General features: G+C 45.9%; 14 protein-coding genes across 32 annotated transcripts; 6 read left to right on the forward strand and 8 right to left on the reverse strand.

Annotated features, from left to right (window-relative positions):
* Positions 1-1,522: 1,522 nt before the first annotated feature.
* Positions 1,523-3,244, forward strand: LOC108930360 (type-4 ice-structuring protein-like). The gene is made up of 4 exons (XM_018745571.1): positions 1,523-1,616; positions 2,046-2,119; positions 2,499-2,646; positions 2,930-3,244. Exons 2-4 carry the CDS (start codon positions 2,068-2,070, stop codon positions 3,111-3,113), a joined length of 384 nt encoding a protein of 127 aa, XP_018601087.1. The 5' UTR covers positions 1,523-1,616; positions 2,046-2,067; the 3' UTR covers positions 3,114-3,244.
* A 21,901-nt stretch (positions 3,245-25,145) lies between these two features.
* LOC108930374 (high affinity nerve growth factor receptor-like) lies at positions 25,146-42,732 on the forward strand. Its single transcript, XM_029248487.1, has 17 exons — positions 25,146-25,333; positions 28,675-28,749; positions 29,334-29,405; positions 31,736-31,804; positions 32,125-32,279; positions 32,466-32,608; positions 33,160-33,298; positions 35,728-36,060; positions 36,525-36,542; positions 36,767-36,825; positions 36,946-37,048; positions 38,331-38,480; positions 38,810-38,940; positions 39,093-39,265; positions 40,572-40,812; positions 41,268-41,426; positions 42,547-42,732. Exons 1-17 carry the CDS (start codon positions 25,146-25,148, stop codon positions 42,730-42,732), a joined length of 2,394 nt encoding a protein of 797 aa, XP_029104320.1.
* Positions 42,733-66,714: 23,982 nt separating this feature from the next.
* On the reverse strand, positions 66,715-70,701 carry LOC108930420 (relaxin-3 receptor 1-like). The gene is made up of 2 exons (XM_018745641.2): positions 70,418-70,701; positions 66,715-69,542 (listed from the first exon to the last, which is right to left on the reverse strand). Exon 2 carries the CDS (start codon positions 69,359-69,361, stop codon positions 68,105-68,107), a length of 1,257 nt encoding a protein of 418 aa, XP_018601157.1. The 5' UTR covers positions 69,362-69,542; positions 70,418-70,701; the 3' UTR covers positions 66,715-68,104.
* Positions 70,702-75,820: 5,119 nt separating this feature from the next.
* On the reverse strand, positions 75,821-89,746 carry LOC108930375 (membrane progestin receptor delta-like). Its single transcript, XM_029248326.1, has 8 exons — positions 89,653-89,746; positions 82,400-82,608; positions 82,078-82,205; positions 81,493-81,698; positions 79,196-79,322; positions 78,641-78,737; positions 77,941-78,085; positions 75,821-77,789 (listed from the first exon to the last, which is right to left on the reverse strand). Exons 2-8 carry the CDS (start codon positions 82,448-82,450, stop codon positions 77,518-77,520), a joined length of 1,026 nt encoding a protein of 341 aa, XP_029104159.1. The 5' UTR covers positions 82,451-82,608; positions 89,653-89,746; the 3' UTR covers positions 75,821-77,517.
* A 7,876-nt stretch (positions 89,747-97,622) lies between these two features.
* On the reverse strand, positions 97,623-101,980 carry LOC108930356 (V-type proton ATPase subunit G 2-like). Its single transcript, XM_018745567.2, has 3 exons — positions 101,795-101,980; positions 100,098-100,198; positions 97,623-99,016 (listed from the first exon to the last, which is right to left on the reverse strand). Exons 1-3 carry the CDS (start codon positions 101,874-101,876, stop codon positions 98,843-98,845), a joined length of 357 nt encoding a protein of 118 aa, XP_018601083.1. The 5' UTR covers positions 101,877-101,980; the 3' UTR covers positions 97,623-98,842.
* A 2,158-nt stretch (positions 101,981-104,138) lies between these two features.
* Positions 104,139-198,558, reverse strand: LOC108930376 (ras/Rap GTPase-activating protein SynGAP-like). 17 transcript variants are annotated; one of them, XM_029248100.1, is made up of 23 exons: positions 197,975-198,558; positions 176,237-176,373; positions 167,271-167,376; positions 146,886-146,980; positions 146,541-146,597; positions 144,663-144,784; positions 139,848-140,001; positions 139,206-139,304; positions 137,615-137,854; positions 136,884-137,219; positions 136,577-136,721; positions 135,647-135,791; positions 135,111-135,347; positions 134,755-134,956; positions 133,585-133,790; positions 132,070-132,280; positions 130,505-131,116; positions 129,693-130,127; positions 128,322-128,495; positions 127,312-127,523; positions 122,300-122,372; positions 112,408-112,647; positions 104,139-106,415 (listed from the first exon to the last, which is right to left on the reverse strand). In XM_029248100.1, the coding sequence occupies exons 1-23, from the start codon at positions 197,994-197,996 to the stop codon at positions 106,377-106,379; spliced, it is 4,299 nt and encodes a 1,432-aa protein (XP_029103933.1). In that variant the 5' UTR covers positions 197,997-198,558; the 3' UTR covers positions 104,139-106,376. The 17 variants fall into 17 exon arrangements, with proteins under 17 accessions (XP_029103933.1, XP_029103940.1, XP_029103929.1 ...); XM_029248106.1 differs by lacking the exon at positions 104,139-106,415 and adding an exon at positions 113,870-113,970 and having other exon boundaries at positions 112,572-112,647; XM_029248107.1 differs by lacking the exon at positions 112,408-112,647.
* A 2,723-nt stretch (positions 198,559-201,281) lies between these two features.
* LOC108930354 (PHD finger protein 1-like) lies at positions 201,282-211,623 on the reverse strand. Its single transcript, XM_018745566.2, has 15 exons — positions 211,216-211,623; positions 210,472-210,550; positions 210,271-210,352; positions 209,569-209,655; positions 209,076-209,170; positions 208,487-208,635; positions 207,956-208,051; positions 207,682-207,750; positions 207,270-207,393; positions 206,847-206,914; positions 206,182-206,313; positions 205,707-205,785; positions 203,214-203,326; positions 202,530-202,613; positions 201,282-202,029 (listed from the first exon to the last, which is right to left on the reverse strand). The coding sequence occupies exons 2-15, from the start codon at positions 210,547-210,549 to the stop codon at positions 201,768-201,770; spliced, it is 1,518 nt and encodes a 505-aa protein (XP_018601082.1). The 5' UTR covers position 210,550; positions 211,216-211,623; the 3' UTR covers positions 201,282-201,767.
* Positions 211,624-217,535: 5,912 nt separating this feature from the next.
* On the reverse strand, positions 217,536-225,503 carry LOC108930349 (zinc finger and BTB domain-containing protein 22-like). 2 transcript variants are annotated; one of them, XM_018745559.2, is made up of 5 exons: positions 224,665-224,941; positions 222,776-222,989; positions 221,729-222,662; positions 219,909-220,842; positions 217,536-218,061 (listed from the first exon to the last, which is right to left on the reverse strand). In XM_018745559.2, exons 2-5 carry the CDS (start codon positions 222,983-222,985, stop codon positions 217,965-217,967), a joined length of 2,175 nt encoding a protein of 724 aa, XP_018601075.2. In that variant the 5' UTR covers positions 222,986-222,989; positions 224,665-224,941; the 3' UTR covers positions 217,536-217,964. The 2 variants fall into 2 exon arrangements, with proteins under 2 accessions (XP_018601075.2, XP_018601073.2); XM_018745557.2 differs by lacking the exon at positions 217,536-218,061 and adding an exon at positions 225,040-225,503 and having other exon boundaries at positions 219,323-220,842; positions 224,665-224,890.
* Positions 225,504-226,160: 657 nt separating this feature from the next.
* kifc1 (kinesin family member C1) lies at positions 226,161-231,982 on the forward strand. The gene is made up of 18 exons (XM_029248393.1): positions 226,161-226,222; positions 226,326-226,373; positions 226,697-226,732; positions 227,245-227,325; positions 227,435-227,534; positions 227,683-227,736; positions 227,954-227,986; positions 228,257-228,464; positions 228,604-228,769; positions 228,953-229,120; positions 229,210-229,329; positions 229,426-229,710; positions 229,907-230,071; positions 230,183-230,321; positions 230,767-230,906; positions 231,035-231,108; positions 231,460-231,535; positions 231,758-231,982. The coding sequence occupies exons 3-18, from the start codon at positions 226,721-226,723 to the stop codon at positions 231,800-231,802; spliced, it is 1,866 nt and encodes a 621-aa protein (XP_029104226.1). The 5' UTR covers positions 226,161-226,222; positions 226,326-226,373; positions 226,697-226,720; the 3' UTR covers positions 231,803-231,982.
* A 452-nt stretch (positions 231,983-232,434) lies between these two features.
* Positions 232,435-237,078, forward strand: zbtb22b (zinc finger and BTB domain containing 22b). 2 transcript variants are annotated; one of them, XM_018745647.2, is made up of 4 exons: positions 232,435-232,591; positions 234,129-234,361; positions 234,549-235,442; positions 235,664-237,078. In XM_018745647.2, the coding sequence occupies exons 2-4, from the start codon at positions 234,134-234,136 to the stop codon at positions 236,591-236,593; spliced, it is 2,052 nt and encodes a 683-aa protein (XP_018601163.2). In that variant the 5' UTR covers positions 232,435-232,591; positions 234,129-234,133; the 3' UTR covers positions 236,594-237,078. The 2 variants fall into 2 exon arrangements, with proteins under 2 accessions (XP_018601163.2, XP_029104390.1); XM_029248557.1 differs by lacking the exon at positions 232,435-232,591 and having other exon boundaries at positions 234,286-234,361; positions 234,586-235,442.
* Positions 237,079-240,549: 3,471 nt separating this feature from the next.
* daxx (death-domain associated protein) lies at positions 240,550-248,850 on the reverse strand. The gene is made up of 11 exons (XM_018745646.2): positions 248,823-248,850; positions 247,561-247,779; positions 247,076-247,417; positions 246,685-246,816; positions 246,047-246,163; positions 245,635-245,866; positions 245,215-245,384; positions 244,925-245,135; positions 244,186-244,765; positions 243,309-243,444; positions 240,550-242,946 (listed from the first exon to the last, which is right to left on the reverse strand). The coding sequence occupies exons 1-11, from the start codon at positions 248,838-248,840 to the stop codon at positions 242,887-242,889; spliced, it is 2,217 nt and encodes a 738-aa protein (XP_018601162.2). The 5' UTR covers positions 248,841-248,850; the 3' UTR covers positions 240,550-242,886.
* Positions 248,851-250,895: 2,045 nt separating this feature from the next.
* Positions 250,896-257,488, reverse strand: tapbp.1 (TAP binding protein (tapasin), tandem duplicate 1). Its single transcript, XM_018745595.2, has 8 exons — positions 257,251-257,488; positions 256,489-256,677; positions 254,810-255,058; positions 253,601-253,960; positions 253,083-253,406; positions 252,348-252,449; positions 252,154-252,182; positions 250,896-251,774 (listed from the first exon to the last, which is right to left on the reverse strand). Exons 1-8 carry the CDS (start codon positions 257,306-257,308, stop codon positions 251,763-251,765), a joined length of 1,323 nt encoding a protein of 440 aa, XP_018601111.2. The 5' UTR covers positions 257,309-257,488; the 3' UTR covers positions 250,896-251,762.
* Positions 257,489-263,322: 5,834 nt separating this feature from the next.
* Positions 263,323-273,040, forward strand: LOC108930399 (class I histocompatibility antigen, F10 alpha chain). The gene is made up of 8 exons (XM_018745615.2): positions 263,323-263,423; positions 265,769-266,032; positions 268,324-268,602; positions 268,987-269,259; positions 270,031-270,135; positions 271,445-271,462; positions 271,892-271,967; positions 272,181-273,040. Exons 1-7 carry the CDS (start codon positions 263,342-263,344, stop codon positions 271,939-271,941), a joined length of 1,071 nt encoding a protein of 356 aa, XP_018601131.2. The 5' UTR covers positions 263,323-263,341; the 3' UTR covers positions 271,942-271,967; positions 272,181-273,040.
* Positions 273,041-278,890: 5,850 nt separating this feature from the next.
* LOC108930379 (H-2 class I histocompatibility antigen, Q9 alpha chain-like) lies at positions 278,891-282,675 on the forward strand. Its single transcript, XM_029248488.1, has 4 exons — positions 278,891-279,058; positions 280,516-280,779; positions 281,228-281,506; positions 282,392-282,675. The coding sequence occupies exons 1-4, from the start codon at positions 278,926-278,928 to the stop codon at positions 282,673-282,675; spliced, it is 960 nt and encodes a 319-aa protein (XP_029104321.1). The 5' UTR covers positions 278,891-278,925.
* The last annotated feature ends 2,702 nt before the right edge of the window (positions 282,676-285,377 follow it).

The following is a 285,377-nucleotide window of genomic DNA, read 5'->3' on the forward strand; positions in this document are numbered from 1 at the left end:
TCTGAGGGCCATTTGATTAGGAGAGTGTATCTCTGGGAGAGCCTGGTGTGTGTGTGTGTGTGTGAGATGGGATCGCTGTTGGGTTGCTGTGCTACGCGACTCCTGGAAAGATTAGAGCCCCCAGCTATTGTTTGGAATGCGATGGCTTGGGGGAGTTGGGTTGGTGCGGTGCGCCGGTGCTCCAGCTGCAGACGCAATCTGCTGTCTGAGCTGCTGGAATCCGGCAGATGATACGGCAGATCGTGGGTGAAACGTTCAAACTCTGCCCCGCTGACATAACACACCATAACTGAAACGATGCATAATCGTCACCAGGCCTTTGGGGTGGGGGTCCTTTTTTTCGGTGTGATTTCTCCAAATGTCTGCAATGCTTCTGATTGAAAATTTTGAAATTGAATTTGAAAGGCATTTCATGCCAATTATTATTTCTCTTTGCTAGTGAAACGTTTCAGCAGTACGGATCCTGTATATGGAAATATGCAGAAAAATAGATGAGGCAGATAGGTGATAATAGGCAATAGATAAATTGTCAAAAGTACTATATGGTAGGCTGTTATTAATGCATTATTAATTTTTAAAGCAAAACGTTTCTCCTCATATTTGGTGATTCAAACCAGTATAATGCATACACGTGATAAAATCCACACTGACAAAAAGTTATTGCATAAAAATACACTGAGCATAAGATTTAAGACCTTTATGACGGCATCAGAATTATTAAAGTGGAAGATAATTCTTTTTTTTTTCCATAGCCCTATTTTCACTGTATTGATAACAAAGTGTGTTAATGTCATTCGATTGCAAGTTCTTTTTATTACATACGTATAAAGATGACAAACTCAAAAAATATATTACAACACTGTTGATGGCATGCAAATTTTTCCTTTTTTTTTGAGTTTTTTCTGTTAAATGCTTTATATAGTTAAACATTGTATGACTTCAAGGTCTTTAATAAACAGTAAGTTCTTTAGTTTTGTGTGTATTGTACTTGTAACTTTTATTTCCAAATACAACTGTTCCTTCCTAACAGAAAACACCAGGAATGCAACTTTTTCCAGTCCTTTGTGTGATCGGAAAAACAGCAGCGTTGGCAACATGTTGAAGAACTCGGTGGCATTCCATAAAGAATGAAAACATGTTAGTACCCAGATTAGTAGCAGATTAGATTAGTACTCTAAATCGAGGCCATTTAATGGGGTTACTATTCATTTCATTAAATTTGGCAGAGCCGCTTGTACAGTTTTTCCTCCCTCCGCGTCCTTCATTTCGTTTCTTAACGTCTCAGCTGAAGGTCCTCAGCATGCGAAGTCAGATGGACACATAAACAACCTCATTGTTTGCGTGTTTGTGAAGTCAGCACTCCCCCACTGAAGGATCTTGGACTTTGAGAAGATCAGGTTGGTGGCGGGCCAAGCAGCAAGGGTCAGCCAACACTTTGATTGCTTGTGCCAGCACCTCCTGACTGGCGGTCCACGCCACCCAATGGGCGGTCGTCCCATTGTCCACAACAGCCAATGGCCTTCGGCTCAGGTGGGGCCTCATTCGACGAGGGGACCATAAGAACCCTTCGCACCCAAGCAGAAGCACCATCAGGTCTTACAAGTCCACGAGTGAAGGTAAGTCTCTGCTTATTTTCTGCTAAGAGGCTTTGGAATTTCTTGACTGTCGCCCTTTTTATGCTTAATTAGCACGAAAGTTTAAAAAACTTCACAATGAGTTTGTCTGAGCAGCCCTGATATTTTTCATAATTTAATTCTGCCATAAATTTGGCGTTGTTGCGTCATCGTTTGCGAACGTTGGGTTCAAGTGAGTGTAGATGTAACGTGTTGTTGGAAAAGGCACCCTTTAAATGGATTTATTCTGGAGTTTTGTGTTGCACCTTGAACTGGACCTTGAAACAACAGTAACTGAACGCTTTCGGGAGTAGCAATAAAGAAATCTGAGCACGTGATGTTTTCCGGCCAGACCTCCTACCAGCAATGGGACCGGTCCGCTGTAAGCCCATGACTGGCTAATGTGAACACATGCTGTTTTCCTTTCATCAGGTGCCCTATCCAACCAGGAGCCATGAAGTTCTCTCTGATCGCCGCCCTCGTCGTCGTGCTGGCCCTGGCCCAAGGTACAAACTCATTCGTTGAGAGTAAAAAAGGGAAGAGAGCAGAAGCACAGGCCAGGCTCCATCATCAGTCAGCATGAACGTTTACTCTTAGGCCAGAGGGACCGCAGTGACACCCAGTGATGTCCATATTTACATTAATCTGCATACTTATCGGTAAACCTGATGATTAGCCTACTCAAAACTTTCCATAGCTTGTACCATGCCAGTTTTCAACACTATGGGTGCCGATGGAATATTTTTATGTTAAGATAAATACAAGGTATGGTCTGATTGCAGCTTCATCGCCGACAACGATTAAGGAGCAGATTTACAACTTACTCTGATTTTGGGCTGAAGATGCTCGGGTGAGCCTAATAGGATGTGCTTCTGTGTCCTGCAGCCAGCGAATCCCGCTTCCTCACGAAGAGGGAGGCCCCGGAGCTTGAGCAGCTGGTCAAGAACCTCCAGGACATGTCTTCCACGTTCTCCAAGATAGCCGAGGATCTGGTGGAGAAATTGAAGACCCACGAACTGACAGGCCAAGCCCAGTGAGTCATTGACTGTGACCTGTTTGTGTCCTTTTCATACTGTGCACTTTTTCTTGTATGCACTGCAAATTAACTAAACATTTGACAGTGTCAGAAAAATCTCACATTGGTTTATTAGAGAACCCTTGATGCACGGTTTAAATTTTGATCAAGAGGTTTACCATTCGAATCGTCTTAATGCAGGGCGACACACCTTCTGCTTTAAATCTGGTGGCATCTTGTGCACGAGCGAAAAGTACGGACAGATCCGTGATCCTCTGTGACGCTTGCACTCTCCCTGCAGGACCTACCTTGAGGATGGGAAGGCCCAGCTGCAGCCCTTAGCGGAGAAGGTCCAGGAGCATCTGAAGCCCCTGGCCGACTCCATGCAGGGCCACCTCAAGCCCCTGACCGACACTTGGCAGACCCACATGGACGAACTGTGGAAACAGATTGTGGAACACACCAAATCCCTCACTTCCCAGTAGAGCAAGTCCATTGTTTCGGGCTTTGCCCGCGTGGCCACCGAGGAAGAGCCTCACTAACACCTCAGACCTTCCCACATCCTTCTGCCTTAACCTGCTGTAACTTGTCGTCTAATAAAAAGCTTGAAAGCTGACCATGTTGTCATAATTTAATTGAGCTCGAGCTCCTTAAGCCTGTGGCTTTATTTCTAAGTACACAAAACACTGTTAAATATTTTTTTTATGAACCACGACAGCTTTACACAAAATCGAATAGTTCTTGAGTTGTATGAAAACACAAGTTCTGTTCTATATATTCAAGTCTTCAAAACACAATTTAATACAAAAGTACGCTCACATCAGCAATATCAGGCTTTCTAGAGAACAGCGATACTCAGTATCTACCATATTAACGTCCAATAAACATCTAAGCGTATGAATATTGTATACATTCAAATAGACATTTCGATGTTTAAGCACTTTTGAATTTCAAATGGACAGAATTCAGGTTTCGGTGGAGCTTGAAAGGTAACCAGCAGCGTTGGAGAGATGAGCTGAGAAACTTGGTGGAAGGAGTTTAGAAGTCCAGGTGTACAATAACGTCACGCTTGTGTCTTGAGTCTCGTCGGGCTTGTTTGTGATTCACACTTGGCCGTACGGTTTATTTATAGGACTATCTATTCTTCCTAAATATTCCTCAATATCTGTAGCTTGTATCAGCTCAGTGAAATACGACGCAGTAAACCTCTTCCAAGATAGTGACTAGAAAGCTCCAGTGGGCCTTTTTGACATCTAATAAATAATCATGGCTGGCGCAGCCTCTTTTCCCATCTCCACGCTATACGGGCAGGATGCATCACACATTATTGAAGCCATGTCTTGGCTTGGGAAATACAGCCTGGTCAGATTCAGTAATTAATGGAAAAAAAAAAAAAAAAAGCTTCAGGGCTGCAGACTAACGATTTGGCTTTTATCTTAAAATCTACACCGAGTAAACCGATCGGCCGGAAACGTAAGCAATTTAATGGGTTTTCATCCTCGTCCAGAAGCCGTCTCGGACGAGCCATTTTCCACGTCTCCGGCACCGCGTCATTTTAAAGCATGTACTGCTTACTTTGAAATGTTCAACATGCAATGTGTTTTAGACCAGACTTTCCTTTTAACTCTAACATAGTGTATACTATCCCAGTCTGATACTTTTCCAGAGGGCGTCGATTAAACGTTGACCGTTGTCTTGCCGGTATTGCAGTATCTTCCGCGTAATCGTCGAAGAAGAATGCATCATTTACCCGATGAATGGGAAGCATGTCATCCTGGGAACTGCTACGCTGAGATCAACAAATGCACGGATAGTGATCGGACAACACAATGGGGCCAATCCAGAAGCTCTCACCACACGATTAATGGGCATGAAAAGGTAATCCAATCTAAAGTAAGAGAGCGAGGGTAGGAGGAGAATGCGTAACCGCTGCTCGTGGGAGGTAAATATATTTACTAGAGTGGGTCCGTGCACATGCTTCGGAGGGTTTATTCCAGTGACTGTTGAATACACAGTTTGCAGACTATGTACAATAATAATAGAAAACAACAAAAGTCCATTTGGCTGAGATTACAGCTGCAGATGTTAGCGAAGACTATCCGGCATGTAACATTAACATTAATCCAGTCCAGCCCATCGTTTCGTGTTTTTGTTCTGACCACATGAGATTTGTTTCATTGCCTTGCAGAACATCTGCAGCCTGTTTGTGCGGGTTGTCAAAAATGTAGATGGTGCTAACGTTTAGGTCGCGCTAACTCCCGACCTTAACCGAGGGAAGACAAATTCACGTTGTACATTCCGATGGGTCATCTCAGCATGACTTCGGCCCACGGGTCACCGCGGAATCGTAAATTTGGGCCACATCGGGCCTGATATACCTGTGCTATGCGTCGGACCTTTCCGACGACGTGAAAACTGGAGGGAAAAGCAGGTGTCTCACACTGGATCCTGTAACACCACTCTGATCCAAACAATTTGATGAAGAATAGGATGCAGATCCATTATATTAACACTCGAATATTCGCTTTATTTTCAATCTACTTTGAGTGTTTATTTTTCTTTCGCTGTAGACTGCAATCTTGCGAATTGCTCGTACGGTCGACAGAGGTAGACAAAAATGTTTCCGTTCTCAAGTACGGATCCTTCCGCGTATCCTACCACGCGGCCACGAATGCGACGTCCGCCGGTTGGGCTCTCCGCTCTGATGTGCGCTTTCCAACGTACTCGCTCCAGCGGGGAATTGTTGGATCGCTCGCGGGATGGGATGGTCGTGGTGCAGAGTGGGAGACCGCGATTTGTTGTCATCTCTGACACTTAGAACAACAAAATCACTAGTCTTCCACGCTGCCCCAGACACGGAAACGCTCACAACAGGTTAATCTTCTGAGAAACCAGTCTCCCCCCCCATTTTCTAACTGCATATCGCGCATTGTGCAATTTCCCAGCTTTTCATCCACATAATGACAACCCAAAGCAGACAAATGATAATTTCAAGACTAAAAGACAAAGAAAAGTATGCTTCTAGTGCAACATTTAAAAAAATGATTGATTGTAGAGAGAAATAATAAGAAAAAGGAACAGCGGGGCCCCGGTACGGTCCACGTTCAGACCATTTACGGAGAGCCCCCGGCTGCTGGAGCCTTGGCCGCTCTGTTGCCAGGTAACAAGCTGTACTCAAGATGGCCTCCTTTTTCAAAGGAAGGGGAAAAACGCTTCGGTTAATAAGGCTGCGGAGCTCGTCGTGGAACCCCAGGAGCGGCGCGGCAGCCTGAACACCTCCAGCCCGAGCGCTGCTGGGAGTTTAAGGGAAGCCGGCCAAGTGCTCGCCGTTGTGTTCTTTTGTGCGGTTTAAATAGACGAGGAAGAGCTCTGTGTGTGTGTGTGTGTGTGTGTGTGTGTGTGTGTGTGTGTGAGAGAGAGAGAGAGACCCTGGATACTGAGTGTGTCTCTCACAACATTACGAACACTGTCTAAACGACTGACTGAACATGAGATTTACTTCATTCTACTATTTATTTGCACTTCACAGCCGCGTATCTCCATCACCCCCCCCAAAATCCCTTTTGCTACCGGTAGAGAAGAAACAGCAGAAACGAAAACGCGCAATTAAACCGCACTTCCCACATGCGATCAAAACCGTGCTGATTATTTTGAAGAGGCAGGGTCCGGATTCTCAGATTCCCAGCTCGCCTTTACGTCCGCGTCCGATTTTCGGTTCACCGCAAACGTAGATCCCGAGCAGAACTTACGCCGCGTCCACGATAAGCCGAAATCGTTGCAGCTGGCGTCGCCGTGACATTCACAGCAGTCGCAGCGCTTCGCCAAGTCAGCCGGGTGTCTCTCGACCTACAGGAGTAGGCGAAGAGAAAAAAGAAGTAGAAGCACGCTCGCGTTCGGGAGAAAAAGAGACGGGAGAATTCGGTCTTTTATTAGGTCGTCTACGAAACCTCATTTGTAACTGTTTGAAATCTTGATCGAGGTTCAGCAGCCAATCAGTTACAGGTCATTAGAAGCGATTGGCAAACCGGCACGTATTGCTGTTATAATTCAGGGCCGCGGCGGCGGCACGGACTCCATAACCACTTCATTAGCGGTCCCTCAAAGCATCGGGCAATTTTCATTTGGAGCAATTGAGCTCCTGTATTGTTCCTGCACTTGGGGGGCAATTGGAAGCAAAAGCCTCACCTCTCCAGGCCAGAGTGGGTGGCGAAGCTCGCCCGATTGAGCGTATGCCCTGCCGGGCCCCCCTCGCGAGTCGCCGAAGCGGCGAGGCGCGGACGGCGTCGGCCGCGGGGCCCGTCGCTCGGACCCGACGGCTACGGGCACGGCGGCTCAGGAGCGGCGAGACGCAACGCGACGAGCGCTTCCGCCTCGCCGCGGGGTTGCCGCGTGCCACATTCTCAATTTCAGCCTCGTACATTTGAAATACTCGATTAAATGAAACCAGCTGACGTTGGAGTTTGACGCTGTGCGGTTTGTAAATGCGAACGAAACGCCGACGATGGGAAACAACACAGACGAACAAAAACGAAGCAACGGACGTGCGGCGAGACGACCGAAGCTGAGGGACGCGCAGGAGATGGGCAGCGCGCGCACCCGTTCGGCGGAGCTACGCCATCGTCGGGCGCAGACACGCGGACGGCACTCTCCGGGACGCGGGAAAACGAGGGCCGTAAGCAGAGGGCCACGGCAACGATACGGACGGAGACACGCCGACCCCAGCACACGTTACCGCACAGATTAATGGCAGTTTCATGGGTTGTATTTGTTCTACACCTGAACGACAGTTTCTCGAAATAATACCTAGAAACGAATGCAAACTTAGATATTTTTAAGTTTTAAATAGCACAAAAATCAGTTTTAATGTAATGCGTGCCATATTACATATGGAAATATCAGAATGCAGGGAGGGGGGGTATGATAGCGCAGGGGGTTTGGCCAGGTCCTGCTCTCTGGTGGGTCTGAGGTTCGAGTCCCACTTGGGGTATCTTGTGATGGACTGGCGTCCCATCCTGGATGCGTCCCCTCCCCCTCCGGCCTTGTGCCCTGTGTTGCCGGGTTGGGCTCCGGTTCGCCGTGACCCCACTTGGGACAAGCGGTTGTAGACGTTGTGTGTGTGTGTGTGTGTGTGTGTGTGTGTGTGTGTGTGTGTGTGTGAGAAATGCAGTGAAGACAGAGTGCATTGTATGCTGACAAGGTCGCTGTACAGGGCCTGGCAGGGGGCCTTCCTGTGCTCCCCCCCGCAGGCAGCCAGCTGCCCCGTATCAGCGCTCGGAGACAGACGGAGGGTCGAGACCCCGCAGGAGGGTCAGTCGCTGGGGAGCGGGAACGATGCTGGAAGCGCCGAAGACTGATATCGGCGAGATGTGAGGCCGCAGCCCACTGAGGGTCTGTCTGGGACAAGATTACGGACCCGTTCGTCCCGTCACGCGTGTCCTCCTGCTTTTATCGTGCGAGAAAGGCTTTAAATTTAAAACAAAGTTCGCCCTGGTTTCGGCGAGTTCCGTCAGGGAGGCGAGATCAGTTTAGCAGCTTTTCCGGAGCAGCCCTTTTTCTGCGGCGCTCTAAAAAAACGCAAAACTAAATCGCGACAAGGATAAACGTCGCACGAGAAGAAAAACCCTCTTTACGCTGCTCGTCCTGCAGCTCTCGTTCAAAATACCGTGACCATTCCGTTCACCTACTTCTCCTGTTTGAAGAAATCCATCAAATTAAATGATTACACAAATGGTTTCCGCAGCTGCGAAATCGCAAAAACAGGAACAGAGGTGCTTTCGGAGAGCTGGACGTTCACTCGGATCCGTTCGTGTGAATATACTGATAAAAGACTGACGTCCCGCGACGCTTGATTGACTAGTTAAGGCAAAAGTAATTGAACGTCTCTTCAGAATTAAATCCTACTATATGTACACGCCGGTATTTTTTCAGCACGCTTTCTGCGTTGCTGTGACTCAGGGCTCTTCTAACAAATCTAAAAAACGAGTGACAAAAAAAAAACTTCTCAATGAAGTGGATTTTAAAAAAAATGAATCTATCTAGGCAAAAAAATGCACCGGGGAAGGAGCCAGATCTGCGATGTCGGTTTAGTTCAAAACTGTAATTTTTCCGCTTTGCCTGACTTAGTTCTGCATATGGTGGTAAATTTACTCCTCATCAGTCATACACACACACACACACATTTTCAGAACCGCTTGTCCCATACGGGGTCACGGAGTCTACCCGGCAACACAGGGCGTAAGGCCGGAGGGGGAGGGGACACACCCAGGACGGGACGCCAGTCCATCGCAAGGCACCCCAAGCAGGACTCGAACCCCAGACCCACCGGACAGCAGGACTGCGGTCCAACCCACTGCGCCACCGCACCCCCTCCTCATCACTCATTCTAGAGAAAATTCACTCTGCGTCTCCCACCTTAAAGCACAGAACGCCATCTGACACGAGTGGATCCTAACCCCTCGCCCTCCCCAAGTTACAGACGCACGCATGTGTCTCTGGACAGAGCGTGGTGAATCACGGTGATGTATGTAATTAACGCCCCTCCAGCTCCCAGCGACCCGACAGCCTCGGAAACGTGACCCCTGCGCGCGGCGCGAACCTCATGCCGAAATGGGATTTGTACCGCTTGGGCGATGGCAGGTACGCACGCTGCCATGTTTGGCTCCGTCAACGACGGCCGGAGACGCACATGTGTGTTTTCGCACTAATGAGGCGGAAGCAGAGTGTAAAGGACATTTGAAGGGACTCGACACGCAGGCACGCACGCGCACGCCGAGCAGGGACGCTCGGAGCAAAGTGCAGCATCCGCGATGAGCCGAGCTCGACGGATCCAGCCGTGCGCACGGATTAAAAAATAAACGCGAGCAGGTAGGACGCTGACGTTCAGCTGCGGTGTTGACAACTAACTGCACGCTGATATGCAGGTGTCACTGAAGGGAAGCGGTAAGAAAAGCAAAATTTACCTTCTTAACCCATAGCCGTCATACACGCATTTAAGCATCTCTCTTCATATGATTATAATAGTGGATCCAATTTAACGAAATACTCGGTACTCACCGGTTCGCGTCCGTCAGCGGAGTCTCTCCCGCACCCCCGAAAAAGCGTGAGTTTCGATGGAGGAAAGTGCCGGCAAATTGGACTCAATTGCTCTTGAAAACAAATGTGCTTATAGAGGAAGAGCAGAGGTGGGGGTGGGGGGGGGGGTGGGCACAGGACAGGACGGATGCTGGTTCATCGCTCGCTCGCCGTCCCGGAGAGGGAGCTCGGAGAGCCCCCGGCTCGGTGCGGCCTCCGCTCTGCCGGCGAGCGCCTTGTCTCTGAGCCGGGCTGCTGATTGACTGATGCACTTGGCAGGCATAGCTTATGGTTTTTACTGACAAACATCCTCCCCCACTGACCCCCTCCCCCCACGCCACCCCACCACCCCCCTTACATGGACACGCACGCACACAGGTGCAATTCAAGGCACTTCTGTAAGAATGATGTCATTGAAACACACGAAACCATATCAACATAAAAGTCCTGCCTTCCAGCTCCAGCTCCAGCTCCAGCTCCAGCCCCCCCTCCCCCCACCCCCACCTTCCTCTTCAGACACATGCACGCGCACATACAAATAGCCTCGTCCCACGGCGACGGCACCTCGTGCGGCCGCTACCACCGACCGAGCGCGGACCTGCTCGCAACGAGAGGCGGCCCCGCTCGCTAAATGACGTCCGCGCCGACCCCACGTTGCAAATGCATGAATAAGCAAAATGTCAGCGGCTGAGTGAAACGCGGTAAGAAGGCAGCGCATTAATAGAGCGGTGCAAGAGTGATGCGGGGAACTGTGCTTTAGCACCTAGGGCGACACCCCCGCTCTGAGTGCCGTTCCCCCCGTTTTCACTAACCGCTGCTTCGTGAAGGACGGCAGCGGCTGGGAGAACACAGCGCAGGTGCTTTGCCCCAACAATGGAGTCCTGGCCCTAGTGATGGTTGCTAAGCAATGGAAAAAACATACCGGACTCCTTGGAAACTGAAGGCCTTAAGAAGAGCCGGACAGAGCAAAATATAGTATTTGTACTTGTCTATCAGATTTTTTGTGTTTCATTTTTTTTTGGTGAAAATGTTTCTCCTCCGGAAAAATGTTTTTCCTTTATTCTGCATTCTTTAAAATGCGAAAAGCACAGCTCGTTTGTCCAATGGCACCGCGTCCATTAATTGAGTAATTATTTCGTGCGTTCGTTCTCAACAGCCACCTGTCCATTGCACTGTTGCAGTGGTCCAGAATCAATACCGGAGGTACAGGGGGTCAGGTAGGGTGCACCCTGGATGGGACTCCAGTCTATCTCAGGGAGTTGAACCCTGTGCTGGTTGCACATGATTCAAGTACTGTAGCTGCCAATAGAGGTGACATTCAAATAGCGAGTGCTCTATAAAATATGCGCATGTGCTGGTGGGTCCTGGGTGGACAGTAGTGGAAATGATGCTCATTTCTGTTCATACATGTGTTAAAAACGCCCGAACTAAAATAGCTGTGCAGGAGCCCGAAGTCTTTGCTAAACAAAGAATCGATACTCCCCAGAAAAGACACACACACAAAAACTGAGAAAAAATGCCCATGGCGATTACTTCAAACACCCACATGAAATACAAGAGCGTTTTTCATTGCCCTTGTCACCGTATGATTCATCTCATGGCCTTCTGAGGAATTGAAAGCATTTTTTCCTTTTTCTTTTTTTTTTTTTTTTTTACCACAGTGTACCTGTGCGGATTGAGTTTTGTGCGGTTTGCATGATGCGCATGAGATCTGATGTGGTTTGGTGAGCAAACCAACTCGAACCCAAGGCTGCTGAAGGTTTCCAGGGCAGTGTGGCGACGTGTCCGACGCACAACGTGCCTCGCAAACAATGTTTAAACCTTGAATGGGTGGCGCTGAGGACTGCGGCTAAGCACCAAACCGATGAAAACGCCGATGAACCGTTTGCTAAGTGAGACCCAGACGCCCATGCAGTGTGTGAGCATTGATAAGTTCTCGGCGCTCCCTGGGGCGTTGGCTCCGCGGCTGGACTGGGCTCAGTGGGAAACCGGCACAAGGTCCCTTTGAAGGTTCATTTACAGTTTGTTGGTTTTAAACAAGTCGCACCGATAGCTGGATCAGCCAGATACATTTCAACATGGTTCCTTTGATCCGCGGCTCCAGTTGCTCTTCTACTTTCTTTATTTTAATTCTCTATCTTCAGCGAAAAAGGGGGTAAATGATTCATGTGATGCCTTGTATGCTGTTTTTTTCAGGAAAAGGTTGAATGACGAACACTCATCATCTTCTAAATCTGAGTTGATGAGTGTTATGTCTTTTTGGGGTTAAAGACGTCTTGCCAGGTTCTTCTGGTTGCTGCTGTGCAAAACGTCCAGTATCCAGGTAAATGTTTTATTCTAGTAACTAGTAATTATATATGCAGTAATAACATCAAGCATCTTTTATAAACACGATTATTTCTATCGATCCCAGATCTACCGTTTTTATCCATCCGTCCTTCGGTTACCAAGAACCACTTGTCCAATTCAGGGTCTATCGTGGAAGCATAGGGTGTGAGGCAGGGTACACCCTGGATATGAAAGCAGTCCTGGTTTCCATCTATTTATTATTTATATTTTCACTACAGTTTTTGTTAATTGTTTGGTGACTGGACACCTTCGAGCAGTTCAACATTTGAAAAAATATCAGATAGCACAATCCCTTAAAATGATCCTGTCTCAAACGCATTGTGCCGATTCCAAGAATATTTCCTGCGTTAACTGAGTCAAATAACTGAGGTGAGAGGATTCTGGGACAGGCTCGGGAGCTGTGTGGACACTTGTGGAGGAGAGGTCACCCTGGCGCGAGGCCGCTCGGCACGATGCGGTGCGTTCGTTAGCCGAACGGCATCGCAAACGACTCTCAGAGGCCTGAGGACTTGGTGGGGGCGGGGGTCGGCCTGGCAGGAGCTCTATGGAAATGAACCGCGGATTCAGGTGCAAAGCTGGAGTAAATTAGACGGCCATCTCGGAACCAGCGGAGCGCCGCAGAGGCCAAACGAGAGCACTTCACGATAAGAGGCTGTTCTTTAAATGCTCGGCATGGGCTGCCGGGCACAAAACCGTAAGCCACCGCGGAGCTGAAAAGGCAGCACAGTCTCACAGTTAAAAGGTATCAATTTTGGCTATTTTTAGAGACACTTTATTGTTCTGCATCAGAAGAGAACTGAACAGAAAAGTTCTAGCGGAGAAAGTTTCAAAATGTTCAAATGCCAAAGTTTCGGGGTCCTTGGTTTTGACGTGGGAGAACTTGCCAGCGCAGCCGACACGCTCGTGAGGCTGAGCTCGGTGTACATCTACAGGACGATGGCAGACGGAGAATGACATTAAAAGGGTGGAACCAGAGATCATGAGATGCCACAGTATGCCAGTAAGGGCTGAAATGTGCTGAGCTCAGAGCGAAGCCCTTGTTTCCCAGCAAAGAGACTAGAACAGGATTAGACTGAAATATTTCCTTGGGCTTTGGGTTGCTCCAATGATGCTGACTGCAAGGAATCCATGAGGGTACAGTAATATTTCCCAACAGCACCTTGCCGTGCCTTCTGTCTTCTGCGTGAGGCTGTGATGCTCCGCTCCGGATTTGACGAAAAAAAACAGGCGAGACAAGCCATTAAGTTGTCTCTCCCACCTAATCTTTATGCTGTGAGTGTGTGGAGGACTTTTGCTGTTTGCATTGTCTCCTCTCGAAGTCTGATTCTTCTGCCCCTGACATTTCTCCCACCATCCCTCTGGGCAGATCATTCCACACATGGACTAAAAATGGAAGAGCTCCCCAGACCTTTTCCTTATATCTCAACTGATTCTCACCTTCATTGCCTGACTAACACATTCCATCCCCCCCCCCACAGCTCCACCTCATCTTCCATTCCCTCTATAGACCCAAATCAACTTCCATCAACCCCACTTCATTCACCTTCTATTCTGCCCTAAGGACCTACAGTGCCTTCCATCCCCTCCTAGACTTGTGTCACGTTCCATTCCCCCTATAGTCGCTGTCCATCCAGCAGGGGTGACCTCATTCCGCCCTCCTAGGGTTAAGGCCAGTTAATGAGCTCCTCGATCTATACACACAGTCTCCAGACATGTTTTCCTTAATGGCAAGACTGCCTTATGCCACCGTTTGCCATCACACACACTTGGGTTGAGGCTGCAACCTATATAACCCATATAATAGGTTCAAGAGAAATGTGTTGCTTCGCAGTCTCTGCCAAGACTCGGGGTCTCACGAGGGTCCCTCCCACACACACACACACAGATCCACCCTCCCCCCGCTCCTCGGCAGCTGCGGCCTGCAAACACGGCGCAGTACAGAGGAAGTTTGTGGTTGAAGTGGGTGCCCGAGTGGTGCATGCAAACACTCTGAAAGAGGGGCCTGGTTTCAGCGCTCCATAATTGAGAAGAGATCCAGACAGTGTTCTCTTTGTCTGCTGTCACCATGGCGACCGATGGCACACGCCACACGAGCTGCCCGCTCTCTGTTGTGGATCTATGAGAAAGTACCAACAGCAACAAATCAATTATGGTCAAAAAAATGTTGCAACAGTACTGCATAGTATCGGCCTTTCCATCGTTCCAGATCAGCTCGAGTCTGTCCAAGGTGTCGTTGGACGGCGCCGCTTGAGAAGTCCTCTGGAGGAATTTCTGCAGAACAAAATGCTACGCGGAGGCACTGGGCACAAAACGTGGTGTAGCAATGAAAAAAATGATGAAAACAAGCAGTCATGTCAAGGAAGTATGGGAGAGCATCCGATGAGAGGATTGTTGAGAATATTGCGAAGAACGCTGAAGGCTGTGTGCTCTTTCGGTGCTTTCACAGAAGACTTCGATGTGACAGCCAACCAGCGATGGTCTTTTGGGAGGCGGTTCTGGTCAATCTTGTATGCTTCTGTGAAACACTATCAAACTTATTTACACTGCAGTTACAACCATAGTTCGTGTAGTATATGACGGTACAGTGGCACAGCGGGTAGCGCTGCCTCCTCACGGCTCTTGGGATGTACCCCTCATAGCCAAGGACCCAACAATTCTGAGATTGGCTCTGGACCACCCCAACCCTGACAAGGATGAGATGAGGATGAAAGTGAACGACTGAGAAGCGTAACCCAGTGGAGACTGGTGACCACGTGGTGAATTATAGTAGAATACCCAGGAGAGGCGGCCAGCCCGTGGTACCTTGACCCACAGAGGTTTACTATTCTTTCTGTTCCTCAGCCTGGGACTTTTTGTTTTCTTTTCCTCAGTTTCCAGATGGCTTGCTTTAGTGTGATGCACCAGAAATTTCCATCTAAACTCCACTTTTCCATCGTAATAACCACATGTCATATCACTCTGTAACCACTGTTATTTGAAATGTGTATTGTGTGTAATGTGTATTCATCTGCCCAGGGAATAAATGTAGATGTACTGCAGGTGTATTGTGATCTTTATTCTGGTGCTGCTATGAAATTCTGTCAATCACAGTATCACCCTAAATTATCAGCGAAGTCTCATTACAGTTCAACTAAATTCTCCCCACCTTGCAACCCAGCAAGAGTGTCTAGTAAGCACCGTTTCACCTCATATGAACCCATCCCTGTAAGTCACCTTGGACAAAGGGGTCACGTAAATAAAGAGTAACATTAATAATAATTTGTGTCATATTTAAGATAGGGTTTAAACATTGACTGAAAGCCGTTATTCATGAAAAGCTGTGCGAGATGCAGAAATTTACTGTTAGTTAAAGCGACGTGCTTATTGTCTGAAGGCATCCTGGATGAATTACGTGCACTCACATTTCATTGGGCATCGTAGTGCTGAAGCAGAGTGTTTTTGTTTGTTTTCTAACCGTGCAGCGGATGGCGGGATGACACAAGCGTGCCCTCGCCCCTCTCTTCCCTTCCAGGCGTATTGACTCCACGCAGCCACCATGAGGCAACAGAGGATTGCCGTTCCGCTAGCGGGAGCAGTGCCGTGTGCCGACAGCTCCGCGTCGACACCGTCTCCATCCGTTCTCCACCCGTCTCCGGGGGGCTGTTATCCGTCTAGCGATGAGTGAACAAGAACAAAAACGACTGCAGCTCTAAACCACAATGGGTCCACAACGGACCCAACCAGAGCACCTGCACTTCGCCGAGGGCCTTTGCGTTCAGACATCTGGCTTCGGAATTCAGTGCAAGGAAAAGAGCGTTTAATTGCTCGGTGGATGTTCTTGTTCAAATGGACTTGCAGCTTTTCGTCCTGTGCTCAGCTGGACTGGAACTTACTTACGCTTACCTTTATTCATTTAGCAGACGCTTCTCTACAAAGTATGATGTACAACTCGGGGTAAACAGAAGTGCATTTCAGCAACACACGAGGACCTACAGACACAGGATTGTCAAAGCACGGCTTGTTTGTCTGATACCACCGTGTTATTGGTTCACATCCCTCAAGTAGCTGCCTACAGAAATCACATTGACATAGTGAAAGCACAGAAAATGATACCAGATGGTGTTGGAGATGATTCAGTTATGGAGCTGTCAGGAGATCAGGAGGGAAATGTGTCTGACAGTTGTGTTATGAGGCTGCTCTTCAATACTGGGCGGGATTCAGCAGCTCCGAGGCACAGAGGGAGATTGCCCACATCTGGGCCAACACTGAGAACAGTGGGAGCTTTCAGTTGTGGACCCGTAGTCACTATGAGATCAGGTTAGCCTTCAGTTTACATGTTAGTCCTTAACTCCTGTACTCCCTGTTGCCCACAGTCACTCTGTTCCTGCTGAGAAATGTGCCAGTCCTGAGCTTCCGCTTCTCTTCCTCCACGGGTGCAGTGTGTTGCTGGAGCTCACAACAAAAGCTTCGCTCCTCCGGCTGCTCCCTCGTACTCTCAGTACCTCCTTTACTACAGCTCCCCCTGAGGGCAGAGTCTGGAACACCAGTCAATGCACATCGACCATAAACACGTTTAATGACATTTCTGAGGCAAAGCATGTGGTTTTTAATTTGCATCTAATGAGTGCCAGGGTAAATAACCTTAGAAGGGAAAGGCTGTAATTCAGAGGAGCCTCACATCTGAAGGCTTTTAGTGCAAGATTTTGTTTTTTTCCTCCAACCTTTATGTTGTTTTGTTGTTTCTCCACACCCTCCTCGCCTTCACCTCCTCTCGCAGGGGTTTGAGCAGGACCGATTCAAGGGGGAGGGGTGCAGAAGTAGCCATGCCAACCGCACCAGGGATGGCAGAACCAGCAGAAATGGCAAAACGGATCAGATGGAAATGGTGATAGTGAAATACTGACAGACCACCAGTTTGGCTCCAGGTTTCTCTTATTAAGAATTTCTCTTATTAATCGATTCATTTCATTATTTATCTTATTAACCGATTCATGAACTGAACAATCGTGGATTAAGTTCTTGTTAAAGCAGAGGTTCTTAACCTTTTCTAGGCAACAGATCCCTTAAAAAACAGATGAAAGCTGAGAAACACCTCCAGAATACAATTTTCATAAATAAATTTAAATATTGCACTAAATTACCATCATCTAGAATTATGATGCAGCATTTCCATAGTAATATCTTGATTTTTATATTAACTTTTATTTATTTATACAGGGTTATTTCTAGCCATCTATGGACCCCAGCTAAACAAATGCTGGTGAAAAGAGTCAAATCACTGTCTTTTACTGAATTCATGGACATAGATATCAAAAAGAGAGAATAAACAAAAGGAAACTGATGTGTTTATGTGTGTAACAGTGTATATCAAAGACCAGCACACAGCGTACCAGTTTAGGAACTGAAAAGAAATAGTTAAAGGTATCACCATACTGAATCTTAATTCATTCTAAAAACCTGTGTGTATAAATGGACTAAAGGCCTCAATCAAAAGTTACGTAAGGTGCTCTGAACAAGGTCCGTTAACTAAGTTAATGCAGTAATTTAATAATATGATGCCAGATCACAAAAAAATGTCCATAAAGATACTTAGGAAGCATAAAGATTTCAGCGTTCGCAACTTTGGTCAGGATATTAATTGATTAAGGTTATTGATTTCTCTATTCACATACACGTAATACACCACCGTAACATTCAACAACCAAGACACAAGTACATTCTAAAATGCCATGTTCAAGTACAGGCAGGACTGTGCACTAACTCTGGATTTTTGTATGATTAGTAGAGTTTTATGATCGCATTCAGTGGTGGTGCAGTGTATTGGTTTTAGCAGGGCACAGCCAATGTAATAATTTTATATAACAAACTGATATTGGTATCCAGCTGTGTAAACAGGTATAAGTTTAAAATGCCACCTTGGATAATGGCCTCTGCTAAGTGAATAAATAATGTAAAGTAGGAATCAATGTGAAAGCAAAGCTTATTGACAGTGTGACACACATTTTTAATCTATAATGTGTAAAAAAAAAAATCCAGAAAAAAACACCCCAGAGTGCAGTCTAGCAGACAGTCTGAATCTGATATTATTTTTCATACCTGTCATGTTAATAACAGGTTAGCCGACATTTTAAAATGTCAATCATTGCTTTTCATTTTGTAAATTCATGTTTCAGCAAAAAAAAAATCCTTATCCCTTATGCTCTACAAAATAGTTTATATTTATTTACACAAAAATTGGGCTTTGTACTGTGTGGGTAAGATGAGAGTCATGGGTTAAAAGGGGAGATTGGTGGTAGAAGGGGGATAACATATCACCGTTAATCGTATAACTGGAAGCCGCCTTTCAGGAGGTCTCACATGCCTCATGGCTGCTCACCATTATGGACAAATAAGCCACAATTACCTTGCCAAGTTCCATCAAGATGACGGGGGCCCATCGGACAAATTTATTTGACAAGCGGCTTATGTCGGGTCGATCTGAAAACAGCCATGTAGTGCAAAGAGCAGGTTGATCCTTGGCCTATAAAAAGCACAGGTCTTACAGCAAACATAGGAAGCCCTCTTATTATTTATTATATAAGTACTAAAGTGTAAATAAATCTATAGGGCAGGGAGCTCTGGCATCATATTACTCCCCTACACGGAGTCTCTGGGGGCCTTTAGAGTAATGCTATCTCAGATGTTCTACTTCTCCATCCCGCTTCTCCTTGCCAGTTTCCTCACCGCACAGCGTGCCAGCTATTTACATTTATGCTTATTTATTTAGTGGATGCTTCTGTCGAACATGACTCACAGGTTAGTTGCATATGAGTGTGGTTAATTTGTGACAGTATGTCCCCTACAAGCTGGATGCTGGTTGACTGACGGGACCAAATGAGAGACGGCTGGAGGATGGGGAAAGGGTAGAGAATAGGGTCTGGAGGAGGCTCCTTAGGGGATCTTATGTTTCAGACACTTTTTCTTACCATTTGTAGTAGTGTAATCTTGTTCATCTCACTGATGAGGGTATTGTTCATTTCCTTTTGCTGAGATTCAACCCCATCACAGGCCCTGGCACTCCCAGCTCAGACTGGGACCTGGAGTCTAGTAAATCTGCAGGGTCGCTGGTCTAATCATACAGGCAGGACAGACTCCAGTAATACAAGAGGTTTAAACAAATATTCTGATGTATTTACCGCCTGTGAATCCAGGGCAGCTGGGTGATCAATGACGGAGCACCTTCAGTCTGTAATGGCTGTGATTTAATGCCTGAAACGGTTTTGCAAACCATAAAGCACGGTGCAAGGCATTCCCCTCAGATAAATCTTATTTGTACCACGCGATTTGATTGTCATAAGTGGCTGATTGTTGTCGGTCAATTTTACGTGGGTTACCATCGGCCTGCTGCCGCTATATTAATAACCCGCAGTGGCTCGGGCTTTCATCAGTGATTGTTACATGCGGCGCTCACTTTAAATTTGGCCATTGGAGGCGCACAATGATTCAGCCCCATTGTCATGTGGAGTAAACCCAACATCGCTGTGGGTTCTTGGTCCGTAGTTTTGTACTTATGAATTCAGCGTGGCGTAACAACAAAAGGGGTAACAATGAAGCGACGTGCCCCCCATCGTTCGAGCAAGTCTTACGTCTTGCCAGCATTTGGCATTTGTATATGAATCCCCAATGAGTACTATTGCTAAAATTTTTTTGGTGCCCCAATGAACAGTGCTTTGGGAGTATTTCTCCAGGTTCAAGACCTCTAACCTGTCAATATGTCAGCTGAACCTTTCTGTATCATACAACCACGGCCACTCTGTTCGTCTTGGACAGCTATGAGTTCTACACGTGAGAGGTCTGTTGAGGTGAGAGTGATTCTGGGTATGAATCAGTGTCTGTATTACGGAAAACCTCAGCGAGCTTTTGCTCCCCAAGCCAAAACCATCCTTACGTGGGTATAACCACTAAGACATGCAAAACGACCGAGGCACCGAGTCTCTCTTTGAGCTCCTTTTCACGAAGACATCCTCCCACAAAGCATTTGGCTCAGATGCATCCTTTCCATGGAAATTTCTGAAAGATGGACGCTTGCCTCTTTTCTCCATATTTAAATGATTAATATGCCATGTTGTTCTCTGTCGGTTAGTGTCTCTCGTTTAGCCTCTGGCTGAATATCTGGCCAATTGATCTGTTTCTCACTGTCTTTGCAAGCCCTGTAGTGGCTGTGCAGGCAGTCTGCAGGGTCTTCAGCTCTTTGCTAATGTAAAAATCCAGGGTAGTTAACCCTGATACCATGTTCTAAGTGACTGGAATTGTAGCCCAGAGCTATGGGAAAACAAGAAGATAACAAGATGGTTCATAGAAAAAGATGTCTTGAGGCTATTGTTCAGGTGTTTAAAGCCTTTTTTCTCAGCAGCATCGAGAGAGCCCCCTCCCTAGTCGATAAATTACCAGGCTTTTGGAATGGGGGCGGTGGTGATATTGGCAGGGGGTGGAAATAGCCTTCTCAAATTCACCGGTCCTGTTTTTGCGCTTTCTTCCCTGCGGTCTTGTTTTCCATTTGCAGTTGGCCTCTATCACAAAAAGCATGCAGGCTCTGCAGAAAGAGAACCCTTTGACACCCAAATAGACCCATCCAGAGCTGACAGTGAGCCGTGTTAGTGGAGCTCCCAGGGGCCAGCTGGGATCGATTGGCCCCAGCTACGGTGGTCCCGGCCAGTGTAACTAAATCCTGTCGCTCTCATTAGCTCGGGCCTGGGTTTGGTTATGGGGAGACAAAAGGCTCATCCTCATGCAGATGAGCTGCAACCCGAGAGCTTTGGACTGGAATGGTGAAGACACACCCATCCCCCTCTTCTTTATGTCTCTGCCTTTCCACATGTCTTTCTACTGCCTCTGTCCCTCATGACTACTCCTACTAAAAACTCCATTTATGTCTTCACAAGCATGTAATTCTCCCAGAAGGCACTTCTGGTCACTGGACCTGTCTCCTGTTTCCTTATGCAAGAGAACGAAATGAGCCACGATCACATGTGGTCTTCATTGTCATTAACCACAGTTCAACTCCTGCCCTTCAATTCTTACTTACATATGTGGTTGCACGGTGGTGGACACTTCCTTCCTGCTGGAGGAGCTTGGAGGTTGGGCTGGTGCATGCTGGAGCAACCGAGACAAGAATCAGCAGGTCTCTCGGGTGTGGAGTGATTCCTCCAATGGGTGTCTTTCCTGGGGTTAAGGATGTTGAAAAACATAGTATTAACCATATCACATTCTTAAGAAGGTTAGAATGAACCAAGAAGCAGAAACACTAATTATAAAACAGAGGCAAAGACTTGCAAGTACAGAAACACTGTGAGAAACCAAGTACAGCTGATGGTGGCTATTTTGCCAAAGAACTTGTGCACTGGGTAAATTCTGACCGGGAATGAGAGCTCTCTCTCCGTACACTCAAAGACACACACTGCCAGAATTCGTAAGTATGTCATACATCAAGCATGGATTAATAGTCTTATGTAACCAGAAGAGCTGTACTTGAAGAACGGATTTGAAGATCAGCAGATGATGTATTTATAAATTATGTCTGCTTTCACTTGGACTCACCGTTGAGTTTTTGTGGGTTAATTTCTTCTGCCATGTGTTCAGTTGAAGGTATGTAAGGGTTAGCATGATTTACAGCCTCAGGATTATAGTCTCTTATAATAATAACAGTAATAACAGAATGACAACACTACTTGCTGAATTGTAAAGTCATACAGGATATACAAAGATTTATTCGTAGAAATATTATATTACATTATATTTATTGTTCAGTTTTGAAAAAAGATCCATTATAAGATTTTGTGTCTATCAGTGACCTCCGCTTGAAATGACCAAAGCAGTTAAAGTGATGTTTGCTAATGGTGCAGTGTCTCCTTCATACAATGATTAATATAAAGTAATAGAGATGGAAAGAGTAATCTTGCAGATTCCACTATTAGCATGATTGTGTTGACAGGACTGAGCGCCGCATGAGTTTGCCATGCAGTAAATACACCTGCAATATGACATCAATACCAGGGCAATATTTGCGGACGGCAAATTGCAGGTAGCGTTCGGGACAAACGCATCGCAATGAAAACAGCAAGACGGAGGCAGCGGGAAACATAGCGGGCAACGGTGCTACCTTAAGAATCGAAGGAAGCAGGCAGAAATTCCACCTCTGACTCTAGTACCCTTGAGCAAGGTACCTACTGTGATGCGCTCCAGTAAAATTACCCGGCTGTGTAAATGGGCAGATAACTGCAAAAAGCTTGACAATTTAAGCATCTTTGGAGAAAACTGTCAGCTAAATGCATAAACAAAAATGACAGGTCACCAATACTCGACAGCTGGGGGTCATAGGTCATCTCTTGGGTGCTGAGTCTAATTTCTTTTACATATCTTAATTTTCAAACTGCAAAAAAAAAAAACTACTCCAATCTGAAATTTATATATATGTACCCACTCTTCCGACTCGGGTCGGTCACATCAGGACTGAGCTCTGTTGTGCCATCCATCCATCCATCCATCCATCCAACCGTCCATCCAACCGTCCATCCAACCATCCATCCAACCATCCATCCATCCAACCAGCTTCAGTTGTGTGGTATAAAATTCGCATAAATGTATTTAAATCCTAAGGGTGTTCATTTGGCTTTAACTTTTTTTATTCAGCATCTTCACACAACTTCAGATAAAGTGTTTTGTCTCATCTCAACAAGGAGCAAATGCAGTTCACCCGATGAATACGGTAATTCATCCAAATAAATGTAGGAAATAGCATCCGTAATGCAAAAGATGACAGATTGTGCCTGAAAATGACATGGAGCAAGTCCCAAAATGATGTGAAACGATGATATAAAGGTACTGCAAGATTTCTGAACAGATACATAAGCGCAGTGGTTTATGGGATACGGCTTTGGCGTTCCAAGCCATCTGGGAGATGTGGAACTGATGTTTTTTGACAACTCGCCGTCCGCAAACTAACTTGACCCCGATGGTCGAGTGAACTCGTGCGGAGGAGACCGGGCCCCTGAAGGAGTTAACACTGGAGCAGGGACTTCGGTGACAGATGGGAGGAACTGTCCATCTTGTGTAGGAGTGCTTTATCCATACCGTAGTCTGCGCTTGCTCTTAATTCAATTGCTCTTTGCTTTGATTGCATGGCCTATTGGCCATATCCTGCTCAACCCCTTGTCATTGGTGACTTCCTGTAATTCTCCGCAGCCCCGGAGGGGAAACGCACAGCCGTCCAAGTGAAGCACACTGCTGGTATTGTATAAGAGCACGCAGGGGGTGGACTTCAGCCCTCAATTAATAAAGCTGTCTATAAGCACCTGCTCATTTTTTATTTCCCTCATTTCCACCTGCTGCCTCTCGCCGTACATCCTGGATATTTCCTCCTAATGCAGGTATAATGTTCTCCACGCAAGGTGCGCTCGCCTGCCCGACGGCTAGCTGCGGAATGGTCAGAAATCGCCGTTGTTCCTTATCGATAGCGATAACCTCTCGGTAACCTGCATGTTGCACATTAGGGTCAGCCAGCTTGCAGGTTTTGTCTTTTTCGATATGACGAGTAGACAGCCTGTTCTGGTCTTTGAAACAGTGCGTTCATATGTTTTCAATTTACGTGGCAGCTATTTAAGGAAATTTAAATTTTTCATCTTCTTGTATCTCCTGAATGTCATTTCATTCGAAGTCCGTCATCCTAGAGATGAAACTATGGATTTAATACATAGAGGGCAACAGGTCTGATTCTTCACTGTTAGATGCAAAATACATATTTAACATTTGAATTTACTGAATGTGCAAATATGCCACACAGACATAACCGGAATGACTGTTCTAGTACATTTCTGATCATCAGCTGCTAGACTCTGCCTCATATCAGAAGTGACACTGATCAGCCGTCACGGATGTGGACGCGGACGGCGGTTTTCTCAGTTCGAGCATTACGAGAAACTAGAAGGTGGAGGTGCAGGAAGAAACAGCAGCGGCGATGAAACCGCAGCGACTGTATGAGTCGTCTGCTCAAAATATTCCAGACTCCTTCCTGAGTCTGAAACTGGGAGGTACAGTAGGGCATCAGGAGGCTCATTTGGTTTTCCTCAGATCACCCTTGAGGGCAGCAGTATTGCTCAACAGTGACTGTCTTTGTGTGGTGCTCCTCCTGCACCTCACAAGTCAACAGGCACTGGCTCCTCATACGGGGTCCTGTCAGGTGTGTCCATTGGGTTTGTCCTCTTGGTCTGTCCTTTAGGGACAAGGAGTGGGGAAGTACTCCTGCCCCACTATAGCCTACTTCGCTAGCAGATGTGGTTAATTCCTCCAAATGGAGACGTGTATAGACGGACCACGGTACAAACACGCCATGTCCAAAGTAAAGAACGAATTCATTGCATTACCGGAATTTCATTATGGCATTCAAATTATTTGAAAATGAAACGTAAACAATCTTTCAATGTCAGTTTGATCGATTTTTTCAATAAAGGCAAAGTTCTTAGTCAAACTAATCTGACGAAGACACCCGAGCGAAGCAGTTTGTTTTTGCGTCTTGACGCGGTTCCTTGCGCCAAGCGTTGGCTGCTCTTTGGCGTTCGCCTCGCCCTGTCTGCCGTGTGGCCTCAGTCCTCTGCGGAGAAACAAACGGTTCCCTTGGGACACGTCCTCTCCAAAGCTCACCCACCGAGAGGCCAGAAGACCTTCATGAACATCCTTGCACCTCTCAGCACCTGTACACCTGAGACACCTGAGAGAATCCCGTTGCCCGACTGGCACCTGAGTCTAGGTGGTCCTGGTGTCACCTTGGGGTGCCTGTCTCCCTCCCTCCTGCTGGGCTCTCCCCACCGGCTCCGTGTCTCTCCCACTCGCTAATGGACTGCCCTGGCCCCTCCCTCTGCATCTGACTGGAGTGAGATGAGCCCCCCGTCCCCAGGGCCCTGCCTCGCTGCTAGGGCTCCACGCCTGTGTTCCTGACCAGCAGCACAAAGCCCAGTGTGCCAGCCGCGAGAGGAGGTGCACGCGAGAGGGAGAGCGAGACAGAGGAGAGAGACAGCACTCCCTCCTGCCTGCGCATCATCTGCGTCCCATCTGCGTTCGGCCTGCTGGGGTCTGCGTTCGTCCCAATGGCCGCGGGCACCGGTGCGCACTGGGTGGCCCCGGTGCTGGTGCTGCTGTGTCTGGTGGCTCCGACCCTGGCCGGGTGCCCCTCTGCCTGCCACTGCTCCGCCGCGGCATTGCTGTGCCTGGAGTCCGACACCGTGTCCACTGTGCCCTCGCTGGGCCCGCAGGAGAGCGAGAACATCACCGACATGTGAGTCCACCTGTTCCGTCCCATTGCTTCCCCTTGCGCAGAGTCCCGAGTTGGCCAAGGCTACCTTCCGCCCTCCTTCCCAGCATGCTATTTCTTACTTTTTCACATCCCCCGTCTCCTCGAGAGAGGAATGCCCACACCAGCATGAGCCTCCCGAAGAAGAGCTATCTCACAACCCCATTCAGTTTGCATTCGTTATGACTATGAATGAATTTAAAAACGTGGCGATCAGCTCGCCGTTTCTCGGTCCGTCACCTGTCCGATGTAACGCAGGTGCTGCTCTGTCCCAGCCTGCATGTCATCCTCACCTGGAAGATACTTCCACATGTTTGACGCACTGAACTGTGTATCATAGACGGAGCTTTCAGATTCAAACACGAAACCATAATGAGCGGCTCTAGTTTCAGCAAAAGGACGAATGATTTCAGCAAATCTGCAAGTTAACCGAAATACAGAGACACTGGCAACTGTTGAGCTCAACAGTTCTGAGTATCTGTGTAGTATGTATGCACTATGTATGTAGTTTAAAGCTTGTCAGGTGAGTGAAAATACAGGAAACTCTTCAGCCATTTCAAACTGAAAACAATCGTCAAAAACATTAAGCAATTACCAAATGGCAATATAACAGCAACACCAGAAGCCCAGAAAAAATATGGATTATTTATGACATATATTCGTGATAGCTGTGATTTTTCCTAAGCATTTTTAAACCGAAATTCAAATTTTGGAGGTGGAACTGTTTTTGGATAGCAGTCTCATTATTATGAAATAATTATTTGTCACTCACTATCATGTATGACTTCTGCCGTTCCAATGTTTCTTTGTGTATTGAGCGTAAGGGTATACATGTTCATGATTCGATATTTATATAAACGGCGCTCTTCATACAACATGTTACGTGTCGGAAATTTTTTTTTAACTGTAAAGAAAGACACGAGAATTGGCACCATCGTCTTTCCAAAATGAAGCAATCCTCATTTCACCTGAAAAAATCGACAATTTCCAACACGTGGCAATTTCGTTTGGATGCGATATCAACGAAAAGTTACCGAGCAACAGAAAATAACGTGATACATTTTCTCCTCTAAATGATTGTTGTACACATTTGTGTCTAATTGCACTGATGACTAACAAGTAGTAGAAATGGATATCAGAGGTTCCTGCCGTCTGCATCCACTCAACTGGAATTGCTGTTCAATAAAGTCTAAGAATAGAGTGTGGAGTGATGATAATGAGTCGTAATGATATCCACACAGTGCCCATCAAAACGCGTCTTTCCTTCGGCTTCACCTTCAGGGAAACACTGACCAGCAGTGGTTAAGGCACTGCCTAGACACCTGGACCACAGTAGAGTGTCCATCTGAGGCTACAGGTCTTTCTTCATGGCGCTTATTGGCATAATGAAGTCAAAGCCTTAATAGATGTGATACAAACTCAGGGCTTTTTCATCAACAGAGCGCCCTCAGCCAGCGTTCGCTCTAGAAGTTGTACGGCTCGGCGTGTTTGCGAAATGGACAACATGAATACACATCTGGACCATGTCGTGATGGAGTGAGATTCGCTGAGCATTGGGTTACAAATGCAATACTGTAAATTGGAAATTGAGGATAAATGATAAATCACCCATTTAGCTCTATTGAATAAGTCTTGACGGCACTCTGAGGCAAACCAATCCGCCTGTTATTTACCAAATTACAACGAATGCATTTGTTGGACTCTGCTAGCCTTCCCAAATTGTGTCATAGTCCGAGAAGCTCATTATCGGACGAATAATGGAAAGTGGAATAAGCCGTTTGCAAGCTCCTTTGGGAATTCCTTTTTTCTAAATGGTGTTTTATTATAATGGTTACAGCAAATAATGGGTGCTTTCCTTGCTGCATCCTGAAATTTAACTGCTAAAACTCAGTTGACGACAACTAGGCTTATTACTTAAAAAATTAAGTAAAATAGCATAAAATCAACAGGGAATGACCTTAGAGGAATTAAAGATAAGTGACGGTGTCAATGCAAAGTTTCCGCTCCAAGTTGGAAACGAGACAGTATACTATGCACTGTATGTATATGCATATATATTCTTTGCATGTGTTTTTAAAAGTGCTATTTGGGAAAACATATGTATTTAGATTCATTCATTTAGCCAATGCTTTTCTCCAAAGCAACGTTAAGACACTTACAATCACTCACTCAGATTACCCCTGGGTAATTTCACTGGAGCGGTTCTAGGGTAAGTACCTTGCTCAAGGGTACTACAGGTGGAGGTGGGATTTAAATCTGTGACTTTAGGGTCCAAAGGCAGCAGCTCCAACCACTACACTACCAGCTGTATCAGCTTTGCAGACTGACATATATATTTTGTTCATATACGTATCCTTTATATATGTTCTTTTTATACGTGTTCTAATGAGTTACTAATTACTCGTTACTAACACTGCTAAGTTGATAAAAATCAGCTCTTCTGCAACATACTGTTCTGTTCTGTACGAGAGTAACTGAAGAGGACATGACGCTGTCGTTGTGGTTCAGTCTGAATTTCACGGTGAACTTTGGTTACGGGCAGCGTTGCTCTTCCTGGCAATTAGAAGGATGGCGGCGGATGATCAGAGTTCAGGTTTTTCCAGGACAAACATGATCGCAGTTCACACTGGTCCCCAAGGCAAGGCGGCTTCCTCTCACAGTAACAGCATAACAAAAAACAGCCTTTCTCTTTGAAAAGAAATGAACGTGCATCACTTATTTAAGCATTTCGCCGACATCCGACCTAAAATTTGAGCCGGACTCCAGACTGTGAGGATGTGAACAGAGTGAATGTTCTGTTTCTGACATTACTGAAATAATGTCGTGTTACCAGTTTACTCTGTGTAGAGATAATTCAGGTTTATCGTTCCAGTTTTCTAGATTTTTCCTACAGGGAGCCGACCTGCATTCTGTCACACACTTGCGTGCGTAATGATACGCTGCGTGTGTGTGTATCTCTGTGTATAAATATGTGTAAGTCTTCTGTTTTACTAATTAATTCTCAGCTATATATACAGACAGATATATTTTCTCATACATATTCACCTCATGCAAATCTCTCAACTCTAAGTTAAAATTCAGAGACATCTTTGCTAGCTTCCTGTGACAACATTTTTATCATTGCTAATAATATATGCTAACTGTAACATTGCTCACAAACAATCCATGTTAACATTGTGTGAAATCATTCTAAAACAACATGATAAAATGTTGCAGCATTCTGAAATAAAACTTATATAGATATATGCTACAGACATATGCTAATATGCTATGCTAACATGTTAGCAGTGTGCGCTAATGTTATTTCTATTCCTCCTATAAATTAGCTTCATCGACAGCCAACCCAACCTGGAAAACATAACCGACTTGGATTTTTCTGGCTACAGGGAGCTCAGGAACCTGTGAGTATTATTGCACTTATTACTATTGCAATCTCTGTCCTTAATTTCTCTTAATGTGAAACAGAATAGCTGCTTACAGCAGAGCCGTAGCGGATTTTTTTAAATGTATGCACAGCCCACTCATTTTTTTTTTTTTTTTTTCCTGCGAAGGGCATCAGCAACCACATATTAGGCCTATTATACAGGGCATGCAGTACCTGAACTCCCGAGTTCTTCTGGGGTTGCTAACTGGTCGATAATGGTCTCTAAGTAGTGCATGGCCCACCATGCTGTGAGAACATCAGTGCCCAAAACACAACCACTTTCAAAGCATGTTCATTATTAAATTACTTGAACTTACATAGAGATCCTGGGCAGTAAGAAATATTCATCAGCAGGACAGACTAGACTATAAACTGGCATAATGAAGAGGGCTTCTTACTGTTCTATGTAATACTACACATCATGAATCAAGCGGTGTAAGGGACTCTTGGTAATCTACATGCGCAATCGAAGTATGTGTGCTGAAGAAGTGTATTTTTTTGTCATACATTAACACACAATAGGCAGCCGCTCTTTACACACCCTTTTGTTTCCTCCCCCAGAACAATAACCTTGTGTGGGCTCATGCACATCTCGGCAAGGGCGTTCCAATACAACCCCAAGCTCCAGTATGTGTAAGTGATCCTGCTCTTCTTTATTGGATCGCTCTACTTTCTCGGGATTGTGATAGAGCCAACGGCGTGTGGCCCTCGACCGTACGGCAGCCATCACCGTCCCAGTCCAGGTCAAGCCACACACTGTGTTGAGATTTACTGCTGAAATTCAGTCGACTACCCGCTCCATGTTCCTACGTTTGAGGTACGACGTGGTTACACTGTCTTTGGGCAAGAAGCTTGTTGTTCATTAGCAAAGACTTTCTTTGGGCAAAGAACTCTGGTTGCTCATTTGTTTGTTTACTCCTGATGGGGTTTTAAGCTTCGCCAAAACTTTGGTTCATCTTTTCCGCTGCAGCCTCTGTGTTTCAGAAAGAGCCCGTTTTAAGATTGCTCAAAGCAAAGTACAGCATAACAAAATGGGATTTCCAACTGGTAAAAATTTGATCGCAACCATTAATCACTAAATATTCTGTTTTTGTCTGACATTTGTTTAAACAGCAGTATGAATCACACTGTGTTGCAAGGGGAACTGCTGATCTGCTGAATACTCCCAACAACAGAAACACTCTTGAAGTTCTTGTGTTTCAAGTTCTTCTCAATCCAGTTTCAGTCCCTTCATGCATGTGATGCATACCTCCTGGGGTGAATTTCATTTGCTCACATGTCCCTCTGGATTTCAGCTCCCACCAAGAAAAGCTTTATGGGCCAGATATCCATCAAATGTCTACCCATCGCTCATTATCGCTTCTCAAGGGAGCACTTAGTCTTTGCCGATTGCAGGTTCCTTTTGTAGCAAACCTAAACAGCAGCAAATACCGTCGTCATCAGTATTATGCATTCATTCGGAGTAACGTTTCGGGAAGGGTGGTCATTTGGTCAGAAAGCTGGTCACTGGGAGCTACAATTTTCGGGGGTTTTGAACAACCCAGCACACAAGAGATGATTCCACAACGGGCTCCTCCTGCCATCTCCAGCGCTTACGTTTCCATATCTTGCACCATGTGATGTCGCTCGCAAGGTGGTGTGGTGATGGAGTGGCAGTTGAGTGACTGGCGGAAATGGTCTGCCATAGACTCGCTCTCTGGGGCCATATAGCCGATAGACCGATGCATAATAAATACACTTCACAGTGGGTCCATTATTGCTGAATCAATAGACACTGTACTGCTGCAAACTTGCCCTTGGACTGGAAGGGAGGTTAAGAAGTGTTGCAGAAGGCAGTGAAGGGAGGCTCTATTATGACTTTCCCTATAATCCAGCTCATGCCACGTGTAAAACTTGAGGCAAATGCCAGTATGATGATGTAATGAGCTACACTGTTCCATCCGTGTGAGTTATCCTGTCTGCAAATCTCCAGCATCAGCGAATCCACCGTGGGGCAGAGCAATGCAGGGAGATGATTGACACTGGTCCCAGTGCCTCTCCAGCCTTGATCTAAATCAGGATGGTAATAGATAGGCCCCTCTGGCTGGCCCATCCAATATGCACTTCTGGGAGCATGGAAAACAAACCATTGACCCCCTGTGGCCCCCAGCACAGACCTGCCAAAGCGGATCTATGTCAGTCTTACTGGCCTGCTCCCAAGCATCCTCCTCTGGTGTCTCCATACATGGGCTGCTGCTGCTGCTGCTGCTGTGCAAGACTTCCTACAAGAGTCTAATGAGTGGTTTTAACGTGAGAAGAGCTGCAGGGTGGAGCTCTGAAAATAAGGAGTGGATGAAGCATTTTGCCTTGCATTATAAACCTTCTTTGTGAACTGCAGTAAGACTAGATGCTTGTTACTGCAGAACACACCTGATTCCTGAAACATCTGCTCATTATTCCTCTTCAGAGATGTTGAGGAAGGGGACCATCAGCTTTTACAAACACGGTGTATATAGTCTGATAATGTAAAATAGGTCTCTTCCAGATGAGAAACTGACAACCCAAAAGTTCTCAAGAAGTTCACATTTTAATGTGGATTTTACATGCAGTACGCTAAATACTGCATTATTTACTGCAGGTCAGCAGGTAATAAAATGATTTTAGCTTTTGTCTTGGGTCTCAAGGCCTCCAGTCTGAATCCTACTCCTGCTGTAGTACCCTCAAGATACTCACCTTAAACCGAATAAAAACGCCCTGTTGTTAAACAGGTAAATTGCAGATTTTCTTACCCACCATTGTAAGTCACCTAGGGAAAAGGCCTTAACTAAACAAAGGTCAAAAGGATAAAAGGTTTCACATAGGTCTGCCTGACTGTCAAATGGTCAAATTCTTTTGCGTGTTGGCATGTCAAGCGTCTTTGCAAACATCACATGAAGTGTGTCCTCTGTTAGTCATACATTTCTGGTTTTTTTTTGGATCCACAGCAACCTGGCCTCCAACTCCCTGGAAGTCATCAGCTGGAGAGTATTCCACTCCCTTCCGCTGCTCACCCTGTGAGTAAACACACTGTCTACTATGTTCTCTACGCTAGATATACTCATTAGACATATGTACAATGAGATGTGAGTAAATACACCACCTACTACACATAACTTTACATAACATAACTACTCATAAGAAACAAACTAGACAAAAATCACTTCTCCCACTGTTATGTGATATTAACCGTGTGAATTATTTATGCGTTTCAGCTTTTGTTTATAATGTCAGTATTATCAAAATAGGTCATGGATAATGTTCTTTTTTTTTTGCTCATGCTGTCACATTTTCCATAAGTCCTTTTTTAAAAGAACTGTCATTTGTTCTTGTGCAGGATTTTGAAAGAAAACCCTCTTGCCTGCTCCTGTGACATGCTTTGGCTGCGGCAGTGGGAGAGCAGTGGGAGGGGTGACCTCCACAACCAGTCGCTGTTCTGCTATTCCAATGGACAAGAGCTTCACCTGAAAGACATGGTGATGGAGAACTGCAGTGCGTGGAATTCATTTGTAAATCTGTGTGGTTTTGTTTCCAGGTGTTTTGCAGTACTAGGTTTCTCGCCTCCCTGTTAGATGAAGCTGTGGCGCATTCAGGGTCGGGGGTGGGGTCCTAATGCACATTGCCTGTCAGGGAAAGATCGAGTAAAAGTGTTGAGCTGTACACCATGCTCCTCCACAGGCGTGCCGGAAGTCTACATAGTCAGTTCCCAGGGGGCCATTCGGGAGGGAGGCAACTTGACGTTTGTCTGCCAGGTGATGGGTCTCCCGACACCCGAAGTGATATGGCACACCCAGCACCTGCATTCCCCTTTCACCATTCAGGTAAGAGGGTAACATCCGTTCATTCATCATCAACACCCTCTTGTTTGATGTGAGGTCATGGTGGTCCAGAACTTATCCTGGAAGGATAGGGTGTGAGGCAGGACACACCCTGGATGGGACACCAGCTAACTTCAGGGCAATCACACACTCACACACAGCTTAGGCTCTATGAGGCACCAGTGCTCCCTCTGTTCCACAGTGCCATCAAAGAGAGTTACAGTGAATGTCAACTCATCATATAGCGGGAAAGACTGTGGAGGGTCAAGATGACCTATGAAACTGTGTACAAATGATGAAGAATGTATCGACGCAGAGGGGGCGCGGTGGCGTAGTGGGTTGGACCGGGTCCTGCTCTCCAGTGGGTCCAGGGTTCGAGTCCCGCTTGGGGTGCCTGGCGACGGACTGGCATCCCATCCTGGGTGTGTCCCCTCCCCCTCCGGCCTTACGCCCTGTGTTGCCGGGTAGGCTCCGGTTCTCCGCGACCCCGTATGGGACAAGCGGTTCAGAAAATGTGTGTGTGTGTGTGTGTGTGTGTATTGACGCACCTGCAGGAGAGGAAACAGGGTCCAGTTCTGGAGCTCATCCTACATCTCACTAACGTCTCTTCCATGGATAACCTCCACAACCTGACCTGTGAGGCGGAGAACCGCGTGGGCCCAGGAACAGCAATGGTGACCCTGAACATTCAATGTGAGTGATGGACCCCACAGCGAACAAAGATTATGTTTATTATGAACATTATTACTATTATTACCATGGTCCCAGGAATGCAGCCCTTTGGCCTTCTCCCTACAATCTTTGCTCCACCTGCCACCTCGATAACAAGATGATGACTGAGATACCGTGCTGCTCAAAGCCTTTTTTAAGCAATAATTGAGCCTTGCAGGGAGTGAGTGGGTTGGCTTTTGGCTTTCGAAATGAATACCACCATGTCCCCCAATTTGCGCAGTGCCAATTCAGTCTTTGGCTTGGTTATCTGCACAGTGTATCGTGGGTCCTTTAATCTGTACTCAGCAGCTCTCGTCGTCGTCGAATCGCAATTTTCATGTCTACTTCAGACAACCGGCAGCCTGCCACTGTCTGACAAATGCCCCGGAGGTGCTAATGTGGCAGAAAGCAAGGAAATCCTGGCGGGTCCCAGCCCAGTGGCACCATAATGCCAATTAAAACCCTCAGTTTCGGGACCTTGGTCATTCTTGGTTAATGATGCAATGTCATAGCCCCCAACCATGCTGAGGCACACGGGACAGCGGGTCCTTCGAACGAGGACCCCTACTAGCAGGCCACTGAACTCACTGACTGAAGGTAGGAAACAGTCTTGTAGACCTTCTCAAATTATCGAAGACCGTGGGAGAACCGGCATTGAGGACACTGCAGTGTTGCCCCCGCTTGCTTGACACACTCATGCTGCAGCGTTAATCTGGAGTTGATGGGAAGTGTTGACAAACCCTCTTTCATCTAAAGGCCAAGTGTTCCATCACTGTGAGTGGTTTTTTCTCAGCCCAATAATCTAAATACGTTCACCAACATGCCGCGATGATGATAAATGGCAGAGAGGCTTGATGGAAAGTAAACACATTATAGGTTTCAGACATCATCAAGGGACGTTCTATGTGTGTGTGTGTGAGAGAGACTGTGTGTAAGTGCGGCCAGGCTGCTGGTGAAAGGGTCAGAGGCTCAGATGCTAATTGGCATGGTTAATGACAGGCACTAAAAGTGCAGCTGTCTCCCAGTGTCAATATGAGCCCATTCCTGGACAGAAGCTGCTTGGCCACATCCCTCCTCCCAGCAGCTCTCGCGTCACTCGGCCCAGACGACCGTTCCATAAACCGTTTTTTATTTCCCCGCAGCTTGTAGGCCATCGTCTCAGAGGCTCTCGGAAGGCGCTGTTTGGCGTGTTTGCATTTCCCATCAGCAGGGTTACGATAACAGGGTTTCGCCCGTGGCGCTCTCCAACCTCGAACAATGAATAAAGATGAGGCTTCGATTTCGGCCTCCAGGTATTATTATCTCCTGTTCTCGAGCCACGTCTCAGCCCCGGTATGGGCTTCGGGTGCTGGATGGAGTTGAGGATTGAGAGACGTGAGCTGGCGCTTTGACAGAAGATCCTGGAATCTCCCCCCAACCCAGTGGGCCTGTTTGCAGTGCCTAGCAGAACCCTGCAGGAGAGGAAGCCATTGCTACGTGTTCACTGGGGAGATGACATTCAACATAACTCATCACATGAATATGACTGAAATGCATATTATTTCTATATTCTCCATTTAATCCACTGAATTTTCTTCACAATTGTTTCAGGCATGTTGCAGTTTTAGGAAATAATGAATGGCTTGTATAGCCGGAACATTGGCTGCCCTGTGAGGAAAGGTTGTTTGTTAATAATTTAGCTATTCCAGCCTTGTTCCGATCAGGCGAGTACCACGTTCAGAAAACGAACGTGATGTTCCACATTCGAATATTAGAAAATTGCTCATTTAAAGTGCAGGAGCAGAACCTCTCCTCTCTGCTCTAAACACACTCTTTTTACTGTTGCTATGGCACTTTCTTCCCAGGGACCCTAAGTCATTATTGCACCTGGCTTCTTCCCCACGAGAAGACCAGTACTTCACACAGTGTGTAGAAGGAGCGCTATTCAGCTTGTTCTGACACTGCAGTCTCAGAGCACTTTACAAGTAACAGCCATGTAATTAATTATGTCACCATGGAAACTTTTACGTTAGTAGGAGTGGCCGACTAGGAGGGGACTTGTGAAAGTGATTTAGTGGGAACAGTTCAGGGGAGTGGCTAGTATGAGTCAGTGGGAGGGGCCAAGTGAAAGTGGCTCAGTGGGAGTGGCTCAATGTGAATGCTTTGTTGTGATTGGCCAGTGGGAGGGGTTATATTTACATACATTCATTTACTGCAGAGCAGCTTTTACTGAAGCAATTTTAGGGTAAGCACCTTGTTTGAAAAAAGAACAACAGGAAGGTGACAGCTCTAACCAGTGTAGAAAGATCCTAGTGAAAGTTGCTCAGTGGGAATCGTTCAGTGCGATTAGCTGGGGGGGGGGGGGGGGGGGAGTGTCCTTGTGCCAACGCCCGAATAAGAACAGTCATGTGACCCTATTTCCATGTGCTCAGTCCCAGTCAGGATCCTGTGGCTGAAGAACGCCGAGAAGCAGCACCATTGGTGCTTTTCGTTTGCAGTGGATGGCAACCCCACCCCGGAGATCAGGTGGCTGTTCAAGGGCCAGCCACTGGCCCGCAGCGATTATACCTACACACAGCTGATCCTGGACAGTCACGATGGCTCTGTCCTGCACGGATGCCTCTTCCTCAACAAACCGACCCACCTCAACAATGGCAATTACACCCTGATAGTGGACAATGGCCTGGGCAGAGATCAGGCCACCGCATACGGGAAATTCATGAACAACCCCTTCCCCCCCGAGGACCCAGAGGACATCATCCTGGGTGTGTCTCCTCTAACATCCCTTGAAAACGTAGTAAAAATTACCTTACCTCTGTTCTACCGTAGGGCACCACACTGCATGTGAATTACAGCTCCAGAGATCAGTAAACGTGATGTACAAAGTGTAGACTCCACTTTTAAAAGATTTCTGTAAAGTTCCGTAAAGTTTCAACAGAAATATTTACATATTAATACACCGTGACTAATGCCGGCTGAAGTAAGAGCCGAGAATAAATTCATGTAAAATACACTGTGCTCACTACTGTGTGGGAAACAGTCCAGTGACCTCTGTATGTAATGACAGCTGAATACCAGGAATTAAATAACAAGAACTGAAAATTGAAAATATCCCGTTTTACCACACTAACAACTGAGTATAATCACACTACTGTACCCTGTATATTTCTTGTAACATTCTAATTTTCTACTAATGCTTGTTATTTTTTTTTTTTTTTTTTTTAACCAGTTAACACTGATGACCCAAGTAAGTCGACTGCATGTTCTAAACAAACTACCAGTTTCTTTCCAACAAACAAAAATATGCTATCAAAGCTGCTAAAGTAACTTCAGATGAGAATAAATGGGGCACCATGAGCTACCCATGTTCAATGAATATTCAACAACAGAGGCTCCTGCCGAGTGCTGTGTGTGACCTGTACGTGTGAGCACCACGGCACCAGTGCAGTAATGTTCCTCTGATCTCCTCAGGTCCGACCAACAAGTCCTTGGAGAACATCAGTGGACGCACGGACAGTGAGACATTTGGGGTGTGTGTCCTACACTGGGATTTCTCAAGCACAGTTTCACACCAGCGCCACTTATACAGCAAAGCAGGACCACGTTCACATGCTGGTTCCTGAGATGACCTTGAGATGCTCTGTTCACAGATCTCGGCAGGAGTGGGTCTAGCAGCGTCTGGATTCGGCCTCCTTCTCATCACTGTGTTGGTCATCAACAAGTGTGGCCAACACCCTATATTCGGCTTACGCGGTGAGTTCTTTCATCTTCCCCGATCCTTCCTATTGCTCCCTCCCTACTGCCTCTGGTATCGCCCTCCTCCTGCCACCCATCTCCTTTGTTCTCCACCCTCACTTCCACTCCTTCTGCTCACACTTTCCTCACCAGTCTTTCTCCTCCTTCTCAGTCAAGTTCCACCCTACTCCTTCCTTGCTCCTCCTCCATTCTTCCCTTACCTCTCTCTTCCAACAGACCTGTCTCTATACAGTACTTTTCATTGCATTCGATGGGTTAGAGTGACATTGATCAAGACGGTGTCAAAGTGCACTTCCTTTGATATGTAATCGACCTCCAGGCTCAGAGACTGGGGGTGGAAACGAGAGTCACGGTTTCAGTTAAGCTGTTGTGGGTTTTGATTACAGTAGGAGACATGAATACCACAGGGGGCCCTCAACTTGCGGAAAGGCCATTAACAAGGATGGATCCAGAATGCACTTGTCCCTGCTGCCCCCAGCCACAGGGTCTGAGTGGGCCGGATGCCCTAAAGTGTCTCAAAGCTTCATTTCCCTGCCTGTCCCCAATGCCCCCAGGAGGTGTTAGGGAGGGGGGGAGGGGGGTGTCTTCCCTGGGAGTGATTTGCTCAGGCTCCAGCCAGGCTGTTTGTTGAAGGAATCTTATGGCAGCCAGTCAGACTGATAACTTTTAATATCTCCCAAACACAGGAATTATTATTTTTTATTGCTGCCTTCATTGCTCCTGTTGCTGTTCAAATATCAAATATATACCATTTTGTATGATGTATTCATTTCCCAGACACTCTTACTCTGATTTTCAGAGTGACATGGGAATAGATGTATAGTGGAAATCAATGCATAAATTAATAATTGATAAGTAACAATACAATTACAGTTTCCTCACAAAGCTTTTGCCTGAGTTCTGGAGAGTACATCTGAAGTTACTGTAACTGCAGCTGGGATAGAACTGGAGCTAAAAGACATTCTTTCAATCTGGAGAAGGAAGTGGACTTGAGACAGAAATGCTGAAGTCCAGAAAACTAAGCACAACAGTGCAATATTAGGTGTAATATTAAGAAACACCCTCAGTGTGCGATGCCATCACTTTCTCTGAGATCCAGCTGTACAGACACTCCACTGTGGGACAACAGGTGTCCTAGGGTCATACCCAGTAGCGTCAGCGCTGTGTGTGTGAAGGGTGCCACCTCAGACTGCAGTGAGTGTGTGACTCGATGTGGACATCAGTGTTGGACCTTGAAGGATGTGTCTATCTCTGTCCCTTGCCCACTGCCCCCCCCCAGGGGAGTCTGTCCTAAGCACCAAGGACGACCTTGCCGTCTCCCTCCACTTCATGAGTGCCAAGATGAGCCCCCCCTCGTCAGACGAGGAGACCCTGGACTTTGTGGAGAACCCCCAGTACTTCTGTGGGATCTTCAAGGACAAGAATATGTGTGAGTCTGACTCCTCACACACAACTTTGCACAGCTGTTCAAACAGAGGATGCCTCTTTCATTACAACGCCACAAACACTCAGATTTGATCAGCTACGCGCATTTGTTGCAGCATAATAGGTGAATTATATAATCAATCATATTTTTCTGAAAAACTTTATTTTTTGTGACCACTGCACACTAGTAATGCCACGTGTTTCTTTCAGTCATTGAGCACATTAGGAATGGACCATATTGGGAACATAAAGGGGATGAAGGCAAATTGAACACAGGATGCAGACATGAGGTGTTTGAGGATAACTGACCATCGACAACCCCTCCCCCTGCAGGTGTCCAGCACATCAAGCGGCAGGATATAGTGCTCAAGTGGGAGCTCGGTGAAGGGGCCTTTGGAAAGGTGTACCTGGCAGAGTGTGCCAACCTGAGCCCCGACTGTGACAACATGCTCGTGGCCATCAAGGTACGGCAGTCGTACTCAGAGAAAGGGGGCGGAGCCAAGGGCTGGGATGAAAGGGAGACAAAAACTGGGGGAAGTGCCATGACTAGGGGCGGGGATACTGGGCGAAGACATCTGGTGGGGGCCAATCATGTCTTTGTCCTCCTGCGGCCCAGACCCTGAAGGTGGCCACTGAATCCACGAGGCAGGACTTCCAGCGGGAGGCAGAGTTGCTGACTGTGCTCCAACACGAGCACATCGTGCGTTTCTACGGCGTGTGTGCAGACGGCGAGCCGCTGGCCATGGTCTTTGAGTACATGAGGCACGGGGACCTCAACCGCTTCCTCAGGTACACTCTGCATGTCTTGGCACCAACGTACCTTGATCACAGGACATCTATTCATTCACATAATGCTTTTATCAAGAACGTCTTGCAATGATTTATCCATTTACACAGCTGGGTGATTTTTACTGGAGCAATTTAAGATAAGTACCAGGGTACTAAAGCAGGAGGTGGGATTTGAACGTGGGACCTCTGACTCCAAAGAGCGGTGGTGACCGACTTGATCTTCATGAGAGACTTTTACCTCTCTAAATGACAAGACAAACATAGTAAGACCAGTATTATAAAGGGACAGTGGCGCAAGCATCCCGTTCAGTGTGCAACCCCCCAGCCTTGCGCCCAATGCTTCCGGGATAGGCTCCGAATCAGCACGACCCTGTTCGGATCAAGATGCTTATCGAAACTGGATGGACTGATGGACGGGAACATAATGATGGACTCGTGGGAGCAGTGAACTAAAGTAAAACCATTAAGTGAACAAGTTTGAGCAGAATCCATCAAACACAGCAGCCCTGAATATGACCCCCTGCTCCTGTACACATAGGCATGACACACACCTAAAGAGGCCCACTGGTGACCACGCTGACATGGTGAACCTTGGGAAACTAACAGATAGACTTCGGAGTACAAGCAGAGCATCGTGGGTAACTCTGTAGCCCAACAGCTTAGCCATACATTGAGTGTTCCTCAGCAAAGGCTCACAAATAATTCATAACGCAAGCCTTTATAGATACATGCATCATTTTATGTCTTGACATAACATGTTTTATTACTGTCTCTCTGTTGCACAAAGAACCTTTTTAACTTTACTGGGTGACTTAATTATTCTGCTTGTCTAAAGTAATTATATCATGTAGTAAACAGTTCATACATGCAGCTCCAGCAAATTACTATTATTATTTACAATGTTAGGTTTGTACACAAAGCTACTTCCAGTTTTTTCCCCCTCTATTCAGCAGGGGGATTTTTACTGCATCAGCTCCGGGTAAGTACTTTGATCAAAGGTCTTTGACAGGAAGGGAGCAGCTCTAACAGCTACGCCACCTGCCGTCCTAAGTAAACTCATTGGTCGAAATGTATTAGCAAGACGGCAAATTCTCAAAAATGCATTGTTGACAAAATCAGTTTGCGGATGCGAGAACTCTTTCCTGGCGCCTAGAAATTGTTAGCATCCTCTGTCTGTACCTTCACAGTTTACATGTCAGCTTCACAGGATGAGCAGGTCAGCCAATGCTGTGCGCAGCCTCTCCTCTAGAGGATCTGTCTCAGTGGCTGTGTTTGTGGGACCCTTGACACCCCCATTCCCCCTCAGAGCTCATGGTCCCGATGCCCACATTTTGGAGGAGGGCAGTATGCCCCCGCTGGGAGAGCTCAGCCTGCCCCAGATGCTGTGGATCGCAGCCCAGATCGCCTCCGGAATGGTCTACCTGGCCTCGTTGCACTTTGTCCACCGGGACCTGGCCACGCGCAACTGCCTCGTGGGGGAGGGTCTGGTGGTGAAGATCGGTGACTTCGGCATGTCCCGTGACATCTACAGCACCGACTACTACAGGGTGAGATGCACCCGCCTGCCTCGCTACCCACTTACCTACCTACCCCTGCCCATGTATTTCCGTCCATCCACCATCTCCCAGCTCTCCAAAGAGTCATTTTAGAAGAGCTTTAACTCCCTGCAAGTACACACCATAATGTATGCCTGATATATTGCAGTTTCTTTAGATATACTATCATTGAAGATATATTAGATATTCTTTCTCGTTTATATTTATCAATCGTCAATTATTTGTCATACATACTTCATATATATAAGTAAAGATTATAATATATTCTGCCATATTGCATTACAATACATTCCTCTGTCAGCTGATGGTCAACTCAAGATCTCCTGAGGTCTGATGAGGTCAGAACAGTAGTGTCGTGTTGCCTCAAGCAGCCGCCTCGGGGTGGAGACGGTAGAGGCCTCCTCCTCTTTCTCTTCTTCATCTTTCTTCCCCTCACCTGCTGGCAGGTGGGCGGCCGCACAATGCTGCCTATCCGCTGGATGCCCCCCGAGAGCATCATGTACAGGAAGTTCACCACCGAGAGCGACGTCTGGAGCTTCGGTGTGGTGCTTTGGGAGATCTTCACCTACGGCAAGCAGCCCTGGTACCAGCTATCCAACAGCGAGGTGGGTGGAAGGGGATGGGATTGAGGAGGGTGGGGAGCAGGGGTCCAGGGCCCGGCAAATCCGCAACCCCCTTCCTTAAGGGTCATGGGCACATGAACCTTCTATTGTCCCCATCAGGTCAGACGTCCCTCTCTCTTGGCAGAGCAGAGGTAGATCACCTTTCCCTCCCACCCCACTAATCCGGTTTACTGCATCCCCTCCCACACCAGGACCTGGTCTAATTGCACAGAGCGACCGCTTCCCAGCGCTTGATTGACGGGCTGCTCTAATTTAGCTGGGCTCAGGTGGCTTACTTTGCGTGGTGGTGGGAGGAGTGGTGGCACTTCATGCATAGAGGGGACCGGGGGCACATGATGGTGCAAGGATGAGCACTGTAAACTTGCTGCTTTTAATCTGTTGGTGACTGTTTGCCCAGCCTGGCACTGATATCAGCACTTTTCACACAAAGAGCCACCCATGTGAGCAGACTCCTCACCACACTAAGATAGCCAGCGCTGGAGGTCTGTTCGTAACTCAGTTTGTTTGTAAGTCGAAAGTCACCATTACCACTACGTCAATAAAGCTTAACAGTGCAGTGGTTGCTCACTTTAACCATGCCTTAAGTTACGCACAATTCTCAGATGAAGCTTCAGTACCTAAACAAACTTCATTTAATTTTTTTATTAAGTTCAAGTAAAATCGATATTAAAACTAAATTTACCTAAAATGAAACATGCTATTTCCACAAGCTCATGTTCAATCCGGATTGTTGGCCAATGATTCATCCCACAAACATTTACAATGTTCTTCACTTTGTTACTGTCACTGACCCTCACAAACATTGGACATGAGCTGTAAACACTATGGAAGTGAATTAAATGCAGGTGGTCCCACACTCCTCTTTTGTTTGGGTGCTCTTTACTGCCACCTGTTGGCTCAGCAGGTAAACACAGGCTGCGATCTTTCTGCAACCAACAGAAAATCTGGAAAACAGATACATGAAGAAAACTAAAAGGGACAAACACAAATAAACTGGAAATAGTTTGCATCTTCAAAATATTCTAACTCATATTTGTACCCTGAGGTCCCAAAGACACATGACACAGGTGTCATTTCTCATGGCTTCCTCCTCACCTCGCAGGCTATCGAGTGCATCACCCAGGGCCGTGAGCTTGAGCGCCCGCGCATCTGTCCCAAGGAGGTGCACCTGCTCATGCAGGGCTGCTGGCAGCGGGAACCCCAGCAGCGGCTCGTCATGAAGGACCTCCATGCCCGCCTGCTTGTCCTGGTCAAGAACCCCCCGATCTACCTGGACGTCCTGGAGTAATGGCCCCCCACATGAGCTAAAAGGAAGGGGCCACAGTATCCTCTGCACAGCTGGACCTGATGGAGCTGGGGTCCCATCTGCCACCCCCCTCCCCTTCCGTAATTCAAAAAGACATGCTGTGAACACTGGGCACAGGACTCCTGTAAGAGGTACCTTCACTGGTCTCACAGCAACGTGGCAGACCTTATTTGCGACATGACCAGAGCTGTGGGCAACGGCTGGGGCCTCGAACCACCCCCACTGGGCAAAACCCACAGCCAGAGGTCAAAATTCTCACACTGGACTGTCCCCTTCAGTCCTTGAAAAAGTGACCGCCTCTTTGCAACTTGTACAGTCAAGACCCACCTGCCGCTTGCCACGCCTGCTGGGCCACATAACGTATATCTGCCCGACATTAACATGTATTCTCTGTGTTTAAATGCATGAAATGAGTTATGATCCATGTGCTCTGGGAGACGTGACCCTGGTCACCTGCTGCTCCTTCCTCAATCTTTGCTTCACCCCTTTTGATTTGGGAGCGATTGGCGCAGCGTCAAAGTCCAGCGGTCCAGCTGCCAGCGCACGCGCTAAGTGATCGCAGCTGTGTTTGCGAGCCATAAGAACATGGAGGAAGGTGACTGCTCTGCCAAGGGCCACTGCTCTCAGACACCTGACGACAAGCTCGTCCATCTGTTTACATTTATTTATCTAGCAGACACTTTTCTCCAAAGCAACTTCCAGTGGATACTATGTAGTGTTATCAGCCCACACACCTTATTCACCAAGGTGACTTACACTGCTAGATACACTACTTCCACTGGGCCACTCATCCGTACATCAGTGGAACACACTCTCTCTGTCACTCACACACTATGGGGGAACCTGAACAGCATGCCTTGGGACTGTGGGAGGAAACCAGAGCACCCAGAGGAAACCCATGCAGACACAGGGAGAACATGCAATCTCTACACAGACTGAGTGGGAATCGAACCCATGTCCTCTCGCACCACCCAGGCACTGTGAGACAGGAGTGCTACTCACTGTGCCACCCTTTTAGGAAATGATGTCAAACCCGGGAGGTTCTACCCATCCTTTTGACCCTGTGTTGTACTGATAGAGCTAACGTTTTGTGTTGTCCAGGTGATCCAGCCGCAGCGGACAGGATGCTCTGCATGTCAGTCTCCATGTGTTAAACGGGATTCAAACCCACACCCTGCAAACCAGGCTCCCAGTAGCAAACATGGTACCAGTTTCATGTAGGACCTCTGCTGTGCTGTGTAACGGGAGAGGGATTTTGAAAGATGTGGCTCAGGGGTTCTTAACCTGGATTTCAAATGTATCATTTCTTTCAGTTATGATTATGGGCAGTATTAATATTTTTATAACTCTGCTTCAATTTCATTGGTTTTCTTTGTAAAAAGTTATTTTTTACAAGAGTTCCTTGATGTGTTTAAATAGGGTGTTCTGAGAAGGGGTGCGCGGCGTGGGCTACCCCGCACTGCCCAAGGGGTCCATGGTGTAAAATGGTTAAGAATCCCTGCTTTCGGTCACTCCTGAATGCAAAATCATTTTCCCTCTCGTGTGAAAGTGAGAATATTTTGGGGCTGAAATTCTCAGTCAAACTATTACACTCGCAGAGGTGTCAGCTCAGCTCCCCCAGAGCCAGTGTATGTGCGTGTGAGACGGGAAACATCCATAAAAGAAGAGTGAAATGTGTTAAGAACTTACATACATGTGTTTGTGCCTGGTTGTACACAGTGTAAACGGTGTAGTGGTACAAAAAAAAAAAAAAAAATCAATGACTTGCATGTACTTTATTTAAGCAGAGTGGAAACCTCCCCCAGTCTGTCTACACATCTCGTGCATGTGTGTGAGTGTGTGAGAGAGAAGGAACACACAAGTTTCCTCAGCGCACAGAGAGCAGTGCCTCTGTCTCCTCCTCTTTCTACTCACCTCACAAGTTTGAGAATCGCTTTTGGAAATTCGGTTAAAATTCCCCTTCTCTATCATCATTTCACCTGCGGTGTTTCTTCGGGTCACTGAATGCTGTGGGTTCGAGTCGCCGTTCGTGTTCACGCGCTTCTGATGTGTCCACACGGAGGAGGGGGGAATAAATGGGGGAAAAAAATGATAATAAAAATGTTAATATTCACTTGTGACATTTTTGTTTTCCTGCTTTTTCTCGCGTTCGTTAAACACAAAAAAGAAACGTTTTTAGTGCACAGAACGCGCTCCGTGACCCTTCAGTGCGCGGGAAAGGGGCCCACACTGTACCCGGATGTGCTCATTTACACCTTTTATTATGTGTAATGGAAGAAATGTAAAACAAACGTTTCTTGTGTTTAAAGAACATAGTAGGCTGCAAAAAGTAGAAAAACGAAAATGGCCACAGATGAATATGAGCATGGAGGGAAAAAAGAAGATGTTTCAGTAAAGGTTTTGCGGAGCGATTTGTGGGGAAACCGGCGATCTGTCCACCGCGCGGGGGGTCACGTGAGCGGAACGCGGCGCAGACTCTTCAGTGCGCGGGAAAGAGGCGGGAAAGGGGCCCACAGTACCCGGATGTCCTCGTTTACACGTTTATTATGTGCGATGACAGAAATACAAATAAATAAATAAATGAATAATAATCTCTTGGAAAACAATCATCTGCCTGTTTCCTTTGGGTTTACACGTTTTCTCCCGATTTGGAGCAACGATGGTGCATCTGATGCTCTTCAGAAAATGACACTGAATACCACCACCCCCAACACACACACACACACACACACACACACACACACAGAGACGCCCTGTATACATGTCTGTGGTCACCGCAAGACTCAGAAATGGATACAGACAAACGCGCGCGCGCACACACACACACACACACACACACACACACACACACACACACACACACACACACACCCTAGGGAGCTGTAATGCATTCTGAGTAATGCAATCACAGTCTCATTACGGTTCTCAGCAGTGCCCTGGGTGCGAGCTCTCCGGCCTGTCGTGCCTCCAGTCTGTGATTTCCACCCTCCTGTTCTAATGAGGACCCTCACCCCCCCACACACACACCCCCCCGGCGCCAGGCCCAAGGCCTCGCACAGAACAGCGTTCCCTCACAGCCCAACTCCGCTGGCCTCTCGCACCCTTTTCCAAAGAGCGGAAAATCATAAAGAGCCACTTTTCCTCCATGAGAAATATGTGCACAATTTGTAGAGAAATTAAACAAAATGAAGCTGCACAGTGAGGCTCGAGCGCTGCAATCTCCCACCTCTAGGGCTATTAATAAACCTACATACAGAACATGATCATGAAGGCAAAAATCCCGCAAGTGAAATCTGTATATAAATTCATACATTGAAATGTATATATCACCACATCATTGTATTCATGTGTATTCCTTCTGTTTGTTCTAGTTTTTTGCTCAAATGAAATCACATATTCAGTAAATACCGTGCCTGTTCTGACAAAAAAAAAAAAAAAACCTAAAAAATGAAGAGAAAAATGATGTGGGGGGCTGTAGGCAAATCGCTGGGACAACTCTGCCCCCTGCTGGAGCACTGAGTAAGTGCAGGTGGCGCTGCAGACAGGCGGCGAACCTGTTGCCAAATTCCCAGTTCCGTGCAACAGCTTGAGCAGAACCATTTGTCATGACCCTTATATTAATTTCCCAAGAATTACATATTTATATAACAGGAATCTGACAGTAATATATCACAGATATTAATAGTAATACCTATTTCTGTGCTCATATGGCAAAGCAAAGCTTAGTGGCTCTTGGCTCAGCGGGGTAATAAAAGACACACACACACACACACACACTCACTCACTCACTCGATGACGCACATTCTTCCCAGACATTGCACTGATTTCTAATTGCACTAACAGTAAAAGATCTGCTCCAGCATGGTAACCCTGGAATGTGTGGCTGCCGCCGACGGGCCTCTCGCCCAGGTGCGTTAACCGAGCTCATTATTCCCTTCACATGGATGCTGCCTTATTCTGGGCGAGAAGCTCCTGCGGTGACCACGGCACCCGCTGCAGGGGTTGTGTGTTCGTTAGGCTGAAAACTCAATACTTTCCAGCTCAGCAGCGCCGTGGACCGTCGATCAGTAGATGCCAATTAACTCCTCTCTAATTCTGCCATTTCTTATTCGGGAGCTTTGCTCAGTGGTTCTCTAATCCATGTTTATTCCTATTGATTTATTAATACCAGTAACTACACGCTCATTACTGACAAGTTTCCGCTGGTACTTTTTCTTTAGTGCTGTAATTTTGAAAATACATATAGCTGCTTGGTAGTTTTGTGTAAAGCTCATAATAGTAGAAAAGATTTTTGCTTATTTTCTCAAGACATGACAAACAGAGGTCATTGCTTCGACTGATCAGTTTTTTAAAACAATTGGCGCCTTAAAAGATATTATCGTTTTGACAATTTGATTAATTCACATGAGGCTCAGTGCTCATCTAATCAGTTCTGCAGAATTTACAGGAATTATTAAATATTAAATATCATCTGAAATGTTCCAGGGAAGTCAGTTGACGCGCGCAATCAACCCGCATTGATCCTTTTGGCCACTAGGGGGCGACTGTCTCACTACATCACACACATCATGTATCACATCATCATACTGTATTGATATATCACACATCAGACTGGAATACATTCCATATCAGTTATTGTATGATGTCTGATATACAGCACGATACATACTTCATATATGAGACATTTATCAGAAACACACCATATACACTCAGCACTGTCAGTAAAAGTTTCAGGAAAGGATGAGATTTTATCTGCTTTGAAAATACCGGTGTAATTCAGTTCGGAAACGTACTGAAAGCGTCCCGTTATCTACAGTTTCACTGCTTTACGTGAGTGTAAAACCAGGTGAGCCCAGTAACTTAATCCTTGATTACGTTCTTGAAATTTGTAGGCGGCTGGTCTTTGTTCTGTTCGCTCTTCTATGAGCAAATTCCCCCAACACTGATGAACAGTTCTTTACAGATTAATGAAAAATGTTACCAGATTTTTTTTGAACGGAAATTCTTGTAGACCAGGCGTTCCTGGTCGTGGATCTGAGGGCCGTGATGCAGACGGTTTTGTTGGTTCATTGTGTCCCAGCAGCAGCTCAGTGCCAGGAGAGAAGAATGAAGGAGTTCAATGAAGAAACAGTTAATTTGAGTGCTCAGGCACTTAAGTAAAATTTCCGCTGTAATAATAACAGTTATAATGCATTCAGTCAGTCCAACATAGCAGGGGACTACTGGGGTACAGATCGGTACTCAGGACTAAGGGTGCGAACTGTGTTGGAATGCGTTGGACAATGTTGATTGCATTGGACTGCGTTGGACTGCTTTGGAATGCATTGGACTGCTTTGGACCTCACAATCAATATTTCGGAGCGAGACGGCCACACTAAGCGAATGCTCTGCGCATTTGGCAGCGCGCCTCTACGACTGGCTGCTTCCCTGCCACTTAGGCTCTGGGGAGAGGATCCATTAAGCAAGATTAGTCACGGATCCTGCCGGAAAACAGTTTTCTGTTCCAGGGACACCAAGTGCCACGGTTGCCGCACAGCAAAAGCGGACAGTGACACTGCTGGTGTCTGAGGACTGCTCACGTGAACATCTCCTTAGAAATGAACATTCTGTTCTTGTGAGCTAGTTATTGGACCCATTACATCATCTAGGTGTCCATGTGACTCCAATTAGAACGGAGTCCACAAATTCAGCTGGACGCCGAACCCGCAGCCACCAGGTCCGCAAACCCGCCTTCCATGACCTTGACCCAATCTTTCATTAGACGCAACTTCGCAGCCCGTCATTTTCCTGGCCTGCGGTACAAGCTCCTCCAACCCCCCGGGTGTGAGTGTGTGAGACGCTGTTCACGCGGCCACTGACACACGGGCGTCCGAGACAGCGGAGACGCGACTAGGGCCTTCACCATCACCGACTCATGCTGGCTTCCCAGAAGAACGGAGTGCTGGGGCCCCTGGAGACCCGATGGTCACGTGGCGCCTTCCCTGACGTTGTCAGCTCATCATTAATTGCGAGCGGAAAAAAGACATGTCGCAAATCGGGCTGATCGAATTAGCATCGCGCCTAATTGAATCACGGAAAACAATCTCGTTTCGAGCCCTGCGTCTTTCTCCAGGCAGCAGATGGGACACTGAAGGCCTCCTTGTGGACGGGCCTGTTATTGGATCAGGCTGGCGCCGACACAGGGGGACAGTTTTGCAGAAGGACGGGTGTGTGATGGGTCATCAGAGGGACCAGCATGCATCACCAACACTGCGTGATGTGCTGCACCCGGCATCTGTCACACACACCAGGCGTCCTATGTCAGGACACTTCGACCCGTCCTCTTCGGGGAGGGGATGATCAAACTGAGCATGTCAAGCTCTGAGACGCTCTGAGGACACTTGGATAACACCTGGTCTGCAGACCCCCGGCAGCCGGAGCAGTCAGGCAGCACCGGAGTGTGGCCCGGTGACCACCAGGGGACACGGTTCATGTGTCACAAGGCACCGATTGCTGGGATCGCACTTCCGGGGAAGACAGTCCAACCACCTCTCTCAGGTCTCCGAAGGGACTCCATCTGCCCTCAACCGTCCCCTCAGGACCCGAGAAAACAAGGTTTCGTGTGACCCTATGCTGTCAGCACCATCCTGATGCGAGGCATCAATTGCAGGGGAGGGTCAGAACCCTGGTGCTTTTAAAGACTATAATTTACCACGCTGGAACATCTCGATGGACCGCCGAGCACCACTGGACACCGGAGAGACAAGTTGTGCACCAAGGAACAAAGGAGAAGCTTTCTGTCTATTAGGGCCTCTATGAACATCTCAGATCCCAAAACACAGGAATTATTATATTAATTGCTGCTTTCATTGCTCCTGTTGCTGTTCAAATATCAAATATATACCATTTTGTATGATGTATTCATTTCCCAGACACTCTTACTCTGATTTTCAGAGTGACATGGGAATAGATGTATAGTGGAAATCAATGCATAAATTAATAATTGATAAGTAACAATACAATTACAGTTTCCTCACAAAGCTTTTGCCTGAGTTCTGGAGAGTAAATCTGAAGTTACTGTAACTGCAGCTGGGATAGAACTGGAGCTGACAGAGTGCGCCAACCTGAGCCCCGACTGCGACACCATGCTCGTGGCCATCAAGGTACGGCAGTCGTACTCAGAGAAAGGGAGCGGAGCAATTTCAGGTAAGTCCCAGGGTACTAAAGCAGGAGGTGGGATTTGAACGTGGGACCTCTGACTCCAAAGAGCGGTGGTGACCGACTTGATCTTCATGAGAGACTTTTACCTCTCTAAATGACAAGACAAACATAGTAAGACCAGTATTATAAAGGGACAGTGGCGCAAGCATCCCGTTCAGTGTGCAACCCCCCAGCCTTGCGCCCAATGCTTCCGGGATAGGCTCCGAATCAGCACGACCCTGTTCGGATCAAGATGCTTATCGAAACTGGATGGACTGATGGACGGGAACATAATGATGGACTCGTGGGAGCAGTGAACTAAAGTAAAACCATTAAGTGAACAAGTTTGAGCAGAATCCATCAAACACAGCAGCCCTGAATATGACCCCCTGCTCCTGTACACATAGGCATGACACACACCTAAAGAGGCCCACTGGTGACCACGCTGACATGGTGAACCTTGGGAAACTAACAGATAGACTTCGGAGTACAAGCAGAGCATCGTGGGTAACTCTGTAGCCCAACAGCTTAGCCATACATTGAGTGTTCCTCAGCAAAGGCTCACAAATAATTCATAACGCAAGCCTTTATAGATACATGCATCATTTTATGTCTTGACATAACATGTTTTATTACTGTCTCTCTGTTGCACAAAGAACCTTTTTAACTTTACTGGGTGACTTAATTATTCTGCTTGTCTAAAGTAATTATATCATGTAGTAAACAGTTCATACATGCAGCTCCAGCAAATTACTATTATTATTTACAATGTTAGGTTTGTACACAAAGCTGCTTCCAGTTTTTTCCCCCTCTATTCAGCAGGGGGATTTTTACTGCATCAGCTCCGGGTAAGTACTTTGATCAAAGGTCTTTGACAGGAAGGGAGCAGCTCTAACAGCTACGCCACCTGCCGTCCTAAGTAAACTCATTGGTCAAAATGTATTAGCAAGACGGCAAATTCTCAAAAGCACATCGTTGACGAAATCAGTTTGCGGATGTGTGATAAAGTAAAAACTCTTTCCTGGCGCCTAGAAATTGTTAGCATCCTCTATCTGTACCTTCAGTTATTGGGAATTTTTGCAGAGAGGAGACAGGAGACTTGGAAGTATCTTCAGCAGGATTCTTTTATTGCACACGAGAGCATCGGTCTACAACATCCGAACGTGCCGTTTCGCGCTGTAGTCATCAAGTCTAAGGAAGACATACATTGTGGTTTTATACGCATTCAGTGGGCAGTCCTTAAAGGCGTGACCTAACACAAACTTTACAGGTGATACCTTCAAACAAAGCATCAAAGGCAAGGAAGCCTTCACAGGAACCATCCCTCAACTGCTAGCCACCCCAAAACTTCATCACCAAATGGTCTGACCACCATCCAGTAACAAGAACTGGGATATCTCACACAGTGTTATTTAGATGCAAAAGGAAAAAAAAAAAAATCAAAAGCAATCACTGTGATCACATCAACAGTCAAACCCATTCAACTATAAGTTTGATCTAATCATCCAACAGATGTTGTCTTGACTGCCCACAAGCAATGTCTATTACCTTGATGTTTTTACATGACAACATGGGACAGACAGACAATCAATTGATCTTAAAGTGATCCTGAATTGTGGATTCCTACATTCCCCCCTTTGAAAGTTCTAATAACCTCAAAAAGTTTTAATTCTGATCTTAGTATATATGTCAGTTTATCTAAATCCCAATGTTACACTCTTGTAACATTCAAGAGTTGCAGGCATATTCTTTTCATCCCAATATGGGTGAATTCAGGGGGAAAGATTCTACACACCAGCGAGAAGGGGCTGGTAGAATTAAATCAGTCATAACTGGTGTTGCATGTGTCAGATTGCAGGGCCCTGAGCCTGGTATACAACATTGCATAACTGGGGGAACCATAATGTTGTGAAATGTAGTGTTATTAAACTGATCGGCAGTAATATGTAATGATGCACATGTCTCGCAATCAGAAATTGGGTGTGCTACTCATGGGATTCCTGCACCTTCACTAGGTGCACGGGGCATACATACATCTCTTTCTGGGAACAATGCATTCCTTGACATGTTCACTAAGGAGATAAACACATTGGCTTTGGAATCAAAGCCCTCTGCCAGGCTTATGATGTTCACTAGCATAATCATGCTATGCACTGTGTGTTTATCCAGTCCAAGTAGCGTGCGCACACACACACACACACACACACACACACACACACACACACACACACAGAGTCTGAAACCGCTTGTCCCATATGGGGTCACAGAGAGCCAGAGCCTAACCTGGCAACAGAGGGCGTAAGACTGGAGGGGACAGACCCAGGACGGGATGCCAGTCCGTCACAAGGCACCCCAAGTGGGACTCAAACCCCAGACGCACCGGAGACCAGGACCCAGTCCAACCCACTGCGCCACTGCACCCCCCAGTCCAAGTAGTAGCCAGTCTATAATATTCAGATGTGTCCGTCCACCTGTAAGAGTCACGAAGGGCCAGATGTCTTCTTGACTGCCATCAGTGCAAGATTGTTCTGGAGATGCCTCTTTCCTTCTCTTGTGATGGTTCTCCACAAATTTCACTCAGGTGTTTGAAGGAGAGGCAGTGGTGTTGAGTTCAGAACTGTTGTGCATACCCCTGCAACACAAAGAAAACAGAAAACAAAACAAAAACACAGAACTAGTATATTCACATCTAGGATGCCATGTTAAAACTTCTTTTGATCGTATAGTGGTTTTATTTTTATTAATTTCTTACCCTAATTTACAATAATCTGACACCTAGGGACCAGTTAGATAGGGGTAATGTATTAAAAAGGGAAAACCTATGAGGGAGTCTTCACCCTAGGGTTGGCCCCCGAGGCCTATTGCACTTCGGTTCTTCCCTGGGCTCCTCACTGGTCCGCGTGTCCTAATTTGTCCCTGCAGGTGGTGGAACTACTTTGCAGTGTCAAAGATGAGTCCAAGTCTTTTTTCCTTGGCACAATACTGCTGCAGCAGTAATTAGTAACACCTAGTATGGTCCCTGCCATTTAGGCTCTAGCGGTTTACTCCTGCACGATCGTATCATGGCGCCGGCGCGAGGCGACATGTTGATTGCTTCTCCTTGCACACTTGTTAGTTTAGTGTAAATTATTTTGTTTGTGTCACTGTCCTTCCAGCTAGTTTATTCTCTTATTACTTATTACCGCCAAACACTTCTGCAAATATGTGCAACAGTGCGATTAAATGCAATTCACGCGAACCTGCAAGTTTCGGTCCGGAGACACGGACGCGTACAAGAACAAGTACGAGCTCCGCAAAGCCATCGCAACACTGGAATACAGCAGGAAGGTGGAATCACAGTTTAACTGCACACATGTAGGTTGTGGCAAGGAATCCAAACTTTAACAGACTATAAACCACAGACGTGGACACTGACAGGTGGCGCTGCGTCTCTCCCAGACAAACTGAATGCATTTTATGGCCACTTTGAGTTCGAGAACAAAAACCCCCCACTGCGCATCCCCACAGTACATGATAATGCCAGTCTCACCGTCTCTGTGGCACAGGTGAGAAGAACTTTTAGCCGAGTCAACATCCGTAAAGCTGCTGGACCAGATGGAATTTCAGGGCAAGTTTTAAAAACATGCAGCGAGCAACTGGCTACTGTCTTCATGGACATATTTAACACCTCCTTAAAAAGCTCAACTGTATCCACTTGTTTCAAAAACACCACCATCATCCCTGTTCCCAAGAAGAACAAAGTGAGCTGCCTTAATGACTATCGCCCAGTGGCACTAACCCCCACGTAGCACGCCGAGGCCGCCCGGGGAGGGGGCGGAGACGGGGTTAAAGCAGCCACAGCTGGGGATGATTTCATCCCCTATTTCTTCCCTGGTGCCTAGCAGTAGAGAGAAGAGACCGAGGAGGAGAACCAGACCGAGGCGACTGCAGACCCGAACCCTGACACGAAGCCCACGTCCCAATCGACCCGACTCTCCCAGCCCCCCCGGCCAGCACGAAACCTCTCACTACCTGTTCCCTGCTCCCCCTTTCCCATCTCCTTCCTTCTCCGCTGTCTAGGCAAATAAAAGCCCACAGCTACGGGCGACTGCATCTCCTGTTTCCTGCCTCGTTTCTTACACCCCATTGCAATGAAATGCTTTGAGAGGCTGGTGCTGGGACACATTGAAGACACCATCCCAGACACTCTGGACCCACTGCAGTTTGCCTACCGCCACAACAGATCTACTGAAGACGCAATATCACACACACTTCACACCATTCTGCCTCACCTGGATAATAAAAACTGCTATGCAGGGTTATTGTTTGTGGACTATAGCTCAGCATTTAACACTGTCATCCCAACCAAGCTGATCCAGAAGCTATTAAGGCTGGGACTGAGTGCCGCATTGTGCCATTGGATCCTGGATTTCCTCACCAACAGACCCCAGCGTGTGCGGATTGGCAGTAATACCTCCTCCCCACTGATCCTCAACACTGGCACTCCACAGGGAAGTGTCCTGAGCCCAGTGCTATACTCCCTGTTCACACATGACTGTGTAGCCAGTCACAGCTCCAACACCATCGTAAAGTTTGCTGATGATACCACCATTGTGGGTCTGATCACCAACAACGATGAGACGGTCTACAGAGAGGAGGTGAGGCTCCTGGCAGAGTGGTGCCAGGACAACAACCTGTCTCTCAATGTTAGAAAACTAAGGAGCTGGTGATTGACTTCAGGAAACAGGATACGGTTCAGGCACCCATCTACGTAGGAGGGGACATGGTAGAGAGGGTCAACGGCTTCAAATTCCTTGGGGTCACCCTCGCTGCCAAACTCACATGGACCGAGCACACAGCATCGACCATCAAAAAGGCCCATCGACGCCTCCGCTTCCTCAGGCGTCCGAAGAAAGCCAGGATGTCCACTACAGTCCTCACCACTTTCTACAGATGTGTTGTGGAGTCCGTCCTCACGGGGTGTATTACATCCCAGGGGGGCAGCTGCTCCGTACAGGACAAGAAAGCCCTACAGAGGTTGGTCAAAAGAGCTCAGCAAATCATGGGCACACAGCTACCAACAGTCGAGGACGCCTACACCACACGCTGCCTCAGAAAGACGATGCGCATCATGAGAGATCATAGTCACCCCACACGAGCACTTTTCTCTTCTCTGCCATCTGCAAAGCGGCTCAGGTCTATTTGAACCCGCACTGCTAGGTACAGGAACAGCTTTTACCCCACTGCTGTAAGACTATAAAACACTAACCAATGTGCCACCTTTAGTAAAAAGAGTTGGACTGCTCCACCCAAGCACATTGGTAAATTACACTGTCACTTTAAGCATTCTTATTCTCTCGTTCTGACTTACCATTGTTACTACTGTTACCATTATTTGTTATTGCTGTCATTGCTGCTATTGTTATTTACTGTCATTGACACTTTTTGTTTGTCATTGTTTTATTTGTGCAGTATTACTATTGCCCTGCCCATAGTCTGTGGAGAAGCATTCAGGAAGATTTTCATGATACATGTACATGGTACTTGTATCTATGACAAACTTGAAACTTGAGTATTACAAATACCACTGTATGCTGCAGCTGCTTGACAAAACCTCTATATTCACTTACAGTTTCATCCTTTTTCTGTACACAGCTACTGACCCTTGACCAGTCTACTTCTGGCCCAGTGATATTCTTTAATACACTCAGAATTCCCTCCCGTAGGTTTTATTTGCTAGCACGTCTAAACTCACGAGTACCAACAGTTTTTTCAAAATTATTAAACTCTAACTCTGTCAAGATTTGAGATATTAGCTGATTAATCTCAACTAGAGACATATCATAAAGACATCTTCCTGGACAATAGCAGGAGTGAACTTTCGAGTTCAGGAGAGCAAAGGCAAACTCTAAGCAAGTCTTTCTATTTCCTCAGGGCCTAGCGCTTTGATGACCGTTTGGACATGGACTGCAGGAGATGCAGAAGGAATTTCAACTTCTTCTACTCAACTTTGAACCTTTTCTTGTGTCACACACTTCGACTGCACTAACTGCCTGTAGCAAGCCAGGGCAGTCCGAAGGGGGAGGGCAGAGCTAGGACAGCTGAAAGTAATCGACACCTCTATTTCTTTCCCGGCCTCCAACAGTGAAGGGGGAGAGTCTGAGGACTTCCTGGGCACGACGACCTCGGGCATCGACAAACATCGAGAGCGACAGCGATCCCGTTCTCCGCATCCCTCACCAACTGCTCCTGATCTGCACCTGTTCTCTGCACCCCCCCGTTCCCTCCCCTCACTAGCCCGTGTGACCTGCACAAAGAAATAAACCACCTCACCTGCCACTCACCAGACTGTGTCGGCCCCTTCTCTTGCTACACTGCCTTAATCAACCCTTCAGTGTCGCTAATAGACACATCACCACCCTCATGGTTAAATAAGGACTGTAAGTCAGGATAGACATTATCTGATTGTGTGGATTTTTTCAAATCACCTTTCGAAGTCTTCTTGTGACGACTTCTCAGTAAAAGACAATACTCGGGCACATAGTTATTTTGCTCTTCCAATTTAGCAATGCACTGAGCTTATTTTTGTGCTATCGCTAAAGCAAATTCTCTGTGGCAACAGAGAATTCTTTATATTTTTCTTTCTGATACATGCACAAAGTACCTTTTTGCATTCTTCAATAGACCATACTTTATCTGCACGAATGTCATTTCTGTACCGAATTCTGAGTGTCAGTATTGCATCCATGTGTTCTCCCAGAATTGATTTGAACTCACTATCAGTCCATGAAGGTGTAGCTAGTCCACTTTTCTTAGTTGTGTGTATCAGCCTAGAATTCTTTCTAAACATTTTGATTAGTATTTCTCTGCTGCAAAGAAAAAAAAAACCCTCACAAAACTCCTCTTCTCACGAGAGCTTCTCTGACTTAGATAAACAAAACTCGTCTCTGGCAAAGCAGAGGATAACTTGTTTGTTAACACACCACTGTTAACTTCTATGATCAAAACAGAAGATAAACCAAATTCTTCCCTGGCAAAGCAGAGGATAAACCAAATTGTTCTCCACTTTGTTACCGTCACTGACCCTCACAAACATTGGACATGAGCTGTAAACACTGTGGAAGTGAATTAAATACAGGGGGTCCCACACTCCGCTTTTGTTTGGAGACTCTTTATTGCCACCTGTTGGCTCAGCAGGTAAACACAGGCTGTGATCTTTCTGCAACCAACAGAAAATTTGGAAAACAGATACGTGAAGAAAATTAAAAGGGACAAACATAAATAAACCGGAAATACAGTGGAACCCTGGAACTCGAATGAGATGTTTGAGAAAAAAAAAAATGTCTCAACTTGAACGAAATTTCAGAACTCAAACTGATGAACCTTTCGGTCTAAGACCTGTTGGACACGTGATGCGTCTTTTCTCCCGTTAAACAAAGGGTGCGTATGACTCGGTATGAGTCAGTCTTGCCTGAAAACTCGGAGTGAACATCTCGCTGAATTGTGCTGTAAATTTCAATGTTTTTCTGGTTTTTTATTTTATATTAAAGAAGCCATCATGGGTTCTAAGAACGTTACTAGTGAAAGCAATCAGCCAAAAAGCAAAATAGTGAGAGCCACAACAGAGGTTAAAAAGGAATGTAGCACACCAAGGCGGCGGGGGAAGGGGCGAAGACTAGGCCACAGTAGCCGCAGCTGGGGCTAATCCCGTACCCTACTTCCCCTGCGCTCGGCAGTGAGGGAGAGAACCGATGCCAAGAGAACCGAGAGCGAACGACCATGACCCCGTGCACGAGCTAAGTCCCCATTGTACCCGTTCCCTGTTCCTCCTTTCCCCTCTCTTTCCTTCTCCCCCACGAGGGCATAAATAAACCCGAACCGAACAGACGAGCATCCTACCTGCATCCCATCTCCTTTGTTACAAGGAAATTATTGAAAGACATGACAGAGGTGTTCGTGTGGTTGATCTGGCTGTACAGTCTGGAATGTCTAAATCTACAATTTCCACTATACTAAAAAAAAATAGAGACCATCAAAGCAGCTGATGGTGCTAAAGGGGTGAAATCCATTATAAATCAAAGACCCCAGGTAACTGACAAAGTTGAAAAAACACCTGTTAATTTGGATAAATGAAAAACAGTTATCCGGTGATAGTATATCAGAGATAATATGTGAAAAAGCAACAATGCTTTTCTTGGAAAGGGTGGGTGGGGTTCTGGACAGGGCCCCACCTACAGACTCCATATTCCTGCTGGGGGACTTCAATGCTCACGTTGGCAATGACTGGGAAATCTGGCACGGGGTGATTGGGAACAACAGCTTGCCCGATCTGTACCCGAATGGAAAAATGTTATTAGACTTCTGTGCTAGCCATGGTTTGCCCATAGTAAACACCATGTTCAAACACAAGGATGCTCATAAGTGTACTTGGTACCAGAGCTCCTTGGGCCAAAGGTCAATGATACTTTGTAGTAGTTTCATCTGACCTGAGGCCACATGTTCTGGACACTCGGGTGAAGAGAGGTGCTGAGCTGTCAACCGATCACCATCTGGTGGTGAGTTGGATCAGATGGCGGGGAAAACTGATGGACAGACCCGGTAGGCCCAGACGTTTAATGAGGGTGTGGTGGGAACGACTGTCGGAGGACCTTGTCCGGAATGATTTTAACTCACACCTCCGGGAGAGCTTCTCGCATGTCCCCTACCTCCTCCAGGACATGGAGTCTGAATGGACCCTGTTCAAAACCTCAATTGTGGAAGCAGCCAGGAACCGCTGTGGCCAAAAGCTTGTTGGTACCAGGCAGGGCGGCAACCCAAGAACCTGCTGGTGGACTCCAGTGGTGAGGGAAGCTGTTAAGCTGAAGGAGGCCTTTAGGGCCTGGTTGGCTCTGGGGACTCCTGATTCAGCAGACGGGCACCGGCAGGCGAGAAAGGCGCTGCTGTTAGGCAAGAGGGCGAGTGAAGCCATGAAACTGATTGAAGTTCATTATGAGAACATCTTAGCAATAGACAGCATAGTCACCACTGAAGAACCCATTGGCAGCCAAATGTCAATGCAACAAATAAAGACAGTATGCTGATGTATTCACAGGTGATGACTGCCTGGAAGGAGAATACAAAATTGAGATTGTTGAAAATTGTGATCTCTTGAAAAGAAGAATACCAGTAGCCATGATAAAACCCCTGAAGGAAGACCTGCGAGAGCTTCAGAGGAGAGGAATCATTGCACCAGTGGACAGGAGTACTGACTGGATTAGCAGTTTGGTAGTAGTACAGAAACCCAATGGTAAACTAAGAATATGTATTGATCCAAGACCTTTGAACAACGCTTTAAGATGCAGCCATTTTCCTCTACCAACAACTGAGGACATATGCCCTGACCTATCCAAAGCCAGAGTGTTCACTGTGTGTGATGTCAAAAGTGGGTTTTGGCATGTCAAGCTGGAGGAGGAGTCCAGCTATCTCACCACATTTGCTACTCCTTTTGGAAGGTACAGGTGGCTCAGGATGCCGATGGGCATAAGCCTAGCTCCCAAGATCTTTCAAAGAAAGCCGACACTTGCATTAGAGGGTCTGCCGGGCATATATGTTATAGCTGATGATGTGCTTGTTACAGGACAGGGAGAGACCCCGGAAACAGAGCGAGACCACGATGAAAAATTGAAAGCATATCTGACACGATGCAGGGAGAATATCAATGTTCAGTTTAATGCCTAATTCAAACTGCAACAAAAGGAAGTCTCCTACATTGGACACCTCGACATCGGCTGGCCTGAAGATAGACCCAGACAAGGTTCGAGCAATAACACACATGCCTAAACCAAAAGATGTGAAAGGCGTTCAGAGACTGTTGGGGATGGTGAATTACCTTTCGAGGTTTTGTGCACACCTCTCAGACCATTGCGAGGTTCTGAGACAACTGACCCACAAAGACAGAGTGGAGCTGGACAGCGTGACATGAAGAGGCACTAAGCAAAATAAAAGAAATCATCGCAAATGCACCAGTACTGAAATACTACAATCCAGATGAGGAGCTTACAATCCAGTGCAATGCCTCTGACACAGGTCTTGGTGCAGCACTCATGCAGGGAGATATGCCAGTAGCATTCACAAGCAGAGCATTAACACAAACAGAACGGGGTTATGCCCAAATAGAGAAAGAATTCTTGGCTCTAGTTTTCAGTATGGAAAAGTTTCATCAATACACGTATGAACAGAGAGTAACTGTGCAAAGTGATCACAAACCGTCAGAGAACATAATGCGGAAGCCACTGCTCAATGCTCCGAAAAGACTTCAAAGAATGATGTCAAGAATTCAGAAGTACGATGTGGATATTGTCTACGTTCCAGGCTGTGATATGGTGTTAGCAGACACTTTGAGCAGAGCCTACTTGAATGAGAGTTCACCCACCAGATCTGCGGAAACAGAGACAGTCAGCATGGTACAGCATCTACCAATGTCAGAGGATGGACTTTGCAGGATCCATTTCGCCACAAAAGAAGGTGGGACATTACAGACCCTGATCAAAACCATTCAACAGGGATGGCCAAAGGAAAAGGCAGACACACAAAATGAGATAAGACATTATTTCCTGTTTCAGGAGGAGCTGAGTTACCAGGATGGAATTGTCTTCAGGGGTGAAAGGGTTGTTATTCCTGATGAGCTAAGGAAAGAGAGAATCCAGCACATCCATTCGTCTCATTTTGGCGTGGAAGGATGCCTCAGGAGGGCCGGAGAGTGTATCTACTGGCAGGGAATGAATGACCAAATCAAGACATATACACAAAAATGTGACACCTGCCGGTCGGTGGACTGTGACCCACAGAAAGCAACGTTGAAGCCACAAGAAATGCCGAATAGGCCATAGGCTAAGGTAGGCACCGATTTGTTTACCTTTGATAATAAGGATTACTTTATTACAGTAGATTACTACTCCAATTTCTGGGAAATAGATTTTTTTGCCTGACACTAAATCAGATACTGCGATCAGGAAGCTGAAGGCTCATTTTGCACAACAGGGCATCCCAGACATTGTCATTTCAGATAATGGCCCACAGTTCATATCCCAGATATTTCAGACATTCAGTCATCGCTGGGAATTTCAACATAAGACTTTGTCACCAGGCTATTCGCAGAGCAACGGCAAGGCGGAATCAGCTGCGAAAACTGCCAAGAAACTGATGTTTAAAGCATAGGTGGCAAAACAGGATCATTATTAAGCCATTCTGGATCCCAGAAACACGCCAACACAAGGACTATCAACTAGCCCAGCCATCAGACTAGAACATTGTTACCTACAAGAAACAGTCTTCTACAACCAAAAGCAGAGTGTTCACTGGGAGAGTTGAAAGCCAACCAACATCAACAACACACCTACTTTAACAGATCAGCTAAGGACTTGGACATATTACGACAAGGCGACTCAGTCAGAATACAACCATTTGAGCCTCATACGACCTGGAGAAAGGGCACTGTGGTGCAGTTGATCAACACGGCCATATAGAGTCCAGTTAGACTCCGGTGGTGTTATCAGGAGAAGCCGTAGACATGGTAAGAGTGCAGCCCCTACAACGAATGACTATGAGCACAGAAGCCGTCGGTTCGGATGGTAGCGAACACACAGACGTTCCAGTCAGCAAACCAAAAAGCTCTACATCCATAGCCAAGCAGATGCAGAGAGCCATAGAATATGTACAGTGATATTTCAGGTGATGTTAACGGACTTTATAAGAAAAGAAAGAAAAGGGAGTGGTGAAAAAAGTGTTGTCTGTGATATATACAGCTAAGAATATTTAGAAAAGTTTTTTGAAGGTTGTTCCTTAGAGGAAAGAAAAAGAGAAAAAGATGTATATATATTTTATATAGGAACTATGCTGTTGCAGCAGGTGCCAGTTCAGTCAGTGTGCACCGGGTGAAAGCTAGCCCACGCAGAGCGTGTAAGCGCAGTGTTTGAGGTTTATTAAAAAGTTACTTTGGAACTGGGATGTTCCGTCTTTATTAAGAAAAAGAGACAGAATAAAACAAGTGGAAAACCCCTGTCTGTCTCTGTGTGTGTAGGAACACGGTTCGTTTGCCCAGTCACACTGCGCACGCGCAGCACTGCCTCCGATCGCCTCTTCTTTGCACTCACCTCACAACTTTGAGAATAGATTTTGGAAATTCGGTTAAAATTCCCCTTTTCTATCAATTCACCCACGGCATTTCTTCAGGTCACTAAATGCTGTAGGTTCGAGTCGCCGTTCGTGTCCACCCGGGGGGACGGGGGGTGCGGTAAATGGAAAAAACAAGTAGGGCGGATGTGCTCATACACCTTTACTATACTATGTGTGATGGCAGAAATGAAAAACAAACGTTTCTTGTGTTTAAAGAACAGGCTGTAAAAAGCAGGAAAACGAAAATGGCTACAGAGATATATATGAGCATGGGCGGGAAGGTGTTTCAGAAAAGGTTTTGCGGAACGATTTGCTGGAAAACGGCGATCTGTCTGCCACGCGGGGTCACGTGAGCGGAACGCAGCGCGAGACCCTTCAATGCGCGGGAAAGGGGCCCACAGTAGCCGGATGTCCTCGTTTACACCTTTATTAGGTGTGATGATAGAAATACAAATGAATGAATGAATAAATAAATTAATTAATTAATTAATTAATTTAAAAAAAAACTAATCAATCTGCCGGAAATCAATCTTCTGCCTGTTTCTTTTGGGTTCACACCTTTACTCCGGATTAGGAGCAACGATGGTGGATGTGATGCTCTTCAGCAAATTACACTGAACACACACACACACACACACACACACACAGAGAGACAGACAGACAGACATGTTCTTCACTTTCTACTGGTGACATTCCACACGGAGAAGATCGTTACACTCAAAGAAAGCTTCAAAACCTCTGAGGACACTTGGACAACACCTGGCCCGCAGACCCCCGGCAGCCGGAGCAGTCAGGCAGCACCGGAGTGTGGCCCGGTGACCACCAGGGGGACGTGGTTCATGTGTCACAAGGCACCGATTGCTGGGATCACACTTCCGGGGAAGACAGTCCAACCACCTCTCCCAGGTCTCCGAAGGGACTCCATCTGCCCTCAACCGTCCCCTCAGGACCCGAGAAAACAAGGTTTCGTGTGACCCTATGCTGTCAGCACCATCCTGATGCGAGGCATCAATTGCAGGGGAGGGTCAGAACCCTGGTGCTTTTAAAGACTATAATTTACCACGCTGGAACATCTCGATGGACCGCCGAGCACCACTGGACACCGGAGAGACAAGTTTTCGATAAATGTAGGTTTAAATAAATTGATTTAAATAATGGTCAGGAAATAAATAATAACAAATAATAAATGGTAGTACTATTAGTGCTACTGTCTTTGGACCCGAAGGTCACAGGTTTGATTTCCCCTCCAGCTGTTATACCCTTGAGCAAGGTATTTACCCTGATTTGCTCCAGTAAAAAAATGACCCAGCTGGAGAAGAGGGTAAATAGCTGTGAGTAGCTTAACACTGAAAGTCGCTTTGGAGAAAATCTTCAACTAAATGAATAAATTTAAATACATGTTGCGTTGAGCTCCTGGAGCCCAGATTTTTATTGATTTCTGTTTTCAGGGGACAGGTTGTGGATGGATGGTGTGAAGCTGTCAGTAGATGGACACATTGTGGCAGTTTGCAGTGATGGTTGGTCCACAAGTGACCGGTGCTCAGGTGCGGTCGGTGTCACTCTGGTGCTTCCCTTCGCTGTCCTTCCATCCTTCCCATCACCTCGCTTCGCATGTTTCAGGACGAAATTTTAAGGAAGCCGAAAGAAGCGAGTGGAGAACCGGTTCAATCCGGTCTGCTTGTCGAACAAACAATGGGGAGGTTCTCAGGACTGCGTCCAGGAGGCGCCCGGCTGTGCGGGACACGGGAACTGGACACATGGAGGGGGGCACTTCTCCCAGGGCTTATGGAGATGATTTACTGGGTTCAGCTGTGGTGGTATTGAGGCACATCAGCCAGGGAAGGAATTTAAAAAAAAAACAAAAAACAAAAATAAACAGGAATATTTAACTAAGGCAAAGGAGGAAATAGCACATAGTAGGAGAGCAGCGAGGAATTTGGAGTCAGAAAGACCGGCCGATAATGTGAAGCATCAGATGGTCTCATGAACACTTCATGCAATGGCTCTCGACCAAATTAGTTAAAAGTTTCACGAAAACTTGATCATATGGAAACTTTGCTATGTAACCAAGTCTTTTATCCAAAGTGTGCTTTTATTGGCAGTGTTCTTTGTCACTTCGCCCCCTGCTGCCCCTAGAATGAACTGCAATACACTCCTCCCTCTACTCTGCTGGACAAACCGTCGCACTGGGCTTTAATTTTGGGATAAATAGTAAAGATCATTATCTGACTAAGCGGACCCCTGTTTTGCTGTGGATTTATGGTAACATTCGGGGTAAAAATAACCCCAGAGCTCTTCCCTGCTACGTCCATGAAAGGCAGAAAGAGTTGAGGAGCTCGGCCCCTTAACAGTACGTTTTACAGCACATACTAATGTTTTATATCGTGGTTCTGAGTACATGCCATCTTTATGAGACATCAGATCCCAGCTCGGGCACATTTACACTCTGAGAGGGAAAGGAGGTAAGTGGTGCTACTCGGGTCGGACACAACGTATCCTGAACGATAAGGAGCTCGTTCCGAGGTCTTTGCGGCGGAAATAGGGATTCTCTTCGTCAATTATCATATATGGCTGTGGAATTGCTTTACGACAGGGACGTCGCTCATACCCTGATAGTCCACAGCTGTTTGACAGCGAGGCCTCCTCACTGGTAACTAAAATAGTACTTTTTCTTTACATTTCATTTATATACACAGGGCCTCTCAAAAGTATTAAAGCCCCTTTGAAAGTTAGCGCTATCTTCTGATTTTACTTTTACAAGACACTATACATATATTTAATAATTCTTTTGAAAATTTATTATAAAAACATTATATATGTTAAATATCCAAATTATTATCATTATTTTATTAATAATAATAATAATAATAATAAGAAGAAGAAGAATATATATATATTTTTTTTTCTACACACACACACTGTCTGAATCGCTTGTCCCATACAGGGTTGCGGGGAGCTGGAGCCTAACCCGGCAACACAGGGTGCAGGGCTAGAGGGGGAGGGGACACACCCAGGACGTGACGCCAGTCCATCACAAGGTACCCCAAGCAGGACTCGAACCCCAGACCCATTAGAGAGCAGGACGTGGCCAAACCCGCTGCGCCCCCATTATACATTACGCTATTATCTATATTTTAAACGTTTTTTCTCTTATTATAATAGAAAGATAGATAGACTTATGGTGGGTCCCTCATCGCCTGGGTAATGTGATTCCAGAGGGTTTTTTCACATTTATAGCGGGGTTGGATACAAAGGACGCATAAGCATTCTGAACCAGCCTGGGCACTAATGCTGATGTGCCTTTGTATTCAGTCCTGCTATAAATAAAATTATCAGGCCATCGACAAACAGCAAGAAGAACGAGTGGAGAATGAGATTTCGGAGTGTAACGCACCACTTTAAACCCGTTATCTTTCCCCGTGTGTTTAAATATGCATTCTAATTATGCTTTATGTTCCATATTTGCTCCCTCTGTGTTTAGATCGGGGCAGGAAATTGGCGGGAAAGCCGATTAAACGTTGCCTTTATTAATGTCCTCGGTGGGCCCACGCGACGATTTGTTGCGTCACCTCAGGTGGGTATTAGCTCAAGTCCACACGTCGTGCTTGGGGAAGAAAGGATGAGGATGTGATGAGCGTCATCCATCGCTAAGTTAAAGTGACACATGTCAGACAAGCTGCTGCCAGTTACTGGTCCCAGCGTGGTAAATAAAGATGACATAAGAAGAATGATCAAAGGCACCCGCCGTTCACACGCACATCTGTTCACGTCAGAGTGCTTCGCTGCATAGTGAGGTACGTCTCAGGGAACAGTACAGCAGAGCTTGACACCAGCAGGCGGAAAGATCTAGAATCACAGAGGGGATTCTCAAGGGGAGTCAGTTTGACTCATGAGACGAGAACCAGATATTTTGCTTCAGAGGACATAATGAAGATATATCCCTATATATATATGTGTGTGTGTACACATACACACATGGAATAGTGTAGCATGTATATTCAGCATACATTTTAGTAATTATCATATAATACTGAATATATTATATAATTAGTGTAATATATACAGTGCAGGGGGTGCGGTGGCGCAGTGGGTTGGACCACTGTCCTGCTGTCCGGTGGGTCTGGGGTTCAAGTCCCGCTTGGGGTGCCTTGCGACGGACTGGCGTCCCGTCCTGGGTGTGTTCCCTCCCCCTCTGGCCTTACGCCCCTGTGTTCCCGGGTAGGCTCCGGTTCCCCATGACCCCGTATGGGACAAGCGGTTCTGAAAATGTGTGTGTGTGTGTGTATACAGTGCATTCATAAAGTATAAAGTTAGTTTTTTATTTTTAATGAATTTGTAAAAATTTCGAAAATCCTGTTTTTGCTTTGTCACTATGGGATACTGAGCGCAGACGGTGTGTGGCGTTCACACACACATTTAACACGCGACAGCAGCACAGCTACCTGATAGTGTTACATCAGATTTATTTGCACAAAACTGAACATTTCACAGAGCGTGACATGTGGGATGTTGCCATATTTACGAGAAACAAATAATTTTTTTCTAAGCGAAACTGAGACATTTATGTATCTTACACAGTGTGTGATGTCTTGGCAAAAATAGTACATTGCGCTGATTTTCGGGTTCCACCTAATTTAAAGCTCACAGACAGACTTTTTTGCACATAACGCATAAGTTTGTCAATCACGCATATTGTGACGTGACTGACATCTCCTTTTCTGTTATGTACATATATATTTCTATGCACTCTATGCATCAGCTTGGCTTACAGACACAACCAGAATGCTCTCCACAAAGGACCGTGGTAAGAAGTGTAACCGAGCCGAACGTCCTGTACAAACAGGCTCCTAATACAAACACCGTGTGTGAAGAGTGCAAAAGGGCAGCTCAGGTGACCTAAAATTTGGCCAAATTCACAAAAGTCCTAATGGCATGGAAAATTATGCGCTGGCTGCAAGCTGGAGGCCATAAAAGAGTGGTGGCGGGTGTCCCGCTCCATTGTTATTTTTACAGCAGAACTTTGCCCGTCTCCTCGAGTGACGAGGACATGCAGGTTTACAGCTGCTGGAGTCTCCGCTGGTGCCAAGTCGTGCCCGGCGTTTGTTTACCCTCTCAGGCAGAAGGAGCGCTCATAAATACTCCCTTCAAGTCCCATTGTAAGACCCGTTCGGGAAAGTCCACGCTCCCATCACCGAGCACATTTCTCTCCCCCGACTGCACTGAGAAGCCTCCGTCTTCATGACATCATCCCTTCCCGTGCCACATAAATAAGACAATAACGAGGACATCGGCCTTCTGGGAGAAAAAATAATTACTAGCAGCAGACAAGGGTGTGGATGTATAATTCTGGATGTGCTCCTCTCCGGGATATTGGCCCTTGGTGACTTTATATAGAGATATGGCACCAAAAACATGTGCGACAGAACGAAAGGCCTGAGAGCAGAAAGACTAATAAGAGGTTAAAGAAAGTTCAATGCATTGCCTCTCATTATGAGAGCTTCTAGAACATTCTCTTCTCTGTAAGGGGAGAGAGGAGTAGTTCTCTGAGTGACGTGTCTATACAAGGAAACCAACCTGTCATCTCGCTGAAAACACTTTCATATAGACCCTCCCAGAGATCCGCGGTCGCTATGGGGTCAAAACGAACTCCCCACAGCGTTCATTCAACACTGCCGATTTCACAATGCACTGTTCTCGTTAATAAAATACGGAACTGATTAATACATCCGCCATGAATAATTCTGCCTACTCCTTCTAGAACTTTGTTGCTGGCGAGACGCAGAAATCAGCAGCCATATGGCACAAAGTGCGTGACTGTTGCTGATGCGTTAAACATCGAGAATGTGAAACGAACGCGGCTGAAATCGGTGACAACTTTGTAAGTTGCTGTGCTTGTGAAGAGCTGGAGTTCCTCTGTTTGGGAAGATGAGAAGCAAAGGGTGGCCAGAAAGGGTACCCAGACTTTTCGCTGGTGCTGTATTTGGGTTACTTGCTGGTACACCTCGTTTTCCCACGAACATGCAATCTGTCCGTCCTTAGTCCTCTAGTCGCTCAGAGGACAGGAGCTTCTCGGACTTGGGCCCACGGAGAGCGCTGTGGACGGCAGCGTGGACCTCTTGCTAGACTGGGCGGTTTGGCTTTCCACGTAGTTCAGCGGAATGGCGTAGCGGTCCTCCTGGGTTTGAACGTTGCTGTAGCTCATCGCCGAAAGACACACCTTGGACAGGGACGAGAAGCTGGACTTCCACAGCAGGTTCCTGAGCCCCTGGCGGTACTCCTTGCGCATCAGGCAGTAGATGACCGGGTTCAAGCAACTGTTTACATGAGCTAAGCAGGTGGTCAAGGGGAAGACGTAGGTGTGGGTGAAGTAGTACGAGTAGGTCAACTCCACAAGGTCCAGCTTGACCAGGACCATCCAGCAAGTGATGACATTGTTAGGGAACCAGCAGACGCAGAATGACAGGACCATAACAGCCACCGATTTGGAAACCCTGGTCTGTCGGCGACATTTGACTCCATTCAGTGGGTGTTTGCAGAGGAAGCGCAAGAGCAGGATGTAGGAGAGGGTGATAATGATATATGGGATCAGGAAGCCCAGGATGATCCTTGATAGGTGCTGGAGAGCCAGCCAGAAGGTGCCCTCTGGGAAGCGGAGGAGGCAAGCGTGGTCCACCCCCACTTTGGCCACCTTTGCAAAGATGGCAAGGGGGACTGCTGCAAGTATGGCCCCCAGCCAGATCAGGCCTGTAACCAGCCACGCCATGTATGTCCTCTGCCATGCCGGTTGAACCAGCTTGAGGGCTTTGGCCACCGAGCAGTAACGTGTCACGCTCATGGTGGTCAGGAAGAAGGCGCTCGCGTAAATGTTCAAAGCCGTCAAGAAGGACACCACCTTGCACATGCACCACCCAAAGGGCCAGCTGTAGTCCATCGCAACGTCCGCTGCCCAGAAGGGCAGGACCATGGAGAAGAGAAGGTCAGCGATGGCCAGGTTGAAAACAAAGAAGTTGATGGTGCCTTTAGTCGTGCTTCTGCTAGACTGGAGGAGGTACAGCACCAGCGAGTTCCCCATCAGGCCCATGGCGCACACAGAACAGTAAACCAGCGACACCACTGTCCGCAGCAACGGGGATCCGTCCCCGGGAAGGTTCAGGTCGTGCAAGCTGGTGATGTTGTGGTAGGTCAGCTGTGTGTGGTTGCAAGTGGGGTCTGCATAGCAGCGGTGCAGGGTGCTGTTGAACTGCTGCAGTTTCTGGAAGTCAGATTCAGACATTCTCAGGTGATCAACCAAAGCACTCATGGGAGATGAACGGGGTCCCTGTTACCTTGATGGGGTAACAGTTCAGTTACTGATTTGGCTCTTGGTTTGTGAGGCCTGTTCGTGAACCCAGGATTCATCCTCCGATCAAGGACTGAACGAGCATCGCTGGTCACATGGCAAGGTGCCAGCTACCTGCACGACCACTCCCCGGCCTTCAGCACTGAAACAAGAAACATATGAAGAGTGTGATTATATAAATACTGTACATACTAAACAGCTAAACACAGGAGAGTCACTCCTCACCATACCTGTGCTAGCCTGGACATATTGTACTACGGTACAAAAATGTACGCTTTACATTTTTTTAAATTTATTGTTAATTTTATTAATTTGCTATAATAATTAAAGCAAAGGATGTCTTGCCCAGACCTGCTACACCTATTTAAATACGAACCATTGCACTATTTGCACATTTTACAGTTTAAGTAAAAATGCGAATGATTAAAGATCCTTTTAGATTGTTTACATACAAGCGAAGATAAAATAAAATGGTCACATTATGGTATGAGAATATGCTGTTTGTCTGTGATTTAGTTGAGATTACTCAAGTGATGGAATGCAGGAATACTAAAGCAGCTTTTGCATTAAAAGGTTTAATAATTTTGTTTATGTAATATTAGAGTCACACTGACTTCGTCCAGTGATGTGTCGATAAATTAGACTTTATTGCCCAGGACACAGCAGGTCACTGTGGAGTAAATTATTAACGAGACCCGCCGTTGTTCTTTAGCAAAAGTAGGAAAGACTAAATTAAAAGATGGTGAAGGGCACTCAGAAATTTGATTCAGCAAACTTTTCCACGTCCCCTCATGAAAAAGCGGCTCGTGAAACCAAGTTATTAAATAAATGTCCTAAATGAGTCAACACTCTTTTAGATACAGTACAATTAGTTATATTCCGTATATTAAAATACCAAAAAATTATGTTAATTGTAGGCCACTATGGATTATGGATCCAGGGCCAGTCAGCTATTTAAAAACATGAATGATATAAAATGCAATGCTTTTCTCAAATCAAATGTGATCAAAAGCTCACCCGCTCTGCTGGTGGTCTCTTAGTGGGTGGTCTTGATGGTGTCGGTGCCGGTCCTGGTCCTGGCTGGTTCTGCTCTCAGTGGTGGTCCTGCTGCTGGTCCCGGTCCCCGTCCCGCCGAGACTCCGGGCGGTGAGCGCGCGCACTGGCGTCCCGCCGCTGTCCAGCGCTCCCTTTATACGCGCGTCCCCTTCCGTCCCCTCCCTCCGCACCGCTTCTGGCTCGTTAACATTGTTTTGCGCGCGGCGCACATCCTTCAAACACTTTGAAACATTTCTAAACGTCCAGCTCGAAGTCAAAACAAGGTTAAGTGACGAAGTTAAACCGAGAGCCGAACTCCTTCATGCGTAAAGAAACTGGTGGATCTTCCTGCGCGAGCTGGACGGTTATATTGGCAGCCGAGCGAGTCGGTCTGGCTTTTTGGAGTGTGAGAGTGAGAGTGTGAGAGTGTCAGTTTGAGAGTATTAGAGGGCAGGAATGGAAACGATAAAGAGAGAGAAAGTGCGATTTCAGGCGCACTTCAAGTTCACGCACTCTACTCTATATCATGCGCTCCGGGCGCGCGGACAGACTCTGCATGATCACTGAAAGTGTTCACCCAAAGCAGTGTACAGTGTACATTATTAGGGTGAAAGGGAACACCATAGGACACCTGCATCGAGAGTCCCTTCTCTGGGACCGGAGCAGACAACCATCTGTGCGTCCGGCGCACAACCTGGTGCCCTTTCGACAGTGATTTTCCCGAGCGGCGGGGAAGGGGGGCAGTGGTGTAGTACAGTAGTAGTACGGTATAGGGCAGTGCAGAGAGTCGCTTCTTACACCTATTTGATCGTTTACGCGGGACCGACTTTTGTAGGAAAACGGGCCGAGAATGTGTTTCCACGCGTGTAAAAGGGCTTCGTACAGATAGTGCAGTCCACAATGAGCCCAGTCAGTCCCCACTAGTCCACACTAAGTCCACAGTCAGTCCACCACACTAACTTAGTCCACACGAACCATCCCCCTGGAGACCCGCGAAGCCCCAGATTCCCGCCTAGAATCGGACACTTCCCACTGCACGCGTGTTTCTGTCAAACGCGCAACTGCGCACTGGAGTTATTTCTGTCGTTTGTTTGTTTAGCATTTTTACTCTTTCCTTTTTACGAGCAGCTGACTTTTCACGAACGTGTCCACATTGTGTTACTATAGTACGGTACCACGCCACGGGCCTGACAGCGACGGCTGACACTGCGAGACCCGCAACTTCCCGCGCGGTGTCGGTCCCTCCGATCCGGCAGAATCTTTCCTTTTGCGCTCAGATATTGTGACCCGAATGACTCCGACACAAACGAACAAAGTCCTCATTGTAACGCCACACACAGTAGTGTTGTATACAGCGTGTATTTTCCATCTCACGCGGCTGTGGGCTGTGAGAAGAGCGCCCCCTATGGGCGGACCGGCGCTTCACTCGCACACCCTGCCAGCCCCACTGAAAGTGCATGAGATATGGGAAACACACTAAATCATTATTTGTGCGCCTGTTTTATGGGCGGCCCAGTGATAATATTTATTCAAGGCACCTTGTATATGGAGCAATTTTACAAAACAGAGGTTTCCTTTGTATTGATCTGTTTGCCAGCAGACTCCGATCCCCTCCTTCAAATAGCCCAGCGTGTCCATAGAAACAAGCCGAGCCTGCTGTCATTCTGAAGGCAATATCTCCTGTTCATTTAGCCCAACGACAAACTTTCCTTTAACAACTTTGAAGAAGGTGGGAGTATATAAAACCCGGCAAATAAAAAGCTCAAATGAATAAATTGACAATCTGCGTTTTTTTTTAATAAGCTGCAGTGTCTGGCCCTGCCTGTGATTAGATTACACACACAAACAAAGCCTGCATGGTGCCTCTTTATTGCGGGGATTTCTGTTAATATTGGAAAGGTCATCAGCAATGAGTGAAGATGATTAGATTAGAAATGGAGGGAGCGGAAGGATGAGGCTGAAGGATGAGCAGAGTGATTATTGCTCAATTTCGGACCATCTCCATAAGGAGACACAGATGAGCGCAGGCTGTGGCAACGAGGAAGAGACATTTAACACTTTCGGAGCACCTGCCCCACCCCGTCTTACAGGCGTAAGATGAGGGATCATCTGAAATCGAATCGAATGACTGCCTGTTACACATCTCAATAAAAACCCTGTAAAATTACAAATTAGAGGCCAATCCTACATTTTCCCTTTTGTATATTTACGACTTGATGGACTTTCATCTGAATACCGCACTTCACATACTCTAGTAAAAAGCTTTTTCTAAACTTACACCACTCGTTGTGTAAATTTTTTTTTTAACTGGTTCCCAAGGAGTTTATAGCTGTGATTTTTTAAATAGTATTTACAGTCAAGAGGTCCTTGGGATTCTGTACTACACATCTGTCCAAACTGTGACCGAAGTTTTTTGAGCATCTCATGCACTGCATGTGGTGGACGTTCTTGTTTCCCAAGCGAACTGCTGTGCATTTACCCTTCGTGAATTTGATTTATCAGGGGTGAGCTCCTGTCACAATTCCACCTTGGTCTTTTCATCAACACAACACTTTCTATCATCTGCAATATAACAAGTTTGCTGCATACAGTAAAGCCAATAATGCAGCCATGAAAGTCAAAGTTGCTTATTGTAGGTGGTGATACAGAACCCCGTGGGACCCCGGTGATCACGACCCAATCCGAGGCTGAGCATCGTCTCCACATCCAGCTGTGTACCCGCTACCATGGATTTCAGGACACTTCAGGCACATCTTTTAAAGGATGTTTTTGTCTTGCTTCCTTGTTTCATCTCTCCTGATGACTAAGAGCATTAAGGGATCCAGAGCTGATGAGAACTTCAAATCACCTTGGATTTATACCGCATTTTTTTGCACTTTAAATGTATTGAGCTAAAGTCTCATACTGTGCCTCTGAAAAAAAAAAAAAAACTTATTTTGTTGCTTCATTAAGTATTGGTTCCATAAATTTTGCACACATGACAGAACATGTCTAATGCAGACATTAACTGGAAAGTCCTTTTCCATGGTTCCTAAATTAGAATTTCTAGATTACTGTAAATGTAAAGGCAAGAGGAGATTCATGGTCTGCAGCTGCCTGTGATAAGGGACCATGGAACTATGGAGAATTAAATTACGGTAAATACATCTGAGGTCCTTCAGTGGCTGAAGAAGCCAAACGCCTTCGAATGTAAACAGCTCATGCCTTGCCCATGCGCTCATTTGTTAGATGACTTGTTGATGTGTTTTCCACAGGGGACGAGTGCTGGGAGTGGAATAATCGCACGGTCATCAGCACGCCAGCTGGACCCAGTCAAAGCAAGGCTTTTAATCTGTTCGAAAAGGTATTCATCAGTGACGATGGACACGATGATGGACACGGCCTAGACACTAACTATTCGCTCCACTCGTGGCCCATGGGTGCAAAACGCCGTAACATCTCCAACGCAAACGCTCATAAATATATTTTTGTGTGTATTAGTGAACAACCAGGCTTATTTTCCACCTATGAAGCTGTTGAACTGCGCACTGCCCGACCCTTCATGGTGTAGGCCCTACAGCCTTTCCAAGGACTGTGTCCATACGCTGTAGCTCTGAAACACTCCGTGTTCCCCATTTCCCTCATGTTCACTTCTGATAGCACTGGAGTAACCCTGCCGTTTACTGCACAATCATACACTGATGTCCAGAGAAAGAAAATGAAACTTTGATACCCTTATGGTGCTTTACCTGTAGCTGTGTGGTCATCAAGGCGCTTCACAACGTGCTGTCCAAGTTCTGTGGTAGAAAGGGAAATGCTGCCTTTTTGTCTTGCTTATTTTAAAATGGAAACGGTGCCTTGCTGGAGTTTTGTAAAAATTAAAATTTTGGGATCGAAGTATTGTACCCCGCCCACTGGCCACGCCCACCTGTCAATCAAAGCATAGAAATACCCACTGAACTCCACACTACCACTTGCACTGTTTTCCACAAACCCACTGCCTCTCTATCCGAATCGTTCCTTTCCAAAAGCGTTCCGCCAGAAGGGCTCGGCAGCCTCGCTCGACAGCGGGTGCGAGACCCCAAGGGGCACTTGGCTCAAATGGAAAGTACACAAAGGGTTCAATCAGAAGCACAATCACACTGTACTCCTTCCATCGCCTGAACAGCCTTGACATCATACTCATACAGTACCATGCTCAAGGGTATTACAGCAGGAGGTGAGATTTAAACCTGCAACCTCTGAGTCCAGCAGGGGTAGCCTTAACCAATACAATACCTCCTTAACGGATAACGCTGCTCAGCTGCTTAAAAGATTTCCACTGGGAGCAAATTTGGGTTAAGTACCTTATTCAAGGGTATTACAGCCCAAGGTGGGATTTGAACCTGCAGCCTCAGACCCCGGAGTTCTAATCACTACCTGCTGGCCAACATCATCACAATGATGGAAGGTTCATCAAGTCAAAGCCAACCCATAGCATCCACTCTCATGGTTTACTTGCAAGGGAGGGAACCAAAGTAGCTTCACTTTTGTGTGCATTTGCGGGATACAAACACAGGGAGAAGAAGGAAATTCCACACTGCCCGAGTGGGACTCCCAACACCGCGCTCGCTGCGGCGCTCAGGAGCTGCGACGCACCTTCATAACCCACCGTGTCCCTACCTGCAAACCATCAGAACCTGTTTGCAGAACAATGGATCTCAGGTGCAGAAGCTCCCATCGCTTGCACACGGACGACCTGACAGGGAGAGGGTGGTGCGTCTCAGGAGCTGGTGATGTGAGGTTACGGTCGCATCTGCAGGTCACTGTCATGTACCTGGACCAGGGAGGGATGTCTGGGTGGACGCCGGTAGGAAACTTCTCAGTAAAAGTAGGGCTTAGAGGACAGGGAGTCCCAGGCAGTTTGGCATGCAAACACAGTCCCCTCGTTTGACCCCCTCCTGTTCTCCAGTAAATCATTTATTCACATCATAAAGAAAGAGCCTGTGAGCTCGTCCTCTGGACTCTCCATCTCGGCTTGAGCCGCGCTGCGCAGTGCTTATTTTAATACAGTTCCTCTTTCTGAAAACATTTTTGGATCATTACAGATCTTAAAAGGGCTCCAGACTAACCCCGCAGCTTTTTTCATTCAAGCTTGGAGACTCGGGGACGAGGCAGGCGCGGTGTGACCACGGCGCTGACTTCAGCCGCTGCGGTGAAGAGCTCGCGGTAAACATGGTGAAAAATGATAAACTAAGGACCAGACATCACACGGGCGAGAACATAGTTAACAACGGCACGCACGCCAGGCTTCCCCCAAGACAGTCACAGCACCATGTACAAAATTTAGAGCAAGTTATGCTTTATTTTAACAACACTGAAAGTGCGAACACGTTTGCACACACATGCAGCATTAAAATACGGTGTTTGTACAAAAGATATAAAAACAAACTGCTTAGGAGATAATATTTGGAAAAGCATCTTTCTCAGTGACACACAAGGCACATATTTTTCCCCCAAGACATATACGAACATAAGAAAAAATACATTTTCAGTACATTGGTGGGTAACGCTGTAAAAAGGCACAATGGTTAATAAAACATATTTTTGGCACTTTAACAAAATATTGTGTATAGACGTGGAAAGCCGTTACACGGCACACTGAAAAAGTTCAGTTTTCCTACTTATTTGACCTGATAATTTATCAACTACATCGACACACGGCAGAGAAGAACAGCTTATTCGTTCCCAGGTTCAGTCAATTATGGAATACAGTCGGACGAACACCTTTGGAAAAGATTTTTAAGGCCGATCTCATTTAAAAGCGTCAAGGGTACCGCAGTGCTGCTTTTACCCGAGCAGCGCGGTCCATCCGACTGTCAGTCAGACGTCTGCGAGCATCTCTGATGGGAAATCAGACACGTTCACGTCCAACAGGAGAGACGCTGAGGCTGAGGCAGTGCTGCTGGATTTGTGCAAAGTCCACACTGGCCTGGCTTGCATGAGGGATTGGAACCTTAACTGGCGAGATCCAATCCCAAAGTCAGCTGAGACCCACGAGGCGCTCGTGTCCCACCAGAAGCAGCAGTTGTACAGGACCTGTTAGACGAAGTTTAAAAAAAATCCCTCTATTTCACTACAAACTAGCTTAAGGATTGCAAACAGCAGCCGACCCACATGGCCGCACCGCGTAACGCTGCCGACTTCTTCACGATCCTTATTCATCGGGACCCCATCAAACACCGGAAGTGAACGGACCCAGCTTCTCGTCAAGGCTGCGGTTGCTTAGGAACCGCGAAGCTCCTCGCGCAACAACAAACCGCGAGTTCGACACGTGCGCTCAGACACAATCTGGAATGTGACGGAACTGGCCTGGATCACCTCCACAACGTGAGCCCGGGGGGCAGAAGAAGTCTGCACGGCAAACACAACCCGCCTTCGGCATTTGTTCTCATTGTCTGGGAGGGCAGCGGAACACACCGATTCTACACACGCTCCAATGAGTCATGGTTCATTAGATCACCCACGCTGCACCTCAAATCAAGGAACAGTGCGGCAGGTTTTAAGAATACAAGCATCACCAAGGTTACGGTCCAGTCAATCAGTTAACTGTCTCCGAATCCTGATCTAAATCAAGTCCAGATGGACCAAGTATGTCCAGAGGCATGTCAGTATGTTCAGGTTGAATGCTGAGATGCCTGAGAAGTTAGGTTGGACACTTTGAGTGTAACGCTCAGGGTCAAGATGAAGGTGATCATACCCTGAGATGTTTGGTTTCACGCTCTCCTGCACCCGTGTCCGCGACTGCCCGCTGCTCAGACAAGATTCTTCATGTGATTCAAAGGTTTCAAACCTGTGACGATCCTACAGAGAAGCATCTATAAAACCTCTATTTTCCTCGCAAAAATTGAGGACAATCTCGTTCAGTGCTTTGAGTCGCTTTTGTAGCTCTTGTCCTAAAACGGAAATATCCCGACAGAGGTACAAGCGCTGGAGGACCAAGCCAACGCGGAAGCCTAGAGTCTGCTAATTAACGTCATTGTCAAGAGGCACGAGGGCAGCTGGAGCGCCGGGTCGCCTTTGCCGCGGCGTTTGTCGGAAAGAGCCGAAGCTCGAGATGAACCTCAGTTCTCCTTGTCGCCGGACGGTTGGTGACTGGTGCCGTGGCTCGGCCCGACGAGATGAGGCGCCCACAGGAGGACGGCGCTGAACAGGCCGATGATGGCGAGGTTGAGCGCAAAGCCCAGGGCCAACGTGCCCACCGTTCCCATGAAGGAAGGGACCCCCGCGTGGGCCATCAGCCAGCTTCGGCGCACGGTCATGTCCGTGAGCACCGCCTCCATCTGGAAGTGTGTGCCCACGACGGCGCAGATGTGGAAGAGCTGGTGGCTGTGTCCTGGGACAAAAAGAATGGGGGCGGGGGGGTTGGACCGAAGGTCATAGAGATAGAAGGGGGACAGAAGGGAAGAACACTGAGATGATGTGCATACAGACATACAAACCAAAGGAACAAAACGGTGGGGGTGATGCTCCGGCGGCTGACGTACCGATGTAATCGAAGCGCCCGGGAGCCAGCCGCTCGGGCAGGTGGGAGGCGAACAGGAAGCAGGTGAGGAAGGCGAAGAGCAGGTGGTAGCAGTGGCTGGATAGAGCCTCGCTGTGGCTGCAGCCTCCCCCGAAGCAGAGCAGGAGCTGCGCAGACAGGGGGTGCCACAGAGCACCACTTCAGCGAACCCTTTCGGTGAACATGGGAAGGCGGCCCTGACCACACAACAACTACCGTGGAAATATGACATCCGGCAAACCCCGAAGGCACATTCTTCACACGAGGACGGCAGCAAACGCAGCGGTACGGCGGGAAAGCGTTTCACTTCCCCGGCCGCCGGACAGCTAAGCGGTCCCTGGGCGACGGAGCCATTAAACCATCCTCTGCGAGCGCAGCTCACGGGCTCGGCTCCGACGGGAAGTTAGGATCGGACCCCGGGAAGGGCATATATCAAAGCTGGGCCTTCTTGTTATCTGAATTTCCCAGTGCGTAAACTGCCATGATATATCGAGGCTCTTAATGAAGTGCCATGAAGGCATCGCCATAAATAACCGTGTGTCAACATTGGCTCTCACTGCGAATCTTTTAATGTTGAGTTATGGGATTGGGTTGGTCACGAGAAGGAAACACACACACACACACACACACACACACACACACACACACACACACACACACACACACACACAATGGAAACCCACCCTGTAGAACAGAGGAATGTTGTCAAAGAGGAAGGGATAGACGAACGCCGCCGTACGCAGCATCTTGCTCCTGTGTGGGAATTCCAGCTCCAGAAACCTTCAACAATCCACGGAAAACATCAGCTTCACTTGTGTGAGCCTCATACAGCTTCCCGTAACAAACAGTAATAAGTGCAACATGCTGTCAGGCCCAATATATAAAATTCAATTACACGCAGGAAAGATGATAACTCCACTTAGGGATGATGCGTGATGTTTTCCCATTTCTCCCTTTCCAGCCCAAATTAAAGACTGATTCCATAATTTCACTCAGCCCTCTGTCTGACCCAAATGCTCTTTGTCCTAAGGGTGAAGCGTGGGCCCCCTTGCCGCTGACCGAGGTTGCGCGCATCCAAAAAAATGACATAATATTCTTTTTCAGAATTGCAACACTAATCTGAAACCACAAACTACAAGCGTGTCCAGCAGGAGAGCTGGAGCGCCTCCACGGAGCCTGAACAGGGGGTGGGGGGAGGCAGGGGGACACGAGGGCTAACGCCTGGTGGAGAGTCTCACCTGGAGTAGCAGGAGAGGCCGGTGCAGAAGAGCATGTTGCCCACGGCGATGGGCACAAAGCGGCGATGCAGCCAGCTGTTGAGCCAGCAGTCGGGCATCACGTAGGAGCCGTAGGTGATGGCGCAGCCTGGGCACAGAGACAGCGGAGCACGGTTCAAATCCCAACGGTTTCTCCCATTTTACCCATCAAGGGAACTTAACCGCACGTTGCTTCAGCGATGAAATGATATACGATGAGGCAAGAGGGGCATTCTCCGGAAATGTGGTGCTAAGGCACCGAACAACGGTTTCAGGTGGCAGCAAATTACTTTTTGTTAACTTTTCCGAATGTGGCTAACGGGGGAGGGCGCACGGTCGGGTGGTCCGCAGTTTCGCGATTTCCAATGTTTGTGTTTGTTGAGTAATCGAGCAGATTACCCTTGTAATCTGCAAGGGGAATTATTGCGGTTAATCGGGGGGGGGGACGACGACACTTCAGCGATGCCAGAGCTTGCCTAATTTTACACAACTTCAAATGAACATAATAAGCTGCCAAAGTGTACTAGACTGGACAAAACAGGATTTTTAATAACGGCACTTTACAATATACACCAATAGTATGGTAACGGCACTGCAGATGTGCCTGATGTTACCCCGGCACTCTGAGAGCTCAGATAAAGCCTGGGCCATTTCACTTTATGAGGGCCCCTCACTGCTTGGGAAGAGGGGTAAAAAAGATATTTTCATGTAAAAATTGGCATGTAATTTTTTTAACTGGTACAGTGCATCACAGTATAATTCTGTTTATATTTAGGCACTCTGGCTCCGCTGCTTTCTGAATTATTCCATAATGCACCCTTGGCTGGGGTAAGACCCCCCTGACAGGTGACATGGCCCTGCTCCCCCACCGTAGGGCCTGTATAACCCTGTGTATTTCTCTCCGTGCCAATGTGCGCCGCATGTCCAGTAGCCAGCAGCAATAAAACAAAGGGCACATGAGCATAAATCAAACTGTCAAACTTCAGAGGGGCATTTCTGACACAGCGCTACCCTGTTTATTACTGTAAAAAGCCATAAGGTTTCACGTTTTCCCTTTCGATTGCCTTGGCTTCGTGGCTCCATGTCAGTGTCTATCCTGTCAGTGACATCACTGCCATTTACGGCCCACCCTGATGACTCCCCCAGGTCCGCTGCCCTCCTCACTAATTCATGCCGACTGCCACCATCAGCATCCGTAAACATCGCTTACGCTGAATAATGAAGTGTCTAACAATGTTTCTCTTGTGTTGCTGACAGCCGCGGTACGTGCAGTCGTGACGAGTCGGGTTTTGCGGTGTTACTGGAAGGCACCCACTCCGGGTCTGCGTGTGTGTGGCAATCTATCGCAGTGCTGGCTGACATTGCATTGAAAGTCCCCAGCATCACATTTGGTGGAAACTCCAAGGAGCTTCCAGTGTCCAGTAAAACGAAGGGACTGGGAAAGGGTGATAAAGGAGTGATGAAGGGGCCATAAAGGAGTAATGGTGGAGTGATGAAGGGAGCATGAAGGAGTAATGATGAGGTCAAGAAGGGAGCATCAAGGAGTGGTGAAGGGGCCATGATGGGGTTATGAAGGGGCCGTGAAGGGGTGATGAAGGAGTAATCATGGGGTGATGAATGGGCCACGAAGGAGTAATGATGGGGTGATGAAGGGGCCATGAAGGAGTAATACAAGGGTGATGAAGGGGCCATGAAGGAATAATGATGGGGTGATGAAGGGGCCATGAAGGAATAATGATGGGGTGATGAAGGGGCCATGAAGGAGTAATGATGGGGTGATGAAGGGAGCATGAAGGAGAAATAATGGGGTCAAGAAGGGAGCATGAAGGAGTGGTGAAGGGGCCGTGAAGGGGTAATGAAGGGTCGATGAAGGGAGCATGAAAGGGTTGGTGAAGGGGTCATGAAGGGGCCATGAAGGAGTAATGATGGGGTGATGAAGGGAGCATGAAGCAGTAATACAGGGGTGATGAAGGAGTAATGATGGGGTGATGAAGGGAGCATGAAGGAGTAATGATGGGGTCAAGAAGGGAGCATGAAGGAGTGGTGAAGGGACCATGACGGGGTAATGATGGGGTGATGAAGGGGCCGTGAAGGGGTAATGAAGGGTCGATGAAGGGAGCATGAAAGGGTTGGTGAAGGGGCCATGAAGGGGCCATGAAGGAGTAATGATGGGGTGATGAAGGGAGCATGAAGGACTAATGATGGGGTTATGAAGGGAGCATGAAGGGGCCATGACGGGGTAATGATGGGGTGATGAGACTGTGCTGCGGCAGCCTTACCCAGGCTGTAGAGGCTGAGCGCGCCATAGTCAAAGAAGTAGCAGATGTGACACGCCTCGGGGGACATGGTGCTGAAGGTGTGGGCACAGCTGGATGTGAACGGGTAAAGGCAAATGAGCAACATGTACACCAGCAGCGGCCAAGTGTAGCTCTCTGACAGGAAGTCCAGGGAGGAGCTGAGGACACTGAGCCGCCACAGGAAGTACCTATGGGCAGAGATATGGACTGGTTATCAGTAACACTTCTCACTTCAGCCTGGAGAACCGCAAGGGCAGCTACGGGTGCAGGTACAAGGTGGGTAACAGGGAATGCTAAAGAGGGCTGAATTAACTAGGAGGGACTATTGGAAGCCTCTCAAAGTACAAGTGAAGACATGGCAAGCATCAAACTACCTGAAGTACGCAAGAGGATGAGCCAGTAGTTGATGTGCCAAGGACTTTGCAGAAGGTCAAAAAAGTTTTTTTTTTTTCCCAAAAGTGCCTGAAATTTGTATTCTGGGATGCAGCCCGTGATCTCACTGCATGAGGCCTCAACCTCAGTTATTTCATCTGTTCAGTTATGGCAGTCAAGACAGGAAATGTGTACCAGGTTGGCAGGAAGTGGGTCCAGATGTTCACTGTCTCGTTGGTCATTTGGAAGCTGCTGAGCACACAGTCCAAGGCGGAGCTGCGGGGGTGGCGGTACCCCGAGATGATGCCGTCCTCCCGGAACACCTGGAGGAGGAGCAGCGTACAAACCCATCGCAGTGACAGCGACAAGTGACAGCGACACAAGACGGGACAGCAGATGCTGGAGAACACATGGGCTGAGCAGAGACACACAACAAATTCCAGCCATGACCGAGCAGGAGCAGCATTAACTAACGCAGGTGTGCGATGCGCGTGAAGTCCGCTGGCTGCACACTCACCTTGGGAACTTGGTGGATGTTGAAGAGCTGGGGAAGCTTGATACTCAGCATGGCTACAGTAAAGCACAAGCTCAGCCTCGTCCGGCTCGCCACGCGATCGGATGCTCGAGGGTTTTAGGCTCCTCCCATCGCAAGCTCCGCCCCCAGGTTGAGCTGACCCCACCTTCTCTGTTTGCAGTCGTCCACACCCTGGTCCCTGGGTCAGCGGACTAAGGAGAACATAGTACAGGTTAGGAGAGCGTAAATGCATAGTACTGGCAAAAACTGTAGACGGCAGTGAAACCCGGATATTACCGGGTTTCACTGCGGTCTACAGCATTTGACGATCTCAACAGCAAGGTCTTCCGAGGTTCCTCTGGACCCCTGCTGTGGTCAAGCCACAAAGATGGCAAAGAGCTGAAATCTAATCAAGACTTTTGATGAACAACAGGCAGCAGCACTACATCACTGGGCCACTTAGTGTCTTAGTACTAATTATGTTAGTGGGCATAATTACTAATAAGTATTAACAACTTTAATCCCCCGGAGGCCATTCGTCATAAATCTGCCATAAACTGTTATTTTGACCATAGAGGACAGTAACGCCACATGCTCTCAGCCACATCCGATACGTATCCATCTCGCCGGGTCAGGAGTTCAGCTGGGCACTAATAGCGTGACAGAGTGCGGCGAATTGGAAAAGCGGGCGAAAAAGACGTCGGCCGAGTCGGAGCTGCTAACCGCAAGGCTTCGGCGTCTTCGTTCCGAGTTAAACCACGGTAAAATGGGACTCCCAGGACTCTGTGAAGGATTAAAGCGGAGAGCGCTGGATGGGAAAAATACACCAAACACCAAAACTGGTCTTTGGGGCGAAGAAGGAAGGTGCGAGGCCGCTTTCCCAAGGGCTCACATTTCGGCCCGCGAGGCTGACGAAATAACAGGACATAATAGGACCTCCAAATCCCAGAATTTTTGCCCCGTGCGTGCGCGCACATGTAACAGTGTGTTCTTTCTTTCAGTGCCGGAGCACATGACGATTGACTGGGCAATTCATCCAGCGGCACATGTAAACGACGGACAGATACTACGGTACGCCACGTTAACTTTTAAGCCATTCTACTCATCATTAGATATCGCAGGCAAATTTTATTTCACTTTATTCTAAAAGCCACGAGCACCATCTCTGACGTTTCGCCGCGGTTTTATTCTGTAAAAATCCAGGCCACCAGAGGGGTCTTTCTGGCTTGTTCAAAATGAACAATAGTGCATTGTACAGCTGTTTTTCTTTCTCCTATCAGCTGCAGTCTGACAGGGTCCAGCTTCCCATGCGCCTGCTGTTCGCCCGTTCCGCTGCGGGGACACATCTCAGCAGGAGGCTCTTCTGGACATCTTCGCTCTCCAGCCAGGTTCGTGCGGACGTTTGTTGCTGCAGGTCCGGCCGGGAGCTGGAATCCGAATAAAGGCCACAGCTGCGAGCCGCAAGGGGTACTGCAGCAGCGTAGAGGAAGACGGCATCCTGGCCAGCGAAATCGAGCGCTCTGTCACCACGGCGACGCTCACACGATTCGACCGCAGCGGGACAACCGTAGTCCGACCGGAGCTCGCGCGAGCCTCGGGGTTGCCGATCGGCCAAAGGGTTCATGCACGCGGAGGGTCTTGGCTGAGAACGTTCGGGAAGATTCAAGAAAGTCTCTCGAACTCTCCAACAGTGGCGTCACGTGACGCCGATACGCATCAGGGGTGGGTTCAGGCAGGTGATGGAGTCGCTGATAGCAACGGCTGCACGCCACATGAAAACTCGGAGTGCGCGCCTCGAAAGCTCCACGTCAACATGAAAGATTTATTTCACTCCATATCTTACCGCGCGAACTTTATCCAAAATGTTTCAAATGATTGCAAAGTTAATATTTTACCAGTGTAACTTTTTAACTGAACCTCTCTCTGCTTTTATAAGTGGACGCTCCCCAAAATTTCTGTTTACTCCCCAGTTTCATCTGTTTAGGGCTTGGAAACCTCGTTGATATTGAGACTTGTGTTTTTAGGCACAAACACAGCTGGTCCTCGACCCAATGGATCGCGATGACAACGAAAGGTCCGACTCGCCGTGCGGCCAAATCCAAATCCGCTTAATTACATCATAATCCCTTCCCATTTACCGCGTTATGGGTTTTCAGTCGTGATCCTCACAATTTTATCATTACTGGGAGAGAAGATCTGTCCCCAGTTGCTGCAATTCTATTAAGGTCAGAGTATAATATTAATACTTTTAAATCTTTAAACATTCTGAAGCCTATTAAGTGGGATTGTAGAGAAAAGTGCTCAGTCAAGCAGTGTCGAGCCCCAAAGAGCAGCGGCACCGGGGAACACGGATGCTGCGAATATGCATCCGCTCACTCGGAGCGGGCATGTTTCCAGTTATTAAAACTTCTACATTAAAAAAAATTCAGATAAAAACAAGCCTTAGTTGATTACTGTAATTCCCTGAATTGCTCGCCAGGATAACACTAATTCAACAATGACTGAAAATTATCTGCCACATGTACAAATATGAATATGTCTTTATTAGTTATTATGTTTATTATTCTAACAATATCTTAGCTGGCTGAACAGTGATGTGTTGATGTTTGTATCACTATTGTGTTCAGCTGGCACTCTGTTAGAGCTAAAATTGTGATTACCATGCATGCTTTCCTTTTACCATGTATCTTTCCTCCATCTGGGTCAATCTCATGAACCAATCATAAATGACAACTGTGGTAATTTCAGCTACTTAGCTTTAAACAGTCTTCAATGCTATTTCGATGAACAAAGTATCTATATTACGGCCCTTCACATTTTAAACAGTAATTTAAAAAGATGTAGCATCACATTTTCAGTGAAAATATCATGAATGCACTGCATCTGAGTTTAATTAATCTATAATGAAATAGTCTTCAAAATGACATCTTTAACCAAAGCCAAAAGTTGCAATATTGTGACAACTATGAAACAACATACAAATTATAATAAAAAAAAAAAAAAAAAAAAAAACAAAAAATCAGTCTGCTGTAAACAACAAAAATACTTTTCAGTAAAATTATGGTACAAATTTCTCGTTACCTTTAAAGTTCAAGTACCTGTCATAGTCGCAGAGGTTTAAATTAAGTCAGTTCTTCCAAGATGCCTTATCAAGTTACAGTTCAAAGCTCATGAGATTGACCTTACACGTAAGTTTATTTATTCCGAACACTCTTTATTATCACTCTTTATTTGGATCTAAGAAGTCAGAAATAACTCTGGCATGAAATGTGGACATAAACACTTTCTGGCTTTAACTGACACTCTAAACGGTACTCTGGTTCCCCCCCCCCCCAAATAGTGGTGATACTAAGTTCGTCTTCCTGTGGCAGGCCAACATCCTGAGTACTCAATTCGGAAACCGCAGCCTTCCACACTGCACAGCACAGCATCGTCCCCCACCTTCCTCTCCCTCGTGCTCAACGGTGATCTTTCAGCCACCGCCGATGACTGCGGAGGGGGCACCACACATGCCTGCTGCCAGCCGTCCCCGTGCAAATGTGTGCCGTTAAACGCATCCCGTACAAGAGCTGGCGCCACGTATGCAAATCCCCGATGCAGTAAGCAAGGTAGCGTCCAACACAGCATCGCTGGACTGACTCCCCCCTGTAATATTCAAATGGATCTGCTGTACTTTTCATTTGCAGCAGCATCACTACCCTCACAGAACCTCACCTTTAAATTCCACTCCTGGATGCTGCCTCATTGGCATTCGAGCAGGAGTTCCGCCTTTCACCCGGCTATTAAAAAATGAGCGGATGACAGCAGTTTTATCGTTTCTACGAGTCATTGTCTTCCAGTTTTATCTGAAATGGCTCATACAGCTCACAGTTGAACTGCTCCCATATATTTAGCGGGATATTTCCCCGAAGATGTTCTTAGGTAGAGAACCTTCTCTCATCCTGACCTGCAACACCCCAGTCTATCAATGGCTTTACGTTAGAGTTAACCGGCCTACGCAGCCAGTGGTGCGCACAGCTATAAAGAATTTGGTGGTCTTTTCTAAGCTCGCCAGGGCACTAGCACAAAAAACTAGATCATGCAGACAGTGCCTGGAAAGAATTTGGCAACAGTTTCCATGGGGCAAGCAGAAAACGCTGCCTTTCCCAAGCAAACATAATGGAGGGAAAGTAGCCGCGCGCAACGAGTTGGCGGTGACAGTAATCCCGGTAGCTAAACAGGGAATTAGTGGGAAAATCCGATGTTTTGCGCCAATATGCCCTGCGAAGTCGCTGAAGACTGACTCCCACCCAAACTAAGAGCTGTTAGGAAAATGTGTAACCGTAGAATGGAATCACACGGCCACATTATGCTAATGCAGCGTTCTGTGAATGCAAACAGAATGTAGCATCCAGGGGACTCAGATGTTCCCTCAACATGAATGCGGTACCCAACAATAAAGAGACCCAGAGAAGTTACGTCATAGCCGAGGTGTGAAATCACTGAAGTACGCTACTCTGTCGAGGTCCACAGCGACAACTGGATGGGTTTACCTTGAAAACCAACAGAGACTCGTAAGCAGTGGGTGAATGATGGCTTGGCGCTGTAGCTAACAGCTAGAGCTTAACATTCTCTTGGAGCAAAAACTATTTTAAGTCTTTCAAAGGCACGTCTCTTTGACACTGCAGACACCCGTGCCTTGTGTTTTAGCATCACGACAAGCAGAGCAGCACAGATTTTACTGCGGCAGCAAAAAAAAAAAAAAAAAGGCAACTCCCCAAAGGTTTCTTGAATTAAAGGAATGTCAGCTGTGATAACTTTGCAAAGAAATGCAGCGGCTTTAAAACCAAAGTCATGGCATGAGAAAGTAAAATGGTCTCGGGTGGATTGTATCATTGACAGAGGAGCATATTTGATATAGCTGAGAGGCTTCATTTTCATTTGGCTGAGATGCTGAGGCTCCGAGATCTCACTTGGGTGCAAGTGCCAGAGAGCATCGAGGACGAACCGCATTCCCAGATTCCGACAAATCCCCTCCCCGGCCCCACCCATTATTTTCTTTCTACAGGAATCCGCAGTTTCATAGTTAACTACAACCTGCGTTGTGCTGGAACAAAAGTGCAGTTTTCTGACCCCGGCTTTTGCTTGACTGCGATTACTGCTTCAGGGTTTGTAACTACAAAAGGCCGGTTACTGGTGCGGCGTGAGCGTCAGATGGGAAGGAAGAGAGTTGCGCAATAGCTGAAGAGCAAGATATGAATGACAGAGTGCCGGGAGACAGAACGACAGCCAGGCCCAGACAGTTATTAAAGGAGGGAACTGGGATAACCTGTTCCTGCTGTGGTAACCACAGTAAAGACCATATGTGCATGATAATGATACAGAGCTTTTCTCAAGATCACTTCCCTGCAAGCACCCACAGCCACAGATATACATTTCAGTAACTATTACCTGAATGTGTGGTTCTGCTACTAAAATCTCTGGGGGGGAAATCCAATGCACGTGTCAAAGAGCACAGAGAACTCAAGTGAAGTTACCGAGAGCTTTGGCACATGATTTATGGACCTGTTTTGAGATCCTTAGCTTCTGTAACTCTTGAGAACACACCTCACTGCGCCCAAAGGATTTGTTATCCCCATAAACTCAACCATGGGCATGTCAAGACAGCAGCGCTCCCACCAATGGATGTCTCTTCAGTCATTTTCCTCCATCGGGAGGGCACAGGATGCCAAAACTCTCAATGAGACAAAGAATTGAGCTCCTACCCATGGACATCACACACTGCCATCATATTGGAGGTGCACTGACTCAGCGTCCTCTGCTTCACCTCTGTCAACTGCAGCAGAATTGCGACTCAAGCTAAGTGATGCTAGGCATGACTGTCAAACTTCTCTCTTGTTTGCCTATTTGTACCCTCCTGCCAAGACAGCAGACAGATCGTCAATGTAACCCTAAAATAGTAATGTGACAAACAGCTGTTGTATCCCACCGCTGACACCAGTGGAGCAAACAATGGGGTGTGCTTTATTTAAAAATGGGCACTGCTAATGGACAGTTCCACGGGACTGGGGACTGGAGCCAGGGACAGCTGGTAGCGTAGTGGTTAGCATGGTACTGCCTTTGGGTCCAAAGGTTGCAGGTTCAATCCCCACCTCTGGCTGTAGTACCCTTGAGTGAGGTACTTACTCTAAATTGCTCCAGTAAAATTACCCAGCTGTATAAATGGGTAAATAATTGCAACCTTACCACTGCAAGTTGCTTTGCAGAAAAGCATCAGCTAAATGTATCTTAAGATAAGATGATGACTAGGGCATGTGATCAGATATATTAGTAAAGGAAAAAACCCTGCCTGTTTTGCTGTCAGCCATCATGCTTTTCACTCGTGATAAGAAGCACATTAAATTGTCCCATTTATAGAAGAGTACATATTACACACTGTACATGAATACACAGATGTGTAAGAATACAAGTGTATACAGCATGTCTATGTAACAGACTGAAACAAAAAAGAAACACAGATCATTAAAATAAAAACCGATAACAGATGACAGCCACATTTGCCAGTGATATTTGACAAAGATGTGTGATATTTTTAATATTTTTACATTTTAAGATTTGTTGCATACATTGTTTTTAAACTGGGGCAAATCTGTTGTTCAGGTGCAAACAGTTATGATGCACACAAATATTTGCCTGATCTGTACTGCTATGTGACATACACTCAGGCAGTTGGTGCACATGTACTCATGATATATTCATAATATCGGACTTTAATATGAGTTAGGAGATTTTTTGCAACAAAAAAGTCCTCCAGCCAGGGTGTGTAAAACCACACTGACCATGTCACATGTGCCATTTAGAATGCAAGCGGTGTTTCACAGCAGCGAAAGTGCGGGTTCTTGTGCAGCTGGAGGACCAACGCCTTGCCCGGCGAAAGTGGAAATAAAAGAAATATGAGAAGTTTATTAATGCTTTCCGCTGCTCCCGTCCCGGGAGCGCGCACCAGGCTCCGGCGCTCGCGATCCGAAAGTGCGGACCCCGCCCCCGCAACATCGGGACGATCAAAAGTCAACCAAGAACCAACAGAGAGTACAGTTACAGTAGTTAAGGTAAAGTTATAACCATGATGACCCGAGGAGTCGGGTTCAACAAACCGCAAATGATGACACTGACAGACCCAACTGAAAACACGTGTGCATTATTAATTTAAAAAGAGAAGCGCCTCCGAAAGGATGACAGCGGTATTTGTCAAGCATGTCTGATTACACTATACATACCTTAAAGATGACAAAGTGCAGGTTTTTCTCCGCTTTTTTTTTTTGCTCACAGTGAAGTTACGGTCCCATTACGAGTCGCCTGACGGTCAGTTTGAGCACAGTAGGCGTGGCCCACACTCTCCCACCAAGAATTCCCCGGCAGACCAATCATAAGTTGCTATGGCCTCAAAGTCCCGCCCTCGAAACGCAGTGGCCGCTGTCATTGGCTGAGGACACAAAGAGTTTGTCTACGAAGGGTAAGTACAATATGTACAACTTACAGCAGCCGCATAACTTCAATATGGGGATGTGGTTACGTAACGTGTGAGTGTGTGTGTGTGTTTGTGACCAACGAATGTTTTTAGTCTGTTTTTTTTTTTTTAATCTGTCTTTTAACTTATTTTTCAGAAAATTTATTAAGTTACAAAACCAACATTTTCCTTTATCTATAAAAAAAGAGAGTCTATCACGATTGTCTGAAGTAGGCCACAGTTTTATTAATGTGAAGACAAAATACACCGACCGAGCCCATTGATGTTTCATGCGCTCTTTGTACTGCGGCATATTTTTTGCCGAAACCCCACGTGCAGCATCTCCTCCGAACGTCGAGCGTGATCACTTCCGTTCTTCTTCCATTCCACGCTGGGCCCTCCATCCTGTCCGCGGGAAAGACACCCCCGTCTACTACCTTCCAAAGACATCACAGGTTGTAAAATCATCATTTTTATGACTGTATTTAATAACTCCTCAGTAAAATATGTCTGGGGGCTTTTACATCAGGACAATCACTCAGAGCCTTTCCCCTGCTGAAGCCTGATACCAACGGTTTGGTTCAGCCTCCGCTTTCCAAATTGACCTGGCAGTCGAACAGCTGGCGCTACTAAGTGTGTTGTCATCGCCGTGTTCTCACAGGCTGTTGACTCCAGCAGATACATCTGCAGTGTGAGAGCCAAAGAGATGATGTCTTTGCCATTTACAGAGGGTCGCTGGACCTCGGGAGGGATCGCAAGGTCAGAGGTGTCCACATACCAGGCAGCTGGATGTTTCGCTGAATTTATCATCCCAATCCGCTTTGCCTTTGAGGAGATATGGAATCTGGAGCTTGGAATCTGTCATTGCCAGTACAATACAAGAACTCTATAAATCAAGACAATAGTTGTTGTACTACATTTTATTTTAATTAATTTTAATTAACCAAATCAATCAAGAACCAAGTGGTGGAAAACCCCAGCATTTCTTTAACCACTTCCCTGGGCCCTAAAGCGCCAACAATATTCAGAATAGATGTTAAACAAAGTTATTTTATGGTTAACTAAAAAGCACAAAGGTTTTTGGTTCTGGCTGTGATGTGGTGGAATCACATCTCTCTGTTATGCAGAACTGCTGAGTCTCTTTCAACATTCAAGAAGGGTTACAAAACATCTCTAATCGCTTTATAAACATGCCCTACCTTAATTCTTCTTAAATTAAAAAAAAACTAAATGCTGTTACTCATGTAATGTGTGCTTTTATACAGCATACAAGCATATACCCAAGACTTACCCACCCTTGTCGGGCACAGCCTGCGCTGGATCATACCATGCTCTTCTAAGGCACTGAATGGTTTGCCAGAACAATTTGGAGGCCACCCAACAGTCTTCTTCCATGGCGTCTCCAAACTCCTCCCATGCCTGAGCTTTCAGTAACTGTCTTTGCTGTGGCCCTCTTGGCCTGCTGGTTCCATTCAGACAAATCAGAAGACCCACTCAAGCAACATTGCATAGAAGATCTCCTTCTTCAGTTTAGCAGCTTCCCTCACCAATGGTGTCCACCAGCAGGTCCTGGAGTTGTCATTGTTGGAAGTACCGACTGCCCTCAGACCACAGCTTTTAGCAGCTGCGTCTATGATTGAGGACTTGAACATGGCGCATTCTGACTCATTGTCCACAGTTGGAACCACGTTGCTGGTTCGATCAGAGTTGGAAGTTGAAGTGATCACGCACTGAGCTGTTTGCTAATTGTTTCCAGAAAGTCCTCACAGAATGTTAGAGTCTCCCAGGGTCGTCCAACCCAACTCATCACCAAGTGGTGATCAGCTCACAGATCTGCCTCATGCTCCACCTGAGAGTCCTGGAGATATGGCCTCAAGTCAGATGTAATGACCAAACAAGTCAGACATCAGCTTATGCTCTGGTACAAGGTACACTTATGAGCCTGAGGAAATGGAGTTCCTTATGGACAGTCAATGACTGGCACAGAAGTTCAATAACAGCGCACAACTTGAGTTGAAATGCGGCAAACCGTTCCTCTCAGTCACTTCCCTTCAGGTATGTCCATCATCTTAGCGTGAGCACCAAACTCTTCCAGCAGTATTAGAGTCAGTCCAGTAGAAGGCTTGAGCTGCATTTTTCTAAAATGTTCCTAAAAACATGAATGAAATCAGATCCTCCCTAAACGTAGACAAAATATTTGGATGAGTTTAAAAAAATAACTGCGGAACCAGTATGCCAATATTATCTAGCCCCACCAAACAGAAGGCATCCAGTAGCAGGTTCCCGCTCGCTGTGGTCCCATAGCCTTGAGTTAAATGTATACACATGCTTACATGGCAGCCTACCTGACATGAGCTTACAGGAGATATTGTATCGTAGGTTTCCGCAAGTGCAGCAGCATCGCGATGGGGACCAATAGTGAAAATAAAAGGTGTCTCTTCATGAGGTCTAATTAAATCACAGATATAGGACAGAATTCCAGGGCCTTCAAGATCTGCTTTATATATCACAGACAAAGCACAGAGTGAAGGGAATTGAAAAAGAGAAAGCATGACATACCCAATTCACAAAGCAATAAGGAATAAGATGGGCTACAATATATCATAATGCTTTGGATGCCTGAAATCCTATAAAACAAGTACAATAAATCTTACCCTGCAAGGGGAAAAAAACTCATAAAAAAGATTGTCTATAAAGTAAGAAAACGGTACTGAAACGGTGAGTCCCTGGGTCCCGTATCAAACCCAAGAAAGCACAGTTTTCACCTATTCTGGTTCAGATGTCTATGAAAAATAACACTCTTTGGCGCAATGACTGACCTCAGATCCTGCACCCAAATTATGGTTGGGGAAAACAATGATAAGTCTATAACTCTATGTATGTGCTGTATGCTATCAGTAAAACACATGGAAATTAGCAGCGCATTGATACCGGTGACATGCAAATACCATGTGAGGAAATGTTGTCTCTGGACCAGAGCATAGACTGTTCCAGAGAAAAACCCCATTGTTCAGCAGCAACTGTGCTCACAGTTCCCCTAGAGTATGCTTTGGGTTCTAGAAAACACAATTACACCCTTTTATCTACTGCACCCAGAAAGATAGTTACATCAGTGGTACAGTACTGCAGTTATGAAATGGCTGCGGTCAGCATAAATTATGGTAATTAATGCGCGGTCAATGCTTCCTTCCAAAGCACAGCACGATATTATCTATTTGTGTATGATCAAGGGTACGACAGCAGGGCCCCTTCTAGGGCTTCCGATCACCTTCAGGTTACTATCCTGTGTCCATAACCTACCATCTAACTCTGTGTCCATAACTTATTTTTTCCAACTGTAATGTAAATGAGAGCGAGGAGATGAAAAAATAAAGACAGACATGAAAAAATTCCACAGTTGTTTTCACACTGGGACTTTTGGACTTGGAAGTAACACTGCTTTGTGTGCACTTTTTCAGTCATTTCAATAATTTTTAGGTTCACACTGCGAGGGTGAAAAGGGGAGGGGGTTCAAATCTCCATTCGATGGTGATAAATGTACGGAGATCCCCTTTGTGAATCCGCTGTGGTTTTGCACACCCCTCTGCCCCTGTCTTCGGTTGCTCCTCCGTTTCAGTTTTCCAGATGGAAGCTTAAGAGGTACCGGGCCCCAACAAACCTTTCCAGTAGCCACTTTCAAAGTGAGTATAAGCTGTGCCCTCCAGAATTATTGGCATCTGTGGTAGAGATGAGCAAAAAAGGTTATTAATGCCTTCACTGTTCATTAGCTTAATCCGACACTCAGATTATGAGACGAATCTCACTTTTCATCGAGGTAAAGTTATTTCAAGGAAAAAAAAATTTGAATTTGAAAAATGAAATGTCACAATTATTGGCACCCCTAAAAATTGTCTAGATCAAAGTGTAATTAACTTATATTTCCCTTCATATTTTACCTTTTTAAAACACATATGAGTCTTTAGGAACTGTTGAGTGGTGATCAATGACTTCCCATTTCACACCTTAACACACCTGTAAAACCCCTCAGGTTGCTAGTTCAAATCCCACTGGGGACACTAGTCTAGTTCCCTTGAGCTCAACCTGAACCGCTCTGGTAAAATACCACATTGTATAGTTAACCTGGGCCTTTTTCCCCTCTCTGTGGAGTGAAGAGATTTTTCTTAATGTTCACACCACTTCCCAGAGATGAATGTGCGAGCAGAAACAGCTGTGTGTGGTAGCCCTGAACTGGGACCGACCCTGCCTCATACTGGTTCAGAACTGACGTTCCAGAGACTGAGGCCAGTGGTCGGTCAGATCGATGACCATCTAACCGCTTCATCCCATTCCATGGGAGCACATAATGTGTGAGAAGTTCACTTTAAGCGGTAAATTAACCCTGTCCACATGTGGGCTCTTTCTAGCCCTTACCTGTGCATGTGGACATACCTCGCATTTCTTTTGTCGTTCGGAACCACAAAAAGATATTTTCCCAATACATTTAAGCTGCTCACCAATTCTCACAGAAACCCAGAATCAAAACCCATCACACACGACTTATAAACACACACACTTTCCCCCATGGCTGAACCAGTCCTCGCGTCGAATCCCTCTAAGTTCCTGGCAGAATTTCAGTTGTTGAATATTTCGCAATAATTTCATATTTTCTTTTTCAAGTGCTGGAAGGAATATATCCTGCACCCTGACAGATGGAGGCATCACCTAGGCTGCCCATCACACACCGCACGCTGCTGGACCTTGGCCTGGCTCACCGGCTCCTACTGCTCCGATCGGCTAAACCTGCTGCCCGTTGCCCTGGAGACGGGCAGCGAAGTGGCCGAAACCTCAGAGGCTATAGCTGGACACACACTGCAACCCAGAGGGAGAGAGGGACAGCAGTCTGACATAAGTCACGTGCCAAAAATGTGCGTGTTCATGTGCTAGGCCTCAAGGCACCTCTTGCAGAGGGCTGCGAGTGGGGTTTACCGCAGCGAGGCCCGAAGGTCCTCGGGTAGCACCCGCTCACACCGGCCCAGGCCCCCACTGGACAACGGGACACGTAAAGAAGAGCATATCGAGCACCAGGGCGCAGTGCTGGGAGACGAGGAAAGAGAAAGATGTTCGCCGGCTGCTGCGGACACTTGCAGTTTCGACATTCGAGTATCTGCAGTGTTCGCATGACCCCCCCCACCCCCCCGCCGATCAGGACGCCCTGCAGCGTTTGGAGTGTCACATTCCGTATGCTGTTCAGCGCTGCTGTTTCCCCGCAGTCGAGCAACGCAGTGCAGAACCCGGCACGGAGCTGACGAGTTCAAACGTTCACAGACGGCGCTGCATGTCACCAACAGCCAATCACGCAGGGCCGGGAGCCCCGGAAAGAGAGATGACAGAACCGTTCCCTCCGTTTCCATCCCCAAACCGCATGCAGCCCCGAGAATATCCGGCGCTGCAAACATCACACACTCATTTCAGCATATTGAACCGGTTCTCGATGCCGACGTGTGCTTAAGCGCACCGTAAAAACAGCGACATGCCTCCCCACCTCATAAACCGAGGCGGATGTGTAAAAGAGCACAAAACTGTCCGGGGTTGGACGCGGCTCAAGAGAAGGCAGGACATGAGCGACGATTCAGCACAAACCCTGTCAAATTTCACAAGCCCATATAAAGCCTTGCCAGGCATAACAAAGTTGTCGCAGATAAGCGAGAGGGCCGCTCACAATGTCACGTCCTCATAAATGCCGTTCGTTACTCCATAAATCAGCGCTATCTTCTCCCGCAAACACTGGCGGAATGTGAGAACAAAGATGTCCAAGCGGAGAGGAAGCCGCCCAGCGCCGGCCGAGCGCGGCGCACGGAGGAATGTAACGGCCTCCGAATATTGCCTGCGAAACTGATTCAGATGAACCCTTCATATCTGCAAAATATTGCAAATAATAAATGCGCTTAACTGGCTTGTCCTCCTACCAGCGTGAGGAAAAAGGAAACCAAGTTTTCTCAGCCACCAAATTACTTTTTTTATTGACCCTAATAATAAAGAATGACTAAGTACTGAATTCTTGTTTTATGACAAGGGGGCGTGGTGGCGCAGTGGGTTGGACCAGGTCCTGCTCTCCAGTGGGTCTGGGGTTTGAGTCCCGCTTGGGGTGCCTTGCGGCAGACTGGCGTCCCGTCCTGGGTGTGTCCCCTCCCCCTCCGGCCTTACGCCCTGAGTTGCCGGGTAGGCTCCGGTTCCCCGTGACCCTGTATGGGACGAGCGGTTCTGAAAATGTGTGTGTGTGTGTGTGTGTGTGTGTGTGTGTGTGTGTGTGTGTGTGTGTGTGTGTGTGTGTGTTTTATGACACTCACAGTAGCTGGAGGTGTTTGAATTATTAAATGATTAAATGTTGCAATAAACAGCAAAGGAAGGCGAAATGTTAGACATCCCAGAGGTCGGATCCTCTGCTCACAAGATTTAGTAATTATTGATTTGAAGTGCTACATATACCATTTAAATACTGAATAATAAACATTGGTGCTGCTTCTTTATAAACTTCAATTTGTGACACCTGGGTCATTTAATTGATAGGTATAATGATGAGCACCTGCAAATTATTCAGTCGTGAGAAAAGCAGCTGCGGGGCCTTATTTTTTTGCTGCCTTTTTAGTAAGTGCTCCAGGTTGAACTCCAAATTCCCACGTTAATGAAAGTGCGGTTTATAACTCTATTAAGAGGTACAGGAGTATTCGGACTTGACCGCGTCCTCCAACCGGAGCGATTTAGCAGCTGATGGCAGCGCAGAGACGCTGGGACAGAATGCAGGTGCGGGGTCCCCAACCTGCCCGCATCGCGATGAACGACCATCGTCGTCCGAGGACTGTTCTCGGGGCCGTCCTCCCAGGTTTCGCACTGCAGCGGGAGTTCCGCTGTTTTTTTTTTTATTCAATCTATGTTGAAAACTTCTCTTCCAGGAAGATTTTCCCCCGTATGCTGTGAAGAAGGTGGAGGCAGCGACAGGAGAGACCCCTTGCTGAATGGACACATCCATCGCTGAGGTCCAGGGACACGGCGCCCCGTAGACCGCGAAGGCCTTCGACCGTGAGGGATGAGTAGGGCATGGAGCGCAACCCCAGCCGACGTGTCGCTCCACATCAGGACGACAATACATCCTCGGGAGGCAGTTAGCTCTGAGCACCACGTTGACTTGTTAAACTGCAATACCGCCCCCTACTGGCCGTCCATCACTGACCCCGCAGCGTTTCCCATCACCATGCCGTTTTGTCCACTTTACACCGTTTACCACGTTGAGAAGTGAGCTGTTACTTGGAACAAGTGTCTGAAATTCTCTTTCTTTTCACACAAATCTCTAATTTAGATCATAAATATATAAACCATTAAGAGACATTTTTTCATCTTTTTTTACTCCTGCCGTAAGAGAATGAATGAGAAAGCAAACTCGTTTCAGGGTATTTTACTTTGCTGGTACCCTCACCTCCACAGCTATTCACCCGTGTCATTTATGGGAAATATGCTGTATTTAAATACAAATAAAGGCATCGTCACTATTTAAAAAAATGTAAATATGAGTATTTGCATTTTCCAAGACTGGCCAATTTTGTCGAAAATAAGTACAGCGAACAAAACTAATTTGTCGAACATTCATAGTTAATGCTGAGAGTGACGCAGAGACCAAAACAAGTTTTTCCAGAGAATAAGTCAACGATTTTGCAGAACATCCCAACAGCACCACATTTTTAGAAACATTCAAAAGGACTTGCAGTATGAGCAATATATATTTTATTTATGCATTTTACAGTCACATAAGCAAAATACGTTTACAAAATACAATCAAGACATGACACAGCATATAGTGCATCACAGAATCCTCTTTTCAGAAACACCAGTGGGTGAAACACATGTATCCATTAGCGTTACCGCTGTCGACTTTCAGGGTCAAATATGCAAAGCTGAGCGGCACAGTAATAAACACCGAGTCCCCAAGTGGACACCGCGCCGAAGCACAAAAACACACGTAAAAAACATAAACATAAAGACTAATTCACTTTGCATGCAGATATCGATGGAGGATTTCTCCAAACAACTGTGGGAATTAGAGCCGTTTACCTCCCAGACCCATTTTACAGTGACCGAGACACACTGAGTCAGTGCACCAGTGGAGCGTCCGGGTACGAGCGTTCGGGGCCGTCCACGTTTACTCTGAATAAACAAGTGCGCTGCAAAGGATGATCTGCGTCGATGCGATGGACACACAACACGCAGGTCATGTCCTCTATACTCTCTGACTTTGAAAATATTTACTGTCATCAAATTAATTACAAGTATTATAAGAAAAACAACATATACATTGGCAATATTTATGGCTTTAGTAAGCAGCCATGCAGCAGAATCTAAAAAGAGTCACATATGTGTACACGTACACGTACACACACACACACACACACACACACACACACACACGGTGATTGGCATGCATGGCTGGGTTCAATCTAAGCCACTTTGACATCTGCAGACAGACTCACAGGCACCTCTGGCTACTCATGCAGACCCCCCCTCCCCCCTATCAAATCATGAGCTATTTACCTTTTGACGACACATGACATTCAGCGAAGGGCCGCTGCCCCAAGTCAATGCCTTGGCCACCCTGATCACCAGGAGACCAGGAGACAGCACTTGGTACAAGGTTTCATTTATCACTATGGCGACTGGGGTGCAAACTCTCAAGGTCTTGACTGCCACCACATCACACCACATCAGACACCAGATTTGTACTGCTGGAACATCCTGTCACACACAAGTTGTCCACCTGTTCCTTTCTTCAACTCCTCTCCTGCCTATTTATTTTTATGAACTCGCTCTCATTACTGATCCCTGCTCTTTCAGTTTCACCTTTTAGGGAGTTTAATGGATTTGTGGGATGTTACACTTTTGAGCTTTGATTACGTCATGCTGGGATGGGGTGCAACTTGGTTCCCCCAAGTCCGCTAGGCCCTGCAGTGGTAGTTACAGTGGATCTGGGGGTTGATCTGGCATGTGATGGTCAGCAAGTCCCTCAGGACTCGCTCTCGGTTCGAGCGGTAGCTCTTAGTCATGGCTTGGATCTTCTGCTTCGTCTGCTGCTCCACCTCGGAGGAAAAGCCGCCCTGGGAGCCGAGCACCTACAGGAGAGACAGACCTTCTCATCACGCAGGAGAAACGCAACTTCTCACTATGACCACCACACCCACTTTGCAGTCTGTCCAGTGAGGTGGACCGTTTACACTAACGATTCCACCCCTTTGCGTACGAAGGAGTGCGGACACTGCTTCCGTGTCTTGCACCTTCATTCGTTCCTGTACTTGACGCTCGGGCCAAATGACGTAAAGAGCCAGAGATCACATCCAAAGCCAAAGACTTGATCTGGCACATCTATCAGGGTCATGCTGTTGTACCCATGAGAAAGGTTCTTTTCCTGAAGTGATCAAGTAAAAATACTCAGCTGTATAGGCGGGTCGAAACGCTTCGTCTTGGTAAAAAGTGTCAATTGTGGTGCAAAATTTGTTCTAAACATGACTTAAATGTATGCTTTGATGATTATACATGTTTAAAAAATAGAATGTGTGCTTAGAATGCATTCTGACTTAAGCTCGTTGTGATACCCAGAAGTGACCAAACACGTGCAGGGCGGGGTGGTGTCTGTATGTGTAAGATATGATTTGAAATGGAGCCAGTAGGTCAGCAAGAGATGGGGAATTAACTGCTTCTGCTTCCACGGAAAGAGCAGAAACCGATAAAGAAGAGTTCAGAGAACCAAGAAGTTATTAATTAGGCATCACTGTTACAGCCGGAAATTAATTATGTATGAGCTTTGCAAATAAAGGAAGGCGGCACGGACCGATCGGCGAGTCACTCGGATGATCGGGGCTCTCCCGTCGGTACCGGCGCTTCCGAAAAGACAGAGCTGTCTCTTGTCTTTATCAGTCTCGGGTCTTTTGCTGTTCAGTGTCTTTGTCTCGCATTTTCTTCCGAAACATTGTCCGGCTGCTTGTCTAGGTTCCGAGTGGAGGGAATTTTCTTCCGCACAATATAGCAAATTAATTAATAATAAAAACCGAACTGCTTAAATAGCTTGAATTAGATGCTTCGTTACTTCACCTGTGGACCTTTTTTAAGGTACGCCGTTGACTCACCTAATATGCCACCCACTTGAACGTTTAGTCACTTCATGCTAAAAGAGGCCCGGTGTGCTCTCTCTCTCACCGTGTGCTGCTTCTGAGCAAACTCCCGCTCGCGCTCCCGCCGGTACTGCTCGATCTCGGCCTGCGCCTCCTCCTTTGCCTGCTTCAGCCGCCGAGTCTTCCCTGGGAGCCGGAGGACAAGAGATTTAGCCCACGTTGCACCTCCACATAAGTCCGGCTTCAGACCTACCCGGAGGCGGCCGCCTTCCGAAGAGCCATTCGAAGAGCTCGGAAACCCCAAGGGTGACCGAGTACCGCGTTTCGCCCATGTGCTCCGAAAACCACCAGATCACTGCATAGTCCTCAGGTTTGCAGGCATATCTGAAAAGTTTGCAGCCAAATAAAATGATGGATATGTTGGAACTGGTTCAAAAATATCCCCATAGCATGATTTAATATTTTCATATCTTTTTTAATACAGATTTTTAACTTTCATAGAGTATCTTGCCATATTAGTCTATTGTGAACACGCCGACATAAAATTTATGCTTATCTTTAGATGTGGTATATATTTTAAACAACACATTTCTGTACTACAGATGGGCATCTTTGGTAGGTGAAAAACCCTCTGCAATAAGAATTTTGCATCCTTTTTCTCTACACTGTTTGGAGCAACCACTTCAACTTCAGTGCAGTTAGTAAAAATACTACACTGGCTTCTCCTGCTATGAACAGCTGACTTAAGAAACTTCAAAGATGCACCCATTTGTTCAGTTTATTTTAAACTGCATTTAAAATCTATTTTCAAAAAATTTGCAGTGCAGCGAACGCCACCTCTTCATTCCAATTCAGCTGCTAGCTGGCACTAAAACTCACCCAAACATAGCAGGAGTGTCAGAAGTCTTACAAAGATTTTTTTTTTTTTTTTTATTTATTGTAGCTATATCCAAGACTTTTACAGAACCTAACCTGCAAATAAAATACTTTTATTTCTCCAAAGTAGCTAAGAATGTTAAGATACCTACAGTCATTTACCCATAGAGCTGGGTAATTTTACTGGAGCAATTCAGAGTAAGTACCTTGCTCAAGGGTACTACAGCTGGAGGTGGGATTCAAACCTGCAACCTCCTGTGGGTCCAAAGAAAGCAGCTCTAACCCCTTAAATTGAGTGACATCTGTATTGTTAAGGTTTTTTTTAAACTGAGACTTAATGTTAAAGCCACGTTTGAGTTACCAGAAAACATCTAGACAGTAAAGGGTCAAAGGAGTCTTTTCAATCATTAATGTTCTTCTTCTTTGACGTGATGGAAGCAGTGAATTCCCCCATGGGAGTGTATCACCACATTTCACCGGGAAAGGGTCCCTTAACCGACTGCCTTAGCTGTGAGGTAAACAATGTACAGTACTGCGTACAGCGCGAGAACAGCCGCTTCCGCGCGGTGACGTCATTCATTGCGCAACCATGTGCGGTGAGTTCGATGCGGCGCTGCGCTCGCACGGAGTCGGGGCGCGAGGCGCATCGCACCGCGATTCGCAGGACATGTCCGTCGCACCTTCACGCACCTCACCTGCCTGTGCTCTACAAAACATGGCGGATTAAAATTTATGCTTTCATAACACTTAACAGAACGCTCCTCTTCATGTTCAGGCCGTTCTCCTCCCGCCTCGCTCGGTGTTGCCATGACGACACACACAGAGAGAGACACACACACCTGTCTGCAGGAAGAGCTGACGCGCGGACATGATAAACAGGAAGGAAAGCAGGGAAGCGTGACGTACTCTTTCTGGCCTCGGACACCTTCTCGGCGGCCCGTTTCTCCGCCTGCAGCAGCTGCTGGATGCCCTGCGACTGGCTCGCCATGATGATGTTCCGCTCGGCTCCGCCGCGTCTCCCTCCGCTCTGCGAGGCGGCGCGATCACGAGCGCGCCATGACGTCACACGCGAACGCGACGCTTCCACACGCCCGGTCCACCCACCTGTCGAGAGACCTGCGCGCACATCTGCCCGCAGCTCGTCACTTCTACAGTTTAATAATAAATGGGACACTGGGGATGGATTCAAAGGCATAACTGTAAAGTCCTGTGTACATTACTGTATATTTACTTGTTTGTATTTGAACCTTACTCCAAGTACACTAGGCCTGATTTGCCCAACCCCCCAACTAGTAGTAACTCCACTGAGTAACTGTAGCTCGTACTGGGTTCTCAACACCTAGTTCCTACTGCAGTGTGGATCGCACAAAGACTTTAAAATAACGTTTTATTATAAGGTCCTCATAGGGGGTGCGGTGGTGCAGCGGGTTTAGCCGGGTTCTGCTCTCCGGTGGGTCTGAGGTTTGAGTCCCGCTTGGGGTGCCTTGTGATGGACTGGCGTCCCGTCCTGGGTGTCTCCCCTTCCCCTCTAGCCTTATGCCCTGTGCTGCCGGGTTAGGGACCGGCTCCCTGCACCCTGGTACGGGACAAGCAGTTTCAGATGATGTGTGTATTGTGTTGCTAATAATATACAGTATATTATATATAATAATACTGTGCACTTGGTATTCATTTACCAGACACCATCATGATTCCAGTGCTGCCCTGGTTTGGAATGAAACAACACTGCTTCTTAAATTATGGATGGAAGTGTTTCAGGTAGTTATGTAATTTTAATAGCTTGGAAGTACTTAAAACTGTGCTTAAATGTACTAATTCTGTTTATTTTTATACAGTACACTTCTCAGCACTGTTATTAATGTTTCTTTAGCTGATGTCTTTGTTAAAGACAGCTTTCAGTGTTAGATTATCAGCGTTACAATTATTTACCAATTTATACAGCAGGAGAATTTTTTTTACCTTATTCTTCAGGGGAAGTACCTGTGGGTTTTGGGAAAGGCACCATTACACTCCCAGGTCCTCATCACCGCATTATCTGCAGTCTCAGATTTCAAGTTTATAACCTCATTCATAAACTTTCAAGAAGATGTTTCAGTATTAATTATTTCTATGCTAATCTGCAGTTTGTAATTGTTCCAGCTTCAAAATTGCAATGTACACTGCGAGTGACTTTACTTTGGTTAAGATGGTCCACCAGGTAAATGTGTACATTTAAGAGTAAAATACATTGATTTAGCATGTTTTTTCAAAGACCCACCAAAATTAGGCTCATCGTGGCCTGCAAAAACTCAGCGAACGCTTTTTAAGTTAAGAATTTATTAATTTATTAATTTATTTAAATCTCCAGGATTCTCCCACCTGAAAAATATAAACTCCCGCATATTCACAAAAAAAAGAAATTGAGGAAATTGCCATTAACCGCATCAAGTAAATTATTTCAATAAAACCAAAGTAACAATAATTGTAATAATTATATTATTAATCAGAACATAACAATCATCATTATCATCAATGTCATCATCATCATCATAACACCAACATTCATATAAAATCTGTGTTGAGTGGCGATGCGCACTTCAATTGTCACTCTTTCCACTAATATATATATATATATATATATTTATAAATATATATATATGTACAACGTCCCCGAACATCTGCCGGTTTAATCCTTGACAAAGTAACAAGGGCCGGGGAGGTTATGGCTTGTCAGGGGGGATCTAAATAAATAAAGCAGAAGTGACTAAGGGTTGAGGGTTATGGGTTAGGGGGAGACCTTACAGGCAGAATTAAGGTCGATAACCTGCCCATATAGAAATAGATGACCGTAAACAGAGAAAAGAGAACTGAGCTCATAGATATAGAGTCACTAAAGCAGACAGACAAGCCATCTGATTTACATAAAATTGAATACATTCAGCTGTCACCTTTTGCGAGAAGGGAGTTTGACTCTCTGGGGCTAAACAGCTTGGAGTTGAGGAGTCGCCTGGCACCTCTTGAGAGATTCAGGAAATTGACCAAAGAGACCGCGACTCTTCGAAATATCGATTGAAAGAAAAAAAACTGAAAAAAATCTGGCAGAGATATGAATTTGTAATAAAGATTAAAAAGAGGACAGAGTCTGGGAGCAAGGTTTTAACATGGAAAAAGATAATAAATGTTAAAGTACAGCCCAGCCAAAATTGATATCAGAAACAAAAGTAGAATCACCAAAACCAAGTGTTCGTGTGGGTGCCTGTGTGCACGTGTGCGTGTGTGTGTGTCGGTGTTTGTATATGCTTTGTATACATGTACTTTACCAAATATACCTATGTGCACATACCACCAAAGGAAGAAGAATCAAGAAAAGAAATGAAGATGGTCATATTGAGACTATTTCCACTCTATATACAGAAATCTTCAAGTCACACAAAAAAAACAGCTCAAAATGCTTCAGTCAGTTTGAGAAAGCAAGAGAGAAATTGACAAAATAAGTGTGTCCTTGTATAAAATGTGTGGCTGCGTGTGTGGATGTTTCTGAGAGAGGCATGGTATGCGTGATCGCTGTTTACATTAGTTCAGTGCAGTCGATGATTGTGTTTGTGTGTGTGTGCGTGCGGATATGGATACATTTGTGTGTTTGTTTGCCTGCGAGCGTGACAAACTTTACACTCTGGTGCGATGAATGCCTGTGTGAATGTGTGTGTCTTCAGGATGCTCCTTGACCTCTAGGCTTTCAGTGAGGACCTCCCTACCTTCCAACGTCCCTGCCGTGTAGAGGTGTTGCTTTCACCCTGTGGTTTAAGAAATACATACCACACACACCAACACACTCGCAAAGAGAGAAAAAAGATCACCGCACATACCATGTGTACAAATTACACACAAGCACGCCATCAATATCTACACTCACAGTCAGTATATAAACAAGCACACACACAGACACACACACACAAGCACGCATATTCGTTGGGATATTCCACCGGCCATCTCTTTCCCCGCGTTTTTCGTCCCTCTGATGGGCCAAAGAGGATAAGGAGGAGTAGGAATGTCCAGCCCGCAGGTCAAAGGAGTCCAGAGAGACACAAAAAAATTAAAGACAAGCAGAACTTAGAGACCTGCTCTTTCTGAACGTCTCGCTGCCAAGTTTATCCGCCTACCAAGCGCTCAGCAGGGCACGCCGTACCACGGAGTAAAGCAAGCATGAGAAAAAGGATAAAGAAAAAGACCAGCTAGGAGTCACCCAATGGGTTGACCAAAAGTTAAGGTTTTGACCCGGAGAGGAGGTTCTCTTCTGCCCGGTGTCTCTGATCATCAGCAAATGAAGAGCTCCACGGCGGTCCACGTGTCATTCCACCACTGCGGACAGGCCGACTGCGCAAACGAAGGCTTACAAGCCACGGCAACGTCCAAGTCGTTGAGGAGGGGGAGCAGTCAAAACAACCTGTTCTGTTCAATTCCAGGGAGGCTGACATTGTACGACTTAAAAATGCCATCGTGGATTGTCTGTAAAGAAGTCCTGTAACTCGAGCGAATAAAAAAATGATTTTTGTCTTTTAGATATCCTTGGAATTATGGGATCTCCTTGGTTTTATCGTTAAAGAGAAGAAGGACGTTATTATTTCCGGACCGTCCAAATGATCAATTTGTGTCCTAATAATAGGCAATGCCATAAAGGTACATTTTAAAAAAAAATTAAAAAAAAAACTGTAGCATCCATCCATTTCTAGCTTCCAAAGCCTTCCCTGAAGCCAGGTTGACTGGACTGAATTCAGAGCTTCTCAGTCGACAGAGGAGAGGATGATAAAGAGTGCAAACTAATAAACAAACAAACAAAAATACGCATGAAGGTAAACGAGAGAAGTTAACTGCAAATGTAGAGAGAGGAAGAGCATGTCATGGCTGACAAGGATGGAATCCGATGCAAAACAAGCGGAAAATAAACGTAAAAACAATCAAAAGTACCATTTAGGTAGAGAATAGAGGAAACACGAGGAGATGAGGGAAAATGGTGAGAAAACGATCCCTTACCCACTGTTTCTCTAATAATCTCCGTCTCAGTTACGCTGCAGATAATTCCTTCCAAATGAAACTCAGCAGGCTTTAAAGACACTGCTAAAAACTGTTTGTTAAAGGCTTAGCAAGCGGTTGCACCAGGTATCCAGCTGAAGAAGCTCTTCTTCAAAGAGCAGAGCACTGCACCGTGTCTTTGGGGCGAAATAATCCAACCACGGGAAACGTGTCAAACACACATGAAAAGCGTCTGGCCAAACTGGTCGACCGTAGAGAGACTACATGAGCGAGGGACCGCCACTTCACTTCAACCGTCCGACGGCATGGCTTCCTGCCGGGTCATCGGAAAATCCGGAGCATCCAGGGTGTAGAAGTGAAGGGAACCGTGTTCATCCCGTGCCATATTTTCCCCTTCTGTCATCCAATCAGATCAGCAGAAAGGGTTCCATGACTAAGACCAGGCCAATCGGAGCTCTGCCCATACTGAGTCAGCCATTCAGGTTCCAGACTGACATCCATTACGCTGTGTGATTGGCTGAAAAAAGAGGGAAACAGAGAGAGAAGGAGGGGGGAGGTGTTTCATGAAGTGGTGTCCAATCATGGCTACCGATCCTCTGACAGGAGAACTGACGGTCCAACAGCAGGCAATCGGTGTACACGTTCCGCGTGGACGAGTGTCTTAGTCAGTTTGTGTTTAGATGTGAGGCAATTGATTGTTTACCTGAGTCTCTCAATTCTTTGTGCATGAGGTATATTTGTAGCAATGTACATCTACCGATCACTACACCTGTAGGCAATGCCCGTGCTAAGTACAGATCCAAAAAAATCGTTCCAGCGGTTGATCTGTTTACCTTAATTACTTCACTAGATGGAAAGAAAAGAGTGTTCTACTGTGTCAGCCTTCAAAATTTTGTGGTCCAAGTCAAAGATCCAATGGCTACATCACAATCTAAACCGTAAAGCGTACGTTTTCAGCGAATGTGGGGGGGCCTCATTGCCACTGGCGACTAGTTATGCTGATTTCGGTTGCCCATGGGACCTATGCAAAGGCTGCAGTGCCCTCCCTGTTTGGAGGGAACATCACAGTTACTATATTAACACAGCTCTAACTGTATCCGTTTCATCGAGAACTTAAATTAACGTTGCTAATAAATCGCAGTGTGGTTTTTTTTTTTGAATTTCAGTCTCTGAAATTTGTGAGGTGGCCTTTTTTGCAACCGAAACCCGGAAGTGTTAAAGCAAACGAAGAAGTGGCTACAACAGCTACAGGTATTTTTACTACAGCACTGTGTCATAATGAAACAGGATAATTGGAGAGGTGGTACCAAAGACCTTGAATACAAATATCTAACAGGCCTGGTAAGGGGACTTAGATGGAATCTTTCCCAAAAGTCCCTTTAGGAAGCGAGAACATCCTTGTGCTGGAATTATTTTTTTTCATTATTTATTGCTAAACTGGAGCCTTCATCCAATATTCTGTAACATTTCCCTCCTTTAAGTTACAAAAGTTCAAATAAAGTTCTTTCAAATACCTCAACAGTTACTCCCATCTTTGGGTTTGAACCCAAACTTTATAGCTAGAAGTGCAGTATTTTAACCACTTAACCATCTAATCATTCTTAACATATGAAATAACCATCATCCAAATCCTTCAAAATACCGTTAACGCAAACTAGCCGAATCACACTCACAAGCAGACTATATAAACGCTTTTTAAATTTTTCTGTCTCATTTTCTTAATCTACTTCTTCTTTTCATCATTATTATTACATTGAGCAATATGTAATGTATTGCTATTCATATACAGGTAGGATATTTAGTCAAGCAAGCTTATAAAAAGCAGTAGCTTTCGCTAATGGAACATAATCGCCAACTTGAGTTTGTCTCACAGACGGTGGTGGTGTGAATGGTCAGGGTTAGACAGACATTATGAAAGACATTCATTCACAAGCATTTTAGAAAGCAGACAACAGACCAGAAAAGTACTTTTGGATGGAAAGCTTTAAACAAATTGTTCACAAAAAGAGAGAGTGCACTTAGAGTGAACGTGTTTGCGTGTGTCGACATTAAAAATCACCTGACTTCGTATCAAAATGTGCGCCTAAAACTTGAGTCTAAATATGTTTCTAAGTATTTACATAATTTTGCAAAAAAGTTCTGAAAAGCACATTACCAATGCAATTTGTAGCGTATCCCTCAAAGTAGCTACCGTAGGGAATCCATTGCCACGATGAAAGAGAAGCCTATTCAGCATTTAATCGCCTTTTACTCACTGTACAGTGCAGCTAAAATGGTCCATTATCCACAAATAATTCATACATTTTTAAGGCATCTCCCACAATTTCTAGATTATCAGTAAATAATCAAAAATCAAATCTTTTACACATATTGTCCACTACCATGCCTGTAAATGAAAAATTCATTTTTCTTGCCTTCCTTTAGTTTTATTAAACATGTACTATTGAAAAAACAATAAAACTACCACAATCATTAAATATAATTCTACCATTCTAAATGCCATAGTTCTACCATTCTAAATGTACCTACTTTATTCTGTTTGTAGTATTTCTCATCTGATATGTTTTATTTTCCAAATTATAATTAATATCTGGGAACTGATTTAAGTTTTTACAATAAACATAAATTTAGGTCAAACTACTGTATTTTAATATCTGCACTGGGCACTTTATCCTAGTGGGTGGAGGTAAAAATAAACATACACACTTACAGTATACTGGGCCACCACACATTACGATGCTCTCTCCGCAGTCAACATTTGGTTGTGTGATCCATTCCCTCAGCAGGATTTTTTCATGCCATAGAACATTTTTGGTAAGTACTTTGGCAACAGAGAGTCATCACACTTTAAGTATCTGTAAAAGGTTCAAATTTCATAATAATTCAACATTTAAAAGGCTGAGTTTGTACATTCAGAGGTCACTGGTGAACGAAAACTGATGGACCATTACGACCCACCCTTTGGGCCTGTTAACGCTGGAACATTAGAAGACAAAATTATGCAGATTAATGCTTTGATATACTATAAATAATCAGGTGATGTTGCATAACCTTTGCAAAAGCGTTATTAATGTCTTGGTAAATGAGAAAACCAATCAGTTTTATTGACAGAGTGAATTTCACCCTAAGCTGACCAGCTAAATGAAGGCTGTGATTTTTTGCCCCAATGGTATATGGAAATACTACAGCATCCAAGCCACTTTCTCACACAATCCTTCCCACTGAGTACACTCAAGTTCGCCTTCACACTATTCAAAGGTCCCTGCGCTTTGAAAACCACTGCTTTTGCAGAGATTTACCTCCTGTGATCTCATAGACCAAATACTCCTCCTAACACACATTTCTCCCCTCTGAACTGGTTATAATCTTTCACACACCTGTCCCCTTGACCTGTCTATAAACTATAGTCTATGAAAATACTCTCCTAATGAAGACAAAGACACATCCATTCTACCTTTCATATTAATTACGCCCAACACGCGTAGATCCCTCGGCTGCATCGCTACGCATAAAGTGACACATACTTTTGTGCTACTGACTGCACAACCAGCTCTGCACCTCTCCCTCCAGTGGTGAGTCACTTCACCCTTTTTGTTCCTTTCCTGCACTGAACCCACCATCATTTGCTAGGCAAGTGGACCACAATACATCTGGCAGCATGATGTCTGAGCATTTCAAACTTCAGCTGTCATACAGCTTTTCCCCTTGCGATCTTTCCTGTGCGCTGTCTCTCAAAATGAGCTGTGTGGTAGGAATGTGAGCCTTGGCATTTTGTTGTCTTCGAGCTGTCACTCTAATTCTTTGCACTTGGCAACATTGCTTCTAAAAACACTAAAAAACACTTTTTCACCTTTGGTGATCGGGATAAACCGATAGAGACATCACTTACACGATGTGCCTTTAAATATATAAATTAAAATACAAATAAAAAAAGTTTTTTGATGCAATAAAGTGCAGAGCAATAAATAGATCTTAAGCTCTTATGTATGTTGGCCCTTATTGTTGTATAGCGCTTGATAATATACTGGCATGTACACTGCTTGGAGATGTTCAGCACATGGAAGGCTTTAAGATACTTACAAAATATTATTGTAATCTATATTACATTATTACTTTTACTTGCGTTTCACGTGACAAGACAAAACACAGCACATAGTGATGAGAGAACATCTGAAATGAAAAAGAGGACTCAATGTAGTGCAGACAAAGGCATCTAGGACAGTAGAAAGGCAGTAACAAGACTTGCATTTACACAGGGGCCAAGGTCAGAGAATATCCCACAAAGCTTTGCTGAGAGCAAATCCCCACCGCTGTTATGTCCAGGTATCACTCACCTGAGGAGCTGGGGATACTCCCACCACACAGGGTAAAACAGGGTAAGCAGGGTAAGGGCTTCATAATAGGCATTGGGTGGGGAGAGGAGTTGTGATCGCGGTGGACAAATGAAGTAAAGTGACTGCCCACATTTAGCACATGTATTCTTCAGCAGAGCATCTTAGAAAATGTATTAACTTAATGGAGAAATGCTAATGGAGTCATTCATTATTCTGAAAAACATAACTAAATGTATTATAGGCACAATCAATTTTGTCAATAACTAAACCAATTTATTATAATATGTTTAGCAGCTTACCCCTGGAACCCACCCCTGTATCAAATTATATTTTACAGTAAGTACCTATAAAAAAAAAAATAAATAAATAAAGTTTTGCATAATTAAACACATAGATTAAATTTTTTGCCGACACCTGTTTTGTCTCCTTAAATATGGAAATACTAAAACATAGCTGAAACTTTTTGCAGTTCTCATTTACTGCGCAACATCAGCCAGAAGAAATAGGTTCAGTACAATGTCAACGCATGTCAGTGTCAAAAGAAGTTGTGAGTGCGGTGTTATTTTCTTGCCCTTGCTTCACGTGATATCTTTATTTAACGAAATTCAGACCTACTGATTTTCCACACAAATGATCGTAATGGTGTGAAGGATTATGGCAGCCGCTGATGAAAATGTGAAGTTGTATTGTAAAGTTCAAATGAGGTAATCACATAAAAAAACCTATTTCCACAGGTGCAACTTCAGAATCAGTTCATACACTCAAGTGCGTCCGCGGGTGTTTTACGTGCAAAATATCTCATTCTGAACGTTCGGAATTGTTACGTCAACACCCCCCAGCCCAATAAGACTGTACTTTCCCCATGTTAGGCGGCACATTTCCAGGACAGCAGGTTTCCCCAAAACACTTTCTTGGTTTTTCCTGTCAATATTTGGTATGATATCTAATAGAAAAATAGCTCTGTGGGAACAGCTGAAACTCAGCCCCTTGGCAAATTTTGGTTGAAGTGTTGTGTTCTCTTGACAGACGCGAACCACACGAGCGCACACACTCACACGAAAACACACAACATTAACACATGTGTGAACAAAATACACGTGGACAATGAAAGTACATTAAAAAAGTGCCCTGGAGATAAAAAAAAGGGCCAGTGAAGGACTGCAGGGGGAACAGAGTAGCTTTGTGCCGTGACAGTGGCACTACACGCTAGCGTATCGCTGGTTCATCCTGCAGTGGTTCTGAGATTGAGAAGAGAAAACTTTTGCCAAAGTCCAGTCCAGTTCAGTCAAGTCCAGTCCGAATTCATTATTTCAACAGTATCAGATGACTAAGTTTCTTGAACTGACACCGTAACACCAAAACCTTTCAGCCCACGTCTCTATATATTTCCACCCAGAGACTGCTTGACACGCATACGAGTGGCTTCCCTTTGCTGTTCGTGTTATTGGAATAGCGACAGCTTCACTGCATGCTCTTGTAAAACCCTGTTAGAAGATCCTGAAAGGCACTGAGAAAGCCAAATAATGTGATTATGTCTCAACCAATGGAGTTCAAGAGCTGACAATTTCGGGACAGGAAGTGGGTTGCCCCTCGTTGCCCAGGGAATCACGGCACCGCATGCATTCACTTGCGAATCGGCTACAACCCGAGAAATATTTCCACACCTTAATCCTATTTAAGACATAAACTACCTCGAGAGTGGAAAAGTGGCAACCCAGGGGAAGTTTGTTTGTCTCTTATGTGGCCGGTCATCAGCTCATGAACCTGATCATGGTGAGGGGCTCATGGGAGAATTGCTTGAAATCCAGACGCTGAGGAGCTCCGAAGAAGGATCCACTGTCCTTTCCTACAACTTAGACAAAAGCCCACATGACCTTCAAAACAAAAGCTGTTGAGAACAGGTCATTTGAAAAGCCCTTTTCAGATGTGGGTGTATACTGTGTGTGTCGTGTGTCTCCCCCTTGGATCTCCCTTCTCTCTGTCTTGGGGCAAAAAAAAAAAAAAAAAAAATTAAATTTTGTCTCGTGACAAAAATCGAGACAAAATGCATCAAGGCGAGAGAAAGCTTGTTGATGTATTTGAGTCCTCTCTCCGGTTTGGTTCAGGCTGTTATTGACCTGCTCCCCCTTCTTCTATACCCGGTCTTGATGTTGCTGTTGCTGTGGTCCCGGTTACCGTGGTAGCGGTCACTGGGGAGGATGCTCGGTTGCCGCAGAGCTCTCCGTTCTGGCTGAAGTGCAGGCGAGGAGGGGGGAGGGGAGGAACGACTCCGTTCCAGGGGGAGCTGGAAGAGGAGACGCCCGAGGAAGAGACTCCAGAGCCGGAGGTGATGGTCATGCCTCCTCCACCTCCACCTCCTCCTCTTTCAGAGATCACACCGGGGTCTGCTGAACCCAAGGCGGAAAACTGCTCTTCCTAGCGAGACAGAGAGAGAGGGAGGAAGGGTGGGCAGAGGACAGGGTGGAAGAAGGGCAAGAAACGAGGAAACAAAGTGATGGCGAGGATAGGAAAGGAGGAGCGGAAACGGGGAGGAGGGTGAAGGGTGGTGTAAAAACAAGAGATGCGGGATGGAAAGAGCGGAGTAAAAGGAAAGGAGGATAAATGGGTTACGAAAGGGAAGTTCGGCCATACAGATGTAAGAAAGAGCAGAGGGCGGAAAGGGTGGACAGAGAAAGAGAAAAGGATGGGGTGGGGTTAAAAATCTGGGGTTGACAAACAGACCCATGACTTAGTTGAGCAGTAAGTCCTCTTAATCCTCTTATCCATACAATGGTCCCCTCAGAGCGCACAGTCTAGCACTACCATCGCTTCTCAGTGTTGATGACACTCAAGACAAGTCAAAATGAGTCTAAGGAGTCACATGGTTGGGGCAGGGTTTGGGGTTTCAACATGTCCAATAAAGTCATTGTTGATGGATTTAGTTTCAGTAATGGTCATCGTACTGTCAGCATGATCAAATGGATTCCATAACAACATTATGAAATTAATAAAAATGGAGAGTGATTTATGGTCGTCTTTTCATCTGCGGGTTGAGAGTGTATTGTCTTCAGTCAAATTTAGAACCGTCATTGATTGTTCCTCGTTATGGCCAAATATCAGGATCGAGAGGTTGGTAATGTCAGCAATGATTATCCTCTGTTGGGGTCGGAAAGGTCCTTACTGTAGGCCACAGACACTACTGGCACATCTAATGAAAAGGTTCATAAAAAGTTTCCCACACTGGTCAACATGCGAGAGATGTATTATCAACGAACTGGCAATTGACATGAAGCCCCATCTAATCAAATGGATCAAGTAATTTCTTTTCCACATGACCAGTGATAACTCTATCATTCCTGAATGGTCTTGTATATGTTGGGATGATGATATGGAAGTTTACACTGACAAATTGTTAAATGACAACACTTTATGGTGTCTGACATTCTTATTTGTTGGTATAGGACTCTTGCTTTTATCAAATCAAAACAAAGTTTCACCCACTAATCAGAAATTCCAAAATCAAGTCCGTACGCGACCGATTTCCCTTTACGATAAAAGAGATATTCCACGTTTGAATTAAACTTTCAGGAAGAAATCCTTTGATTTCTGAGTAGCAGGTATGTCAGAGTTTTGATTTGCTCCTATAAACTATTCTTACCTACATTGGCGCAGAGTAACGTCTTTGCCAATACCATCTGATTTCAGTTACAATACAACTAAATTGTACAAGCCGTCCTGTCCAGTCCAGTTCAGTGAATTCTTCAATGAAGCAACAGGAAAGAAAACAGTTCATTCAGTTAAAAGCCTTTTTCTTATCATCTAATTTTTTGCAATATAAGCCCTTAAAATTGGCAACAGCACCTACATATTGCACATCTAGTCTTTAATGCCCTATAAAATACAGACAAACTAATTCACAGTTTTTATTACATGACAGCATCTTTCGATTTATCAGTGCCGTAAAAGGAACTTAATCAAATGTTCATCTCTGGATAAAGAAATTCCAGCAGCCCTCAGTATTATGCATGCTTCTTTGAGAATCAGTGCCATTTTCAGAGAACATGGGATAAATTGATCTCCTGCGACATGCTCAACCAAGAAGAAGCAACTGATATTTTAAAACCTGTGTTTAGCAGTGCAATTGGTTGACACTGTTGAAATGTTAACATGAAAGTGAAAGATCATGTGCCAGACATATTTTCTTATATCACAAGACACTTGAAATGACTTTGCAGTCTTTTTTCTCTTCTCACTCAGAACCTTTCGAAGCACATAAATTACAATTAAAATTAGTTTGCACATACAGATGATATTTTACATTCGCTCTTTGTTGCTTACAGTAACAGGAGGCAGAGAACAGTAGTAAGTAAAACTGAGCTGTTAATGTGTGTAAATCAGTACATTGTACTTATTCTCCTTTAGCACAGCTGAATGTGAACTAGACATCCATGAAACAAGACAGAAAGCCTTAACCTCTTCTAAGAATACCAACATTGACTTACTGACATATTGACAAAGAAATGGAATTCAGCTCTCGGAACTTTGGTCTTTTATTTCAGGCTGAAACAGACAAAATATTTTGTTTGAGTTATGCAAAAACTAACACTCCTTTAATTTTCCTGCACACATGTGAGACCAATAAGCAGATTAACTGAAACTCTCTCTAAACAGATGACTGACGCTAATTGCATGTAAGAGTGAGTCGATGACCAATTCGTTTCTGGGTCTAATGAAAATGTGGATTAAAAAATAAATATATTCTCTGGAATGAGCCAACGTGGTACGGTTTACTCTGGCTCTGTGCGCTGTAGCCGAGTCAGAAAGAACTACATGCTGATAAAACCTGACTTAAAAATAAGGTTGCAACATCAAGGATCCCAGCATCTAGAGTTTTTTTGTGATGCGCCAGTCCTGGCTTGGGACGGCTCTAGTGTGTGTTTGTTTTCTTTCACCTGAAGACATGACAAATTGATCCTAATCCCGAGCCTAACTCAGCGCTATTACCTTTCCCTCTACAGGGATCTCAGCGACTGAAAGAGAGAAAGGTGAAAAACCTGTGCAGAGGTGGGCCCTCCGAGAAGAATGCGTTAAAGACATTGCAGAGCAAACCATGTTAAACAAGACTGCAATGCGGGGGGGGGGGCAGCATCAGTGTTGTTAACAGCAGACAGACGGTGGACAGAGAGACAGACAAAGAGACACATAGACCAATAGACAGATGCTGGTCCTCAACCATCCACCTCAGTTCTACTGCTATTGATCTTCATTATATTTCAGTTGTGCTCGCATGCCCAGATCACAAATTTCACATTGGCCATGGGGAAATTCATTGCTCCAAGCACACAGAGTCCTACGATTAATTATGGTTTGCCTCCAGAAAGGGCAGGCTCTTTGCCAAGTGAATAGAGGCTACCATTATGCCTGGCAGCATGCAAAACGAGCCCTGTCTAGTTAACGACTGGGTGACACAGTCACGGGATATTACTGCCCTCAAGCCAAGAGATCCAAACGTCCATTTGCCCACTCGCTCGCTCGCTCACTCACTCACTCACTCACCCCATGTCATGTCATGTCTCAAGCACCCAGTCACATTTACAATGCACTACACAGGAAAGAGACAAGACACACAAACATTGAGTGAGTGCACCCCGGGAGGATGCGGGAAGGGCTGTGTGTCAGATACGGAGATTTCCCATAATTCCCGTTAGAGCCTCCGGAGAGCAGTAGGTTAGCAGATTCAATGCGGGTGCAATTGTTCTAATTAAACACCTTGGTTTATGAAAAGAGCCCCTTGCCAGTAGGGACACCAAGGTGGACGAGGATGGCAATCAGAACTCTTGCTGTCCTCAACACACCACGGTAGCCCTACAACTTGGAACTCCCGGTCAGGGGCAGCAAGTTCACGCACATCTACATTTCTGCTCAAAGCACTCAGAGGAACCAAATTATTCAAATTTGGCGTTGACTCGAGACAAATTGTTCAGCTACATACAATACAGATCGTTTTATTTATAACCGAGACATAAATGTGCAAAACTCATTATTCATTACACAAATATTTCCTGAAATGTGTCATTTACATGGTTAAAAACAGACAATAAGCAATATGCTTTTTTTTTTTACCATTATTTACATGATTTTTCGGCGCATTGTAGTTCTCCTTTTTTATTAAGAGACACATACCTGAAATAAAAAGAGTCATGTGATGCACAAACCCATTTGATAATTGTTTTAATGTTATTGACATTACTGTTAATGTTTCAGTTATGGGTATTTCTAAGCCTTAAAGCAAAGCAGCTGCACTGGGCATTTTCTTAAATCATATTAATGACATGAGTTTAGCCACGTCTTGCCTTTTCCATTACTAATTCGGGATGATTAGTCTCCGAAGACATATCGGATGGAAGTCATGTAACCGGGGTATTGAGATAAATAGCACTTTGCCGAGGGCTAAACCACTCCAGCATCCTTCGCTGAACTTAAAACATCAGCTACTGCAGAACTCAGTTTCATCCTCAAGCATTTTGTAATACTGTCATACTAAAAGATAGCTGTAATTAAAGGCAGTGCATTTAATTTCGAGGCACTTAAAAAAGACAGTGAGTGTAACTCATCAGAACCTGCATTCATTCCACAATATTAACAGGGGAGCATTTATTCGAGGGTGTATTGTCGTGTATCTTTGTGGCTCTGCGTATGTGTGCATGGCTGGAGTTGTCCGTCTGTACTTTAAGTCAAGGACACAGCTTTGTCGGATTTTGGATTTTGGAAGTTCACCTACGTGTCCGAAGTTCACCTGTGTGTCAGGTGTGATCCGTGTTACTATTTTCGGATAAATGTCTGTCTGTCCGTCAGCAGTTGAGCCTGTCACTGTTTAAAATCCATGACATATATGCACCTATGATTTTGTGTGTGTGTGTGTGTATTTGTGTGTCTTTGTGGGTTTTAATAATTCTGGTGAAAAATGCGTAAGAAGTGCGTCTTTAATTTCACATGTACTTTAGGACTCTTTTAACTCCCCTGTTCACTGAACATTTAAAAAATTCCCGAAACTGCAAAAACAGCAAAGAAACGGCATGGAAAACAAAACGGGTTCATGGAACGAGGAGTTTAAATGCTTTGCAACATCAGCAACGTTCAAGAAAAACTCACTTCAATGCAGAATGCATAATGAATGAGTCACACCTGTTGTATTATCCTATTAGAGAGGATTATGGGAAGTCTCCGTATCCACCCGTCTGTGTCCATGAATGACATTGTATGTATCTGTCCAGCACTTCCAGTGACATTGTTTCTGTCACTTAGGGTTCTATTTATCCACCTGAGTTTACTGTTAATCCAAATGCTATATGTTATAATATAATATAATGTAATATAATATGATAGAATAGTTCAAAGACTCAGAAGCTTATTTTAATAAATCTAAGTACATTAATTTCTGTAAAGATTTTCATTCTGCCACTTCATCAATCTATGTGTCATTAGTTACATGTGTTACTTTACATTTAACATATCAGTGATTCCATTTTTCTTAATTCATGGAACTGATAAGGACAAATTCATGTGATGAATGAAAGTCTGAGCTGAATTAAAATCTCTCTGAGGATCCTGGGTGCATCAGTCAGTCCTTCGCTGTGGCTGTGCCTGTGTTTGTGGGTAGGCTAAGTCCGTGCGTGTGTGTGTGTGTGTGTGTGTGTGTGTGTGTGGTGCAGAGCTCTAAGTGGACAGAGTGTCATCGCATGGCATCATGTAAACACTGAGCTTGCGTGCGACAGTAGGGTGCAGGGCGTAGACTGATGGTCAGATTACCTTTGTACTCGGTGTGGGACGGGCGCAAGGCGGGGCTGCACTACGATGGACTGCCGCCTCCCCTAAGAGAAATCACCGTATCTCATAAACACAGAGAGAGGAGAGATAGAGAATGGGTGCGGTGGGTTAGGGGGGGAGGGCGGTGGGGTATGCACATGTTTGGGGAGTAAATCAGAGGGAGTGTGGGTCCATGGCACACACAAGCTGTGAGCGAAATCAAAAACACGTCACAGAGCACACTGCGCACACTCACGCACACCTGCGACAGCACAGCGGGAAGAGTTTCGAGAAAATGACGGACGAGTCATGGATGTGGCGCGGTGCCCAAGCCGACCCGAACGCAGCCGCCATGCTCACAAAGCACAACCGAAGCACAGCGGGTGGTCTCAACTAACAGGTTGGCCCTAACGTGGAGGTGGCCTGTCACTGACAAAAACACACTGATACTACTGATATTAAGGGTCTTCGTTGAAGGTATAAATCAGTCCTCAGAGTTTTTCCCCAAAAAGACACAACCGCTAGCAAGGAAAAGACAAATAACACAACCAGTAAGGACAAAGACTAAAGTGCCAGACAAAAACTCAGCAGAAGGAGGAGAAAGCAAATACTGTGAAATATAAAATCACAGCACAGACACAACTGAGAAAAAAAAAATCCAGTTCATGTCAAAGAAGACAAGTGGAGAAAAAATATAATTGAAATGAAAAATATTTGGTTTGGTTACAAGGAAGAGATGCTCTAATGGTATTCACACACACACTCATATCCATACAGAAATTACACCAAAAACACATCGAAAAACTGTCAAGATGAACTCAATAAAATTCTTCTCAATTTTTTACGGCGACAACGACTGCAGGTGTACGCACAACGAAACTTATCAACGTCATGCATTCGCGAATATTAACTACCCTACCGCGCGTTTCGACGAAGAGTGAGACTTAAAAAGTGAAATTCGAAACCCTGAAGGTAAATCCGAGAGAAACAAATGCAACTAATTATAGCATGGAAGATCATAAATAATGTGTTGAAAAACTTGGAAATTGTGTGTTGCTGTTTTGATCATAATTCTACACGCTGAAAATCTTATTGAATTGGGTTGTACTCCAGGTATAATAATAATAATAATAATAATAATAATAATAATAATAATTTTAATTATTATTCAATTCAATAATTCAATTATCTATTATTATTATGGGGGGGCGCGGTGGCGCAGTGGGTTGGACTGGGTCCTGCTTTCTGGTGGGTCTGGGGTTCGAGTCCTGCTTGGGGTGCCTTGCGGCGGACTGGCGTCCCGTCCTGGGTGTGTCCCCTCCCCCTCCGGCCTTACGCCCTGTGTTGCCGGGTAGGCTCCGGTTCCCCATGACCCCGTATGGGACAAGCGGTTCTGAAAGTGTGTGTGTGTGTGTATTATTATTATTATTATTATTATTATTATTATTATTATTAACCCTGCTTCAGCAAGCTGTTGGCTCAGTATGCATTAGTAATAATAATAATAACAATAATAACAATCTGAATTATTATCCAATTCAATAATTCAATTATCTATCTATCTATCTATCTATCTATCTATCTATCTATCTATCTATCTATCTATCTATTATTATTATTATTATTATTATTATTATAGGATTAATAATAAGAAGAATAATTTGAATAAGAATAATAATAAGAATAATTTGAATTATTATCCAATTCAATAATTCAATTATCTATTATTATTATTATTATTGTTATTATTATTATTATTACTGATGCATACTGAGCCAACAGCTTGCTGAAGCAGGGTTAATATTTAAGGTCTAGCTTTTCTCACTCTGTAATTGCACTGTACCATTAACGCACACTCTCCGCCATATGTGACATGGACAGATGGAATCCTCGGTTAAACCTTATTGCAGTACTCTGCTTTCTGTTCATTTTCTTCGTATCCTGTGAATTTTGCATAAAATATTAGGGCTGAGGTATTGTAATGATAAAACTGTTAAAACGCATTCATACTCGCATCAGATGTAAATTAGCCATAATGGCCTGCGCTCAATCTGCCGACGAGGGAATGGAAATATGAGAAAACGGCAGAAACGCGTTTGAAAGAGCAGTTGTTTCACCCGATCAAAACACAATCTGTCCCTCTTCCCTGTCCGTGGACTCACACACACACACTAGTTGACCTAGTCAGAATCTAGTATTCTGTCACGAATATATGGTATATTAAGAAAAAATCTTGGTGCACATATATCTCAGGTGAATGACTACTGCTTCCAAAACTGTTAGTTCTTTCCCTATTATTCTTTGCTTTATAAGCCATGCGGATGTTATACAAGTTTTTTAAAAAATTAATTCGGTTCAATTTCTTTTTTTCACATTTCCAAACGTTTGCCCCGCCGAGAGTCTGTTTTGATGAAATCTGAATAAATACGAGTGAACGCACTTTTGTTGTGCCTTGTGTCAGTCAGCAGCATTCGAGAGAACACGTTCCTTTCCAATCACAGAGGGCATTGTGTGAAAATAATCCAACTAGTAACGTAACTGTAATATCATAACCACTAATACGTTTCTCTTGAGAGCAATTTGTAAACTTTTTTTTCCTTGGCCATCGATCGTTATTTTGCGCTCGTTAGTGTATAAACATTCTTTATATCTGTTCTGTTACTCCCGTCCTGGGTGTGTCCCGTCCCACTCCGGCCTTACGCCCTGAGTTGCCGGGTTAGGCTCCGGTTCCCCGCAACCCCGTATGGGGCAAGCGGTTCAGAAAATGTATGTGTGTGTGTGTGTGTGTGTGTGTTCTGTTACTCTGTTGTCCTGCATTATTTTTTGTTTCTGTAACATGTTCTAGAAGCTGGGCTCATGAGGGCCAGATTCCTGAAAGGGGGCTACAGGGTTATAACGGCGGGGTGGGGGGGGGCGGTTAAGGGTAAAGGCTCCAGCAGTAAAAGGGCAGTAAAGTTGATGTGACTGAGGTGTATCCAGGACTTGTAGTGAAAGTGTATCATGTGGAAAGAAGTACTTTACAATAAATATACTGTGTATCCAAGTCTCCGTGTCTGTCATTGAGTGTCCAAAGCTGGATTCACCACCCCAGACACTCGAACCCGACGACAAGCATCGTACGTATCCACCATGGTAGGCTCCAAATACCCCTTGTACCGGGAAACTGTGAAGCACATGGGTGTGTGTCCCTACTGCTCCTTGTGTGTGTGTGTCTTAGTATGCAGCACAGGTGGAAGAGAGCAGGTCTTGTGCTTTGTTTCAGATACCTTCTAAATGCACACACAGACACACACACACACACATTACTTATTGTTAATAAAGGTATCGGTATTAACAATATAGTAAGAGCCACACTTTCGCTCGAGCCCTTCGCACACGAACACAGCACATTGTTATTAACGGCTGAAAAGTAACAAACAACATTTAGTTTGTCTGTATGAGGACAGTTTAAATCCCAACGCTGACCTTGGACTTTCGCATCACCTTAAGAACGGGAGGAAGGATTAATGCTCCTGTTCGAGCTCGGACTGAACAAAGCAGACCCAAAGCCCTGTGCTTGCCATCAGTGCGGCTGCTGATGATGCTGATGATGCTGATGCTGCAGCTCTTTCCTTTCTGGCTGCTCCAATAATTACAGTGACAGTGCCTGGCAGAGGAAGGACCCGGTCCTGCCCCCCCTCCCCCCCACCCCTGCATCCGAACCCCCGATTTGGGCCAGGTTTGGGACAGCTAATTCTTCTACATAAAGCCAAGGGTGTCTGTGTCTGTCCCGCTTGCTGCATGGTCGAACCTGAGCTGTGTGGACTCACGCTGCCCTAATAGCTCTGGCTGCTCATGAGCTCATCAGAAAAGACAGTTATTTCCTTGTACGGAAAGACGGGTACAAGGAACGGAATGCGCTTGGAGATGTGCAATGGAAGGGGACACTGGCTAAAGGGAGCGTTGCTGGAGCTGGGGAGGTGGGCAGGGGCGAGGAGGAGAACGAGCGGACTGGAGAGACACACATGACATGATCACGTCACGCTGAGGAACACATCAAGGAGACTAGAGAGAGCCAGTTGCACACAGTTACGGGGACAAGGCAAGAGTAAAAGCAGAGTAAAGCGATCTGGCACGGTAGGGGTCACGATGACAAGCACCTTCAGAAGTAACAGCGCAGCCCGAAAAAAGGCCGATGGAGGCCAATGGAGAGAAAAGGGGGGTGGGGGGATGGAGGGGGGTGTGCACCGACGGCATCGCAGGCAGACAGATGGTCGGGCACAGAGCGGACAGACAGACCGACCTGGTCTGCGAACATCCGGGGTTTCAGGTCAGGTATGGCGCTGCCTCTCAGCTCCTCCTCCACCGCCATTAGCCTGGAACCAAGGAGGAGAGAGGTTACCGCGGGAAAGTACCACAGCACATTGACAAGGTCCGGATCGGATCGGGCCGGACCGGTTCTGCAAAAGACATTTACAGGATCATGTCATACACAGGAATTTTTTTTTTACCTGACAGAAGGGTATTTTACAGTGTAGCACGTCGATCAAAATGGATTAAAACCTATCACAGTAGATTCCTTTTTGGATAATTACCTTGAAAAAATTGTTTCATTCATAATAAATCGTTGACACCCCTTTCTTTGGATTTGGAATATTGCAGTATGGGTGGTATGAACATATAGATTCAAAATAGGAAGTAGAAAAAAGAACAAAGTCGTACAGATATCAGTTCACATTTTCCCGAGGGGATTCCAGACCATCCCTTTGTGTGTGTGTGTGTGTGTGTGTGTGTGTGTTTTTTCCACAGTTTGATCTCATGTTTCTCTGTATGTTGGGGGTTTATCAAATGTGTGCATCATTCTGGGGTTGGGGAATTTTCTGGTGAAGTTCTATAGGCAGGAGGCGGAGCCTCCACAGCAGGCCACGCCCACACAACCATTCGGACAGTATAAGCGATACTCGAAGCCCCTTTCATAGATGTTCGCCGTCCTCTTGCCCCCACTCTTCTGGTTTTCATTGGTGCAGGTTTTGCTGTGTGGTCCACTTGTTCACAATTATTGCTTTTCACTTCTTCTTTTTTCTCATTTTTATCCAGAACCGCCCCTCCATTAATGTGACAAATGGTAATTATGACCAAAACTGTACTCTTTCCTTCAGTTATGCATCAGTTAAAATATTTCATGTCATGTGTGCTTCTTGCCTGTGTGACGTCTTTATTTTTATGTGAATAGTCAGATGTCTTGAGTGACATATTTATAAGCATGGCAGTTATTCTGGTGTCCATTAAGTATCATTTAGGATTTCATGAGAGCCTTCTTAATTTTCTTACATAATCATCCTTTGAAGGGAAGGATGTCAATAAGATATCCGCCAAATAATTAAACATGCATATTCAAAAATATAATAACTCATGCAGGCAACAGTACTGGTATGCTGGAAATAACTTGATAGCTTACCTAATTATTCGTTATTTATTTTAATTTTGTTTCACTATGGTTTATAATAAACATTTAAAACAAAACCCAGAATTTACTTCAATTATTTAATAATGATCCACAACCCGCAGAATTCCCTTCGGGACGTTTAACGCTAATAAATAATGAAAAATCCACAGCTTTTGTTTTCACAAATTCGCATTTGGTCGTTTTATTCCATGAATAATTTACAGTGTTGTCCTATTTTGTACAAATTAAAGAGGGGAAAAAAATATAAAAATCAACAAATGTACAGACAAGAGAAACTGGTACCTCTACTGTACAGGATTAAAGAAAACTTCTGTAACTTTGATTTGTCTTCAAAAGTGGTTACAAAAAGGTGGAACAAAGCACTGGCACATACCAAAAATCGACCTGTGTGTTTACTGGACAAAGTGTACGTCCAGCGGAGGCAGTAACAATGCTGTGGACAGTGGCCGGTGGCAGGTCAGAAACAGGTCTTGTGGTTTTTGGTATTTGCTGCTATTAAGAACGATACCAAGGTATCATTTTCGAGGATTAAAGCTTACAGGCAACAGGGAAAAGAAAAAAAAAATCTCTGCAGACTTAAAAATACCCTCCTTATGACAAACCATTTGGAGAGAGGATAAAACCTTTTGTCTAGTAATATAGCTTGATTATGAATAATCTGAAAAATAATGATTGTCGCAATGAGTTTTGTTAGAATAAGGACTCAGTCTGCTTCCTTAATATATGCTCTTCAATATATACCCAATACGTTACATATATATTCACTTATCTGATGCTCTTCTCCAAAGCAACTTACAACATTAATCTACTGACAATTATTTACCCATTTATACAGCTGGGTAATGATACTGGAGCACTTCAGGGTAAATACCTTGCTCAAGGGTACTACAGCAGGAGGTGGGAAACAAACCTGCAACCTTTAGATCCGAAGGCAGCAGCAGCTCTAACCCCCACACCACCAGCTGGCCCAAACATACCTTAAAATTACCAAGAAATGCCCTTATCACCATAAAAAACAACTCTTTATAAACTATATAAACCATTACATAACCTCTATGATCACTTTTAAAAGCAACATAAAGAATCAAAAATTACATTTTACTGTTATGTTCTTTCCCTTAAAGCTAAACTGGAAGGAATTTTGAGCTGCCAGTAAAAGAACTGTATATAATAACTTCATATAAAAAGCTGTCATTTACTTTTATCATAAATATTGTCAAGCAACACAGGTGCATATTCTCCTACAAAAGCCTCTATAGCTCTTAATTTCATAAATCAAATAAAGTGTATGAACAAAAACACAATCGAAACACAAAAACTCAACAAAAACCTAACCAAAAAGAAAAAAACTTGAATATCAACCCAAAAAATAACTCCCTTTTGAATGAGTGAAGTATGTATGATACTGCTGTATTAAAATATGATTATAGTTAAAAAGAATATAATAATGATAAAGAAGTGAGTAGAATTTGCTGACCATAAAACAGACTGAGTCCATGTTGTACAAGTGTGTAAAATAGCCGCACAATTGGATTTTCAGTCCTGATTTCCAGTCTGGATAAGGGCATCTGCTAAGGAAATAAATAATTAGAAAAAATGGTACTTCAAGTGTGTGCATCTTGTAGGTTCAATGTGAGAAACACAGCCAACAATTATAAACTGCTTAATCTTTAACCCAAAATACTGCTTACCTTACATAATATACGTTTACCTTTTAACATATTAAAATTATTACACTTGTTTTTCCTTTGCATTTATTATATTATTCATATTAAGTCAAAGACAAATTGCTCTATATCGATCTTTTGAGTGGTCAGTACCGCACCGAAATTTGCGATCACACAATTTCAGTTAATTCTTAACTATGACTATAATATGGCTTTCGGGTCCCTCGTGTGAATTTTAAAGTGTTATAAAAACCAGTAATAATAATAATACTGCACACCACATGTTTAGAGGTGACACATAAGTTAATATACCCTTAAAGACATATACATGCAGTTAGAGATTAATATTCAAGTCAAATCACTGTCTGAAGTTTGAGTGTCTCATGAACCCAGGGAGGGGTAAGTTCACAGAGAGGACCAGCTAAAAAATGTCTCTGGATTCCAAATGTCAGTTGAGCAACAAAAGTCTGACCGGAATTGTTAAGCAGCAAATGAGAATTTTGGCTTGTGCTTCAGAACATGTGGGTCCCCCCGCTGGGGGTATTTTAGTGTCACTAGTATGGTATTGAGCTCCACAGTACTTCTACAGGGGGTCTATATTCGTGCGGGAATTATAGCTCCTCTTAGGAGACTGTGGTACGAATGCCTATATAATGCCTCTATCCCATTAATCCCGCTCGTCGCCTAGAAGGACACGTGTCTGCGAGGTAATCATCCGCTGGATCCCTTCTTCAAGCCCGTAAATTCATCTTCTTAGTCCTTCTGCATCATTTGTGTTCCCCAAAGATAAACGTCCGTGTGGAAATCAGCTCGAATTGTCGCCTTGACTTGAAATGGGGACGATGGTCTGGACGCCACAGTGGACCGGTACAGTGTTATTACCCATAACAGCCTCGGCTCGAGCGCTGTCGCCAATTTGCAGGAGCGTAATCCGAGAGCGTCGCAATTAAAGCGGTGACTTTTGAAGAGCCCTTGCGATCCAGATTCGGAACATTTCTCCGCCTTTGCCACCGATACAGCCGTTATCCACTTCTTCCTTCTCAAGCCAGCGGCTTTCGGCCTTGGCTGGCTACGGATTCCAGGTCTCCACCCATGCCTCACGATCCTCAGAGAACAAGGAATGTTCCTCGTCTGTCTTTATACTAACTCCATACTTAAAGGAACTACGTCAATCTTGTAATCCTTGCGTTGAGTTGAACTTATATAGTTCGATAGAGACAAAACAATCGGCGCTGCCTTTCCATCCACAGTCCACATTATGTTTTGCTCTGAGCTTCTTAGTCTTATATATATGCACCTTGTCACATTACTGCATTGTGCTCGTATGTCGAGAATAAGTAAGAGCTGGGGAAATGGCTGTCCTTCCACGAATGGCTTTATACTTACTCTGCGAAAGAACCCTCTCATGTGCAATGAGCTTTTTTCTTGACATTTTTAAGGAGTTGTGCTTTTCCCAGTCTTGAGCGCGGCATTTTACTGATCGTATGGTTACTGTTGAAAACCTCGAGCCAGTGAGAAGCACAGGTGATGCTACGCTCTATTGTATAGGCACCTGTTGATGCAACTCGCCAGCAGTACCCAACTGTCAAGTGCTAAAAAAGGCAAATGTATTCATCGTTAACAGCCTGGATTCCACAACGGATAACATCATTACTACACAAGTGCAGAAAACAGATCCATAATGAATGAACAATACTTGTCCAATTATGACTTCATTAATTAACTTAATGTGCCGAAGTGACTCATACACCTTAATGCGAGTCAAATTTTCCACGAAACGTTTAAAAGCAGTCGATCTGTCCGAGATCTATGAAATATGCTTCTTACGCTTAATAATAAAAATTAGTTACAACGTACACCACCACCTTTATTTAAGAAGAATGATTGATAATAAATTGATTCACTTTGATGGATTCTTGTTTTCAATAACTTTTTTTTATGTCTGTATTTTTCTTTAATCAATTCTTTATTTTTGCTGCCATTGTTTTAAGTCAATATTTCATTTAGCCCATATTTATTTCAGTCGATATTTTCTTTTGCCGTGAAGAAAATATGGGCTAACTTTTCATAGTGTCTTAGATTCAGTTGTTTAAATGCATTGTTAAGAGGAAAAAACCCTGGTACAAGAGTACAGGCATCAATCACCTCTCTGTCCTCCTCACCCACCCGCCTTCTATTTACCTGCTGATTATTCCTTTAATTTGGCTGTCTTTCTCCACTTGCTGCTGCCTCAGCCTCCTCTCGCTGTCCTCCAGCCGACTCTGATACTGCTGGAGTATTTTAGTCGTCTGCTGCTCCTGGGTTTGGAGTCGCCTCTCATACTCCTCCAGTTTGCGATGGGACAGCATCAAGCGCTCTTTCAGCGAGTTGATCTCCTCCTCGTACTCCCGCACCTTGCAGGAGAAAAGGGAGACGAGATGAGCACACATCCCACACGCGTGCCAACGGCAGCTGCTCACTGGGATGGGTTTCGGTGTTAAGAGAAAAGGGTACAAGCTAAGTGCAACCAAAATGCACCCTTCTTCAACCTCCATCAAAAGTTAAAGGAGATAAATGAACTAGTGACTTGCATTCCAAGCTATTAAACACTGTAAGGAGAAAATTTAATGGGCAGAAGAGCACTGAATCATGTGGCCTTGGGAAATTTACCATACAAACTTGAATGGAAAGATACATACAGTATATGCAAACCAGTGCAGTACACACTAACAAGACCACTGAACAGAACTTTGTTAAACTTTCATGATTTTTCATTGTTCAAGGTCAAACTCTGGACAGAATTAAATAAAATTAGCTATAAGTCAGCCTGTCTGGACCATCTGTTCATTTCTGATGGATGCAACCCTGCTGGGTCATTTAATGTAACCGCCTGACTGTTTGGGGAGGTACAAATTGGACATTTGGAAGTCGAGAATTCGGAGTTTACTTCCAGTCGTTATTTGCAAACTCGATATAAAATTCAAATAAAACACTGTTGTCGCAGAGCAAATAAGGGCATGATCAAAAACTCCCAAGAATTTTATCTAGAAAGAAAATGCATGCGATAGTTGTTATGAGAATTCACACAAACAGAACTGGAACTACTGTGTGATTTTGTAATCCGCCGCTAGTAAGGAAATTGGTCAAACCCAAGAGTCGCGCTAAGAAATATTTTAAAGAAAAGACAAAAGAAGTGCAAGAAAGAAACTGACCCTTTCCAGGCGTGACTCGTCCATGCTCTTGGAGTATTCCTTGAGTTTGAACTCCTCCCTGTCGATGCGTGAGCTCTCGATGTCAGCGGAGAGGTGAGGCATGTTGGACACCCAAGCGACGGTGCGCTCTGCAGCCTGCGTAGGTGGATTCAGGGTAGACGGCGATGCTGAGCCCTATGACGAAACAGAAGGGGTTTATGAAAACCATCCAGTAAGAAAATTGTCTTCTGTACACTTCTCAAATAGACGAGAGCAGGTATCCATACATTTACTGGTAAAATCATAAAAGAACAGTAAGCCTGTCTAGCATTAAAATAAGCTAAACAGAGTGAGGATAGTCCGATGACCCCATGTATAACGTCATCTTTGTTATTTGTGGGTATTTTAATTAATTCCATGACTGGCCAAGGATGCTTTTACCTAATTGAAAACAATTTTTCAGAGACAAAAAGGAAAGAGTTTCGGAGGTACAAAGGCAATCCATTCTGAAACCTGGAGTACAATTACACGGACAACTTATACCCTGACGCCAGTTACGCAACGTAATGACAAAGAACCCCCTTTAATTCATGACCACAGAGAGTCGCACTCTTTGAACATTAGCATCTGAAAGCCAACGCTCTTATGTCAGAGTGTCACCTATTATTTCTGTATTTTGTATGTATTTTGTATTGTTACTGTTGCTCTTGGTGGTAAGAACAAAAAAATTGCACAAATTATCCACTGGAGCGGTAAGTACGTTAGGGGGCTTGTGGTGAAGCTGCACTTCCGCACGAGCTCGTGTTTGAAAGGATGCGAATCGTACGAGAAAACAAAACAAATTCGCGCGAAGCCACTCGCTGAGTTACAACAGCCACTGGAAACCCTGAGCCCAAACTCAGCCAGCGACTGCCCTCGAGTCAAGAGCGAGCGGCCGAATGAGATAAAATAAGGCTCCAGCGGCTGAGGACACCGATCCTTGATAGAAGTGCAGCAATTCAAAGAGAATTCAAATGGCCACTGGATATCAGAGCATGGAAAGGAGAGCGCCGCCTCCAAACTGGGGCTGCCACGAGGACGGCATGAAAGCAGCCAGTGGATGAACAAGGAACATCTGTCCAACGTGAGCATGACTGTCATGTTTCCCAATGACAAAAGCATCCTTTCTGCTTCTATAAATAGTATCAAAACGTGAAAAGGGATGTTTCAGAAGTGAACCAAAGATAACTGTCCGAGTGGTTCTATTCTGCGACCAGTTGGACCTTGCTGTCAAAGCGCACATTCGCTTTGCTGTTATTACCAGATGCGTGAGCGGCACAGCGTGAAAGACACCCACAAGTCGGTACTGATCAGTGCAACCAAGCCGCGTGCTGGAGGACAGCGACCATGTACCTGTTTGCTGATAGTTGGCTTCAGTAAATGCTGTTGCTGAGGTTGCTGCTGCTGCTGTGGGCCCTGTGCTGGGCCTCCCTGGGGACCCTGGGTCTCCCTGACTGAACTCTGCTGGTGCGGGAGCCCCGGAGCGGGGCTGTCTTTAACCGACAGCTGTTGCCGCGGCGCTGGCTGTCTGCCCCCGAAGCTGGACTCCGGGGACTGGAGCAGGTTTCCGCTGGGTGGCCGTGCCTTGGTGGGAGGGGTGGAGGCTGCCGCCGAGCTGACGGACAGCTGGTGAGAAGTCTGGGATTTGATACGTTGAGGAGGCGGGACGATGGAGCTCTGTCGCATAGGGTGAACGGTGGAGGGGGGCGTGGCCAGGGAAGAAGAAGTGCCTGTTTGGGGCCCCATGCCCATCATCATCATCTGTTGCTGTTGTTGATGGAAATTATCCTGAAAAAGAAAATAGGACCTTGACACCTGGCCACACATCTTAATTTCCACTTTATGGCTAAGCCGATGACGCGTAGGGCAGCAGGGTGGCACGGCGAGTGGCACTGGTGCCTCGTGAAGCTTGCGCTGTGGGTCCGGACGCGGGTTTGAATACAGCTCGGTCCGGGTGGAGTTTGTTTGTTTTTCCCATGTTTTTGTGGCTTCCTCCCACACTCCAAAGACTTCTGTGTCGGGTGAACCGGTGACTCTACATTGCCGAAAGTGCACGAATGCGAGTGAATGACGATAACGAACGAAGGACGAATTGCGCTCATGTGAAAGGATGGGACCGTTAGTCAAATTACACGCATAGTTGCCGTGTCACCTGCTCAAGGTACCTGCATGATAGAGAGCTGGCGGCGGCTGTAGTCAGCCTGGTTCTGCCGAGTGTAGTCGTCACTGTAGCTGTGGGAGTGGATGATGCTGGGCTGGACCAGGCTGCTGGCCCGGAGCGCCGAGAGGTCCTCGCTTCGGGAGAACCCCCCATGACCGAAGGCAGGGATGTAGGGCGGGTGGGGGGTCTCGGGCTCCGGGGCCAGGAGGAGGGGCGGTGGCAGCTGTGCCCGGCTGGGTTGGTGATGCAGCTGCGGCCCGTCGGCCGCCATGTGGAAGAGAGGGTTCTGGAAGGAGAGCGGGTAGTGCATGGCGGCCGCCTGCTGCTGCTGCTGCTGGGAAAGGGAGTCGGTGGTCGCGCCCATCTGGCTCAGCTGGCTCAGCCTCAGGCCGCCGGACATGCTGGAGCCCCCGGAGCCGGCTGACAGGCGACCCCCAGCGCGCAGGCCCCCTCCCAGGCCTCCGCCGAGGCCCCCTACTCCAGCGTAGCTGCCCAAGCCAGCGATGGACGCCTGGGAGGAGTTGAGCATGTCACCCACCGACTGCAGGTTCGAGATGCTGTTCATTCTGGAGTCCTGGAGGTCCATCATTGACACACTTTTGTTAACACTGAGAACCTGTGGGAGGAACAAGGGTGAGGCCTGCCCTGCCAAAGTACCGCCGTGTTATTCTGAGTGGCCCTCCCTCGGGGACTACAAGGGTCGCAGCACCAATGAAACCAAAGGACTGTATGTGTCCACGAAACGCACCACGTCACCGTGCACATGCACATAAAAATATCTGAACAAGGAAACTGAACGTAACACATAACAGTACAGCACAAGGCACTGAAAATACGACGTAACTAACATTTATTATATAATATTAATATGCTATTGATTTACACATATAATTGTATTAATATACGTGCAATTTTCTCTTTTTATACTTTAATATTTTAATTTATTTGATATTTACTAAATGTTACTGTTAGCATTGCACAACAAGACACATTCAGCTCAACAAACTGCGTTCAAAGACGAAATGGGAGTTTGTTATGAAGACGGTCGAGCCAGGCCAGCCGTGACACTTGGCTTTAAAAGCACTGACACGTTGAAGTGCTGCTCTCAGCATTAATAATGATGATATGAACACAGGCCGGTCATTAGGGAGATTGATGGGGTGTCAGACACACACGCGGTGACAGCAGACTCAGTGAAAGAGGCAGAAATGAGTTGAACTGGAGAATTAAATATTCACAGGAAGGAATCCACGCAGAGCTTCAAGACGGACCGTGCCGCACTGGGAACGGCGGGTATTTCATTAATTCGGAGCACTGAAAAACGTTTTTGGTTGCCTCAAGGAAAGATGAAGACATTTAATTGGCGCTTCCTTGGTAACCATCTCAGATCAGTCAACATATTTCAGGCGGAGAGGCCAGTGCACCCAGGTAGCCCCTCTGACTGCTGAGTCAGCATTTAATTTACACATAGTTCAATCATACAATCCGATTTTATGAAATGTTTAAAAAGGCCCTCATTACACTGTATCTGAAAGCACTTCACGGCTGTCGGTCTGAATCAGAAGGTACCTTTGGGTCGGGTTCTGTAATGTCGGAACTGCTGGTGCAGTACGCCGGGCTGGATCGGGCCAACGGGGGTCGGGTTACATAGAAGACATCCTTCGACGCTCGGTGCGGGTGATCTCGATCTGGATAGCCCCCCATGCCTCCGTGGGATGCTAAGTGCCCCCCGCTGGACAGACCAGACGTAGGTGAAGGCAGGCGAGAGATGTCAATGGAGCTAGAAGGCGATACAGGGAAGGACTGATGACAAACCATAATGTGCTAACTGCAGAGATCACGCTCTACGACTTCCATCTGGTGTCTTTTCTGATCCAAAACCGCCTTTTACCAAGATTTTGATGGACACAAACACCTCACCCTATTCCTAGCGCAGCACAGCGTAAACACAGCACACATACCTGCACCATGGCCTCTGCGTAATTTTCCCAGTCAGTAATACAACAATAGCAGCCAAGTCATTTGGCATCATTAATGGCCTGTGTAGACGCGGCGCTCGACTTATGATGGGGTTTCGTTCCGATGACCTCGTTGTAGATCAACTTTGTTGAAAGTCACAAACCCAAATATAATGTGTTATATAAGCCATATGAATATATAAACAATTGATATGCATGAAAGCTACATTGTATAACAGGGCTTCATTATATTTTTCAGTAATCTCACACATTAGTCATGTTAATATAATACTACTACAGAAAAATCATATGACCACATTAAAGTATTATAATTATATTTTAACGCTATTTTCACTCATTTTTAAATGCTTTCTTTCGCTTTTTTCTTTTCTGCACTTCCAGAATACTCATGTTTTGCTTGCTATGCATGCAAAAATAATAACTTGAATGGAATCGCAAAAAAAACGTCCTATAAATCAGATGTTTTTGCAAAAAAACTCAGCCGCTGACTGACACACCGAATGAGTCAATAAGAATTATGGGCATCTTGCAGCAGCTCCGAGATCCAGCGTTATCGTACAGCAGATGGAGCCATAATCGTTACATGTTACGACCAAACATCGGGACTCAAAAATATTAGAAGCGTGGTAGAACGGCTGTCATACGGGCCGTCTTAAGTTCCATACGTCCTAAATCGAGGACTGCCTGTATGAAGAAATATCGAATGTACACTTTGTTAACTTATTGGCAGCGCCTTCTCTAGAGGGGTAAATGGTGGTGTCAGCTCTAGGGACCCACATCTGGATAAAACTAACAAAATTTCCAATAATCCCAATAATAGATTAACAATAAAATAACTTTATTTTAAAAGGGGGGGCAATATTTTTTCTGGGGGCCAGGAATTCGAGGCTACACGTAGACTTATGGGATATTTTTCTCATGTTCTATGCCGCATTACCTATGTTGTATTTGCAAAGCAAATAAATTAAATCAAATTAAATCAAATCTCGTCGATACGATAAGCAAATAAGCAATACAAACAGATAACTTGAATCGCTTGTTTCAGGATGGCGCCAGCAAATATCTTGCAAACAACACTCCACCCCCCCACCCAGTCATTCACTACCTGTTCAGGTCCCGCATCATATGACTCTGGAAGTCAGAGGAGACGATGCGATTGAAGCTCGGCCGCGAGAGTAGCCGGTCCATTTGCCTTTCGGGCGGGGGTCGGTCCGTCTGGTGGCTGGGCTGCCTCTGCAGGTGGGGGTTCCGCAGGGCCATGCTGATGTCATTGAGGAGCCGCGGCAGAGGTCCGAGTTTGATGATAGCATCCTTCATTCAAAGTGAAAGGACAGACTTAAGAGAAAAATATCGAACAAGTGAAAGGGCACAATCTTGTCTAGCGCCGGAACCAGGGAGTTCCTTTGAATATTGCGCGCAGGAGATCATGTCTCTTCAACGTAAAAGAGGGATCAGATGAAAACCTTTCACAAAGGTACTGACTGCATTTGACAGGTTCCCCTTGGGGTAACTCCCTGGTAAAGAGATCTGAATGTGGTCAAATATCTGATTAGGCTCTGGTCTCTGTCCACTCTAATGCGATTCCATTCACTGCACTTCGACAGAAATTCATAGATGAAAGTGAGACATCCATGAAGAGCAATCGCATCTCTGACACTGATACCATCTTCCCTTCTGTCTATAGCCACATTGGATGGGTCACTTAGCAATGGACTAGTGTACCATGTTACAGTCCGTAGTGCAGAACGCCATTTTCATGAGCAGCCATACCTTTTTAATTGCCTGCAGTAGAGATTTTTCAGTGAAACATTTAGTATTTTGAAGTGGACCTGTGATGTATCACCTGAGTCACTGTTCGAGAAGCACGCTCTATAAAAATAAATTGAATTGAATTGAATGCAGGGGGGGGTGCAGTGGGTTGGACCGGGTCCTGCTCTCCAGTGGGTCTGGGGTTCGAGTCCTGCTTGGGGTGCCTTGCGACAGACTGGCATCCCGTCCTGGGTGTGTCCCCTCCCCCTCCAGACCTGCGCCCTGTGTTGCTGGGTTAGGCTCTGGTTCCCCGCGACCCCGTATGGGACAAGCGGCTCTGAAAATGTGTTTGTGTGTGTGTGTGTGTGTGTGAATGCAAAGGTGTATGCAGTTACAAAGTTGTGTTGGAATGTCTAAAATGTGTTCGGTGCAGCTTTTAACTGAAAAAGAATCTAATATTACACAACACAGTGCGACAGCGGGATTTTAGCAATGCTTTCATGGTCCTCGTGTCAGATCCTTGTACCTTGCTGAGCTGGGCCATGACCTCCCATAGTAGGCTGTGCAGAATGGACAGCTCCCTGCCCAGATCAATATAGCCCTCAAAGGCACCAGCGTTGCTGATGCTGTCCAAGTTGGAGATCTCATAGAGGAACTGCTGCATGGAGCCCCATTCCATCTCCAGAAACTCATTCATGAAGCACATGTGGTCCTCTTTACTGCTGAACCTGTGAATGTGTTGGAGAGGTGGACCAGAAGATGGATAGCACTTAAAAGTAATAATGATATTCACAAAAGTGTACATATTTTAGCAGTGAATTAACTAGACGCCAGCGGTTTAGAAAAAGTTCAGAATAACAGGAAATAATCCCAGAGACTGACTTGGAGAAGTTGGCTAGGTTCTGCACCACCTTGGCGATGAGTGTAAGGGTGCGTGACGTCTGTTCGTCAGGGTATTCCTGGGTAAGATTGAACAGGGAGGGGGACATGATGGCTGGGCACAAGAACCGAAGGAAAAGGGAGGCACTGATGAGGCGGTCCGCAATGTCTTCCCTCCCTCTCTCCGCACAGCGCACCCTCCAAGAGGCAAAGACCTCCTTCAGCTCTCGGGGGAACACACTGGAGTGAGGAACGAAGGACAGAAGAGCAGCAAGAGATGAAATAAAGAGAGGAGAGAGGCTGTGAAATATGATAACGTTCACTACGTACATTTCCTCAGGGCTGAGATGCTGACGATTTTGTAGTCTAGCATCAGCAGAGAGACTGGTCACTATAGTTAATGCATTATTACATTAATCGGGTAAAAATCACTCAGATATTCTGAACAACAACCACAAAACCGAAAAAACACCAGCCAGCCAGGTTCACAGCAGCACCCGAGAACTCAGTAAATAGGCACTAAAGAAGAAGACACTGACCAGTGAGAGTTGATGATCTTGCAAAGTGCCAGCTCACAGCACATGCGAAGATTAGCTTGATGATCAGGGAGGACGGAGGGTGGCGTCCTCATGGGATCCACTTCACAGTTCTCCTCTGACTCGTACAAGGCTCTGATGAAGTCGCCTGCACGCGCACAAACCCAAGAAACTATAGCGGCGAAGTCTGCGCCGAACACGCCCTCATTCATCAAAGCCAGGAAACCGTTACCTTTAACAGAACCTAATGAAATGAACAAAACCTTCAAATCATTTATAATAATTGAAGGATACTAATGCTTCGTACACACGGGTTGCATTTCAAATCATGCCCTCAATCCCTGTTTCCCCAGAGCCGCACTCATCTCTGATCGGCGCGTAAAAAATTATATCATCGTTTGATGTGTTGAGCATTGATCACAGATCAGATTGCGGAGCTGTAGAGGGAGCAGGAATGCAGTCTGGAATAGACAAGTAAGCTGCCGAAAGTACAAAGAGAAATATGCTTTCTTCCAAGAATCTGTCAGATTTGGACATGATAGGCTCAACCACTGCAAATGCGAAGGAACAGTGTCTTTGTTCGTAAAGAGGTTTTAAAAGTGTTCCTACTGTAATGCTACTTTGATTATTTTTAAGTGCATATTTATTTTACTTTGCTGTCACATCTCATTTTTAAGTAATATTTTAACAGCATTATGCAGAATGTCTTTGGTGACACATGTGATTTTGGGTTCTGTATGATTCACATGGACTATGTCTTTGTCATTACGGTGTCGGTGATTTCTTCGCTTGCCGTTTCTCTACACGTTTCTGAAGTACTCCTGACTGCTGTCGAGTTGGAACAGGCCGCCCCCGAAACATACATTTCGAACCTCACTAGGATTGCCCCGCGACAACAAATGGTAAAGAAGAAGAGAGTATGTCCCACGGTACCTAAGGCGTCCTTGAGGTACTTGTGTCCGATCAGCTTGAGGTACTCCTCTATGGCTTTGGTGGCCAGAGTGTTCTCACGAAAAATTAGATGTTCTCGGTCCATGAATCTGTCCACCTCAGACATTGCCATGTCAGATAGGAAGTCCTAAAGAGAGATAGAGACTTAGCTCTAATGGTGCAAATGTGACTGGTTCCAGTTTTCTGCGCAAATTAACTTTGCATGCATGTGACTGATTCCTTAGTTCTTGAGCAGTTTTGAAGCCGGTGTCCGGTGTAAAGGCCGATGGCGCGCTCTACCAGAGCTTACCTTGGCTTTGCCGGTGCTCTGCAGGATGTGCACCAGGGCACACGCCACTTCCTCCTTGCTCTTAACACTCAGCACAGGCTCCAGGACCATGCAGAGCGTGCGGTAGTTGTTGGTGACGTACTCGGCAAACTCTTTATACAGCTCCATAGGCAGGATGCTCATGGTCTGGTAGCGTGCCTTGAGGCGCAGAGAGGCATTGATGACCTTGCCACCACCCACGCCCCCACCCTTGGCCAGGACGCTGGGCTGGATGACTGGATACCACTGCTCTACGAACTGCCGGCCCGTGATACTGGAGATGGGAATGCTGACCAGGCCGATGTACGTGCTCTTCTCCTGAGAAATGGATGGGGGAAGCGTGTGTGAACACGGTGATGAGATCTGCCAGCCTGTGGAGAACATATTCCCCTCTGCATCATCAGCTGTGAGAAGAACATGAAAGTGAAATATCTACCCGCTGGAGAGATCACTCCTTCTCTTACATGTGTTTACAGGAAGCAACATTAATAGGAGAACCATTTTCAATATAGACAGTCTGTATTACCAGTCTGCCAGCTTTCAGCCGGAAATCCAAGTTCATCTGTTTGATCAATATAATTGATTCGGAGCGGCAGAGCAAGGGCACGGTATGGGCTGGGTTTGCTGGGTGCGCTACGGCTATAGTGCCGCAGTGCTGTAGAGCCATGGCACAGGCAACGGCGACGTGCGTTGCCCGGCTCAGCCCCCCTCACCTTGCGCCGCTTCTTGTCAGTCTCTTTGTATAGATGCAAGCGGAGGCTCCGGATGGCGGGCAGGTTGTTGAACTCAAAGTGCTCGCCCCAGAAGACGGTGTCGGTGCGGGGCTTGCTGGTGGTGCGCGCGTACAACATGTCGTCCAGGCACAGCTCGCAGTAGTAACGCTTTTTGGGCGGCAGGTCACGTGCCTCGATGATCCACAGCTTCAGCACGTTGTCCACCCGCCGGCTGTTGTCCTGGGGGGGTGGAGGGAGACAGAGATGGTGATGGACAGGTGGAGTAGGGGGCAGAGACAGCAGGAAAGGGTAATGGACTGAAGAGTTGCAAAAGAGCCTTCCACACTCTGACTCATCATCAAATCTCGAGCAAGTGGTGGGGGGGGAGAAGCGAAGGGGCAAAGTTAGACGGGTTATGGGTGACCCTACCGGGCATCAGGAACAACAAACAGGGATTCACGGGTTTCTGGACACAAAACTTCAGATGAAGGAGGTCATCCACAGACTGCAGGAAACTTCATTCCTCTTAACTCTTCAAAACCCAGAAGACTGCGGTCCACCACGGCGCCAGATGAAGTTATTCAAATTAAAGTCAACTATGAAACGAAGGAATCCACACTTCTGCCTCAGAGAAGGCGCTGAAATACATGCGAATGCGTTGAGTCACTCTAGTCCAGTGGTCAGTGGACAATTATTCCCTCAACGCTGAAATTAGATATCTAAGTTTAGCAGCAATTTGGACCCCTGTCATCTAGTAAGTGCTCGTTGGCAGCGCAGCATGTCAGGTAGTCGGTTAGCAGGCAATCAAGCGCAGCGCCGAGCTATTCTAGTCGCGCAAGAAGCAATCGCTAGTTCCTGTAAAAGGGTTCTGGTGAGCGCAACCGGAATGACTAATCAAACAAGCACAAGTCATGACTGCCGGCTGCTTCGTGCCTTTCGAACCCTGCGTTCTGGTTAGGAAGCGGCGTCACTGTAGAAACAAGTTCTTTGAAATCCTCGGAGCCCGGTGATTCAGCAGGGCCGACTCCCGCAGTCAGAACATCTGGGTGAGTCAGGCAGCTCCTGCGACGTATCTAAAACAGCACGGCTCATTAGACGCCGGCGCCCCTGGCCGCACCGACGCCGGTGAAGCGTTCCGGGTTTCGGGTTTTGAATAAGAGAAAGAGGCCACCGCGTCGCAATAATCAGGCACTGAAATATTGACTTGGATCTCTGAGTTACATAACCTTTCTCCAGATTTCAGCGCTGACTCTTCATCATCCCGGCAGGTGATATGAACACCTGACCTTGCAGCAGAAGAGCTTTGAATCAGCCTCCTGTATCACATCTTTGACCGTTCAGCCAAGCGCCGTCTATCTCTTTACGATGGCTATCTCCTGCTGTGGTGAATGCCATCATTTGTGGACGCGAGTCCAACCTGCACAGCAGTGGCACTAGGGTCGAGAGAGCGCGCGACAGGTAGGAAGAGACGCCGCGGATCACACGGACACTGGGACAGGCGGGGAGGGAACGAAAAATAAAGGGAGAAGAAGAGATAGATACTTGCTCTCTCTTTTCCTTTCCCTCTCTTTCATTCCCTCTCTTTTTTCACCTTGTTGGGTTTGACGGCTCTCTGCAGGTTCTCGATCCACTTGTCTCTCTCCGCAGCCGAGCGACAGGCGAAGCACTTAGTCCCCGAGGCCGTTGTCACCTGAGGGCAGAAGCACTCTGATCAATAACTGCAGGCGGAACAGCGAGTCGCTTTCAGCGGCGCGAGTTTGCGTCAAAGTGTGTGGAGAACAATGCTCCTATCGTTCCTACCTTTCTATCAGCTGAGTCAAATGAAGCTATCGGTTCCTGTGACTAACCACCCTCGGTGCTAAATTTAAACTGCATCTGATGGCTTAATCTGGAGGGTGTCGCTCGCTATAACTCAGATTCCTGGTCTCGGCGATGCTTCCTAATGATTGCTATAGCCGCCTGACGGCTTTCGCCGCCGAGTTCTCTTCTCGGCGAACCACAGGCTACTGCAGCGGAAACAGATATGGTCATGATGATCAGTCACATGGCGTTTGTGTAATAGCCATGCCCATATGACTGCTCATCTGTCAGTCCGCCAGGATGCTTGGTGATGGAATACAGACCGAACCCTTGAGCATGCCAGATTGAGTCTGTTAACCTCCTCGGTATCTGTCAATCAGTTTATCAGGTCGCCCAGAGCCCCGCCCACTTATCGCACCGCCAACCCACACACCTCGAAGCAGTACTCCTGCCCCAGTATGCTGGAGTGGACGGGCTTGATGATGGCGTCCTCATCCAGCGTGAGGTCCAGGGCCTCTGCCGCACTACTGGGGGACAGCAGGGACTCATGGGAATGGGACTCTTTGAAGCTCTGCATCAGGCGTGTCCTGCGAGAGGCCGAGAGGGACTTTAAATCTCCTGAACTATGAGAAACCCAAGGACACCAGAAATAAAGATCTCCCAGACATTACCTAGTTTTCTTCCACATGCCTGACCCTGTGTGGTACCCTTCTAAAGGTCATGGCCTGAAGGTCTGGAAGAACCTGTGCATTACCTGTGTTCTTCATCATTTCGATTTTCTTTGCTCAAATACAAATACGTAATGCACAGATGTATACCTATGAAATATTTATTACAGCTCTTTGGCAATGCAAATTGTTTTTCCATGTCAGTAAAGCTTCTTGAAGTGAATGTTACAGAAGCAAACTGCAAGAGAGGCAGGAGGACCAGCGCTCAGCCCTCCCTCTGACACGGGTCACCCCCCGAGGGCACACAGCGAATAGAGAAAGAGCAAAGTCCTTCAAGTTGGATGCCATGCGAAGCTACATGAGAGGGGGCGTCGAGACCGTGTGTCACAGACTTCCCGGATTCACAGAGGAAGCGGCGCCAAGCCACGCTGGGCAGCCTGCTGAGAAGCGGCCGAGGATTACACCATGTGAGCACAGCGTTCTCCAAGCCTCGTGTCAGTGGGTAAAGGTAAGGGGTTCATTCTGAAAGCATCCCTGTAACTTAACATCAGCTATTGGGGTCTTTTGTGCAGTTAAGATAAATTCCTTGAACAATGTTCGGGAACTTTTAGGAGCAAAGAACTTAACATTCATCCACAGGAGCAGTGATACAGCAGTAACATTTATATATTTAGCAGATGCTTTTCTCCAAAATGACTTCCAATAAACTCTATGTAGTGTTATGAGCCCACACACCTTATTTACCGCAGTGACTTACACTGCTAGATTCACTACTTATACTGGGTCACTCTTCCATACATCAGTGGAACACACACACTCTTTCTGTCACTCACACACTATGGGGGAACTTGAACAGCACATCTTTGGAGTGTGGGAGGAAACCAGAGCACCTGGAGGAAACCCATGCAGACATGAGGAGAACATGCAAACTCCACACAGATTGAGCGGGGATCGGACCCACGTCCTCTCGCACCACCACAGCTGCGCTACTCACTGTGCCACTGTGCCACTATGCTTTACTACAGTACGGTAGTTGTCCGGTGTAGCATCACCAGCAAGAAAACACAAGCTCCAGTTTAGTGAAGACAGCCATTTTCTAATGTTTTAACTAAAAATATCTGTCAGATGAATGACATTTATAGCAACGGTTACAATTGCCAGCTGTGGATTCTGGGAAACCTACATCATGTGGAAGACAGTAAACAAAGACAAAAAGCTCAAGGGTGCGAAGTTTCTCACAGCAAGGAAATGAAATTAATCTTTTGTTTGTGACAGCTACTGAAAAAAAAAATTACAGTTGTACATCTGGATAATAATAATAATTAATGAATATGAACACGTCAACCCAAAATACTGTGGCATGCATTTCCAGAAAAAAATTAACCAAATGTAATCCCAAAGGAGGATAAATAAATTGTAGGCACACTGAGGCTGGTGGCCTTCAATGAGGCACATGGATGGAGAGGCAGCGATTGGGGGTCATTTAGGACAATAGACACATCCTGCCCCGAAACACACAAACGAGAGATTCTGCCCGAACATAATGACCCACATGTGGCCATCACTCTCCCTCGCTCTCCCTCTCTCTCTGATTCTCTGCATTTATCCTTAATGAATGCAGCTGGGCACAGCTTTAGAGACAGACCAGAGACAATGAAGGGATGGGAGCGAGAGAAGAAAAACGCGAGAAACGTCTTTTTTTAAAAACAGACCCAAAAGGGACGGGTTCGACAATAAGAAAGGAGCGGGTGAGATGCGGGAGGGGACGGTGAGCTCGCAGAGAGCCATCCTTTTATGTAAATTGTCACCGAAGTGAAAGGGGGAGGGAGAGAGGGGGAGACAGATAAAGAGAAGTGGCCCGACAGAGTGGAAACGATGGAAAGAGATTACTGAGAAAACACCGTGCTATGAGGGTGGAGAAGCGAAATGCAGAATTGAGATGACAAAATAGCTGTGCCTGGAGAGAGGGAGCCCCACGTGGCCAACAGCCTGGAGATGGAATCAGAAGCGACGCCAAGCCACCAGATGCAGAGAGCTCTCCGTCACATCTTGACCCTGCAGACACCTGTGTTTGGGCTTTACTTGAGTCGGAGCAACTCGAGACTTCATTGATTGCCCTGGAGGGCCCGTTCAATGATCAATAACCTTGATGATTTGGTGCCCCCAACGGCGGCCAAGAGATGACCCCTGCCATTCCATTGACATACCTACAAATATAACAAGAGCATACAGGGCAGGTCGCAAGGCATGCGAATGCGTAGCCCAGCGAAAGGCGTGATGAGAAAATGCAGTCCCATCAAAGGCCCTTTTCACCGAGCCTGGAGAAGGGGGGAGCAGCACAGGACGGTCAGGCCCTGGAGAACATTAGAGCTGGCTGCTCTGTGTTAGATTAATGAGCCTTAATAATTGCTGTATTTAAGTAATCAATGGTTTTGAAGGGAACAAAAGCAGACACATTTCGGTGCCTGCACCGTCCAGGGGAGCCGAGAGGTGGATTAGCAGGTCATTCCACTCTCTGGTACCATTAAATGAGCCAAAATCAGTCGGTGTGCATGATTGGCCCCTCCGCCACGTCCGACACCAGCAGGGAATAATTCTCACTTGAAATGAGACCTTTTGCCCCGGTATGAGGCCATAAGTTGCCTCAGAGCCCGAGCTGCAGGCGGTCATTCAGGAGCAAATCAATGACACCTGTCTGAAGTTCTTTGTGATAATGGCTCACCTTAGTCAATTCTGATTTCAGAAATGTGGGACACAATAGTCTTGGACAACGTGGCATCTCGTGCTTATGCCAGTCTTGTGTTGTAAAGAGTTCACCAGTAACCCATTCACCAGTGCTGTCTAGGGTTCACCAGTAACCCATTCACTTTTGTTGTCAAGGGTTCACCAGTAACCCATTCGCTTCTGTTGTCAAGGGTTCACCAGTAACCCATTCACCAGTGCTGTCTAGGGTTCACCAGTAACCCATTCACTACTGTTGTCAAGGGTTCACCAGTAACCCATTCGCTTCTGTTGTCAAGGGTTCACCAGTAACCCATTCGCCAGTGCTGTCAAGGGTTCACCAGTAACCCATTCGCTTCTGTTGTCAAGGGTTCACCAGTAACCCATTCGCTTCTGTTGTCAAGGGTTCACCAGTAACCCATTCACCAGTGCTGTCTAGGGTTCACCAGTAACCCATTCACTTTTGTTGTCAAGGGTTCACCAGTAACCCATTCATCAGTGCTGTCTAGGGTTCACCAGTAACCCATTCACTTCTGTTGTCAAGGGTCCACCAGTAACCCATTCACCAGTGCTGTCTAGGGTTCACCAGTAACCCATTCACTTTTGTTGTCAAGGGTTCACCAGTAACCCATTCATCAGTGCTGTCTAGGGTTCACCAGTAACCCATTCGCTTCTGTTGTCAAGGGTTCACCAGTAACCCATTCACCAGTGCTGTCTAGGGTTCACCAGTAACCCATTCACTACTGTTGTCAAGGGTTCACCAGTAACCCATTCGTTTCTGTTGTCAAGGGTTCACCAGTAACCCATTCGTTTCTGTTGTCTAGGGTTCACCAGTAACCCATTCATCAGTGCTGTCTAGGGTTCACCAGTAACCCATTCACTACTGTTGTCAAGGGTTCACCAGTAACCCATTCATCAGTGCTGTCAAGGGTTCACCAGTAACCCATTCGTTTCTGTTGTCAAGGGTTCACCAGTAACCCATTCATCAGTGCTGCCTAGGGTTCACCAGTTACCCGTTCTCCACCCCCTAGGGACGACGTTTGCTCAGCTGAAGCAGGATCAGCGCAGGCTGATCACAGCTCTGAACGCAGCAGCTCTGAGAAGAATCAGCACCAGCTCACTGCCTTTGCCACCAAGAGCAGACGCAGAGAGTTTACACTTCTCGGTTCTACACTGAGCCAGAAACGCACCTCCTGATGACTTCAGAAGGAGTCACAGGGCAACGCAGAAACCCGCCGGTGGCCAAACAGCTGGAAGAGCACTGCATTTCCCTTAGTCGGGTGGCCGAAACAAAGCGCGGGGGTGATGGAGAAGCCGAGCAGGCAGAAGACGTACGGTTGAATGAAAGTTTCACCAGCTTTAGAAACAGAACGAAAGGCACAGCAGCGCTGAGCTTGAAAAGATCCCGAGTTGGCTGTGTTAAGCCGCGGTTAGGGAAACACACATACGAAAGCCACAGTCACCATGCACACGCACGCGCACACACACACTGGCACACATGCACACACGAGGCAAACATACGCGCAGAAACGCTCATCCGCAACGCCGACGCTGACATTAGTGCTTTGAAAGCTGCACGGCACACGCTGGAACACATATTGAGACACAGACCTCATCTGCATGCAGTCCTCGCGCTGCCCCTCCGCCGTCAGAAGTACATACAGAGATGTGCAAAAATGACACGTTTGTAGTGCTTTCTAACAGAGTCGCTCCCACGCACGCTGCCACATTGCCAGACGAGGCCGGCCGGCGGGCGGGAGGCGGGCTGGAGGCGGGCTGGCGAGCAGGTGGGGTGGGGGGTGGGGGGTTGGTGGGGGTCGGTGGGGGTCGGGGGAGGGGGGCACGTCGGCCGTCTGTACCTGTCTTGGTCGGCGCTGCGGAATCGGGGCAGGATCATGTGGCGGAAGCTGCCGGTGCGGTCCAGTTTGGGCTGGCTCTTAGCTCGCTTGATGGAGCCCTTCAACCTTTTGCTGAGGAAACTCTAGTAAGGAGATGGCGGGGGGAAGGGGGGGGTGGGTGTTATACGCACGGTCCAGCGGGGACAAGGTGAGGCGGGTCAGGGCAGACAGGGATGGAGATGCAGAGCGGAGGAGAGCAGAGGGGGATCGGGATCGAGGACAGAGAGGTTGGCGAAGGGAGGACAACGAGAGAGACGAGCGACACGACGAGGAGGAAGAGAAAGGACAAGATAAAAAGGTACCGGTAACAGGTGAACGGGCGACACGGATGAGAGTCAGGGCAACAGAACAGAGAAAAAAACAGTTCACGGCCCAACCCCGGTTCCCACCCCAATCCGGGGGACCCACTCGGTATGCGGGTTCGAGTCCCGGCGAGCCGCTTTGACCCGACTTGCCGGTTAACTGAATAACCGAGCAGGGTTGTGCTCTTCCGGTACCACGGTACACGGCAAGGTGCTTATTTGCGGAGAACGGGACGTAAAGCGTTTCCCTCGCGTCGGCTCATTTGTAACACAAATAAATATTCAATGCGGTTAATTAAAATGAAATAGGTGCTAATTAATCAAACAACTAATTAATTTCGGTGTAATTAAATTGAGTCGTATCCTCTAAATCCACGGAAGGCGAAATCCATGACTTACACTTGAACGGAAGCCACCGCAGATATATCGGAGAAACGTCTTTGCGTTTATCGTTTAATTAGCAAAAAACAAACGCGGGGATACGAGGTCCTGCTAGACCCGAACGGCGGCAGATGCTTGTCGAGAGGAAACGGGTCCATGTGTGGCTGACGGCCTCGTCCGAGCGAACGGACTCGCGTGGCGCTCACATGGCCTGGGAATGAAGGCGTACCGTGGGCCCGTCGGATCGCCGCCGCCAAAACCGTCACCGTTTATGCCAAACGCTGTAGTTCCATCTGATGACCCATGGAGGGAGATATTGGGATATAAATATTAATAGAGACAGCGGATAGCGGCGGCTCTCGGCAGGCCGCTAACGTGACGAGCGGCGCCAGAGCTCATTGAACAGTCCTGCGAAATACGCGGCTCAGGATAAGAGGGCAGAACATCTCCAGGTAGCAGAGGCCAGAGAGGTACCTTCGCGTTCGAACCCAGACCGACTTATCTGGTCGTTACAAATGCGCACGTAAATATGAGGCCGGCTGCGGAGTGAAAATGAAATCATTTCGGGTTGGGTTTGGCATAAGCGGCACTTTGCTTCACGGAGTTCACGTGCAGACAAACACATCACACCAAGTGTTGACAGCAAACGGACGCCTGGGCGCATTACGAGAAACGACCTCAAAGAAATTGCGTAAAAAAGACAAGAGATTAACATGACACGACAAATCACATTATCCAATAAAAATGAAAATGTACACTTTACACATATATGCAGAGTACTGTTACTGGTAACCTTAGATTGACACCGTGAGCTGGACTCTGAGTAGCAAAGGAAGGAGAGAAAGTGCATTGACAGGTACAGCGGTGCACAGAGGATGCACATCCGTAACTGCGGTAAATGTTCGGCAGGTCTTGAGACGACGGCGCCGCCGCATCCAGGACGTGCCGTTCAGAAAGTGTGCGGTACAGGTGTGGACGGCGCGCCGAGTGACGTCGTGACTAACGCCGGCCTGGATTCCGCACCTGTCCGCCACTTACCGGCGAGAGGCAGCAAATGTCTCACTCTTGGCATTTAGAGTAACACACTGCAACTTACAGTCTGCGAAGGCATCACTGAGCGCTTAGGGGTCTGGCGGGGGCCATCCAGATCACGTACCTCCGCCGGGGGCAGGGGTGCGCCACTGATTCCCGCCCCTGGGTTTGAACCTGCGACCTTCCATCCGCCGGCCAAGGGAGCGAAAGCGGATGTGAGGGGGTGGGAGAGAGGGAGGGAGGGGGAGAGAGAGAGCGACCGAGGGAGGGGCCCATAGGGTTGACAGGGGGAGGCGGGGAAGGAAGGAGAGAGGGAGGGGTGCAGAGATAGGGTGAGGGGCCGGGGGACAGGAGGCGTGCCGGCGGACTTTGGGACGGCCCCGCTTGGGGCTGGAGAGGGCGGGCCGGGGGGCGAGGAGGGAGACGGGGATGGGGCGAGGGAGCGAGGACGGGCAAGCGGGGTACTCACGGGTTGTCGGAAGGGTTGAGGAGGGGCAGTGGGAGGGGTCTCCATGCTTGGCTGCTTCCCAGTCGCTATGCTCTTCCGGCGAGCCCGGGCGTGCTCTGGTGGACACGGAGACACGGGAAACGAGGGGGTGGGCGGGGCAGGGTGGGGTGGGGCGGGACAGAAGAGGAATAAGGAATCCATCAGATGGGGAAGGGGGACAGGAAACAGAGGTCAGCGCCACGGCGCTGCTGATACTCATACGAGGTATTTCTCCATCACCGGGCTGCATATTACTTAAGTCGAAGGACGACAGGAGTCCGAAAATAACACGCCGGCATTTCGGCACAGGATGGGCGGCCTTCAGGATGAAGACGTTCAGCAAGATAAATATGAGCCATCAGCGGTGTTCACAGAGACGTGGACGAGGGGGTGTGAAGTCATTAACCTTGCTGCGGGTCCCTCTCGCTCCGAGAACACGTCTCGCTCTGCCAGCGGACTCGCAATCAGAGCCTGGTGCACAGGTGCGTGTGTCGGCGGGACGGCGGATCAACGGAACAGTCGTTCGGAGAGTGCGAGACAGACGGGATGGGACGCCACGCGCTGACACGCGGGCCACGACCCGGAGGGGCGTCGAGGAGGTTGATGGGAAACAAGAGCGCCGACCCCCCCGGGGGCGTTTCACACTCGAGGGTCCCCGGCAGCACACACAAGTTGCAGGCACTTGTTCCTGCTCTCTTTCCCGTTCTCTAGATGCTCTCCCTCCTTCTCTCTCTCTCTCTCTCTCTTCCCAAATTCCCAGTAGAGCAACAGTAACCTTTTTATATTTTAGACACTAAAAATATACTCACTCGCTCCATCTTCCATCCTTCTCTCTCTCTCTCTCTTCCTCTCTCTCTCTCTCTCTCTCTCCTTCTCTCTCCATCCTCCTCTCCCACGCACCTCTTTTACATAATTCCAGCGGTACACTCACTCCCTCCTCTCTCGGTCCCCCTTCTCCTGCTCTGCCTCTTCAGCTCTCCTTCCCAGCCTCCTCTTCTTCTCCCTCTCCATGAGAAGTTTTTCTTCTCCCCAAACTTCTGCCACACTCACCAAGGCACCAGTTGCTCCCCACCCCCGGCGTCGCCTTCCTCACTCCCCCCACCGAGGCTGAGACGCCACAGTCCGGCAGCGGCACCGGCTTTATAACGGGGAGCTGCTGTCACCGCCAAGCCCGTCCGCTCCCCAGGGCACATCGGCGAGACGCAATGAAGCCAATTCTAAAATTAACGCCACCGTGCCAATGAGCTCATCTGCGATAACAGAGAAAACGGGCCCCGATACCAGCGGAAACAGGCACGCACAATCGAGCGGCAAGATAAGCGGCTTTTCGAAACAAGTTGCGCGGCACCAGACGGGCGACACGCTCGCTTTCACGCCGAGAGCTCCCGCCGGCGAGTGTGCGTCCACGGCGGCTCGCACGTGCTGCCGCACTCCATCGGGCTGAGCGAAAAAATGTCACACCCAGTCAGCCCCCACCGCACGTCCGGGCCCTTGTGGACAAGGGGCAACTCCCCTCGGACTCCCTGCCATCTGTGTTCGAATCCCCTGCCGGCTGCTGGGTTTGACATCAATAAGCCACCAGTTGGCGCGACCGCAGCATGCGACCCCGACACGTATGAGGCGGTCACCGCCGGTCAGTGGACATGTGGATCAAATGCACTGTGTTAGCAAGCAGGAGTAAGTAGTTCTTTAATGGGGACGGGGGGGTGATTTTAGTGTTGCTATGGTTACCGAGGTCAGCATTGGACTGAGGTCAATGCTCACTGCGCCGCCTCGAGGCAAAGTCCTATCCTCCTGCCGCCTCTCCCAGCTCCACGCTCGGCTCCAGATGGTCCGGGTTTGGCCTTCATCGGGACTGCCAACCTCAGACGACGCAGCGCCGATTCGGTGTGTGGAGCCTGTCGGAGGGGTGGGGGGTGGATTGGGTGCACCAGCAACCGTAATTCCCAGCTTTGTCCGCATGTCCCCGCTTTCCTCCACCTCACGCGCGTCTCGCTTGTACAAATACGGCGCCGTTGCGCTTGCCATTCGAAAACAGGACCCCGTTAGATGAACTTATTACATTGGAAGGAAACCACTTTAAAAGTGACACGTCCCCGTCGCTGTCAGACGCAGTGCAGCTGATGTGTAAAATTAAGCAAAAGTTTCAAAAATGGTGCCAAAATATCGGCTTGCCGATTAAACGCAAAGAAAAGAGCGCACGTGATGGCATAGTAACCAACTCTCTAGAAATATAACACAGCATCTGTTGTGCACCTTTTTTTAAACTATGAGCTGCAGAAAAGGATTTAATATCTGAGATCTGTTTAAAAAAAAAAATCACTGCAGCCCAGTTATCCAATTAACGATATTATCTGATTTAATTAAAAGCAATCTTTTTCACGGTTAAGCTCTCGGTAAACGTTTTGGGGAAAGCGTGAGACGGTTCATATTGTGTGGCAAGAGCTCTCCAGTAGCGTGACTTCTAATTAATACGTATGAATGAAATCTGATGAGTTCCACTAGGAAAGGTCAAGGACAAAGGCAGGAGGCAGAACCAAAGGCACGCGCTACAACAAATCGACTTTGCTCCGTTGTGTAAAAACATTGTGTTTGACTGATCTGATCTATCAGACGGAGCGGTTATGAACAGAGATGAACGCTTCGATTACGCGTCTTAGGAGGCCGTCGTCAGAGCTTTTTGGCGAGCCTTTCAAATAAAGGAGCGCTTCCTCTCCGGAGAAGAAGCCTTCAGGTCAACAGTTAGATTCTTCCAGCCCAAGAAGTCCTAGGCGACGTCACGCTCGACATCTTCTCCTTCTTCCGATCACTGCAGCCTGTTCTCAGAAGCCCCTCACCTGTTATCTCAGGTGTAAATTAGTATTCAGTGGAGAAGTGTCTCAGGGAACAGCAGGAATTCAGCCATGAGAAACTGGAACAGACTCTACGCGCTCCAGACTAAATTATATTATATTAGCATCGGGTCTCCTGACAGATGGAAGGACAGCCGGTTACAGCGACAGACTCTACCTGAGGTCTGTCTTCAGCTTTTGAACGCTTCACTTTGGGATACACACCTGTCCTGGAAACCTCCCCAGCCAAGGCTAATTTTGGAGGGAAAAAAAAATTAAAAACAAATTAGTCTGAAATCTAAGTGAATAAAAGCGTACGGAAGTAGTTGCATGGTGGTGTCTGAGTAGCTTGATGACGATAAATAAGTGAGTAGTGAAGGGTGATAGTGTGTGAATGGATGAGTTACTGTGTGTGGCTGTCCTGCAATGGACTGGAGTCCCATCCAGGGTGTTCCCCTCTCCCCCAGCTTTGCGCCCAGTGCTTCTGAGATAGGCTCCGGTTCACCGCGACCCTGCTCAGGACAAGCGGTTATTCAACTTGGATGGATTGATGCGGAGAACTAGACGTCCCGCAAAAGCCCTTATTCTTGTCATCCTACAACGAATGAAGACGTGAGGCCTTGTAGCAGACAGGAAATTCCATTAAAACTCTTTGAAAAACATGTTCCTGTTACGTTGATCAGTTTAATAAAGCGCGAAAGGTGCTTCTATTTCAGTCCTTCAATCCATCAAAGTCCTTCAAAGTCTTTAAAGCCAGAGCTCACGGAGACTGTCTTTGTAATCTAGAGCTATATAGAGAAGTCGGGTGTTTTTTAATACCTCTCGCACAAAGTATTTCGGTGCATGAGTCACCCGAAGGTGTTATAAGTTCCGGTCAGAAGTTACTTCCAACGAAAAGGAAAGAAGGACGTTCGTTGAGACGTATACGCACGGCCCTAAACTTGGCCCTGAAACGGATATCGATTTAACCAATTACCCCCATAAGGAAATATTCAGCGATGCAATACATCTAGCTGCATTTTGTCAATAAGTGTGCGAAGGCATTCATCTGGAACGCCGGGGATGGAGCGAGTGACTAAGAGGAGCACTTCAAAGTCACCGCAAAGCACTGTCACTCGTTCCGAAAGGAAGCACGGGAGAAAGGATGTTCCACGTTAACAATATGGCTAATTCAACAAGTAACGATAAAAACGGAGCCCCCAATCATATATGACACATTGCGGGATCCATTGCTGACTCCATGAACAATACGTGGCATGAAAGCGGGAACCGAGGGGATGACAACTGAGAGATACCAACAAATGGAATGCTAATAAAGTCAAGCGCACCACAAAAGTTGTTAGAGTGATTATAGTGATTTAAATGTCAAATATAATGATGTAAGAGCACGTTGTTATTAAAAAAAAAAAAGAATGTTGTACTCCGCTGTATGTGGCAATGACTTCGCTGGCCAGTCGACACTGCTGGATTGATCAGCTTTATTCTAAGGTCCATAAAGCCGCCGTAGAAAATGCCTGAAAAGCCAGTTTTCTCATTTCCGTGGTTCCATATGTGATGACATAGTAAGCAAGGCTTCCTGAGGTGCAGGAAGAGAGCACCGCCCAAAGTTTAAACACGCTGTAAAACAGATCGTGGTTCAAAATTGACCCATGTTGTACATGTATGTATGTGTGTATGTATGGTTTATTCAGTCTGCATTTATCTTTTTTCCTCTGTCCACCTCTCCACCACTGTTCTGTTCTACAATGTCTCTTTGTTTGGTTTCTATGGTAACAATGCCAAGTACCTTCCATTTGATTCATAGTACCTCAGTACATAGAACAGAAGGGAAGAGTGAAAGACACACTGCTATGTAGACACACACACACACACACACACACACACACACACGAGAGAACATTCATACGCCGTACACCCTGCATACACACATGTAAATGAACAGACGCACAGAAAACGGTAGATTTACCATACAGAGCAATGCATGAGATGGAAATAACTCGGTCAAATCTGATACGTGCAGTATTGCATTTTTGTTATCAAATGTCTTCTCCTGAGAGCATCTGAGGGAATCTAGTCTGTACAACAATGGGATATCAATACCTGGCCACATACAAGTACTACGGTAAATGAACAGAAACAGACCAGCAAAATGCAACTCCCTTTTGCCTCACCTATGCACAACCTCACAGTGTGTGTACACAACTTGACTATAAATATATTTATATTTACAAGCCACACACATCTGCAGCAAAATGTTTGCTAAACTGAAAACGATTCCGCATCTGGTTTAACTCATCCGACCCCTCAGCGCTGAAAACGAAGGGATACCGAATGCCATGTTAGTGCATCCGTGTGCATCTGCGTGTGTGGGAGGGCATGTGTGTGCGTGTGCATGCAAGTCTGCGGGCGCACATGTGCGTGGGCGTATGTGTATGTATAAGCATGTGTGTGTGAGTAGTTCTATTCTGAATGTAAATCTGATGTCAGGCTGAAGTGTGTGTGGGTGGAACAGCTTCCAGCTAACTCCCTGAAAGAGCGAGGGGGAGAGAAAGAGAGAGAGATGGAACGGGAGAGAAAGAAGGTGAGAGAAGGGGGGCTTCGTGGAGAGCGAGAAGGGGAGTGGGAGTGTAAACGCTATACAATATCTCCCAGCTTTCTGTGTGTGTGTGTGTGTGTGTGTGTATGTTTCTGATGGAAATTTTTGCCATGTAAGGTTGAGTGCAGTTCAAGACTTTGCACATCAACCGCCTCAAACTATAAAGGCGGTGAAAAAACAAAGGGCCTCAGTCTTGAGAAATACCTGCAGGAGCAGCTGAGTGAGTGAGAGGAACTGATTTAGAGCATGACGTTCCTACTTTGCAAGGATCGCTTGTATGTCGGCTCGCGAACTTCCAGAAATGCTGGAGCACATGACCGCGGTTCACACGGGGTTCACCCTTTGACAGCTGTCTACTGATGACAGGAGACGGGGTCTGTGGACGAGCGTATCCGTTCAGCGAACTTCGAGAGTATCAATAAAGTCAACGTTCATAAAGATGATCTCTGACTACGTCATCGGATGTCAAACGATGTCACGAGTTCAAGTCGCGGTTGAGGAATTCCAGGATCTACGTATACATTTTTATTACAGAGCGCTGTGCTCAACGTGCTCAACGACAGCACATCGTCATCTGGGTTGAGTATGGGAATCATTTCTGCCAGCACCCCAACGCTATAAAACAAGCACAAATACACATGCGGACTTAGTTTTCAGTGGTAGCACCGAAACTGCGAACATATTGCATCTTCGGAGCCCACTTTCTGAACGCTAAGTGTACGTCTAAACTCAGCCAATCAAACCCGTGCTCCCAGCGGAGTTACAAACTGGTTGACCTTTCGAACTAAGGCCTGCAAAGAACAGAATGACATGGAGGGTCGCTGAGGATCCCAGACATTTTCCGATGATGTATCACACACACGGCTGATGTTACACTGTCAGGTCACATGAAGGTGAGTGAGACAAAGTTGAAGACACAGTGAGAAGTTTGCGGCCCCTACCTAGGAGTGGTGGGCAGAGCCGGTGTCCCCCTCCAGACTCCTTGATTCTTTCTCCTTATTTTTTGTTGTTCTTTTCAGTTTTCTTTAGCCACTTGTTGCGAGCGTCTTCGGGTTATTGCGGTGTGACTGCGCTGACGGACCGCCCTAGTGTGAACCAACACAACGGCAGCGTGCCGATGGGGTGCAGATCTGGGCTCGGGGTCGCGTCCCTCTGTCAGTCCGCATCGGCACACATCATCTTCCTCAGCACGTCCACCTTCTCCATATTTCTAACTCTTAGCCCAAATTCTCTCCCTCTGTAAATCAGTTTGCTGTCAGTCTACCCAGCAAACCTCCACTTTCCATCTGAAGGATCCATTAATTATGCAAATCATTCGCATTGTCAGTGATTTATTGTTTTTATTGTTTAAATGTGTTTATGTGGCATTTTGTTCACATGCTTCTTTCTGTTTTTTCTGACTTTCTCAGACTTTCAATTCACTGCCGGCAAAAAAATAAAAAGTCAAAGAGTTGCGCGCCTGAAATAACAAGGATATTGAGTGAGAAACTGAAATGTTTGCTCGAAGCAGCCAAACATTAGTTTAAATAAGGAAAGAACCCGTCGGGTACAGACTATGGCTATAAATCCACGGCATATTTGCAGTAAAAATCAATGTACATCAGGTAACTATGTTTCTGAAGTAAGGAACACTTACAGTAGAAAGACTTACAATTACCGTTACGGTTTGGTTCTTCTACAGCGGGTGAGAAACAGCAATAAATATATTTATATTTAAGTCATTTATACTACACCGAATGAACCGTACATATAGTATTGAGTCGAGATTGTGTGAAATCATGCGTGAATTTCGGTGATTTCATTAACTTCAGAGTACGAGTGTATGTACACCCCCCCAACATGATATCATATTGTGCTTATTTATATACTATAAGAAATAAGAATAGAAAATCTGAGTTCCGAATATTGGAGACTTTAGTTTCTGAGTTACTCTGGTATAAATTCAGTTTCCCTCCGTTTTGTCTGATATTTTTCTGCACGGAAAACTACAAAAAGCACGTAAATTATATATATTACATATATTTATACACGTGAAATGCTGGTAGTCGGTCGGTTTGTACAGCGGGCGCTGAGCACAATCTCAGTCGCGCAAATCCTGTATATCCGAGAGTGTGTGTGTGTGTGTGTGTGTGTTTAAGGTGAAGATCCCTGAGAGGTTGGGTGTTATAACTGGCTGCGGACGCGTGGCTGGGTCTGTCCCCCCCGGGCCCCCCCGGCCCCGCGCCCCGTCGCCGCGCGCACAGAGCCCCGCAGTCCCGCACAGAGCCCGGCACTCAGCGCGCGCCCCTGCTCCCGCTCGGCGCGCTCCCGGCCCCAGACCCGCAACTCGCAACACACACCCGCAATGTGAGCCCCGTTCCCGCTGCCGTTTCCTCGGTAACCTGCAGAATCGCTTCCGAGGCGAAATCCTCTCATGTTTTGGTTCTATAATGACTCTCTTGTATTATTAATTTTGTTATGCCTAAGAATTTATGCCTTAAGTGAAGAGTATTATATATTTCTTTTATTACAGCAACACGACGACAGCGATGATCATAAATGAAGCAGAAGCTTTATGAGCTATGCAGTTTTAAAATGCGCGAGGATCACCGCAAGGACAAAACTTGTTGTTAAGCCATCGAGATCGTCCATGACACGATGATCCAGGCAAAAAAGTGCTGATAAAGGAAACGGCACCAGCATTAATGTTAAAATGTGTGTGCGCGCGCGCGTCTGTGAGTGAGTGTGTGTGTGTGTGTGTGTAAAGTAGCATTAGCGGAGACGTGCGCGCGTGTTCCTCACGGTGCGTTACGCCGGTTCGCCGTGTGCGGGACCCTCCGCTGCAGAGCCGCGTGCATTCCGATCGCGCGCGCTCTGCTGTGCAGGAATGGGCGCGTGCGGCTCCCTCCGCGCGCAGGTTTATCTCGCGCGAGCGAGGGGATGCGCGCACATTAATTCCTCAGTAAATACTTAAAGGTGGGGGGAAAGATGCGTGTCCTGCATGAACCCCCCCGGGAGGAGGAAATTCCGCGACGTGGATCGGCGTGGGACCGGAGGGGACCTTCTGCTCGCTCCGGCGGAGAATCTCAGAGGAGACGCGCTCTGTCTGTCAGGTGTGGAAGAGTTCGAGTGTCCTAACGCGTGGATCGCCGCGTGCCGCCCTCCGTCCTCCCGCGAGCACGGCCAGGTGAAGCGGAGCGCGCGCGCGGCAGCTGCGTGGCTCTCCTCGCGCCGCGCTCCCTCGTGCCGTTAATCCGTGTCGATGGTCGCGCGTCCACGCGTGTTCTTTCTACACGCCTGCGATCGGCCGCACGCTGCTCTGCGCGGTCGGACAGGTGTGCGTGCTGTGAGCGCGTCTCCGCTCCATCCTCTCCATCCCCTCCCTGCGGTCCCGCGTTGGGGGGCGCGCTTCAGAAAAGAGGGAGGCGTCCACGCACGGCGATGTGATGCGGAGTGGTGGAGAGTACGAGGCTCTGCGTGAACTTTCCTCCTTTCTCTCTGTCCCTCCACCCCCCACCCCACCCGCCGCTTTCTCGCTCTCGGTGCCGTGAACGCGGAGAGACACGGGAGGGGGAGGAAGAGGCAGGGGGGGTGGGGCAGTGAGTGGGAAGATTCCACATGCGAGCCCACGGCGCGCGCTTAAACAATGCGCGGACGCAGATCGCGAGGATTAGGAGCCCGGCAATGCGCACGCGTCCCGCAACTGGACGCACATCACCGCGAGTCCTTCACACGCAGGTGTCCAAGTGTCCCCACGGACTCCAGTGTCCTTGGTTCCCCCGCCAAGTCTGCACAACACACTGAGTGTAATGACGGGCAATAAAAAGCCACAAGGCACGTGCACATTCCCCCTGATCCCGCATGTCTCCCCACAGTCACCATCTTTTACTGCGGCTCCAGGACCATAGCGCCGTGTCCACTGGCAATATGAAATGCATTAACCGTGCTGCACATCTGGGAGTGAAATTCTCCCACGGAATGCCAGACTGTTCGCTCATCACTTGGGTCCCACCCGCTGGACTCGAGCCTCCTGATGGTCCCGGGTTCAACGCAGCAGCTTCCCCGTGGCCGGGTGCACCTGTGCGACCGTCACTCCCGGCGAGGTCCTGGTGGTCTCTACCCCACTGGCCCCACCAGGTCCCAAGTGTGCATACATGAAATAAACTGGTAAAACACTGTGTGGGCCAGAAAAAGGGGTGCGGGGAAGGTATGGAGGCACAGGTGACACTCAGGACCTGTCCTTCTACCTGCAGCGTGTCTCAGGACTCATGGACTCACAGGTAACCAAGACAACAGAACAGGTGAAGTTCCTCAAACCAAACAAAACATGATTTCACCTTTTCCCTGAAATCCAAATTCAGCAACATAATGACTACAGTTATTTTTCAGGTTATGATAAAAACAGCAACACTTAAACTAATCATGGCTTCGAGACCTGAACGTAGTCCCAGCCGAGTGACGCTAATGGCTACAATGTAGCTAAAAATACAGAGGTGTGTTAAATATTTCACTGTTGTATTTAGTGCTTATTGGAAATGTTGTGCGATGAATGATGCACATGCGTGACCGGTTGGGGGAGGAGGCTAACACGTATGATCTTGCAGCGGTATCCATGTTATGTCACGTCTTGTGCGTGGCTGGTGCTGCTCTTTCGACTCGCTAGAGCAACTTGTCCCACGTGAATCTGCCGCCGACGTCACGACCAGCGCGGCCGCTCCGCGGGACGAGACAAGGCGGCCGTGTCTCCAAGCGTCTCAAAATGACGCTACGAATTTCCCTGTTCCTTCGCGCTATGAAAGTCCTCTAATGTGGGTGTGTGTGTGCGTGTAACTAACATGTTAAGCGCTCCATGGCGACGGTACATCAGGGAAGGTGTTTTTTTCTGCTAAGTCATGACCTTGTCATATTATTCGTTCCCTTGGAATCTACACAGCAAGATTTTCCCAGCTCAGCTGCTCGTATTCTGCACACTCTGGAGCATCTGCATAATTTATGCAAAACCCAACGCAACGGAGTAAAAAAGTGAATCGCCGAGTTAGAAACGGGAGGTTGACATATCACCACAGTCGCTCGCCAATCTGACGGGTTTCTCTGGGAAGAGGCGTCGAAAAAGTCTTTTTTAGATGAGCCGCTAATTGCTGCACTGAACAATAATTTAGTTAAATGCTCAGGTTGTGGCTATGAAAGCGGTGCTGGTGAAACACCAACAGGCCGCTGCTCAGCGGGAGGGCGCAACACTCCCACACGCTGAGGGTGCGGCCCAGTTCGCCGACGGGGCCCAGGGTTCTACGGTTGGGTGGGGGAGGGGTCGCGGACCCTTTCGGCCCGTTGACCGCACCAGCGCCCAGCCCCGAGCCGTCAGCGCGAGGTATGCAGTGGCCCCCGAGGGGCCCGCGGTCCGAACGGAACCACTGACCGGCAGCGGGACCAAAGAGGTCAGCGCGCAGCTGGTGCCGCACAGGCTGCCGAGAGGAACGGGGGACGGCCGAGCGCAGGGTGGACAAGGATAAGACTATGGCGGGGATCAATATTATTTTGTCAATTGTTGTGAGATCACATCACAGCATTTTAAAATAGACTAATAAATGTGGAGCTTTCCCAGTTTCCCAGGCACCAAGACGAAAACCCGCCGATTTCCGTGGAGTGCAGGGACACCTTTTCAGTGGGATCTGAAAGCGCAATCACGGGAACCAAGGATTGCTTGTTGTGTTGTGTGTTATTACACAGCTTGTCATGCTGCAAATGTGCTTAGCTGCCAAAGGAGGGGATGCAAGGTGGAGAGCGCTGGCTTTTGGGAGGCAGTCGGGGGAGGGGGGGGGTGGGATCCAGAATCACCAGAGTACAGAGGGATTAACTGTGGAATGTAGAGGAAAGCATAAGACGGCTACAAGGAGTGACGTGAAGGAGAATCAGTGTGAACACGTATATCAGCAGGAGACATTTAAGGTAAAAATACCTCGATATTAAAATCACATGGATGCAATGTTTAACCGACATGCTTTACGGAAAATGTAACCAATCTTTTATGTCTAATCTGATTTAGAAAATACATAAAGATGGTCAGAAATAATCTTTTTTAGCTACTTTTCGCCACAGTTGAAATGACACCACAAGCATGTTATGTTCTTCAACAGCACCCCCCCCCCCCCCCCCCAGCTCCCCACAACCTTTTTTAATCTTCAAACATTTGGTACAGCTGGGAGGACACAGCCAATGGTGGCACTTGGATCCAACCAATTCGCATCTTTCCGAGAGGAAGGGAGACGACGGAGCGCTGCCTCCGGTTTCTATGACAACAGCAAGCCTACGATGTAGACCTTCCAACCTGTAACGCTACAGAGAGGGGATGGGGGGTCTGAAGATGGGGGAGAGAATGGAGGAAATCTGGGGTGTCTGGGAGGGAAAGGGAATAAAAGTAATAAATTTAAGGAGGGGTGAGAGGAATTTTGGAGCGCTCCCGTCACAATGGTTACAAGACATCTGCCACCACTTCTTCAACACGTCTCTCTTTCATCTCCCTCATCTCGCTCTTCCCATTTCTTTGTCTACATCTCCCTCGCTCACCTCCCATAGCCCTACTTTTCCTTTCCTCTTCTCCATCTCTTTTTCTTGTCTCTCTCCCCCCATCTATGTTTTCTGTCTCTCTTTCCTTCTCTGTTTAGCAGTCTCTGTCGGTGCTCTATAATTATTACCATGGTTACCATGAGATCCCTGATTTGATTCCAGCCTTTATAGATTTTTTTTGTTCCCTTTATTAAACTTTGTTTCTTATTTCTCCTCCCTGTGTTTTTGGAATGGCGAAAATACGTTTTCTTATATCTTTCGTTTCTGCAACTGACAACACACATCAAAGCAAAGGCAAAACAAAATTACCTATCAGCAAAAGTGACAGTAGGTGGAAGATGGTGACAGCTGGGTACATATTTTATAATGACGGCATTTAATTTGGCACTCGGTATTCCGCTTTCCATCCTTGGCACCACTTTGGAATCCATTACAGTAACACACACACACACATGCACACACACGCGCACACACGATGCCAGCCATGTATAAAGCACCATTGCTGTTAATCAATGCTGCACACCGACGGGATCAGAGGGCCCCAGGAAGAAGAGCTGTCTTTCCATTTGGCCCAGGAGGTGAGCGGGCTTCAGGGTACCCATTCCAGCGCACCGCCTTAGAGAACACAAAAGGTCTGGGCTGTGTCTGCACTGCCACTCCAAAACACCCTGTGTGTGTATTTATTCTTTATCAGGCACCTCAACATTTTGCTTCCTGCATCCGTCGTGCTCTAATTGCCAAAGCACCACGGAGAAACACGTTCATTTATCCTCAGTACAGATTGGCCCGAGTGCTTGGATTCCTTAATATGCCCGTGTTTCGGTAATCATAATGTCTGCTGCAAAAGTGACGTCTGGATGGATGCAGCCCCCGTTGCCTGGCCATTGCAGACTCACAGTATTTGGGTTATTTACCCTGCAGCGTTGCAGGATTCGCATTCAGTATTCATTATGAAGCATGGATGTGGACGAAGCTTTTGAGCAATGGCCTGCTGGCTTGCGCAACGGCAATAATGGAGATTGATTGCGTAGCAGGGATGGAAGCGTTGCATCAGAACAAGTCCGGGGTCTTCGCCGATAACAAACACTGGTGCCCGCTGAATACCTGGGGGTAATGACTGTCACACATCACAGGTGTGGAACAAGAGCAAAGAGAACATCTACCTGTCTAGAAGGAATGTCGTATTACCATTCTACACAAGCATCGGGTTGAGAGGGGGAGGATTTAGATTGAAAGAGGTTATGAAATTAACTGGGGAAATTACCTTGTTTTACCTTTAATTTCATGCACAAAGATTCAGACATATAAAGTAGATGCATGAAATATTATTAACAAAGTCTAGATAGGAAGTAGCTAAAGGCATTTCCTATGATCCTGATTGATCGAGGTGCTTTCCTCAGTTGCACGGCGCTCACCTTTGGGGTGACCTTTTGGGTGGTGCATCACGTTGGGTGATGGAGTGCAACTTAGGGGCACCGAGCGGCTGGTGGAGAAGAGGGACTGCGTTGCTTCGAAAGAGGATAAAGAGAAAGGGGGAGCTACGTGGAAAAGGTGAGCCAGTTGGGTCAGAGATAAACGAAGCTAAAGCCTCTGATGGAAATTGTCAAGCTTGGCGAAGCTCAGAGACTTTTCTGGAGGGATGCCATTTAGAGACGCGCACACACAGACGCGCGCACTCACCCACCCACCCAGAGGCACAAGCACATGCACACAGCCATGTGCGCAAGCAGACACAGCCTCTTGTGCTCATACCTGAAACTCTCCTTGCGATGCCACCCTGCGACGCAGCAGGAGACGTCTCCAGAGTCTCTCCGGTACCTCAGCTCGTGCGTCAAGGCAGGCTGCCACTTCTGCCGGATCACGCATCATCAGCCTATTGCGTCGGCAGCGGTCAGGGCTTCGGGGACGGGGAGTCGGTGCACAGCGTTGGCCATGGCGGTGACCATGCTCTTATTACGACAGCAATGTCCCCAGAGCAGTGGCGTATTGCCGTGTGGGTTGATGCACGGCTGTGCTATTCCAGTGCCCAGCATCCTGTGCAATGGCTAACACGCCAAGTCAAGACGCCAACACGGACACTTAAATTACGCTTTCAGCGACTAGCATGAGTGATGCATCTTCCAGGTATAAATATATACACTGATATTAGTACGTCTCAGTTCTTTTTTCCCCCAACAATTTGACATTACTGACTAAAAAGCCAGACCTCTTTGAAAATGGCCTATCCTGCACCGGACAACGAGCAGCACATTGGCCCGGTAGGTATTTTCGAGGTTTGCATGTTTTTCTCATGTTCACATTCCAACAGCAATGATACACCGGCAAAATACATAAATGTAAATCAACAATCTGCTGTCGATTAGTGGCTCTTAGACTATTGTACCGGCTAAGTACACAATCTTTGTTATTTTTAGTCTGCATTTTTAAACAAGTCATCAAGCAATTGTACATCACGCAGGTCCATCGTCATAAATGTTAAAGTACGTTGCAGTTCATGAGTTTTTCAACAGCTAAGTCAAAGAAAGGCATGCTGACATGCACCACATCACTGGTGGAGCGCAGATATGAAAGGAGCCCATCGCAGTTCAGCTCCGCACCAGAACTTCAAAATAAGGCTTTTCAAGCACTCCGTTGCCCAGGCTTTACTCTGTTGCCCACTGTTCTATGGATTTTAGTGGATTGAAATTCGCAGCGGAGGAAGTCAGAAAACATAGCCAAGGAAAACCTCCGTCCTCCTCAAAGCCCAATTTTAATTGAGGCATGCTGCTCTCTAAAGGGGCCAGGGAAGCCATTCAAGGTCGATGCAAACGCGTGCTTTGTTGCATGCTGGCATTTGATTCGTGCCATTAGGGTTGCTGCGGTCTTTTGCCATTACCGGAATACAAAGGATGCTCGGGGGAAAAGGATGCACATGGTGGATTTCAAAAAAGAAGAATGTGACTTAGATACACAGATGCTAATAAATAGCATCCCACTCCCATGATACACCGCCCTCCTCCACCACTAGCCCAACAAAAACAATGCCGTTCCTCAAAGGAAGGTTTCCTATCCATAAAAGCTCCAGTGTAACCCTTGTAAGAGCCAGGGGGTAAAGGAAAGATATAACAAGAGAGTGTTTCAACTCCTCGATCCCAGAGTAAGGACACCAGGTGGTGAATGGTTCTGAATGAGCCTGAACGTGGGCTGACAGCACACAACTGCGCCTATCTGCATGTCTTTAAACTTATATTGATATTTCATTCAAATGCTGCCGGGGAAATGAATGAAAAGCTGCTATCCAGCTGTATTCAGAGTTTCACCTTTGTCTTGAGATCGCTGAGGGCAGAGAGAGGGCTCACAAGTGTGCCAGTCGCACAGCCAAGTGCTCAACAGAGCCTTCAGATGGGATGAACGTCAGGAGTGGACTCCCACAGATCCCAGTCACGTGCGCCCACTTCGACCGGCAGTCAGGCTACGGCTGCAGCATGCTATTGGTGCTGCAGAGCGACGAGATTACGGGTGTAAATTTGCTGACGGAGCAATTTCAACCCGACCACCTCCCCAATCACACAAGAGCAGCAACGCTTCGACTGAACCTGAAGGAGCTTCGCAAACTGCTAGAAGACTCTCGTTCCTGGCAGTTGTGATGACACCACAGTGAGAGACTCTGAGCAGAGCCAAAACAGTCACGAAGCTGCCACTTCCTGAACAGGGACCCTGATGAGTTCAGCTCTGGGCTACAGAGACTATCAAACACGATGTACTCCTGCTTTCATGAAACATGTCATGATGCCAGAATGCTTGCCTTCACTGACATGAAGGGTTTCCCAGTGGATAGCTATATAAATCCTATAAAAAATTAGAATTCTACAATAGCATGACACCGCAGACTGCTGTAGGTTGAGTTGGACTACAAATTTCATTTCACATCAGTGGAAGCAGTGGTAGACTGCCAACATCTAACGGCATCCATCCCAACATAGAACGGGAGTGTTAAATCATCTCTGGAAGAGTTAAATCAATATTGCGAGGAATGAATGAATGAATGAATGAACAGGGAGCTGAAGTGAGGCTTCCACTTTAACATGAGTAATGAATTGTATTGCCACTTTACCTTCTTTTCTATTTTTAATAGTACTCTTTATTAAGAGCACATCGTTTCAAACTTTTCCCATTGACTAATTTTTATCCTTTAGTCAGCTAGCAAACCCACATTTTTGCTCTGTAGGTACTAAGAATGTAGCCTTTCAGACAAGGACAGAGAAAAATCCATATATAAAACTACATAAATTGAGTAAAATTAATAAAATATGGTATCGAGCAAACTCACTGTGCTTTGAAAACTGCGTGTCTGCATCTAAAGCCCTTCACTTGCTGCAAATTACATTTTGCTTACTCTGAGTTCTATACCTTTTTGGAGAAAAGTGTCTGCTAAATGAATAAATGTAAATAAGTATATTATTCAAGCTGGACTTCTATAAATTATAAAAAATAAAGTCTATAATATGAAACCTGAGACAAGAAAACACATCTGTATTAACACTGCATGATGCAGTACTAAACTCAGCAGTACTTTCAACACAGATTTAAAGCATATATTTTAACTGTCTGCTGTGTTATTAAACCCAAACAGCATGACCGTTAAGTGAAACAGACCAAATCAGCAAAGAGGGTGTATTCAGTGACAGCTCTGTAAAATGGCGCTTATGTCCAGATCCGGGGTGCGTCTCTGTGAACATGCATGAGTACTACAATAATTAGGGCTCGAATTTGTATGCAAGTCCCACTCACGGCCAACATTCCTGTAGACAGCACAGTGACTCAGCACATCCGTGCCAAGATGCAGAGAAACCTTGGACAGATTCACTGCTCCTTCAAAGGCAGCATTAAAGTCATGTCTCTATTGCTAAGAAGTCGTATCTGTTCACAGAGTTTTCCACTGGTAAATTAACAGGAGCTCGTAAAAGACAGGGCTAAAGTTAAATAATGGTCAGATGCTGGCCTCTGTATTTACCCAAACATAAAATTCTTCAGAACAGAAGGGCTAAAATATTTTTATCCCTAGAGAAAGAAGGGGAAGCTGCAAGAAGTCCAAAGTTGTAATTTAGTCCCATATTACAGCTTAAACAGTCTTTAAAATGCCCTCTTGGAATGGTGTGCTTGTATCAAGTGTTCCTTGGGGATGAATAGAGAGACAAATTGCAGCAATTGTTTCTTTCTCCATTATTAATGCCCCTTTAAATGCAACCACAGGAGCTGGTGCTGTGGGGGCTCCTAGAGCGTGTGAAGCTTAGTAGATCACCTCCTTGAAGGAATGTCATGCATGTGAAGGGCAGGCAAGAATGCACATTCCAAAAAAGTAGGAAAGGTTCATGCCATTTAATTCCCGGATTCTCATTTAAAATGTTTCTACCAATGTAAACCCCTCATTTTCAATTAAAACATAACAATGTAGAGCATATACCCAACAAGAATGAGGTTAGATCAGATACTGCTGCGGGGGCTGCACCCTGACAAGTTATATTCATCTCATTACATCCCATGATTTGTTTCCTCAGCAGAAGCACTTCTTCACGGAGACTTTGCTCATTAGCGGGTTTCAGCATCAAACTCTGTCACAGACTCATGGATATGTGAGTTCATGATCCACATATTCAGACAGAGGCTCTCAAACCATTACATCCTTTGCTTCGTTATCAGCGTTTGGATATCCCAGCTACCCACAAGCTTAGTTATGTCATGGATCCAAAGGGTGCTGCTTTGAATCTCACCTACTACTGTAGTACCCTTGAGCAAGATACTTACCCTAAATTGCACCAGTAAAAAAAATGCCCAACTGTATAAATGGGTAAAAAGTTGTTGGTGGCTAAATGTTATAAGTTGCTTTGGTGACAAGTCAGCTAAATGAATAAATATTTAGTGTTTAACTATCTCCTATACTTTGACCATGAAGCTTTTCCTCTAGTACCCTGGACAGAATTTAGGCGCAAATGTACCACGGCTTTAGAAGTATCCCGAAGTCAAATGACTCCTAATTGTAACTCATTTTTTCTCCTTCTTGCCACTGGCCAACTACTTTTATGCAATTCTTTTACCACTAATTCCCACCCTGCACAATCACTTCCCATGACATTGCTTCAGACATCTTTAAGTGCTTTTATAGTACTTTTAAAGTACACCAAATCACACACACACACTGGCTGAAAGCACTCGGCCCGAGCACGGTTGTGGTGAACCGGTGCCTAACCCAGCAACACATGGCACGAGGCTGGAGCGGGAGGGGACACACCCAGGAGGGGATGCCAGTCCATCACAAGGCACCCCAGGCAGGGCTCGAACCCCAGACCCTCCAGAGAGAAGGACCCGGCCAAGCCCGCCATGCCACCACACCCCCCACGCTAAATCACAGCACACAAAAAATGTTCTGCATCCTGCAATGAAGGAAGGAGCTAAACTTACAGTTCAGCAAACTTGTATTCATCACATACTTCATACGATCCCTGCGTTACCAAATCCAAAGGGCATGCTTCTTAATTTAAACTGACCGAACAATCCAGCAAGCAGGACGCGGAAGGTACTCAGTGACAATTGTGCAAAATGGTGCTTACAGTGCCACCCACACTCCCGTTAGTTTTCCATTCAGTCACATGTTCCGCTAAGTGTTACTGGAAGAAGATTTTTGGAGGAAAAAATAAGCAGCAGTGCACCTAGCCTTATCCTGTTCTATCACTTCTGTCTGCAGTGACATTTTTAAAGCTCCGTGTTTCAAAACCAGATCTGTAGCAGCTCCCTTTGCCAAATGTGAAAGGCTGATGCTCTGTTTAATCCCCAAGAATTACAAAGCACTAATTAAAGGAGCAGTCTAAATGAAACAATTTCTCAGTATTGCTTTCATCAAACAGCAATAAAAATGAAGCGCTTGTCTGAGTACTTTTTAGGATCTTAAAATCATTGCATACACACACACACACACACATTTTCAGAACTGCTTGTCCCATACGGGGTCGCAGGGAACCGGAGCCTAACCCGGTAACACAGGGCGTAAGGCCGGAGGGGGAGGGGACACACCCAGGACGGGACGCCAGTCCGTCGCAAGGCACCCCAAGCGGGACTCGAACCCCAGACCCACCCGAGAGCAGGACCCGGTCCAACCCACTGCGCCACCGCGCCCCCTATATCATTGCATACAATACATTTAAAAATTAATAAACAAACCATAAACATCTCTCTGGATGAACTTCTGAAGAAGTTCACATAGGAAGCCTTAAAGCTATAGATGTGCTTTGATGCTCATTTGTCCAATTCAGACATTATTATTTACTAACGAATCAAATACCGTGCCTGCATCACGAAAACAATAAAATTTCAATTAAATATTTTAAATGCCACTGTTCACTCACTTCCTCACTCTCCCTCCATAGCCTTTCGATTAAAATTCTTTATTGGCCAATTACGAGTCATGTTTTATTCACAGTCGTTGAAATTTCCTGTCGAGGAAGAGCCACTTGAATTTGCATAGATTTTCTGCTTTAAGTATTGTCATTAAATAATAATTAGGTTATACTGCATTCTTTCGAATGTATGGCTTGTTATATTTGCATAAACTGCAGTATAAATAAATGTTTGCATTAAGCTATGCATGCCAACAATACATTTAAGTGTTTTACAAACAATATTTAATACATCTGGTTTAAATCGCATTCTACTACAATTCAGGACTTTGTGTCCTTTCTAAGTGATTCTATGTACAAATTTTTCAGAGAGTTGGTGCGTGGAGTGGAAACAAGTTAATGGCATTCTAGAGCATGAGGGTTAAGGTAGATTAATTAAAAGTGGCCCATTGTGTCCTCATCCTCAGTGCTATTAGCTCCATCTCTGGATGTGCCGCTGTAGCGTCATTCGAGTGCTCCGAAAGCTGACAGCTGTCACGACTCCTCCGCTCCTTCAACAATTAGGTTCTTGATGATATGTCCTATTCCAGGGGGTCTCGTGTAGTTTACAGTTTCTTCCACGGCTCTTACACAGTCCGTGAGCTGGTGGGCGATACCACCCTGACGGGGGAAGGGTTGCATTGATGGGCAGCGCCCCACAGCCTGCCCCTGACTCAAACCGAGTAATAATAATGGGCATTGAGACAGCATCAGGAGGTACATTAAAGCAGCTGGCCTGTGGACTGTGGGAGTCTAGGAAGGCTTCCTGAGAAGAGCCCAGGTTTGGGTGGTGAGGGTCATTTTGATGCGTTTGTCTGTCTTGTATCTGCATGTGTTACATCGCCCAAAAGTTACAACAGCAGCGTCCCCTTTCCGGGATGATCTCCTGCAAATCTGGTTGCTTGGGCTCATCCCAAACCGTTGCAGTGGATTAAAATATGTACGTCAACAGCATGAAGGGCTCAGCAGCTGGTTGGCGCTCGCTCACCGATCTCGGGGTGGTGTCTCCCCTCAACGGGCACGCTGACGGTCCGCCGCAGCAGCTTGTTCCGGTGCGACTCGGAGCGCCGCTCTCGCATCAGCAATGGGTGGACCTGCAGGTTGGGGTCAGCCAGAGAGACAGAAAGCGTGAGAACGTGGGAAGGCGGTCGGCACACAACGCCGGCTTGCGCGGTCAAGTTCTTCGACGGGCATCACTTTGCATTCCTCCCTAGCGGATAACTGCCGAACGGAGACGGTCAGCCATATGACTATGGTCCACCCGCCCAAACTCAGGTGTCGATTGAAAGTCTCAAAGCCGGAGGGAGTGCTGTTCTTCGGCTCACCCCTCTGCTAGCCACGCAACAGAACCAGACGCACTTCTCTCCCGGCAGGAAACTTGCCCCCATTATGCATACGGCGTGGCCAGGCCCCCCAACATCAAGACGGAAATGATTCCCAGACGGTTGCCAAATGACATAGATTGGGTATAAACAGTCAACAACAGGGTGGGTGTGCGGGGTGGGGGTGGAGGAGCTACAGGAACCAGCTTGAGCCTGGGCTGACGGCTGTTTCTGACTCAACCCCCCCAGGATGATCCCTCCCTCCAGAGAACATCTGATCTGGTCATTGGCCCCCTTCCAGTTTTCTGAGAACAGGTTGCTGCTCATTCCTAACAACGTTATCCGCTGGAAAGTGGGGAAATCGTTAATGACTGGCATGAAAATGAATCTAGTTAATAGGTTTAATTTTAGATAAACATTAAGCAAATGCGTTTTATTGTGGCAATCCATTTCGATGTCACAGGACAAAGGGGATTTTCTGAAGAATTTTCTGAATCATTCGTTATGATTTCTCGCGGATTTATTACGCCGGGGAGGTTCAGGGACACGGAACTTGCGCTCCTTTCAGAAAACATCGTCAATACGCTCCTCTATCTGAGCATGCGATGTTTTCAACAATAAATATCAGAGGAGGGACGCTATAGATTACCGTGAGTCATGCTTTCCCAGAGGTTTCATCGACTGCACTTTTATATCAGTGCCATAGTATTTCAGCACGGACTCCTCCCCCATGACAACTTACACGAGTAGCTGTAATTAAAGTCTGCCGAAGTGGCCCTTTCAGGAAAACGAAAGCGCGTCTGAAATCGCTGATGCTTTGCCTACTTGTGGGGCCCGGCGTGAAAAAGCGTGGTCAAATTCGCCGCAACGTCAGAAGCAGTGAAGCCTGATCTCGTAGGGGGCATCATTTAACGTTTAAACTCCCGAACGCTCACCTGCCCTGAACGAGCATGTCTGATAGTGACGGCTGAGCAAATAAAATGTCCTTTTTCAAAACAGCCATTCATTGCATGACATTTACATGTATTCCTTTAGTTGATGCTGTTCTCCAAATTGACTTGCAATGTTGCGGTTACAGCAGAAGATCACATTTACCCATTTATACAGCTGGGTAATTTTACTGGAACGATTTAAGGTAAGTACCTTGCATACGTGTTCCGCTGATGTATGGAAGAGTGACCCAGTGCAAGTAGTGTATCTAGCAGTGTAAGTCACCGCGGTGAATAAGGTATGTGGCCTCATAACACTACATTGAGTTCATTGGAAGTCGCTTTGGGCAAAAGCATCTCTTAAATGAATAAATATAATGTAAATACTGAAGGGTACTACAGCCGGAGGGGGAATCGAACCCGCGACGTTCGGATCCAGAGGCAGAAGCACTAATAATTACACTACCAGCTGTCCTCCGGTATAAGGATCATAAGTTGCCACTCAACATTTCGACAGAGTTGCATGTACAGGAGGACAGAGTGCCTGAGTTTTTCTTGTTCGATGGATGCAGGATTGAGCAACCCAGTCAGGCAGCATGGAAATGTCCCAGCGGAGCCCTCAACGTGCCTGCGTGTCAGCTGAGCATGTGGCGAACCCCATGGGGACATGCCGGAGCTGTACGCCAAGCACCGACACAGCTGGGAAATGGATTCATGCCTGAAGGCATAAGACAGCAAGGACAGCCACGGCGAAAAAATACATTTGTACACATTGCTTTACAACCGGTTCATGTCCTGTAAGCCATAAGTCATGTGACAAACAGTGAGAGGGAAGAGCCACTTGAGTAGGTAGGGACCATGTCGAGATCGGGAGAAAATAACAAGTTAGAAACTAATATTCGGTGTAGCACTGCCTCCGAGCCTCGTATTTTATGTAAATTGAACCAGCAAATATCCAGCTGCATAAATGAGTCATTAAGTAAGAAGCGAAACCGTGAGCACATTAAGCAACGCGGAATAAGGGCAGCGAAGACTTTGCGAACAATTAATGCTGCTGAGTGTTAAAAATGAATAAGCGTTAAGTTAAAAAGCTGTTGTTCGACTCCGGACTAAGAAAAGCTCCCAGCAAAATCAACAGAGAGTACGAGTGTAACGCTGTAGGTGGATTCGCCCTTTCTATTGATTCCCATTTACATATTTAATTACACACCGATGAAGGAGCATTAAATGCGGTGCATTTGAAAGAATCAAAGTGTTGAGGGGGGGGGGGAATTCGGGCGGCGAATGGAGGGACAGGTTTGTTGCCAAGCTGCACGGACGTCGTGACACAGGAACATCTGTGAACAATATCAAAAGATGATTGTACATTTATTTTTCAGATGCTTTTCTCCAAAGCGACTTCCAATGAACTCTATGTAGTGTCATCAGCCCACACACCTTATTCACCGCGGTGACTTACACTGCTAGATACACTACTTACACTGGGTCACTCATCCATACATCAGTGGAACACACACACACTCTTTCTGTCACTCACACACTATGGGGGAATCGGAACAGCATGCACGTGGACTGTGGGTGGAAACCAGAGCACCCTGAGAATATGCAAACTCCACACAGACTGGGCAGGGATCGAATCCACGTCCTCTCGCACCACCCATACACTGTGAGACAGCAGTTCTTGTCTCTGTGCCCCCACGTCCCCCGTGTAATCGATGACTTATTGGATGAGGCAAGATACACTGCAGTGTCTTTGGTGCAATGGCCCAGACCGCAGCAGAACCACCGCAAGATCCGCCACATGGTCAAGGCATCAGGACCAAAGCGCTGCTTCTGTATTCCAGTCCATCAAATGGTGTAATTGCCCATATCCCAGGGCTCTGTGTTGACGTTGCGTTCGTCCAACTGGTGATGCTGGACCCAAAATACGAGACGCATTTTAATTTAATGACAGCACACCGTGAGACACCGTATGCGCATGAAGAGCCTTCTGACCGATTCCTTTTCAACGCCGCTGTCAAAAATAGCCGGCTGAAAGGGAAGGTAGAGTTGGCTCAGGAAACCACCGGCTCATTACGGCCTCAGGTCTGTAATGAGTGAGACCGCTGGCATAAAACAACGGAGCGGAGCCTTAACTAGGCGCCAGCAGTGCCTTTAATTACCTCATCGGATCAATGATTAGTCTTAATTAGGGCAAACGTGTTCATCGTGTGCCGCGATTTATGACACGGCGACACCTGCGGGATTGTCTGACCGGTCGCCTTCCTTGGGGAGCTCATCGTGGAGCAGTTATATCATCGGGATTAATTGCGTTTCCCGCCTCGGGCTGTATCGACGAGGGGAAAAGGGACCGGGCACCTGAGCGGTGTGCGACGGACCCCCGCGTGCCGGGGCCAGCCAACCGGCCGCTCTCGTGCCGCCGCGAGTCTGCGGTGAGACAAGAGTTTCATCATTTCCACAGGGCAAAGTTTCACCCAGGCTGCTCGACAGCCGCGGGGCGTGTTCACCTCCACCGCTCCTCAAGCCTTAACCGCTTCATCGGTGTCATTTTTCTGGGCAGCAGGTCAGCGCGTGTTTCCGGTGCGGGTCGGGGCCTAATAGCACGTTCTGCAAAAACTGCGACAGCGCGGCTGCGGAGGAGCGCGGATTCCTCGGCGCCAGCAACCCACCCCAGAAGCGGGGAGCTGAGAGGCACCATGTGGCAAAGCCTCCCTACGACGGGTCACGTCCACGAAGCAGAAAGAGAGAGGAGTCCTGATTGAAATCCGTTCCCCGAAGCGCCACCGCTTTTATTCCCGGTCCAGATGAAGCAGTCAGCCTTCAAATAGTGACACGGGCGAACGTCCGCCCGCGGGGCTCCCTCGTCGGACCCTTTGTCCTCGGCCGCCGACTGCTCGGTCACGGAGGACGGTGCGAGAAGCAGCTGGGCGCTCGCGTTCCGTAAGATCCAATTATAGGGTTTAATTTAATCGGTTCCGAGCCAGGGGCCAGAAACCGACGACAATCGACGGAGATGACAAAAGACCGGGGGACAAAACTACCCACGGTTTGAAAAAATGTGATTTCTGGGACTAAGTTGGTCAAGATAAGCTACAAATATATTTCATCGACCTTCACTGTTTATGCCACGTCAAGGCATTTAATTTATTATTTCAGGACTTCAATACATGTATGTAACGACGTTGTGCGCTTCGTGTTACCGGTTATTAAATTTGTTTTATTATGTTACAACTGATCCATGTTGCAGTTTTTGCACCTACACCAAGTATGACAAAGACTGCGGATGATATTTGTACGTTGTGTGTTTTCAGCTCAGTGCCTTCACTTTCTGGTATAATTCTTCTGATAATTTTTCTGGTATATATTTTTTTTTTAAATTAAAAAAGCTGCTATTTATTACACTGATTAGGCATAACGCAAAGGAGAGGGTGTCAGCTGAGAGTCTTCAGCGACTACAGTTTTCATGCTTTTGCTCCAGAAGCTGTGGCAGCGCAGGGAGGAATGAGCTCTCAGGAAATGAGCCCCTCATGTGGGAGGACAGGTTGGTCTTGAGTGGCAGGTGGGTGGGGGGGTTGGACAGCAGAGGCTGCAGGGGGCTTCAGTCACATGTTACCACCCAGCAGCATCAAAAAAGGGAAGGTGGAGGGGCAAGAGGTGGGGGGTCAGGGCTTGAGCCCTTTGTCTAACAGACTCACCATAAACATGTAATCCAGTTTATGAGACCCAGTATACAGAGTTCACACACTATATAGAGCACCAGAGCCATCACACACACACGCACACGCACGCAGGGAGCTCTGAGGCACCAGCACTACCTGCTGCGCCACCATGCTGCCCTACTCTTCATTAGGGACAGTAAATAAGGCGAACGGCCGTTCGTAAAGTGTTTTCCCACACAGCTGCCTATTCAGTTGTTCTTTCAATAAGAAAGCGAATCTGAATCTGTCTTCAGCACAGCAAGTACGAGCTGGAAGTGTCCAGATCCCCTCATCAAAGGGACAATTTAGGATATAAATGCCACATTTTTCATTTTCAGTCATTTATGAGCCAATATATGATTATATCATATTTAAAGCGCTTTGTTAAATACAGTTAATTAGACGACTTGGCCCTGGCCTGTAGATATATAAACAAACATAGACCTGCGGTCACCGTACACTAATACGCTCCGTGTGTTTTCAGTAAATAGTAATAAAACAGCCAGAAATAACACACTTTGCAATTATTGTTTTTGTTTTCTCACAGTTTTTCACAAGTTCAAGACCCTGGTCACACCTAGAACAGCGAAAGGATCAGCGTTGATCGCTGCCGACGCTCCAGCGACAGCGCCGCGTCTCTCCGCCTCTGGCCACTCGGAACTGCTGAATCTCCGAGAGCATCCAAGAAGGGTCTCCAAACTCATCTCATAACAGCTAGACATGTACCATGGTGATCTATACATTTCCTGCGGGACTCTCGCTGCGATAGGCAGCAATTTGAGTGCCGACAAAACGGCGGCAACAAACAAACAAGCTGTTCGATAGCTGCGAGTTTGTGTCTAAAGCTCTTTGTCTGTCGCTGAATGCGCCTTTGTTCACCCCGCGCCGTGGAGAAAAGGGTCCAAATGAATCACGTAAACGCCAATGTAACAGCGCAGCGGTTCAGCAACAGCCGCCCTCTGTCGCCCCCTAGCGGCCAACAGGCGCCACTGCGCATTTTGAACCTGAGACCGAGACTCAGGAGAGACTCCAACGGGGCTGTGACTCATCTCTCATCTCTCAGCTCTCAAGCTACATCCTTGTATTTCCAGGCAGATGTTTAGGGGAATCAAATTTTTTCAGATTTTTAGAAAAAAAATCACTCCTTCACAGATGATCAGTGCATTTATTTATGCGTTTTTTTTACTCATTTATGATCTAATTTTCAAAAATATGCAACACACTAAATAAAAAATTACTGTATCGCACTGTAGGAGTTGACGGCAACATGTTTTTCAGCAGCTTAGCGCAAATCCAATTTCAGGCTGAAACACCTTGTTGCGGCGAAAGAGGGTTTTTTTTTTTTTTTACACCTTTTATTTTTTTTACAGTAATCGCAAACACGGCTGCGAAGAGATATGAATGGAGGGGATGTCGATAAAGCTGGTGGACAAAATTAGTCATTCTGTCCAGTCACCGGTTGGACTGACAGGAGTCAAAACGCAGGATAAACGATTCTGCGTAAATGGAACCCCAGAAGTTCACAGACAAACGGCCGGGCCTTCGTGACTGACCCAAATTCACAGGGACTTTATCGAACAACTTGGACACGGACCGCCCCGCCGAATAAAATACTATGTTTCTCACTCACCTTCACAATCATTAATGCAGTATATTAAGTATTCACTGTGATCCAGTGAGAGCATCATGTCTCACGGTCACCATTTCCGACAACTGCAACATAGTTGCTCCCGCAGCTATTACACTTAAAAAAAATTATCCTAATTATTCATCGCCCCTATGATGTACGCATCTCCGCCGAATTAGTCATTTTTCAGTAACACGCCAGAAAAAAAGTGCACTTGCAGATATTCACGAGATTATTTTTGAAATCGCTCATCTGTATTAGTTCTCCGAGAGCTGAGCTGTGATAAAGAAGCGGTTCTGCAGCGATGCAATAAGCACTAAAGCTGCGTTCTGCCTCTCGGCCCCGGGATAATCACATTATTTCTCATGTCATACCCGGCGAAACGAACTCGGAGCGAGAGTTCATTTGGACACTCTGCCGTGTTCGTGCGCCTCTGCTATTTGTTATTTGCCGTCTCCTTTGGCCTTTGTACGAATTCCGCCTCCACGCGGGAGAAGGCAGCCCGTGACGAGCAGGGCTCGTTCCACCCGTCGCAAAGCTCTCTCTCTCTCTCTCTCTCTCTCTCTCTCTCTCTGCCGCACTCCTTCGTCCTCATGTGGACGTCGGGGAAACAGATGTTGCTTCCTCGGGCGCCTCGGCTGCGAACCGTCCTGCGAGTCGCTGCGCTCGCTCGCGGCCCACGCGTTTCTCGAAGGCCGGGCGACTCGGCGCGGTCCCGCGCACATCATCGCTGCGTCTGCGCTGACCGTGTGGGCGGTACTCTCGCCTCTCGAGGTGAGCGCGCCGTGGACTCGGTGATAAATGGGCCCCCGTTACTCCTACAGCTTATAGCAGTCAATCAAACGCGTGCGAGCGGCGCGCTTTGCGCTGTCAAAAGCTTCCAAAGCGGAGCGAACAGAGTTCAGAAAAGAGGTAATGATGGGCACCTTTTTTTTTTACACCCTTCCCAGGCTCCTCACTGGAAGGCGGTCATGAGTGCAGCCACAGTGTTAACAAAAAGCGAACGCGCACTGCTGCTTGAAAGCGTGGTAACCCCTGGTGTCCCTTACTTTTACCACCAAATGGTTATTCAATCGGAGTTTGCATGTTTTCCCCGTGTCTGCGTGGGTTTCCTCCGGGTGCTCTGGTTTCCTCCCACAGCCTAAAAGACATGCTGTTCAGGTTCCCCCAGAGTGTGTGAGTGACAGAGAGTGTTCCACTGATGTATGGATGAGTGACCAGTGGAAGTAGTGTATCTAGCAGTGTAAGTCACCGCGGTGAATAAGGTGTGTGGGCTGATGACACTACATAGAGTTCATTGGAAGTCGCTTTGGAGAAAAGCATCTGCTAAATAAATGAAAATATAATTGGGGGCACAATGGCACAGCGGGTTTGGCCAAGTCCTGCTCTCTGGTGGGTCTGGGGTTCGAATCCTGCTTGGGGTGCCTTACGGCAGATTGGTATCCTGTCCTGGGTGTATCCCCGCCCCCCCTCAGCCTTGTGCCCTGTGTTGCCAGGTTAGGCTCCAGGTCGCTGCGATTTCAGTGTGTGTGTGTGGTTATTTAATGAGAATCGGTGTTTCTCATGTGACACAACAGCGGTGCAATGATCAATTCCATATGTTGCTTTAGACGAAATCGTGTGTGTAGTAGAAACATGCTAGCAGTGCAGGTGCAAAAATAAGAGAAGCTCAAGTAGTACTCGTTCCAAACCAAGTAGGTAAGTAGAATCATGGGTGTAAATCATAGTAATTTATTCATTTTATACATTTACGTTAAGATATAACATTTAGATTTTGTAAGTTTAATATAATATTTTATGCAGGAATATTGAGCATGCCTAAAGGGTTCACATACTTCCGAACAGTGCTGTAACTAACAGAGGCAGCAGACGGCGCAGCGGTCAGAGCCGTCACTAATTTGTCAAAGGGCACAGGTTCGAGCACCCAGTCCCACCGCAGTACCCTTGTTCAGGGTACTTTACCCTGAAAGCACCCGGCTAAAAAAAACGGCAAAAAATGGCGAGTAGCTCAGTGTCCAAACCCAACGTTATAAGCCACCTTGGAGAAAAGAGCCGGATCAATAATAGCAATAACCTGCAATATCATTTTCTGCTTTAAATACTTAATGTCGCACGAAGCTTCTGGGCCGGATATCAAACACACCTTTTTTTAGGACCCATCCGTTGCTGACGCTGCCCCAAATTATCAGTATTTTCATTTCAGGATATTTAAATGTTTAATCGGCTGAAGCGTGCAGCGCATTTCTTTACGTCGGAGACACGAGCAGGTGTCGAGGAACCTTCGGCGAAGGCAGGAGACGCAACGCCGGATGGAGACGCGCGCCCTCCCGCCGCGAGACGCCGTCACGGCACACATGCACGCAGCGCAGCGACGGTACCTCCTCTTGGTCCAACATATAGAGCTGATTTCCAGCGATCACGCAGTGGCGCGGGTTCCATCCGGGCCGGTCGTAGGAGGGCCCGTGGGCCACGGGGTGGTGGGGGCGATAGGAGGGGGGGGCGGCGTACCTTGCATCTGCGGAGCAGAAAGAAACGCAGAGGGGTGCGTGGTTAGCGCCGTGGCATCGCGACACAAAGTGCGAGAGTCCACGGGAAAAAGAAGAAAATGAAAAGCTTTATTTATAATTTATCGAACAATTTTCGCACATACCAAAGGAATCTATTTAAAAAAGAAAGATGATGAATATTATATTAACAGCTCATAAATTAAACTGAATAATGAATCAAAGAGAATGCCTAAAACAGAAACACACACACGCTGGAGACAAAGGAGAAAGCGTTCACCTGTTACTACTCTGTGTTTACCGTGCCCCGCCGCTCTAATGTGGTAAATTGCCGTTTGAGCCCGGAGTTTGAAAAGAGCGGCAAAGAGAGGGAGGCAAGGTGGGAGCGGAGAAAGACGCAGATCACGGGAAAGCGTGCGTTGCGCGTCGTCCGGTGCGGGTCGGAGCCCCGCGCCTTTCTTCGCCACTTTTTCTAACGCCGATTTCAGAAAGTGGCCTTCGGTAGGAAAAGATCCGCCGATTCAGCACCGCGGAGAGCGACAAACGCAGACTCGGCACCGATTCGATCGCAGGCTCCTGATGACGGACAGGTGAGCTTTACCCTGGTACTGTGCGTAAGACGTAGGCTGTACGGAGCGTGCGTCCCAAGTAGAGGAAAACCACTGCAGCCTGGGTTTGATCCACCATAGCGTGTGACACCAGAGCGTGTGTATCGCGCTCGGTGGGACGAACGCTCCGGCGCAAGTTCGGTCCCTTGCCGATGTTTGGCCCCACTGGGGTGGTGACACACTCATGCCGTCTGAGGAACGTCTGCATGCCGACAGGCGCCGCCCGTCCAACACGAGACCTCACACACCGTCGCTGTGACATCTCTGCACCTCCACCAGTTCGAAGTCGGCGAACGAAATCCCGAGCGGTTTCCCTCGACCGAAATCTCGGTCGGTTACGCTCCAGCGAGGTTTACGGAAACGCGGCAACACGGAGCGTGAACTCTCACCCTGCGGACGAAACTGACCAAGACCAACTTTTCGGCAAAGTCATTGCTTCCACACTCTTTAACGCAAGTAAAAGTACTTTAAAACTATTTACCCATCAATACCCGCTTATCCAGGGTTAGGGTCAAGGTATCTGGAGCCTATCCCAGAAGCAAAGGGAGTGACGCTGGATGCTTTGTGAACGGAAAACCAGTCCATCGTAGGGCACTCTCACATACCCACACCCACACCCACACACACACACAATGTGCAATTAAGGCTTATAAATTCACCTGAAAAACCAATATTTATGTCATGGGAGGAAACTCACCTAAACTCCACACAGGCTGAGCCAGATTTGAACCCAAGTCCAAACCAACAACCCAGGATTGTGGGGCACCAGCACCATTAAATTACATTAATTATATAATATTTATTATGTTGCTCATATTAATTGTGTGTGCGTGCGCCAAATGCTTAGGTAAAATGCACGAAGTGAGAAGCGTCGGCTAGAGCGACAAACAAAGATATCGCGTATTCATCGGAGATTGAACGGTGATCGTGATCAATATTATCTGCGTGCTGAGGTAGAACGCGCAGCCTCAGCAGGCCGAAGATGCCCTCTTTCCAGTTCCTCCTCCAACTTCACATTCAGAGGACGAAGCGGAAGGATTTGCATTTGACCTTAGAGTGGAGTTTGGGGACTGCGAGGCATTTGTTGACCGGCCTACAGGCGTCACGGGAACATTTTGGGCCGTGTCTGGATCGGAACAAATTAAATCCCGAGTAGAAGGTCCATCCTGTCCCGGCGTGGTTATACATGCAGATGATCTGACGCTCCCTGGAAGTCACGGGCCGCTCCGCAGTTCGGGAGGCGTTCGTCGCCGGCGCCGTGACGGTTCAGCTTTATTACCGCGCCTAACGGGAATCGTGGTAAATCTTCACGCCGCTCAACTCCTCACCACACTAAATATAACCAAGCAAACATTTAGGTTCCCGAGGAAAGTAGGAATCCGAACGAGACCGAGCTCACCGCCATCCCTCAGACACCTCGCCGCTGAGATGGGCGTCATCGTCAGCGCGTCAAAGCGGGCCGGCAGGTCCGTACCGTCGGCGGCTCCCCCGGCAACTGGACCTTTGGGTGCGGCGCGTCATGTCCTCCTCCCGCGCACTGCCCTCAGGGAGCGGCGGAGCACCACGCCACCTCAGACACGCGGCTCTGAGGGACCCACGTGGTAACGACGGCACCTTACCGCTCCACGCCCGAGCAACACGGGGCAGTAACTCTGAGCTTCTCTCGTTTTACGTTACATTATATTATTCACATAAAGACCATGTGATTATGTCCATAAATGCATGCGGAGACCAACCAGGAAATCACTGCAGACGAGTCCTACATTGTGCGGTACACTGTGTACTTTACCCTCTTTAATGCTCTTATTATTAATGTGTCTGTTGCTCGCAAAGAGGTACATTTAATTCTGGCTGTTGCCCAACAGTCCCGAGTCATTGCTGTGAATTTTGCACAGGACAGCAGGTGGCGTGGTGGTTAGAGGTGCTGCCCTGCAATCCGAGGGACCCGGGGTAATATCCCGGTGCATTACCTTGAATTATTCCATTAAACTCGATCCAGCTGTATAAATGAATAAATAATTGGAAGTTTCTCAGTGTACAAACATCGTAAGTCCTGGTACGCAAAAGCATCGGCTAAATGAATTCCAGTCCAGTGCAGCAACAACTTGAGATTCCGGACTCCGCATTTCCTCAAACTTCGATTCATTATGAAAGACAGTGAATTATTAATAGGCCATCGCATGAAAATGCTCTTTAAGAATTCCACTTAGGGAACTGCCCGTTTGAGATTGCGAAGGACCCGAACAGGTAGTTGGATGATAACTATAGACGTCCTTTGTCTGTGCCAGTGAAGACCAACAAGCACTGAAGAATGTCCCAGAAGCGGCCCAGATTTTACCGCAAGTTGTCATGCTCCCGTCAGCGTGTCTGCGGAGCGCGTGTGATCGTCGCTTCCCTCTAATTGTGAGAACAGATAAACAGACAGGAGTCTTTGATGTGTGTAACTAGGCGAGGGCCAATCGCTGGCCTAGAGCTTTCAGAGTGCCTTCGGTGCCGTAGTTTAAGGGTTGTTGGTTCGAGTCCCGGGACAGGCATCGGCGCAGTGCGTTTGATCGCGGTTCTTCACCTGAATTCGTCCCCCAAAATACTCTACACGATACATGTGCGCTAGTCGAAGTTTCTCTGGGATCGAACTTTATGTCCTGGATTGAACTTCCAGTTAAAACTCAGATAAAAGTGTGATGTGCGGAGAGGAGATGAGGTCTTGACCACACGAATGACCAAAAAGTGATCGATGGCACCAAAGAGTGTTGTAACCATTGTGTGTGTGATACGGGTGTATATCGAGAGCAACAACTTTGCTGGGAGGTTTTGCAGGCACCAAAGTGTCTATTTCGGGATATATTTCCCACAATAATTCACCGAAATATGTTTTTTTTTTTTTTACCATGTATGGTTACCAGGATGTCGCACCGACACACTCGTTCCCTTCTCAAGCTCCGTCCCCTAAGCAAGTCGCTCAGCTTTTCCTGCACGCTGAGCAATGAAAGACATAGCGATCGCTGGGCAGCCCACACCCTCCTGCTTGGCCTCGGGTTCAAGGGGTCGGGGAGCAGCCGCGCCGCTGGTGCGCGCTCTCTGTGCTGCGTGCCTCGCTCCACACGGCGTCAGTGTTGCAGCACTTTTCAAATTGCGCCCCTCAGCTCAAAGCACAGGAAACAAGGTTACTGCCCAAGAGATGTCACTTCCGAAACGCCCACTCCCGCTCGCTCGCTCGCTATTTCACGCCCCCAGCCCGTTGCCATGGCGACCCAGAAAAGAATAGAATAGAATAGAAGTGAGTGTTAAAGAGACGGATGATCACAGAGGAGGAGAGAGAGAGCTGGAGCGAGGGGAGGGTCGGACGGAGAGGTGGGATAGCAAGGGGCAAAGGAGTGGAAGAGGGAACAGGAGACGGAGACGGTGGCACTGGGAGGGAAGGGATGCCGGCACACGGGATGCGGGAGAGGCAGAGGGGGATAGCGTCCGAATCGCAACGAAAGTGAGGGAGGAAGCGAGGTTTAAGGAGTAAGCAGCCAGAACAGAGAGAGACTCAGAGCGAGACAGAGAGAGAGGTGGAGGAAGAGGGAGGTGTACAGGGGAGGACACTTTTTTGGAAAAGGTACCCACATCTTGTTCCCATAGCAACGCAACCACATATGAAATACTGACTAGTTTTTTGCTTTCTCGTCTCACTCCTCTCTTCCTCGCATGTCTACAGAGAAGTCTATATGTAAATGATCAGAGGGACAGACAGACAAGAAGTCAAAGGCGCCAGGGTGGCAGAGTGCGTTAGCGTGGGTGTTACACACTCCAGCTAAAGCGACATAAACCGAGTAGAAACTTTGGGCAGATGGGCGCGGAGATTAACACGTTCATTAACTGCATCGCGAGACTTTCCGTGTAATGCTGTAAGACTTTGCGTAAACAGAGAGAGAGACACGCACACGCTGTATAATTAAAACTGAACTTTCCCATGGAGTCACCGGTGGCCTCATGGCTCTTGCTGTCACTTCCCCTCCCCCCCCAGTTTCTCAACCCATCTGTCTTTCAGGCCCCCCTCCACCCAGCTCGAACCGCTCTCCCTCCGTCGCTCTCATTCTCCACCTCTCGCTCGCCCTTTCTCTCAGATTGATTGAGACGCGTTCCGGAAAGGCCGAGGCCTTCAGGACGGGGGACCGGAGAGCACGGCAGGGCAAGACGGTAGAGCAAGATGGCAGAGCGAAAGCTAGCAGACCCCGCGATTAGCACCGAGGGACAATAAAGGCTGTGCTTTCTATTTTCTGCTCTCTCACTCTCGCGCACTCCGTCTCTCAAACGCCCCATCCATCGGGCGCTGCTGCCAGGCCCTCGGCTCTGCTGCCAAACTACAGTCGTCTTTCATTAGAATAACACGCATAGGAGAAACGGCGACGCGCCGCACTCCGCATTCAGCCACGCGTGAGCATATATGTTCGAGACATTCAACGCGCTGCGCCGATTTTGATGCGACCATACCGTTTGTCATATTGCCTTGGCCGCTTTTCGTTCTGGGGCCGCTCGCCTGTTGGCTTTCGGGGGGGCGCAAGTTTGGGGAGGGAGCAATCTGTCAGACGGAAAGGACATACAGTACTCAGGATGCATTTGCACATTCTGATGGCAGGGAAGACAAAAAGACAACAGGAAGGCTTCAAGGCAAGCCAAATGCTGGAGCGGAGTGAGCAACCTGTTTTTGAAGCGTCACTCGGAGACGCTACCGACACTTTGAAATGCGTATCACAGGACGGACACTCGTGCAGATGGTTAAATTAGGAAAGAAATGACCCAGTTCAACGGCTCCTCCAAGGCATTTTAGCGCTCGGAAACTTTAATATCATGCACGCACCTAAGGGCGGTACTTCTGCGTCCAGCGTTGCGCTTTGTCCTCATTCCTGAGGAGCGCACGTAGACGGAGCGAGCGGCACGCCAGAAACGTACCGACACTTGACTGCTGGCGGTGCCGTTCGCCGCTCTCCATCTCTATAATTAGGCTGCAGATTGACTCAATTATTTCTCAATGACATCAGTGTTAAATTCTACTGGAAGTTCGGCGGAAAGTTTCCCGCCATTAAAACGTGCCCCTTCGCTATGACCGCGTTCTCTTCCGCACGACATCCCCGGCTGGTGGGATGCACCGGCTGCTTATTTTCGCCCGACTGCTCATGGAGTGTTTTTTTTGTTTTGTTTTATAGCTCATTCAGAGGCCACATGTCAGAGTGTTTAATATTTATGTCAGTATGTCGGCCGTGTGCATCCGCATGCTCGCGTGAGCATGTGCTCGAGTGTACGCGCGCGCTCGGGGGACACTCTCGAGTGTGCGTGCGTGCGCGCGCGTGCGTGCGTGCGTGTATTCTCCAGCGAGCACGAGGGACCGGGCTTCGTCCCGGGAGATGGCGAATAATTATAGTCAGCTGTCCTCAATCCAGAGATAGACAGAGAACTGTGTCATTGTTTCATTACCCCGTGGACCCACACCTTAGCTTCACACAATCCGCACAGAGAGGACTCCGGCGAGAGACGGCGCCGTCGCCTCGGGCCAAGAATGTGGAGGGATGTTTTTTTATTGAGAAAAGAAGCGGGCGAAGGAACCTGAAAGCTCCATTAGGATGGATGGCGCAGGGAAGGCCGTTCCGCCCCGTTCGCAAAGAGAATTGCATATGCTGTGCTCTTAGGAACAAAAGAGGGCAGCGGGATGGAAGAGCAGCCAAGACACCGGATTAGCGTCCGCGCCGCTCGACGTTGCGGCCGCGCCCTTTGAGAGGGGTTATTTCTGCGTCTCTCCTCGGTACAAACCCAGCCCCGCACAAGGCCGCCGAGCCCCGAAGTGTCCGAGGAATGAGGAGTGACGGTTGTTCCAGACACACCTTATGGCCTTTATTGGTTTCCAGCTGAGAACAACTTGACCTGACCGTGGGACATATTGTTTACACGCTCACATGGCTGCATTAGTTTTAAAACAATACCGCTTGGGTACCACGGAGCACCTTTCGGGGAAAATTACAAAGACTCTTTATACTTAGCACCGCCGCACTAAAAACACACACACAAAAGACACGGTGTGATGAAATGTGAGTTCTCGGAAAGCCCCGTTGAGAAACCCGTCCTTGTGACTCAATATACTCAAGGCGTAAAACACTGCCACCATTGGTGTGTGATTCCTTTCATAAACGTCAAAACAAATAGTAAGCAGTGCAGTTGTGGTGAGTCAGTAGAAAAAAATTAACATAAATTTAGGACAGGGGTTTCACTGTGTTGTCAAACAGAGAAGCCGTGCGTTCCAGTGTGTCTGCGCACTCAGTACTTACGCATTCCAAACTGAGTACTCCAGAGTACATTTTCAAGTATTCTCCTTCACAGTTTCCTCAGCACTTTCCTTCCCTTACAGTTTTTGACTGAGGCATTTCAAGCCTTTTGAGAAACTTCATTGATACTTGGCTGGATGTCCTGGAAAACGCCATTCATCAAATTCCAGAAAAAATTAACAGAAAAATTTAATTCTTAAATACACATTAATTCATTACGATAATGAATTTAATACTTATTTTCTTCTTCCAAGATAATATTATCATTCTGTAACAGATTTGTATTCTAAGGGAATTAGTTATACTGTGAATTTTAGGGGATAAGTCAAGGTAAGTACACTGATTAAAGGCACTATACCAGGAGCATGAGTGGGGATTCAAGCCCAGGACCTTCCAGCTGCAAGGCAACTACGCTAACCACTAAACATTCTGTCCTCCCGAAGAGCCTGAAGAACCAAGACCAAAGATCCAGCATTCAATCTGTGACACATGAGCACATTCAGTACTATTGACAGTACGGGCACGTGACTTAACACACAATTCCGATATTTTTAAATTCGGATTTGTAGAAGGTTCCTTAACGATCGCAAGTATAAATCGAGACCGACGGCACAACCAGCCCATACAACAAGCATCTCACGATCTTGGGAACCGCGACGGCATTCATTGCAACGTACCGTAACAGACGCACGCGCATGACCCGCCGGAAGGATCCAGTCTTCTGGCGAAAGCTGCTGCTCCGTTCCACACACCGCACGACAAGTTAGGGCTGCACCAGTCTAGCTGTGGTAGAACGATGTAAAAACTGAGCCTTTGCGTAGAATAACTCCCCGTCAGAAGAGATCCGAACCCGCAAAGGTGATGACTGGCTTGCTCAGCCGGCTCTCTCGAACGCCGGGCATCAGTTTGTTCGGCTCAACCCACACTCGCAAGGCAAGAACACCAAAAGTGTTACACACGAGAGAAGGCCATTCAGCCCATGCGGCTCAGTCGGATACGGAACGTGGTAAGTGTGAAGTGCTTGTTGAGTTTAATGCAGCGCTGACATGAATGCACCCAAAAAGTGTGTCTCTCCCACACTGGGACAATTTGGAAAAGCTCTACAAACAGATGCATAATATTGTCACAACCACACATTCTTCATACCTCACTTGACAGAGACCGTAATCATGAGATACATAAATTAAACAACTGAACTCAACCAATCACAAAATTAAAATACACTTAGAGGAAAAAAAAAAAAACAATAAAATCAGCATCACCACCGAGATCCGGTGCAGAAATAAGACTTGGAAGCGTTGAATCCGTGACCAAATAGCGAGCAGAGAAAATGAGAGGCTAAAGGCAATGCTAAAAGTATAATGAATGAATATAATACACTGGGAAATAACCAGAGTGCATAATAACTGCATAAACACTCATAGCATACAGATCACCTTCCAAATATAGCTATGGGTTTTTATAGTGCGTGGGCCTCGGAAATAATCAGAAATTGCGGAGTGTAAGGCGTCTAAATTGAACCTATACATCTATATATGAGGGTTTACAAATTGCATTACATGTACTCTTTTACCCCATAATGTTCTCTTCGCAAGTCATATGCGAGGAGCAGTGAACGCAGTGGTGTGGTAACACTTTTAAGGAAAAAAAATTACTTTCAGGTGCACACCTTGTTGAAGTGCGAAACTGGCTGTTTCAGTCCGATATAATGAAACCTTTCGGACGGGGTCTGGCTGCGTTGTGCCTCCACATTACCGGTCTCCAGGAGCCAGAACTAACCGCCCGCCAGCGTCGTACGGCGACACGCTCTGCTTGAGCGCTTCCTCTCCACGCCCCTCCTGCTCCCTGAGACTCTAAATAATAATAATAGTAATAATAGGAATGATGTCTGGAGTGCGAGGAGGGCGGCCTGCGTGAGCCATGCCAGGAACGCCAGAGGAAAAGTGAACCTTATTTCATTCCTCCTGAAATAGTCGTCCTCTGGAAGCGGCTCTGACGTAACCTTTGTTTTACTTTGCTTTTCACGACTCGCTTATGTGCGATGGCGTTGCTTGCGATAGGGATCGAACTTCAAGTTCACGCGATGGTAATATTTGCAAGTCCACGTTGGTGTTTTTACACCTCGTTCGTTGTAAGGAGCCCCACGTACCGGGATGTTGTCGAGCGTGTGGTTTTGTCATCAATGAAAGGGCTCTTGAGTCGGGCCATTGACGGAGCGCTCGGCCCGTCTGGCTGTAAAAAGTCCACATGTAGCTGGCAGCCAAACCCGCTTCCTTCCAGATCAGCACTCTCCTTTCGCCGTCTCCACAAATGCTGCACCCAGTGCGAGTTTGTAATCACTTTTGCTCTCTCGCTGATTTGTGTCACCCCCGCTGTCGGCCGGGCGAGGCGTGAAGAGGAACGGCTCTGCAGTGGGATGTGGTGTGGAGGGCGGGGGGAGCGGGGGCATGGACGTGGTGTCTCCGGGCTGGATGGAGCCCCCGGCGAACACCCTTTAGGCTCGCAGCGGGACCTGGGACCACGGCTGGCTCCGGCGAAGGGTTCCAATCCCAGCAGCGCAAACCTGTCACTGTCTCCACCCCATAGCAAAGAGGACCTTCCCACCACCGTGTCCATATGGGACTTATGAGTGAGCATTTCACTCGCTCCCAGCCAGACGTCTTGTTGGAGGCAAAATTCACAGAGATAAAACGATGCATTCTGTTATTTAGTCTTTTTCTTGCATTGGTCTGCACTTCATAAGAACTGCTAAAATCTGTTGTATTCTTTCACAAAATGCCTCAGCTGCAGGATGGAATTCCCTGTTAGTTTCTGGTTTTTTTTTCCTCCCGTAGCTTACGATTTATCCCATCGTGCAGCCAAATTGTCACACACCGCCACCGAGAAGCAATTTTAAGTTCAGCACATTGCTCTGGGATGTAAGAGCAGCCACCTCCTGGGATTTGACCCACCAAACTTGGAGACACAATATCGGGCGCTTAACTATTACATAAGTAGCACGGCGTCGTCCAAGATCTGCCCTGATTCTGGCAATAACAGCGTGGTGCGGGGCGTGTCTTTCCACACGCTACGTTATTTTGAGGGATAAGTCCTTTAATTTGTTAGAGTAGTAAAGAGGCAACTGGAACACGGAGTGACAGGTGAGGTTAGTGACATGTTGGATCAGGGTCGCAGTGGTGGATGAGCTCAGACGAGGGGACCTGGTGGGCGATTCGGGACACAGCGTCTTACGTGTGCGTTCCAGCGCCTCGCTCGGCTCTATGCCGGGTCAGAACACAGGTCCGTACCACATGGCGAAGGCAAAATCACTGTCATGGCATGGGAAGGGGAAACGGCCATGGTAAGAGCGGCTGGGTCTGACAAAGGGACAGCACGCCATCCACAGCGCTACCCCAAGGTGGTTCGAGCATGTCAGCCGTGGTCATGGAAACGCAACGGTGCTTTCAGATAGGCCACTTCCATGTTGGCCATCTTTTCCGCTCAGCGCTAAGTGTCTTTGCCATTTCCAGCACAGCAAGTTGTAAATGATGATCAGTGCTGTTGCCTCGCTTTCCCATGGAGCCAGCCACGGCGGGGCGTTTGAAGAGGACACTCGTCTGCGATTCGATAATGAGCTGATTTGAGGTGGAAAGTTATTCAAGGGCACCAAGGCTATCACCCCATGGTGTGTTGAGCGTGATCCCACCGCATCTCTCCGCAATGGCTTCAAGCAAGGTGGCGCCACTGCGGGGCGTTCCCATGGAGACCCCTGTGATCCATCCATCAGCCGCTGGTGGATCATGAGTCGGATTCCTGAATGGAACCCGGTGCTCCTGAGCCTGGAGGTGAAGCACACAACACCATCCAGTATAATAATGCAACATATCAGACGTGAGCTATGTTACACTGTGTACCCCAGAAAGGGAGCCCTGCTGTGCAAACAAATTAGCGTTATAATGTGCTCTACATACAAAGGCCAGATGGCTCTAAGCTTGTAATTCTTCTTAAAATTCTGCATTGCCTGGCTGTGTCATCTGCAGCTACAAAGAAAAGAAAAAGTTACATTTTCCCCAAACACAGGCTTCTCGCTAAGGCCATTTGAGGACTAGTTGGCAGCACGTCTGATTTTTATAAAGTATGTGATCTCCTCCCTGTTCGCCTCCCAGGGAAACCCAGTCACCCGCAACCCCCTGGCTGCAGATAAGGGTGCAGCATCTTTTCCGCTTGTTTTGTTTGTTTGTTTGTTTGCATTTGCTGTGTGGGCAGGAATCGGATCTGGGATCGATAGATGGCTCCTGGGGCTCCGTTCTTCAGCGCCGCACAGGCCGGGGTCTCGGGCTGCTGGACCTGTCAGACCCGTCAACCGTCAGCGGCTGCGGAGGGATGCGCTTTGAGGAATGCCGTCACAACCACCCTCGCCTCAGAAGCGTAGAGGGACCGACGGAGGCTCTGAGTGCAGGCATAGGGTGTCTTCTTGGGCCACTGTGATTCGGTAACCACCCAGACACAATCAGTACCCAATCCTTCACCCCTACGGACTCTCCTCCCTGTTAATTCAGTGTCTGTCTGGGTGGAAATACGAGCATACAAGCTGCCATGGCACCCCCATGGCCACAGCCCTTCTGAAATTACGTTTAACAAACAGGCGACCTCCGGGGCCTTGGGTGTCTCTTTTCGACACTTGTATATGATCAGAGGTGTTTGAAGAATTGTTTCAAGTGCAGGGCTGAAGTCCTCTGCAGGGACCACCTGCACTTTCGCTTGAATTCAGTCTCCCCCCCGAACCCAGGGTCTGCGGTGGCTTACAACATTGACCCCAGCTCTAAGACAACCCGACTACGGTGCGCCGGGGGGAGCGATGTCACGGTGACAGTGTGGATGTTGCCTGCTCTCCCCAGCCCCACGAGGAAATGCAGTGCACACAGTGGCACTAACAAGGCCCGACGCGTGCCTTCCTCTGCGCAGCGGGCCCCATCCCAGCGGTCTGCTCCAGCAGCCATCCAACTGGGAGGGAGTGAGAAAAAAACAAGCGCAGCAGCAGCAATAAGGACATCCAGGTCGCTCAAGGTGTCATTTTCACAATTACATTAAGAGAAGCGGAGCCCATGGAGGTTCACACATTGACAGTTCATAGGGTTCTTCCAATTTCCACTTTCTGTGTGGCACTCAGCCACATGTATCCCCACAGGACTCTCTCAGAAGACCCTCCATCCTATGAGCACAAACAATCTGTAGAAAGGTCATGTACCATTTTCAGATCTTGGGTAAGTTTAAATGATGGTCAACCAGCGTGACCTCTTGCCTCTGCTGAATGTTAATTGAGGGGTGTGGAGTTAGTTATGCAGACCCAGAAAAGCTTAATCAGTGGATCCAGGAAGATCTGTGACATCATCTGGAGTCTAACAGCAGGAGCACCTCCTTCTCCTCCACTGACACAACTATAACCACAATCCAAAGCTTTATGTTCAACTCTCAAAACGAGGGGTCTCGTTGGAAGGTTCCATGATCTTTACCTCATTAACGTCTCTGTTTCCTCTGCAAGAGCTCAAAAGCCACAGCAGTACACAGTAACTCTAGATCATAGTTCCGCAAACGTCACTCCACAAGCGTCAAAAATTAAAGAGTCCTCTTCACCATCAGGAGAGGTAGTCACTCAGATGCCTCAATTTACACTTATTTATTAAACAGGTGCTTTTCTCCAAAGCGACTTCCAATGAACTCTATGCAGTGTCACCAGCCCACACACCTTATTCACCAAGGTGATTTACACTGCTACATACACTCCTTACAATGTGTCACTCATCCATACATCAGCGGAACACACGCTGCCTCTAGAAAACCTTCACTTCAGCTTTGGCTTCCTGGATTGTACCACACAGATTTCATTTTTGAGTTCAGTTTGACAATGATAAGGTTGAGTAAACAAAACTCAAGGAAAGAATGTTGGTGCATTATTCACTTACATAAAGGTTATTCCAAGTGCTTGGCAGATACAGCTCACCACAGTCGTCTTTCAGTGGTACAGATTTTGGGAATATTGATTGTAGTCCTCAGAAACCCAAGAGCTGCCAGATCATAGCGGCCTTTACGTCCCTTGGTGACCAACGTCACACTGAACACACCCATTTCTTCTACAGAACTCAATAATTTTGCTTCACCTGATGAGCTCAGTGATACATTTTTGTCTCACAATCAGCTGAGGAAAGAAATCGATCCAGTGTTCCAGTTTGAGCTCTCTTTCCTGAAACGAGGCCCTCAGGCACCGGCAGCATCCCACCCGCTAAGAGCTTCAAGGTGGTACCGAGTTAAGCCTCGTTATGAGTACAGTGCTATATTTGGACCCCAAATGTGCCATGTGTACTTATTTATTTAGATATTTTTGCAGAAAGTGACCAACACATCTTTATACAGCAGTTTCACATTTATAGAGATACACAGCTAAATATTTCAGTAAAGTACTTCATGATACATCTCCCTGGAGCACTCAAGGTGAGGAGCCAGACAAAACATGATCCTAATAATAGACTCCCACGAAAGTTCAAAATAGTTCAAAAGTGAGTATCACACTCAGATTAAGGTCACCAGAACCCACCCCTGAAACCAGACTTGGGTATGATGCTCACTGGCAAGCCCCTGGCAGCTAGGTCACCTGTATAGCCCAGCTAGTCTCAGCCAAAAAAGACTATGCAGAGCTGTATTTGGGGTCATCAATGTACGGTGAAGTGTGGGGGTTGGGTGCAATACCTGTCAGGTGACAGGGAAAGACAGAACAGATCTCAACAGCTTAGTTCGATACAGTGGAAACCGGATCTTGTGATATGGAATGTCACCACACTGACAGAGAAGGAGCTGGAGCTGGAGCTGGAGCTTGTGCAGGAGATAGAATGCACTGACTAGGTGTAGTATGTCTTACCTCCATGCACAGTACCGGCTCCAGTGCTACACTTTTTGATCAAGGGTGGTCTTCCTACTTCTCTGGAGCTCACCCACACTAAAGCCACTAAACTGTTGTAGGTACACTCACTATCCCACAGCTGGGTGTTGAACAGTTAGAAGTAGTCCCAGAAACAAGAAGAAGGTCATCCCAGTCCAGCTACAAATTGCACTGGAGAATAGTGAAAGGTGTGTGCCTCTCACGACCGCACCCGCACCCCAACCAGCAGCACCTGGCTCCAATTAAACACCCGATGGCAATCAGAGCACTCAGCTATAAAAACCGACACCACCTCCTTTCCAGTCACGGAATCTCTTTGAGACAACTGTCCCTTCTGAAATCATGGCTCTTCTACAGTGTCCTGTCTGTGCTCCCCTGTCTACCTCCCTCCTAGTTCTCCCACCTGTCTCCTTGTCCCTTCCCCTGTCTCCTATGACATCGATCCTCGCAACGTCCTCATCGACCACATCCTCGGATTCTCTCCACATACAGCGTTTGAGCTTCAGATTCACCACGGCTATCCCTGATTACGAATAATGCCTTGTCCCAAGAACCTTAGCAATAAACGATCCCGCAACTGGGTCCACACCCGGGTCCCTGGTCCGCTCTGAATGACTGTGCTTACATGCCAAATAGTTGTCCAAAATATTAAGTCTTTCAAGAGACAGCGGGTGTATGCTAGAGAGGGTACCGTGTACAGACTCATAACTATGGATAGATATTAATATAAAAGTGGGAAACGATGGAGAAACCTAGAGAGATGTTATCAGGAAGAAGGTCTATCTAATGCAAACCCCTGTGGTGAATTCTTATTGGACTTCTGAACTCTTCACGGATTGACTGTAACTAACAGTAGGGAACACGGATTTCAACTGGTCCAATGCTCAAGACCGTTATTACAGAAACAACTGCAAGAAGCTGGTGGTTGGTGGCTGCTATAGCATTACAAAAAGGATGCCTATGATACTTTGGTAGCCCAGAGAACTCCAGATCTGGCTGAAAGTCCATGGTAGCAGCGGTGGCAGCAGCCAAAGCCCAGACGAGCGAGGACTTTGGTGAACCATGAAAAGTAACTTTCGGACATCCTCAAAAAGGGTCTGAGAAACATAGGGAGGGTGCAGTGGCATAGCGGGCTTAGCCAGGTCCTGCTCTCTGGTGGGTCTGGGGCTCGAGTCCTGTTTGGGGTGCCTTGCGGCAAACTGGCGTCCTGTCCTGGGTGTGTCCCCTTCTCCTCCAGCCTCGCGCCCTGTGTTGCCGTGTTAGGCTACGGCTTGCTGCAACCCCACTTGGGACAAGCGGTTTCTGACATTGTTTGTGTGTGTGTGTGTGTGTGTGTGTGTGTGTGTGGGTTCTGGGAAACTATCCAGCAATACAAGAGGAAAGCAGAATGTCACAAGGGCTGTTCTCAGCAAGGGTTGGGCTAAGCGACCATTAACTCAGAATATTGTTTGGAGATTTAAGGACCACTTTAAGGAACTCTTGAAAGCCAGTATGTGGCCTTCTTTCCAGGAAGACGTGTCACAAACTTCTGAGGATTTGAGGGTCCTTTTCTCGAGCTGAGGTTATTGTGGCAGTGAGACTATTCAGCAGTTTCAGGGCTGGTTGGGGTGGATGAGGTTCATCCAGAAATGCTGAAAACACTGGAACTAGTTGGGATTTCTGGGCTATGACATCTCTTCAGTGTTGCATGGAAGGCTAGAACAGTACCTCTGCAGAAGCAAACAGGGTGGCAGTTCCATTCTTTCAAAAGGGGAGTGGATGATTTCATCTAACTATCATGAAATCAAACTTCGCAGCTTTCCCAGGAAAGGCCATGCAAGAGCTTACACCCATTTTTTGAGCATTAAATTTAGGAGAAACGATGTAGAATTTGTTTTGGCTATGGAAAAACGGACCCTCTTCACTCTCACTAAACTGGTCGTGGGAATTTTCAAACCCAGTCTAACTTTGCTGACCTTTGTAGACCTGCAACAGGTCTTCAGCTGTGGACCCTGGTTTCTTCTGTACGACATACTGAAAGAGTGTGGGGTACCAGGACTACTTCTGGGTACCATTTGTTGCCTGTAGCCGCACATCAAGAGCTGTGTCTGCAGTTTCGGTGTTAGTTCAAAATCATTCGCCATAGGTGTTGGACTCTGCCAAGGGTGTCTCTGTCTCACTTTCTGTTAGTGGTATTTATAGACTGGATATCAAACACAGTCAGGGTTTTGAAGGTGTCTAGATTTAGGATGCCAGGGTTTCATTGCTGCTGTTTGCACATTCTGTGGTCCTGCAAGCCTCATCGGAATGTAATGTTCAGCAAGCACTACAGCGGTTCACAGATGAGCATGAGACAGGTGAGGTGGGTTTTGTCTCCATCTGGGGGAGAAGCTGCTGCCCCAGGTAGAGGAGTTCGAGTATATTGTTGTCTTTTTCATAAGTGGTGGTGGGCCTATTGAGGGATTGGCTAACATCTTAGTGCAGCCGCAGCAGAACTGTAAAATCAGCATAGAACAGTGCAGATGATCCAGAAGATGAGTCCTCAGTCAAAACTTGCAATTTACTGTTCAGTCTAAACCTTCATTATCACTATGGTCACGAGTTTTTGGAAGTGACTGAAAAAACAAGGTTGTAGGTATAAGTGGTGGAAATCTGGGTTCTCCACAGGGTGACAAGGCTGATGTTCTGAGACAGAGTGCAGAGCTCAACAATCAAGGAGGCCCTCAGAGTAGAAGCAACTTCAGGTCAAGAGGAACCAGCTGAGGATTGGGCATCTAGTTAGAATGCCCCCTGGCCAAAGTACACCCGGCATACCCCACATGAAGGAAGCCACAGGGCACACCCAGAACATGGTGGAGAGGTGATGTATTTTCTGGACTGTGGGCAGAAACCAGAGCAACTGGAAGGAAACCACATGAACATGGAGAGAACATTCACACTACACAGACTAAACAGGGATCGATCCTGTGACCAACTGCACACTGTGAGCCATTCATGCTACCCACTGCACCACCGTGCTGCTTGTTACAAACCCAGTCCCCAACAACCTGCCATGCAAAAATGTTAAAATTCTCAATCAACCCCCAGAGGGATGGCAGATTTAGTGAGATTTATCAAGTAATCTTAATCAAACACACAAATCAGGAGTGTTTTACTGTGTGGGTGGGGGTTGCTATGCAAATTTTATAGTATTATACAGTAATTTTACAGTTACAGTAACAACTGATTTGGAACGGAGCTGCATGACTGTTACGGGGACTAATGAATCGGAATATGGGTCATCTGACCAAATGTCCTGTATATTTCACAGGGTGCAAAGGTGTAAAGTGTCCACAGCATGTGCAACAAGCAACAGGGAGATATTACATGATATATTTGCATGTGAGACGCTCAGATAACATACATGTGTTAAATTTCACACATTTCACAAGGAGGATACCGATCCAAGATAGAAGTTCAGTGCTTAACGGTTACTTCAACATTCGTCTGTCTGCCTTGTTGGATTTGAACCACAGTACCTGGTTTCCAGACTCAAGACACCACTATACCAGGATGTGTATGAATCTACAAAAGAGGAAGAATCATGTCTAAGACACACATATAAGGAACACTTCTATATCCTCACTCACTCACTTTCACTCTAGGGTCGAAGGGGTCCGGACCCTATCCTGGAATCACTGGGCTCAAGGCTGAGGGGGTACACCCTAGACGAGAAGCCCATCCATCGCAGGCTTTTATACACAATTATAACAATTATGCTTGATTGAGATGCTGAAGGACTGAATTAATCATTTTAATAAAACAATATGCAATATATACAGCAGACCTGCAGTGATACAGACATTTCCAGAATTTCAAGAGCCAGTGTGTTCACACTCTTCACAAACCTATATCACGGTGGTGATATAGCGCAGCAAGGTGCACATAAAATGACGCTTAATAAATTTGTTAAAAGGGAAAAAACTATAAATGATTAAAGCCTAGAAACCACAGAAGCCTCTTTATGTTTACGCAGATTTTTATGCAAGTCTTGTCAGTTAGATATGACTCCAATAAGGTAATCTTGTTCTGACCCAGTATTTATTTTTTATTTGCGTGGCTGTGCCGACCTGTATTAAAATTATTATAAATATGGTAAACATTTAGAGTGGTTCATTCTTCAAGTACGACCCGTGTGGCAGAGGGAAGTGTAAATGTGGCCAAGAAATCCACTCCTGGAACTGCACTCACAGCACCTCAGACCATTATTAACATGACAACAGATTGCAAGGCATTTCATACCGCCGGCACTGCTTGGTATTTACGGAAAACCGCTGAGTTGCCATTACGTGCATGGAAAAGTTGATATAGAAAAAAACCTGGTCTCCTCCACAGCTCCGCAATGACTGAAAAACCAGCTGACCAGGGTTGCCAGGTTGAGGGAAAAGAACTCAGTTGTTTAGGATAGATGGGGTGGATTAGTAAAAAAAAAGGTAATGCATGGGTGGATTTCATGGAGTGGTGTCTTAAATTTTTTTTTTAGAATTAGGCGTTCGGTGAACAGGCTGTATCAAATCCAATTCCAGTCTACAACTTCACTTCTCCCACTCAATTAACACTTTTAGGTATGGTGGAAATCTGTGAAAATACTCCGAAATTGACGTTTTTCAATACTTTCTTAGGGGGGTAACACAGCACAGACTTTAAAACCTTTAACGTGGAGACACTAATTCAGTGTTCAGGACACAGTGACATTCGTGATGTTTTATTACACGATATGATGAAGTGCTCGATTTCACAGGCCCCCGTATTCCCCCGTTGGTGTACTGGGGTATTTTGTTCCGAAATTATGTAAAATATATTGGCAAATGCAGAGAAGAAAATGCAGGATCACTTTTACGTTATCGTCAAAAATGTTTGTGCGGTTTATTCTAGATTGTTGTGAGTATCAGCAGTGTGATGTGTATTTTGGACATCAATAGATTTATTCTTTTAAGTTTGGAGGAGCTTTTTTTGTAAGATGCAGTGTCTTTGCTTTGTAAAGCGCGCGGCGAAAAATCTTGCAGTTTTGCCATCTCAGAAGCATTAAAAAGCCCACACAATGCGAGGCCACAGCATTTCGCCATGGGTAAATGAACCGGCGTCCCTGTGTATTTGAGAGGGCGCCTTGCAAGAGCACTCGACACACTCCGAACGTACACAGCAAGCGTGGGGGAGCTGTTTGAATTTCATAAAGGCGCTCCAGGAAGTCCGAACCGCATTCTCTCGGCGACGCGTATGCTGCGAAGTTTGCAAATATTTGTAAATTCGGAATTTTGACATTATGTGATTTCCGTGGCTTTAATCCAGCACTGCGCCTCATTTAAGTTTCGGGCACAAATTGCTCCAGATGATGACAAGTCTAAATTTCATTCACATAATTTCTCAGTAAAACTCATATGAATGTTTCATATGCTTCTTTTTATTCACTGAACACAAACAGAGTTTATATTTAGCAGCCAATAACTGAGTCCAGCGAAATGCTTTTCCCAGATATGAATTCCAACAACGCTCCGGGTACAGAGTTAAACGCTTTGATTGCTGTTATTGCAGAACACGGCTCTTTCCGATGAAGTTCAGAAAGTGTTTTTTTTTATTCTTTAATTTCAAATTTCCTGTCTTGCTTTTAGCCAAGTAAAATGGCAGTTTAGCAGTTCATTATGTCTCACATTAGTCTTGGTACATAAATTTCTTCATTTCAAAACAGCGTAGTAACTAACTTCAGATAATATTATTTTGATGGAGTAAGTCTGATATCAGTCAAAAGTGCACGGCCTCAGGCTGCATTTTAAATTAGAATAACTGGGAATAGAAGCAAATCCCAGCACGTAGCGGGCCAAATGAATGCCAGTTCTGTGCGTCCCATGATGCATTTGGAGACGGTTTGGTGACATTAGTCCCAAAGCCATCCATCCACTGTCACTAACTGCTTGGCTGTGAACCGGAGGCGATCCCGGTAAGCACAGGGTATGAGGCAGGGTACGAACTAGGAAGGATACACTGCTCCACTGCAGGGCAATCACGCACACACACACAAACACACACACACACACACACACACACACACACACACACACACACTCTCTTGTCTCTTTTTCATTCACTCACACATACACACAGCATAGACACTCTCGAGTCACCAGTTCCCCACAACCGCAGGCCACTCTGACTTGGTGCACCCAGCATGCATTGCGCCGTGGCCGACCTTCCCCCTCTGCACGTGCCACGGGGTGATGCCACAGCTCGGCCCAGATGCTCCATCGGCCCCTTTAAATCTCGCAGGTCCGCTACGTTGGAGCTTCGCTGACGGCTGGAAACGGGCGCTTCCTCGCGCCGGCCACGCGCACCTCACTCATGATCGCAGCACCAAACTCGCGAGGCTGAGCGCGGCGCCTTCTCTTCTAATCTCTTTAAGTGCATTTGATTTGTGCATAAACACGGGGCGGCACGAGGGCGCCGTGATTACAAGCGATCGCTCTAATTGTGACCCAGATGGACGCGTCCTCCTGGCTTCCTTTCGCCACCCGTGCCGGACGCGTCTCCGCGTGGCACTCGACAGATCGTGCACGTGGCGCCCGGGGTGGAATTCCGCAGTTACGGCGCACTCACGCGCCGGCGATAGCTGTGCCTCGCGCGGCACGCGAGCACCCACGCGCTGCCTGAGCTGCGCGTAAGGGGTTATCTCAGGTCAAATTGGGGGGGGGAGTGTCCAGTCCAGATGCGATCCCACTAACTTTTTGAATAATGTATTCAGTTAATTATTTATGGACATCATATCTTACCCACCCCCCCCACCCCACCCCCTGACATCATACAACTTAAAATGCACAATTTGTTCCAGAGAACAAACTAGAAAAGAAGCCGTTTACAGACTGTTGACACAGTTAGAGGGAGTTTTGAGAGCTGCGATGACACGCCACGCGGGGCCACGTGGAGCTCGTGGGCGACATGTGAGACCCCAACATGCGAGAACCGACCTCGGTCTGTAGTCTTAGACAGAGAGATCAGTGCCGGAAAAGGCCCCGAAAGTCCGCCCCAGACCAAGGCTTGGGCCAGCAGACATGGCCACACCACTGCAGTGCCCTAGAGGACTTGGAAAAACAAACTTCGCTGCTTATGAGTGGAAAAGTAGCGCTTTTACCGAACTCTTACATTGTTTTACTGGGATGCGACCGGCCACCACCGCACTTATTCCCGGCCGTTGTTGCCGCAATATTACGGGTTATTAACGGGGTGTCGCAAACAGGGCGGTTCTTCGACCAATTCGTTTGTTCCGCATGTTCATTACCGACACTTGATGCATTTTAAAAGGACTTCGGAAAACACTCGCTCACGTGTCCACGCGGGAACACACGCGACACGCGCCCGCGCGCACCTGTCTCATTCACCGCAACAGAACGGAAGACTTGTCCACGCGCAACGCCGGAACACAGCAGACCGACAGAACGGGTGTTTCAAGGGACGTTCAGTCCGGACTCCCGTGCAGAAGCACGAGCGCCGAGCCCACCGACAGGCACTGGCACGCGCGCCGCCGCCGCCGCCGCTCCACCACAGGTATGCTGGCACGCGCCGCAGCGCTCCCGCATCATTCATCCGCGCGCCCCGCACGTTCCCCGCCGCACCGCTGCTTTCTGCACCCATATTTCAGCGTGTGACGGAGCAGGAGAGAGTGAGGGAGAGAGAGGAGCGAGAGCGCGAGAGACGGAGAGAGAGAGAGAGAGAGAGAGAGGGAGAGAGAGAGAGAGAGGGAGGAGGGAGGGAGAGGGATGCGGCGCTCCAATGTATCAGTTCTTACCTTGAAAGGGAACATAGGACATGTTCCAAAGGCATCGAACGGGCTCTTCGGGTCTCCACAACGCCTCGGTGCGTAAGAAAGATCACCTCTTCGGGCGGAAAAATGACAAAATAATGAAACAATAAAATAAATAATATATCATGTACCGATGTAGGCGGCGTTGAACGATATTCCAGTGGCAGAGAGGAAAAACCGCATTTTATAATCCACAACCGCTTAGAGCCATCGGACCGGGCGAAATATATAGCTGCACCTGTGCATATAAATTCTATATACAAATATATCACACGAGCAGAGGTGTGTGGAAAAAACACGAGAGAGGGAGAGAGAGAGAGAGAGAGGGAGAGAGAGGGGGAGAGAGAAAGAGAGAGAGAGAGAGAGGCAGAGAGAGAGAGAGAGAGTATGAGTGCGCCTGTGTGTTATCTCCCTATATATAAATATATTAAGTATTTCGCTCCCTCTCTATTTAAAACATTAAAAGTCTATGGCTGTTCAATTTAGCCGTTCGGTACCAGAAATGGGCTCTCTTTAGTGCTGCCACACACACATAGACAGGCGCACACACACACACACACACACACACACACACACACACACTCTCACATACACACACCACCACGCGCGCGCGCACGCACTCGCACGCGCACTCACTCGCAGGCTCCCGTTCCCACACACACACACACACACACACACACACACACGGAAACCACGCTGTATATATGGGGGTGGGTGATGGGGGGTTAAGATGCCAATAACTGGTCTCTCACAGTTTGAAACATGAAGGACCGTGTGAAAGACTATTTGCATCACTCACTGTCTCAGCTGGATGTTTAAGGCTATATATAGTGTGTGTGTGTCTGTGTGTGTGTAAGAGAGAGAGAGAATATATATGTATCTATATACGCATATGTGTATATGAGATAATTACTGTGGTAAGACCTCCTCTTATGATTTCAAACTCACGCGACTCAAAGACACACCTGAAAAACTTACTGTTCATATAAATCACACACCTGAAAGTAGTGCTCAATATGTGAAAACATTCAGCTTTCTCCAAAGAGCAATATTTCTACCCAGTAAGACAGTCTTTTGCACTCTTGACCCAAAAAATAAACATATCTCTAATAGTGAGCTAATCAGTACTGATAACTATAGCTATTTGCTGACAGAGTTCTATTGTAACATCACAATTAACACCTATATAATAAATGCGGAGTGACAAAGCTAATATCCTGTCATACGTTTGTATGTATGTATCATAAAATATTTAGTAGTAAAATTACGGTCGAAGCAGCAACAAAGATTTATGGTGTTTCAACGAGTGCACCGTGAGGTTGGCGAAATGCGGAGGCTAAGGCGCTGTTACTACACCAGTGCTGAACTGCTTCGGCTACGATACGGAAACTGATGCGATGATGGGCTTGACAGCGGGTTAGGAAACTGTGTAATGATACGGCATTGAGCCAAAATGGCGACCCGCAGCGCCTTCAGTTTCCTGGCACGGAGGAGAGACAATTTTAAGACTTTACTGACATCTGGCGGTCGAACGCAGTAAAAACAGCCAAGGCGCAGGGATGAAATTCAGTACGGAATGTGCTCATTTTTTATCCATCTGATACGGCATATAATTTTGCGAATATAAATAAAAATAATTATTTAATTAATCCAAGAAACCAATTATCTCAGGTTGTCCATCTCATCTTAAAAGAGTCGGTGAGTTGGCCATTCTGGAACGTTGTCTATTCTTCAGCGCTGTCCTCAGCTCCCCTGGTGTGTTGACACAAACCCTTGTTTTTCCACCAGTCAGACCTAGTCCCAAAGCTGTCACTGATTTCCACCTTCACCAGTGTTTGCATTTTAAATTCTGTCTTCCACAGCAGTTCTGCAACGCTTTCACTGGGAAAAGAAAGGCAGTGTTCCGACGATGCTCCCCTCTAAATGCTGCCCCCTTGTGGCCGTTGCTCGTAATTTCCCAGTGATTTGTGTTCGAAAATGCAGATGGAACCAAAGGAAATGCAGATGGGCATGTTTGTTGAGATGAGATCCCTGGCATCTTAATTAATCTCTTTACAGGTTTAATGAGGTAACCTCTTGTATGAGTATAACAGTAATTTTTAGAAGCCCAAACACAATATTATGTATTTCATCTCGCAATATTTACTGGAACTTTCCATCGCTGAGCTCCTCTCGCAGTGATTATCACTGCTGCGAAACCACTGCTGCGTGTGACACTGCAGCGCATTTTCTCTAGGTGTCACATTTAAGCCTGTAAGATGAAAGTATGGTTTTTCATCATGGTAAAGTGCAGAGAGATGCTAAGATATTTCAGTATTGTACTCAGAACGGCTGGAAGTCGCATTAATTTATTTTGGGGATTTTATATTCCATCTACTCGTCTGGTGCCTTCAGTGATGTCAGCCTGCCGGAAATTACACTAAACGCCCCTTTTATAGCTTTCTCAATGCTGGGGTGTTTTATTGTAACTTACACTGTTAGGTTATGTTACTGTGGGTCATTTAAATTAATAGATCCAAATTCATAGGTAATTAATAGGTACACATGAACCACCCATCCTTTATAATGCAGTAAATTGTAAATCCCATCTATTTATCACCCGAAAAGGGCTGAAGAAAAGAAGTCAATGGCCTGCACTATAATTCGTACATCTGTAAACGTGTCACGGCTGTCAGTCCTGAGTGTGATAGGAGATAGGAGATAGGGTCGCGGCAGGAGAAAAGGCCTCGTTCGCTGCTCCGAAAGCCGCATGTTGTCAGGTGGTTTGATCCCCCCGCCGCCACCCAGCGTGAGCTAAAGCGAGCGAAGCTGCCCATCTGCGCGTTTGATCTGAGATGAGACGTCCTGACAGCCGGGTGGGGATGTCTGGTGCACTGCAGCCCTTTCTCAAGGTCTCCATGCCCAGAGAACAAGGACGGAGGAGCTCCTCGCGGCGCCTGTTCATCCCCGCACCTCTCCGTCCAGCCTGCCACGCCAGCCGACGCCACACGTTTCAGCTTTTTTATTTTTAGCCTCTTTCATCTTCATTCAGTTTAGATTTTTATATTTCATTGTGCTCTGCCTCGTTACCCAGACAACTGCATTCGGCAGACATATTCAGCACACAGAGATGCTTTGACGTTCCCAGGCTTCATGTGCTGTTCTGAGCTCTGACACCTTCCAGTCTCTGTGGGCTGGATGTAAATAGAGGTTTTTTTTTGTTTGTTTTTTTTTTTTAATTACATACCATGAAAGAGTGCGCGCAAGACAAAAGACAGCGCAAAGCGTCTTGACTTGAAATAAAACTTTCTTTAGTAAAAATGTTGTCCAACAATAACATAATCATTTCATTTATTTAATAGAAACACAGTAATCAAATGACTAAGTGCTAAAAACCTAAAGAACCATAACAAAAGAAGGTGAGTAAGAATCATGAAAATATTTTGATCGTACTGCAGTGACTGAAGGGAGAATTATATAAGATAAGACCAGCGAGGAGCGTGATGGATATGACATTCTGAAGGAAGACGAGAGGAAGTCGAGCAAATAAGGACAAATCTAGATGGGTGGAGCCTGTATTTGGCCAAGAGCCTCGAGATCCTCGTGGAGTTTGGTACTTCCTCTTGTGTCCTCATGGCCGGAGCCAAGACTGTCCATCACTGTGACCCTTCATGTGACCCTATTTTGATCCATCTTCCCTTATTTTCCTCCCACCACATCTTTGAGTCAGCTTCTCACAGTCTGTTAGAACAAACTGACTGGTCATCTGCTCTGCTCTCTCTCCCCCTCTCTCTCCGTCTCAGTACGCTCTCACGTTCCCCCACTCCACCAGATACTGCAGTTTCCCTTCCGGTGTGACGCGTTTGGCCAAAATCCTCACGGCTTCCCCGCCCCCCAGGCCCCTGTCCAGGGTAGACCCCTCTTCCCTGACTCCGTCGGGACAGGAAACCACGTCGCGCAGGAAGAACGGGGAGCACGGGTCCGTCTTCGGAGCCACTTGGTGGCCGGGCGTTCGAGGGAAGGGCTGGCAGGATGCCGGGAGACTGCAAGGTTCATCTGAGCTGAATGGATGAAGGTGGAGAAGAATGAGTGATCCACACTTGGGGGACACACTTTATAGCAATGTACGTGGAGTCACGTGACACAAGAGCTCATAGTGAGGACCGACATGTCACCCAGGGCACGGGGCCACTATGGAACAATTGGACTTAATAAATATAGCCTAAAAAAATGACTGAATGTGAGAATGTAAGCATATTGCACTGAATTTGTTTAATCTGCTAAACTGGAGCGTTTTCGGAAGCACATGCAACGTGACGGGGAAATAATGCGCAGAACAGTTACCCCTCTGCCAAAATGGAATAAGTTCACAGCGCATTTTGCATTATTCATGAAAATTTGCATGTTAATTTTCCGCGCAATACGTCAAGAAAGACTTTGTCAGCTTGCAATACTGTAAAACCTCCAGCGTACCCTCTCCGATATTTTCCCAGCCCCGGCTAAAACGACAGCGACCTTTTGGGCGAATTAGAGAAACGCCTCCTGGAGGCGGAAAACGCACCTGTTGTGGCTCACAGTCCTGGAGAGGGCCAGGGCGCCGTTGCAGGACGGGTGATAGAGCGCAAACATCCTCTTGGGGGGAGATCTGACACACGGAGACAAGGATTAAATGGGCTTAACTGCCCTTAACTGCTGGCATTGTCCTCATACAATAACGATGTCCTGTACAGCTGAGGCAGCGGAAGATATAAATCAGCGCAATCCATTCATCACCCAACGCAAAAGGTGGAGGCGAGAATTAGAAGAGAATTTTTGCAGTCGACATAGATTATTTTTAAAATTACATTTATTAATTTAGCAGACACTTCTCTCCAAAATAACATAATTACTATGAACTAATATTTAGCCAATGCCTTTGTTAAGTCAACTTACAATGCCAAGTATATTGGGCTACATTGAATCATTCACCTATTTATACAGCAGTGTAGCATACACACACACACACACACACACACACACACACACATACGTACACACACTAAGGGCAATCCGAAGTCACCAGTTCACCTGAAACACAAGTCTTTGGACTGTGGGAGCAGCTAGAGGCAACCCACACAACCCCGGGGTGAACATGCAAAATCAGAGCCCAGGAGGCACCAGATCTACCTGCTGTGTCACCGTGCCTCTCTCATGCATACATAAATATCGTTTTCTGTTTCTCTACTAATAAAAACTTCATACTAACCCACTTTGTTCTAACCCATCCTCTGCTTTCCTTGAGCTGTAATGGTTAGCTCCGTTCATCGGACACCATGACGTCAGCTCGATCTGATTGGTCTGATCAACTTTGGGGCGGGGCTGTAAGGAAAATGGGAGGAGTTTGTTAATGGAATAAAATGAGCACGAACCTGGAAATGCAAGTACCGCTTTTTCCAGAGCCATCGCCATTGCGACGTGTCATTCAGGTCTTTTCGGATTTAACGCAGTCATTTATTGGATGGATTTGTAATCCTCTAAAAGATATGCTAATAACTTGTTCGTTTTTTTCAGTGTCACTTGTAATTAGGACCGCTATCTCAACTTGGCGGCTTCTCCCATGACCCAAATGACAGCGGGCTCTTTTTTCGCACTCCACTCCTGCCAGAAATGTAAATGAAGATGAAATATTGTCACACAAATAATATATGTACTTTGTGAACAATATGCTAATGAGGATCGCCAGCGGAGGCCCACTTTCGTCGCTGATCGCTCATGTGAGCGAAGAGCAAATTGTTGAAGATGGATTTACTTTTAGAGGTGAAGATAAGAATTTCTTCTCACTATTCTGGCAGCAGCTCGAATAGGGAGGCTACATCCCTCATTTCATCACATTCTTTCAGTGATGAGGCCAAGGACTCGTCTTAGTGATGCGTACAAATGGAAAACAACCATCTGTACCGCGGCCTTGAGCGCAGAAAAAACGTGCCCGGCTCCCGCCCTTGACGCTCATCCCTCCGCGGCCGCTCTCCACGCCGTTTCCGCAAACGACAAATTGTACGGTACAACCCGAGTTTGTTTGCTTTAATTGAGTGTTATGTAGTTATGACAGCACTGCGTTGAGACCATTCCCTCTTTCTCCTGAGCTGCGGTCGCTCTGCATCCCGGCGACGAATGGATGGCGCATCCGGAGATCTCACGCAGGACGTTCGCGACCAAACCGTAAGGGCGAAACCGTAACGGTCCATCACTCGTAATTAACCCTGGGCTGCATTTATTGGAACTGTGCTTGACACCATCTGTAACGCCGCTGTCCGCTTGTTCGGGGGAGGCGGAACAATTCCAGGTGCCATTATGCAGTGGACCGGCCCTTTAAATCATCTCTCTCTAATAATGCTGCGCTGTCAAAACGCCAGCACCACCTGGCCAAACTATAATAGACTGCAAAGTGTGCTTGGACCCGGGCCCGGGCCCACACATTAGCATACCGTCCTCCCGCAATGCTGTCATAAAGACCCACCCAAGGCATGACGGGAAGACATCTCATCTGTCCCCCATCTCTGCGTATTATTTCGCGGTCAGGAGGGTTTATACGTATAATTTCCCGAAATGTCTTTTCAGAGCCGTTCATCTCGGATCTCGGCGCAATAAAACGGCACCTCGTGCGTAGAGGTATTTCCATGCTGTCGCATCGCATTCAGAGAAAACGGCAGAGTTTTTTTTTTTTTTTTTTTTTTTCTTTTTTTGGGAAGGCAGAGCACCGGAGCAGCTTTTTGTACAGGATGAGCCAGAGAACTAGTGCACCGTAGTGGCAAGCAGCTGCGGTTATGTAAGTCTCTCTGCGTAAGGGCGTCCTCAAATCAGGTAAATAATGAAACAATAGCGTTTTCAAATCAAGGCCATTTTGAAGGCTTTCAAAACACAGCTTTCGAACGGAGGCGTGGGCTGGTGACCCCCGATTATCTCTTCCATGATGGATCGGTCTTGTGTTGCGCTCAGGTTGAGATCTGTGTTTCAATCTGTGCCGAGATCTTCGTTTAGATCTGTGTCGAGCTCTTTATTTGGGCGTGCCTGAGCTCCGAAGATGGATAGTAACGTGTTACATTTACCTGTACCTCTACATTGTAGGAGAACTTGTGCTTTTCAGGGTAGTTTTTTGACATTCGTACTTTTTACCTTTACTCTGTTACACTTCTCTCGTGCTCTTTTTGTTCCTTCGGAAGTTTTTTCATTTTTTCACATTTGCGGTATCCTTGATCGAGGTGTTTATCCTGAATTGCTCCATTAAAGTTGCTGCACTGTATAAATGGATTATTTATCGTATGATCAAAAACAGATCTTTTATTACTATAAATGGATAAATCGCTGTAGGTAGATTAGTGTTATAACCCTAAAATCCGACCCCACCTTGGACAAAGGGGTCTGCTCAGTCCCTGTCAATAATAATAATACCATGTTTTGTGTTTGTTTGATTGGTCTAATTGACAATATCTCATTTTATTTCACAGGAGATTTAATCTGTTGAAAAGATGAGTTAAAACTGCTTATTTTGGATGTTAGCATTGCTAGTGGTTCATAACATTTCCCTTGAACCGAAGTAACTTCAGGAGTCAAGTAAATTTTTGGGTGAGTATTTTTCCTTGAAAAATCGGTACTTTTATCTAAGTACCGCGTTTGGCTATCCTAACTTTTCAGCCCAGGGCTGAGACCCATGGTGAGTCCCATGCTGAGGGTTACTGGGACGGGAAGGCACTCGACTGACCTCTGGCTCCTTGATGCGTCGCTTGGTTTTCCGTGGCTCCGAATCCACCGTTCCTTTGTGACACAGCACTGAGAGAGGGCTGAGACAAACAGAACTCTTCAAAATGACCTCACCTCCCATAATCCCTTTAAAAATAAATTACTTGAGGCTAAAAGATGCTGGTACATATCCCAAGATTGAGTTTACTATGACTAATTCATGAGCTCTTCAGCTCACATAGAAACTTACAAGCTCAGTCCACCGCAGAAAACCTTTCAGAGTGGACTTTACAACCTTAAAACCATAGATTTCACGATAATTACGATAATTTCTTATCTGGGGGAAAAAGACAACACCTCTCTTCACATTCCAGCTAAATATGGAAGTTGAGATTCAGATTTCCACTTGCAGCTCTGGGTTCGGTATCTTGTCAAGGATGACGATGTCTTTCATTCCTCTGGCTGAGAACATCTCACGAACGACGCGTTCCACTCACCTTCTGCTCTGCGAGATACTGATCGGCGGGTTGGTGAGGATGGGTGACAGGTCAGAGGTCAGTGGAGGAGGGGCACGGACCTGGAGACCAAATAGGCACTTCTTCTTCTTGATCTCTTTCCCAGAGACAAACCTTCACAGCACAGAGGACAGATGCACATGAAACAGGGCCTGAACCCAACAACTGAAAACTCTGATGATTCCCGTTTGTCACATTTAATAAAGCAGCATCCGAACACCACCACAATATAATTTACCGCTCTTTTGTTCCGATGCAGAACAAAGAAAAATGTTTTGGACACCTAATGCCATCATTCTTTCAACACAATGCACAGTAACGCAGTGTTTGGTATGTTTTATAGCTTTTTGGAATAGACACATGCAGTGTTGCGAATGATATATTGCTGTCATATATTTCCATAGCGGGGGCGCGGTGGTCGGACCGGGTCCTGCTCTCCGTCTGGGTCTGGGGTTCGAGTCCCACTTGGGGTGCCTTGCGACTGACTGGCATCCATCCTGGGTGTGTCCCCTCCCCCTCCGGCCTTTTGCCCTGTGTTGCCGGGTTAGGCTCCGGCTCCCCGCGACCCCGTACGGGACAAGCGGTTTCAGATGATGTGGGGGTGTGTGTATATTTCCATAGCTTGTGCATCGTGACCTGGTCCTCACCTGTCTTTGTGGGAGTTCAATGCGTTAAGAAGATTTTGGCAGCGGTCTTGCCTGGGTGTGTCTGATAGCTTCGTGATAGAGAGAGGACAGGAAAACACAGTAAATGAGTACAGCACCACTCCTGACTGCCTATTATGACAGTGTCGGGGGGTCATCGTAAGTATTTTAAAAATACACGATGCACAGCACACTGAATGACAGCAAATTATGATTTCAGGGACAACAGATTGAAAAGAAAGTAAATTGGGAAATGGCACACAAAAGGCACATTGTGTGTGCTGTGAAAAGGTCTGCACATTTTAGGTAAAATGTAACAGATAAAATAAATATTTACACTTATATATGCCTATTGACAGGCAGCAATAATAATTTTGTTAATGTGACAAGATTCTGGCTGATCAATTAAAAATAAAAGAGTCAGACCTTGCCTAATAGTAGAGAGTCCCAGTTTTCATTGGTGAAGGACAGGATTTCATCGTCGAAATCAAAATATTTCCTCTTGCAGCAGAGGGAGAGGTGATACAGCACCAAGTGAGCCAAATCTACCCTGAAAAGTCAACATTGATGTAATAACAGCATTATCCTGGTAAACAGGCAGCAAAAGTACTGTAATTGCAATGATGCTGATAATTAAAGGACTATATTACATTTACATAGAGAAAGTCTAAATAGGTACTACTGTACATAAATTAATCATAATATAAACAATGTCATCACATTGTCACATATTTTTATAATCTATTAACAGGACATATACAGAGTATACTTTTATTGTGTTTAATTGTCATGTTTTGATGAATAAAGATCGTAAATAGAATAAAATAAATAGTCTTACCAACTCATAGGCAGTCTTTGAATGGTTTCCGGTCCTTTTGTACATACTGAACACTCAAACTGGTAGAACCTACAACAATCAGAAAATAATAAAGAAAAGCCTTTTTTTTTTCAGAAAAACAACATTTTTTAGAATTTTCCAGCAGCAGTACGGTGAATATTTCAAGCAGAAAGCATTACACTTAAATTGGGCTAAATTATGTCATGGATTTAAATTATTACATTGTTCAAATCCTGACGCTCAGCTGCTAAATTATTAACTTTGTGCCGCTCACCTGTCCCCGTACAATAGCGGTTTGGCCAAACACTGCATACAGGCCTCGTGAAACCACTGACCACAACCACCGCACTGCAGCATCTTCAGGTTCCACCTGCAACAGCAAACAGAACTCAGACACACACCTTTACAGACATCCTTTCCACGGGGAATGAACAATTTTGGATGCTGAACAGTGAACACCATCCCGAGGCTAAAGTATTTAATAGCCCTTGTAAGAAATACAATTTGGCTGTAGATATTCAAAAATACTTCAGATCTTCAGAGGATCACAGTGCACTTTAATAGCAACTTTGTATAATACAGTTTTTCTATAATTATAGAATAATACGAATTATAGGCCCATATCTCTGCTGAATAAGGACTGTAAAATATGACAGAACACCTTAACAGATATTTTTTAAATCTATTTTCTGAAGTTTATTTCTTCATTTAATATGCAGATTAGGTATATTGTAATGCAGGAATAAAATTCCAATGTATAGGTGTTACTTTGGGGATTAAATGCAGTTATTTCAGTTGCACTCACTCTCCAGGACCTGCGCAGTAGCAGTAGCACTGCTGCTGATTGGTTAGATGCTGAGGATCCCAGTCCAAATCTGACAGCTGATAGGTCAATCTCAGCTTCATGATTTGCATGAGGCGGGCAAAACGACCTCTCTTTATGGCTCCTCCCCTCTGTCAGAAAAAAAAAAAAAAAAAACTATTGTGATCGTAAGACTCAGAATTTATTCTTCTAACTGCCGTGATTTGTGTTGAAGTTGGGAACACGGGTAATCCACGAGTCAATACAAGCGACAGCACGACAGGCTTCTTGGGAAAATCAATGCAGTTCCAAAATGACACATCCGGAACGGGTGATTTTAAAAACTGGACAAGGGAAACAATACAGTTCACTAACATTTCAATACTTTTGTGCCAATTTTACATCTTTAAATTAACTTGCTATGTTTGGTGTACTTGTATTTCATTAAGTGTCTGCATTGCACTTTGTTCAATTGTTCCTCAAACTGTTTCGTTACATTGTAATACAATCTGGAATAAACAGCAATTTTACTACACAATATATTTTTTTTTTTATTCAAAGATCAAAAAATAAAAACTTTCCTATTGTTTACCTTGGTCGTGACTGCAAAAACACACTGTCTGCATATCCAGGTGTTGCAGTAGGCTTCAAGTTCAATGGATGGAGTGTGGCACTGAGGGTGATAACCTGGAGAGCAGGACAGGGCGATAAGCAACCTGAGCAAATTTTTACTGAGTTTGTAAATCTGTCAGCACCACACAGAAAATATTAAATCACAGAACATATTTAATACACGGAATACATTAAATATTAAATTATAGTATCTTGAAAGTGCATGAAGGATTGTTTAAATTGAATTGGCAACATGCACATTATTAGTAATTAGAAGCAGTAAAAAATGATAGCGAGGTAAGAATACTGTTGCTGTAAATTGTTGGGCCTGCAAAGTCACACAGCACCCGTCAGTCACACCTCTATGCTTCCAGGCTGCATGAATACACCTCGCAGCCATTTAAATGCTATCTGCACTACCAACTAAATTAGGTTATGCATAACATGTTATAGGATGTGAGGTATTTTGTTACCATGGCGACACTTGTGACAGTTTACGAGCGGCTCTTTGAGAGGTGGAGCATCACAGACACAGCAAACTCCCTCAATTCCAGCAGAAACTGAGCAACAAAGAGAGAGAGAGCGAGAGAGAGAGAGAGCGAAAGAGTGAGGGAGAGAATGAGAGACAGAGAGAGACGGTGGGGGAGGGAGAGCAGGATCACTGCAGTCTTCACTTTCATTTCATTGGTTCACCTTCTAAGCATCTTTTCAGACTCCGCTACCTTTGACCTTTGAGTACATAGCATTACATAATTTTTATTAAACGGTAATTCCAGTAGCTGCCTGCCGCTAACTAAGTGCTCTTCTACACTGGATTTTTACTCTGGAATTGTCACCACATAAGATATGGTTATTTATTCTTAACATTTTTGCACTGGGAGAGATACGAATTAAATTTTATTGATTGCTTGAAGCCTGCATAAAAAGCTAAGCATAATTTTAATTTTTTTTTAGTGTTTATTTTTAGGACAATTAAGAATTACTCAACAATAAGAAGTATTTAATGCTGAGATAGTGTTGAGATGAGTGACAGATTAATGAAATTCTCACACAAATCTGTGTTCTCTCTCAGAAAGTACTTTAGAACTACTGCACCATAAATACGCTGTTTATACTAAGCATCTGTGTGAAAAGTGCTGCACAAGTTAGATATGTAGGGTGGATCGGTGCCTTACAAGAGTGGATATCCTTTCTGAGGACCCAGAACTCCGAGTTGTCTTCAAATCGAACCAAGCAGCAATGTTTCAGCTCATCCACCTGGGGAAGACAGGGTGACGAAAGTGACTCCGGGAGATGAGGACGGATCCGGTCACATGTAACACACACAGGCAAATATTTCCACAAACGCACATGCAAACACCTATCAACAGCCTCACTCTTTTCACATTTCCCAGGTAGAGCAGTCCATCGCTCCAGCGAGCCAACACGTCATCTCCCTCGCTTAATCCCCTCATCCTGAAAAAGAAATTGTATGAGTGTCTCTGGGTGTGTGTGTGTGTATGAGAGAGAGAGAGAGAGAGAGAGAGCAATGCGAGAGGAGGGAGAGCAAGAGACAGCAGTCAAATCCAGGTACAGAGGCAGATTGTACCTCCATCAAGGGTTCACATGGACACCAAGAACTACTTGAGAGGGAAAAAGATCCCACGCCAAGAGGCTGATGGGCTACTTTGCGACCGCAGACACGGGGGGTGGATTGATGAGGGTGATGATTAGGTGGGATGGGGGGCAAACGGTGCGCAGCCCCCCGAAGAGACTACAGATGGATACAGAGACTGACAGAGAAAGACTGAAGGTGCAGCAATCCCCTGACAGCAGCCCCTCAAACGCTGCATATTCACATGTTCCACTCCCAACAGTTTATTTGCAACATTAATATTGATGAGAAACTACACTGGACAGAGATGCAAAATAAATTGCAGGTGAAAAAAAGGAAAAACTGATATTAACATGAATAAATGGCATCAGAGTTCTAATGATCCATTGAAATAAACGGCCCGTGCGCGTAACTCGTGAACAAAATTAGGTGATACCGGTAACTAAATGTATAATGTATATAGTGTCTGAATGTAGATATATATGTAACAGAAGAGAAGGTGTAAATATGTTTTGAAAGCGGGTACCTGGAAGGCGAACTCCTCTGCGCTCTTCAGATGGAGGAAACTACCGTTTGCAGGTTTTGCATGTAATTGTGTGTTTCTCTGTGTGTCGGGGGCTGTGCGACTCTGCGCGCGCGTGTGTGTGTGTGTGTGTGTGTGTGTGTGTGTCAATCAATCCGTCACTGTGGACGTGTCTGTCGCTCTGTGGCTCCGTCTGTCTGTCTCCATGCGCGTCCCCTCCGCATGTCCCCTCGGTTCCCCTCCGTTCCCCTCCGTTCCCCTCGGTTCCCCTCCGCTCGCGGCTGTGTCTCGCTCCCCCGCACGGCGACGAGCCCGATCGCCCGCAGACGCCGAGAGTCAAGCCGCCGGAGACGCCATGATCCCCGCCTCCCGGCGCTGCTCCGAGCCACTCGGTGTGACGCAGACATAAAACACACGGAGACGGAGATGGAGAGGCGGGACAGGCGGGACGGGGGGGCGGGATGGGGGGCGGGGGGCGTGAACGGGGCACGCGACGGGGAGGACGAGCGGGCGGAGGGACATGATGATGGGTTGTGGGCGATGGGGAGGTAGGGACGCGGGGGGGGGGGAGCAGGGCGATGGGAGACAGAAGGACAAGGGGGGGAGGTGAAAGGGTCAGAGGGACGGGAGGACGGGGAGACACAGAGACAAGAGATAGTAGGGGACAGGAGCTGTGGCACGAGGGGACAGGGGAACGGGGACGGGGTCGGGGATCGGGGATCGGGGGGGGGAGGAAGGAACGGAGATAGCAGACAGAAAGGGGTGGGGGCGGTAGGTGGACAGAATCATGGACAGCGTGGTGGACAGGGGCAAGTGGCAAGGGCCTGGGGCAAGACGTCCTTCTTATCGAGATCAAAACGTAGGCTGCCACGCAACATAGTGAATGAATGAATGAATGAATGAAGTCTTATTCCCTTTAACGGATCTGTCTGTGGCGGGATGCGCGTTTGCTGCCCTGTTCACTCCCCGAAAGTGGAACTTATTTTTATTTTTTTCCCCCCACGGAACGGGCACTAAAACTCGAGTACACGAGCGTGGGAGAATGAAGGGTTGACTCTCGGTGGGAATAAACGGCTCGAGCCTGGAAACAAACAGTTTGAGTCTGAGCCCCGAGGCGCTGCGACACTTGGCTATTAATTACATCCGAATTGTTATTATTAGCTGTTCAAAGTTTATCCATAGTTTATTGACTAACCTAATTATTTAAAAAAAAAAAAAAAACTGCAAGCCAGTTGTTCTAAAAACTAACAGTAAAACAGCTCGAGCCAGTCTTGGGTGCATTTTTAATGCCATGTTTTTTTTTTAACGTTTCATTAAACGCAGAGTGTAATAACTCACGGGCTCTTGCAATAAAAGTTAATTTCCGCTTCATTCTGCGGCTCGTTACCAAGTGCCGCAAACCTGCGTCCTCATGAGGTTCGGGATTCAATTAATTCATTCGCCTCTTCATTTCCACTCAGTTGTTCCCTCTCAGCCCTGCTGCATCCCAGTCTTTCAGTGTTTCCTGAACAGTGAGGGACACCCCCAAGGCCCCTTGTCCCACACAGCCCTTTTTTTTTATCCCAACACACACACACACACACACACACACACACACACACACACACACAGTTGCTTTCTCACAATGCTCCACCTGTGTGTCTCTGGGAAGATCAGGAGGCCAGATTTTACTGGCTGTGTGAAGGAATAACTTGTATGAAGCAATGTCACCGCGTTGTATGAACGAAATGGACCTTTCGGACTTATGCGTCGTCCCCCCCTCAAGGATGCTGGACAGAGATTCACCAGGGTCACTGCATCAACCTCGGTTTGGTGGAAAATTAACAGTTTTTTTTTTTGTCAGGTCCACATAACAGCACAGAGCCCAAGTTTTTAAAAGGCACCTGACTGCGCGCTCATCACTGGTCCGGATTTCGGCAGGTGTTGATCGATGGGGATCCGAGAGGAGCTTCATATCATCCTTTCTGTGACCAGGAAGGAGACAAGCCCTCATCCCCACTTCTCCGTAATGCGTGAGGAGGAGAGCCGCTCACCTCCCCCGGAAGAGTGTCCCTTGTTTGGTCTAATTATGAGTAAGAGCAGCGCTTCAGAGGGTCAATTCCTAAAAAAAAAAAAGTGGTTTTGTTTATAAAGGGGTGGCGCGGTGGCGCAGTGGGTTGGACCACAGTCCTGCTCTCCGGTGGGTCTGGGGTTCAAGTCCTGCTTGCGGTGCCCTGCGACGGACTGGCGTCCCGTCCTGGGTGTGTCCCCTCCCCCTCTGGCCTTACGCCCTGTGTTACCGGGTAGGCTCTGGTTCCCCGTGACCCTGTATGGGACAAGCGGTTCTGAAAATGTGTGTGTGTGTGTGTGTGTGTGTGTGTGTGTGTTTATAAAGGTGGGCTCATTCCGCTGCTGCTCACTGTTATTGGTGCTCCGGTGCTGTGCGGCGTGATCTTGAAGTAAAAGGAGAGCGCAGGTGAATGGGACAGGTGTCTGGGCAGCTCTTTAAACAGGCGTTTCAGACAAAGCACTGGACTGCCCAGCTCCGCCCCCACACTAGAAAAAATAACAACACACCTGAGTGCAGCACTTTCTTAACCGATGAGGGAGGTAAATGAGTTGGATGAGAACATTTTTTGTGATTTGCAGTGATTTGACCTCTGAAAATCATATATCACCAGCATTATATAAAGGCACCTATAAAAGTGTTTTTTATAAATATCGCAGATCTTTGAAAGCCCTGTGTAGTAACAGTCATTAAAAATGATTATATGGGTCTGGGAAAGCAGGCCTGTGGAATATTTCTGAATCAGTCCCATTATTCTCATTCTGGGAGAAAAATCGTTGTTACTTTGTCCACTTGAAGATGTTGACAAATATATATCACAGCCTGTTTTTCAAAACTAAGCAGTCATTTCCTCTGTTAACTCACAGTGAAAATAACATTAAAAAAGTGCCTTGACAAAACTCTATATTTAGAATTTCCATTTAAATAATTTCTTCTTAAGTATTAAAGCAGAAAAGCTTTTCTTGTTTTCAGTTAATGCAATCTTTATTCAGTATATTTTAAACTAACAGTACTGCAGTAAAATAGACATAAAGGAATAATAGATAAAAACATAGCTATTAGTCTACTAAATCTGATCATTAATGGTGTCACAATCCCATAATTCATAATTGACTGCTGTTTTTCGACATACATTGCTCTGTGAAATGTCAACAGAAACTTCATGATTGGACACTGCACATGACTGGACACTGGCCGCTGCTGTTCACATCACTTAATGTCTGACATACTGTAAATTGGTGTAAGGGATGTAAATATGTATATTTTAATATGTAAATATGTAAATATGTAAGGGAACAAGGTGTCATCCTTCCTTTGGCCACTAGGTGTCACTCATGTCACTTGAGCTATAAAAAGAGTCTGAGCACAGGGGTCAAATGTACCTGAGCTCTGGTCCAGTTTTCAAAGACACTGATTTATCTCATGATGAGACAAAGATCAGCAGCTGATATTATTTTAAAAGTCCTCTCGTGCCGTGCTGTTTAAATTGAATCTATAACCCTGCGTGTCCCTTCTAGATAAGAAACAGGGGAGGTTATGTAGTTTGCTGACAGTTTGTCACATGTTGGTAAACTGGGTTGTCTGTTTCTGGGTTGTCTTCGTGAAGTGTCTCAGTTTCTAACCATTTTTCACTTCCAGGTAGCCCTTGGAGATTCTGCTCTACATTTTAAACTTTGTTGTCCTCCGGCTCGCTGCACCTAGTATAATATTTATCCGTGCGCTTTCTGCGTTATGAGGATTGAGCTTATTTCAAAGGAGAGGGCCTGATGTTCTTGCGTCTTTAAAAAAAGGTACTTAACCAAAAAAAAACTGCTCCGGTAAAATATCCAGATGTATAAAATCAGTCTTGATAAGAGCATCAGCTAAGCAACAAAGCGCATAAAGCACAGCCAATAAAATTCAGCCTTTGTAGGCGTCTCTCCTGTCTTCCCTTTTATGGATAAGTGACAAGGTGCTCTGTCATTTTTCCCAGGTCTTACATCCAGGTGCTAAAATAATTTTTACTGGGATCTCAGTAAACTCCACTTGGCTTTTATCCCTGTTCAGTGTGAGCTTTTTCAGTTCTGTTTTCTGAGACCCTCGTGTCCCAGTTCTTGAGGCTGCTCACCTTAACAGTCTGCGTTCAGGTCTGTGTGTATCTGTTAATTATGCCGAAGCCTCGCTGCCCAAACACACCGGAATTCTGCGCTTTTTTGAGCATCGTGTCAAAATAATTTCAGCCACATTGGTGCATTTGCATCGGTTGAGACTCATTTCAGCACGTTATGCAGTGGTGAAGTTATACAGTGTTCTGATCGCATGATCCTTGCCCTCATCTCGTCGCGACTCACGTTTACACCTTTTAAACCACATTTAAAACACGGAAATGTTGGAAAAAGCACATTTACAAATAATATCAGTATCTTCCCCCGTGTTTTTTTTTTTTCCAAAGCCGTTTCGGTTTCAGAGCCAAGGTCTGCAGATGAATAATATCAACCCGTCAGCTGCTACTTAAGAGCTCTTGCTGTTCTCTTCTGCACAATGATCATCCTCATTACTGAGCTCTTCCACATCATGTTGACCCTCAGAACCAGGAAGTTCTCAGCTGTCTGGTCTCCATCCCTGTTCCAGGGACATTTATCAAGAATGCTTCTCCAGTAACCTGGAACATTGTTAGTTTGGTACTTTGACTGTATCACACACACACACACCTTCTGAACCGCTTGTCCCATACGGGGTCTCGGGGAACCGGAGCCCAACCCGGCAACTCAGGGCGTAAGGCTGGAGGGGGAGGGGACACACCCAGGACGGGACGCCAGTCCATCACAAGGCACCTCAAGCGGCACTCGAACCCCAGACCCACTAGAGAGCAGGACCCGGTCCAACCCACTCCGCCCCCCCCCTTGACTGTATCATAGTACTGTTTTTACATTTATTAATTTAGCAGATGCTTTTTAGTGCTTTTATTTCTTAATTATTAGAAACACGGGCCACTGAACACATCATTGGTCAATAATTTCCATATTTTATCATTATTTGCTGTTTTTAATTAACTCACTGTTCGTTCAATTTATTTACTATAGCTTTTCCTCATCTTATGTTCCCACTGATCTGCATGGCTACACACACACACACACTATGGGCAGAAAGACACAAAATATGTGTGAAACAATTTTTATTGAATTTGAAAAAGACCACAAAGGAGCTCAGTATATACACACATGCACAGTATATATTACATATACAAACTTTTCAATACATATCTTACAAATGTGAACTGCTACCGAAAAGCGATGTGCAGTGCAGCAAACCAGTGAGTATTTCGCCTCTACAAAAACCTGCTTGTACAGGCTGTGAGTCACACGATAAATTTAACCCTAAAGTGAAAACAAAGTTATTGGTTCTCTAAACATCAAGCGTTACGTGTCTGACTCATTCTGACAGCAATGAGCTTGACGCTAAGCCTGTTAAAAACTCTGAAAGTGTAAACTGGATATATTAAATCCAGGTATTATCAGCAGACAAGTGTGAAGCCTTGCAGGTGTGTGTGTTTGTTTGAGAGAGAGAGAAAGAGAACAGGGCATAGAAGCAGTTCCAAAGCAGGCGTTTGCACAGCTGATGGAAGCTTGTAGAAATAAACATTTTTAGTTACCGATGAACACGATCAGTTAAAATATTGGAGTATCTACTGGTAATATGAAAAATACTTTTCACATATAATACAGTGGGTGTCCTACTTATAAGCTTGTTTGGGACGCAGTTGGTTTCTTACACAAAGTTTATTAGTGGAATGTGACAGTGCTGGCGAGGGGCTCCTCCTCAAATCCGTATCCAGCAGCTGGTGAAATGCATGCTGGGGAAAAAAATGCTGGATTTGGACAAACTGACTGCTGTGAGCATCGTGTGTCTACATCTATAATCTTTGTGTCGGGCAATGTACTTTTTTTTACTCTAAACTCTGATCCAGGAGACAAGTCTCACTCGCGCCTGTGCTTTTCGAGTCCCCTGGGTAGGTAGTGATGGCCCACTATAAATATAAGAAAGCACAATAAAGATTCCAGGTGCAAGCCAAAGGGTGGGCTGCACTGTAAGTCAGGGAACTGGTATGCAAGTTCTACATATTAAAAAATAAATACCTCTTAAACCTGCAAAGCTTGTAACTCAAAAGTGTGGGACCCACTGTAAGAAATCCTGCCAACTGTGATCAAAAGTTGCAGCATTTCATATATTTGCTAAACAACAGCACCTGAAAATATTTACACTGGAAAGCACAGTAAAAAATTCATAATTCAAAAAAAAAAAAAAAAAATCACAGGGTGCAAAAGTCTGAGACAACTTTATATTCCCATTGTATGAAAATCTCCATTTAAAACAATATAAACACAAAGCACATTATAAGTCCCCACAGTGCCTGTCTATTGTTACAAGGAAAGGTGCACAACTTATATAGCAACCATTCAGTACTATAAATATTCAAACACGATTATCAAAAAAGTTACTATAAAATGTTTTAGAACTAGAAATGTAACTTGAAGTTGCAGTAGAGCCTCATCACACCATGAAAGTTGCTCTCAATTACATATAAACAGCATTATAAAACAAGGCTACTCAGTTCTTGGAAAATCAAGCTGAAGATGCGCTTCCGTAAACAAACGCACCACTAATTTGAAAATGATCCCAAGCGGCAGCAGTTTTATTTTGGACTCTAAAATTATTATCTGCTTCATTAAGTGCAATCAATTCTACGAGGCCTGGAATGATCTCGGCCAACAGCGGAGCCCACAGGAGCGAAAGTCGAGCTGGATAAAGTAACTTGACGGAGTCTGGCATGAAAAGGAAGAAAAAAAAATTACATTGCATCAAAGCTTAGACATGTGCATGCATTAATTACACTTCTTGATCCATTTTTTTAATTATTTTATTCAACATCAGTTTGCACCCTCAAATAATAACAATTAAATGAATTATATACATCTGCGATGAAAAGTCAGTCAACCTAAACTTTTCATATATTCCATATGCTTTACAGATTGTGAGGTCTTTATAGTAAAAAGCAGTTTGTACTGAAAGACAACTAAAGGTGCTGCCAACAAATTAAAAGTATTTGGAATAAATTCATTCATTTTATAAAAGCTCACTAATGAGCCAATGCAAATCGATGATTAAGTGATAACTGAATAACTGTGCTGTTGAGTCTTTTATTCAAGCACAGAGACTGGATGTTAAAAGGAAAAAAAAAAAAAAAAATCAGACCGCATTAACCATAGAAAACTATTTTTTTGGTTGTTCACATCTTTGGTTTTTCCAGTATCTCAGCAATTACTTAACCCGCAAGACTCCACTTGCAAAAAAGCTCAGCATTTAAAATGAATTCTGGATAATCACTTGGCACATTTTAAACCCACGCAGAGCGAAGCCCCCCTCGCATTACTGAAAACGCACAAAAACGGCTATTAAATGTAAACAGCCAAACGGCCGACGGCTCAAGGCTGCTGATCACTGGGTCCTGCACCGTTCCTCCTTACTTCACTTCTGGCTTTCTTGCTCATTAAACACATCTTCAAACAGGTAAAAGCACAAATTACATTTCGCTGATGTTTTTCTCCAAAGGAATGCAACACCAAGCTGCTTAGTCACTTACTCATTTAAACATCCTAGTAATTTTTTTCTACAGCAATATTAGGGCAAGTACCTTGGTCAAGGGTATTAATTGTGAACCTGTGTCCTCTAAGTCCAATGGCAGTGGCTCTAGCCACTACAGCCACTTTACTGTGTTTATCGTTTTGTTTATTAATTACTGTACTGTCTTGTGCTTTGTGTTGTTTCGTGTAGCACCATAATCCGGGAGGAACATCGTTTTGTTTCATTGTATACCGTACAAGCTGTATATGGTTGAAATGACAATAAAGCCACTTTGACTTTGACTACACTACCGGCTGAATAAATTACTCAACATTTACATTTTTACCACTGGGGATCTGCTTTGAAAATTTAAATTTTGACAATGAATAAATCATATCAATAACAAATGTATTAAGGAGTCAATTCTATGAACGCTTTCCAGGCTTTATGTGGCACTTCCTTATGATCTGTTTGCCACAAAAAAAAAAAAAAAAAAAGAGAAGCCAAAGTATAAAAGAAATGGAAAATATGATCTGTTTTTTCTTCCTATAGCCTGCTTCTACATTCAAAGACTAGCAAATGAAGTGAAGAGTGAAACTGCCTTTTTACCCGCACAAGCAGCTGACTGCACGAGGAAGTGAGCTTGGGACAAAAGGCTGCAGGTTCAATTGGAGCCCAGATGTTGTACCCTTGAGCAAGATATCATGATTCGCATGCAAGTAAATGACATACTACTCCACGTTTTTGAAGGAAAGCAAGAAATAAAGAGAAAGCAAAGTTTTGAGGACTATAACACAACATGGCAGGAATAAAGCCCTGAGAGTTTGCTTCTTCAGCTCTCCATCAGCTGTACCTCTCACTCTCTTCCTCTTTTAATTCCTGGCCGCTCAGTAATGTCCTTGACTGGGTCCCCATCTCCAACCCATCCCCAGGCACACCACTTAGCAAACCCCCGATTGCAGATTCTGCCTCCCCCTGAAAGTCGGACTCCTCTACCTTCACCTGGCCCGACTCGGATAGGAACCCCTCCCCTTCGTCGAAGGCGTACCCATACGTATCGTCCATGTCGGTGCTGTTCATATTGTTGCTGGTGCTGCTGTCGTAGGTAGGGGGCATGCCAGCCGCAGCTAGCCTCTCACAGCGAGCCTGATGCCGCAGGAAACTATCCCTCCAGATCACCTTCTTCCCACAGAGGCTGCACTCGTAAGGCCTCAGGCCACCATGGGTCTTCAGATGCTTGGTGAGATGGTGCTTCATCTTGAAGGTCTTGGCACAGACAGGGCAAGCGAAGGGACGCAGGTTAAGGTGCTGCATTTTGACGTGTCGATCCCGCATGCTTTTCAACGTGTAGGCCTTGCCGCAGTGACAGAAGTGGACCTTCCCTGAGTAGGGAGCACCAGCGAGGGAGAGTGATGAAGAGGAAGGGATGGGAGGGGAGGAGGAAGGTGGGAAAGGAGCAGAGGCCGGAGGGATGTGACGGCTGCTCCCAGGTGCTGCTGCACCTCCAGGGCTCTGGGTGGCAATGCTCAAAGGAGGCCACGTTAACTCAGGAGGCCCCATATGGTACTCATTGTCATCAGATGGGGATGCAGGGACTAATGGTCTCTGGGACACCTGCCCAGTGCCATCTTCAATCTCGTCATAGGTATCCCCACCGAAAGCCACTCCACCTCCTTCTGAAAAACGTCCAAAATCCACTTCTTCCTCCTCCTCCTCGTCCTCTTCTTCCTCTCCTTCCAGTGGCCTGCTTCCTTGCTGCATCCAGGGATTCGCCTGCCACTGCACCCGAGCAGGAAGTGCCGGGCCCGGGCAGGAAGAACCAGGTCCCAGTGCCTCAACGTCTCCCTCGGTTACACCCCGAAGAGACCCAACACTGGTCTCCTTCTCAACCTCTCGTTCCCCCTTTGGCACAGCTTCAGGATCTTCTCCTTCATCCACCTGCTCTGCTTCTTCTCCCTGATATACACTGGTTGGGTACTCTCCTACAGCACCAGAGAGAGAGACAGAAGGAAAACACTAGTGTTAAGACACTAATAGTGGACTTACAAGTTTACATGTACATGTCATGTATTACATGTATGACAACTAAATCCACAATCAGAACTAATTCCATACACACGGACTTCAAAACACTAATGTAATATGGCAGCTCTTCAATAACCATGCTAAATATAAGCATAGTTTAGTAAAGCAGAAGACATATTGTCCATTCATCCATTATCAGTAACCACTTGTCCAGTGCAGGGTTGTGATGTAGGTTACATCCTGGATGGGGCACTAGTCCCATGACAAGGCAATAGCACACCCATGCACTCACAAAGTCGCACACTAAGGGCAATTCACCTGAAACACACATCTTTGAACTGTAGGAGAAAACCAGAGCACCTGGAGGAAAAGCACATGAACAAAGGAATAACATGTAAACTCCATGCAGACTGGGCTGGATCTGAAGAAACATGTGAATCCACAACCCACTGCTACCTGCTGAGCCACTGTGCTGCCTTGAATATATAGTAGACACACTAAAACAAATTAAGGTCATTTATTTGTGGGATTAATTACTCCTGCTGTTGCTACTGATCGGTTCAACACATGGCAACAGATCAAGGTGAATGAACGTAACCAGAGCACACAGGAATGCTAATACAGTTAAGGACATTTTTGGCTACAAGAGGATGTTTGCCTTATTTGTTTATTGACTCAGTTTTACTTACTTACCACTGACTCAAAAGGCAGACTAACTCATAGTAAACCACATCTTATTACTACACTAAATGGACGGTGGGACAACATCCCAGGCAAAGATGGTCCTCTAAGCAGGGAACACACAGTGTGATCATGGAAATAACGGATTCATCTTCTACTTACTAGACTGTCCTGCCCTCTCTGTTCCCTCCATCTCTTCTTCCTCCACCTGTTCCCCCATTCCTTCATCTGCTTCTGTCCCTCTTTCCCCCATCTTCTTTCCCTGAAGTTCTCCATCTGTTTCCTCAAATCCCTGCTGACCACCATCCACACTTCCTCTCTCTCTTGCTCGTCCCCCAAGCTTCTGGAAGTCCTCCATTGTACAATTCGGCTGCAGCCCTTTCGGCCGGACTCTTGGCCTCAGCCTTCCGGCCTCGTTCGCATATCCAGTGGGATTGTGGGTACCGCCCCTGCTTCCTTGTTCAAAGGCAGTTCTGTAAGGATTAGCACCATCGTGACTGCGAGGGCTTGCTTTGCTACTGCTGGTCATCCACACCTCCTCACAGCTGGAGTAGTCACTCTCTGTCCCCTGGTTGGGGTCGAGCTGAGAGTCAGCCGAAGACTGAGGGGGCAGGGATGGGGGAGGCAGCGCTTGTGTTGCTGGTCGAGGGCGGCTCCACCGCGGGAACTGTGGGCGTCTCCAGGTGGCCAGAGGAGGCAAGGAGCCTTGGTCTGGCCCATGAGTTCTTTTCTCTGGGGTAGGAGGTCCAGCTTGCCCCCTCTCCTTGGGCTCCACCCCACGCTGCCGCTCCCTATCCCGCTCCCGCTCCGTGTAGAGGCAATCGGTGCTGCTTGGGGACTGTTGCCTGGAGGGGGCGCTGTTCGGGTTGCTGCTGTGGTTTGTTGCACCCCCCACCACCCTCGGCTTCTTTAGGATCTCCGTGCATTTGTCCACAATGTGCCACATCTGAAGAAAGCTGGCCACCGTCACGTAGTTGACAATGTCATCGCACACGATGCTCAGATGGCCCGTATAGGCCGAGCTCAACACGCTCTCGAAGACCAGGGGGTCCATGACCGACGGGAGAGAGACAGTCGTCACATTTTTCAGCAGCACCTAAAGGAGAAAACGAAAAGGTGAAAAAAAAAAAAAACTGCTCCCCAGCCCAATAATCCAATGAAAAGCTCTGTGAGGAAACAAGACAGTCAGCAGAACAATTTAAGACGGACCTGGTCGTGGAAGTAAGGAGAAGAGGCAGCCATCACACAGCGATGGGCCCGGAAGACCTGGCCCTGCACCTGGATGGACAGATCGCATAGCCGGCCCTCCTCGCGCTGCCGATTCAGACTGTCCAGCACAGCGGTGCGTACGCTGGGGAAGGAGACTTGCACCACCGAGCCGGCGATCCCGGATCCACTGCTGCTGCAGCTGTGATCCATGGGCCTGAAGGGATAGAAAAAACATCTTACTCACAGTACACTTAATTCATTTGGACTGCATGAGAGACTGGAGTAACCTGACAACCATTACAATTCAAAACCACAGCTCGTCTCCTATTCGATTCCCTAAACTGTCAGATTTGGTCTCCTCGAGTAGTCTTCTCCACACACATCAAGCGGACACAATTTGTATCTTGAAATGCGTAACGAGCTATCAAGTCACACTCAAGAGTAACGAGAACAGAACTCTCAATTCAAAATACAGGTCCCGACAACGTCAAAACACAAGGTGAGATGACTCCCAACCACACGCGGCGTGGCTTCTCCTGCAGGTTGCTCTGGAGGAAAACATCCGCTGAACAAATGCACGTAAATTTCAATGTTTCGTAGCTGTAAGACACCTTAGAAGCAACTCCCAGGAAACTTGTTACTGATCATAGCGTAAAATCATCACCAATCATAATAATATAATAATGCATGAGAGAGAGTGTGTTCCGCCGATGTATGGGTGAGTGACCCATTGTAAGTATCTAGCAGTGTAAGTCTTCCGAGTGCTCTGGTTTCCTCCCACAGTTTAAAATGAAGTTGTGAAACACAGAATTATCTTGAACGCAGTGTTGCTACAACTGACTGTGTGATTTGATTTAGTATTAATTTACCTCAAATGATATTTTATGAAGAGCTCAGCAGCGTTATGACTGATGACAGAAATAACAATGTATCAATTGTCTCTTTAGGTAGTGCTGCAATAAGAGTAATAATGTGGTTCATATAGGCGCTTTAGAAGCACTTTCATTATAAATGTCAACATTTAACTACAACAATAAATGAGTACAATCTTATTTAATAAACACTTGCTCAGAGCAAGTGAATCATGAAATGGGGTGAAAAAAGAGCACAAAATTGTATTGTGTATAAGAAAATATTGTGAACGTGTGTCCAGAGCTGTCATGATATTCTGGAATTGAGTTTAAATTCTGTTTTCTGTGTGAAAGAAGAGGCAGAAATACCGACCAGTATTGGACAGAATGTGTCAAACTGGCTCTTTAACATCAATATTCAATACATACATGAGAAAATAAAAGCATATGTCGTCTGAAAAGTGAAGGTTAAAGAAGAAAACGTAGAAATGCGTGAGGAACTGAATTCCAATTCCTTGATAAATATTGACACTGAGCGTGATACTTAAGCTTGTTTCTGCAAAGTATACTGTCATAAGTTACTTTTTACTGTATTTAATACACATGACTGCAGAAGGGTCTCGACCACATAGCGGTCCGCCCTACAGATCACCTGTCCCGGGGTAACGGGTCACTCGAGGGCCGAGGCTTAACCCGCGAACTGGGCCTCACGGATGCACTGAATTACACACAGCGACTTAAAAAAACAAGGAAATTTGTTGAAGATGTTCTGGTCAACAGGTAGTTACACTTTTAACGTTACGGATTTCTTTTTCAATCACTTCAACGTACAACTCTTCAGTCAGACAGTGAAGAAGACGAGATCGGAGATGATAAAATGCTAACGGGCCGGTCTGGTTATCACATCACTGTCCACTTTTTTTTCAATCATTTTGACCAACAGCTCGTCCTCCGAGGCTGAACAAGGACGAGATCGGTCGGTTAACTCGACCAGCTATTGAGAGAACTAGTCTAGTCTGGCATCGGCGCCACACGTACCTGGTAAAGGGCCACAGAGCCGCTGCGATCCGCCGAGAAACCGTTTTTCTGACGTTTTACACGAGCGATTCAACACAGACAGAGCCCCGTTTTATCAAGCGAGGTACGAAGCGTCCTGAGGCCCCCAGCGCCGAGCACCGCGGCTGAGGCTGAGGCTCGGATCGCCCACCATGCCGAGGCGGAGCGGCGGAGGAGCGAGCGGGTCGCGCTGCTGTGTCCAGAACGCCTCGAAACACCGCAGTCGGACAGCGACATATGTTCAGTGGGGGAGAAAAAAAAAAAACATACTCACTCGATTAAAATTTCATTTTAATTCATAAACCCTTTACTGACGCAAATATATTGTATAATTGCATATGAATTTAATATACTTACATCCAGAATATTGCACCTATGTGTCATGTTACACTGAACAAAAAACATACATCAGCAGGTGTTAGAAATATATTGTATAACTATAACAAGGTGTCCTGGTAGTAAATGTACAAAAAATGACATGAATAATTAATCCAGACGCATGCTCAGCTGTTGTTTCCCCTGCTTTTATATTATATTATTCGTAGTGCACTTCGTACATTTTTGCCTATGATGTGTAACATGTACAATAATTGGCACTTTTATAGCAGGTTTTACTGTTTACATTCTAGAAATTGAAAATTTCATCGCCAACCTATAACAAAGTATTTTCATTTTATTCAGTGATAGTGTTCCATAAATCCTAAACATTTGACAGCCGCTTCTCTCCAAGAGTAAATTTTACTCGGAGAACACACACAATACTGTAAACCTTTCCCAGACAGGTTTTTAACACAGTAAGTAGTAAGTTGGTGTTCAACCGATTTCTGCTCACCTCACGTAATAAAAATATTTGTATTCGTGACGACACTATACGAAATTCTAGAAAACATAACAAAATGTATCATAGTTAAAAACTGAAATGTTGCATAAATACATTAATGGATCCCCCTCCCCACGCAGGATTGCGCCAACGACTCCGGGATAGGCTCCAGCCCACCCCGTTCAGAGCAAACCGTTATTTAAATCGGACGGACACATGCCATGGATGTCCAGTCCGTAAATGAATAAAATGTTCACTTCAGTGACATAAAACTTGTGTTTTTCCCACTTTTTATGACTGTTTGGCCTTTATATAAACAACTCCATTTTCTGGGCAAAATGTTTAGCGTGTATATGAATTACAGTATAAACATCACTTGCCTAAATATACGCGTCCTAAAGCGACAACTATGTGCACAATCACTTACAATCCAGTCGCTGTGTCCCACGGACACTACGACCAATAGCGGCATCCACTTCCATTGTTTAGCCACTCATGTCTTTCTTCCGATTGGTTACTTTTGTATTTGAATATGATTGGCTAAATACAGAAGCTAAGGGTGGGAGTGTTCTTGCGCGGTTATGTTTAGCCACGTGATTTTTGATTGACGGCAACAACGGGCCAATTAGAATGGAAGGAAGGAAGCCGCAGGAAAGTTTTCAATTTGAAATTCAAACAACGGTCGCGTCTCTCTGAATGGATCAGTGGCGGTCATTATAGGTATGTCTTATATCCAAACTTTATAGAGGAATTAACAAAACGATATTTAGTGTCCTGTTAAGAAATTAGGTTCGTTAATGCCTTAGTGTTTTACTTTTTTCAGGTCTGTTGCTGTAGCCGTTTCGTTCTGTCGCGCTGCGCGAGACGTCAGGTAAATCATCATGCTAAGCTTATTAATATTATAATATAATTTTATAAAATTATTATAAAAGTCTTTTTTTTAAACTGTCTCCTTTTTTAATTTTATCAAGTTGATCCTTTCTGCAGTAATTGTTTTTGAACACGTCACGTGTGTACACAGTGACATACTTTTTCAAAATAATCAATCATGTATATTTTACAGTTTTTTTTTTTAAGAGTTATTGCTCATTTATTTTATGATGAAGCTTGTCTGTCTAAGTATCTAAAGATTTCACATTTATTAAGGTAATAAACACACCCGTCCTAAGCTCTGCATCTCTTGTCTACTTCTAGTCTCTTCAACAACACAGCGACAAAATGAACAAAGAGGTTGGTATTTTCTGCCTTCTTCTGACTTATAATAAAGGGAATTTGTCCATTTAAATTTATCTAGTTGATTGGTGCAGAGTGACAGTGGTATTGACTGACTGAGTAGTTTTGTTTTTGTGGTTCTGATGATGATAAACTGATTTACATGTATTTGGCAGATGCTTTTCTCCAAAGCAACTTCTAATGAACTATGTTATCATCCCACACACCTTATTCACCAGAGTGACTTACACTGCTAGATACACTACTTACACTGGGTCACTCATCCATACATCAGTAGAACACACTCTCTCTGTCACTCACACATGGGGGAATCTGAACAGCATGTCTTTGGGAAGAAACCAGAGCACCCAGAGGAAACTCACACAGACACGGGGAGAACATGTAATCTCTACCCAGAGTGGGGATCGAACCCACGTCCTCTCACACCACCTAGACATTGCAAGACAGCAGCACTACTCACTGTGCCATTTTTGATTAAAACTGTGTAAATGCTGTTTTTATATTCTCAGAATGCATCGCGCCTGCCTGTGTTCTCTGTGAAGAGGGCTCTCGCCAGCAACACCGAGAGCGGTGCTGAACAGCCTGCACAGGTGACTTTCGATCGTTTCTATGTCTTGTTGGAATGACACACCAGAAGCAGCGACATTTGTCACAGTAGATCCATCCATGTTCACGTACTGTGTCACTGTTGTGTGAAAGAAACTGCGGAAAGTTGACGTGGACCCCGGTAAAGCGAAGCAGGCAGTCAGTATGGTTGGGACACGCCAGCGTCCAGTAGCTGCATCTCAACGGGGTGCAAGTGAGTCCAATTATTTTCTTTAATTGTTTCCTATTGAATGATATTTGACAGCTGTTGTGTGGATCAGTCTGGAATTTTATGACTGCATTTTCCCTTTTTCTTAAGATCAATTATTCAAGTACTACAAGTCTTCTTTTCTATCTGTTAGTTAAACCCCTTCGGCCGACTGGAGCAGCAACTGTAGCCGCTGGCCCTTCGAAGAGTGAGTTGCTTTGGACACATTTGTGAATCAGACTTTAAAATTGCCTACTGATGAAGTGTCCTATCCAAAGTCTACTCTACTTTACACCCTGTGGTTCTAGGATTGACTCTGAACCGCTGTGGTCCTGCATTGTAGCTGTGGCTATTGAGAATGGATGTATGGAATTTTGAGTAACTTGGTTTTCTGTTTGATTTATTGTTTTCTTTTTGAATTGTAGTGGCTGCAAAGCGTCCAATTGCCTCTGTCCCAGGTAACTTCTGGTTCTAAATGTACAAGGCATCCTGTGGCTGCTGTTAACCATTAGTTTGCTGACTTTCAGTGTATGTTAGTGTAACATTACCTGGACATAATTAACCTGCTTCAACCAAGTGTCAGTCTTGTGTAATAATTAAAAAAAAAAAAAAATGTATAAACTGTAAAAACAAAGGAACTGGGTGTTAAAAAAGGTTGTTTACATAGTTCAGATTCTTCTGGAGCAGTTTAAATGTGTCTGGCAGTTGATTGCAAATGCTGTCTTCAGCACCCGCAGCAGGTAAAACGGGCTCACGACGGCCAGCCTGGGATCTAAAGGGCAGAGTGAGCGACATGGAGAACAAGGTCCAAGCCTATCAGAACCGCGTGAAAACAGCCACTCAGGAGAACGAGGACCTGAAAGACTTGGTGGCTACAGCTCAGGAGCGGGAGCGGAAGTTAGATGAAGAGGTCCACACATTGAAACAACAACTGAGGTGTGAAGATGGTTATGTGTTTCTTGGCTGCTGTTCCCATATAATAATTTTCTGTTCGATTGGAAAGGCTCTCATTAAACAGTTACACATTTTAAAGTCCATATTTACAGTTTCAGAGCATGCTTGCTTTACGTTGCAGCCAATATGTGGCACAGGTGGCTGATCTGTCTAGAGCAAGAGAAGAACTAGAAGAGGTCACCAGTGAGAAAAACTCCCTCACAAAGAAATTGAACACCTTGTATGTGGAGCATGACATGTTGCTGAGCCTGAAGCAGGGCTTGGAATCTGAACTCCAAAACGTACAGGTAATGGTCACTCTTGGATGCTGTTAAGAATTTGGCGAGGGGAAAAAACTGGAAGAGTAGCTTGTTTTCAGAACAAAATCATTCCTGTGTCTTTAGGTACATTTTGAGTTATTTGGCTGCATGAAGCAAAGATCTGCAGTGCTCCATCATAATTCACTTGTTCTGATTTCTTCTTTGTGTCAGACTCAGCTCGCTGTCCAGGGCTCCATACTGTCTCGCTGTCAGGCCAGTCTAAATGAGGCCCAGGACATGGTGAGGAATCTGGAGGAAAAGGTGTCCCACCAGTCAGAAGAGCTGTACAGGGGTGAGATGGAGCGCAGGAAGCTGCATAATACAATTCAGGAGCTCAAGGTGAGTATAGCCTTGCCAGTGTCTACAAGTGAGCTAAATGGGTATTGATTGTGATTTGAAAAAGAAATTAATTCCTCTTTTCTCTGCAGGGTAACATTAGAGTTTTCTGTAGAGTACGTCCCCTGCTGACTCCTGATCAGTCAGCAATGGCACGCATTGAGCTCCCTGCCCATGATGATAAGAGCCTTAAACTGGCTAAAACTGAGGAGGTAATTTTACATTCTGCATGTTTTTGTTTTAAAAATCAGAAATCGCTTAAGTTTTTGTAAATATTCTACATTCTGTTTAATTCTGTCAATGCACAGTCTCACACAGGTCGGAATGGTGACACCCAGAAGAGCTATAACTTCAGTTTTGACAAGGTGTTTGGTCCACATGCCACTCAGAAGGAAGTCTTCGAGGAGATCTCCTTGCTCATCCAGTCTGCTCTGGATGGCTACAATGTCTGCTGCTTTGCCTATGGCCAGACGGGAAGTGGGAAGACATACACAATGGAGGGTGGAGAGTTTGAGGAGACACAGGGAGTTATCCCTAGAGCAGTCCAGCAGATTTTCAGAACAGCCAGTGTTCTCAAGGAGCAGGGCTGGCAGGTACTATATTCACTGCGAGCTCTGAAAATATTCATTTAAAATCTGCACAGGCATTTTCATACAAATTTTATAACAATACAACTGAAGATTAATAATATTTAGGGATGCAGAGTGCTTTAAAGTGCAATTCTTTTCGATTCCAGATTGATTGACTGCTTTTTTTCTTTTCTCTCTCTCTCTCTCTCTCTCCTATCAGTACACATTTGTTGCAAGCTTTGTGGAGATCTACAATGAGACGCTCAGGGATCTTCTGTACAGGGGCAAGCCTAACAAGAGGCCAGAGTACGAGATCAAGAAGATTTCTGCAACTGAAATCACCGTCACCAATCTGACCTACCAGAAAGTGACAACTGAGGATGAGGTTTGCCTTGTACACTTTCCTAAGAATTTGTTGAAACACTTTTTACTTTGCATATCAGTGCATTTCTACATTAACATATGTACACTTTGTTCCATGTGTTGTCTCTCCTAGGTGTGCACACTGATGGAGTTGGCCAACAGGAACCGTTCCACAGCTCGCACCAACGTGAACGATTACTCCTCCCGCTCTCACTCTGTGTTTCAGTTGGACATTGAGGGCGAAAATGCTGACAGAGGTCTAAAGAGCAAATGTGAGGCTTGTTCTTCTGGACTTTGTAATACCAAATATCTACCATTGATTACATATCTGTCTGTGGAAAGGTTTTATGTGTAAAGTTTTCAGTTCTTCAAATATGCTGGCTGTTCCACTTACAAACACAAAAAGTTTATTTTGATGCCAGTCCATTGCAGAGTATTTTATTTTCAAGCTACATTTAAAATTATTTCTGCCCAAAGTATTCTGTTCTAATTGTTTGCCAGTTCATCCCATGAACATGCTGCATTCCTCACCTTTTTATACATCCCCCAACATTAAGGAGGTGTAAACACTGGGATGTAATAACTTTGGGATGCTCTGGTTTCACACGTTATAGACTGCCTGAGTGTTTCACTGTCAATTAATAGCTTGATGCAGAAATGCAGGTTAAAATTATTCTAATATTCATGTTCACTGATTGATCTGACTGTTGCCTTCAGCCTCCCTGTGCCTGATTGACCTGGCAGGCAGCGAGAGAGTCCAAAAAAGTCATTCCCAAGGAGAGAGGTTTAAGGAGATGACTGCCATTAATAACTCCCTCACCAATCTTGGGATTGTGATTACTGCACTTGCTAACAAAGTGGGTGTCTGTTCAGTTTTACTGTATTGGCTGTGTTCATTGAGAACAGGCTGTTTGTGACCATTATTACTTGCTGTATCTGATGGTAGAATTCCATTAACATCCTTACTATTTTGTTTTGATTGTAGGACAGCTTCATACCTTATAGAAACTCAAAGCTTACATACTTATTGCAGAATTGCTTGGGAGGAAACAGCAAGACGTAAGTTGTCTGAACTAAAGTTTTGAAAGTAGTGTTTGAAAAGGGCAAAGTCTGTCACACCAGTAAATGCTGATGTCTAAACTAATTGAGTAAACCTTGTAGCCCATCTGTTTCAAGGGTAGTTTGGGCAGGAAAGATGACTTCATGGAACCTCTGACTCCATGTCAGTACTCCTACTTGAATTAACTCTTGCAAATGAATGCACAAAAATGCATTTTGAACATTACTAGTAACACCACTAGTAACTTTTGATGTTCATTTTTCATTCAGTTGTTGAACTGTATTATTTCAGTGATCATTGTTTACATGTGGGTTCAATAGTATTTATAGAGTACATTCTTTTTCTTTTAGGCTCATGTTCGTCAACATTTCCCCTGAGGAAGAAAGCTTTGGAGAGTCTTTAAACTCCCTTCGATTTGCCAGCAAGGTCAGTATTTTACCGTGTTGAAAACTGCAGTTTGTTTCATTCACTGTATTTTCAACACTGGTGTGTAATGTTAATCGGTGCGACTTGGAACTGGAGGATAACCATTTTTAAATTAAAAGAACTTTTACATGCATATCTATGTGGAACTTATTTTGAATAAGTGTAAATATATATTGAAAGGCTAGTTAAGATAAAATGGGGTTTATCTGAACTTTCTTGCAGGTGAATGAATGCGTCATCGGTACAGCATCTGCCAACAGAAAATGAGCACCGGCATTTTCAGAGGAGAAAAGTATACCGAAATGCAACACTTCTTGAAATATCTGCCTACTTATTCATTAATATCTAAAGCCAGCATTGTGCTAACGGGCACATATTATCCATTGTCCTTTTTGATTATTGAATGCTTGAATAAATTTTTCATGTAGCTCCTTGTGCCTTTTTATGTAGCGCAGACTCATTTTTAAATAAAATGGAAATCTTAACCTGTTCTGAAATCTCAATTATGTGGTAGATAAAGTTATCCGCACTGACTGAAACAGGTGCTGTAGCTACGAGGTGTGGTAAAAGGTGCACTTAAATATACACAATGTCCACAAGGTTCACGATTCGGTAATACACACAAAAGATTTAAAAAAAAAAATAAATAAATAATAATATTTATAATTCATCAGGTTAGGTTATGCCATAGAGGAGCTAGAGACTAGTTACACGACTCCACCCGCTCGACGTAATTGAGCCCCCAGGTTCTTTCCGCCGAAAAGCCACAGCGGCCTTGTGGCCCGGGGGAAAGCGCTTTCAAAATGGAGGCCCGCGGGAGCAGAGCGGGCTCGTGCTTCGCACTCCCCTTTTAGTCGGCCAAAGTCTGCTGTCTGGCGGCTCTTAAAGGGAAGGCGGCGGCGGCTGTCTGGACACATAATGGGAGACAGACTTGAAACCACTTTAAACTGACGAGAAGTAAAGAAAAAATACAACAATAAAGCAGAAAACACTAAGTTTCGGGGGGGCTTGGACACCGGGGGATTCGGACCCCAGACAGTCACGTCCATACTGCAAGTAAGTTAATTTATTTGTGCATGTGGTGAATGTGTGTGTGGTCGATGTAGTTTTACGAGCCGTGGAGGACAGGAGTCCAGGTGCGTGTCTGCATATTTGTCAGAGCCTGTTTTTAATTACATTTCTGTTAATTACTAAGTGATTAATGTAAAACCTGAGTGATTAACACGCACACATGCAGGTTCCCAGAGGCCCCTGCTGCTAACAGCCCAAACTAGTGGTTCATCATGGATGGGTATTTAAACTCACTGCCATAATAAATAACACCGTTGTTAATTTGCGTTTTTAAAACGAACATTTTTCCAATAAGCTGCTCGGTAAATGACACATTCGCATTTGCAAATGTTCAGACGAGCAGTTTTACCTTCATATCACTGTTAACGACGGAGCGGGTAGCTGAGGACAGCTGTGTTTAACTAGCTCGTTAACAGCTGGTTAAGACTTAAGTCGTGGTGCTTTACTGTAACTTTTACATTCATTGTCTTGTGTCTTCGATGCAGTTTTTCAGTTTTGTGTATGAATGCAAATGCTGAGAAATAACCGCTAAGGAGCGGGGGAGCTTAAAAAAAAAAATGATTTAGGCCCCTGGATCTTACAAAAAACCCCGGACTCAAGTGAGAAATGACCGCGGGCAGGGGGCGCTCCACCGCCGCGTACCGGGGAGAGTCTCCCCCGCTTCTCAGTTTTTTTCCAACTAACTAGTGACTACCAGGTGCTGTAAGTTTAAGCTTAATGCATAAGTGAATAAATATAGAAATTAATATAATTATATATATATTGTGTATTAATTTAATCGTTTGCAAATTGTTCTGCTTTATTTGACAAATTATTATATCGTGAACTATTTTAATAGTTGAAATAAAAATGTGATGGCACAAATTGTACAATAAATGATTCATACTGCTCCTAGCCTCACTACAACTTTTTTATTTTAATTCTCAAAAAAATAGTAGATTTGACCCACCGTATAACTATTATCCCAGTTTAACTTCTCAAGACAATAGTGCCTTATGAATAGAGGTCAGTATAAGCATTCTGACAAGGATTCAGTAGACTATTTATTATTATATATATGCATTTCTGTATCTAGCCATACAAGAAATTACTTTTTTTTTAATTAAAAATGAGTTTTACTTACTAGAAGAGTCAAAATAAAATTAATGAGAATACAGCAAGTAATTTGATGTAGAAAAATCACTGTCATTAAATACAAATTTATTTCTGCCTCTGGATACCCACTAGAGTTTCACAAAGTTTAAAAGGGCGGTAGGTAGTAGGTTCACAGGTTAAAGTGTAAAACAGTTTGGGATTTCCCACACAGCCCCTTCCTGTAAATTGAAGCGGTAACATCTATTTTCCCTTAGACTGATCTTCACCTAATTAAGTAGACAAGATTATTGATGATGGTACTACTACTACGAGTACTGCGAAGAATAATAATAGTATCCAGAGTAAAAGGTTATGTCAGTTTCTCTTTACGTAATAGTGATGATCCCTTCCCAAATCCTAAGCCATCCTGTCTCCGTGCCTTTTCTAGCCCTAATGTCTGTGTCGGTGGAGCAAGGCTGCAGTAGCAGCAGTGTCTCTAGCGCCCCCGCTGGCTCGGTGGTGCAGGTGTCTTTTCCCAGCGTACGCACGGCTGTGCTGGAAAGTCTGAACCGGCAGCGTGAGGAGGGACAGCTGTGTGACCTGTCCATCCAGGTGCAGGGCCAGGTTTTCCGGGCACACAGATGTGTGCTGGCTGCTTCGTCACCCTACTTTCATGACCAGGTCTGTCAAAGATTGTTTCAGGGTTTTTAACTTCTCTTATGTTAACACCTTACACAGATTGCACTCTGCTTTTTATATTTTATCAGTGTTGTCTTTCTGTATTAAATGGCCAAAATTTCACTTTAATAGACGTTTAGTGCTGCATACTCTTATTTACATTTAAAAAAAAAAAAAAAACTTTTTCCAGGTGCTGCTGAAGAACATGTCCACTGTGTCCATCCCAGCCGTCATGGACCCCCTGGCCTTTGAGAGTGTTCTAAGCTGTGCCTACACTGGTCAGCTGCGCATGCTACGAGAGGACATCGTCAACTACCTCACCGTGGGGAGTGTGCTGCAGATGTGGCACATCGTGGACAAGTGCACCGAGCTCCTTAAGGAAGGACGGGGAGGGACTACTGGAACACAGGGTGGAGGTGCTCAGGGCAATCCCAGGTGCAGCAGCAGCAGTGGGCGAGAGCCGGGGACAGGAGCCCAGTCCGGTGAAGTCCACTCTGAAGTCCTGCCCCCCAGCCGCCCCGCTCTGAATGAGAGCCAGTCCCCCAGCAGCACCAACTACTTCAGCCCCAGAGAGGCAGGCTTGGGTGGGGGAATGGCCACCACTGGCATGTCAGGAGATGGGGCCACAAACTCCACCTCCAGTTACTGCACTCCATCTGGGGGTGATGAGGGGTTCCTGATTGAAGAAGACGAGGAGGATGAGGAGCTCATGTACACCAGGAAGCAGGAGAGAGGAAGCGGAAGAAGGAAGAAGAACACCTCTGTCTCTGATCAGGAGGCAGGGGTTAGTGACAGTTTTGGTGTGTCTTCCTTCCAAGATGGTGATCCCCCTCCTCCACAGAAGCGGCCCACCTATAGCCAGCCCAGCATCATGCCCCGCAAGCAATGGGTAGTGGTGAAAACAGAGAGGCCCCAGGATGACGAACTGATCGTGGTATCTGGGGAGGAGGGGGGTGAGGAGGAGGAAGAGAGGGAGATGGAGCTGGAGAGAGAGAGCGAGAGGGAAAGGACATTCAATATATCTGATGTAAGGACCCTCTCTGGGGACATCAGTGCCAGAGCTGATGCTGAAATGGAGGCACAGGTTAGTACATGGATATTTGCATTTTCTGTGTTTGTGTAAATCTCTGTACCCGTGGTCCGTGTCTAAAACTGGTAAGCTAAACCTCAGTCAGAGGTTTCTTTCCTGTCAAATCTCCAAGCAAGCAAGTAATAAGAAGAGCATGAGTTGGATAGAAATATCAAAGTAGTACTGCTCTGATGTATGTAATTTTACACTCTCAAACTCTTCTGTCTGTCTCCCAGGTAGATTACTGCCAGTCCTCTGAAGACTACCTCAAGTTTGACAGTGATCTCATGGACCAGACAACCTCACAGCACTCTCACAATAGTTCTGGTAGCTCCAGTAGCAGCAGGGCCGTGTCTGCTTTACTGGGGTCAGTTCAGTCTGGTGCCACAAGAGCACAGCTTTTCCCTATAGACATGCAAGGAAATCAAATCCTGCTATACAGCCAAGGCCCTCTGGACCCTTCTAATCCAATTACAGCTGGAAGTGGAGCATCACTGAAAGGCACAGGTCTGGAGCATGGAGCTGTGCATCTGTCAGGGCACGGTGGCCTGGATGGTATGGAGGGGCCCGGAGGCGCAAACTCCGGCAAGGTGTTCATGTGCCACTGTGGGAAGACCTTCACACACAAGAGCATGCGGGACCGGCACATAAACATGCACCTTGACCTCCGACCCTTTCATTGTCCAGTCTGTGCCAAGAAGTTCAAAATGAAGCATCACCTCACGGAGCACATGAAGACACACACGGGCCTCAAGCCTTACGATTGCCACAGCTGCGGTAAAAAGTTCATGTGGCGTGACAGCTTCATGAGACACCGGTCCCATTGTGAGAGGCGGGGTGGGGCCAGCGATGGTGCGGGTGGGGTGGAAGGAGCTGCTGTCATATCCCCACCTCTCCATCATGCCAACAGCGAGATTGGCCAGAGGATTCCCTCTGGAGGAATTGGTGGTAGAGGTGGGATATCTGTCTTGTCCCCACACCATTCCAGTGGAAGTAGCAGCAGTGTGTCCTGTCTGACTATGGCTGGACCAGGGTCTCTGTTGGGGGTGTCCTCCCAGAGCACAGCACACGGTCTGGGTTCTGCTGTTTTCGGGCTGGGAGGTAGTCGAAGTGGCTGTGAGGATGAGGTGTGTGAGGTGAGTGTGAGCGAGAGCAGTGTCACTTAATTTTAACTAGGAATGACAATGAAAGGGTAAGGGTTAGGTTGTGTGTTGCACAACTTATCTATCTTTTTTAATTTTAGTTCTGGTTTTAAGTACATTCCTGCCTGTATCACACACAAAGAAGTCTGGCTGTACAGTTTTGTGTCATAACAGTACTGTTGTCTTGGATTCTCATTGCATCTTGTCCAGTAGCAGGCAAATGAACCAAAACCCAATACACCCACCTTGGACTAAAGGACTAGCTGTCTTATGTACGTCAACCAAATGATGCTTTGACTAGGGGCCGTGAGTGTGTGTACCCCTCTCAGTGCTGCCAGGCTTCACAGACAGACTTGCTTTCAGTGGATCAGGAAACATCCCACGACTCAAGGTTTTTATCGATTGTGGTGCCGTTCAGGATGTGATATGTTGCTACAAGTTTCCCAAAGATCTGTGTCCAGTTTCAGGGTACTGTACCACACAAGTAGTATATGAATGAGTTTTTTTTTTTTTTTATATGCTGTTGTCCTGTAACAGTCTGTATGTGTTTCCAGTTAAACTCTTACCGAAATAATGACTGAATGCAGCCTTTTATCAGATAGCTGATATTTCTTTTCAGAGCAAAATGTAAATCATTATTTTACAGTAAGGTGCTATTTAGAGTTGCTAAACAGTTTTCTAGTCACAAAACCATCCTGCATTTGCATTCTTCTGAATTTACTTTGAGGGGTCTTAACCTGTGCTCTAGATTGTTTTTAAAGATGTACCTTCTGAGAAGGTTTATGCTGATGGCCGTTAAATGGATAGAAAATGCAAATGGTAATCATGAACATTAAAAAACTGAAATAATTCACATAAATTGCATAAAGCTACTGTAGTAATGACAGACGACGGAGAAGTGTGGTCGAAAGCTCATGGTTTCTTTTGGCCAAGACCATGTCCAAGCTTGTTATGTAAAAAAAAACTATAAACCAGCTTTTATTTTCTGTGAATAAAACTGAGTACATCCTACTCAACAGGAGGATACTTTGCAAGCTGCTTGTTTTCAGATGGTTTGCATTTGAACACAAGTTTGCTTAATAAGTGGTTGCAGTGGGATTGTGTGTGTGTGTGTCTTTGTTATGAAAAAGGACCAGTTAGGAACATCATCAAAGTTATACGATTTCTGCATATTTGAGAAGAAGCTGTGCAGCCTGGTTTGTCTTGTTTTGGGCTAATTGCTGTGTTATACTATGTAAATAGTTAGACTGATCTATAAATATATATTTATGTTTGACAGTGATTCAGATTAAAATGAGAGATAGAGATGTATTTAACAGATACTAAAGTATACACTAATTCAACTGCCTTATTACGTTCGGACAAACTGAGTGACTGGTTAACGTGGTCATTATGACAAAGTAAACCCAGCAGCCATGTTCAACTAACTTGGCCAACACAACAGCCTTCAACAAAGGTAGCAAGGATCTTAAACTGCACATCTGGAGCAAGAACAGGTGTGTAAAGCAGTTTCTCTACAGTGTGGAAATACAGGACTAACACTACTCCAGTGTCAGTGTGGTTCGGAGCATCACCTCTTGGCTCCTTTCATTTTGGTCTTTGATTGAACTGATACTTGGATGTCAGTGCACAGCTGAGATTCACATTTGTAATATATCTGGGCAAAATAATTTTTAAAAAGAAGATAAAAGTAGTATCTTAGGTGAAACTGTTGAACAAGTATGGTTACCTCAGTCCTCTTGTCGTACGGATACAAGCTTGTCTTTATTCGGTCACATGTTGTGTGTAACTGCTGTATGAAGCTGTGTGGCCAAACTTGCATTTGGTCACATGGAAAAAGTCACACACGCTCATCACTGTACACGGTCATCCTGTACCATGGTATTAGTGGCAATTTAACTTGTTCTCAGATTGTAACTGGAAATAGAGACATCAGTGTTGTCTTCACTAACTTCCATAGAAAATGAGAAATAAATAATCTGTTGAAATTCCTCCTGTGCCACTTGTGTCCTGTCACTCGGGGATCTCGTGAGTTTTTGCTATTTATCTGTTTAAATATGGAAAACTACTATAGTGCAAAATAATGTTTATGAAAATGTTATTCAAAGATCCTGTAGCACATTGGGGGAGGGGGTAGCAGGTAGTGTAGTTAGAGCAGTTGCTTTGTGATGGAAAGATCTGGGTTCAAATCTCCATTCCTGCTGTAATACCCTTGAGCAAGGTACTTTGATACAGTAAAAATTACTCACCTGTATAGATGGGTAAAACCATTATGAGTACAGTAACTTAGTGTACTTAAACCCAGCAGCCATGTAAATGTAACCCTGAAATTATTCATCTTTGTGGAGGAACCTGTCACATACATGAACACGTGTGATAAGGTGGGGTTCTGGTCTGATAATCTGCACTGGAAGCATCCTAAGATCTCCCTGCTCTCTCACACACCTGTCACCTTTTGTTCCGAGAGGTTCGGCACACCTTCCGAAATTTCAACTCGCTCGGTCAAAAGAATCACCAATTTGAATTTCTGCTCCACCTGTTTGTGGGAAGTCGGCGCGTAACCTTGTGGGTGATCTATCGGTGTCAGATTGCGCTCTGTAAAGCAGCCGCTATAGAAATTAATCAATTAGGAGCTAATTAACCAGGGTAATTAAGAGCTTGTCTGGAGCAGGGACTCGCTGCACGGGGGACCTCCCGACAACGCTTTTCGAAAACGGCGTAATTATCGTTTCCTGGCTGCCGCTTCGGCACCTCGGCAACATCAGTCATATTCGTTCCTTACAGATGTGTTATCCCAGACACCTACACATCAGCGTCGCCATGGTTACGGCACTAGTTGCTATGGTAATTCTCAGTCACTATGGAGACAGTGCCACTCACTTGGGCTGCCAGCACAGTTGAAGTGGCAGCTGTAAAAGCTCCTGCAGTTCCCCATTACAGGAAAGGTGTTGCAGATGTCTGCGTGGTTACTGAGCCTGTTGCCGTGGCAATTAAAATGCTATACAGTGCCAGGTTAATGTTGACAGTCAGAATAGGTGTGATCAAGAGGAATAATGAGGTAGAAGCACTGCATTTTCACCTCCGGTAGAAAGAGGAGGCTCTGACGCAGGTCAGGTTCATCATCCCCCTTGATAAGGCCGTGCATTCACACACGCGGGAGGGGGTCCTCAGTGTGTGTACCTTCTAAATACACACTACAGAGCATAGCAGTTGATAGCCCACATGTGTGGTATGTTTACCATGAGGGCACAGGAAACACTGTATGTTGGTGTCTGGTTAAATGAAAGGCGAAGAATCCGCCGCTCCTTTTGGGTCTCTGTTGGGTGTCGATGGCTTGCAGGTCAAAGAGATGAAAGAGTTTCTCAATTGCGAGTAGAGAGTGCGGTACTGCGGTAGAAACCAGGTCAGGAGCAATAACAGCCAAAGCCTTTGTTATGAAACCATGTACTGCTGTTTATGAGCCACACATTCCCTGACACATATTGCTCAGTATAAATACGTGAGGTACCAACAGGGCTGTTTTCAGGCAGCAGCTAAGCAGTGTGCGATGAACTGTGTACGTGCGGTACAAACACCATGTTTTAGATTCCCTCACTGAAAGGTGCCCTAACATCAAAGAGCTCAAAAACCAGGTACAAAGTGAAATATACACCCATCCCGACATTACATTTTCTCAGTCTTCATTTTAAAGTGTATTTAACGTCTGGTACTGTCCTGGAGCGCCGAGTCCAGTCGACTTTCCAGCTCTTACACTAATCAGGCCTCATGAAGGGAGGCCAGTGGGTTCACTCAACACACTGAGCGGTTCATCGCCGCCCTGCGACAAAAGCCTCTTGGAATCAGTTCTTCCCCTCTTATAAATAAAAATTAATTTCAGTTATAACGTGAAGTGCTGGAAAGTACACGGCAGCACAAATGGATCTTTGAGTAATATTTTAATTTAACAGACAACATACGTAATAATGAATTAAAATGTGGGTCCATTCAGGAGGCTGAGCTGTTGGTCAAAGGCTCAAAACTGAGCCAATGTCGCCCTCTGCAGGTTGATGGAGGAGCGGCAGAAAAACCAGCTGTGGAAATTATGGCTAAAAAGGGCAGAATTGCTATGATTTTCAGGCCCAGAAACTTTGATGTGATAGGACTGAAATATCCTTGGTAGTGTATAAATTACAAATTAAAAATAAACAGGATTTTTGTATTCCCAAGGAACCACTGTTTCGGGGAAAATTCAGTCTTCAATCTACCCCTTTTTTCCATTTGCCTCCTAAAGCCTTGGTTAGCTCACTGACTGCATCTGACAAGAGCTTCCAGGAGCACATGGCGCATGTCCAGGTGTCCCCACCTGGTGCGGCAGATGGTCGAGTCCCTGCTGACTGTCAGCAGAGACGATGCTGTCGGTGCCCAGGGTGACTGATGAGCAGCTCTGTTTATACTAGAATACAGTACTTTACATTGGAATCTACCTGAAAAAAAACAAACCGCATCACAGCTACTGCAGTTCTCTTGTGTTCCAGTGGGGGAGGGTAGGGCCTTAAAGGCTGACATCACTTACCTCACTGAAGGAAACGAAACTAAAATCAAACCTAGCTCTCTGTTCTGCCTGTAATTTCGGATCGACATCCTATTCATTGCTCCTTCACCATCCCATTGTTTCCTATTAATATTTAACACTTTTTTTCATACAAGTTCTTTTATGGATGCAAGAAGAATCCAGGTGTCTTGCTCAAAGGTAACAGAGCAGGTTCCCTCTGAGGCCACAAACGATAACGTCCTTAACTTTGTAGCCTTGATCCTGTGTTGCTGTCATGATCTCAGCTCATCCTGTCGCTTTGTCTTGTAGCCAACTGATGGCTCTTGTGTCCTATATTGTTTCCTCCTGTCAAAAAAACAGTCTGATTGCTTCTCACTGTTGAGTTTTAACTTCTTTTTCCACTTTTACAGTTAATACGGTCCCTCTGTGGCACCTGCTCTTGGACCTTTGACCACAGTGACTGAAGCCTTCTCCTCCATTTCTGTAAATCTCTCTTTGTACCTCACACATATTCTCTGCATTTGTTGAAATTTTCTCTAGATTTGTATTACTTTTTCCCCAGCAATGGCCAATTCTTAAATTTCTTACTTCAGGATCATCAACACAGATCTCACACTAACTGCCATCTAATACTATTCAACAGTAACAAAAACAGGTTATAAACAAGAAAAATTAAAAACACAAAATTAACAGCAATATTGAACAGTGACTGCAAAATAACAGCATATTTCATGGTGCTCTTACCATCATTACGGAGTACATTTCATTTTAACATTATTCTGCAGTTGAGGTAAAACGCATCTGCACATCCAGGAGTTCACAACACATCTGTAATCAAAGCTACAAAAAGTGAAGCCCAATTTGGAGCAAGGTTGGGGGCACGAATAGTGTTCCAGCAAAGTCGCTTCAATGAGAAGCGCACATATTCCAGTCAATAAACAAGCAAAATAACAAAACACATTTATTACTTTTCCCAGTAACATATTAAAGAAACCCCTCATCGAGTGGAGAGGGTACAGTACACTGTTACAAAGTTTTCCTCATCCTCTTTGCACCTGAACACACCCAAGATATCCTGAGATCCAGTCATCAGACACTGAAAGCTGCTAGAAACACTTCTGGAGACACATCCTCCTGCTCCTTGACCTGCTTGTGCTTCTCCCCCCTCGCCTTCCTGTCCATTGAGAAGGGAGGCTGATGCGCTGCTCCGATGTTGAACCCTGCTGCGTTCTGACATGCGCTCGCTAAAAAGTCCAGATTATTTCTCATTTGATGCGACGGTGAAATTAAAAATGAGAGGTGAAGGGGGGAAAAAAAGACACTACTCTTGTACAGCTTAGACCAAATGCTACAGGAACTGGGGATACGCACCTTGGCACACACAGAGAGCATGGTTGTTTCGGGATGCCGATTCAATTGAATAGTCAGAGCAGAAGCCTGTTTGGTCTGAGCAGTAAAAAACCCTGTATGTCCTCAAAGGGGTTAAGAGTGATGGGCCTCCAACAACCTCTAGAGCCCATCCTGCGACAACAGGAGACCATGTTGGAGGAACCAGCGGTAAGAATGGCCTCTGTGATCCTCCTCAGCACCTGCCTCTGTTCTGACATCCCGTTGGCAGATGTGTAAAAATGTGTGTGTGTCTGAGTGCGAGTGTGCTACACAATGAAAGACACCCAGACACAGCCAGCCACACTGGGCTCCTTCTGTAATGCTGGATACTTTGGAGGGTTTTGTCCCCGTTTGTCCCGAGTTCGTAAAAGCATGTTTGCTTCGGGGGGGTCAAAGGTCAATCAGAATCAGAAAGGATGATCACCTCATCAGGGTCGCACTGTGTCGCCACGTCGACCTGAAATTGCAAGGAACATTTATTCGTTTACGCTTACATTTATTTATCCAATATGACACTTTTCTCCAAAAACATTTACAGCATTGAGTCACTTACAAGGATTTACCCATTTATACAGATGGATCATTTTTACTCATCAGTTCAAGGTAGGTACCTTGGATCAAGGGTACCTGGCACCTTCCACTCAAAGATCTAGGTTTAAATCCCACCGGAGATCTTTGAGTGAAAGTGTTTGTTCAAGTAAATGAGTTAAGTAAACTAAAAGCCAGTGAGACCACATTGTCCACACACACATACACACGGTGGACAGCAGACTGATTACCATGGTACACACACTAGAGTATAGAGAGTGCGGGGAGCACCTTGTTCTTCTTGGGCGGTGGAGTGCACCGTGAGCTGCTGACCAGCTCCTGAGTAGGGCTGTCCAGGTGGGTGGAGTCTGCCTGCAAGGGGCTGCTGCCGCTGTATACGCCCATGTCCAGAGGGATGTCATCGTCACTGTGGTACAAGGGCAGACAGAGGCTCAGTACCGCGGTACACCAGATCCTTACACTGATCTACAAAAACACCGCCATGAGAATATGTGCTCTGTGTGTTTCCCCACACCTAGCCTTGCTGATCCAATGCACACTTGTCCATTAATGAAAACCTGAAAACAATAATTTAAACTTTATTTATCTAACACTTTTCTCTAAGATGACTTAAAACACTGTGTCTGTACACGACACAGAATTATTTACACATTTATACAGTTGGGTAATTTTTACTGCATCAATTCAAAGTAAGTACCTTCGTCACGGGTACTACTACAGGAGTGGCCATTTGAACCTGGGTCCTTTGACCGATAGGTGACGGCTTTACCCACAACACTACCAGTGGGCTCTTTTCAAGTCCAAGCACCTACATTAAGAATGATTTGCTTCCAAAAGTGATGAACACCTACAGGATAATTTCTCTTCCAGTCTTGATTGCTTATTGCTCTTCCAGTGTTAACGTGAAATAAAAAGTTTACCGTGCTATTACTACCGACAATGCAAGAAAGGACACACTACTGACAGAGAGCTTCAAATCCTCTTAAATGTCACATTAAGTGTCTCTGCGAGATTATAACTGCCTGGAAGATCAGGATGAGCTGCCGTCAGCGAAGGTGAAGTGATTCCCCCGATTCTCCTAGTGAACACCTCTAAGCGCAGACTGCACGAGCAGAGAATGTTGGAATGCAGCTGCAGCAGCCCTTACCTCATGCAGTACTCATGTTTGTGGCTGCCGTTGAACGCCACCTCTGTGCTGGATTCGCTCGGTCGCTTCTTCTTTCTGCAGTTGGGTGTAGTCTGAATATCCACAGGGCTGGGTGGTAGAGGACTGCCATTGGCCGACATTGAGTCATGTAGCGGGGACTGCAGACCTTGACTGGAAGAATCCAACACAGGCGACGCTGGCACAGAAACCGCATTCGTCGCTGAAGGGAAACGAACCGGGCTTTCGGCCCCCTGACAGGAGGAAGGCAGACAAGACTGAGAGGCAGTGACTCTACTAACACCTTTGAGAGGTCGCCGCTCCAGTCTTCTGATTTCTGACTGGCTGGGCCTCCCCGGATGAGTGGGATCAGCATTTAAGTCCCTTATGATGCTAGAGTAGCATCCCTCAGTGACGTCTCCTTGACAGCTACTTGCTGACTGACTATCCTCTTCACCATTCACACCTATCACCTCCACATCTGGGCTTGAGGACTGGCCAGTCCCCCAGTGGTGCTCTTTGTCACTCTCGTTTGCCACGTCCTCCTCCTCTTCTTCCTCCTCCTCCTCTTCTATCTCATCATCTGAAACAACAGACTGCTCTAAATCTGGTTCCCCCCCCAAAGAGCTCCAGATGTCCACAAAAACAGTGGTTATAAACACAAGGTGGCCTCCATATGACCCCTCTGTGACCTCTTTTTTGATGGTTTAAACAGCTACAGCCTCATTCTCCTACCGCTCACCTGCTCCCTCCTGCGACCTGCTGGCCTCCAGCTCTTCCTCGATGTCAGGATCTGAGGACACGTCCTCGTCTTCCTCGTCATCATCTTCGCTCCCATCTTGTCCATCGCCTTCGCTCTCTGGCTCATCCCGTTCACTCTCACACCCTTCCGTTTCCTCAGTCCTTGGCTGATTCTCCGGTGCTGTAGCATCCTCTTCCCTCTCCTTTGCATTCTGGGGAATTTCACAGTTAATGACACCTCAAAGACAACAGAACCCGATCTACGCACCTACCACTGCTGCCAGGACGTACCTCCTCTTTCACCTTCCCCTTTGCTACTCGCTTTCTCCTTTCGTTTTCTTCGCCATCCTCTTGTTTCAAGGCATATTTGGTGATGACACTATTAAGATTGGCAATGGCTATATCCCTGTTGGACCGCAGCTTGCGAGATAAGGCCGAGTCTGAGAGTGCAGGGTCAGCAGCTGACAGATCGACAACAAGAGTATGAAGACATTAAAAAAAACACTGCATTTTAAACTTGTGTTTGTCTCTTGGGGACACTGCATTCATTTGCTCTCATTCATACATGGTTCGCATTCTCAAATTCTGGAAATAATCATGGTTCACTGTACTCGCCAAATCTGTGACAACTCACACAACACAAAGCCCTAAATTCTGCTCTGTGATGCCTGGGACTAGAAATCTGGCAATGGCTTCACCCCGTTCACTTACCAGGCTTGTAGGCATCAGTGAGGTACGAGCCGAAGTTGTAGATCATGTCGAGGTGTCTTCTCTCCTGCAACCGGTTTCCTGTCTCGCGGAAGACGTCCTGGGCGATTTCAGCCACCTGCTTGCGGCTGAGACAGAGGCTGTACCGCTCATTGGCCCGCTGCACCACCTGGAGGATGTCTGTGTAGTCAGGTGGGTTCTGCTGGGACTCGGGGCTGTTTATAAAGCGTTCGATCTGTCGGAGGGTTGTGGGTAGAACACAAAATAACATTTTGGGCACTGGTGGGTTGTAGCTTTCTAAAACGTTCAGTGTGTTGTAAATGTTCCCATTGTTTAACTTATTAAAACATGACGAGTCGTATTTTGAAAACAATCTAATCAGTGTGGTCTCGATGTTGACAAAAATGCCACGGACCTTCCTGTTGATCTCGGGGTAGCGGGTCCCACTGTAATGCACCTTCTGCTCAATCACTCTTCCCGTCAGAGTGCTGCAGTCCTTCAGCTCACACAGCTTGTTGTAGATCTTCATCATCTAGTCCAGAGAGAAGCAGTGGATAACAGTGACAAACTGCATACCAAAAATGCACTGCATGTCACATGCTTGACTTATTTTATTTAAAAGATGACCACAGTGCTCATTCATCTATGTTTTACTCCAGGACTTCCTCACCGATCTACTTCACACAATTTATCTGCGTAATTTTATTACACAATTTTATCCTACTGAGCACGACAATAATCCATTTAACACTTTCATTTAGAATCCAGCTAGATATCACATTTCTGGTCTATTCTCACTTGCTACATGAACACATCTTGTTTGCCACTTTCAGAGGGTCAGCCAGTAAGAAAACCATTCGCTCACAGGTACACTTGACGTTACAGTCCAGATTACAGTTTCACTTTCAGCTTGGTCACCTGCTGAACATTATGTGGGCAAAGTGGGTCCTGGATACTGCATTAGTGTGTCCTACAAGACCTGACAGATGCACATAATGGCAGATATGTGGTTCCCCGGAAGTTCAGGTTCATATCAATCAGTGGATTCCTCACCTTACGCTTCAACCTGTGCTCCTGGATGTAGCTAGAGTCCTCCTCCATCATGTCATCCAGGCTTATCTCCTTCTCCTGCAGCCGGCGGATTTCCTCATAGTACACCTTTAGCAAGTTCTCCAGGTAGGCAATCTGAAAGAGAAAGGGGGGTGAGGAGAGATGTGAACTTACACAGCTGATTCCCAGCAGAGGGACTGAAAGGAAATTTCTACAGGCTATGGAGAAAAACAAGAAAACATTGAAAAGCAGAAACACTCTTGAGTTGTAAACAAACTAAAAACCATTTTTTCGTATTTACTCACAGGGAAGTTTCAGGCAGGCCTTTCAACGAGAAACAACACATCCCGAGAGAGGGAGACCACAGACTATCACACAGTAGCAACGTGCTGACCTGTCTCCTGGAAGCCTTTGTAGGCTTTTTATGTTCCTCTTGAATAGAGGTTGAAGGATTCTCTGCATTAGACTCCATTCCTAGGCCTTCCCCTGCACTCGATGCCACAGTAGTAGCAGATATTCTCTTTTTAACAGCGTGCTGCTTGAGCACAGTGCACAGCTCATTGATGTAGACGAAGGTCTTGGAGCTGTAGGCCTGGGCCTGCGTCAGGCAGCGGCCCAACGTGTTGCGCAGCTCTACCGATGACAGGAATGTCGGAGAGGCCTTGGCATGCTTGCTTTGCAGATAGGTTATGACCTCTGGGTGTTCCTTTGTGTGAGCGCTGCAGTGGTCCACAAACTGGGGAACAGGATGAGTGGTAGAAAGGGAGGACAGTGAAGGACACATACAGAACTACAAGAAACAGATGGGTAGAACCAGTAAAACAGCAAATAATAGATCAGTCACATATTCCCCCCCTCTGGCTTCACTCATTAACTAACCTCCTTGAAGAGCTTCTGGTTCTCCAGCAGGAGGACGTGACACTCCTTCTGAGCAGAAGCGAAGGGAGACTGAGTAATGTGGGTGGGAGCAGGCAGTGAGGCCTCTGGGATCCCCGAGTTGACAGACAGAAGGCAAGAGGAGGAGGAGGAGGAGGAGCAAGGTTGAACTTGTTCCTTCTCTGCCTCATCATTGTCCAGGATCACAATACTGTCCATCACCTGAAAGGAAACAGACTCCTCTTTGAGCAGAGTAGATGACAGTTGAATCATTTCAAAACACATGAAAAGAAGCTACAGTCCATCTATTAAATCTGAAATATAGACATTAAATGTTATTTGTCTACATATATAGTTTAATACAGTAAATACTGAAAATAAAGGAATATTATAACGAACAAGTCTGGGTCTAATCCGGAAGAAATTTCTACTAACAGAAATATTGCTGCACTTTATAATCCAAACATCAAGATAACATTAAAACATATACTACTACATTTGCAACTACAGTAAAACATATTTTCCCAATGCACATAATTTATTTCCATATTTATAGCAGTTTTTGTTTTTTTTTCTGTATATGTAGTAAGTAGTAAATGCTCAGCTGTACACAAATATTTGTCTATGGGATCTTGAAACAAATTGCTACTGAGAGACCAGTATCAAACTCTAATAGTAATAATAATAATAATAATAATAATTATTACTATTATTATTCTTATTATTATTACTATTATTATATCAACTTGATTATACTGTTATATCAAGCCGGCAGCAGGTGGTGTGGTGGTTAGTGGGAACCACTGACTTGCACTCTGAAGGTGTTGGAGTTGAATCCCTTTCCTGCTGTAGTACCTCTGAACAAGCCAGGTACTTATCCTGAATTGATACAGCAAATTACCCTGCTAAGTTATGTATTACACATACCGGCTGACAAAGAATAGTAATTAAAACTGGCGTGTTCGCGCATCACCACGCATTCAGAAAGTTCGTTCGACAGAAATTCATTTACTTATTAACAGAAATTCATTTACTTATTGAATCTGACCATACGCCTAACTGACTGAGGTTAGTACAGTAACAGTGAGTGAGTGACCAGAGCAGGCTCACTTTCTCAGTGTTGACTCACGGTAAGCACCCATAACACAGCACGAGGTGAAATTATGGACCTTCTAATGCAATGACTCATTATTTTTAAGACTGATACATTGGCTGAATTAATTTTTTTTTTAAAGAATCCACAAAACCACTACACAACAACTTACCTGCTCCAGTCCAGACATGGGCCAGTGAACTTTTAGATCCTCTAACATTCCAGATTTCCATTGGCTGTCTTTCAGTAATCCGGTTCTTCATTGGTTGAAATCTTAACTTCCCGTTCGGCAGTGGACAACATTCACGCACATTCAATAGATAACACCATTGGCTGTTAGCGCGGAAGCTATTGACCTTCTAACATCCGTTCTTCTTATTGGCTAAACTTCAATTCGGAGCTTTCGAATTCCGAGCGTCGTTAGTTTCGTCTTTAATTATGAGTTGGCGGTGAATTTCCCCGCTAAATAATGTTGACTGAAACTAAATGTGTTTACATAAATGCTATGAATTTGTGATAGGGGTATTTCCTAGTAACTGTGTAGGTAAAAGAGCCTTTTCTTTCGCTTCGAGGAGGTTGATAACGCGAGTAAGAAACTAAATAAGCGAATTCCGTGTGGTATCAACTACATAAACTTAAATATAAAACTTTGTTCATGATTAAGATTTCGAATTATTGATAAAATGACTAAAAAGGCCCTAGATTAATTTAACGAAGAAATCCTGAAGTGTGACTTGTCACAAGGATTTCTTTGTTACATTAATCTAGTCTAAGGTTTAATAAAATATTAATAAATTAATAAAATATTATTCCAGACCATATAAATTGAAAATAGCCTAATTAAAATACTTAGAGGAAATCCCAGACTGTGTCAGGGTGCATTATAAGTGTCAAGGTTTGAAAACTACAGTAAAATCACAGGTTGTACAGTCAGTGCTATGAAAAAGTATTTGCCATCTGCATCTTTTCAATTCTCTCTTATTTTGTAGCTTTTTGGCATCAGTTTTGATCAGATCTTTTTGTTCTTTGTAGTTGTATTTGAAGGAAGCCTAAAAGAGCAAAAATTACACCAGATTTAGTTTTATGTCATTTTCTTGGTATCACAGATAATGAAATGTGCAATTTCAGTCGATCTGATTGTACCAACTTTAGCTGTAATGACTGCAACTAAACTCTTCCTGTAGATGTTGACAAGTGAATTTTGTTCAACTCCTCTATGCACAACTACAAAACAGTTTTTGAGCATCAATGTTTTTCAGCTCTGGGGGTGCGGTGGCGCAGTGGGTTGGACCACAGTCCTGCTCTCTGGGGGGTCTGGGGTTCGAGTCCCACTTGGGGTGCCTTGCGACAGACTGGCATCCCGTCCTGGGTGTGTCCCCTCCCCCTCCGGCCTTACGCCCTGTGTTACCGGGTAGGCTCCGTTTCCCCACGACCCCGTATAGGACAAGTGGTTCAGAAAATGTGTGTGTGTGTGTGTGTGTGTGTGTGTGTGTGTGTGTTTTTCAGCTCTTGCCGTGTCTCAGTTGGATTCATGTACACATAAATAAATTTGATACATGGTTAAAAAGTGAAGTTGATACACTGAAATCAAGGTGCCACCAAACTGGTAGAAAATGTGAAAAGAAAATATTTATGAAGTATAAACCTTACACATGAAATATACATTTATGTAAACACTCACCATTACTGAGATCATTTAGGGAATTTAAAAATCTCTGTTTTAGTTGCTTCATTATTAATAATGCACTTCTTGCAATATATTAAGAATGTTAAGAATTTATTCAGTATTCAGTTCAGTTTGTGGAAATAAGCATCCATCTTTAAGGTTTCCGTAGACATTCTTTCAAATTCTTTATTTTCACAGATGTGTCCAGCACAGAAAGCAGGACTTTCTCACAGCAGAAGTTGAAGGAAATCTGAGACCAAAGTATAGTCACCATTATTTATGCAAGGCTGACGTGAAAGATGATTCAGTAACATGACTCTCCTCCAGCCTCTTGAGGAGAGATAAAACAAGTACATAAAACAACAAGATTCCAGCACTTTCATCACATAATCTTCTATAAATAAAGAAGAACCTTCTCCATTTAGAAAGGAAAATGTTAAAAGTATTTCAACATACAAACTATTTTTTTATTAAGAAATTTCAACAAATTTGTTATCGGCTGTATTAGCTGATATGTATGCATATATTACTTGAAGAGATGGTAATATTTTTTTTTTTTTTGAGATGGTTATATATACTAACAATTTAACTGATAAGTTAACGTGGAAAAACATGAGCACACCAAAGATACACCAAGAATATTAAACAAAAGACATGATAGAGTCTTGAAAGAACTGTGTACTCCTGTGAAAACTACGCACACTAATAAGCAATGAATGACACATGAACCACCTTATATTTTTTCACTGACATGTTGTCTTAAAACAATTTAGTAACGCAGTCAAGTTAGGAATGTTATCAAATTTAAAGTCTAATGCAATGATTGACTGGACCTGAACTTAATTTTAAAATTTTGTTGACATTGAACAATTATGGTTATGTATCATCACTGCGTGTTTTCCTACTGTTCCAGATCAATTATATTAAACCTTTTCCCACTGAAAAATGTTTCACGTTAGCTTGCAGTGTGTTTGTGAAACGTAATTGCTCCTTTAGCAATAGTAAATTTGCACTAATGAAATACACTGTAATGTAACAAAATACTGTAAGTGCAGTATGTTACACTGTAAGAAATATTAATGCAAATTCCATAATTTTCTAGTTGTTGCTGTATCTGTCAGTACACGCTATACACAACAATCTGTTGAATTCAGTTTTGCCGCTGCTTTAACACACAACTCACACAACTGAAAAGCCACTACATTTAAAATGTTCAAATTTCAATTTATCATTTCATTATACTGCATCAACTTATCTCATCAAAATATAAACACCGGACCATTATGACACTTCCTGATGCATTACTCTAATTGCTTTTCATAAACTGTGTTCCTGTGTGACAGAATAAATTACGCAGAGACTAAAGAGCAGAGAATGGCTTCGGCAGTACATTTTCTCCTGTCCTCCTCAGTGTTGATACCTTCACATCCTTCCTTTATTCCAGGTTTATTTTTCTTTCTGCAAAGGAGAGACAGAAAGATCAGAGCCGAGTAAAAGGAAGGCAAGAGACATTAAAGATTAAAACAGAGAGTGAGACAAGAGATGACAGTAACCTAAAAATGAAAAGACACGTGATCTACAGAATAAAGGCAGAAAAACCATGAAGATATTCCCTCATTTCTGAACAGTGTGAGAAAAAAAAACATGAATAAGGTTGAAATAGAGGTACTATTTGGCGCACTGACAGAAATACTGAAAAACATTTCAGACATAGTCAACTGTTTACGTAAATCATTTCAATCCAGTACTGTGTATGTAAGTATCCTTTAATGCGTTAATATCTGTTATTGATTAATTTTGCGAAATGTAAATGAGTTTAAATATATGTATAACTTACCTTGTCTTTTGAATCAGGGTCACTAGATCCTAGGAACAGAGGCATAGAGAGCAAGAGTTAAAATCACAGACAGCTACATTATATAAATTATATTTTATATCACTTTGCACAACACTGGTTCATTTCAGTCCTCAGAATTAAAATTAATAAAATGGTAACTGGAGCTAAGCTTTACTGTGAATATCAGTAGTTACCAGAGGAGCCAAAGGCCCAGGAGACGACCTTGATGATCCCATAGAGCCCCAGGGCTACAGCTACCATGGCCATGGAGTCCTCGATGGAGGGACCGCCGACTCCTGACAGACACAGAGAGACCCCCAGGAGAGGCCAGCAGGGCCTTTACACACAGTCCTTTGAGATTTCATTGAATACTTCAGGTAACTCCTACAGAGAGCACCAGAGGCTTTACACATGGTCCTTAAAGGCATTGGTTAAATGTATTCCTGTCAAGCGATACACTCACTGTTCAATCCATCCTTGATATCACTATTAACAGGTTTTCGTTCCATATGTACAGTATTTACAATTTATCTCCCAACGGCAAGCAATGAGAAGTGTGAAGCTTGAGTGTGAAGATTGTCTCACTTTGCTGTTGTTCAATGTCCCAGGTTTCAGACCATCACTGTATTTACATGTATTCATTTAGCTGACACTTTACATCAAAATTAACAGCGTTCGGCTACATACAGTTATTTACCATTCAAACAACTGGGTAATTTTTACTGGAACAACATACAGAAAGTACCTTGCTTTAAGGGTGCTATAGCAAGGATTTAAACCCAGGTCCTTCCGAGTCTAAACACTACCGAAAGTAACAAATAAACAGCATACAGTCCTACACACACACGCTGCATGAGGCAGCTTCCCAATCTTTACTAGATCTGTACACCCCTCTCTGATCTTGACCCCCACTGGATGGCACTGCTCACCTACGATGTTGAGTGTGGTGCTGACCCGCCGTGTCCACCTGGAGTGGACCACCACGCAACTCAACTCCCCACCCCTTCCCAGGTCCATCCGGCTCGTATCCAGGTCCAGCCAGGAGCTCTGACTGAAGGTGCCATCGGAAGCCTGCCGGTGCCCCGACATCCTGCCCTCACCCAGGACCTGCACCTTCCCATCTGCCCCCACAAACTCCCAGTGCAGCTGCAGGGTCAGGGGTGTGAAGCCAGAGGCGTCACACTGCACAGTGCGGGACTGACCAGGGTAAACCACCGGCAGGGGGGTGGGAGACAAGGAGAGGGAGGGAGGCTCTGAAAATGGGAAAGAATGACATGGGAGTAAACACACCAGACACACGTTCACAATACGCTACTGGGAGTTCTTTAAACACATACTGTATAAATAAACTTATTATTTTAGTATCTTTCATCAGCAGTACTTTCCGGAAGCTACAGCACTGATCAAAGATGAAAGTTATCGGATACGTAACATTGCTTTGTCTCACCTTCTACCTCCAAGTCGAGAGCCACCTGGGCCAGGAGGTATGGCAGGTACACGGTGCAGATGTAGGTCCCCGAGTGTCTCACTTTAGTCTCCTCCAGGATCAGTGATGCGTTTCCTGTCTGGTGCAGGGCGGTGAAGTTCAGCTCCGCCCCTTCCTCTGAGGTCTCAGCGTAGCGGTCACTCTTACTGTCGTAGGCCAGGAGGAGCCGCCCCTCCCCCCGGAACTGGTACCGCCACTCGACTGAGAAGCCAGAACCCGAGAGCGGCGAGGAGGGGTCCACCCAGAACCCGCAGTCCAGCAGCACCGGCACGCCCAGTCTGGAGCGGACAGTGGGGGTTCTGCTGGACACGCTGAGGATCACTGGGGATCATGAGATGGAGTTGGGGGGGGGAGGTGGAGAAGAAACTGAGATTAACTGAAAGAACAATGAGTGAGACAAATACCAGAAGTAAAACAGCAGGTGGCGCAGTGGTTACAGCCCTTGCCTTGGAATTGAAGGACATGGGTCCAAACCCTGCTCCTGCTGCATTACCAGGTAATGCAAGGTAAATACCTTGATCAGGAAGGTATTTACCCAGAATTGATACAGTAAAAGTATTGTCCTGTGTAAATGGGTAAATTGGGGGTGCGGTGGCGCAGTGGGTTGGACCGCAGTCCTGCTCGCCGGTGGGTCTGGGGTTCGAGTCCCGCTTGGGGTGCCTTGTGGCGGACTGGCGTCCCGTCCTGGGTGTGTCTCCTGCCCCTCCGGCCTTACGCCCTGTGTTACCGGGTAGGCTCCGGTTCCCCGCGACCCCCTATGGGGCAAGCGGTTCAGAAAATGTGTGTGTGTGTTTTCATCTCTTCATGTACCTCAGTTGATGAAAGTACACACACACACACACACATTTTCAGAACCGCTTGTCCCTGACAGGGTCACGGGGAACCGGAGCCTACCCGGTAACACAGGGCGTAAGGCCGGAGGGGCAGGAGACACACCCAGGACGGGACGCCAGTCCGTCGCAAGGCACCCCAAGCGGGACTCGAACCCCAGACCCACCGGAGAGCAGGACTGCGGTCCAACCCACTGCGCCACTGCACCCCTTGATGAAAGTATTTTAGGTTCATTATATTGTTGATCGTTACCAAGGCTGTAACACTGATTTTACTTTCTAAAAGGTGGGGCAGTTACTTTGCAATTACTGCTAAGCAGTGTGGCCAAGCAGTGTTTACCATTGGGCTTGTTGGTTGCCGTGGGAGCCCTCATCACACTGGACATCACCAGCTGTCCGTCCAATCCCAGCAGCGCAGCTGAGAACCAATCAGCTTGCAGGTAGAGGGGGCTGCGGGCGGAGCTTGTGAGAGGAGCCGCCCACTGGACCAGCGCAGGCTGAGGCAGGAAGGGGTTAATTTCACACTGGGGCTTCTTCACTGAGCCCTCTGCTGGTTGAAGAGGCGAACTGCACAATGTGGCACTTTGATCTGAGGAGAGTAATAAGATAATAAGACATCTTCTGCCGGAGATGTGTTTACATCTGTTGAGTCTGTTTACTTCTGCCACTTTTCAGTCATCACTGTGGAACAGCGCATGATGTTATATGATGTGTCATATAATAAAAACCCTGTAGTACTTACCAGTACGGGATCTTAGGCCTGACAGGTGTTTCAAATGAACGCATGTATGCAACACACACACACACACACACACACATTTTCAGAACCGCTTGTCCCATACGGGGTCACGGGGAACCGGAGCCTACCCGGCAACACAGGGCGTAAGGCCGGAGGGGGAAGGGGACACGCCCAGGACGGGACGCCAGTCCGCCACAAGGCACCCCAAGCGGGATTTGAACCCCAGACCCCCCGGAGAGCAGGACTGTGGTCCAACCCACTGCGCCACCGCACCCCTGTATGCAACACAATATTCGTTATTTAATTATTTCCATTATAGTTTGTACACAGGCTCACACAGTGGTATCAACCAGTAACCCTCTGAAGGCCACAGAACCGCGGTAAAGTGTTGAACAGAGGGGTGCCGGACACCTGGGTACAGTCACTTCCGTTATTACGTGCGTTTTCATTCGACAATTTGGATATAGTGTGATTATTTAATGTTGGACTGCAATCTGCATAACTCTGTTTACTCGAGTGTATTACAGTAAAACATGGTTGGTCCACCAGTGGGTGTTCTGGGGGTCCGTGTGGAGCTGGTGAAAGAAAGGCCGTCGCGCTGGAACAGAAGCTGGGTGTTATAAAGCGCTTTGGAAAAGATCCGAATCTCCAAAAATCCCACGGAAAGTGAAGGTCCAGCCATCACCTTCTGGTGTCTTTCGGGCCAAATGTTCCGCTCCGCCTCCCCCCCCCAAAGTGACCCATCAGATAGATAGTGACAGTGATAGTGACATCTTCCCATGTCCATAACTGTCCAGAAGTCCAGCTGTCCTTTTCCACCCCCTCTACCCCTCTCAAGTTTCCTTCCAGGTAAACTGTCACCAGCTGCATACTGCTACATTATTTATGCATGTTTCATCATTTATTTGGGGTGTTTTTGGTCTGTTTTTGAATTTTCTACTTTTAACGTGTGTGATCAGGGGGTGCGGTGGCGCAGTGGGTTGGACCAGGTCCTGCTCTCTGGTGGGTCTGGGGTTCGAGTCCTGCTGGGGGTGCCTTGCGGCAGACTGGTGTCCTGTCCTGGGTGTGTCCCCTCCCCCTCCGGCCTTAGGTTAGGCTCCGGCTCCCCGTGACCCCGAATGGGACAAGCGGTTCAGAAAATGTGTGTGTGTGATCACTGAGTTCTACGTGATGCTTACTGTGCATTCAGCCCCAACCTCACTATCACACTCAGAGCTGTCATTGACAGAAATCACTGTTCCCTAGGAACACAGCAGCACCCCAGATGTGTAGCCACTGACCCGAGACGTGGTAGATCCGAGCGGGGTCGATGTCCACGGGGGGGCTTCGACCCGCCCCCGACCCGTCTCCCGCGGGCTCGGAGCTGATGTACATGAGCGCTTTCTCCTGGATCGTAGCGGCCGGGAATCCGCCGCCCGGTTTCTCCTGGACGAACCAGCACTCCAGGACTGGACAGCGCGTCCCGCACACTGGGACAGGGGGAGAGGAGCGGTCAGTGATCGCGTTACCATGACAACGGTGTATCAATCTGCCCTTCCCTTTGATGCACAAGATATACAGCATTCAGAATTAATTTACCCAAAGTATCCCCGATATGTGCAGTAATTTTAACAACGTGGTATTTCATCAGAGGAATTCGGGGTAAGCCCTTTGCTGTAAGAGTGGGGCTCAAACCAACATCCTCCAGGTGACACACGCATTTCCTGAACTGCTGCACGCAGCACGTGGATGCGCAAGAGCCCCAAATACCGCAGCAGCAACACCATTAACGCCACTTTCCTTTCCGTTATAGCGTCACATGAACAGAAAACGACATGATATCTCACGGAGCTGAAATTATTTCACACTCATCGTCCCCGTATGACCCGAACAAACAGCAGTACATGATGATCGGATCCCCGGGAACAAAACTACAGTCACGCACGAGGACAAATCCGAATGAACTGCGTTTTCTCAGTTCGCGGCTCGTTCTGTTAACGTGGCGTGAGAGCTGTGAGTGTGTGTGTGTGTGTGTGTGTGTGTGTGTGTGTAGCAGCACTCACCGAGCAGCACACAGGCACAGATCACACTCAGTTTGTATATGGTGGAAATTCCGGCCATGGTCACGGTGGGTGGTCGCCTCCTTTCGGCCCCCGATCGGCTCTTACTCAGTCACTGTGGTACTTTTACCGCGCGCAGCCCAGCAATGTACCGAGTGCAGGTGTGAAAACCCCCCGGATGATTGTTGTTCCTCCGTAGATTTTCCACCAGAACATCAGGAGATGTTTACTTTCGCTTTGTGCTTCGCGGGGGGGAGGAGAGGGGTGGTGTCCGGTTCACATGCGCACTAAATGTCTCTACTGTACAACACAGCATTGCCTTTTATCTCCTTTATAATGTGCTTTGTTCTCTTTTTTCTCCTTGTTCTGTACTTTACTGTTATTATAAGAGCCCTTCGTATATAAAATTGTCCACCATCAGACTCGGGCTTCGATGTCCGCGTTTATATAATATATAATTATCTCCCTCCGTATAAAGGCCAACTCGTTTAACGTGCTGGTTTTGGGCAGCAGGGCTCCACGTTATGCCATGTACTCGATATGAATCACTTTTAATATACGGTATATTACTGTGTAAATTTAAAAGTACTGTACGCCCGTGGGTGCAGTTCGCAGTGCGGTCGCGAGGGGGCGCGCGTGTACAGCGCATTGCCAGGGCCGGGGGAGCCGGAGCGCTCGTGCCCTTCTGATTTCTCAGAAATAGCTCACCGGGTCACGTGAGGACATCACGGGGAATTTTGGGGGAATGTATCAGAGGATCGTGCTCGACACAACCCCACCAGCATTCTAGTTTTAAATTATGGCAGTGATATGTTGTGAACTTTCTTTACTTTCACTTTGCCAGCAGCTTTCAAGGCTCTAACAGAGTAGGATACTTGTACTGGCTTTACAGCACTGTATTCTTACTGTATCAGCTCAGGGTGAGTACCTTGAACCAGGGTACTACAGCCAGAGTGAATTCAAGCCCATAACTTTCAGGCTGGCAGGTGAGAGCCTTAACCACTGTACTGCTCGGTGGCCCCAGCGGCTTCTCACAGCTGGGAATCAGTAAGAAAACGGAGCCCCTGGACTCACACTGATGCCTTTAATCATTACACTGTTACACACGGTTACGCACTGACCGACATTTAGTGTGGCCTGTTGATAGAACTGTGCACATTAAACATACAGGTTTTTCCTCACCTTGTGTACAGTGTATGGGTGGGTAAGGGAACTGGCATATACTGTGTATTTGAAGGGAAAAGGTGTGAACTGGGGGGGTGGTTTGGAGGCACACTGGGGAGCGTGGACACCTCATAGCACCTGGGCTCTACAGTTGGGATAGGGTTTGATGCATGTTTGGTCTGTTGAGTTTGTATGTTCTTCCCACAGTCCAAAGATCTGTGTTTCTGTTGGGCTGGTGACTCTAAATTGTTTGTAGTGTGTGTGTGTGTGTGTGTGTGTGTGTGTGTGTGTGTGTGTGTGTGTGTGTGTGTGTATGTGTGTGGGGCTGTCCTGTGATGGACCACTCCCCATCTCAGGTGTACCCTGACTAGCCCAGCACCCTGTGCTTTTGGGATAGAGTCTGGACCACCATGAACCTGCTCTAGGGAAAGCAGTTCTCAGCAGTCAATGAATAAGTTTTTAAATAGTTAGAGTTTGTATTAACAGTTTTGTATTAATATGAATTTCAGAAGCAGCTCACTAAGGGATGTCTTACTGGAGCTTGTAGGATCGGGACTCATATAGAGTATATTGCAGAAAAACTGGTGCGCTGTTACCATGTGTAACATGCCGAGGCGGCCAGAAAAGGGGGCGGAGTCAGGGGCGAGCCAGCCACAACTAGGACTGATTACAGTCTCTTTTTCTTCCCCCACACCCACCAGCGATGGGGAGAGAAAGACGAGGAGCAGTCGAGAGAGAGCGACCTGAGACAGCCACGATCACGACCCCGCCCTCGTCCTCGAGCCCATGGACGGCGTGGCCGAGCTCGAAGCACCCCCACGGTCTACCCGTTCCTGGTGCCCCCTCCCCCCCCTTGTCTCCTCCCCAGCACTTCCTTAAATAAACGTCGCCAGTAGACGAGCACCTTAACCGTTCAGCCTCGTCTGTTGCACCATGATACTGTCTGTTGAGAAATGCAATGAATATTTTTATGAGTTAAGTGTCTAACAGCAGCTGGTGGAAGTTACTACACAAGCACCTTATTATTTGTATAAAACTGATATCCCTTATTTACAGAACTGAAGATATCAGTATTTTTACATGTCGGGAGACGCTAAAAACGTAATTGACAGGTTAGACAGTTTCATCATTATAGTTACTTTGTATTTATTTGTTTAGCTGATGCTTTTCTCCAAAGCAACTTAAAATTATTTACCCATTTATACAAGAGGATCATCTAAACAAGCGGTTGAGGGGAAATACCTTCCTCACGGGCCCTACAGCTCTAGGTGGAATTCAAACCTGCGACCTTTGGGTCCAGAAGCAGCAGCACCACCCACTAAACTGCCAACGTGCTCCGTCAGCTTTCAAGATTCAAAGCGGAAGCTGATCGGTCACAATCGAGTCATACCCTGAATGCATCGCAGCCGCACTTACTTCAGCGGTAACACATTTTACATTTAAAATAAATGTTGACGTTTTTATAGACCCCCCACTGACTAATCACCTTTCAGAATAATTTAGAATTTTCATGGACATTTGACTCTGAATGATAGGGTAAAGGGTAACGTTTCAGTGAATGTTACTGAGAAAATACTCTTTCCTAAACTCTTACACTTTAGTTATCATGCATCTGCATCCATCTCTCTCTTTCTGCTAAAGTGATGCGTCGCTTTGGAGAAAAGCATCTGCTAAATGCACACACATTGTCTGAATCGTTTGTCTCATACGGGCTTGCGGGGAGTCGGAGCCTAACCCGGCAACACAGGGCGTAAGGCTGGAGGGGGAGGGGACACACCCAGGACAGGACGCCAGTCCATTGCAAGGCACCTCAAGCGGGACTCGAACCCCAGACCCACTGGAGAGCAGGACCCGGTGCAACCCACCGTACCACCACACCCCCATCTGCTAAACAAATACATGTAAATGTCTAAACTGTCAGAAGAGCCCATTTAAATCTGCTTTGTTTGATCAGTACAATATATCCATAAATGTCCGATACTCTGGTCTGAATCACTTTTTTACCAACACACTAAACACTAAAACCACCACAGAGTATTTCTCCTATTTTGTCACTATAAAGTGATTCTCGGCTTTCCCGACGTGCCCTAAATCTGAAGTGTTTCCAAAACCCTCCCGTGGGAATCAGACTGCAGGGATCAGTCACAAGGTTTGGCCAAAGCGATGCGTCACAGTCCTGCGAGAGCAGCTCCTGGCTCTGTGGTCACACTCTCCGGAACTCATGTGATTTCCGTGAAGTGGAGGTGCAGGGCAGCTGCGGCCTGTGGGGGGCGCTGTTGTACCACAATCTGTACTGCACTCACTTTCCATTGTTCGTTACAGTTTCTCTCTGGGACTTTCCAGCTCTTTCTAGGGTGTGTCACACCAGCGCAGTGTGGCCAGTACAGTCACGCCTGTTTTCGGGTTTATTTCAGCTCCCTGTAGTGTCAGAGAGCCCCCCCCCCCCCCCCGAGTGGGGTTTACTGTGGTAAACTGGTATCTCCATACTAGTAAAGGTGGTCTAGTGCTCAGAGCTGTCACCTTCCACTTGAAGGACCCGGGTTTGATCCCCCTCCTGCTCTAGTGCCCTTGATCAAGGGACTTACCATGAACAGACAGTAAAAGTGAGTGAGGTGTGTAAACTCTTGGCAGCACAGTGGTGCAGCAGGTAGTGCTGTTGTTTAACAGCACAGAGCGACTGGGCATGAGGTTCGAGTTTGTGTGTTCTCTTCTCCCCGTGTTTGCGTGGCTAACTCCCACAGCCCAAAGACGGGTCTGTTGGGAGGATTGTTGACCCCAAACTGTCTGGTGTGTCCGTGTGTGTGTGTCCGTGTGTGTGTGTGTGTGTGTGTGATACTGCTGTGCTCTACAGGATGACTGTAGGGAGTTCAGTGCAGTGTTTTTACTGTAATTCAGCGGGGTAAATGTCAGTTAAATACTACGTAGTGTTCACCGTGTGTCACTTTGTAGAAAAGTATTTGCTAAACGCGTACATGTAGGAACAGGTAAATCATGGTAAGTAGCTGAACGCTGGAGGAAAACCCCAGTTACATGAATAAATAGGTAAAGAAAGAGGTGTTTCCACTGTGACCTTCAGCTCTCTGGTGGTTTGTTCACAGTACAGAAACTATGCTTAGAAAATCACTGGTTTAAACGTTTTTTTCTATATAATTATTTTAACAACTAAAAAAACCACATTTATAACGATGTATCAGTTTGGACTGCAGTGACAAGCGGTTCTGAAAATGTGTGTGTGTGTGTGTGTGTGATTCCTCACATTTCTCTCGATGTGATGGGAAAATATTCCCATACAGCTTGTGTTACAGTGTCGCCATCTCGTACCCGAAAAGCTCAGAGAAAATGGCGCCGAGTACAAATGTGTGTGTGTGTGTGTGTGTGTGTGTGTGTGTGTGTGTGTGTGTGTGTGTGTGTGGGTGTGTTTCTGTCTATTATCTGTTTGGTACTTTCCTCTTGTGCCCTGACAATGTATTTTTACTGCACGGTTTTTGGCGTCGTTGTTTTTTCCTGCTTTCTTTGCCAGAACGTTTCTGTTGTTTGATGTTTTTTTAAACATCAACACAAAGAAGGAGGAAAAAAATACATCTGAGAATTTGAATCGAAACGGTGAAACTCTCGAAACCAGTTCGGTGTTCTGCCCAGTATTTGTATGAAAATTAAAAATGTCACTGGATCATTTTCACCACCAAGGATAACTTACAGGGTCTGGTGTAAACTGTACAATCGCAACAGGGCAGAACCTGGATTTACATTAATATTTACGCTGATATTTACATTACGTGCGGTAATGTAGACTCTGGAGCCCAATGCGTTACTCCTCACTGACTGTGTGACTCCAGCTTCTCAGTTTCATCATTTAACCAAGAGAAGTTTCCAGAACAGTGTGGTGTCTAAACGCGTTTCACACACCTTTACACTGTACACAGCATCATAGCCTCAATGTGCTCCTGTATGAATGATCAGAGTAAAATGTAACAGCTATTTCTGTATGAGGCCTCCTGGTTCCGTGTCACACTAGTAATCATCATCATCGGCATGATCATCATCATCACCATTATCAATATGATCATCATCATTAATATGATCATCAGTTTATTTTATTTTATTTATTTTTATACTTATAAAGCGCTCTTCTCATGCAGTGAAGCAGACAAACAAATACATCAGACAAGAAACAAAGAAGACTGTTGAGTATCGAGTATCATAGTATAGTACTTCTATAGAGCTATAAGTTTCCCTACTGGCCACGGAGAAAAGGAACAAAAACTCCCAACTGAAAATCGAGGGAGAAAAAAACCTCTGGGGGTCCAAGGGCCAGTGGTTGCCCCCCCTCCCGGTCATTCTAGATTAAATACCAATTCTAAGCCAGTTAACAAATCATTATGATATTGTTGCTATATTGTAGCTTGAATCCCCAGCTCAACATGGTATGTCTCATCCATCATGGCAATTGGTCATCATCATTAGTCAGCGTGGGATTCGTCTGTGACCACCGGCCGGCCTCCTCGGGTGTTATATAGGGAGACGATGCTCAACAAGGAGAAAAAACAGTCAGTAATTTGTTAGTAATTTGTAACTTAAACAAGTCAATTTAATATGCATTACATATTAAAGGTGGTAAAAACAGTTTCTGTCATCAACAGAATGTCTTCAACATCAGTTCTGTTTAGCTGAACAGCTTTGCCCTGAATTCGCTGCAGCGAAGAACTCAAGGTCCCACACGTCGAACCCTGAGCTTTACTTTCAGTTTTGCTTTGGAACCTCTTTTGCCTGCTGTGTCCTGGAGTTTGGTGATGAGGGATCTGCTGCGTCCTCTTATTGGTCCTGAGTGTGTGTTTCAGAGCCAGATAAGGAAAGCAGCAGCTCAGAGGAGCTCAGAGTGACGCAGAGAGACAGAGGAGCACAGATCTGTAGTGTTACGCAGTTTTTCACAATGGACAGCAACCTCACAGCCAACATGAGGAAAGCCCTTCTTTTTGCATTAATTCTCTTTGGCCTCGACTCTGCTTTTGGAGGTGAGCACATTTTATTTTTAATTGCTCTGAAACTCAGGGAATCCACAAAAACTCCTATTATATGGTAGTTTTATATTTTTGGCTATTTAAGTTTTAATGTGTGATCTGTCAGTGATTGTTCTCTTTTATGTTAAAATAAGCACATTAAACATATCTTAAAGTTATTTAAATGGAAAAATGTGTTTGATTACAAAATGTTTTGTGCTAATTAGTCCACAGATACAAAAATTACAATTTATCACAAAGTTTGAAGTAAAATGTACGCAAACGGCTTCTTTCTTTGTTTTAAAATTACTTACTGATATATTTTTGTGATTCTAACATTTTTGTGTTTGGTGATGATGATGGGGGGGGCCGTTGAGCTGAGCGCACGGTTTTACCTTTTTGAAATCGAAAGGCAGATCTGAAGCATAATATGCGAGGAAATGTTTTCTTTTAGTAAGAAATTCTGTCTACAGTCATAGTTTGATATTTCACTTTGTTTGCAATCACAGTGCCTAATTGATGCACTTTATTTAAAATTAACATTTTTTTGTTATTTTGGTGTTCTGGTTTGAACAGCAGAGTATATGGAAACCAATATGTGTGAGATCTTATTTTTATCATACACAAGTAGTGCATTTTAAATGGTCTCTGTACACAGAATAAACAGTAAAATCAGTGTTACAGTGAAATCCCACAACCAGTCCTTTGTCCAATTATTCGACTGGTCAATTTATCTAAAAATCTCAGAGGAACAGAAGTAAAACACATTAACTGGTCTGTTCCCTCTAATCCAAACATTTATTATGTGGTCCACATAGTTAGGACAGAGTTTATGTCTTTTGGAAATTTAAAATTGGGGAATAATTAATCATTTTATTGTCTTATGGTAAACAGCAGGTCTGTAGCGTTTGAATGACACCAGAGGGCGCTGTTGACCTGAGTAGCAGGAACAGTATTTCAGCCTGGAGTTTGTATTTGTGTGTGTGTGTGTGTGTGTGTGTGTGTGTGTGTGTGTGTGTGTGTGTGTGTGAGTGTGGGTGAGTTGGTGTAGAAGTGAAATTGTCATAGCAATACAGGGTTTCACATATTGTTTATCATAACGTTATATTTATACTTCAGCCTAATACATTCCTCTAATCTATTCAGGTCATACATACTATTTATTTTATATCTATAATGATGCTGTTTCTCACTTCTCAGTTTCTTTTTCTCGCAGTGTTTATCAACATACCTGCACAATATTGCTGACTGAGACAAGTTTGGAATGATATTTCAAATAGTGTCTTGCAATGAATGATGAGTTCAAGCATCTGTCTTTAATATTTCATAGTTGAGATTTAGGAGAACTGTAAAATAAAACAAAGTCAGTGGGAGAGGAGTCGGTGTGTCATTCAGTTCTGCATCTGAACAAAACAAAATCAGTGTTTTTCATTCCTTAGATAAATAATTTTAGTATCTGGGCTTAAGTGTAAAAGCATCACCTGAACAGACGGCTCTGATAGAATAAAATCAACAGCTATATCGTGGTAGAGTTTACATGGATTTACCATGATGTGTCTCTGCTTGGAGCTGATTTACTGTCAGGGTCACTGGTCACTTTCACTTTGAATGACAACCTGGCCTGTGGGACACATCCTGGAGACGCGTGACGCTCCGTGTTTCGTCCCCGCTGTTGGTCAGCGGTGACTCCTCCTCTTTCACTCTGCTTTTTACCAGTGTAAAGAACAAGTAAACTATGGTACAAAACCATCTATTGTAGAAAACAATAAAGTAGAAAACAACGTGTTAAAGATTTACTTGTTCATTAACAATACTGATGCAGTTACAACTTTGGGCCTTTTATAACATTTTTATTTAACACATTTTAGCTTTTTTTTTTTTGCTCTCGTAAACCTGGTATTTCACTGATACTGCCAACATAGTCAAATTCAGGCAGATAACTTAGAAACAATTTTTTTTTTTTTTTTTTTTTTTAAATCAAGTTTGTGGACAAAATAATATTGTTGACCCAGCTGCTGGGAAGTGCTGAAGGAAGTTTATTTTAAGCTTTGAAATAGGTTAAAATATAAGATGCGGGTGAGGAAGGATGTTGATGGGAAGGAGTCCTTTCTGAATTTACTGTGTTCGGTCATAATATTGTTTTTTTTTGTGTGTGCGTGTTTGGTGCTTTTCTAATGTGTCCAGCAGGGGGCGATAACAGTGTGTTTGGGCGGAAAAGTGTGACGTGTGTGTGTGCGTGTGAGAGAGAGAGACACGTGACGGAGGAACTGCTAGACGAGGAGCTCTGAAGGTTTCGAGTGTGTGTTTGGAGCGGTGGTGTTTCTGTGGGAAAAGGTCACGTTCCGTGTGTGTGTTTGCAGCGACACACTCCCTGCGATATGTCTACTCTGGAACTTCGGGAATCCTGGATTTCCCCGAGTTTACGATTGTGGGTCTGGTGGACGAAGAGCAGTTTGTTTACTACGACAGCAACATCCGCAGGACGATCCCCCGAGTGGAGTGGGTGAATAAGGCTGCGGACCCCGATTACTGGAACAGAAACACTCAGAACTTCATCGGTGCAGAGCAGGTCTTCAAAAACAACATCGAAGTGGCGAAGAAGCGCTTCAACCAGACAGGAGGCGGTGAGTCCTGAACATTTTCTCTCCCTCTCTCTGTCCCTCTCTCTCCCACACACACACACAACACACACCCCCCAGACAACAGCAGCTGTGTGTGTTGAGGTGTAGGAGCACCGCTCAGGTGTCCCCCAACCCCCTCCACCGACCGATGTGACGAACGATGAGGGAGATCTCCTCGAACGCTGCTCTGGTTTCCCAGCACCCCCTCCCTAAGTTTACCAAGCGATGTGTGTGTGTGTGTGTGCGGGTGACTAGTTGCGGTGTGCGTGGACGGGGATGGAGGTGTGTGTGTGTGTGTGAAGTAAACAGGACTTCGGCTCTGCCGGGATGGTGACGCTGCGACGCGGCATGACCTGCAGGCCTCACCTGTAACTTACTGTGGTAAATGTGGTGCTCGCTTGGGGGTCGCAGAGCTCTGCAGGTGTTGGTGCCGCCGTTTCGTTACCAATCGAGGTGGCATCATCAGCGCGAAACGGCGGCACCAACAGCGCCCACCATGGCGATGAACCATCGAAGCAGCCGAAGGCCCCAAAGCCCCAGTGTCCTTTTACCCCCAAGTGTGGTACTGAATTACTGCCAAGCAACCCTTCACCACACTGAACCCCTAGTGTGGTAAACGACTGGCTGCGCTGCTGGATCCCAGGTTCGATTCCGGCGACCCAGACCCCCGCAGCCCTGAGCTCCGCCGTCCGAGTGTCTGTGACAGGAACAAGCTGTGTCTCAATGGGGGAAAACGTGGTAAAAACAGCTCTCACCCCCTCTCCCCAACATCGTCTCCGCACTAAAGCCTCCATCTGCCCTCGTGCCCACAGTTGGGGTAAAAGTAGCGCGGTAAACCTGCGGTCAGCGTCGTTGTCGTCGTCGCTGGAAGTTTCCGTCCCAAACGCTGGAATTTCTCAGTCCTTCATACATGAGTGAGGCTCAGCAGTAAATAACTGTGTGCCTCTTATCTCAGCACCGTGTTTTTACCTGGGTCGGTGTGTGAGTGATGGGGACTGATAGGTAGTGACCCGGTCCAGCCTGGTTCACTCGGCAGGTCCGGTTAAGGTTCCTCTTCTCTCAGGGGGTGGGGGGGGGGGGCGTTCTCCTCCATCCCTCTTTACTGGTTCAAAGAGAAAAGTGTTGATGCAGAGGGTGAGATCGAGGCCCTGAGAGGACCTTGTACACACTCCCGTTACACTGTGGACCAGAGGTGGTGTTAAAACCCCCCAAAATCACACGTTATGTGCAGGGAATGGGGTGAAACCAGAGCGCGATGCGTACGGTCCTTGTGCTCAGATGGACTTTTCTGTTCTTCGCGTCGAATGTGTCGTTCGGAAAGAACCGGTAACCCGGACCGCGTAGGGAGGGAACCGCGCGCCGCTCGCTGCGCGTTGACGCTCTCGGGGTCCCTTGTAGGTCGGTTCTCGTCCCCGTGTTTCTCCTGCTCTCGGCTCCCCGAGTGAGGGGACGGGGTCTGGGCTGCGGCGGAGACGTTCGTGTCGGTTTGCGGTTCGTTCTTGTGGAGTGTGTGTGTGGAGTGGGCTGTGTGTCACTGACTGCAGACACACCTACTGTCCATGGAGGAGGTGTGTGACTTAACGTTTTATCCTCCTCCGCCACCGCAGTCGTGTCTTAACGACGAGTCTCCAGAGTTTCCCGAGTCACACGTTTATAGAGAGACGTTTAAGAAACACACGGTGGGAATGAGTTTCTTCTCGGGGATTTAGATCGTAACACATTTCTCTCAAAACAAGAAAACGCCACATTATGGACAGTTGTCTCTACATGGTCTCTCTCACACACGTCCTATAAACCAGCGTCAGATGTTCGTACTGCTGTCCGGTCATATGAACAAACCCCCACCGTTTAACAGGAGGTGTTTGTGCTTAAAAGTTATTGTTGTGCCGTTTATTTCTAGAAGTTTCTGGAATCTCAAAGTTCTTGTCGTGAAACAGTTTGCATCGGAATTAATCATTTTTGAACAAAATATATTCTGTCAGTTTTCAGAAATAGTTTTTTTAATGTGTTCAAATAAATGAGCAGTACAGTGAGTGAAGGTGGTTAAGAAACTCAGTGTTTTTTTTTTTTCTATTGTTTCCTTCATTCTTTCAAACGTGGAAAAACAAGTCTATGATTTGAAAGAAGTGTGTGAGCAACAAATCCAACTTGGTCTCGGTTAAAAATGCATGAAATAATCTGTGTACATAATCCAGTCTTAGTTAAATGCTATGAAATTGTTCACGGGACGGAAATATATGTTTTAAATCCCAGCGGTGATTCCCCTCATAAATGTCATCTTTCTTTCCCTCCAGGAATCCACACAGTCCAGCAGATGTACGGCTGTGAGTGGGACGATGACACTGGGACCACTGGGGCTCATCGTCAGTTCGGCTACGACGGGGAGGACTTCATTACACTGGATATGAAGACCATGAACTGGGTTACTCCAGTGATACAGGCATTTCCTACTAAAGAAAAGTGGAACAATGACAAAGGTTTAACTGAGATTAACAAGAACTACTTCAATCAGGAGTGCATTGAGTGGCTGAAGAAGTATGTGGGCTATGGGAAGGAAACACTGCAGAGGAAAGGTACAGTACAGCTACCGCGGTACTGGGGCTCTCCTGCTTAGAGGGCAAATTCAGGGAACAAGAAAAGTATTTAATATCAGAGGAGAAAACAATATTAATGAAATTTACAGTTTGAATGTTGTAATCGAACGTGTTGTAATCTTTAGCGTTTTTTAATAATTAAAAAGCAGAATTACAGTTATCTGTCAATTGTCTACATACATAATTAGATTACAGCTCACAAAGAATAGATGTTGAGATTTAACTGGTAATAAATACATTGTTTTAAAATGTACCTTTAGTTTGTAACTTTTTATCCTCCATATTATATTTTAATGGGAGGAAAAGAAATGGTAAATAGCAGCTAATATATTAATGTGTCTCTGACTCTGTGTTTCTCTCCAGTCCGTCCTGAGGTGTCCCTGCTACAGAAGGACTCCCCCTCCTCTGTGAGCTGCTATGCCACTGGATTCTTCCCAAAGAGCATCGTGATCAACTGGCAGAAAGATGGAAAGGAAATACATGACGATGTGGAAACGACAGAGTTGCTGCCCAATGGGGACGGAAGTTTCCAGATCAGGAGCATCCTGAGAGTCTCTCCTGAGGACTTGAAGAACCACCAGTTCTCCTGTGTTGTGGACCATGTCAGCCTGGATGAGAAGATGGTCAAGAAATGGGGTGAGTGAGAAGAATAATATGATAGTTACTGCAGTTTGCATACTGAGAGAGGAAAGGTACTGTAACTAAATGTAACAGAAACATTTATATGTATAATATATATTTTAATATTTGGAGAGTTTTATGCAGTTACTTGTGTGATGAACATTGGTTCATGTGATGGAAAGAACTAAGTGTACATTAGAGTCAGACGTCTGCATTTACAGTATGTCTCTTCCTGATAATGTAGTGAACACATTGTATTTTCTCTGAGATGTACGTCGCTGTGGAGAAAAGTGACTGTTATACAAATACATGTGAATGTTAAAGGTACAATCTACATAGAACTGTATCAGTGTCTGATTTTGTTTGTGTGTGTGTGTGTGTGTGTGTGTGTGTGTGTGTATACACACAAGTGAGTGACTGTGTGACAGCAAGTGATCTACTGTCATGACCACAAGAGCTAAAAGAAAATTTTACTTAACCACATAGAAGGATGGATGAACGTTCTGAAGTATCTTGTATGTTTGTTGTAAAAGCTGTGTTTTAATTTCTGTTATTTAATAGAAATTTTTGGGCTTATGTAAGGTTTTTTTTTTTTTTTTTTTTTTTCCCCTTTTGATGTTCATCAGTCATTGACTGTGAAATGGTTTTACACAGAGCCGACTGTGGAGTGTGTGTGTGTATTTGTGTGTAAGTTTCACATAGAGATGATGTCATTAAGAGTGTTAACTGTTCATTTTTGATGCTCTTTACACGCTGCTCATCTCTGCTCATTTCTCCTGACTTCAGCTCCCGGGAGCAACATGCTGCCCATCATCATCGGCTGTGTGGTGGTCGCTCTCCTTGCGATCTGCGCTGCAGCTGCGTTCTTTGTGTGGAAGAAAAAGAATGAAGGTGAGAAATAAGGTCTCTTTGCTCTGCTGCCTGCAGCTGAATTTAGTCATACATGTAACATTCGACAGACACTGAAGTCCTCTTTGCTGTTTCTTCTTTACCACACATGCCAGGGTAAAACGTGAAGAGGTGGCATGTTGGACCAAATGTTATGAACCACTTGTGCCTCCTAAAATTATTGCAGATAAAGCACTGGATTAATTGAATGAAGCACACACTCTATTAATTGTAAAGTACAGTAAATGAATGAATAAAGTACAGTAGCCACCAGCCAGAGATGTATGATACAGCTAAAGCTGCAGTACAGGTGTAAATGAGGTACAATACTGTAATAGTACAGTAAAAGAGGAGAGGAAGCTGAAGGAAACATGACAGGGATACCATAGTATGAGAGGGCTCAGAACCCTGGTTTTTGTGTCTTACATTATGTTTATCGTTATTTATCTTGGTTAATTATTCAGCCTGTGTTGAGACTTTGATTGGATGTTTTATAATATATCATTGAATAATTATAAGAACAAAGCTGCAGTTTAGGACTCATTTTTCAGGTGCATTACACCAAACAAAATTTTAGAAAATCATTACACATACAACTGTAGCAAAGTAAATCACAATAGTATGTTATCTTTACTTTAGATTTATATTTAGATTTACTTTAGATCAGTTCTTCATGACTCAGTTAAGAGCCAGTGAGAAGTACATAGTTCTTAAATGGAGATCCATATCATCTCACTTCATTTTTATACCTAAAGATTGTACAATGTTTGACCAAGGCTTGCGATTAAATTGTGATACCAGACAATTTTACTTCTTTGTACATAACAAAAATGCACAGAGAAAACAGTGATTTAAAATAGATCACCTTAAAGCTGCAAAAATGTAAACTGGGTGGCACAGCAAGTAGCGCTGCTGTCTCACAGCGCCTGGGTGGTGCAAGAGAACGTGGGTTTGGTCCCTCCTCAGTAGGCGTGGAGTTTGCATGTTCTCCTCATGTCTGCATGGGTTTCCTCCAGGTGCTCTGGTTTCCTCCCACAGTCCAAAGACATGCTGTTCAGGTTCCCCCAGAGTGTGTGAGTGACAGAGAGAAAGAGAGAGAGTGTGTGTGTGGGTGATGTATGGATGAGTGACCCAGTGTAAGTAGTGTATCTAGCAGTGTAAGTCACCATGGTGAATAAGGTATGTGGACTCACAATATTACACACAGTTCACTGGAAGTTGCTTTGGAGAAAAGCCTCTGCTAAATAAATGTAAATGTAGACAAAATGAATTGGAACACACATTCTTAACTCTGTTTTTTTCTGTATTTCAGGATATGGGAAGGCAGGCAGTAAGTATATTAAGTTATATAGTAGTAATACTGGTTATTGATTGGAGTTGCCATTTCTCTAGTAATCGTTTTCATTCAGTAATATAGTATTTTGGAGAAACTCTAGTTGCCTGTTACACTTCACTTTTTATATTTTACTAAATTTTTCATAAATTTAGTGGAGAGTAGAGGATACATATTTAATTTACACACATTAAATGATTTGATAATGAATAAATACAGTGCACCTTATAATTTAAGAATGATCAACACTATGATGAACAACTGTAATCTTCCCTACATGCAGTACTGGGACAAACAAACTGGAATTTAATCTTATTGCCTAAACGGGAGTTTAATTTATTACACTGCAATGTTTGAAGCTGTAATGTATGTATAAATGTTCATGTACATGTCATGTTTCGCTACACAAGAATTTTTTCATTCCAGCTTCAGACACTGATTCCGAGAACTCTGGTCAACAAGCCGCAAAAGCATAAAATTCACTCCTTCCTTCAGTCTGACAGTAAGTAATCTGTGTCCTCTATATTGCCTATTGAATAACAACTGTATAGTACATAGTAAATAACTGTAAAATATACCCTAGTAGGTGTTATATTAGGAAGATGCCTCCTGGCTATTGTTGTGAAAGCAGACAAACATGCAGTGATATCAACTCCAACTGGCCTGTGGATGTGAGACTCCACCTTTCAGCTGAATCTGTTTCTCTGATTTCAAGATTCCAGAAATTAAACAGAAGAAGGAATTGAAGAAATTACCTGATGACATCGGACATAAGAAGGCACAATTTGGATTAAACTCTGTCTGAGGGAAGTTATTGAAATATGTTCATCATCATCTAAATGTCATTTTACATCATAGATACATCAGTTTATCAGTGGGAACGTCTGTCCATTTAGCGAACTTTGCAGAATGCTTTACTGTGATTTACACTTTTCATACTGTATAGGCTGTAGACGGGATTTCTCTCTTGTGTGAAATTTATTTGGCAAAATATAAATATACCAGTTACTGCTGCGTGTGCCTTTTATTATTTGTAAAGTCTGAACAAAGACATCATTTAACACACTTCACCATGTCGACTCAGAAGTGTTACACTGAATAGTATATTTTTCTCAGCTTGTCTGTGACTTCGCTGTAATTTCACACAAACAGCGTGAACTCATGTACCATTTCTGAGACAAAAGTTTGTAAATCTTTTAAAAAAACTATTGTCCAGTGTGTACCGCACAGGGCTGAGAGACTCTTTTTTTAATGACAATTTTTTGAATTTCTTCCTTCAGCTTCAACTACTTTAGTTTTTAATACTAGGGTGTTATAATTAGTAAAATGGTTGTGGGTAAATTATTTGTTGAAAAGTTTTGCGCAAACAAGGATAATGGAATTAAATATTTTGATAATGATTTACTGAAAAACATCCACACCAGTTAATGAGTTGTCTGCTGTATCATTGCATATCAGTTATTGTAATGCAAGTAATAAAGACCAAAGTATCAGAAGAGATTTAAGTGGTTTTGATTTGTATGAATTAGATTTGTGTTTTAAGTGTTCTATAATAAAGTTACTACCAAAATGATACTGTGTGTCCTTTTCTTTCTGATTTAGTTGCACAGTGTGAAGGTTAATACATTTTACAATACAAAATTATTGATACATTTGAAAGAATTTTTGTTATGATTTTTGTCATAACTCATAATATCTTATAACAGTAATAGTAATAACACCTTACAACAGTCTGTTAGTACTTAGTCTGACCTGTAGGAAGTGTGAGCAGGAGGCATCGGGGTACCATGGTGGTTCGAGCTCCTGCCTTTGGACCCAAAGTTTGCAGATTTGGATTCCACCTCCAGCTGTTGTACCCTTGAGCGAGGTACTTGCCCTGAATTGCTCCAGTAAAATTACCCAGCTGTGTAAATAGTTGTCGACAGCTTAACGTCATCATTTGCATTGGAGAAAATCACTAGATTAATCTAACATAAATGTAGGTGTTTGTAGATTTTAGTCATTTTTACTGGCTGAACCATTTCCTTTTTACAGAAATTATTTTTGTGAGCAGTATGGTGGTACAGCGAGTCGTGCTGCTGCTTCAAAGCACCGTGGGGAGCGAGAGAACATGGGTGTGATTCTAGGATAGTGTCCAGTTCACCACAATCACTCTGCTCAGGACAAGCAGTTACTGAAATTGGATGGATGGATGTTCTACTTCTGGGAGCCTAAATAAATTAGGGTGTCATATTTGCAAATACTCTTATCTGTGTAAAGTATCAGATATGAAGCATGTGAGTAAATGATAATGAATTCTTTAACAGAGTAAAGCAAATAACACACTGAAGGTACATTTAATGTGGCGTGAAATAAAAAATACTCAGGAAAGCTGCCCATTAAAGTTTTTTTATTAATGCAATAAAGTAAAACCAAAACAGATGAACTAACAGCATCAACCATGTATTTAGTTAGTGGACTCGAAAATCACATGATCAAGACCAACTTTGCTGTTTTTGTCACCTAACCAATACGACAAAACCAGAATAGTTGCAGTGTGAATTTGTAGACACACATCCTTATAGTAACGTTTCTCATATTTCCACTTAAACACCCCAAACACAGCCGCTAGACAATTCAGTGCCATTATGTGTGTGTGTGTGTGTATATATGTCTATGCTGGATGTTGCGGTTACATCACTTTAGGTTTTGACCCCCAATAGTGGAAAGAGCTTCCTTTGTCTCTCAGGACTCCAACACATTATATATCTGAAAAACACTTTTTTAGGCTGGACTTTTTCCTCCAGTTATTGTACCGAATGCACTTACTAGAGCACCACAAAGCATCTTCATGTGTAATTCAGTACTTTACTTAGATTGTCTAAAAGATCATCAGCTCGTTTATACAACTGATCGTTTTTACTGCAATAGGATACTATAGGAGAAACAGGGCTTCAACCAACTCTTCAGGAACGACATCCTTCAGGTGCTGTTTGCTTACCCAAGACACCACTCACTGCCCCATCATGGATAATTGCTGTGGGGGTCCTACAGTGGTCCCTCACCCCATCTGCTCATGCTTAATGTTACATGATGTGCTTAATGCATAATGCTGTTGTTACATGAAAGAAACCAACACGTGAGACTTAATAAACACACACACACACACACACACACACACACTTTCAGAACTGCTTGTCCCATACAGGGTCACGGGGAACCGGAGCCTACCTGGCAACACAGGGCGTAAGGCCAGAGGGGGAGGGGACACACCCAGGACGGGATGCCAGTCCATCGCAAGGCACCCCAAGCGGGACTCGAACCTCAGACCCACTAGAGAGCAGGACCGTGGACCACCCCACTGTGCCACCGCACCCTCGACTTAATAAACACCTAAGATAATTAAAAATGTAACATTCTCACACTTTAAGTGTAACACTCCTGACAGAGAACAGCAGTGGTTCCTGTTGCAAAAAAGATTGCAGTTTGAGAATCATTTGTGATGATTTTCAGATGTACGTCGCTTTGGTGAAAAGTTTCTGCTACATAATGGGGGCAGCACAGTGGCACAGCGAGTAGCGCTGCTGTCTCACAGTGCCTGGGTGGTGCAAGAGGACGTTGCTTCGATCCCCACTCGGTCTGTGTGGAGTTTGTATGTTCTCCCTGTGTCTGCAGGGGTTTCCTCTGGGTGCTCTGGTTTCCTCCCACTGTCCAAAGATATGCTGTTCAGGTTCACCCACAGTGTGTGTGTTCCAGTGACGTACGGATGAGTGACCGAGTGTAAGTAGTGTATCTAGCAGTGTAAGTCACCGTGGTGAGTAAGGTGTGTGGGCTGGTAACACTACATAGAGTTCGTTGGAGGTCACTTTGGAGAAAAGTGTCTGCTAAATAAATAAATGTAAATGAGTAAATGATTACATATGTACCATAAAAAGAGCAGTAAAATGAGCTCTTTGTTGTGTTGACCGGCAGTGTCACCTTCAGCGAAATAGACCTGAAACAAATATGTCAGCAACTGCTCCCTGATGAGTCCTCAGCTGAACAATTCAACCTTTCTTACCCACAGCGGACTGTATTATGTGCAGAGACTACAGTGTGGAGTCCCTACAGCTACAGCCATAGTCCAGCATTTCATGGATGCACTCCTGGCATAACAAACTCATCACAGGGAATATACTACAATAACATGATTCCTGTTCTAGTGGTTGCTGCTACTGCCTTTGGACCCAAATGTTTGAATCCCTCCTCCAGCTGTAGTAGCCTTGAGCATGGTAATTACCCTAAATTGTTTCAGTAAAATTACCCAGTGTCAGGCCATTTGGTTCTATGCCACACTTGATCATCATCATGATATTTATGCTTAAATTTATTCACATAGCAGTTGCTTTTCTCAAATGCGATGTGCATCTCTGAGTACAATAAAACTATACTTAATATTTTCCTATCCACATTAAGTTTTCAGACTGGTGGTATGTTATCCTGGATTAGAACAGGTGCAGAAGGGAGCCTTTGTTCATAGAAACTAACACAGGAACGGGATAATTAAAAAGTAGTGTGGAAATTATCACATGTCCATAGTGGTTCTTAATCCTCCAGAGCTTCAGTGTTAACTATTACATCATTACAGCTACATAGTATATACTATACAGTACACATAAAGGTAAGTTAAAAAATATCTTCTGTAATGTTTTAACTGTTTTATGATTATTACTGCAGATACTTCTTGACTTACAATGCTGGTTGAAAGCATGGTAACCCCTTGTGTCCCTTAGTTTTACCACAAAATGGTTATTTATTAAGAACAGGTCTTTCTGATGTAACATAATTGGTGTGTAATGTCCCATATGTTGGTTTGGAGAAAATCATGAGTGTAGTAGAAAAAGAGAAGCAGTGTGGATGCAAAAATAATTGGAACACACCAAGGTGGGCAGGGATGGGGGGGGGGGGTGAGTTCAGGGTAAGCCAGTCACAGCTGGGGTTATTTGCAACCTTGATTTCTCCCACCCCAGCCCTGCCAGTGAGGAGACGAGAGAGACGGAGGAGAAAGAGAGAGAGAGAGAATGAGAACGACCTGAGACAGCCACGACCCCGGTCCCGACCACAACCCCGAAGCACCGTCCCACTCTACCAGTTCCCAGTTCCCAGTTCCCCCCTTTCCCCCGCTGTTATCTTCCCCTGCACAACCCTAAATAAAGATGCCGAGAGACAAACGCCTCACCTTTCTTGCCTCCTCTGTCACAGTAATTGAACCCCAAGTTGCATTGGTTAAACCAAGTAAGTAGAATCAGGTGTGCAAATCATAATCAATTATTCATTTTATACATTTATTTTGGGGAGCACGGTGGCGCAGTGGGTTGGACCACAGTCTTGCTCTCCGGTGGGTCTGGGGTTCAAGTCCCGCTTGGGGTGCCTTGCGATGGACTGGCGTCCCGTCCTGGGTGTGTCCCCTCCCCCTCCGGCCTTATGCCCTGTGTTACCGGGTAGGCTCCGGTTCCCCGTGACCCTGTATGGGACAAGCGGTTCTGAAAATGTGTGTGTGTACATTTATTTTAACATTTACATTTTGTAAGTTTATGTTAATACGTTGCACAAGAATAATGAGCATCCCTATGGGTTTTACATACTTTCAAGGCCACTTGTATTTGGGAAAAACATACATATCAAGTTCATAAACAGGGTAAAACGCAGTTTCAACCAATGCCTTAAGATGTCAATGAAAGTCAAGCAGGATAAATACTAAAGGGACTGAAGTGTGACAAATAATAGGAATGTTATGGACATAGACAACAAGAGTTACCATTTTGTTGCTTGCATAACTTTCTTTTACCCATAAGATGAAAATAAAAACCCAGGGGGGCATGGTGGTGCAGTGGGTTAGACCAGGTCCTCTTCTCCAGTGGGTCTGGAGTTCAAGTCCTGCTTGGGGTGCCTTGTGATGGACTGGCGTCCTGTCCTGGGTGTGTCCCCTCTGGCCTTATGCCCTGTGTTGCCAGATAGACTCCGGTTCCTTGCGACCCTGTATGGGACAAGTGGTTCAGGAAATGTGTGTGTGTGAAAACAAAAACTTGTAACAACATCTGACAAAGTTAATGTCCAACCACTCAACTCTTTAAAAGTAGAATAAATTCATTTGTTTGTCAAACACTTATAAATCAATATTAGCAGGAACAACACTATAGAAGGATGTGACGCAGCTGGTCTGTGAGGAGGAGGGATCCACAAACACACACACACATATACCAGTTCCTAATGGCGTGTCCTATTTAACTCATCTTCCAAAAGCTTGTCTCATACAGGGTCACAGAGTCTAAGAGGGATGGAGGTCAGACACAGAAGTGGGAAAAGAGTAAACACACCAACAGCCAGAAACACTGCCCCGAGCGCAAGAACACACCCTTTGTCGACAATCCTTGGCTATTTATATAAACATCCTGTGTGTTCACCTACCTGGAGTCCTTTGAGTTCTCATCTCACAAGGGATTACAATTCACCACAACTAATGTGTGCATAAAAAGCTTATCGAAGTGCAAAACATTGATCATAATACGTATCTGATTGCATTAGTTAATAACTTTTAAAGAAAGTCTGTGCTGAAAACTTGAGTCTTGCCGTCTGACCAGAAAGACCGGTTTTGAACATTCCGGAAGAACGTACATTTCCCTCTTACAGAGTTTTGAATTTTTTTCCATAACATGATCCTGGAACAAGTGATAGAGCAAAGGGAAAGAAAGTTGTGAAGAACTGTGTGACATCCTGTGATTTTTCATGCGATGCTGGAATAAAGACCAGACGACACCGGTACCCAGCAAGAACCGAATATGGGAATGTAAACGTAAAAATAAAACCCATCTGACACAGCGAACACATCCGCATTATTCTGTATCTCTGTACATAAGTATACATGTATAAGTATAAGTATATGGATATGTTTGTTTACATCCCTTCTCAATGCTGGACCTTCTCAGAGCTCTTTTAGGTCCCAAAAACCTCATTCAATACCTTCACATACTGCTGCTCACTGTTTTACTTATGATTTCAATTTTGTACTTGAACAACAGACACATGAATAAACTAAAGATATGAAAAAGTACAGAGCACCTCATACTACTTCTCCTAAGTGTCACTTCTGTTTGAACATTGAATTTCATATTGAAAGTCAGCAACGGACAGATAAGACGCTAAGATTCATATAAAGATTTTATTACAATTAAGAAAAAAGGTGAGCAGTAAAGGCTGTAACAGTGAATCAACCTCGTCAGTTTTGTTTTACCCGAATTCATTGTGGAGGAGAAGTCAAAGTCACGCACGTCGAACCCTGAGCTTTACTTTCAGTTTTGCTTCGGAACCTCTTTCGCCTACTGTGTCCTGGAGTTTAGTGACGAGGGATCTGCTCCGTCCTCCTATTGGTCCCCAGTGTCAGAGTGTGTTTTTCAGTGTGTTTTTCAGGGCTACTGGGCTGAACTGCGTAGGATCCACAGTCAATGAACAGGAAATGTAGGCTTCGCTTCAGCTTCGTTCTTCTTTCTTCCAACGAAAAGAAGAACTTCACGATCAACATGAGGAAAATTATTCTTTTTACAGTCATTCTGTACGGATTTCACTCTGCTTTAGCAGGTCGGTTTGTGTTCATTTATCTGTTTGGAAAATTAGTTTTTTTAATGATAAAATCAAAATGGCGGTCTCAGAAGTCAAGTGGTGCGTGATAATATTTATACTTACATAAACATTTTGTTTTTAACAATGTAGACTCTTGTAGTTTTTTGTGAAATAATGGCAGTCTGAGTGTAGTAAAGTGTGAGTGGATTTCGAATTATAAAAACAGGATAATATTGAATTTGAAATAAACATTGATCAAGTGTATCGTTAACGACGGAGGGAGTGTGGACGCGGTGGTGCGGCAGGTTTCGCCTGTGTGTCCGCTCTCTGGTGGGTCTGGGGTTCGAGTCCTGCGTGGGGTACCTTGTGGTGGACTGGCATCCCGTCCTGGGTGGGTCCCCTTCCTCTCCCCATCCTGTGTTCCGGGTTTGGTTCCGGTTTGCTGTCACCCCGTTTGGGACAAGCAGCTTCAGACACTGTGTGTGGGATAGTAATAGTTATAAGTATTACTTTAACAATTAATGGCATTAAGTCAACAATAATAGTTCATGTTTTTTTTAACATTTGTTATTTTAGTGTTGAGGTTAAAACGCTGGAGAATATTAAATCCAGTATGTGTGTAACTTTATTTTCATTGATACATCAATTATCAGTAGCATGAAAAAAACTCTCTGAGCTCATTTGTTCCAGCAAAAAACCCTGTGAACCGATTTATCAGTCAGATTTAACACCTGCTAGTGTTACAGGGAAAACTGACAGTCAGTCCTCTAACATGTTCATCAGTGAATCAGTTTTGTACATGTTTATATGAAACTGATCTTTGAAATATATTACAGTATATCACAGTATTACAGGCTACACATCTGCATGCAAATATAAAATATAGTTACACATGTAAATGCAAGCACAATTCATATTAGAGTAATGGTTTATTTTTAATGTGTTCAGTGCCTTGTGTAAGTTAGCATGAACAGTTCTTGTAATCAATCAAGTTCATAAACAAAATAATATTGTTGACCCAGCTGCTGGTAAATACTGAAAGCCATTTATTTTAAACTTTGGAATACATTGAAATATAAAAATGTGAGCAAGAAAAGACAGTGATATGAAAGAGTTAGGTAATAATGTTTTTTTGCGTGTTTGGTGTTTTCCTAATGTGTCCACCAGGGGGCGCTAACAGTGTGTTCGGGCGGGAAAGTGCGACGTGTGTGTGTGTGTGTGTGTGTGTGTGTGTGTGTGTGTGTGTGTGTGTGTGTGTGTGTGTGTGTGAGAGAGAGAGAGAGACACGGAGGAGCTGCTGGACGACAGTCTGAAGGGTATCGAGTGTGTGTTTGGAGCGGTGGTGTTTCTGTGGGAAAGGCTCCGTGTGCCGTTTGTGTGTGTCGGGGGCGTTGGGATATGTGAAGATAACGTGCCTGTGCGATTGGCTGGTTCGTGGGAAGCCGCGTGTGTGTGATGTTATATGTGTGTTGCAGCGACACACTCCCTGCGATATGTCTACTCTGGAACTTCGGGAATCCCGGACTTCCCCGAGTTCGTGGCTGTGGGTCTGGTGGACGAAGAGCAGTTTGTTTACTATGACAGCAGGAACCACAGGATGGTCCCCCGAGTGGAGTGGATGGAGAAGTCTGAGGGGAAAGATTACTGGGACAGAGAGACTCGGAAGCACATCGGTTGGGAGCAGGTCTTCAAAAACAACATCGAAGTGGCGAAGAAGCGCTTCAACCAGACAGGAGGCGGTGAGTCCTGAACATTTTCTCTCCCTCTCTCACACACAGTAGCTGTGTGTGTGTGTGTGTGTGTGTGTGTGTGTGTGTGTAGAGGTAGAACTTCTTAAACGAAATAGATGGAAACAATTAGGAATTAATGTAGTTTGTTTTGGTACAGCGGTATCTTGAAGAAATTGCCCTTCTGATATGTGAATGTGCAGTAGAGGTGGTGATGAAGACCGTGTTACTTTTCTTCTTCCTTTTATTCTTTCAAACATGTAGAAAAACAAGTCCATGATTTAAAAGAAGTGTGTGAGCAACAAACCCAACTTGGTCTCAGTAAAAATTCATGAAATAATCTGTGTACATAATAATCCAGTCTTAGTTAAATGCTATGAAATTGTTCACGGGATGGAAATATATGTTTTAAATCCCAGCAGTGATTCCCCTCATAAATGTGATCTTTCTTCCCCTCCAGGAATCCACACAGTCCAGCAGATGTACGGCTGTGAGTGGGACGATGACACTGGGACCACTGGGGCTCATTGTCAGTTCAGCTATGATGGGGAGGACTTCATTACAATGGATTTCAAGACCATGAGCTGGGTTGCTCCAGTGCGTCAGGCACTCACGACTACATTGAAGTGGAACAGTGATAAAGCTTACATTGAGAGTGCCAGGAACTACTTCAGTCAGGAGTGCATTCAGTGGCTGAAGAAGTATTTGGACTATGGGAAGGAAACACTGCAGAGGAAAGGTACAGTACAGCTACCGTGGTACTGGGGCTCTCCTGCTTAGAGGGCAAATTCAGGGAACAAGAAAAGTATTTAATATCGGAGGACAAAACAATATTCATGAAATTTACACTGTCTGAATGTTCTAATGGGTGCGTGGTGGCGCAGCAGGTTTGGCTGGGTCCTGCTGTCTGGTGGGTCTAGGGTTCAAGTCCCGCTTGGGGTGCCTTGAAATGGATGGGTGTCCCCTCCTGCTCCAGCCTTGCGCCCTGTGTTGCCGGGTTGGACTCCAGTTCACCGCAACCCCACTCGGGACAAGCAGTTTCAGACTGTGTGTGTGAATGTTATAATTGAATGTGTTATAATTTTTACTGCCTTTTTCATATAAAAAGCACTTTTTTTAAATCCTTTGCTAGTTGTCTATATAGACAATTACAACACAGTTCAGATAGAATAGATGTTGAGATTTACCTGGTAATAAATTATTTGTATTAAAATGTACCTTTAATTAACTAATTTTCACCCGCCATATTATATTTTAATGGGACATAAAAAAATAGCAGCTAATATATTGTGGCACGCAGCGCCATGGGTTTGGACGGGGCAAAGAAGGACACAGAGGCAGCATTCATCTGGAACAGTTTATTCAAACACCGGCACCAGAGAAATAATGCTCTCGGTCCGAGGACCCAGTTTCCTCCAGGACCTGCGCCTACACCCAGCCTTCCCAGTCTGCTTAGCGCCCCCAGGTTGTCTCCTCTTTCTCCTCTGGCAGACACAAACACCCCCTTATATTCCCCATACGTCACCGAACACTAACCAGTTAACAGTAAACACATTTCCTGTTCAGAGCGATAACGCAGGTCATTACAATATCAATGTGATTCTGACTCTGTGTTTCTTTCCAGCCCGTCCTGAGGTGTCCCTGCTTCAGAAGGACTCCTCCTCCTCCGCTGTGAGCTGCTACGCCACTGGTTTCTTTCCCAAAAGCATCGTGATCAACTGGCAGAAAGATGGAAAGGAAATCCATGACGATGTGGAAACGACAGAGTTGCTGCCCAGTGGGGACGGAACTTTCCAGATCAGGAGCATCCTGAGAGTCTCTCCTGAGGACTTGAAGAACCACCAGTTCTCCTGTGTAGTGGAGCATGTCAGCCTGGATGAGAAGATAGACAAACCATGGAGTGAGTGAAAAGTAGTGATGTTTGTGCATTTTTTTTTAATAATTTTCTGCTTTTGTGTGTGTGAAACGAGTCACTGTTGTAACTGTGTGTGATGAATGAGTGTAATATTAATAGCTTGTTCATTAGCAGTGTGACCCACATCTACTTTAGACTGAGTGAAGAGCTTTATAAAAACTGAAAATGGTATTTAAATTCTCAGTAATGTAATAGTGATGGCCCACAACACTGTAAATCTTTGTCTTCATAAACAAGTATCAGAGTAAAAGTCTGTTTTGATTTCTTGTGATGTTGTTTTGGACTAAAATTCTAAGTGTATATTTCTACCTTTGCTTTATGACTGTCCGCTTTGCTCAGACACAGAAGTGACCACATCTCAGTTTGAGTGATTTGTTTATAGATGGCATACAAGAACTGATGTTGTGTAGTTGCTTTAGAATGTGTTTAAGGTGAAATGGGGAGTCCAAGTCACCCACGGTGTGTGCATGTGTGACTGAAAGAGTGTGTGTCTTTGACTTGTAATGGATAGTCATGTGCCTTGTGTTTCCAAGGTAGGCTCCTGACCACCATGACCCTGACTTGGACAAGCAGTTAGCAAAACTGAATGACTGATTGGTTGTCTAAGCGGCTGATGTTACTGAATGAAAACAATCTGTTTTAGTTGCAGCTCCTGGGATCAACCTGCTGCCCATCATCATCATTGTTTGTGTGGCAGCTCTTCTTGTGCTCGCTGCTGTCACTGCTGTTGCTGGGTTCTTGGGGTGGAGGAGCAAGAAGAAATGTAAGAGAATAAATTGTGGTTTCTGTTTCTGAGGGCAATGTTAAATTCCTTCTGAAGAGAAGGATGAAGATGAGAATAGAATTTCTTATTTTTTTTAAAGAGACAGTTATACAAAAATAGTGTGATGCAGTGATTGCTACAATAATTAGGAGTTTGTATAAAGACAGGTATCATCTACCTATGCTGACTTTTTCCTGTCTTGCAATTGTTATTACACAACCCTGCAAATATTGCTAATGGAGCCAATGGCCATTAAGTTCTGTTACTGAAAACTGTGAAAGTTTTGTGCTATATAATGTTGTTTCCATGTCTATTCCAGACTATGGGAAGGCCCGTTTTCCCTTTGAACCTCAGTTAAAAGTTGTTTGTAAGTGTTTACACATGATGCCTCCAGAAACATTTGCCTACAACTGATTGTGTAGAAAATGAACATTTCTGTTTATTCCTTTAGATCACTATAGTTATCCAGGTTATTTCTAAACGGGATACATGTTCTTGTTGTTCACAATTCATTTAATAGATCAAATAGACAGTATTATTGTCAGTGGTGCTAAGAGTATTGACTTTTTTTTAAATTTTTATAGGCTCTGACAGTGGATCGGAGAAATCTGACGACAGTCTCCTTCCAGGTAACTAGTACGGTTATAACCCTGAGTGTGTTGCTAATACAATGATTTCTCTTTTTTATCCACAGCATTTTATATCATATTTGTATGCAGTTGTTCATATAACAAATGCTTTTTTCCAGAGCAGTGTACAACTCTGGGTCAACAAAAGTCCCTTCAACAATGGACAGAGATGTCTAATTACACAGGATTGTAAAAGGGTTTTGTAACAGTTTACACATAGTCAAGTAGATGTCTATAGAAGCGACATTCAAAATAACAAATACATAGGTAATCATGGGAGCTTGTGTTGGACTGTTTCATGTAGCTGTCAGGAGATCAGGACAAAAATGGGTTTGAAAGAGATGGGTTTAATGACTCTTTCCAAAAAAGTCATATAAAGTGGATAATATTTCAGACACAAAGTGTGGGAGCCTAGCAGCAGCAGCAAGAAAATGTTCTTTACAGCTTGCAACATAATTAATGTTATTTAAATTAATGTTCTATATGTTTTTAGTTTTATATTTTCTTTAAAGAATTTGCCTGTATTTTCATACTGTTTATTCTAAGTTATTACTAATTAGTTTAGTTCTTATTCTAGTACTTACTAGTTTATTTGCTTTCATTCAGTAATTGTTCTTAATGCATTATCCTTACCTATGAGGTTCTTTTGCAATCCGAAATCACATTATATCTTTAAAAGCAGGAATTGCTGTCGTGTAAACAAACATTTATGCCCCAGTTGGTCCACAGCTGTTACAGCTGCAGAATTTCTTTTGCCTTAATGCTAAATAAAATATCATCAGCACCCCCATCCAGTATACTTTCAAACCCGAGGCTTCCCAACTGGCTTCTTAGCTGCCCATCAAAGAAAAGCAGTATCCAGAGCAGGTGATAGAAATGTTGGTTTTGTTCTTTGATTTTGCACTTCCGAATAAACTGATTTAATGTCATAAATGCTACTTGGGATGAGTGAGTTCATAGTTCAGTGCAACGTCAAGAGAAAATTAATAGATCAAGTGAATATTTATTAGGTAGACAGATCAGGTACTTATCTGTGTGCCTCTACTGCCTTTAACTTTGTGTTTTGTCCTTGCTATAGGGTCAAGGAATGACTCAGTGAGCTCTAAGGAGAGCCTGTCTTCAGGTAACTGTTACACTTTGTAACTTTTCTCAGTGTGTCACTGATGCAGTAACTTTATTTCTACGTACATAGATATATACAGCATACGATACCATTTGGGGGTGGATGGCTTTTTTCTATTTATACAGACAAATGCATCATTGTGAGGAAACTAAAAATGAGATATCATTTAGATATCATTTT

The sequence above is a fragment of the Scleropages formosus genome, chromosome 23 (assembly GCF_900964775.1).
Source record: "Scleropages formosus chromosome 23, fSclFor1.1, whole genome shotgun sequence".
Classification (NCBI taxonomy): Eukaryota; Metazoa; Chordata; class Actinopteri; order Osteoglossiformes; family Osteoglossidae; genus Scleropages; species Scleropages formosus.

Coding starts and splice junctions, on each gene's coding strand:
- LOC108930354 (XM_018745566.2), bottom strand. CDS start 210,549: ATGAGGGGATTAAGCGAGGGAGATGACGTGTTGGCTCGCTGGAGCGAT. Junction 210,353..210,471: donor ACCTGGGAAATGTGAAAAGA/GTGAGGCTGTTG, acceptor TGTCTTCCCCAG/GTGGATGAGCTGAAACATTG. Junction 202,030..202,529: donor AGGACTGTGAGCCACAACAG/GTGCGTTTTCCG, acceptor TCATCCATTCAG/CTCAGATGAACCTTGCAGTC.
- LOC108930360 (XM_018745571.1), top strand. CDS start 2,068: ATGAAGTTCTCTCTGATCGCCGCCCTCGTCGTCGTGCTGGCCCTGGCC. Junction 2,120..2,498: donor CGTGCTGGCCCTGGCCCAAG/GTACAAACTCAT, acceptor TGTGTCCTGCAG/CCAGCGAATCCCGCTTCCTC. Junction 2,647..2,929: donor GAACTGACAGGCCAAGCCCA/GTGAGTCATTGA, acceptor CTCTCCCTGCAG/GACCTACCTTGAGGATGGGA.
- LOC108930399 (XM_018745615.2), top strand. CDS start 263,342: ATGGACAGCAACCTCACAGCCAACATGAGGAAAGCCCTTCTTTTTGCA. Junction 263,424..265,768: donor CCTCGACTCTGCTTTTGGAG/GTGAGCACATTT, acceptor GTGTGTTTGCAG/CGACACACTCCCTGCGATAT. Junction 268,603..268,986: donor GGAAACACTGCAGAGGAAAG/GTACAGTACAGC, acceptor GTTTCTCTCCAG/TCCGTCCTGAGGTGTCCCTG.
- LOC108930375 (XM_029248326.1), bottom strand. CDS start 82,450: ATGCTGAGTATCAAGCTTCCCCAGCTCTTCAACATCCACCAAGTTCCC. Junction 78,738..79,195: donor GGCCTCTCCTGCTACTCCAG/GTGAGACTCTCC, acceptor GGATTGTTGAAG/GTTTCTGGAGCTGGAATTCC. Junction 78,086..78,640: donor ACATTCCTCTGTTCTACAGG/GTGGGTTTCCAT, acceptor CTGTCTGCGCAG/CTCCTGCTCTGCTTCGGGGG.
- daxx (XM_018745646.2), bottom strand. Junction 243,445..244,185: donor AAACATGAGTACTGCATGAG/GTAAGGGCTGCT, acceptor CTTGTACCACAG/TGACGATGACATCCCTCTGG. Junction 242,947..243,308: donor CACCGCCCAAGAAGAACAAG/GTGCTCCCCGCA, acceptor TTGCAATTTCAG/GTCGACGTGGCGACACAGTG.
- zbtb22b (XM_018745647.2), top strand. CDS start 234,134: ATGTCTGTGTCGGTGGAGCAAGGCTGCAGTAGCAGCAGTGTCTCTAGC. Junction 234,362..234,548: donor CACCCTACTTTCATGACCAG/GTCTGTCAAAGA, acceptor AACTTTTTCCAG/GTGCTGCTGAAGAACATGTC. Junction 235,443..235,663: donor ATGCTGAAATGGAGGCACAG/GTTAGTACATGG, acceptor TCTGTCTCCCAG/GTAGATTACTGCCAGTCCTC.
- LOC108930356 (XM_018745567.2), bottom strand. CDS start 101,876: ATGGCGAGCCAGTCGCAGGGCATCCAGCAGCTGCTGCAGGCGGAGAAA. Junction 100,199..101,794: donor GGTGTCCGAGGCCAGAAAGA/GTACGTCACGCT, acceptor TCCGGCTCCCAG/GGAAGACTCGGCGGCTGAAG. Junction 99,017..100,097: donor TTGCTCAGAAGCAGCACACG/GTGAGAGAGAGA, acceptor TCTCTCCTGTAG/GTGCTCGGCTCCCAGGGCGG.
- LOC108930379 (XM_029248488.1), top strand. CDS start 278,926: ATGAACAGGAAATGTAGGCTTCGCTTCAGCTTCGTTCTTCTTTCTTCC. Junction 280,780..281,227: donor CTTCAACCAGACAGGAGGCG/GTGAGTCCTGAA, acceptor CTTCCCCTCCAG/GAATCCACACAGTCCAGCAG. Junction 281,507..282,391: donor GGAAACACTGCAGAGGAAAG/GTACAGTACAGC, acceptor GTTTCTTTCCAG/CCCGTCCTGAGGTGTCCCTG.
- LOC108930349 (XM_018745557.2), bottom strand. CDS start 222,985: ATGGATCACAGCTGCAGCAGCAGTGGATCCGGGATCGCCGGCTCGGTG. Junction 222,663..222,775: donor CTCCTTACTTCCACGACCAG/GTCCGTCTTAAA, acceptor TTTCTCCTTTAG/GTGCTGCTGAAAAATGTGAC. Junction 220,843..221,728: donor AGAGAGGGCAGGACAGTCTA/GTAAGTAGAAGA, acceptor CTGGTGCTGTAG/GAGAGTACCCAACCAGTGTA.
- kifc1 (XM_029248393.1), top strand. Junction 228,465..228,603: donor ACATTGAAACAACAACTGAG/GTGTGAAGATGG, acceptor TTTACGTTGCAG/CCAATATGTGGCACAGGTGG. Junction 229,711..229,906: donor TCAAGGAGCAGGGCTGGCAG/GTACTATATTCA, acceptor CTCTCCTATCAG/TACACATTTGTTGCAAGCTT.
- tapbp.1 (XM_018745595.2), bottom strand. CDS start 257,308: ATGGCCGGAATTTCCACCATATACAAACTGAGTGTGATCTGTGCCTGT. Junction 253,961..254,809: donor GGCAACCAACAAGCCCAATG/GTAAACACTGCT, acceptor CATGATCCCCAG/TGATCCTCAGCGTGTCCAGC. Junction 253,407..253,600: donor TCTCGACTTGGAGGTAGAAG/GTGAGACAAAGC, acceptor TCCCATTTTCAG/AGCCTCCCTCCCTCTCCTTG.
- LOC108930420 (XM_018745641.2), bottom strand. CDS start 69,361: ATGAGTGCTTTGGTTGATCACCTGAGAATGTCTGAATCTGACTTCCAG.
- LOC108930376 (XM_029248096.1), bottom strand. CDS start 197,996: ATGTCCTATGTTCCCTTTCAAG. Junction 167,377..176,236: donor ATATGTTGGACCAAGAGGAG/GTACCGTCGCTG, acceptor CCCAACCTGCAG/GTCCACCCATTGCTGATGCG. Junction 137,220..137,614: donor CTGACAAGAAGCGGCGCAAG/GTGAGGGGGGCT, acceptor TCCATTTCTCAG/GAGAAGAGCACGTACATCGG.
- LOC108930374 (XM_029248487.1), top strand. CDS start 25,146: ATGGCCGCGGGCACCGGTGCGCACTGGGTGGCCCCGGTGCTGGTGCTG. Junction 29,406..31,735: donor AACCCCAAGCTCCAGTATGT/GTAAGTGATCCT, acceptor TTGGATCCACAG/CAACCTGGCCTCCAACTCCC. Junction 31,805..32,124: donor TCCCTTCCGCTGCTCACCCT/GTGAGTAAACAC, acceptor GTTCTTGTGCAG/GATTTTGAAAGAAAACCCTC.